This window comes from Aotus nancymaae, unplaced genomic scaffold (assembly GCF_030222135.1).
Source record: "Aotus nancymaae isolate 86718 unplaced genomic scaffold, 86718_ANA_hifiasm-v0.15.2.pri h1tg000064l_0, whole genome shotgun sequence".
Classification (NCBI taxonomy): domain Eukaryota; kingdom Metazoa; phylum Chordata; class Mammalia; order Primates; family Aotidae; genus Aotus; species Aotus nancymaae.
The window spans coordinates 615558-889316 of NW_026988478.1; the positions used below are offsets into that span (position 1 = coordinate 615558).

Here is a 273759-nt window from a genome sequence, read left to right on the forward strand (position 1 = left end):
CCTGCAGAGTAAACGTATGTTTTTTTGTTTGTTTGTTTATTGTGGTGAAAAGCACATAACATTAAATGTACTGTCTTAACCATTTTAATTTTAATTATTTTTGTTAGAACTACTTAGCAAGATAAAATTCTAGTTTACTGTTGAATAAAATTGTTTCACACATACATCCAACAGGCCAATAAATAAATAAACAAACAGCAACTTCATGGACAAAGAAAAGAAATAAAGAAATCTTTTATCTTTGGCCTTTTTAAAACAATCTAATACAAACAAAGTACTTATAGTACAGCTAAGTTTAAACACAAAGAAGTTACTGGAATGCTTCAAATAGAAGTTGGTGTTGTTATTTTTGCTTCTTTTGCAAGTTTTTTTTCTCCTTTGAGATTATAATGAACATGGTCGGTGTAATCTGCTCTTTAGAGCAGGAGGCCTGGGACTGCAGTCACATTTTGGGCAGCACCTGGGGCGCTCCAGCCCCAACTCAGAAGGAACAGAACTCCCGCTGGCTTCATAGAGTGTGTAGTCCCAGCCGCAGCTGCCATCATCGGGTACTATTTATTATCTTCATTTTACAAATGATAAAACAACTGTTGGATTTCAACCCAGGTCCGCTGGAATTCAAAGTCTTCATTCTTAACTCCCATGTTTTACGGCACTAGACCAGGAGAGAAATTTTCACAGAAAATGGTATGAACAGTGGAGGCTGGGAATCAGAGATAGCAGATAGAGAAAAAGGGGATAAAGGACTGAATGAATGACAGAGAACCTGTATTTGCTAAGGGCTTAGGGCTGGTGGGAAGAGTAATTAGATTTTAGTGGGTACAGAGTTTCAGTTTTGCAAGATGAAAAAGTTCTGGAGATCTGTTGTCTAACAATGTGAATACACTCAACACCCGTGAACTGTACACTTAAAAATGGTTAAGATGGTAAAGTTAATGTTATGTGCTTTTGACCACAATAAACAAAACAAAACAACTTGTATTCACACTCTGCATGTGAGGGGCCACTTTTCAGAAGCACTTTCCCCGTCTCTACTTCACTAGGTCTTTGCAGCAAAGAATTTGATCATTTTACGTATTATATGCTACACTCTTCCTTACTAAGTATGTGCTGCTGCCTTTTTTTTTTTTTTTTTAAATGAGATGGAGTCTCTGTCACCCAGGCTGGAGTGCAGTGGCTCAATCTCAGCTCGCTGTAACCTCCTTCTTCAGGGTTCAAGCAATTCTCCTGCCTCAGCCTCCTGAGTAGCTGGGACTACAGGTGCACACCACCATACCCAGCTAATTTTTCTCTTTTAGTAGAGACGGGGTTTCACCATGTTGCTGACGTTGGTCTCGAACTCCTGATCTCGGCAATCCACCTGCCTCACTTTTTCTTCTTTGACTCTGTGTTCTCCTGCTTGGAGGTAAAAGGGGTAGTTTGATGAACAACAGTTTTAAAATTTTAATGTGATATAATTTATCAATCTATTTCCTTTATGACTAATACTTTAATTTTTTTTTCTTTTGAGACAAGGTCTTACTCTGTCACCCTGGCTGGAGTGCAGTGACACCCAGGCTCACTGCAGCCTTGAATCATGGGCTTAAGCGATTCTCATGCCACAGCCCTCTGAGTAGCAGATACAACAGTTGCATGCCACCATGCCTGGCTAATTATGTCTTGTAAAAACACAAAACATACTCTGTCCCCAAATTAGAAAGAGATTCTCTTGCATTTCCACTAAAAGCTTTATAATTTTGCCTTTTATATTTAAATCTGTAATATACCTGGATTGTTTTTAGTGTTTAAGAAGGTAAAGGTTCAATTTTATTTGATTTTTCCCTATGACTACCTAATTATTTCAGTTCCCTATCGAAAAGATTATATTTCCCCCTCTTCTCTGCAATGTTATCTTTGTCATGAATCAAATATCTACATATGCGTGGGTCTGTTTCTAGGTTCTTTATTCCCATTCATTAGCCTACTTGTCAATCCCTGTGCAAATACCACATTGACTGGATAATTGAATCTTTGTAAGTGCTGGCATTTGGTGAGACAAGTCCTCCCACTTTGTCATTTTCATCGGAGTCTTGGCTATTCTTAGCTGTTCGCATTTCCATGAAAATGTTAGAAACAACTACTCAAAATACACACACACACACACACACACACACACACACACACGTAAGATAATCCTGTTCAGATTTTCCCTGGGATTCCATTGAATCCATAGGTTGATTGGGGGAGAAATGTCTTTGCAAGACAGTTTTCCAATCGATTCCTTTCCATTTACTTGAGCCTTCCTTCAGTTTCTCTCAGTAAAGTTTTGTATTTCTCTTCATGCAAGTTTTATACATCTCTTATCCTCTAGATTCCTACATACTTGATACTTCTTGATGCTATTCCAAGTAGAATTTTTTAAATTTTCATTTTCTGTTTGTTGCTGGCATATAGATGTAAAATTGATTTTGTTTTCTGACAATTTTGCTAATCTTTCTTAGTTATTAAAATTAATTTTATATAATTCACCTATAGTACTTCTGGGCATTCCATAAGCACAATCATAGTATCTGAAAATATAGGAATTTTTGCCATTCCGATCTTCATATATTTAATTTGTCATCTTAACATTTAAAGCTGGCATGACCCCCAGTAAAGTATTCAATAGATTGGTGATAGTGAGTGAATATATATGTAATAATTGTCATCCTATATATATATATATATATATAGGATGACAGTTATTGGCCTTCTGCTTGTGACTATATTGTTTGACTATATTTTTGGCTTCCATTTTAAGAAGTCAGCTGTCTACCTAACTTTGGTTCCTTTACAGGATATTTGTCTTTTATCTTGGCAGATTTTAAGCTATTTTTCCTTTTCTTTGGTTTGCTGTAGTTCCACTATGAAGTGTTTAGGTACGGATTTCTTTTTATTTATTTATTTTTAGGGGGATTCATTGGGCTTCCTTGAATACGCAGTTGCCTTTTATTAGTTCTGAAAAATCCTTCCTCATTATTTCTTCAAATATTATCTTTGCTCTGTGTTCGCTTTTCTCCTTCGGGGCTTCCAGTTGATGTATGCTAGATCTTCTTATCACATCATCTTTGTCATAGGAACCTCTTCTTTACGTTTTATTTTTTTTCTCTTCTTCATCATGCTTAATTATTCTGATCCATCTTCCTATTTCCTACTTCTCCCTTCAGTTTGGTTTACATTACTCTGCTGTTCAAACCAATCGTTGAAAAAAAAGTTTTAGAATTTATATTTCCTTCATTTAAAAATTTATTGTGTTTTTTTTCCACAGGTCATTGGGGTACACTTGGTGTTTGTTTACATGAGTAAGTTCTTCAGTGGTGATTTGCGAGATTTTGGTGCACCCATCACCCAATTAGTACACGCTGCATCTTATTCGTAGTCTTTTATCGCTTGCTTCCCTCCCACCATTCCCCACAAGGCCCCAAAGTCCACTGTATCATTCTTGTGCCTTTGCATCCTCATAGCTTAGCTCCCACATGTCAGTGAGAACATATAATGTTTGATTTTCCATTCCTGAGTTACTTTACTTAGAATAGTCTCCAGTTTCATCCAGGTCACTGCAAATGCTGTTAATTCATTCTTTTTTATGGCTGAGTAGTATTCCATTGTGTGTATATATATATATATATATATCACAGTTTCTTTATCCACTCGTTGATTAATGGGCATTTGGGTTGGTTCCACGATTTTGCCATTGCAAATTGTGCTGCTATAAATACGCATGTGCAAGTATCTTTTTTGTAGAATTACTTCTCTTCCTCTGGGTAGATAGTAGTGGGATTGCCGGATCAAATGGTAGTTCTACTTTTAGTTCTTTAAGGAAACTTCACCCTGTTTTCTACAGTGGCTGTACTAGTTTACATTCCGACCAGCAGTGTAGAAGTGTTCCCTGATCACCACATCCACACCAACATCTACTGTTTTTTGACGTTTTGATTATGGCCATCCTTGCAGGAGTAAGGTGGTATCACATTGGGTTTTGATTTGCATTTCCCTGATCATTAGTGATGTTGAGGATTTTTTCATATGTTTGTCAGCCATTTGTATGTCTTCTTTTGAGAATTGTCTATTCATGTCCTTAGCCCACTTTTTGATGAGATTGTTCATTTTTTCCTTTTTCTTTCTTTCTTTTTTCTTTGAGCTGATAGAGTCTCACATTCTCCCCTGGGCTAGAGTGCAATGGCGTGATCTCAGCTCACTGCAACCTCTGCTTCCTGGGTTCACACTATTCTCCTGCCTCAGCCTCCTGAGCAGCTGGAATTACAGGTGCACACCACCAAACCCAGCTAACTTTTTGTATTTTTAGTAGAGATGGGGTTTCCCCCATGTTGGCCAGGCTGGTCATGAACTCCTGACCTCATGATCCGCCTGCCTCGGCTTCCCAAAGTTCTGGGATTACAGGTGTGAGCCAGGCTTGCTTTCTTCTTATTGATTTGTTTGAGTTCGTTGTAGATTCTGGATATCAGCCCTTTGTCAGATGTGAGATTGTGAAGATTTTCTCCCACTCTGTAGGCTGTCTATCTACTTTGCTGACTGTTCCTTTTGCCATGCAAAAGCTATGTAGTTTAATTAAGTCCCAGCTATTTATCTTTGCTTTTATTGCATTTGTTTTGGGTTCTTGATCATGAAATTCTTGCCTAAGCAAATGTCTAGAAGGGTTTTTCCAATGTTTTCTTCTAGAACTTTTATAGTTTCAGGTCTTATATTTAAGTCCTGAATCCATCTTGAATAGATTTTTGTATAAGGTGAGAGGTGAGGATCCAGTTTCCTTCTCTTACGTGTGGCTAGCCGATTATCCCAGCACCATTTGCTGAAAAGGGTGTCCTTTCTCCACTTTATGTTTTTGTTTGCTTTGTTGAAGATCAGCTAGCTGTAAGTATTTGGGTTTATTTCTGGGTTCTCTATTCTGTTTCATTGGTCTATGTGCCTGTTTTTATACCAGGACCATGCTGTTTTGGTGACCATGGCCGTAAAGTATAATTTGAAATCAGGTATTGTGATGCTTCCAGATTTGTTCTTTTTGCTTAATCTTGCATTGGCTATGTGGGCTCCTTTTAGGTTCCGTATGAATTTTAGAATTGCTTTCTCTAATTCTGTGAAGAATGATGATAACATTTTTTTTTTCTTCTAAAAGGCACATGGCACTACACATTCAGTACCACCCTTATCTGGGTGCAAATCTTGAGCCCTCCGGTGACACAAAGCTAAAGACTGTCCAAGAGTTGGTTCACTGCTGAGTCATCCTTCTCTGAGGTTGCAGACCTTTGGCATCCCCACTTAAACTGGAATCTTTACCCTTCCGGCTTCAGGGACTCTCCAAAAGTGAAACTCAGTTTTGAAGCCATTTCCTCCCTTCCCTCATACCACTAGCAAAAGAGCTAGACTCACTTCTCTGGCTTTTCATTTTGCAAAGGTTTTAGTTCAGTAATTTTCCATTTCTTCTTTATTCTTTGATCCCTTTAAAGATAAGCTATGTAGATTTTGAGCAACTTTTTGTGAACTTCCATCCAAAATTTTGGGAGGGTAAGGCCCGAATTATCTGGTCTGCAAATATTGGAATTGGAAGCTGTTAATATTTCTAAGCCTAGATTCCAGAAAATAAAACAGCATGACTGGCGGTAGGCTTGCAGGAACTAGAGCTGAGTTTTGTTCATAAGACAAGAAAAACTGAGTAGCTACTATCTGCAGGTACTTCTGCTAAATGCCAGGAGAGAGTACAGAAATGAATCAGCCAGAGCACCTCTCCTCAGGGCACGCGGGACTGGGTTTGAAAGACACTGTAGACACAAGAGCACTATGCTGCCTGTAAAAGCAAGAGGTTCTAAAAGATATATGTGGACAAAGTCCTCGGAAGCTTACTTCTGCCTGGTGACACTTGGAAAGGCTTTAAGCAGAAGTGTTCTTTAAACTAGGTTTTGAAGGATAGATATGATAGGTATATTGTAGATTGGAGAAACAGAAAAGGCAATGGTCAGCAAATGATAAATGCCTAGAAGAAATACAGAGGAAATCCCATTTGGTTCATCTAAGAATTTTTAAAAATTTTATTTTTTAAGACAGGATCTTACTATGTTGCCCAAGCTGGAGTGCAGTGGTGTGAACTCAGCTCACGGCAACCTCTGCCTCCTGGGCTCAAGCCATACTCCCACCTCAGCCTCCTGAGTATCTGGGAATGCAGGTGCGTGGCACAACGCCCAATTAATTTTTAAAATTTTCCGTAGAGACGGAGTTTCACTATGTTGCCGAGGCTGGGCTGAAACTCCTGAGCTCAAGCGATTCTCCAATAGGTATCACATGCATGTGTCACAGTACCCGGCCCATTTAGGCATTTCATATTTGCTTTTCTGCCTCTAATTTTTAAGTCATAGATGTAGGTCTGGTTCTGAGGGAGAATTCACACCAAAGTGTATTTGCCTGTGCTGTTAAAATGCTGAGAGCTGAAAAGGGTCTGAATAGTTGGGGCGTAGGGGGAGGTGGGTGCACCAGTGCACATTTAGGACCAAATGACATTTACGTAATAAATGAATGAGGCTGCCTCAAGTCTCTAAAAAACTCATTCAACAAGGCATACTTTAAAAGGGTTTATTTTCCCCATGGACTGTCGAAAATCAGCTTTGCAGATCTTTATAGAACGTTAACTTTGCAGAACGCCCACCATTCCCATGTGTTTACTGCAACAAGTTTCTCTTGGCTCTGGTTGTACCTCTGGCTAGGAAGAGAGACTGACTCATCCTTCTGTTGGCAACCCAAGATTTCCCAAAAAATACACATGGGGAGGGAAGTTTGCAAACAGATTTTGCATTTTGAAGTCTAATTGTTACTGGAGCAGCAGTTCTTAGATCCATAGGCTGGCATTCCTGTCTGAGTTTTCATTCTTGCTGTGAAATGTGTTTTCCCCACTATTTATAGGTCCATAGATTCAGCCTTCTCTGGGCTCAGAGAAGGAGCTACAGTGGAGTAGATGTTCTTGCATTCTTCCTCCTGCTACATTTATTTTAGCAAGACTATTTCAAACACATAGTTAAGAATAGAGAATAATATCATACCTGTGTACTGACTACTCCAGTTTTATCCAATTTTAACACGGTGTCCTATTTGATTGAACTTTATTTAAAGAAATTAAACATTCCAGAGGAGTTGAGATCCCCTGTGTAGTAGCACCTAACACCAGTACCCTCTCTTCTTCCCCACAGGTAAATACTGTCATGAATCGGAGCATCATTCCCATGCAATGATGTTGTTTTATACTTCTGGTACATATTTATGTATCTGTAAACATTATAAAGCACTGTGTTACCGGCTGTCGAGCTACACGAGTGGAAAATGTTACTGAGATAACTGGATTTATTTCTCTTTAGCCTTCCATTTACTTCTGTCTTTTGTTCTTCTCTGCCTTCTATTGTCCTGATAATATTTTCTGTTCTTGTTTTTTTTACTCAACTCTCCTGATTTGGAAACTGTGGATCCTGTTTCTGTATTTTGTTTTGTTTTGTTTTGTTTGTTTGTCTGTTTGAGACAGTTTCCCTCTTGTTGCCCAGGCTGGAGTGCAGTGGTGTGATTTCGGCTCACTGCAACCTCCGCCTCCCAGGCTCAAGAGATCCTCGTGCCTCAGCCTCCCGAGTAGCTGGGATTACAGGTGCCTACCACCGCGCCCAGCTAATTTTCTGTATTTTTAGTAGAGACGGGGTTTCATCATGTTGGCCAGGCTGGTCTCAAACTCCTGACCTCAGGCGATCCACCTGCATTGGCGTCCTAAAGTGCTGGGATTACAGGTGTGAGCCTCCGTGACTAGCAAATGTCTCTGGTTTTTAAGTGCCCATATTTAGTTTAAAATATATATTTAACTACACCTACAAAAGAAGACATTTTTATTATTCCCCAACCATGGATAAGTACTTTATGCATTGAGATACTTATGCTATTTTTTGCTATTACTATTTAGAATCTGAGTTTACTGTTTAACACAAAAATATCAGATTTTAAAGAGAGATGTTTAATCAAATCTACCAACATATTTTACAAATTTCTGTGTGTTTCATTATGTTTCTTCTATTTCATATCTCCCCTTTATGATTAAATACATCCTTTTACAGATCTTTTAATGAAAGTCTGTGTGTAATAGACTCAGTGTTTGAACATTTTAAATTGTCCTTACATAAGTGGAAAATTGTCCTTATGTAAGTGTAGGATGGGGTTTCATCATGTTGGCCAGGCTGGTCTCAAACTCCTGACTTCAGGTGATCCACCTGCTTCTGCGTCCTGAAGTGCTGGGATTACAGGTGTGAACCTCTGCATCTTTGTCCCAGTTAATACCATGGCAAATAATAACATTTTAGATGGATACTTTGAATGTATCATTCAGTTCTTGTCTGGATCAGTTGTTGCTGATAAGTCATGGTTAGTCTAAATGTCAGTCTAACTGTTTGGGAAATATTTTTTCAGGTGTTCCCTTGATAATGCTTCAACTCAGGCAACTCCTCAAGGAGAGAAAAATAAAGTGTCCTCCATCTCTGACTTCCACGTCTAACATCTTTTTTATGGTTTCATCTCATTTTTCTTTGCCTCTGAATTCTCAAACAAATACTAAAGTTTGTCCTCCATAAAAATTATTTTATTTCTGGTTCTATCAGTTCTACTCTTTAACTCCTTCTAGTGAGGTGGTAACTTTTATTTTTGTGTTGTAACTGTCTAACAAATCACCCCAACATTTGGTGATATAAAACAATGGCCATCAGGCGGGAATGGTGGTTCACACCTGTAATCCCAGCACTTTGGGAGGCAGAGGCAGGCAGATCAGGAGGTCAGGAGTTTGAGACCAGACTGACCAATGTGGTAAACCCCGTCTCTACTAAAAATACACAAAAAATTAGCTAGGGCCTGGTGGTGTACATCTGTAATCTCAGCCACTCAGGAGGCTGAGGCAGGAGAATCGCTTGAACCCAGGAGGTGGAGGTTGCAGTGAGCTGAGATGGCACCACTGCACTCCAGCCTGGGCAACAGAGTGAGAGATTCCTTCTCAAAAAAAAAAAACAAAAAAAAAAACAACCATTTAATTATGCCTGCAGGTTCTGTGAGTGAGGAATTTATAAAGGGCACACAGAGAGTAACTTGTCATGACTCCATTATGTCTGGGGCCTCCCCTTGAATGGCTAAGTCTGGTTTAAATGGCTGGGGGCTGGGATCTTCATTCACCTGTCCAGTACCTGGCAAGCGTGGCTAGTGGCCATCCCAAGTAGAAATATCAGTCAGAACACCTACTTGCAGCCCTTTCCTGTGGCTTGGCTTTCCTCAATGCATGTAACCTCAGGGTGGCTGGATTTCTTTCATCATCCCTCTGGGTTCCAGTGCAAGTGTTTCTATGAGCAAGGTGGATGCTCCTCGGCGATTTATGATCTAGCTTTGGAAGTCACATAGCACCTCTGCCATCACACTCTGCCGGTCAAAACGTGAACCGCACAGAGTGGTTGGCACTGCTCGCGTGTGGCTGTGACCACTGGAAATGTACTTAGCGGGAAGTGAGACTTCAGGCAAGTACAAGACCCATTCTGAGTTTCAAGGGCTTGGTATTCAAGAAAGAATGTCAAATATTGTATTAATAAATTTATTATATGTTGAAATAATAATATTTTGGATATATTTGGTTAAATAAAATATATTAACATTAACTTCACCTGTTCCTTTTTACTCGTTCTATGCAGCCACTAGAAAATTTAAAATGCATGTGGCTTACATTATGTTTGTGCAGGACAGTGCTGGGCAAAGCACCTGTCCAGATGTAAGAGGCGGGAATGCAGACTGCACCTCTGGAAAGCAGGAGTGTCAGAGAATTTGTGGTCAGGCTTTAAAACCACGACACTGTTTCGCATTTACTGCTTAGCACCTCTCAACTCACTCATTTCCTTTTTTTTTTTCTTTTAAAAAAATATGGAATGCTTCACGAATTTGCGTGTCATCCTTGCGCAGGGGCCATGCTAATCTCTCTGTATCGTTCCAATTTTAGTATATGTGCTGCTGAAGTGAGCACCACTCATTTTTTTGTATTTTTAGTAGAGACGGGGTTTCACCATGTTGACCAGGATGGTCTCGATCTCTTGACCTCGTGATCCACCTGCCTCGGCCTCCCAAAGTGCTGGGATTACAGGCGTGAGCCACAGCGCCTGACCCTCATTTTTTTTTTTTTTTACATTCATCTTCCTATTTCCTTTTCTTGTCTGTTCGCTTCATCCTTTTACTTTTCATCTAAATCTGCTCTCTCCCTAGAACTTTGTTCCTGGTTCACAGAGGCTATCTCGTCAGTATTTTTCTGAGAAGGAAGAAAGAATTTTCTTCTGAGGACCATACCTTTCAGAAAGTATTGTGCACATAGCAGTCTGCTCACCTTTCTTTCATCTGCTTCGTTGTTTTGAGTTTTGCACTCTGCCTGGACGTGGAAAGATGGCGAACAGATCAGGAGAGCCTCTTCCCCTCCTCGTGGAACAGCAGCACTGAATAAAGAGCTGGCTGCCCATTTTCTGGTCAGCCCTTGGACTCAGAGCCGGAACTGATGAAAACAGACAGATTCCGAGTGCAAGCCAATCTTTGATCATTGTCGTCTGTTTCACGAAGGGTGGGTAAGCAAAGTGTATCAGGAGCTGGAGCCGGATACATTTTACCCTGTTTAATTAATCTGCTTTGCAATTTGCTTCAGCTTCTTTTCTCCCAGATTCTTGTATCAGATTATTAATCAGTCAATATGCATACACATTTTTGCATTTGCCTATATTTTAATAAGATGTCGGGAGACACAGCATTAAGAGTTCTATCCAGACGACATTTTCTACCAGAATTCAGGCTATAGTTTTTAATAGAGCCGACTTTTTAGAGCAGTTTTAGATTCATGGCAAAATTGAATAAAGATACAGTTTCCATATGCCGCCTCCCCCTCAGCCCCACACCCAGCCTCTCTGACTATCAACGCCCTGCACCAGAGTGGCACATTTGTTGTAACTGATGATCATACATTAATACATCGTTATCACCTAGAGTTCAAAGCTCACGGCAGCTTTGAACTCCTGGACTCAAGTGATCTGCCTGCCTCAGTTTCCCTTGGAGAAGTCCTACAATCTGCGGCCTGCGAGATTTAACGGTGCTTTTTTTTTTAATTTTTATAATAATACGTAAAAGAAAATATAAATGGAAATTTGCGGTAGTGGGGTAAGGCATATCTACTTTAAAAGGCAGGTCATTTTTAAAAGCTCTATTTTCTAAGTTAAAACTACGAAAGCAGGGTGGGATGGGGTGGGGACAGTTGCCCTGTAAGAACTTCGGCGATTGATGATCTAAGTTTCTCGAAGTGTCTCAGAGTCTCAGTGATTCTTTCAATCGGGGACGTCTGAGACTCAGGAAAGCCAGTGGTGTGGTTTGCTGGCCTTAGAGTCACGGAGCCCGTGGTGTAGATTCCAGTTCAAGGCTAAAGTCCTGACAACCGGAAGCTGCAAGGACAGGAGATGATCACTGCCCCAGCTTGATCAATCACACAGTCAGTCCCCTTACTCCGCCTTTTTGTTCTATTCAGCACCTCAAGGGATTGGATGAGGCCCACCCACACTGGGGAGGGCCATCTGCTTTACTCCGTCCACCAATTCAAATGCCAGTCTCTTCCAGAAATGCTCTCGCAGACACATCCGGAAATTGTGCTTATCCAGATGTCTGAGCATTCCATGGCTCAGTCAAGTTTTCACATAAAACTACTCATCACAAGCTGATGGGACCGGGCCCATCTACAATAGGGAGGGCCATCTGTTTTTCTCAGTCTCCTAATTTATGTTTTGTTTTTTTTTTTGAGACAGAGTCTTGCTCTGTTGCCCAGGCTGGAGTGCCGTTAGCATGATCTCAGCTCACTGCAACCTCCGCCTCCCCGGTTAAAGCGATTCTCCTGCCTCAGCCTCCAAAGTAGCTGGGATTACAGGCACGTGCCACCTCACTCAGCTAATTCTTGTATTTTTAGTAGAGATGGGGATTTTTACCATGTTGGCCAGGCTGGTCTTGAACTCCTGGCCTTGAGTGATCCACCTGCCTTGGCCTCCCAAAGTGCTGGGATTACAGGCGTGAGCCACCACGCCCAGCAAAATGTTAACGTCACTCAAAAGCACCCTCACAGAAACACCAAAATAATGCTTGGCCAAATATCTGGGCTCCTGATGGCTCACTCAAGTGGACACATACAATTAATCATCACCCCAACTGTCCTGGTGTGCCCAGGACTGAGGTTTCCGAAACTGTGACTTCCAGCGCCAAAGCTGGGGACATCCCGGGATAAGTTGATCATCAGTTGCTTGTGTGAGTCCAAAAAACACAAGGAAGAGGAAAGAAAGGAGAAACTGAGGCATGGAGACGCATAATGCGTCCAGGAGAATTGGGAGTTTTGAGTCTGGAGGAGTAGGATGTTGTGTAGCAGCAGACGTCAGCTGGAATGGTGGCCAGGAGCCATGTGTGGAGGGGCCTTGAATTCCACGCCAGGAAACATGTCCTTTATCCGGCATGTAATGAAGGGTTTGAAGCAAGGGAGAGACACAGTCAGATTTGCGTCTTAGAAAGGTTTCTGACCTGTCTTCCCAAACTGGGCAGAACATCCCTCCGATTCATTACTCAAATGCCAACCTAAATGGGCTCTGGAAAGGCTAAATAAAAATTGCATCTGTGAGAACTGTCAAGTGTAATCCTGCTCTTATCTGCAGTGACAGCTGAAATCAGGGGGCGTGGATCTAAGCCAGCCAGGCTGACATGTGTGCATCAGTCCCCACGGAGGCAGGGCCTCTTCCTCTCTGTGAGGTTCATTGACAGCCAATGACCCTCTCTACTTTGCAAGTGGGGTGATTTACAAGGTATACCAGGTCAGGAAATTGCCGTCCTCAACATCGACGGCTTTGTATCGTACCGGGGAGAAAGTCTAAACGCCGCATAGCTCCTGCCTTTCTCCCCAGGCTTTCTTCTAGCTGAAAGACCTGTTGAACTTGCCATGCTCCTCCTAACCTCAGGACCTTTGCACCTGCTCTTTCCTTTGTCTGGACCATTCTGCTCTCGCTCTCCACAGCACTGGTCCCTCCTAATCTTTTAGTTCTCAGCTTCAATGTTGCTTCTACAAACAAACCCTCCCTTACTCCTTATCCAAGTAAGTCACCTCTGTTATTCTTTGTCACAGTACCTGTTTGGTTTCTTCCTGGCTTCTTTGGTAAGCTGGAGTAATTTCGTGGACTACGTATTTAATTATTTCTGTCCATCTTCCTTACTAAACTACGGGAATGATAGAGGCAGGGATGTTGGCTACCTTGTTCTCCTTCACATCCCCAGTGCCTAGAACATTGACAGCCTAGCACGTAATAGACATTTGTTGATTTAATGAGCAATGTGAAAATGACATCTAGGGTGTAGAGCTGATGAGCGCCTTCTCGTTATACCTAAGAGACAGGAAAACAGGGAGAGTGATTATTACAATGCGATCATTTTAGTACAATTCTGTGTATATAAAAATTATCTCATTCAATGAGAAATGAACAGGAGACTCATGTTGTTTTTCTGACTTTGTCACCGTTGTAAGTATTGGTATTTTCTTCTGTAAAATGAGGCATTGCATTACTTATTGCCAAAGGACCTTTCCATGTCTGATCTTCCACAACAATGTAACAAGCTGTCATGGTGAATAATAATTGCCATGTGGTGACATTACTATTATGAGCATGTGGCATACATTGCCTCTACTCTTTAAGCTGGCCTGCTAAAGTGGGCATTATAGCACCCCCCAGACCAGGAACTGGGTTTCAGAGAAACTAAGTACCATCCTAGAACAAAACAGCCTGAAGGTAACAAAAATAGGACTTTAGTACTACTCAAAAGAAAAAATAATGTCAGCCAGGTGTGGTGGCGTGTGCCTGTAGTTCCAGCTACTTGGGGACGCTGAGGCACAAGAATTGTTTAAGCCCAAGAGGCATAGGTTGCAGTGAGCTGAGATCACATTACTGCACTCCAGCCTGGGTGACAGCAAGACTCTGTCTCAAAAAAAAAAGACTGATACAGAAGGGTCAGCAGAACAAGCTACAGTCCCTGCTGCTGTAACTTGGCCTGAGGCAGTGATTAATGCCCTCTTTTCTCTCCCCTTCCAGAATCCCCTAGAAGTGATTGATCTAGTCTAGGTGGCTTGGCAGTGGGGTAACCCAGACCTTAGACTCCGTCCTTAGGGATCTGAACTCTAACTTTTCCTACCATGGCATGTTGGCAGCTGCCACCTTTTCCCTTTTACTATATCTCAGTGAAAAACCCCTCACAGCCTCCCAGGGTGTCCCCTGCATTTTGTATACACTCCTTTCAGACCTCATTATATAGCAGCCACCGCAGTTTCTAGTGATTGCCAGGGACGAGTCTCCACCCATCTGGTAACTGTTTTCCTTGCCTGCTGGTCCACTGGCACGAGAAACTAAGATGGCGAGGTGGTAGTCATAGCTTCAGTTCAGTGGAAATTTACTGTGATCTTGCTAGAACCTCTCCCTTACTGAGAATCACAACCTACAATCCAACAGAATTTAGAGTAATGGAGGCAGGAAGCACATTTTGCAAGAAAGTCATTGAGAATAATGGTGAGAGAGATCGCTCCTACGTGTGCCTCTTAGTTCCTGAATATGTGCATTCTACATATTGGGGACACTACGCCAGGCATGGCCCTCGGCTCATTGTATCTATTGCATTCTGGAGGAAAGAGCCCCAATTCTGCAGGTGCTGTCCCCAATCTGGCACTTACTCTAAGTCTTTAAAAATAATTTCATCTTTCCTTAGGCTAGTATCTTCCAGATGGTGTGATGTATGTAGTCACATATTCACACCCCTTCTTTGTCATAAAATGTGTTCCTTGGTCTGAATCAATGTTGTTCAAGATTCTATGCCAATAAGCCTGGTATTCTGTAAGACTTTGCGTGGAAAGCGGGAGGAAGGGCAATGGGCAGGGTAGTCAAATCCCTGTATGAATTAGGTGACAATCCCTGCTAGGGGGAGGGGTCCATTGCAATCATCCTGCCACCACACGGCCGGTCGGTCTTCTTAAGGGATGGTAACCATATCAAAGGCTCAGCATCAGCCTCTGCTGGTAACAGGACAAACATTTAGCTGCATCAGTAGTCAGATTTGCACTGATGAGACGGACCCCATGCCATAGGGCCAATTTGTAGCATCCTCCCTTGTTTCTGCAGCCTCTTCATTCATGGGTCCATTGCCCAAGCACTGGAATGTCTGGAGAGAAGCTGGCTGTCATCCTCAAACTCAGACATGACAGGGGAATGCTTCCTTTGCAATGCATATTCTCTGGTGGGCATTTGCATGAAATGCAAAGTTCTGCACGCTTTTTCCTCTTCCCATGGGTCCATCCTCAGGCCTTTCCTCTGTCCTTCTGACCTCTGATCTCCCAGTCTTGCTCCTTTCAGGCTCTTTACCAATCAGCCAAGACATTTATGTAAGGTCTTACTTCATCCCACGTCTCCCTCCACTGAAACTTGACCGTCTAGGGTGGTGAGCTCTGCGCACTGGGAGGGTTCACCTTCCCAGATGTCCTTCATGGGCAGCATTCCTGCTCTGTTTAGTGTCGACATAAGTGAGCCCCTCCATCTATGAACCAGGCCTCAGTTTTCCTCCTCTATCGGTTAATCATAGGGACCCCTCTGTATTCTGCCATAGGCCATGGGTATAGTTGAGGAGGTGGCACTGGTGTGTCAAAGGTAGCAGTTTCACGGGTTTGGGCTTCCCGTTGAGGCCACCTCTGAACCTTCTTGGACCCGATTCTGAATATACAGTGTTCAACATGACTTAGTGCATCTGAAAAATATCAGTTCATGACACTCAACTCCAATCTCAGCCACTCGCAGTTCTGTGGTCAGGAACTCGGGCATGTCCACTTTTTAAAATGGCAAGCTACTCCCTGCTGCAGATGCTACAGCTTTGATCCAGAACTCTGGGAGTCTGAGCTGAAACTCTCCTGCGGTGATGGCCAGAGAATCCACAGGGCATCCTCATTCCCTTCAGATCCTTCTAGGCATATCAGATCCCTGAGTCACGTGGCCCGAGTGGTGGGAGCTCAATATAAATTGGTGTGAATGCAAACTTGGACCTCTCAGAGAATCCTCTCTCACTGGTGTCCTGCTCCAAACTGGAAGTCTTCCAGCGTGTCTGACAAATGAATTGCAGTGCTATTCCTAAGGACTACACATGCTGCTTTCAAAATCCCAAGAAGCCTACCAAAGCTTGGTTGTAGAGGTTGCAGGGTGCAGCAACCAATCTTACAGCGAATAACCTGGCAAGCCTCAGACCACTGAATGCCTGGCAGCATCACCAGTGTGACCAGCCCCTGAAGTTGCATGGCTTTTATCTCCAATGTTCCGGCAGTGTGTGCTTTACTTGGGTATCTGAAATACTTGCCACTTCTGGCTCATCAGTCCAGTTAGAATAATATCATTCATCTAGTGGGCAATCATGATGTTTGTAAATGTCAGGACAATCAGATCCCTGCAGACTCTACTAAGAGAGCAACAGCATTAACATCGCCCTAGAGCAAGGCAGTAGAGTGTAAGCCTGTCCTTCCCACAGAAAGGTGAGCTGCTTTTTATTCTCCTTACTGATGGGGTTTGAAAAGAACTTATTTGCCAGCTCAATAGCCACAGTTCTAGAGCCTGAGGCTGTGTTTGTCTCTTCCAGTAAGGATGCTATATGTGGCTATCATTTGGCTTAGTTTATAGGAGTTCACCGTTATCGACTATATCTATTTAGTTTCTGCAGAAGCCTTGTAGATGAACACAGATGTGATGAGGGCCATCACACTTGCACTCTTTCCATCTCTGAGGACGCCACTAATATTTGCCATTCCACCCAGGGGGCAGAATGGATTCTAATTTGCTGTCTTGGCCGGGATGAGGGGCTGTTTCATGGGCTTCCACTCACCCTTTGTGCTTTAATAACTCTTTCTCCCGGTCTCACAGACCAGGAAATGAATGAGACATTCTGTCGGCTGCTAGACATAATTATACACTTGACAACTGGCAGAATAACTAGGTGGCAGGTCTGTGGCTACAATGGACCCACTGTGAGAGAATGTGGGCCAGGGGCTCCAGCTGACCTTCCACATCCCCACTCTCACTGGGAGGGTGGGGGCCATGATGGCATGTTGGGTCCCCCGCCATCGGCTTTAGCCTAGAACTCATATCTAAGAGGGCACACGTACAGTTATTCTGGAAGTAGCCACAGATGCCTTTGGGGAAGGACTGGAAGAATGTTGATTCCTCCCAGGGAAGCAGCAGGTCCTGGGTCTGTGAACTGACTTAACTCTGGAAACTGTAGGAGGAACAGCGATTTTCTGTTGCAGCAGTTGACATTGGCCTCTGCTCATCCGATCTCCACTTTTTCCGTTTTGAAGTCAGATTACACCCTAGCCAGCTACCCATTTATCTTACGCCCCGGGAGTACTATGGCATCACCCTCAGTCTCTGAGGTCATCCCCGTTGCCACGCCAGTTGCTGCCTGTTATGTTAACACAACTTTCTTGCCTCTGACCAAAATGATTCTTGCTATGTGGGAATCCTGTCACCTCCATTTACTAGAGAGCCTAGTTCTATGCAGCATTTTCTAGTCAATTTTCTGGTCAATCCAGGCCAAGAGAAGACAGTGGTCACTGAGCTTCCTAAAAGTGCTAATGCCTCCATCATCAGTGGATTTTTATTGCCTTAGTAACGAAGCATCTTTGGTGCATTTCCAGGGAAGCCGTCACACACGAGGGAAGCCCTCTGGTCTCTCACAGTGAGTCCTTCTCACATTCCCACCTCACTGGCTCTCCTGACTCTTCCTCCATATGCTGCCAAGGCAGACCCAGTATCTCAATTTCATTTGCTGAAGCCTATTTTTTTGTTTTGTTTTTGAGACGGAGTTTCGCTCTTGTTACCCAGGCTGGAGTGCAATGGCGCGATCTCGGCTCACCGCAACCTCCGCCTCCTGGGTTCAGGCAATTCTCCTGCCTCAGCCTCCTGAGTAGCTGGGATTACAGGCACGCGCCACCATGCCCAGCTAATTTTTTGTATTTTTAGTAGAGACGGGGTTTCACCATGTGGACCAGGATGGCCTCGATCTCTTGACCTCGTGATCCACCCGCCTCGGCCTCCCAAAGTGCTGGGATTACGGGCGTGAGCCACCGCGCCCGGCCTGAAGCCTATTGTTGAGTGAAAGCTTGGAGGAGCCATTCCAGCAGCAAGTTCAACTGGCTCCACCTGAGTCTAGCAGGATATTGACCCCTGAGTCGGGGAAAGTGCCTCTACGTCAATAAGCTCTCCCAACGCAGCCTTATATTCTCCTTGGCACCTTTCCCTGCCCCAAGTCCTCAAGATACTGGGGCATCTGCGCCCCAGTTCCTATTAGTACATATTAGCCAGTTCTTGAAATTCTTCGAGTTACGTGGACTGTTTCTCCCCAAAGTAAGGACTCTGGATCCCCGTTCTGCTCATACTGGAGCCGGACCCCGGTTACTGATCTGGAGGCAATGAGGAAAGATGGGGGCAGATCTTGGCGAGGACAAGAATCATCCTGCAAAGTTTTACATCAGGGGTTGGCAAACTACAGCCCGAGGGCCAAATCTGGCCCACCACCTGTTTCTAAATAAAGTTTTATTGGAACACTTCCATGCTCATGTGTTTATGTAGTGCCTACAGCTGCTTTCAGACTAAAACAACGAAGCTGAAAAGTTGTCATAGAGGCTGTATGGTCTGCAAAGTCGAAAACATTAGTTACCTGGTCCCTGACAGGAAATGTGTGCTTACTCCTGCTTTGTCCGGGAGTCGGTGGGTGGTAGTGCATTGAGGATTTATGTTATCTAAGAAAATGTTCAAAGAAGAGGGGAATTAGGTGGGCAAGGATGTAGGGCATGCTCTGGTAGAGAACCAGACTGGTTTTTGTTCAGCCTTCCAGCACTGCCATTTACTAACCGTGAGATCTTGGGCAAGTCGTTCAGAGTGCTAACTCCTACCCTTCCTGCTTCACAAAATCGTCAGAAAGGTCAAATAAGACAGTGGACACAAAACCACCCAGCAAACTGTAATGTGCTATAAAAACGGGAGGTCTAACTGTTTGCTCCTCAATATCCTGATCTTCCAACCCACAGCAAGGGATAAAATTCTTCATCTGTAATGATGTAAGAATGTGTGTGTGTGAAATTCCTCTCTGCTCGCATCACTCTGTAGAGATCTTCCTTATTCAGCTTCGGTCTGCAGGTCCTGCTCAGAGGGCTGGAACATCAGTTCCCTTTGCCAAGCTGGGTTGCACCTTCTGCTTCGGCCAGTCCCAGTTCCTCCCATCTGAAGCACAAGTCACCCATGGGCTTTTCAGAGACCTGTGGAATCTATGACCTGAGTGCAGAGGAGCAGCTTTGAGCTGAAGACACTGACTCCCAAGGTGGTCGGAGGCAGAGGGCATCTGCAAAGAGATGATATTTAAAGCTGTGAGAGGCATTTTTAATGATGGCATTTGAAGGAGAAAAGAGAAGTCAGCCCCAGAGAGAAACTTCAGGGATGCCTAAATGTGAGTGAGTGAAAGGAGAAAAGAACTGAGCTAAAGAGACAGAGAAGGAGTAGGAAGAGAGGTGTGGGGAGAACTCAGAGAGAAAGGTCCCTGGAAGCCAGAAACCCTGGGCCCAGATCTGGGATGGTCGGTGCTTTGCTGTGTGGCTTTGCATAAATCACTTGACCTCTCTAGTCTTTTATTTTTCTCACCTTTAAAATGCAAGTGGTGAGAATTCCTGCCTCCCAGGCTTGTCGTGAGATTCAAAAGAGGAGGGACACACAGGACCACGTGAAGTGTTTTAAAGGCATAGCGTCTTTCCCAGGGCAGGGAAGAAGGGCCCACGGCGCCTCTGTACTCACATTTTTATCTCACTGTCAGTCTCTCTTTTGGCCTCTGTAATTACATTGTCCTAATACAACTTCAATTCGAAAGATACAAGAAAACTTGACTCGATACAGATTTCTTTGTTAATTCAAGCCCGGAGCTTCTCTCAAAAGCTCTGTTGCTTTTTCCTGAATCACCTGCGTTCCTACGCAGGCAAAACAAAGTCTTTAATGCCTAGCAACGCATTTCCAACTGCACGATGCATCCTGTAGTAGGGACAGGTCAGGAGTTACGGTCTGTAAGTGCAGAGAAAGACTGTTCTTGATGAGCAAAGGTTCATTTGAGGCTCTACTTCGGAGCACTCCTTCTCAGTTCAATTTGACACTGTCAGATATCCAGCACCAAATCTTCAAACCAAAGGATGTCCTCACAAATGTCTATAGATGAAACCATTAAAGGAAATCAATGTGCTCCTGCGTTCTCCATTATAACACAGCCGCAGTGCCCCAGGTATAGCCAAGGGAACCGAGAGGCAATGATTGGAGGTGGGGTGAGGAGGATCCATATTCCCTTTGCAAAGTCACAAACACTGCTCGAAGTTCATACAAATGGGCCTGCTCAATGTTAATTTGCGGGACATTTGTTTCCCAGTGTAAGCCTTAGTTTGCTCACGTGTAAAATAAGGTCATTGGAATAGATTTATCATACATCTCTTTTAAAAAGAGTATTCCGTGTTCTTTATTGAGCATTCAGCCAAATGAAAGCACTTTGTCTGAATGTTTTCCTCAGCCTTCTGCTTTCATTAGAAAGTTTTCGTTCCCATTGTAAGGAAAGAATGCCTTTGGTTTGCCTGGAGCCTGCTGACAGCTATGTATTATGGGTGAAATTGTGTTCATACTGAAAAGGCCAAGGTTCTGGTTTGGCTGCAGCAAACAACTTGCCATGTGACTGTAAATTAATCACTTTGCTGTTCTGAGCCCAGTTTTTCCGGACTTTGATATAAGCTGGAGGATACATAAAAATCGGTAAACTTAGTTGCCCCTATAGAGGTGTAAACTGATTACCTGAAGATCCATTTTAGGAAATGCTGTGCTGAGTTTAGATAACAGGTACACTCGATTGGATTGGTATTTTTCCCTGTACCCTATGCTCCTTTCATAGGGTGAGTTTTACACTGCACACATATACCACCTATTCGTTAAGCAAATAATTGTTTAAATTGAAAAATAAGTTCATATGCCTAAGAGGTCTACATATTCCCTTCTAGACACATAGCCCATCGTTCTATATGCTTAGAATGGTTTATAGCGTTCCCTTTCTTTATCAGCCTCACGGTTAAACAAACAAGACTTTAAATAGTATAGATTCATAGAAAACTAGGTAAAATGATAAATAAAGCAACACATTCTAATTCAGGATAGGAATAATTGTGAAAAGAGCCAGTTCTCCCCATTGGAATGGAGCACCCGTCCTTATTCCTGATGGTATAGGAGACGGTGACGCTGTCATTGAATTGCGTCTTCCTAATTGGTGAGAGCACTTGAAGGACAACTGTGATGTGGTCGGGAAAAGAGCACAACTCTGACAGAGACGGCCCGCATGCCAGACAGGAAGTTCACTGCAGCTGGACGAAAACTGGCTTAGCTGATACAATAAATTCCATCACTAGCTTAATGGAACAGGAAATGACTGCTATTTGGGACCTAGGAAATACTGTTTGAAGATTTCCCATAGGTGTTTAAGCTTTAAATTGTGGAAAACGTATAAGATTCTCACAGATGCATATAGATGAATAACAGCCCAGGATAAAGGAAAAATAAAATTACGAAAGTTGGCAGCAACCTCTCAGAAGCAATGATTGGCAAATGCTTCAATCTAAATTATAATTTCCCAGGTCTATCACAATACGTTTCCAGAAACATGTCCTGCCTTTTTAATGAAAATATATTGACAGGAATGTCACATCTATGCCATGGTGTTTCCTGTGTCTTTTGACTCCTGATGTCAAAAGAAGCAGCATGTTGGTTGCTCACAATTAGCAATAGCAAAGGAACTTTCTGAATTCCAGGAATAATTTTATTTAATCACTTAAGGTATGCAGGAAGAAAATAGTTGCTGCCATATTAGATAACTCACCTGGGGTCACACAGCCATCTAGGGGAAAAGGAGGGACTGGAGCCAGTTCAATATACCTTAATGGTTCCCAACAACTCCCCATTTCTGGCAGGTGAATGTGTAACCTTAATGGTTCCCAACAGCTCCCCATTTCTGGCAGGTGAATGTGTAACCTTTCTGGCTAGGGGAGGATAATTAGGGCCAGCAATAAAGGTAAATTCTTCCAGAAAGGGGCTAGGCAGTCAACAGAAATAGAGAATGCAAATGGAGGACTTTATCCTGGGCAGTTCACGGTTCCAAATTTCATCCTTTAAATCGTTTTATCTTTTTGAACGATGAGGAGATTCAGAGGAGCTTATTGGAAGCAGCTGGACAATATGCAGCCAGGCAGAACACCTGTCACCGAGGGACTGGGACAACTGACCCTCTCCTAACAGATCTTCAGCAGGAAGGCACTGACAGTGGATGGAAGGAAGACACAGAAGCTATGCTGAAGTGGGAAAAAGCCTCTGCATGGGGCTACCGTGCACTGGGACTGGCTCCTGGCCTCCAATGACTCCAGGGGAACAGGTGAGTTGAACTCGCAAGGAACAACCTGCTCTCTCCACAGGCCTCTGGAATCCCAGCCGGAGGAGACCCCTTGACCACCACAGACACTTGAGTTGGCAGGGAGAGCTGCTTGGGAAGTGGTAGAGGCAGCAAATTCAGCCTGAGTGGAGCCCAGAGGGTTTGCTGTGGGAGATTCGCAGTGAAGCATGGCCAGGGACAGTCATTCCTCTAGGCTTGACTTGCTCCCATAGCAGACTGTAGCCCTAGAGTAACTGCTGGAACTAAATTCTTCAGGGTGTTCTTGCCTGTCAGATGAGGCCAGTTCAGCAACCTGAGCTTGGTTTTCTGGGCTCTCCTGGGGCCCCAGCCTGGCTGTGCCGGCTTTCAGTGCTTGGGTAACCCTGGGCACTCCAGCAGAGCAGCCCCTATGGACACACACCAGCCCACTCACTCCCTTCCCCTAATGCATAGTCTGATATCAGGAGAATATTATTATTTTCTTGCAAAGAGTGGCTGACTTCTCTTGAAGTTGCAGACCAGAATCAGTCATAATTGTGGCAAAACCTTTGTACTGGGCCGGGCACAGTGGCTCTTGCCTGTAATCCCAGCACTTTGGGAGTTCGAGACCAGCCTGACCAACATGGTGAAACCCCATCTCTACTAAAAATACAAAATTGGCCAGTCACTGTGGCATGCACTTATAATCTCAGCTACTCAGGAGGCTGAGGCAAGAGAATTGCTTGAACCCCGAGGTGGAGGTTGCAGTGAACTGAGATTGCGCCATTGCACTCCAGGCTGGGCGACAGAGTAAGACTCCGTTTCAGAAAAAAAAACCCAAAACAACCTTTGCACTATGGAAATAGTTTTGGGAAAGTATGCGATGGATCTGGATGAGGGTTCTACTTGATTGCATTGTGAACAGAGGCAACTTACCAGGGTGCATTCAGGCCAGGTTCCTCGGGGCTGGCTGGATCTTTCCTTCCACATCACTCTAGGGGCTCATGTCTAAGTCTGTCAAAGCCATAACAAAAGCAGCGCTCCCAGAAAAGGTCAAGAAGCACGAAACAGAAATTTTAATTACAGGCCTGTATGCTGAGAACCTAGAGACCCGCAGATAGCTCAGGGGATTCAACGAACAAAATTCCCGTGGTGTGGCAGCAAAACTTATTTTTGTGTGTGTGTAGCCAGGTAAGACTTTAAAAAAGATTGTAGACAAAAATCATCAACTATCACTCTCCCCTCTGCTCCACACCTTTGAATTCTTGTTCATATGCCAAGGTAGGGATTTTCTTTGTTGCGACGGTAATACACCGTATGTGATTCCTTTGTAGTTAACGTAGCATATCAGAAATTTGTTTCTCTTTTAGATACTAATTTCATTTTAGTGGTCCAGGAACACACCCCTTTAAGTGAATACAGCGTAGTTTTCAAAATTCTTTTCTTAACACTGGAAACTTGTTTCTATCATAGCTAAAGTTGCCACAGACACCACTAAGGAGAGGTTTTGGAAAATGTCTCTCTTGGCTTCCTACTCTGCCTTTTAATAAACCAGTCTTAAAATTCTCAGTTCAGCCCTGAATTGGCAGCTGGTATGGAAATTTCTTGCCTAGCACATCTGGAAAGGAGGGGCTGGTTTGTGACCGAACAGATTTCTTGGTAAAAAATATTGGCTAGCCAGGATCCACTGCCCATGAGGAGAAATCCCCAGATTGCCAGTTCTGTGATCTCTTTCCAGGGGTCATAAGTCTCATCTTACCAGGACAGAATCACTTCACTAATAATGGTGATCCAGTCGGATGGGGCCATTTTCTTCAGCTTCGTGGTACTGTAGCGATCTTCAAACATCTTGTGGAATTTGATCTGTTCATGGCAAATATAGGGCTGAGGGGAATACTCATTATGCAAATAATCTGAGATATCGAAGGGCATTAAAATAGCAAATGGGAAAAATGAGACTAAATCTAACAATAGACCTCTGAGTCTGAGTGCCACAAATTCACAGCAGTCAGCAAGACCGGCTGAGACTGTGGTGGTTGGCTGAGACTGTGGTGGTTCTGTCTTCTCAGCTTGCAGGAATGCCCAGTCTCTAGGACCACGGACTCCTAATCGTGATATGGTAAAAGAGGCCATTAGTGTCCACCATGACCCCCGCCCCTCTTCTCAGCATTCTCACTCCATCCATTTGGACACAGGGGAGGCCTATGACACCAGCCGACAATGAGCCCTTTCCTGAGGGGATCTGGACAATCTCTACCTTCCCAGGGATTTGTGAAGTTTTCCTTTATGCAGACAGCTGCCGGGCATCACATGTGCAACACGGGTGCCGTGAGCCCGCCTTGCCTTGTCCCCGCACAGAGAGGGCCAGCAGGCTCCAACACAGGTGGGCACTCCATCCAAGTTCCCTTCTTGACAGGAGGCGGCTCTCATCTTTTCTGCCCACTCAGATGTAGGGATTTGAGTTGCAAATATTGTCAGGTCCACATCGTTCAATTACATCTCACCTCTTAACAATCACAAGAATGTAAAATACACAGTTTAGGAAGCTGTCAGCGTGAGCATCTGTCTACTAAATTCCAGATAGTTCCCGGCATCACTGTAGGATGAGTCTTATTAACCAAGGTTAATAATCCTTTCTAATCAGCGCCATATTTCTCCACTAGGGCTGGGCTTAGAAATCAGCTGTGGCACTTGGGAAATATGCGGGTTCTGAAGATGGTCTTCTCCTCCAAAGCTGCAGGTCTTCCTGCTGAAGTGGCTTATTAGTGTCTGACTCTGTGTGGGAAATGCCTCCTGAAAGGGCTTCCTCCTTCATTAATTGGAGATCTCCTCCCTGGCCATCTCCTGTGTCTTCCGTCAGCTTCCCTGCATCCTTTTTGTGAGGCTGCCGCAGCTGTGGTTAGAAATCGTCCGTCTGCTGCGGCAGGACCGGAGTTTCTCTGTTTTACTGTTTGATCCCCTCTGCAGTGTGGGCACTTCGCTCTTCCACCTTTAAAAGCACGGAGCAAACACACACGGTGGGGTCAAAGGGAAAGCAGCCAGGCTTAGAGCCGTCATGAGGCCTGACCATCAGGCTATTTGGTTTGATGCTCTGGATTAAAGCTGGTTCCTGGTAGATACAAAAGCACACGTTGAAAATGCTGGCAGAGACTTGAAAAATAGCTGCTTCTTAAGGATTTTGAACGCTGGCTTGGCAGCGCTGTTGACACTGTTTATCTGCACTTTCCATGAAGCCACATTTTTACTAAGCGAAGATAAACTTTGGTCCAGTTATGGAATTATCATCCATTCTAAATGAGTGTCATCCAAGTTAATGAGGTTTTACGGTACTGCGGAGCGCAGATGCAAGGACTGTGAAACGGTAGAATTAATCAGGTGATTCTCCTAGGAGATAAAGGATGGTAAGGCTGTGAGTTGTTTATGAGAATCGGAGTACAAAGCCCCACTGCTCCGGTCACACACAGCTGCATTTAACATAAAAATGTAGAATTGCAGACTAGAGAGAAATTTAAAGACCATCTTGCCCAGATCTTCCATTTATAGGTAAAAAATGGAAACCAGAGAGGTGAAATGCTTGTTCAAAGTCAAAGAACAAAGCTATTAAGAGCTAAAAACAGAAGTTATTTAAGTAAGATGTTGAGGTGTAAACTGTCTTATAAAAACACCACCGTGGCCAGGTGCGGTGGCTCACGCCTGTAATCGCAGCACTTTGGGAGGGTAAGGTGGGTGGATCACCTGAGGTCAAGAGTTCAAGACCAGCCTGGCCAACATGGCAAAACCCTGTCTCTACTAAAAATACAAAAATCAGCCGGGGGTGGTGGTACATGCCTGTAATCCCAGCTGAGGCAGGAGAATCACTTGAACCCGAGAGACGGAGGTTGCAGTGAGCTGAGATCATGTCATTGCACTCTAGCCTGGGCAACAAGACAGAAACTCTGTCTTGAATAGATAAATAAATAACCCACTGCTCTGAAGATTGGTTTAGTGGCAGTAACACGGTTTAGCAGTCCCCTGCACCCCCTCTGCCTATCCACAAACTTCATAGAAATGATAGAAAATAATGTTTTATAAACTATTCACCCTTGTAAACCACATGGGTTACTCTCGGTGTTGAATCTGGGATGGGTCCTTGAAAGATGACAGCAGAAAGACACCGAGGAAAGCCCTAAGATCGCAGAGGGAAGGACAACTGGGGACACCATGGGTGAACAACCTGGGTCAGAGAAATGGGGAGAATACTGAGGAGGCTGTTTGTCAGAAGGTGGTAACAACTGGGGACAGGAGGGAACCCAAGAGTAGCAGCAGAAATGTTGTTTCCCTCCAGCCGGAAGAGTGGATGTAGATGCGTGAACCGGAAAGGACAGGCAGGGCCCTGGGAGAACAGGGGACACTAATGCCCAGATGGACAGCTGCCCTAGGAGCCCAGCCAGCGGGCCTCACTCCATTGAGCACAGTGCATTCTGCAGGGATGGTTCCTCCATCTTCTCCCAACCCAGCAGGAGATCCGCTAACTGAAAGTCTTGGCTGAGAAGACCAGCCTGCAATTAAAGCCAGCAAACGTTTGCAGAGAGCGAACCTCACGTACAAGAGTCAATTCATCCAAACAAAGGAAGAGTTTAATTCTAAAGGAACGCATCCACCCTACAGGGACTTCAGATACAGTGTGATGCCTCGACCAGGCCACACGTGACCCTTCTTACCTGTCGTAGGGATAGAGAGCAGCGGCGTGGTGAGAGGGCAAGACCTCACGGGAAAAGGGATCGCAGGAAAGCTGGGAGGCAGAGCATTTCCTGCCCCAGGATTATTCTCAGACTGAGCTGATGAAGTAGGAACTAACTAATCACGGGAGTCCTGGAATAGTTTCTGCTGTCCTGGAACTCTCAGAAGCCTCGTGACTCAAGATAGTCTCCACCGATATTTAAACTGAAACAGACAACCACCAGATGGTGCAAAACTTCAAGCGAGACCCGAATGGGCTTGGACTTTGCAGTTGCGGCCTGTGACTGTCCGCTGGCCAGCTGTGTAAGTGTCCCCCAGCATGCCCTCTAGAGATACCAGGTTTCTTTCTTTATCTAGAAATGACTGCAATTGGAAGCTGGTAATACGTAGCCCTTTTTGAAGAGAGAGCTTTGCTGTCTGTACACCATAGCTTCATGTCCTGTCTCCCTCCCCCAAACAGCAGATAGTTAGGATAGAAGAAAGATATTTTATAACTAAGAAGATCTTGGAAATAAAAACATGAATGCTAAAATAAAATGTTCAACAAACGAGCTGAATAGAATGAATAGGATTGAAGCATGGATTAATAAAGTATAAGACAGAACAGAGGCATTCTCTCACATCATGGTTAAAGGCAAAAAAAAAACACATAGCATAAAGGGGATGTTCAGATACATACAGGATAAATCCAAAGGTCCCCAAATCTACTTAATAGCAGTTTTAGAAAAGAATAGAAAGAATGGCGGTGAGAGGAATACAAGATTCGAGGAGAAAAGCTTAATTGTCTACAACCATAAAAAGATTGGAAAGACCTACTGTTTACCAAGTAGGATGAATCAAAAAGCAAATCAACAAACAACACCTGAACAAATTGTAGTGAAATTTTAAAACATCAAAGAGAAAGAAAATTCTTTAAAATTCCGGAGAATAAAGATAGACTATTTGTGCATGAATGAGAAGCAAATTTATCTCAGTCAACGCTAGGTGGAAGAAGACAATGAGGAAAAATTTGTAAGATGCCGAGGGAGGGGAAAAAACTTCTGATGCTAGAATGTTACATCCACTCGATTACTGTTCTATGGGGAAACAACTCCCATCCTACAGGGAGAAATGGATATACACATTTTTAATAAGGACTCAGATAATTTGCCTACATCATTAGGCAGTGTTGGGTATTTTATCAAGCAGTGATTCTCAAACTATCTGATGTGAAATACCGCTATTAAAAACATTTCCGGGCCAGGCACGGGGGCTCACGCCTGTAATCCCAGCACTTTGGGAGGCTGAGGCAGGTGGATCACGAGGTCAAGAGATCGAGACCATCCTGGTCAACATGGTGAAACCCCGTCTCTACTAAAAATACAAAAATTAGCTGGGCATGGTGGCGCGTGCCTGTAATCCCAGCTACTCAGGAGGCTGAGGCAGGAGAATTGCCTGAACCCAGGAGGCAGAGGTTGCGTGAGCCAAGATCGCACCATTGCACTCCAGCCTGGGTAACAAGAGTGAAACTCCGTCTCAAAAAACAAACAAACAAACAAATAACCAAAAAAACCCCCCAACATTTCCAATTTACTCAAATCAATGCTTTTATACAGTAAAATAAAATCAATTATTAGGTAAATAGTTACAGCGATTGCACATTACTGCAGCTATAGATCTGGGGGAGCTTGGTTGTCCCTCTAGAGACACCAGGTTTCTTTTTTATCTAGAGATGATTGCAAGTGAAAACTGGTAATATGTGGGCACCTTGTAAATTCATATTGAGTAAATGAATGAAACTGTAACCTCCTGAGGACTGAAGCTTGGTTTCCTAACCCTAATTGATAAGAGGCTAATTGCTTAGTGGCGTGTACAAACTCACCCGAAAAGGACTTTTATAGACAAATCTTCCTGACCTGTTCTTGCCTCAGTTCAGAGTCACCTTTTTTTTTTTTTTTTTGAGACGGAGTTTCACTCTTGTTACCCAGGCTGGAGTGCAATGGCGCGATCTCGGCTCACCGCAACCTCCGCCTCCTGGGTTCAGGCAATTCTCCTGCCTCAGCCTCCCAAGTAGCTGGGATTACAGGCGCGCACCACCGTGCCCAGCTAATTTTTGTATTTTTAGTAGAGACGAGGTTTCACCTTGTTGACCAGGATGGTCTCGATCTCTTGACCTCGTGATCCACCCGCCTCGGCCTCCCAAAGTGCTGGGATTATAGGCATGAGAGCGTCACCTCTTTTAAACCAAAAGGTCTGCAAGGTGTGGTCACTGTCCTTTTTGGACCATTTTGGGGTGGAGATGGTGGATGTAATCAAGTCAGTAATTCAGGACTTAATTCCCTTCATGTTGTGGTTTTTCGCTCCTGCACCAGAGTATGAAATAGCTTCCAGGAGCTCCAGCTCTAAGCTTGAAAGAGTCTGTGTGATTGTAATCACATGGTGACGACACTCAGAATCTAAACTGGGCGTCTGTTGTGTTCTCACCACTCAATTCCTCTTTTAGCCGTTTAACGGATGCACGTTAGAGTCTTCCATTTTATGCGGAATTAGATCCTTCTCTTCAAATGCTGTAAGTAACACCAGTTAAAATAAAGCTTGAATAAACTATTAGAAAAAAGGATTAAAGTAAAAATATTATAGTAATAAAATAGACACACAAAAACATAAGTCAGCATTGTTTATTATTAAATTCAACATACATAAAATTACTCTGTCAAAGGCCCATGGAAGTTTCTGAGTGCTTACTCTGATTTGTGGATTTCTGCTGTTGTGGGCAGGTAGCAGTCTGTGAGTCGGCACCAGCCCGGGATGATGACAGTGACCTCCTCATGGAGGGCGCGGTGACCTGCCTGAAGATTTACCCAGAGTGAGTGCAAAGGAAGGACTTATCTCAGGTTTTCTCCCTCCAGGTCCAGGAGGTTTTTGCTCCTCCTGCATTTTCGCCACCGCATCTACCTGAAACCGGTCTCTCTCCTTTCAGCCACAGCAGGAAGGTGGTCCCTGAGGTGGGCAGCAGATCTCTCCAGACACAGCAGGTCCAGCTCCAACTGAACACCTCTTGGACTTCAAGTTCTAGGGTAAAGGGGTGAAGAGGTCATGCCGCCTCCTCCTACTCTTAGAAATGGGCTCCAAAGGGGCAAAAGCAATACAGAATCCATCTTTGATGAAACATGGAGTAAGTGAATGAGGGAGGGCTTCCAAAGGCAGTGAAAGGCATCTGATTGTGAGGGGTAAAGGAAGACCCCGAGAGGGGACACCTGCCCAGCTGCCTGTACAAATCCCAGGCAAAGAGAGTGTTTCTCCAGAGAAGGCAACATAGCCTCAGCCCCAAACCCAGAAATGCCTTCTTTGGAGGAAAGGGGAAAGGATGGGTCACCTGGTGGTGGGAACTTGCCTGAAGCTAGTTTGACATGGAGAGAAACAGTGGGAATATGAGTGGGTGGAGACACAGTCAGCAGCCTGTTGTCAAGGTGAGGTGAGGAGAGAGACTGCACTGTGAGCAGCTGGCAAGAGCTGGCCTCTGCAAAGGGAAGGGACTAAGTGAATGTTGAAACAACCCCCATTCCCAACATCTCACCTCATATGACCTTGTGAACAGAGAGGGGGTCTGCCAACCTCCAGTGAGGCCCCAGACCCCATCCCCAAACCTTCAGTGAATAACTTTTCTCGAGGAGTAAGTTCTTACTTGTTCACAGTCAGGCGACACCACTGTAAAACATCCCTTCCCAGTTAAAGGGTTCAGCTATTCAGGCCGGATGCAGTAGCTGACGCCTGTAACCCCAACACTTTGGGAGGCCATGGCAGGTGGATCACTTGAGGTCAGGAGTTCGAGACCATCTGGCCACATGGTGAAACCTCGTCTCTACTGAAAATACAAAAAATTAACTGGGCATGGTGGTGGGCACCTGTAATCCCAGCTTCCAGGGAGGCTGAGGCAGGAGAATCGCTTGAACCCAGGAGGTGGAGGTTGCAGTGAGTTGCAATCATGCCACCGCATTCCAGCCTGGGCAACAAGAGCAAAACTCCGTCTCAAAAAAAAAAAAAAGTTTTCAGATATGCAGAGACAGCATCACTCAGAAACGAATAACAAGGAATGTAAAAGAAAAAAAAACATGGCAAATGAAGAACATTCACTGGAAAAACGTCACAGAATTGTGCCAAGTATGGGCCACGGTTTCAAAAAGCATCACGAAGCCGCCACTTGTATATAACTACAGCTTACAGAGCAGATAAGAGAGGGAAGTGTGGCCGAGCCACAGAGGGAGGTGAAAAATGGGCAGGCAGGACGAGGAAATAAAACCAGTGCAGAACTGAAGTCTCAATTGGAGGAGCGTGTATATCGGTGTAACCTCAAGGGAAGGTAAATTTCAATATTGACATATTAAAATTTCATGTGCCCTTTGATTCAGCAGCTCTCCCTTATCCTACAGGCATTTACTCACAAATGTGTGAAATAATGCGTTTGAGTCTGTTAATTGCACCGACACTTATAACAGCAACACTTTTGAAATGACCTATATATATTCCCTCATACTCATTAAATAAATTACAGTTAGATCTGCAATGAAGTATTATGCAGCCATAAAATATAAAATAACTGCGTGTGACTCTGCATGTATCTCAAAATAAAAAGCTTAAAAATAAGGCTGCCTTATAAATACCGTTAGACTAATCTCCAAAATATTAGTCAGCAACAGACTATGCTGACCTGCTTTTATCTTCTCAGTCTGTCTCTGGAGGGACATAGAAGAAGCTGGTAAAGCAGTTGTCTCTGGACAGGGAAGCTAGCTGGTTTCTTTTCAATGCGGTAACATTTTGTACCGTTGTATTATTACCTATTCAAACCAGTAAAGCTATTTATTTAACAATAGCTGACACGCCCGTGATGCGTTTATGGACCGTCCTCTTCAGTGTCCTCACACCGTCGTGCACTCCCCGGCCACCCTGAGTTATCAGGACTTTCTTGGCATCTGCCTTTCCCAGCGGACAGTGAGACTTTTGAGGGCAGGGGCCACGTGTCTCTCATCTCAGAACGGTATAAACATTCAACACACGGGTTCTAGAACCTGGGCTCGAATTCCCACTCCAGCTCTTCTTATCCTTGTAACCTTAGGGAAATAACTAAGCCTCTCATCGCCTCCGTTTCTCATCGGTAAAGCGGGAAATAATGGCGTGACCTGCCTTGTAGGATTTTTGTAAGGATTAAGTAAGATACGTCTCAGAGCAGATACCTGGCATGTAACTGGTTCTAGGTAATTGTTAGCTTCTGTTGACATCTCTGCATTCGGATGCAGCTAACAGAGGGCCTGACATATTGGTAGCACTGGTGTTTTCACAGAACGGACAGATGCATGCCACCCTGTGATCTGGTGCTAGCAAAGCTCTCTTTCTTCTGCTTAGCTGGTAGAGAATTCTGGATGATTCAAGCTGTCCACCACCCTGACATTCCTGACATCACGAAGGAGGTGGTTATTTCTGTGGAAACCTGGAGGCATGCCCATCGGTGCCAACCCTAAAAATATTTTTGTTTATGTCAGGGATCCAGATAACTCCATGGAAATAATGAGAATCTCAGAATGAGGCTGAGTTACCAGACTTTCAGATAGAGAGGCCAGGCTTTATCTGATCACAAAATAGCACCTGAAGCTCCAGCAATCCAAGCCCAGCATTAATGGATTTTTCTTAAGTACCCTTTTCGATCGAGTTTCCTTCTATTGAACTTTCCTTTTCGGGCGATGTTATTTAGGTATGCTGAATTGCGATCTGATTCTTCTTGAAGTTCAGTCTAGTGAGGAAAATGTTAGAACAGCGTTAGAGAACGCCCGCTCTCTGAACGACCTGGTGAAGTCATTTCATTCACAGCCCTGTGGCCCCGTTCTCCCGTCTGTCCAGTCACGATAAAAAAACAAACAGACCAAATCAGCATCAGGATATTACAAGGTTAACGCTAAGCTGGGGCTGGGAAGCACGCAGACAAGATTGCATGAAAGTGCAGAGATGACTCTGTAAACACGTGCTGAGCACCTATTATGTGCCGGGTCTTGCATTCAGTTTTGGAGACTTGGAAATGGAGGAGATTCATGTTTGGTCATTTTTACCAGAACATGGAACTCACTTAGTAAATGTTTACTGAGCCCCTACTATATTTCAAGCACTGTTTTAGTACTCGGGATATATCGGTGACCAAAATCCACAAAAATTCATTCTTTTGCTTTCCGGGTCCCTTGGATGTTATTGAATGCACAGACGCTGTGGAGAAGAAACAGAAGGAAGGCCTAGATCTTTCCAGGATGCAAGTTTCAACATTCATGTTTCAACAAAAGCAATGACATCTATAAGTTATCCAAGCATTACTGTGCAATTATTGTCTCAAAGAGGAGGAGTCATGGTGTTTTTTCTTTTTAATTTGAGACAGAGCCTCGCTCTGTCACCCAGGCTGGGAGTGCAGGGCATGATCTCAGCTCACCGCAACCTCCGCCTCCTGGGTTCAAGTGAGTCCCCTGCCTCTCCTACCGAGTAGTTGGGACTATAGACACGCACCACCGCTCTCGGATGATTTTTGTATTTTTAGTAGAGACAAGGTTTCAGCACGCTGGCCAGGCTGGCCTTGAACTCCTGACTTCAGGTGATCCGCTCGCCTCGGCCTGTCAAGGTGTTGGGATTACATGCGTAGCCCCCGCACTCGGCCCGTGGTTCTTCTTTGACAAAGTATATAACTGTCCCCCCATTTGAACGCTGTAAGTGAACAGGCAATTAGGACGGACTGTGCCACATGGTGATGCCCAAAATGTATTGATTTCCCGCTCACCCCCGTGCTAGGACAGCACATCTCATTCCTCCCTCACCTCACATGATGGAGTTAGGAACTCAAACCGTGGACAAAGCTCCTTTCCCCTCTCCACGGTTTCCTCCTTTCTCTTCCTTCATGGCAGCTCATCCAACAGCCTTCACTCATTCGGAGGTGAAAATTAGCAACCAAGGTGACTGGGGAGTCTCCTCCACACACCCCCACATCCAAGAATCGCTGAACGTCGCAGTGGCAAAGGTCTCTAGCAAACACGTGGTGCAGCCTCCTCATGCGACAGCTAAGGAAACGGAGTCCAGAGACTGCTGTGCGTTGGCCAAGGTGCCAGAGCCAGACATAAGAGAGTCGGGCCTGAAACCCCACCCTCCTGCCTCCTCGTTCAGTACACCACACATCAGCCCCCGTGTTGTACAACACGGCCCTGTATCCTGCAGAGGAGAGGGAAGTATCAGGAAGCTCTTGCTGCCTGGTGAGTTCTGTTTCATCGTGGCTGGACGCTCGGAGCTGGAGGCTCGGAGCTGGATCTCAGTTGTCCTGTCTGGGACCTCCGGGGCATAATCATTTCCAAGAGTCGAAAGCCAACCGCTCATGCACCAGTCAGGAATCTGGGTTGCCAACATCAGGCACTGACTCTGGTGTGCTTGGGGAGTGAAGGAATCTATCGGAAGGATCTCAGGACCTGACAGAATCAGTGGTGGGGCCAGAGAATCAGGATTGCAAAATACGCAGGAACTGAAGTGAACTGGGGGAGTTGGAGGGCTGGAATCACTGCCAAGGTCGTGCCACAGGAAGGACCTGTTTGGGCTCTGTTGCTCCCACTACGGGACCCAGACTATCGCACCCTGGATGCCACTACCACTAGGGGTGGGATGACTTTCAGACTGTCATCAGATTATTTCCCATGATCCCTGGCTTCAGATCCACTGCCTCAGGCAGAAGCATTGGGTTGGCCAAGCTCAGGCCACCTGCCCATGCCCGTGCTGTCAAGGCTCAGGAGAGGGCCTCTTGGAATTTCACTATGGCAGCTTCCATCAAAACAGGAAGAGAATTTGGAATCTAGGCAGCCAGAAAACAAAAATCGAGTATCCTCTGCACCTGCCAAACAGACCACCACAGCAGCCTGCTTGTAAAGGCCATTTGCACAGCAGGAGAGTCGAATTCAGTGGAGCATGGCTTAACTGAAGCTCTAGTATGTCCAGCCTGGCTCCCTGGGCCCAGCCTTCTGAAGGGGACAGTGGGAGCCGCTGTACTCCCCTTGGTCTAGAGAGGCCCCTAGTCTCCAACCCGACTCAGGGAAGTTCCTAGACAGCATAGAGGTGCTCTGAACTCCAGGCCGTATTTTTAGGAAATTCAGGAAGTAACCCATTGTGGGTTACTGGGCTGCATTCAGAACTCATTTCCAGTTTCAGATTCATTCATAATTCCCAGCATCACTTAGAAGTTTACAATTCCTACAACTTGACCCAGCAATCCCATTATTGGGTATATACCCAAAGGCAAATGAATCGTTCCACCATAAAGACACATGCACATGTATATTCATTGCAGCACTATTCACAGTAGCAAAGACGTGGGATCAACCTAAACACCCATCAATAGCAGACTGGATAAAGAAAATGTGGTACATATGCACCATGGAATACTATACAGCCATAAAAAAGCAAGATCATGTCCTTTGCAGGAACATGGATGGAGCTGGAGGCCATTATTCTGAGCAAACTAATGCAGGAACAGAAAACCAAATACTGTATGCTCTCATTTATAAGTTCCCACTAAATGATGAGAACACACGGACACAAGGATGGGAACAGTGGAGGCTGGGACCTACTAGAGGGTGGAGAATGGGAGGAGGGAGAGGATCAGGAAAAATAATGGGTACTAGGCCTGATTCCTAGATGAAACCTCATGACATGAGTTTACCTATATAATAAACCTGCTTATGTATCCCTGAACCTAAAATAAAAGTTAAAAAAGAAAACAAGTTTACCGTTCCTTCTGGATCTTATTTTTATGATTGGCAGTCTGCTAGTATCAGTCTCTACCCATTTAACTCACCTCAAAGGGTTAGAGTTGGGGAGTGGTTCTATATTCCACTTCACTTCAAATTTGTGTCTCATAAACCTATTACTGTAGCTCAGGTCCTGCCACAGATGAAATTCCTCTGGGAACAGATATTAAGTTTTTCTCTGGGAAGTGAAGAAGCTACTGTTCTACTGCCTGAGAATTGATATCTTAAATGATCTCTGAGATTAATTTCTGCATGATATATATCCTTTGAAGTGTTTGTATGAGATACAGGACAAGTGAGGCTTAAGAGGATGGGATCAAAAAAACTCTGGGTTCAGGGTGAAGTTATTCAGTGCTGTCCTGGCAGGTGCAACATTGGAGTACCCAGGAGAAACAAGGAGACAGGATTCTTGGGAAGCTCAGAGGAGAATCAGAGAGGCAGCTGCTAAGCGCTAATCATGGGGTGCCCATGCCAGTGACGTGATTAAAAACAATTGTGCTGCTTGCCATTTTCTCAGCCAGCAAAGCACCATCTTCTCTTAGGGTCCAAAAGGAGATTACAGCTCAGGCTTTCAGCCCAGAGGAGGAAACAGTTTGCTCATGCCCAGTTCCTTGTTCACTGGTACAGTGAAGCTTATGCCCAGATGCCAAGATAAAAATTCCCTCCTTCCTTCCTTCCCTCCTTCCTTCCTTCCTCCCTTCCTCTCTCCCTCTCTCACTCTCTCCCTCTCTCACTCTCTCCCTCTTTCCCTCCCCTCCCCGTCCCCTCCTCCCTCCTCTTTCCTTTCTCCCTCCCTCCCTTTCTTCCTTTCTCCTTCCCTCCCTCTCTCCCTCCCTCCCTTCCTTCCTCCCTTTTCCTTCCTTTCTCCCTTCTTCCTTCTTTCCTTCCTTTTTTCCTTCCCTCCCTCCTTCCTTCCTCCCTCTCCTCCATCCCTCCTTCATTCTTTCCTTCCTTTCTTCCCCCTACCTCCCACTTCTCCTTCCCCACCTTCCCTCCTCCCTCCTTCTTTCCTTTCTTTCTTCTCCCTCCCTCCCCTCCCCACTCCCTCCCTCCCTCCCTTCGCTCCTTCCTCCCTTCCCTCCTTCGTTCCTTCCCTCTCCCTCCCTCCCCTCCCCACTCCCTTCCTCCCTTCCTTCCTTCCTTCCTTCTCTCTCCCTCCCCTCCCCACTCCCTCCTTCCCTTCCCTCCGTCCTCCCTTCCCTCCTTCGTTCCTTCCCTCTCCCTCCCTCCCCTCCCCACTCCCTCCTTCCCTTCCCTCCGTCCTCCCTTCCCTCCTTCGTTCCTTCCCTCTCCCTCCCTCCCCTCCCCACTCCCTCCCTCCCTTCCCTCCTTCCTTCCTTCCATCTTTCCTTCTTTTCTCCCTTCTTCCTTCCTTTTGTTTTTTCTGTCATCCTGCCATTCTCAGAGTCACAAGCTTTTGCTGAATACCTGTTACAAGACTCCCACTTTGCATCTATCTCATCTTCCCCAAAACTCGTGAAACCTCTTATTCCACTTCTGTAGATGATAAAACTGGAGCTCAAGAGAGGTTAAGAAACTATCGCAAGTTTACCTAGATGGTCAGTAGGTGAGCTGGAGACAAAATCTTTCTATAATGATGCTATATCCAGTGCCCTTTTCTAATTCTTCAATACATCTAAAATGTACCCAGAGGAGAGCTAATTACGATGGAACAAAAAGTATTTTTTTTTTTTTGAGAGAAAGAAAAAGGGGGAGAGAGAACAGGATTCTTGCTCTATTGCCCGGGCTGGAATGCAATCTAAAAATAGGTATTAAACACCTCTTTTATACCAATAATTGTGCTTAACAACGGAGACAGGAAGGAATGAGGGAAGAAAATAACAAAAAAAAGCCAACCAATATTTCATTTAAGTCTGTGAAACGCTATGCAAATGCTGAAGAGTGATTTACTTCCAATTTTCCAATTATGTGGTCACTTTCAAAATAGGTGTAATGTGATACTGAGAAAAATGTATGTTCTGTGGACGTGGGGTGGAGAATTCTATAAATATTCACTGAGTTTACTTATTCCAGCTCTAAGTTCAAATCATAGATGTCCCTATTAATTTTCTATGTCATTGATCCGTCGAATATTAACAATTTGCTGTCAAAATCTCCCGCTATTATTGTGCGGGAGTCCAGGTCTCTTTATAAGTCATTAAGAACTCATCTTATGTATCTGGGTGCTCCTGTATTGGGTGCATATATATTTATAATCATTAACTCCTGTTGTTGCATTGATCCTTTTACCATTATGTAATGTCCTTCTTTGTTTCTTTTAGTCTTTGTTACTATTAAAGTCTATTTTGTGAGAGATGAAAGTTACAACTCCTGTTTTTTTTTTTTTTGCTCTCCATTTAATTGGTGAATCTTCCTCCATCCCTTTGTTTTTGAGTCTTTGTATGTCGTTGCTTGTGAAATAGATCTGGATACAGCATACCAATGGGTTTTGACTTTTTATTCAATTTACCTGTCTGTGTCTTTGGTTGGGGCATTTAATCCATTTAAATTTAGAATATTAATATTGGTGAGTTCAATATTGTCATTTAATGCTAGCTGGCTATTTTGCCCATTAGTTGATGTAGATTCTTCATTATAGAGATACTCTTTATGTTTTGGTAAGTTTTTGGGATGACTGATACTGGTTGTTCCTTTCTGTTTGTAGTGCTTCTTTCAGAAGCTCTTGTAAAGCAGGCCTGGGGGTGATGAAATCGCTGAGTTCTTGCTTGTTCGCAAAAAATTTTCTTTTTCCTTTGCTTATAAAGCTTAGTTTGGCAGGATATGAGACTCTGGGTTGAAAATTCTTTTCTTTGAGGATACTGAATATTGACCCCCACTCTCTTCTAGTTTGTAGGGTTTTTGGTAAGAGGTCTACTGTGAGTCTGATAGGCTTCCCTTTATGGGTAACGTGACCTTTCTCTCTAGCTGCCCTTAGAATTTTCTCCTTTATTTAAACCCTAGTGAATCTAGCGATTATGTGTCTTGGAGTTGCTCTACTTGAGGAATATCTTTGTGGTGTTCTCTGGATTAGCTGGAGTTGAGTATTGTCCTGCATTACTAGATTAGGAAAGTTTTCCTGAATAATATCCTGAAGAATATTTTCCAACTTGGATTCATTCTCTTCATGACATTCAGGTACACCTATCAATTGTAAATTAGGTCTTTTCACATAGTCCCATATTTCTTGGAGACTTTGCTCATTCCTTTTTACTCTTTCTTCTCTAATCTTGTCTTCTCATTTCATTTCATTAAGTTGGTCTTCGACCTCTATATCCTTTCTTCTGCTTGATCAATTTGACTGTTAAAACCTGTGCGTACTTCATGGAGTTCTTGTATTGTATTCTTCAGTTCCATTAATTCACTTATATTCCTCTCTAAATTGTCTATTCTCGTTAGGATTTCATCAAACCTTTTTTCAAGGTTCTTAGTTTCTTTACATGAGCTAGAACGTATTCTTTTAGCTCACTAAAGTTCCTTATTATCCACTTTCTTAAGCCTAAATCTGTTATTGGAATGCACTCATTCTCCATCAGGCCTTGTTCTCTTGTTGATGAGGAACTGTGATCCCCTGTAGAAGGAGAGGCATTCTGATCTTGGGTATTCTCAGCCTTTTTACACTGGTTTCTTCCCTTCATTGTGAGTTCATCCACCTGTCGTCTTTGTAATTACTGACTTTCAAATTAGGTCTCTGAGTGGACGTCTAACTTGTTGATTCCCAGCGCCAAAATCTGAGCAACCCACTGCGGCCAAAACAGCGGCATCAAGATTCGTGGTGCTTTTCTGCCCGGGAATCTCTGGTCTGGCTTCCCTCTTGAGTCCCTTCTTCAATCAGGTAAGTGGGCGACTCTGCCTTCCTGGAGCTCCAAACATCGATCAGTCCCATTTACTCTGCACCAAGAACCGCCACGCAGGGGGGCTGGCAAACCGCGATGCCGGCCACAAGAGTCGCCCTGGCGACCCGTGGGGCTCCTCCGCTGGGAATCTTCCAGTCTGTGGGTAACAAAAATTCGTCTGAAAGTGTGGCGTCCTCTCGTTCTGTGCGCTTTCTCTGGGAGCTAGTCCTGAGCTGCTAGTGATCAGCCCCATCTTGGATCTCTCCCTGGAACAAAAAGTATTAACGTGTGAATGGCCACAGTCTTCTCCCCTACCTGTCACTAAAGAGAATTCTGATTTTGCCCAGTTTTCCTTTCCTCTTCCCTCCCCTAAAGAGAGGAGAGAGAACACACAGCTCTACAAAATACAGAAAAGTAGAGCGGAGGTAGGAGAGGAGACATTCAGATGTGTGTTACATATTTAGAGAGAATGTGGGGGCACTGGAGAAAGAGGAGCTTTGAAACAGCTGAGATAAGAAGGGCCTAGAGAGAGAGGAGGATGTTTGTCTCTGAGAAGTTCAAGTCAGGGATTTGATTAATGATACATTTCTCTTGCTGCTGGACTATATTTCATTGAATAGGATGCTAATTGAGACTGGACCACACGGACCTCAACTGTTTATTAGGTTTCATAGTAAACCTCAGATCCTGTAAGATGGAAACCAGCCATGTTTCTGAGTTCAAACATTAAATTTAAGTAGAACCCTGCATTGAAAGTGCTAGAGGACCAAAACCAGGTCAAGTGATTTGTCCAAGTTCACACAGGTCATTTAACAGATGTCTAAAAAACCACATCTTCCGATGCCCAATTCAAAGCTGTTTCTTTCACACCACATTGGGTTTTCACACCATTACCAATGGTATTATGAAGTGAAATGTGGGATCTGAGTGGGAAATTACTAGAAACAGAGGAAAATGTGGAGGCTGTTTCTGGATGCTGATTCTACTCTTGTTTTCATGGTCTGGTGCGCAGTCTCCCACCTCATCTTAAGTCTCTTTCTATCGCCCAGACCAAAACATGATTTTAAACTACATATCTTGGGTGGGGGGGTGCAGTGCCATGAATTCGCGTCATCCCCCAAGCCCTGCAGACTGAATGCCTTGGGTCTATGGATAAATGGTGAATATAATTTAGTATTATTCCAGTCCAGTGAGCGAGACAGACAAATAACCTTCACTTTTCCCCAGGTAGGCAAGATTGGACGTGCATAAAGAGGTCTACTGTGTGTGTGCAGAACAGGAGAGGCAGTCAGAGTTCCAGCCTCTTTCCAGACAGTGATGCACGGGACAGAGCACGTGGCTGAGGTGTGACCGTATCTGTGTCACACCTTGGGAGAGGAACGCCTCCCAAGGCTTGAATAAGAGCTTCTGGGGCAGGCTTACAGAAATCAGAAATCAGTAGCCAGGAGGGGAAAGGGGCAAGCCCTTGAATACTTTGTGTCTGTAAACACCACTAGCCAACTTCTGGCTGGAATTGAGTAACTGTAGGAACAGAAAGCTCTACTCTGCGTGTTCCTTTTATGCTGTTTTAAAATTTTAAAAGTTGTTTTCCAAAAGGGTTATTTCAGAAAGAAATTAAATAAGCCTTTAGCCGACCTCAGCTGAAGTAAGGGAGGGAAAGTCAGATTTTTACTGAATCGGAGTTTCAGGAAGCTGTGGTTTTTCATTCTAGGACATGGTCTCTGTGGTGGTGAGATATACATGGAGTAGGTTTCCTTGCACCGGCAGCACTTTTTGGATTTTTTGTTCCCAGTACTGCGGCTCCCACAGCCCCCGAGCTGCTGCTGCTGCTGCTGCTGTCCATACTCAACGCTCATCTTCCTGCTTCTCCTTTTTTTTTTTTTTTTTTTTTAATAGTTCACCCTTTATTTTTATCAGGCCCTGGGTCACTTGGAGCTGGTGTACTTGGTGACAGCCTTGGTGACCTCGGACACAGCGTGCTTGGCCAGCTCCCCAGGCAGCAGCAGACGCATGGCCGTCTGTACTTCCCGGGAAGTCAGGGTGGTCCGGCCTGAGTACTGGGCCAGCTGGGCAGCCTCACCCGCCAGCCGTTCAAACACATCATTCACAAAGGAGTTCATGATGCTCATGGCCTTGGCAGAGATGCCGATGTTGGGGTGCACCTGCTTCAGCACCTTGTAGATATGTATATATTTATTTATTTATTCCCCCCTCCCCCAGCACAGACTCCTCTCAGACATGGGGTTTTATAGGGAGTGAAGGAGCTCGATTGGTTGTGGGAGAGCAGGACTACTATTGGGTAAGGTTACAAGCCTTTGTTTGCATACAGGACTTGGCTGCTATTGGTTAGAATTACTCGGCTGCTATTGGCTAGAAAGACTCGGCTGCTATTGGCTAGAAAGACTTGGTTGCTATTGGCTAGAAAGACTCGGCTGCTATTGGCTAGAAAGACTCGGCTGCTATTGGCTAGAAAGACTTGGTTGCTATTGGCTAGAATCACAAGACCCCGCTTGCATACTGGGTTCTTTAAGGGCAATTCAGGCAAAGGAATTGCTTCCTGTGGACTGGCCTGCTCCTCACATAGAGGTGCGGGGAGCGGGCCTGTGGTCCGGGACGGGCAATCAACCTTCCAGTGTAAACAGGGCCTGGGCCAGGCCCTTGGAGACTTTTGGAGTTTCGATGGACCTCCCCCACCGGATGTTCGGGGGGCTGCTGGCCTCAGGGCTGCTACAAGAGCTCGGGTTTGGAGACCTACCTTCTGCCGTAAGTAGGCCTGTCAGGTGGCCTCAGCCTTATCCTCTCGGCTGTTAAAAACTTTAAATGCCATGTTTACCAGGTCCCGTATGGGAGTTTGGGGGCCCTCCTCAGCTTTTTTAAGTTTCCTCCTTATATCAGCCGCCGACTGGGAGATGAAGTGGGTGGCTAGAACTGTAGCCCCCACTAAAGAGGCCGGATCCAGCCGGGTATGGAGGATCATAGCATTAGTTAGTCGGTGGAGAAAGGCGGCGGGGTTTTCAGTAGGGCCCTGAGTTACTTCCCTCAGCTTATCATAATTAACTACCTTCTGGGCTGCACTTTGCATGCCTGCTAGGAGGCGTCGTTAGGAGCACAGCGCAAGCAGGTGTGAGCACTAACAGGAGAGGCCAGGTTGTAATTAGGAGGTGGAGGAGCTGAGGGGGGTTGAGGTCTGTCATAGGGCGGAGGATTATTAGACGGGCCAGCGGAAAGGAGAGTTCCTCAGGTGCGTCGGGGTCGGAAAAGGAAGAGGGGGAGGGTGGAGGGGCTGAGGGCGTAGAGGAGGTTTCTTTGGCTAGAAGCACCTGGGCAGTGGTGCAAGAGGAACAGGGGGTGGGGCAGGAACAAAGACACTTGAAAGCCTGAACATTTACAATGGTTATAATCGGGAAGAAAACAAAAAAAGACAGGGCTAGGGCTATCTGCCACATGGCAAAATTAGAGGACCACATATAAGAGAGGAAGAGAGAGAGAAAGGAGAAAAAAAAGAGAAACAGAAAAAGAAGGAAACCGAAAATACAGTTTCTTACTTAACGGGAGCCTTTTATGCCAATGGGCTGGTTCAAAATAAAGAATTTAGTATAAGCCGGGGGGTTTGGCTCTGCCGTGAGGCAGGGCTGCTTGAACGGGGCTTCTGAGTACCCACACCTCAGTCGCTGGTGAGGGTTCAGGAAAGTGGGGACGTCTCCCTCAAATTCCTGACCCTAAAAACCCCCCACTGGGAGAGAACAAGAGTGGGGAACAAGAGTTTTCATAAACGCCTTGTTTATGAAAAAACAAGGAGGAAGAACTCAAAGCAAGAGAAAAGACAGGTCCCGAACAGCTTCCTGCCTTAATTGTTCCATGTGGGTTCCACTGTTCTCGGTTTGGGGAGAAATATGTATTTGTTCAGGTCTCAAATAACATGCCCCTGAACTTACAGGGCAATGAGGCCCCCGAAGAATCTTTAGCTATCACCAAACAGGCTTCCTACCCTGGGCACCTTTTACTCTGTAAGCTTATGCCCCTGTTGCCACAAATAATATTGGGACCCAAAGACAGAGCCAGCACTATTTACAAATTTAAAATTCCTAGGCAAGCTACCTCGAATCAAACAAACTTCCCTTCTAATTCACATTTTCAAATCCATTTGCCCTTACTAGGATAGGTTTGAACGTGTCTCACAGTAAGGTAGTAAAGGCAAGTGGATTTTCAAAACTTGAGCGGAGAGGAGCTCTGGGGAAAATCTAGCTGTCAACACGCATCACCCTGATAGGGCATTATTTATTAGCAAGTTCACTTTCAAAGCGTTGCCACCCACATCCAGACAGCTGAGGGAGGCTGAGAAGATTTTCGTCCCCCCAGGGCCTGCGATCCGACCACATGTAGCAAGTGCCGGGGGGAGCTGGCCAGGGACAATCTAAGGCAGCCCCCACCCCAGAGGGCTCTGTCCCAGCCGAGGAATGCTCCTTAGCAGCTAAGCGCCATAACTTGGTGGCGGGAAGGAGGTGGGCGGGTGGGGTGGGCGGTGTGTTGCTTTCCTTTTGAAATGAGATTCCATGTTTGTGCTGTTCTTGTCATGGGGACGCAAAGTTAACTGAGCCTCCCAAGCCACAGGGACAGGATCTGTCTAGATGGGGCCACCAGAGGCGGCTGCTGCGTTTCGGCCCCGCTGCAGCACACGGGGTGACACGAAAGGTCTCCATTTCTGATCCATGTATCCAGTAAGACTTTTGGAAACCCATCCCACTTTTGTGGGGCTTGGGGTGTGTGAATGATTGAGTGTGTGTCTGGGGAGGGGGTGGTCATGTGACCGTCTGTCTGGATTCCAATTAGGCCGACACCAGTCAAGAGAAGAAATCGATGAGTGAAGCGGCCCCTTGGCCCTGGCCTTGCAAAGCACTGCAGAGTCCCAAGTCCCCGAGGGTGAGCCGAGTGCTCCCCGGGAAGAGGAGAGCCGCGGACACCGTTCGCCCCTGCTTGCCCCTGGGTGCCGCAGTCACCTTCAGGGTAGGGGAGTGGGGAGACGCGAACCCCTAGGGTGGCTCCGGCTGCTGGGCTCCCTCCGGCGCGCAGCTTCGGCTCGCTTTCCCCTTGGCGCTGCAGCCGCGACCTGGGACCGCACGGACACCGCCTTCCCGGGGCTCCGGCGGCGCTTCGACTCCCACTCTCCGCCGCAGCCTCTGGCAGGGCACCCCCTTGGCGCGACGCCACGCCCCTCCCCGGGCCCGCCCCTCGGTCCCCGGGCGTGCGCTCGGTGGCTGCCCGTGCGCCCCTCCACCCCGAGCGCCCCGGGCGGGCGGCGGTGGATGAGCCCAGCCCGGCTCTCCGCAGCCGCGTTCCCGGCCCGCGCTGCTCCCAGACTCCAAGCCCGTGACGTGGCGGCGCCGGCCGAGACACAAAGAGCGAGGCTGAGACCGCCGGGGGTTGAGGGTGAGGCCGCGTCCCGGGGCCGCTGGAGCGCGGGCGTCATGCGAGGCTGTGCCGGCTGCGCGCCGCCCCGGAGGAGTCCCAGCGCCAGCCTCAGCCGCGGCGCGCGGGCACTGGCCAGGGCTGCAGCCAGGTGGGCGCCGCGCGGGTGAGCGCAGACCCGGACCCGGGCGGCGGAGGCGGAAGCCGCCCCATCCCCGGGGTGCAGCGCGGGCGCGGAATCCGGGCTGCCAGGTGACAGTGACCAGCTGGCTCCGGAGCCTCCCGGAGGCGCGGCATCGGAGGCCGTGAGGACCACTGCCCGGCGGCCGCTGGAGACCCGCAGGGAGGCGTGGGCCCTGCCCCCGGGCGCCTCGGAGGTAACTTTGGAGAGCCCGGGCCGGGCAGGGGGCGGGAGCGCATGAGTGCGCGTGTGTGTGTGTGTGTGTGCGCGCGCGCGCGCGCGGTGTGTTCGCGGTGTGCCGGCTGGTCGGTGCACACGCGCGCGGGGTGTGAACTCAGGAGCTGCAGGCGCGCCTCCCTGCCTCGGCTCGGCCCGGAGCATTGCGGGTCGCGGAGGCGCGGGGCCCCCTTGTCGCTGCGCCCCGGACAGCGGCGGAAAAGGGGTGTGCGGATACTGGCCTGGGCCGCACCTGGTGGACAGAGCAGGGATTCGGGCAGAGAAGCCACGGAAGATCCTGCAGTTTGGGGCAAGTTTTCCTGGTTGAGAATCGCTTCAGAAAACGGGGTTTTGAGGGTTAACTATGTGAGCTATCTGTGCAAAAAGCCTGACACATCAGAGGCGCGAAGCAAGATGGAAAGCTGGACAAACCCCAGGTGGACCGACCGGTGGATGCAATTCTTAAATTGAGGTTTCCACGTTGACCTGGAATGGGATCGTGGTTCTTCCCGAGGGAATAAGAATGCTCAACTTCACCCGCCAGAAAGCACCAGGGCCGGGCCTGCGGGCGGGGAGTGTACACTCGCTCACACGCCGTCCGACTCAGCGTGCCCGCCCTGCTCGCCGCCGCCCCTCCGAAGGCGAGAGTTCCCCCGGGCTACCGAACCCATCAAAGTAGTCATCTGTCCCCTCTCCGGCGAGCGTAACACTTGAGTAGCCTAAGTCTCACAGCGCGCACTCCAGCATTGTTTTGCTGGAAGACTGTCACTGTGTGAAGCGCCCGTGTACGCAGCAGGGAAGGTAAGGTTGTGTTCAGGTGCTGTTTTCAGTGGGAATTAAGTTACGTTTGGTGAAGACCTAAGGAGAGGAAAAATCCAGAGTTTCTGTTGTAAACAGTATGCATCTATCTTAAAAGCTTCACACCCATTTCTGTTGCGGATGGAGCCATTTGGCTGGGAGATGGTAGACCCATGCAGCCACCCCTGGGGCTGCGATTGGAGGCATCATTGCTGGGCTCTGCAGTTTTGTGTTCTGTGATTTTATCCATGGCGTGAAGTGTTGCTAGGAGGGCTGCGACGGCAGCTTATATGGCCAGTTATGCACCCTTTATTCCAGCAAACAAGCTGCGACTGGCGCCTCTCTCGATGGAGAGGGTGGGTAAATGGCCCTTCCTTCTCATTTCTCAGACACCAGCATCACCTGAGCCTGCCTTGCAGGTGGAAGCTAGCCCACGGGATGCGTTTTGAAATGAGCCTCATTGAGAGCCCGGCAGCTGTTGGGGATTGTTGAAATAAGAGAAGTGGATTAGAGAAAGCAGGATGCCTGGAGATGTACAACACCCTTTAATGGGTTTTCCTCTTGTGTTTCGGAGGAGGGTAGAGCAGGAGGCGTGGTGAGTCGGCAGAGAGAGCAAACTTAGAGATTTTCTTAGGCTGCTGGAGCCTGGAGGGAAAGCCTTAAATGTCTAGTAAATAAAGTCTAATTTTTATTGTGTGTGTCTGAGAGACGAACATAGATCAGGGACTATGTGAAAATAAATGTCGGTTGACAAAGAATAGATCCAACAGTTTATTTGTATTTCTGATGAGTTTGGTGAGGAAGTGCTGTGCAGCACTTAATATCTGGAAGGCAGACAAAAGGTTTTGTTGGTGGTGGTATGTTCCTTTCGAATATTTCTTCCCCTTGGCCAGTGCTCCAGGCAAAATTGGTGTATCTTTCCAGCTTCTCAAACCAGTCGCATTTATGAACTAATACTCTGTCTGAAACAGATAAGCTCCTGTGAGGTTGAAATCTCTCTCCTGCCTCTGTTCCCAGCACATGCACAGAACTGGTTTGGGAATTCTCTCACTCATGAGCCCTTCTCAAATCTTGACAAATGTGCAGCAGAAACCATTGTTGCAGTTACGGCTCTGTGCCTGCTAGGCAGGGACTTAACGGCCAGCAGAAGGCAGGGGAAGGCCCTGCCCTCTGCTCCAGCCAGGTGGTAATGTGCATTCTCAAATTAGCTAGGAAAAGATTCTAGATTCCTCTGTGAATATGTTGCTTAATCCCACTGATTAGCTTTTCCCACTGACAGACACTCACATCTTTGTTTTTAGAGCTTCCTCTGAAGATGGTGTAAATTTCAAAAACAGAAAAAGGCTGTGGAGCTTAAGACAGGCAGATACAGTCGGCTTCCTACCTAGGCATGCTTCTAGCTCACTGTGTGACCTTGGTAAATTATTTAACTTTAACGCGTGCTTGTTTTCACGTGGATAAAATGAGAGACTAAATCATGGATTTTTTTCCTTCTTTTTCCCCTTGTCTCTCTAAGAGTAGAACCCTTTAAATTAAATCTTTTATAAATGTTAAGTGGCGGGGCACGGTGGCTCATGCCTATAATCTCAGCACTTTGGGAGGCCGAGGGAGGTGGATCACCTGAGGTCGGGAGTTCAAGACCGGGCTAGCCAACATGGAGAAACCCTGTCTCTACTAAAAATACAAAAAAACAGCTGAGTGTGGTGGTGCACACCTGTAATCCTCGCTACTCGGGAGGCTTGAACCGAGGAGGCAGAGGTTGCAGTGAGCCAAGATTGCGCCATTGCACTCCAGCCTGGGCAACAAGAGCAAAACTACGTCTCAAAAAAAAAAAAAACAAGTTAAGTATGCAAAACAGATTGAAGAGGAAGTGGGGGACATAGCAGCCAGTTCACTTGCAGTGTGTCTGAAGCACCCTTTGGAACCCCTATGGGCTCTTCAGAATTCAGTTTGAGAATCACTGGAAGCTTCTCTCTGCAATATGGCATATTCACTCTCTGAGTGTTTCATATGAAACATTGTGGTCACCTAGCTCAGTGTTATAAATTGTCATGTCCCTGTCACCTGTAACTGGTCCTCCTGGATGGCTAGCTAAACCCCTGCAATGTGAGCTCTGGGAGAGCCCCACGTAGCATTTTCAGCCTTGGATCTTCTGAGCCAACCACAGTGCCTGGCGTCAGAGCAGGTGTTTAGTAAATGCTTACTGAGTGGATTAGGAAATGAAGAGAGGGAGTAAAGTTATTCTGGCCGAGCAAAGACTGGTGGATGATCCACTATGGTGGAAATCTTAGGAGAGCAGGGACTTTGATTTATTTGTTGCAATATCTCTAGTGCCTGCACAGGCAGATTTTGGCTTATTATAGGAAGTCCTTTAAAATGATTAAAGTTAACACTGGCAATGGATTGCTCCAAGAGGGAACAGAAGTGTAGGTGTGCTGGCTATTAATTTTGTTCATGAAGATTCTGGGTCTTTCTGCTTCTGGGCACGTGGTAAGATTGCATTTTCCCGTTCATTTGAAGTTAGGTTTGGCCTTGTGATTTGTTTGGCCAGAAAGTACGTGAAGCTTTAAGAGTCAGCAGATGCCTCGCCAGGTTATCCCTTTTCTTCTGTTCCAATGGGTAGTTACGTCTCCAGAAAGTGGCTGCTCCTCGCTCAGCCTGGGTCTGAGGTTGAGGATGATGTGGAGCAGAATTTCTTGCCCACCCGTGATGGACATATAGCACTGATAATAAACAAAGTGGTCGGTGCTTTAAACCCCTGAAATCTGGGGATTGCTCGTTGCCGTAGTGTAACCTAGCGTATCCTGACCGACACAACATGTAAAGAATTTAGGATCATACTGGCAGCCGATCAGGACAGCAGTGTTATCCAGGAAGGCCAGTGCTTGCGGAGACCAGGCTTCATGGGGATCAGGACCCGGGTATGAGCCCCACGTTTTGGCACGTGGCTGTCATTTTGCCTGGTCAGAGAGCTCATTTGGTAATATACTCACGTTAGTCTTTTAGAGAAGGAACATGAAAACCAAAAGCCTGATGCGTTAGCTGTAATATGCTGATTTTGTAGTTTAGGGAGAAGGAAAAGAATCTGATAAATGTGTTCAGTAATCAGAGGGAATTGTCCATTAAAAGCCAGATACTAAACAGAAGGTGATTTGTGAGCTGAGAATGAAAGGCAGGAGAGTTAGCAGAATGAATTGAATGATGGTGTCATAGGGCTGTAACATGCCTACATGCCAATGTATCCTTTGTTGTCCAAGTCAGAGAACTACCCACTCAATAGACTCCACACACATGCACGCACGTCATTTAATACTATCTTTAAAGCATGATTTATCAAACACAACTGTATGATTTTTCTGGTGCTCTGAGCGTTGTTCCATGCCCTTAACCAATGACAGACTTTTCTACTGATGTGGCCTGTGAGAACGTCACACTGCAAAAGCTCTCAGCCAGGGAGCCCTCCACTGTCCCCAGCTTCAGCGTCTTTCTCATGTGTGTCCGATTCCCTGCACCCTTTCTTCCTGCCATTTATTTTGTGTTCTACTGAGCAATTTTGACCATCAGTGGCTCATGTGATTACCCCATTGAACCCTGTTCAATAACACTGGAATCTTGAGAAGAAAAAGTTGTACTCAGAAAGCTAAACATGCAAGTTTTAGGGTTACTTGAGGAAGCGTCAAGTAACTAAGAAAACAAAGATCCACCAGTCACTAGGAACTGAAAGCGTTGGCATATCCTGGCAGCCTAAAAGATTGAACAGTGGTGAGAAGGGAAACCTTGGAAAACAGCAAGAGGAGGTCTGTCTCAGGCGTGGAGATTGAAGAAGATGAAAGTCTTTTGGCTACGTGGGTGCAGAATCGGAAGGAGTGAGTGGGTGTGGGTATGGTGGGTGGTGATTGGGGGTGAGTAGTGACTGAGTGTGGGTGGGATAGGTAGTGAGTGGGTATGGGTGGATAGCGACGGGGTGTGAACTTGGGTGGGTAGTGAGTGTGGGTACAGGTGGTTGGTGAGTGGGTGTGGGTGGGTAGCGAGTGGATGTGAGTGGAATAGGTAGTGAGTGGGTATGTGTGTGAACAGGTAATGAGTGAATGCAGGTGCTGGTGGGTAGTGAGTTGGTATGGGTGTGAGTGGGTAATGAGTGGATGTGGATAGGTAATGAGTGAGTGTAGGTGTGGGTGGGTAGTGATAGATGTGGGTGGGGTGGGTAGTGATAGATGTGGGTGGGGTGGGCAGTGATAGATGTGGGTGGGGTGGGCAGTGAGTGTGTGGGTGTGGGTGGCTAGTGATAGATGTGGGTGGGGTGGGCAGTGAGTGTGGGTGTGGGTGGGTAGTGATGTGATGTGGGTGGGGTGGGCAGTGAGTGTGGGTGTGGGTGGGTAGTGATGTGATGTGGGTGGGGTGGGCAGTGAGTGGGTGTGGGTGGGTAGTGATGTGATGTGGGTGGGGTGGGCAGTGAATGTGTGGGTGTGGGTGGGTAGTGATAGATGTGGGTGGGGTGGGCAGTGAATGTGTGGGTGTGGGTGGGTAGTGATAGATGTGGGTGGGGTGGGCAGTGAGTGTGGGTGTGGGTGGGTAGTGATGTGATGTGGGTGGGGTGGGCAGTGAGTGGGTGTGGGTGGGTAGTGATGTGATGTGGGTGGGGTGGGCAGTGAGTGTGGGTGTGGGTGGGTAGTGATGTGATGTGGGTGGGGTGGGCAGTGAGTGGGTGTGGGTGGGTAGTGATGTGATGTGGGTGGGGTGGGCAGTGAGTGTGGGTGTGGGTGGGTAGTGATGTGATGTGGGTGGGGTGGGCAGTGAGTGTGGGTGTGGGTGGGTAGTGATGTGATGTGGGTGGGGTGGGCAGTGAGTGGGTGTGGGTGGGTAGTGATGAGATGTGGGTGGCGTGGGCAGTGAGTGTGGGTGTGGGTGGGTAGTGATGTGATGTGGGTGGGTGTGGGCAGTGAGTGTGGGTGTGGGTGGGTAGTGATGTGATGTGGGTGGGGTGGGCAGTGAGTGTGGGTGTGGGTGGGTAGTGATGTGATGTGGGTGGGGTGGGCAGTGAGTGGGTGTGGGTGGGTAGTGATGAGATGTGGGTGGCGTGGGCAGTGAGTGTGGGTGTGGGTGGGTAGTGATGTGATGTGGGTGGGTGTGGGCAGTGAGTGTGGGTGTGGGTGGGTAGTGATGTGATGTGGGTGGGGTGGGCAGTGAGTGTGGGTGTGGGTGGGTAGTGATGTGATGTGGGTGGGGTGGGCAGTGAGTGTGGGTGTGGGTGGGTAGTGATGAGATGTGGGTGGCGTGGGCAGTGAGTGTGGGTGTGGGTGGGTAGTGATGTGATGTGGGTGGGGTGGGCAGTGAGTGTGGGTGTGGGTGGGTAGTGATGTGATGTGGGTGGGGTGGGCAGTGAGTGGGTGTGGGTGGGTAGTGATGAGATGTGGGTGGCGTGGGCAGTGAGTGTGGGTGTGGGTGGGTAGTGATGTGATGTGGGTGGGTGTGGGCAGTGAGTGTGGGTGTGGGTGGGTAGTGATGTGATGTGGGTGGGGTGGGCAGTGAGTGTGGGTGTGGGTGGGTAGTGATGTGATGTGGGTGGGTGTGGGCAGTGAGTGTGGGTGTGGGTGGGTAGTGATGTGATGTGGGTGGGTGTGGGCAGTGAGTGTGGGTGTGGGTGGGTAGTGATGTGATGTGGGTGGGGTGGGCAGTGAGTGTGGGTGTGGGTGGGTAGTGATGTGATGTGGGTGGGGTGGGCAGTGAGTGTGGGTGTGGGTGGGTAGTGATGAGATGTGGGTGGCGTGGGCAGTGAGTGTGGGTGTGGGTGGGTAGTGATGTGATGTGGGTGGGGTGGGCAGTGAGTGTGGGTGTGGGTGGGTAGTGATGTGATGTGGGTGGGGTGGGCAGTGAGTGGGTGTGGGTGGGTAGTGATGAGATGTGGGTGGCGTGGGCAGTGAGTGTGGGTGTGGGTGGGTAGTGATGTGATGTGGGTGGGTGTGGGCAGTGAGTGTGGGTGTGGGTGGGTAGTGATGTGATGTGGGTGGGGTGGGCAGTGAGTGTGGGTGTGGGTGGGTAGTGATGTGATGTGGGTGGGGTGGGCAGTGAGTGGGTGTGGGTGGGTAGTGATGTGATGTGGGTGGGGTGGGCAGTGAGTGTGGGTGTGGGTGGGTAGTGATGTGATGTGGGTGGGGTGGGCAGTGAGTGTGGGTGTGGGTGGGTAGTGATGTGATGTGGGTGGGGTGGGCAGTGAGTGGGTGTGGGTGGGTAGTGATGAGATGTGGGTGGCGTGGGCAGTGAGTGTGGGTGTGGGTGGGTAGTGATGTGATGTGGGTGGGTGTGGGCAGTGAGTGTGGGTGTGGGTGGGTAGTGATGTGATGTGGGTGGGGTGGGCAGTGAGTGTGGGTGTGGGTGGGTAGTGATGTGATGTGGGTGGGGTGGGCAGTGAGTGGGTGTGGGTGGGTAGTGATGAGATGTGGGTGGCGTGGGCAGTGAGTGTGGGTGTGGGTGGGTAGTGATGTGATGTGGGTGGGTGTGGGCAGTGAGTGTGGGTGTGGGTGGGTAGTGATGTGATGTGGGTGGGGTGGGCAGTGAGTGTGGGTGTGGGTGGGTAGTGATGTGATGTGGGTGGGGTGGGCAGTGAGTGGGTGTGGGTGGGTAGTGATGAGATGTGGGTGGCGTGGGCAGTGAGTGTGGGTGTGGGTGGGTAGTGATGTGATGTGGGTGGGTGTGGGCAGTGAGTGTGGGTGTGGGTGGGTAGTGATGTGATGTGGGTGGGGTGGGCAGTGAGTGTGGGTGTGGGTGGGTAGTGATGTGATGTGGGTGGGGTGGGCAGTGAGTGGGTGTGGGTGGGTAGTGATGAGATGTGGGTGGCGTGGGCAGTGAGTGTGGGTGTGGGTGGGTAGTGATGTGATGTGGGTGGGTGTGGGCAGTGAGTGTGGGTGTGGGTGGGTAGTGATGTGATGTGGGTGGGGTGGGCAGTGAGTGTGGGTGTGGGTGGGTAGTGATGTGATGTGGGTGGGGTGGGCAGTGAGTGTGGGTGTGGGTGGGTAGTGATGAGATGTGGGTGGCGTGGGCAGTGAGTGTGGGTGTGGGTGGGTAGTGATGTGATTTGGGTGGGGTGGGCAGTGAGTGTGGGTGTGGGTGGGTAGTGATGAGATGTGGGTGGAGTGGGCAGTGAGTGTGGGTGTGGGTGGGTAGTGATGTGATGTGGGTGGGTGTGGGTGGGTAGTGATGAGATGTGGGTGGCGTGGGCAGTGAGTGTGGGTGTGGGTGGGTAGTGATGAGATGTGGGTGGAGTGGGCAGTGAGTGTGGGTGTGGGTGGGTAGTGATGTGATGTGGGTGGGGTGGGCAGTGAGTGGGTGTGGGTGGGTAGTGATGTGATGTGGGTGTGGTGGGCAGTGAGTGTGGGTGTGGGTGGGTAGTGATGTGATGTGGGTGTGGTGAGTAGTGATGAGATGTGGCGGGGAGGTCGTGCGTGTGCAGGGTGTGGTGGCAGTCAGTGAGGAAATGTTCTCCGTGTTGCGTGTTGTGTGGGAGTGAGGCGTGTGTAGGTGGTGTTGGGTGTGGGTTAAGGTAGTTAGTGCACGGGTTGGGTGCTTGGCTGTAGGTGCTTGCTGTTTGCGCCGACGCCATCAGAGCACTGACTGCCCTGTTGTATGACAGATGATTTATCGGTGCTCCCCTTCCTCTAGCCTGCGGCCCTGCAGGCATGGCCAGGGTCTCATTCATAGTTTTGTCCTGGTGAGGAGCACAGTGTGTGGCTCAGGTTGGGTGTTCCCTAAAGCTGTCGGGTGAAAGACAGAAAGAACAAGGTGATTCTGAATGCACTCTGCAGAAATGGGAGAGGCCTGACCCTGCATTCACAGCAGCAAGGAAAGGTATTCTATTATTTAGTCTCCCACAACCTCAGCCTCAGTCAACAATATGGTATGACCACCAGAAAGATCCTTAGCTGAAATAATGGTGTCTAGAAGGAGGAATGGGACTTCTGTCCTTTTGTGTACTTCAAGGAAGGGAGACACAGCCTGAGAAGTGCATGAACCAATTGGAAATCACTTAATAGCGGTGGTTCACACCTGTAATCCCAGTACTTTGGGAGGCTGAGGCAGATGGATCATGAAGTCATGAAGTCAGGAGATGGAGACCATCCTGGCCAACATGGTGAAACCTTGTCTCTACTAAAATAAAATTTTAAAAAATTAGCCAGGCGCGGTGGTGTGCACTTGTAGTCCCAGCTATTCAGGAGACTGAGGCAGGGAAATCCTTGAACCTGGAAGGTGGAGATTGCAGTCAGCCGAGATCACGTGCCACTGCACTCCAGAAGGAGAAAAAAAAAAAAAAAAAAGAATTAGCTCCAAGCTGCGTCTAGTCCAGGATTTCCCAGCAGCCGTCAGCGCATCCACTATACCAGAACCTCTAGGGGACTTTATAAATGCATATTTCCAGGCCTCATCTGCTGAGTCAGAATCTTGGGTGAGGCCAGAGACTTGCTTTAACCCCCTATGTTACAAGGCTGTTGTGAGTTGCCCGCTTTTTACAGAGAAGATCTGGGGTTTGACTTCATTTTCTGAGTCAGAGACTGCACCTGGTAGCCTCCTCTCCATCAACCTAAAAGAGCGGCCGGGCGCGGTGGCTTATGCCTGTAATCCCAGCACTTTGGCAGGCTGAGGCAGGCACATCATGAGGTCAAGAGATCGAGACCATCCTGGTCAACATGGTGAAACCCTGTCTCTACTAAAAATAGAAAAATTAGCTAGGCGTGGTGGCGCACACCTGTAGTCCCAGCTACTCCGGAGGCTGAGGCAAGGGAATTGCTTGAACCCAGGAGGCGGAGGTTGTGGTGAGCCGAGATCGCGCCACTGCACTCCAGCCTGGGTAACAAGAGCAAAACTCCGTCTCAAAAAAAAAAAAAAAAAAGAAAAGGGAACTGCAGCCAGGTCCTGAAGCAAATGGGAGAAATGGGATGTAAGACCCATCCTTAAATCCTCAAAGAACTGCCCTTCCAAAGGGGATTCAGCATCTGCCTGACCCTGGGGCAGGACTCGGACTAGCGGGTGCAATTGTGGAAGAGGCTGCCTTGGGAAATTGTGACTGTTCCCTGTCTTAAGAGCCATCATGACCAGGCAGGCACAGGACAAGGTTGGGAGAAAGATGTGACAGTGTGGACTTCTGAATTTCTTCTCCCTCTTGGTTCCAGAACTGTAATCCCACATTTCAAGATTATAGTACCTGAGATTCCTTGTTAACATCACCAGCTGTCATTATCCTCTGCTGCCAGTTAACAGAGGTTCTAACTGAAAAGAAGCTGGGTAAACGTGACTTTATTTCACCAATGAGGGCAAAGCGTTTGCCTTCAGAGGATGGCAGGCCTTCCAGTTGAGGATGTCAATCTTAGACAGGAAGAATGTGGGGAGGATGAACTTCCTTTCTTTCTCTGTGCACACAGGCCATGGTGCCTGTGGTGGCATAATGGCTCCCCAAAGACGTCCATGTCTTAATCTCTAGAACCTATAATTATGTTATCGTACATGGCAAAAGATGCATTGCAGATGTGATGGAGTTAAGGATCCTGAGGTGAGGCAGTTATGATGGATTAAATGGGTGGGCTTGAGGTACTTGCAAGGGATTATAAATGGGGGGACCAGAAGGCAGAAGAGTTAGAGAAGGAGGTGTGACCGTTGGAGTAGAGGTCTGAACAGTGTGATCGCTGCCTTTGAAGATGGAGGGCGGGGCCGTGAGCCAAGGAATGCGGGCAGCATCTAGGAGCTGGGAATGGCCGGGAGACTGATACTCCCCTAGAGGCCCTGGAAGGAATAATCGCTTTGGTATTTGAAACCCATCTTGGACTTCTGACTCCAGAACTGTAAGGTAATAAATCTTTTTTTTTTTTTAATCCCTACATTTGTGGCAATTTGTTACAGCAGCCATAGGAAGCTAATACAGCACGAGCACTGAGATGATCAGGATTCGCCACATAAGTGTGGGGAGGCAAGAGACCTTTTCAGAACCTGAGGTGTAACTCTGCGGTGCTTCTCGTGGGGCAGTGCACATCGGAGGGTCTAGTCAGACTGTCACCTTAGTCAGTGTTTCTTAAACCCTAAAATTACCCGGCCCAAAGGTGCCACGGACCCCAGTTTGGGAAACAACGATAAAAATCTAATGCTGTTCCCAAAGCACAAATAGGCACCGAGACCACGCAGGCGCACCCCGTTACAAGGCTGCCGTGCACGGGAGCTAAACATGCATTCAGATTCATCACTCAAATGAAAAAAATAGTTAACACGAATCAAAATCTAACAAAAATGTCATGCCTCTAAGACTGTGTCCAAGGAGGGGTCAGAAATTCCTTCCTTAAGTGGAATATAAGTCAGAGGTTTCTGATGGTGGGAGGGAACGTTGTGACTTTCCTGTTCCCAAAACGGTACGACTCTGTACCTCACCATTTTGACTTCCACCACCAGGTCCAAGGCCTCGCCTCTTCCTGGGAAGTCTGAGGTCAAAGGGAGGCTGACCTGGGAATGATTTGAGGTGGAGAGAGAAGTTGAGGGCGCTCATAGCTGTCATTATTATTATTTCACTCTCAAATAGAACACAAGCAGGACCTGAGCATTAGAAAGCTATTTTCAGAGACATTTTAAGAAAGAAAATAATTATTTTGGAGCTAAATATTATGTCAAAGATAATACATTGATAAATAACATTTATTTTGCACACCAGATTTTTTTTCTTTCTTTTTTTTTTTTTTAGACAGAGTCTTGCTCCGTTGCTAGGCACCAGGCTGGAGTGCAGTGACACAATCTCGGCTCACTGCAACCTCCGCCTCCTGGGTTCAAGCAATTCTCCTGCCTCAGCCTCCTGAGTAGCTGGGATTACAGGCACGCACCACCATGCCCAGCTAATTTTTGTGTTTTTAGTAGAGACAGGGTTTCACCATGTTGACCAGGATGGTCTCGATCTCTTGACCTCGTGATCCACCCGCCTCGGCCTCCCAAAGTGCTGGGATTACAGGCGTGAGCCACCGCGCCCGGCCTGCACACCAGATTTTATAAAGCACATTTTTATGGCCAACCAAACATGCCAGTCCTCCTTGCAGCCCGGGGCCTTTGCGCTTGCTGTTCCCTCCCGACCTCTGGCAGGGACGTGGTACCGCCCAGGCAGGCATGTGGTTTGCTCCACTGCCTCCTCCAGGACCTCGTGCAAAGGTATCTTTCCCCCAGGTCTACTCTGACCACCTTGTTTACAGTGTAACCCCTCCCCTTGTACTTTGTTTTTCTCCGTAGCACTTTCTACCATCTCATACACTATACCTTTTACTTCTGTATTTTCCTTATTGTCCGTCTCCCCGACTAGACTATCAGCTCATGAAGGCAGGGTTTTTGTTTTGTCTGTGGTCTGCCTTACACCCTGTCGTATTGTTACCAGCTAAGACAGTGCCTGACACATGCCCATTACAAAAGAAACATTTTCCAGTGAATAAATGGATGTCTCATTTGACCTGGTTAGTAATCCCAGGAGGAGAAATTGATATCTTCCTTTTACAGATAAGAAAATCAAAGATTAGATATGATAATTTACTTCCTCAGATTCCCCTTGCCAGGATTTGCTCTCAAATCCTTTCTTCTTTATTTTTTATTAGAAAATCGCATATTTAGAACATTTAAATAAAACAGACCTGAAATGAAAGGCAGAGAAAACCACCCAGAGACAATTATTATTAACATTTCAGTATTAATATAGAGTCAGGGCGAGTATATGTCCAAAATTTTATGTCATAATACCATTTACCATTTAGTGGTATATTTTTTCATTTAAGAATACATCATTAAAACTTAAACACGCCAATAAATATATTTCTGCACCGTGACTTATTAATGGCTACATGGTGCTCTATCATACCGATGTACTGCAATTTACAGAACCCATTGTTGGCTACCAAGATTACTGCTGATTTTTTCTTAGTTTAAGCCACATTAAAGAGAATATATTCATAAACTTTGTTTGCATATATCTGATTATCTTCTTTAGATAAATACTTAGAAGTGGGGACTTGCTTCATTTAAAGGGTATGTGTATTTTTCAAGTTGTATTGTTGATTACTTCCTATAAGTCATATACATTTGTACTTCTCAGCAATACATGGGAATGCCTGTTTTCCCTCGTTCCCCCCAGCAGTGGGATGAGTATATTGGGCACAGACACTATAACCAATATGTATAAACACTACAACCACTACATACTGGTTATAAATAATAATAGCCAAAAACCCTTAGTCTTTAGTATTTTTCCACTTAGAAAGAAAACATTTTAATTTTCTTTAGATTTATAAATAATTAAGTCATCAAACGAATTGCTGTTTTACTTTGCTTTATTTATTATGATGTTGCACCCTTCTTTTGCCTTTTTTCTTTGTAAATTAACCGTTTTTTTCTTTGAGTTGTTCATTATTTCTTATTCATTTTTAAGAGCTTTTATTCAGATGCAAGGATTTTCTGCTTTTCAAGTTTTTGAGGTTTATTGACACGGTAAGCTATTTTTATTTATCCAAATGTGTCATTCTTTGTCTTTTATTTCAACTTGTGTGGAAAATCCTTTCACAACCTCTGATTATCTAAATCTTGACTCAGATTTTCTGCTTTATATTTTATCTGTAATTTACTTCTGTAAATGGCAAGAAATGGGGCTTTTTACCAAACAATTAACCAGTCATTTCAGTAGCATTTAACTAATAAAGTGGTACGTTTATGTTTATTGAATAAACCATTATTTTCTCGTTGAGTTGAAAGGCCACCTTTACAATATATTGAATCTTTATGTATATTTGGGTCTGCTTCTGGTCTTTTGATTCTGTTCCATTGATTTATCTGTCAAATTATAATAATTAGAGCTTTGTAGTAAGTTTTCATATTTAGCTATTCAAATAGATTTTTATTTTGAGCAGAATTCTTAGGTAATTAACTTAAAGCAAGTAATTATTTAGTGTTCCCTTCAACATGCATGGCCTTGACCCATAAAAATGAAAAAAAAAAAAAAAAAAAAAAAAAAAAACCTTCCAACGAAACATAAACAATAGCAAAAACCTGCCTTGTCAATTTTCTTAGTGGTTACTGACCATTTAGAACCTTACTTAACATGAGTTTTCTTTAGCTCTCTTCTTGGCAGGTCTCAGTAAAAGCAGATAAGTTGGAACTTGTTTTTCCAGTGTTTTTACCTTATTTTAAAATTAGTACTTATTTTGAAAAATTAAGTACATAAAATAACCCAATAGAAGTCCATATACCACTTAAATTAAATAAATGATAATGTTTTGTCATTTTTGCTTCAGTGTTTTTTTTTTATTTTGAGAGAAAGAAAGAAAGAGAAAAAGGAGGAGAGAGAACAGGATTCTTGCTCTATTGCCCAGGCTGGAATGCAATATAAAAATAGGTATTAAACACCTCTTTTATGCCGATAATTGTGCTTAACAATGGAGACAAGAAGGAATGAGGGAAGAAAATCACAAAAAAACAGCCAACCAATATTTCATTTAAATCTGTGAAATGCTATGCAAATGCTGAAGAGTGATTTACTTCCAATTTTCCAATTATGTGGTGTAATGTGATACTGAGAAAAATGTATGTTCTGTGGACCTGGGTGGAGAATTCTATAAATATTCACTGAGTTTACTTATTCCAGGTCTAAGTTCAAATCATAGATGTCCCTATTTTCTATGTCGTTGATCCATCGAATATTAACAATGTGGTGTCAAGATCTCCCGCTATTGTGCAGGAGTCCAGGTCTCTTTATAAGTCATTAAGAACTTGTCTTATGTATCTGGGTGCTCCTGTATTGGGTGCATATATATTTATAATGATTAACTCCTGTTGTTGCATTGATCCTTTTACCATTATGTAATGTCCCTCTTTGTTTATTTTAGTCTTTGTTACTATTAAAGTCTATTTTGTGAGAGACGAAAGTTACAACTCCTGTTTTTTTTTTTTTGTTGTTGTTGTTGTTGTTTTTTTTCTCTCCATTTAATTGGTGAATCTTCCTCTATCCCTTTGTTTTGAGTCTTTGTATGTTGTTGCTTGTGAGATAGATCTGGATACAGCGTACCAATGGGTTTTGACTTTTTATTCAATTTACCTGTCTGTGTCTTTGATTGGGGCATTTAATCCATTTAAATTTAGAATTAATATTTGTGAGTTCAATATTGTCATTTAATGCTAGCTGGCTATTTTGCCCATTAGTGATGTAGATTCTTCATTATAGAGACACTCTTTACGTTTTGGTAAGTTTTTGGGATGACTGATACTGGTTGTTCCTTTCTGTTTGTAGTGCTTCTTTCAGAGGCTCTTGTAAAGCAGGCCTGGGGGTGATGAAATCGCTGAGTGCTTTCTTGTTCATGAAAAATTTTCTTTTTCCTTTACTTATAAAGCTTAGTTTAGCAGGATATGAGACTCTGGGTTGAAAATTCTTTTCTTTGAGGATATTGAATATTGACCCCCACTCTCTTCTAGTTTGTAGCGTTTCTGGTGAGAGGTCTGCTGTGAGTCTGATAGGCCTCCCTTTATGGGTAACGTGACCTTTCTCTCTAGCTGCCCTTAGAATTTTCTCCTTTATTTCAACCCTAGTGAATCTAGTGATTATGTGTCTTGGAGTTGCTCTACTTGAGGAATATCTTTGTGGTGTTCTCTGGATTAGCTGGAGTTGAGTATTGTCCTGCCTTACTAGATTAGGAAAGTTTTCCTGAATAATATCCTGAAGAATATTTTCCAGCTTGGATTCATTCTCTTCATGACATTCAGGTACACCTATCAATCGTAAATTAGGTCTTTTCACATAGTCCCATATTTCTTGGAGACTTTGCTCATTCCTTTTTACTCTTTCTTCTCTAGTCTTCTCGTTTCATTTCATTAAGTTGGTCTTCGACCTCTGATATCCTTTCTTCTGCTTGATCAATTTGACTGTTAAAACCTGTGCATACTTCATGGAGTTCTTGTATTGTATTCTTCAGTTCCATTAATTCACTTATATTCCTCTCTAAATTGTCTATTCTCGTTAGAATTTCATCAAACCTTTTTTCAAGGTTCTTAGTTTCTTTACATTGGGCTAGGACATGTTCTTTTAGCTCACTAAAGTTTCTTATTATCCACTTTCTGAAACCTAAATCTGTTATTGGAACGCACTCATTCTCCATCAGGCCTTGTTCTCTTGTTGATGAGGAACTGTGATCATCTGTAGAAGGAGAGGCATTCTGATCTTGGGTATTCTCAGCCTTTTTACGCTGGTTTCTTCCCATCATTGTAAGTTCATCCACCTGTCGTCTTTATAATTCCCTACTTTCAAATTAGGTCTCTGAGTGGACATCCAACTTGTTGATTCCCAGCGCCGAAATCTGAGCAACCCACTGCACCAGCCAAAACAGCGGCATTAAGATTCGTGGTGCTTTTCTGCCCAGGAATCTCCAGTCTGGCTTCCCTCTTGAGTCCCTTCTTCAATCAGGTAAGTGGGTGACTGCCTTCCCGGAGCTCCAAACATCGATCAGTCCCGTTTACTCTGCACCAAGAACCACCGCGCTGAGGCGCCGGCAAAACCGCGACACCGGCCACAAGAGTTGCGCTGGCGACCCGTGGAACTCCTCCGCTGGGAATCTTCCAGTCCGTGGGTAACAAAAATTCGTCTGAAAGTGTAGTGTCCTCTCGTTCTGTGTGCTTTCTCTGGGAGCTACAATCCCGAGCTGCTAGTGATCAGCCATCTTGGATCTCTCTCCTTTTTGTTTTTAAAGAAAAGAATGTGATAGAGTTCAAGTGTCACGTGCTCCTTCTTTTGTTTTAATCACCTGCTGTTCCCTGTGTTGGTGAGGGAGGATTTCCACTCTAAGGTTATGGAGATGACTGAACACTTGACACCAACACTGAGCAGATGAGATGGACAGTGATTTATTAATCACCTGCACTCACAGGAGGTCAAGGGGAGGACACCACAGGTCACACAGGGCCACACGGGGGTGTGCTTAGGAACAGAGGGAACAAACGGGCTGTGGGAGGCAGCCTTTGCAGTACCAAAATGGTGAGGCGACTCCTGATTCCCACAACAATTGGCTTGTCTGAATATTTTTGAGGACTGGCAGGGAACCGGCAGCTGCCACTTGGGGTAAGTAGGAGCTGTGCCTGGTCCCTTGATAAGAAGAGTGGTTTGGCTAGGGTACATATCTGCTGGGGTAGAGGAACGTGCAGTTTGGCCATTCAAGGTCATCCTGGCTTCACCAGGTGGCAGGCAGCACATCATATTGAGCCTTAAATGTAGGCCTTACATCACATCTTTCCTGCCCCTCCCAGAAACCACTATCCCAAAGCTGGTATATTTCATTTCCATGCATTTTTGTTTTATTTATTTACTATATATATATATATATATATATATATATATATAATTGCACTTTAGGTTCTGGGGTACATGTGCAGAACATACAGGATTGTTGCATAGGTACATACATGGCAATGTGGTTTGCTGCCTCCATCCTCCCGTCACCTATATCTGGCATTTCTCCCCATGTTATCCCTCCCCAACCTCCCTACCCCCCACTGTCCCTCTCCTAGTCCCCCTGCAACAGACCCCAGTTTGTGATGCTCCCCTCCATGTGTCCATGTGTTCTCATTGTTCAATCCCTGCCTATGAGTGAGAACATGTGGTGTTTGATTTTCTGTTCCTTTGTCAGTTTGCTGAGAATGATGGTTTCCAGATTCATCCATGTCCCTACAAAGGACAAGAACTCATTTTGATGGCTGCATAGTATTCCATGGTATATATGTGCCACATTCTCCTTGTCCAGTCTATCATCAATGGGCATTTGGGTTGGTTCCAGGTCTTTGCTATTGTAAACTGTGCTGCAATGAATATTCGTGTGCATGTGTCCTTATAGTAGAACAATTTATAATCCTTTGGATATATACCCAGTAATGGGATTGCTGGGTCAAATGGAATTTCTATTTCTAGGTCCATGAGGAATCACCACACTGTCTTCCACAGTGGTTGAACTAATTTACACTCCCACCAACAGTGTAAAAGTGTTCCTATTTCTCCATATCCTCTCCAGATTTTTTAATGATCACCATTCTAACTGGTATGAGGTGGTATCTCAATGTGGTTTTGATTTGCATTTCTCTAAAAACCAGTGATAATGAGCATTTTTTCATATGTTTGTTGGCCTCATAAATGTCTTCTTTTGAAAAGTGTCTATTCATGTCCTTCACCCAGTTTTGAATGGGTTTGTTTTTTTCTTGTAAATCTGTTTTAGTTCTTTGTAGATTCTGGATATTAGCCCTTTGTCAGATGGGTAGATTGCAAAAATTTTTTCCCATTCTGTTGGTTGCCAGTTTACTCTAATGGTTGTTTCTTTTGCTGTACAGAAGCTGTGGAGTTTGATTAGGTCCCATTTGTCTATTTTGGCTTTTGTTGCCAATGCTTTTGGTGTTTTAGCCATGAAGTCCTTGCCTACGCCTATGTCCTGAATGGTTTTGCCTAAGTTTTCTTCTAAGGTTTTCATGGTGTTAGGTCTTATGTTTAAGTCTTTAATCCATCTGGAGTTAATTTTACTGTAAGGTGTCAAAAAGGGGTCCAGTTTCTGCTTTCTGCACATGGCTAGCCACTTTTCCCAACACCATTTATTAAACAGGGACTCCTTTCCCCATTGCTTGTTTTTGTCAGGTTTGTCAAAGATCAGATGGTTGTAGATGTGTGGCATTGCCTCCAAGGCCTCTGTTCGGTCCCATTGGTTTATATCTCTGTTTTGGTACTAGTACCATGCTGTTTTGATTACTGTAACCTTGTAGAATAGTTTGAAGTCAGGTAGTATGATGCCTCCAGCTTTGTTCTTTTTGCTTAGAATTGACTTGGCTATGGGGGCTCTCTTTTGGTTCCATATGAAGTTTAAGGTTGTTTTTTCCAGTTCTGTGAAGAGGGTCGTAGGTAGGTTGATGGGGATAGCATTGGATCTATAAATTGCTTTATAGATGTAAAAATGGCCATACTACCCATTTTCACAATATTGATTCTTCCTAACCATGAGCATGGAATGTTTTTCTATCTGTTTGTGTCCTCTCTTATTTCCTTGAGCAGTGGTTTGTAGTTATCCTGGAAAAGGTCCTTTACATCCTTTGTTAGTTGTATTTCTAGGTATTTTATTCTCTTTGTAGCAATTGTGAATGGCAGTTCGTTCTTGATTTGGCTCTCTTTAAGTGTGTTATTGGTGTATAGGAATGCTTGTAATTTCTGCACATTGATTTCGTATCCTGAGACTTTGCTGAAGTTGCTTCTCAGTTTCAGGAGATTTTGGGCTGAGACAATGGGGTCTTCTAAGTATACAATCATGTTGTCTGCAAATAGAGACAATTTGACTTCCTCCTTTCCTAATTGAATACTCTTTATTTCTTTTTCTTGCCTGATTGCTCTGGCTAGAACTTCCAGTACTATATAGAATAGGAGTGGTGAGAGAGGGCATCCTTTTCTAGTGCCAGATTTCAAAGGGAATGCTTCCAGTTTTTTCCCATTTAGTATGATATTGACTGTTGGTTTGTCATAAATAGCTTTTATTATTTTGAGATACGTTCCGTTAATACCTAGTTTATTGAGGATTTTTAGCATAAGGGGCTGTTGAATTTTGTCAAAGGCCTTCTCTGCATCAGTTGAGATAATCATGTGGTTTTTGTCTTTGGTTCTATTTATGTGGTGAATTACGTTTATAGACTTGTGTATGTTGAACCAGCCTTGCATCCCCAGGATGAAGCCTACTTGATCATGGTGGATAATCTTTTTGATGTGCTGTTGCAATCGGCTTGCCAGTATTTTACTGAAGATTTTTTGCATCTATGTTCATCATGGATATTGGCCTGAAGTTTTCTTTTCTTGCTGAGTCTCTGCCCAGTTAATTTTTTATATTTTTAGTAGAGACAGCATTTTGCCATGTTGGCCAGGCTTGTCTTGAACTCCTGACCCCCAATGATCCACCCACCTCAGCCTCCCAGAGCTCTGGAATTACAGGTGTGAGCTACCCTGCCTGACTTTTTTTATCTTTGTATCTCTTTGTGCTGCATGCAGCTAAATTCCCTTGGATGTATCTTCCAGTTCATAGATTTTATCTTCGTTTAGATCTAATATGCTATTTAAGGCCATTGTGTTTTGCATTTTAATGATGCCTTTTCTAGAAGTACTACTTAGTCCTTTTCCAGATCTGTATGTTCTTTTTTCATAGCATCTTCTTTTATTTGGGTTTTCTATTAATTTTATGCCTCTACTTATTTTAAGTATATTTATCTTCTTTAAGATTGTGGATTCATAAGTTAAGTTCTAATCCTGCTGGTGATTTTGTGTCTGCTGCTGCTTACTCATTGAGCAGTATTATCTCTTGTGTGTGGTAATTTTTAAAGATGTAATTCAGTGTTAGTGTGGCTGCTTTTCCTATGTACCTTTGATTGTCTAGAGCACATTTGCTCTTGTTTCTGCTTGCACCCATGGACATTATCAGCATGGAACTAATTTGTACATTAATTTCTAAGCTCTAGAGTTCTTGTACACCATGACAACATAAAGTTGGGCCCTAAAATATTCAAATATTGGTCTTGTTTTCCATTTCTAAAGGGTAATGTTTTACTTTATTTGTCACAGAGCTCAGGCAGAGGCTGACAAGTCTCCTTGTTTCCTGTGCACCAGTTTTTTCATCCTTTCACATAAAGTTAGAGCACAGTGCTTCAAGGGTCCCAGCTTTATGCAGACATCTGTGTTTCTACATTTTTCCATCTCATGTAAGGCCTATCCTACTCTACCTCAGAAGAACATCTCCTTTACTCTTAGGGCAGCCACAGTGCCAGCTCTCCTGTCTACCTCTGTGATTTGTAATCTGCTCTCTATTTCTGGCATCTGGGCATTTAGCTCACTCTTGCAAGTTTAGTTATGCATGTTAAGAAAACAATTTGCATTTTATCCAGGATTTTTAGGTGCTCATAATGAGAGTTTTTCACATCCTTTAAGCTTACTTTCTTGCCGGATCTAGAAATTGCTTCATAATTACTTGACTTCTTAATCAAGGGCTTTGCACTAGGGTTGAGCTCTGCAGGTATACGTCTTGAGAAACAGAAGTGTAACCCCTTCTCAACTCCTTGATGCCCTCTTTAGCAGTTTTTGTGGAAGATGACTGTCTCTAGGAAAGAAAGTGTTCCTCCTTAAATTTGAAATTTTATTAGAGGTGACGCAAATAATGTAGATATTCTTAATCACAAAGCTTAGATTCCTAGATTGGTACTCTCCATTTATAGTTTCACCAGATGACAGTAGCAACCACCATCCTGAAATAAAAACAAGACAAATTTCAAAACAAGCAGGCCAACACCAAGGCAGGAATTACATGAACACTGCAGATGAATTACCTTGCAGTGTGCTTTTTGTGAGCATGAAGTGAGAACACTGTGGCTGTTATATCTCTGCACTTTCTTTCAGTTTGTGAAAGATCAATGTATTTTGGCATATTGGAAAGCTTTAATAAGAATACTTGATAACCGAGTTTCGCTAATCCAGTTCAAGGTTTGTGTCATTCATTTTGAGGTTGTTGGTAGCAGAAGGGAAGATTAAATTTCTAAGGGAGTTGGCGGAAATGAAATTCTAAGAGCTTGTCTTTTGTCCAAAGATTCAAGCAGCAATACTACAAACTATATCTCCAAATCGTCTCTGCCTTTTTGCTCTGCTTTGATTAACATTAGATGCCAAGAGTGTGAGCAGCTGAATATGCGTAAGATTGTGAAAGGGTGGACATTCACTTCAGCTTTGTAGGCTGGACAGCAACAACATTCATCATGCCTGGAATGTGGCATGAGAAATGAACAAGGTGCTATCGGGTAATGGGAAGAAAAATCAAGCATCTTGTTCTGGCCTTTCCCAAAGCTACGGACTATTGTCTAGTGGAAATACCTATGGATTAGGAATTAGAAGAGCCTGGAGTTCTTCCCCTCGCTGTATACGGGGAGGAGGCTTTGAAAGGAGCTAAGAGAATGTGGATCCCCATCAGGGCATCTGTAGGTTGGAGTGCTCATCTTAACCTCAGGCTTGCTCTGCTCTAACACCCTTTTTGTCAATTCCCAGCTCCTGTTTCCTGCAGAACTGAGTTCAGACGCCCAGCCCAAGGTTTAGTGTCCTGCCCTATCTTAGTATGTTTATGCTGCTATAACAGAATACACGAGACTAGGTAATTTATAGGGAACCGAAGTTTACTTCTCATGGTTCTGGAGGCTGGGAAGTCCAAGATCAAGGTGCCGGTTTCTGACATATCTGGTGAGGGCATTTTTGCTGCATCTTCACATAAGGGCAAAAGAGCAAGCTAGCAGAATGCTGCACAAAGCCTCTTTTATAAGGACATTAATTCCATTCATGAGGGAGGAGTCCTTATGGCTTCATCACAATCACCTGGGATGGTTTTAAAACATATCGAGACCTGGCCTTCCCTACCCTAGACCAATTAAATCAGAATTCCTGGGAGGGGGTCTTGAAGGTCCCACTTCTTAAAACGATCATATTGGCAGCACTTGAATCTTGAAGGGACCCATTCAAGCCGTAGCACTCCCTATCTAAATTCTACCTGTGTGTCCAGCTCCGCCTCCTACTTTGCATCCCTACCAGACAGACAGACTCTTTCCCGCTGCCCTGTGCCCTCTGCCTGGAGTACCTACTCGGTCCCTTTCCTTCAGACCATCAAACACGCTCCTCCTCTGTAGTCTCTGAGGCCATTACACATGGCACCCCCTCTGTGAAGCCAGCTTTACCTTTTCCCCATGGCTGGAATTCATCTCCCCCTTACTCCAGTTCCCAGCTCCATGTTTATGCTTCTCTGGCACTTGACAGTGAGGACTGGCATTTTTGCAGACACGTGTGAAGACAGGTGTCACGAACCCTGGGTGCTAGGGTCACTCTGCCACTAGCTCTACATGTGCCTTTGAAAAGTCACGTTCCTTTCTGGACCCCAGTTTTCTTGACCATAAAATGAAGGACTTAGGCTGGAGTTCACTGTGGTCCCATGCAGCCCTCTCTAAAGAGTGTTTTTCTTCTCTGGGACTGTGGGCTCTATTGGGGAAGCACCTTTACCTTTCTCAGCTGTGCCTAGTCCGGTCTCATGCACATAGTGGGTGCTCAGAAGCAAGTTTCAGGAGGGCTGGACACCAACAGAATCTTCAAGGAGACATGAGGCAGATGCACAAGTGAAAGCCACGTAGTGAGGGGGTGTGCCACGGTTTGGAGTGGCCGGTGACAAGGGCACCCCCTTTATTCTGAGTAATTTCAACCTCTGGCTTTCAGAACTTTTTCATGGAATCAGTTTATGAGCTGTCTTCCTTTAAAAAAAAAAAAAAAAAAAAAAAAAAAAGCTGAATAATGAGCCCCACAGCCAACATGTCTTTCCCCTCTGAGGTCATGTGCAGCCGAGACAGAGGCAGTAAATCATTGGTCTACTGAAGGTTCACGGGACTGTGTGGTTGAGGATGAAGCTTCCTATAATGAGAAACTCCAAGTCTCTAAAGAAATTGAAAATGGAAAACTGGAGAGGCCAGAATCCTGCTTTAGGCAGGCATGTCTTGCTCTTTGTACAGAATGGAGTCATTTTTCAAAAAGTACTCCTTTATAACCTGCAGAGGGTGCTGTGAGGCATAAAGCCACTGAGCCTGTGAGCATTCCCATTGCCACAGCTGTCCCATGAGTGACAGCTGCCATTTGTTGAATGACTGTCACACGGGAGGCTCTTATTAAGTGCTTTACATATGCTGTTAAGTAAACCCATTGTTACAGATGACAACACTGAGGCAGGGTGTAGGAGCTGAAAGTAACCTATGCAGCGTCACACAGCAGAGAGGGCTGGAGTCTGAGCCCTGTCCTCTCTACCACCAGGCTTCAATACCTTTCATAAATCTCATCCCTCCTACTTACCAAATGGGGCTTTTCAGTCCCCAAATCCAGAGGCCCATGGTTCAGAAATTTGCGGCGGCTTTTAAAAATCCTGAAGACCTGGACCCCTCCCAGGAATTCTGACTTAACTGGTCTAAGGTAGGGGAGGCCAGGTCTCAATATGTTTTAAAACCATCCCAGGTGAATCTTACCTGGTTGAAAACTGCGTGACAAGCGCCTTAGCCAAGGCACAGTCAGAGGGCTGTCGGGCACCACGGAGGGAACCGTGAGAGGAGACTCTGGAGGGCCTGGGGATGAAGGACTCTTCCAGGAGGTGGTGTGGGTGAGCAGGACTGCAAGGAGGGTGTGGGCAGCCAAGGCAGCAGGCCTCCCAGCAGAGGGGTCTGCAGGACTCACAAGGGAGGGGAGGCCTGGGTGAGGTGCTGGCCTGGGCAGTCAGCTGGGCTCTGTGGGGGCCCGATGTGCCACAGGCAATCCCCAGTCTGGCCCCATGATTTTCGGATCTCTGCTGCTCACTGGCTCCTGCCGTCAGCTCCCCTGCCGGGGTGCGCGTGGCTGTTCCTCAGCAGCAGCTCTGAAGCTGGGTGGGATGGAAGTCCTGTGATTCACCTCCTGGAGTCCTCACGGAGCTTTTCCACACGGGATGGGGTGAGGGAGGTGCTGCAATGTCTGTGTTTGCAGGTGAAGGGCAGCATCGTGGGGTCAGCTTCCCAAACGCCAGACAGGGTGGATTTGGTGGCTGCCTAGCCCCGAAAATATGCATGGAGATGTGCTGGGGTCTTAAGAAAGTTCAAACCCTGAGGACAGAGACACCCAGGAGAGAAGCGTGTGCGTGAGTGTGAGTCAGCCTGTGTATGTGAGTGTATATGTGTTTGTGAAGGTATGTGCAGAGGTGTGAATGTGTTTATGGATGTGTGGGAGCTTGAGTTCTTGTGCAAAGTATGTGTACACATGGATATGTGGAAGTGTGACTGTGTGCGAGTGAGTGTAGGTCTGTGTGTAGGTGGATGTGTGTGTCTGTGCTTGAGTGTGTATGTGATTCTGTGTATGGTCTGTGAGTGTGAAGCTGTGCAAGTGTGTGTGGGTGTAGTGTGTGTATGAAACTCTGTGTGTCTGGGTATGTGTGTGTATGAGACTGAAGCTGTGTGAGTGTGAAGCTGTGTAAGTGTGTTTCTGGGTGTGTGTTAAGCTGTGAGTGGGTTTGAGTGTGTGTAGTGAATCTGGGTGTGAAGCTGTGTGTGTATGGGGGTGTGTCTAGGCAAGTGAGTGTGAAGCTGTGTGAATGTGTCTGCATGTGGGTGAGTCTGTGTGAAGCTGAGTGTGTGTGGGTGTGTGTGGCTGGGTGAGTCTGTGAAGCTGTGTGAATGTGTGTGTGGGTGAGTCTATGAGTATGTGTGTCTGGGTGTCTGAGTGCAAAGCTGTGTGGGTGTGTGTCTGGGTGAGTCTGAGTGTGAAGCTGTGTGTGAGCATGTGAGTGTGTCTGGCTGTGTGTGTAAGAGTGGGTGTCTGACTGAAGCTGAGTGTGAAGCTGTGGGGGGTGTCTGGGTGAGTCTGAATGTGAAGCTGTGTGAATGTGTGTGGGTGAGTCTGACAGTGTGAAGCTCTGTGAGTGTGAAGCTCTGTGAGTGTGGAGCTGTGTAAGTGTGAGCATGTCTGGGTGAGTGAAGTGTGGGTGGGTGTATGGATGAGTCAAGCTGTGAATGTGTGTGAGTCTGGGTGAGTGTGAAGCTGTGAGTGAGCATGTCAGTGTGTGAAGCTGTGTGGATGTGTGGAGGTGTGTGAAGCTGTGGATGAGTCAGTGTGTGTGTGTCTGGGTGAGTGTTAAGCTGTGTGAGTGTGGAGTAGTGTGTGTCTGGGTGAGTGCGAAGCTGTGTGGGTGTTTCTGGATGAGTCTGAGTGTGGAGCTGTGGGGGTGTGTGAGGGTCTGGGGGGTGTGTGAGCGTGTCTGAGTGTGAAGCTGTGAGTGTGAGCGTGTGTGAGTATGTGTGAGCATGTCTGGGCGAGTCTATGTGAATCTGAGTGTGGAGTTGTGAGTGGAGCTATGTGTGTGGGAGTCGGTGAGTGTGCATGTGAGCGTGTCTGGGTGAGTGTGTGTGAATCTGTGAGTGTGGAGCTGTGTGTGTGGGAGTGTGTGTGTGTCTGGGTGCGTGAGTGTGGAGCTGTGTGTGAGTCTGGGTGTGAGTGTGTGAATCTGTGAGTGTGGAGCTGTGTAAGCGTGGAGCTATGTGTGGGAGTGTGTGTGGGAGTCGGTGAGTGCATGTGAGTGTGTCTGGGTGTGTGAATCTGTGAGTGTGGAGCTGTGTAAGCGTGGAGCTATGTGTGTGGGAGTGTGTGTGGGAGTCAGTGAGTGTGTGAGTGTGTCTGGGTGAGTGTGAATCTGTGAGTGTGGAGCTGTGTAAGCATGGAGCTATGTGTGTGGGAGTGTGTGTGGAAGTTGGTGAGTGTGCATGTGAGCGTGTCGGTGAGTGTGTGAATCTGAGTGTGGAGCTGTGTGTGTGGGAGTGTGTGTCTGGGTGTGTGAGTGTGTGTGTGTCTGGGTGCGTGAGTGTGGAACTGTGTGAGTCTGGGTGTGAGTGTGTGTGTGAGCGTGTCTGGGTGAGTGTGTGAATATGTGAGTGTGGAGCTGTGTAAGCGTGGAGCTATGTGTGTGGGAGTGTGTGTGGGAGTCGGTGAGTGTGCATGTGAGCGTGTCTGGGTGAGTGTGTGTGAATCTGTGAGTGTGGAGCTGTGTGTGGGCGGGTACGCATTCATATGTGTCCCAAGGCGGTTTTGCTCAGCCCCCAGATTCCAGGCGGATATTTCTGCCTTGCTCTTTGGCCAGATCCGGGTTCAGTCTATGATGCGTCACGCTCTCAGTGTAGTTTCTCTAGCTTCCTTTTCTCATTTCTCCTGAATAACTGAGGAGTGTCTTGCCTCCTCCTCTGAGCTGTTGCTTAAAACCATGTGAGGCCTCAGCACATAGCAGGTGGTGAGTCCATAGCGGCTCCCCACCCCTTATCCACCTCTCAGTAGGCGGTGGTGCCTGTCCTCCTCCTGGCGCGCAGTTGAACCTAATGCTCCTCCAACTGCCTCAGAAGACCTGGGTTGGAGTCCGCTTGGGCCCCAACCCGATACCGAACCCTGGCAACTCATGTTCCCTCTCTGGATTACACAGTTACTTCCTCTCTGAGTGCCTTAGCTTCTTTATCTGTAACATGGGGGTGCTCTTCCTGCCCTACACAGTCGTTTGTGTGGTCAGATAGACTGCCGAGGGCTTCATGCTGGAGGCTGGATCCTGTTCCACTGCTATAGAGCCTGGAATCTGGTTTTTCACCCCATCTCTGCCTTTGCTCTTCTTCCTCTCTGGTTCTCATTTGCACATTGTAGGAAATCTGTGTGCAGTTTCTCTGTGATAACTGATCATCACGTGCACCTGTGCTGCACATGTGTCCACGCGCCTATTTCCAGCCACAGACCTCCTAATCTCCGTTTTGATAAAATATAACTCAGGCTTACCATATTTGTTTGTACTTCTTTTATTCCCATCAGGAGACCCTGGGCCTTGCTTTTCCAAATAGGTTTTTTGATCTGCAATTAAGACTTCCTTTGCCATACAAAGTAAGATAGAAAAGTTGAGAAATCTTCCCAGAGAAGCAAAGTGTTGGGTTTTCCTGGGAGGTGCAAGGTAGGGCAGACACAGGATTAGCTTGGAAGTCCTGAAAGTGCTTTGTGTCACCCAAACTGTAAAATATATGCATGGGTTGTAGTTGCTGTTCCCAAAATTACATTCGCTGGTCCTGCGCTCTGATATCTACACACATTCATTTACTTGAGACCCAGTGTGACAGGTTGTCCCCACCTTTAACAAGCTGTAACATTTGGACACAGAATGCTTTCATCAGATGGACTGGAAGGCTGGGGTGGGATGGGAAGAAATGGGTTTCGTGGTGACTTGTTCTGGGCGGGAGCAGACCTGTCAAAGGTTGTTTTCTTTTCCATGCAGAAAATGCAAACCACTGGTCTCTGCATATCCCTCCAAACATTGATGGAGAGACCAGGCTAATGTTTATAGAAGCCCGTTGGGAGTGGCTGCCTTCAGGATGGAGAGAAAGCTCATTACCTCGAGCTGCTAAAATTAAATCCAAAGAAATATACCATTCCCCTAGAAAATGCGTTGGATACATGTGGACTGCCTTAACTTTAAAATCAATAAATCAATTATCAAAATACCTTTTCTAAGCAGTGTGCACCAGGGAAATGAATACAGTGTGCAATTTCATGTGTCTTTGTAAGTTCTAGAACCTGCATCTGTGTTTATCAATGAAGGGCTTCACCTTCTCTTAGGAACTTTTGTTAAACGTTTGGTTTAGTGTTTTAATTTTACCATCCAAGATCTGTTAATGTCGTGTTTTCATTAGATTTCAAAGTAAAGTTTATGATTGTTTGGTGCTTACAAAATAACAAATGCTCATTGTAAGAATTTTACAAAAGAGGGGAAATGAGAAAGAAAAAAACCTATAAAAATAACAGCGGTTGAACAGGAAAGGGCATGAGGGAACTTTCTGGGGCAAAGGGAACATTCTAGTTCTTTACAGGGGTTTTGGTTACTATACAGGCATATGTAATTGTTGAATCTTCAGCCAATGCACCCTTAAGATTTGTGCACTTCATTGTACGTACATTTTATACGAAAAGAAAATCTGAACAGTTCTTGAACTTGGGTTAATGATATGTATGGTAAAGTATTTGGAGGAAGTGTACAGATGTCTGCAATTTACTCTGAAGTGAATAAAAAAATAAGAAAGCTTGATGAATACATGGATAGAGTAAATAAAGCAAATAAAGTAAAATGTTAATTTTAAATATTATAACTTAAATATATTATAATTTCATAATATATTTAATATATTATATAATATAAATATATTATAATTTTAAATATATAATTTAAATAATTTAATTTAAAATAAAGTAAAAAAATACAGTAAAAAAGCAAATAAAGTAAAATGTTAATGGAGAATCCAGATGGTAGGTATATCAGTGTTCACCGTAAAATTCTTTTCACTTTGTTGTATATTTGAAAACTTAAATAATAAGGTATTAGGAAAGAGAGATTACCAATGCATAAAAACATCCACACTTGCAATCCAAACTTAAACACTACTGACATCTTCATGCACATCATTTTCTTTCATTTTTGTTTCCAAGAATGCATAATTTTATATCATTATAATCTTATACAGATTGATTTTCATATTTTTCACTCAGTATTATATCATAGTTTTGTTATGAAAAGTCTTCGTTATTTAATTTCTAAATGGAGGTATTACTTATGTGAAGGAAAACTTACGCTTTCTAGTTTAGAGTCCTGTGAGTTTTCACAAATGCATGCAGTCAAGTAACCACCAAAACCAGGATGTAGAACAATTACGTCATTTCGGAAACCTTCTCTGTGCCCCTTTGAGTCAACCTCCCTCCTCATATCTGGCTCTTGGCAACCACTGATCTGTCTTCCGGAATGTCACTAAGTTGGAATCACGCAGTCGAGTATGTAGCCTTCCCACTGGCTTCTTCCACCCACGCACACGCATTTTAGATTCATCTGTGTCCTTGTATGTACTGGTAGTTCGTTCTTTTTTGCTGAGTAGTAGTATTCCGTTGTAAGAATGTACATTAACGTAATTTTAATGTTTGTAAAAATGCATGGTATATCATAGCATGTTTATGTATTCTGCTATTTGGATATTGAAGATGTTTTCCTTTTTCTTTTCTCTTTTTTTGAGACGGAGTTTTCGCTCTTGTTACCCAGGCTGGACTGCAATGGTGCGATCTCGGCTCCCCGCAACCTCCACCTCCTGGGTTCAGGCAATTCTCCTGCCCCAGCCTCCCGAGTAGCTGGGATTACAGGCACGCGCCACCATGCCCAGCTAATTTTTTGTATTTTTAGTAGAGACGGGGTTTCACCATGTTGACCAGGATGGTCTCGATCTCTTGACCTCGTGATCCACCCGCCTCGGCCTCCCAAAGTGCTGGGATTACAGGTGTGAGCCACCATGTCTGGCCCTGCTTTTTCATTTTTATAAGTGCCATCATAGTGAACATCTTTAAGCATAGTGATCATTAAGGTAGATTCCTGGGAAGGGATTTACTAAGTTGAATGTTATGAATATTTTTACTGCCCTTAATGCATTTTTAATCATTAAAATGTTTTCCTTTGTATTTCTTTACACGGTTTGTAAGAAGCTTGGCTTCAAACTCCACTGGTGCTTATAATCTTCTTTTCCTCCTCTTTTTCTCAATATTGCCACCGTAGACCTGACCTGAATTTTCAGTGTAATCAGCTTTCAAGTTATAAATCATGGAGACCAGTCAGGAAACTTCCCTCTTCTTGGTGAAAATCTTGGAGGAACTGGACAGCAAGCAAAATAGCGTTTCTTATCAGGACCTGTGCAAATCTCTGTGTGCCCGGTTCGATCTGTCGCAGCTTGCCAAACTGAGAAGCGTGCTCTTCTACACGGCCTGTCTCGATCCCAATTTTCCAGCCACGCTCTTCAAAGACAAGATGAAATGCACTGTGAATAACCAGCAATCAAAGAAAATTATGGTGGCAGCAGATATAGTGACGATATTCAACCTGATCCAAATGAATGGCGGGGCCGCCAAGGAGAAGCTGCCTACGGGCCGCCAGAAGGTGCGCAAGAAGGAGGCATCCTTTGACTCATGCAGGTCGGACACAGAGGTCTGCAATGCAGCCGAGTGTGAGCCCCTGAACTGCGAGCTGAGTGAGAGGTCTTTCAGCCGGGGCTACCCCACCAGGCAGTCGTCCAAGTGCCCGAAGATAGACTGCAAGGATTGCCCGCAGTTTGTCCCTGCCTCTGAGCCTAACTTCCTGTTGGGAGTCAGCAAAGAGGTGAAACACCGTGCTGCTTCCCTGGACAGGCTGCAGGCGCTGACCCCATACTCTGTGAGCAGCCCTCAGCCCTGTGAGATGCAGAGGACCTACTTCCCCATGAACATTGAAAACGAGTCCATTTCAGACCAGGACTCCCTGCCCATCAACCAGAGCATCAAGGAGACCTTCATTTCCAATGAGGAGCCGTTTGTGGTCCAGTCCTGTGTCCAGAAAAGGAATATCTTTAAAGAGGATTTTCACAATTTGATGGCAGTGTCCCCCAGTATGGTTGGCCCCATCAGCAAAGCAGAGAATGAGCACAGGGAACCCCAGAGTCGAAAGGAACCCCACAAGCCACCCTTCTTTAACCACAGCTTTGAAATGCCCTATAACAGCCAGTACCTGAACCCGGTGTATTCCCCTGTTCCTGACAAAAGGCGAGCGAAGCATGAAAGCTTAGATGACCTTCAAGCCTCTACATACTTCGGGCCCACTCCCTTGATGGGGACCCAGGAAGCCAGGCGCTGTCCAGGGAGGCCCAGCAAGCAGACTCCATGGCCAGCCAAAAGCTGGAGCCTGAACACGGAGGAAGTTCCTGACTTTGAACGGTCCTTTTTCAATAGAAATCCCTCCGAGGAGAAACTGCGCTATCCAAATGCCAGTAGCCAGACTCCCAATTTCCCAGCCCCAGACAGGCGCCCGACTTACCTCGTGCCAAACGGTCAGCAGCCAATTCTCCCCATTGCTTATGCAGCAAAACCAAACGGGCTCAAGTCTAAAGAGATCTCCTCCCCTGTTGACCTGGAGAAGCATGAAGCAGTCAAAAAGTTTAAAGACAAGAGCATTAACTGCACCAGCGGGCAGCTCAGCTCAGACACCAGCAGCGTGGGCACCCAGACTGAGCACGTGCTGGAGCCCAAGAAGTGCAAAGACCTGTGCACCTCCGGTCAGGGCAAGTACAGTGACAGGCATGCCATGAAGCACTCAGACGACGACTCGGAAGTTGTCAGTGACGACATCAGTGACATTTTCCGATTTCTTGACGACATGAGCATCAGCGGCTCCACGGGAGTGATACAGTCATCCTGCTACAACAGCACAGGGTCCTTGTCTCAGCTCCATAAGTCAGACTGCGACAGCTCCCCTGAGCACAACTTAACCAAAATCGCCAATGGGGTCCCCAACAGCAAGGGAGACAAAAGCAGCCGGCCTGAGAACACCCACCACTCGGAAGAAGAGCTGAAGACCAGTGTGTGCAAACTGGTGCTCAGGATCGGCGAAATCGAACGGAAGCTGGAATCCCTGTCAGGTGTCCGTGAGGAAATCTCCCAGGTCTTGGGCAAACTAAATAAATTAGACCAGAAAATGCAACAGCCTGAGAAGGTGAATGTGCAGATAGACCTGAACTCCTTGACGAGCGAGCCTCCGTCTGATGACAGTGCCTCTCCCCGGATGTTCCGCGCACACAGTAGCTCCCACGGACCCAAACTCGAGAACAACCCTGACTGGTGCTGCTCTGATGCTAGCGGGAGCAACAGCGAAAGCCTGCGGGTCAAGGCCTTAAAAAAAAGCCTCTTCACCAGGCCATCCTCTAGGTCCCTAACGGAGGAGAACAGTGCCACGGAGTCCAAAATCGCCAGCATCTCCAACTCGCCCAGAGACTGGCGAACCATCACTTACACCAACCGTGCGGGCCTCGGTGAGGAGGAGATAAAAGACCCGGGCCCAGGAGATAATAAAGACTGGCATCGGAAATCTAAAGAGGTAATTTAAATTTAAGTTCGCATAATCGGGCACCAGCTTCATCATAGCCCTGGTGTATTTCAAAGCCTGGAACACTGCAGTAAACAGGCAAGAGGCCTGTGTGTGCCAGCTTTCCTTCCAGGGTTGGCAGGCTTTTCACACTGGAATGGAGAGGACAGCATAGGCAGGTTGTGTGTGCCACCAGGTTGTCGTCAGCTAGGAGGAGCACGTGCTGCGACGTTGCCCACAGCGGAGTGTAGGGTTGGGATACATTGGACAGGTGGTGTGAGATCAGATTTTCATAGAATGGGGAATGCGTCAGAGCAGGCAAGCATCACCAAGGACATCTTCCTGTCCTTTCTGAAATAGCAGGATGCAGGCCAGGTAAATGAGGGAGAACGCTGAAAAGGGTGCTCGCGGATACATCCCTTTCATGGACTTCATTGCACACGGGATGTTCTTTTTAAGTATGAGGGAGTTTTTTATTATAAAATAAATTGATGATTAGGAAGGAAAGAAGATAAATAAGGATCACGAGGTCAGGGGTTCGACACTAGCCTGGCCATTATGATGAAACTCTGCCTCTACTAAAAATAGAAAAAATTAGCCTGGCGTGGTGGCAGGCACGTGTAGTCCCAGCTACTTGGGAGGCTGAGGCAGGAGAATCACTTGAACCTGGGAGGCAGAGGTTGCAGTGAGCAGAGATCACACCATTGCACTCCAGCCTGGGTGACAGAGCGAGGCTCTGTCTCAATGAAAAAAAAAAAGATAAATAAGAAAATCATTCATAGTTCCAACACACAAAGGCAGATCTGGAGTCTTTCTTTCCCGTTTAGTTTTTTTCTGTGCACTGTCTGTTGGAGGCTCTTTCATGGGAGCTCAGTGCTTTTGCATGTGTATAGCAGGCTTCACCTCGTCAGTCCTGGAATCAGGGTGCACACGTACACTCGAATCTGTTCTTTCTCTCACCCCCTGCAGTCGAGATGATTTTTTCTGTGGGACCTGTGACTGATCCCGTTCATTCTAACTGGGTTACAGCGACCCCTTTCTGGCCAGGGTGATGCAACTTCAGTGTGTTCCTTGTGTGCATTCCAGGTCCTGCTTCTAAAAGGTCAATGGACAGACAAGGCCCTGCTCCTGAGGTCTCCAAGGAGTGTGTTGTCAGAGAGAGACACAAAGGTGTGGGCTACAGGTGCTCAAAGCCGGGAGGAGGCTGAGATCCTCAAACGGTGCTGAGAAGGAAAAGCTTGAAAAACTGTGTTCTAAGGAAGTTTTCAGGGTCCAAAGTGTGGGAGGGGGAGTAAAAGGAGCCACTTTATTTTCTGATTTTAAAGAAACCTCTGGTGTCCGCTGGTTACCGCTCTGCCCTTCTGGAGCAGCCTGTGGTGTGTGGTGTTGGGAGGCTCCAGAGTCTGGTGTGTGCCACGAAGCTGAGCACAAGACACCCAGACCCAGTCCTCTTCTCGGATTCTATTGTCACTGTCTCAGCTGCCAGCATCTTTCTAGGTTTCTGGTGCTTTGGGTTTCAGATGTCATTGAAAAGTGGCCATTCGGAGAGCTCAGATGGTTAGGTGCTTCTGTAGAAATGCCAGGTTAAACTGCGCTAGCCACGCCCCACATCTATCCAATGAGGAAGCTTCACAAAGCCAGCAGGAATGAGCAGTCACAGCTTGAGTGAGATCCATTCGACATGCCTGACACAAAGTTGCTGATGCTGGGCGTGTGCCCCCTTGATTTTGTCCCCTTGTGCAACCTCATTTCTGCTCCCTGGCTTGCGGCTCTCACCAGCTTTGGGGTGGTGATTCCCATGGCAGGGACCAGACCCCGCCTGCCTTTGAAGCTTGGGTTGCGCGTGTGAAACTGCTGAAGGCCGGCTTCCCCTAAATGTCTTGCCTACATGTCAAAATCGACAGTTCCCAAAGCAGGTTTTCTGTTCCTTTAAAATCGGCGTTCCCTCTCACTATTTCCATTCTGGGAGGGGTGAGGATGGGGGTCAGCATCTTAGCAGTCCTCCGAACTGAAGAAGCCCCTCTGGTCCCCCTCTTCGGCCCGCTTTGCCCAGCGTAGCTGCCAGACCCTGCAGATGTGCCTTTCGTCCTGTCTCTTGCAACGCTGCCTTCTTTTCCGTTCACACCTCCACCCTGAGTCAAGGCTCTTCCGCTCCCTGGGATGCTGGAGCACGTTCTCCGCGCAGTCTCCACCTCCCGCCTCATCTCACAGACCGCTGCGGCTTTCACTTTCCGGAAATGCCACTCTCTGTGGTTGCCCAGGGCCCCTGTTCCCCACTCTTCTCTGACTCTTTTGCAAATGTCTTAGCCAAGCCTTCATGACCCTGTGAATTTCATGCACTTTTCCTCAACTAGAAGGCTCTGGTGTACCTTGACTCACTGGACTCTGCTCTACCTTGACGAGTCTTCCTGTTTTTCCTCAAAATAGCCAGGCTCATGCATTTGGTCACCCATTCAGTAAACATTCACTGAGCACCGAGGATGGCCAGGCCCTATTCCACTGTCAAATTTCTTCTCCTGAATCCTCCACCAGGACTGTCGGGTCCACCTCCCCTGTACTGATCTAAGTCCTATGTTCCTTCCCCTCGAGGCCCTTACGTCGTAAGTCTCTGCAAGCTTTCCTAGTGCTTATTGCTGGTCTTTGATCTGTAGCCTTTAGTGCTGTTCGTTCAGACTTTGTGGATGCAAGCTTTTATTGAAAATACATATTACATATATATACCGACTGCCCAGTGAGAACACAAACTCAGCGATAGGAACAGGCATGGGCAGCCAGGAAACTTTCCGTCTTAGAAGTGGAAACAGTTTCAAATCCTGGCTCTACCATTTACCAGCTGTGTGACATTGGGTTAGTCTCTTAACCTCTCTGACCTGAGTTTCCACATCCATACTGGTGATAATCATAGTTACAACCTCAGAATTTTAATGAGAAGATGAAATGAACACAATGTGTGTTTAGCGCCGAGCAGAGTGGTGCACACATAGTCAGCCCTTGGTTAATTGAAATCGTGCCTGCTGTGGCTGCTGTTGTAGTCATGATCATTGCCACCGCCCTTCTTCCCGGCTTGGTGCAGACCCTGCATGCGATAGGAGGGCTCTGAGTGTTGGGTGGTGGTGATGAGGAGAATAGACAAAACCAGTGAAGTCTCTTAGAAGATACTTGGCTTTGATGACTTACAAAATAAGAGGAAAACTCATTTCCTTGTATGGATTTATCCTGTGTTCTCTGTGTCAGCGTCAGCACTCTGGATGGTTGGGAATAGCCAAATGTTATGCTCTATTTGGGTAAGAGCCAATGAGTTGGATTTGCTGATAGGTGGGGAGGTGCTTCCAGTCCTTATGTAAGCGTGTGATCCACACACTCACACACATACACCACGTGTGCTTCTAGCCCCCATGCAAGTATATGATCCACACGCACACACACACACACCATGAGTGCTTCCAGATCCTATGCAAGTATATGACCCACACACACATACACACACCACGTGTGCTTCTAGTCCCTACACACGCATATGAGCCACAAACACATACCACGTGTGCTTCTAGTCCCTACACGAGCATATGAGACACACACACACAAACACCACGTGTGCTAGTCCCTACACAAGCATATGAGACACACAGTAACACACACACACAACGTGTGCTTCTAGTCCCTATGCAAGCATATGAGCCACACACACACCATGTGTGCTTCTAGTCCCTACACGAGCATATGAGACACACACACACACACCACGTGTGCTAGTCCCTACACAAGCATATAAGCCACACAGTCACACACACACACCACACGTGCTAGTTTCTACATAAGCATATGAGCCACACACTCAAACACACACACCACATGTGCTTCTAGTCTCTACACGAGCATATGAGCCACACACACACAAACACACCATGTGTGCTTCTAGTTCCTTCACAAGCATATAAGCGACACACTCAGACATACACACCACGTGTGCTTATAGTCCCTACGCAAGCCTATGAGACAGTCACACACACACACCACGTGTGCTTCTAGTCCCTACACAAGAATATAAGCCACACAGTCACACACACACACACACACCACGTGTGCATCTAGTCCCTACGCAAGCATATGATACACAGTCACACACACACACTATGTGTGCTTCTAGTCCCTACACGAGCATATGAGCCACACACTCACACACAGCATGTGTGCGTCTAGTCCTTACACAAGCATATGAGCCACACACACACAAACACCATGTGTGCTTCTAGTCCCTACGCAAGCATATGAGCCAAACTCACACAAATACAAACCACGTGTACTTCTAGTCCTTACACAAGCATATGAGCCACACACACACAGCCCACGTGTGCTTCTAGTCCCTCCATGAGCATATGAGCCACACACATACACAAACACACGAAGTGTGCTTCTAGTCCCTACACAAGCATATGAGCCACACACACCCCACATGTGCTTCTATTCCCTACACAAGCTTATGAGCCACACACATACATGTGACGTGTGCTTCTAGCCCCTACACAGTCATATGAGCCACACACACACACACCACGTATACTTCTAGTCCCTACACGAGAGTATGAGCCACACACACACATACACACAACACGTGTGCTTCTAGTCCCTATGCAAGCATATGAGCCACACACACAAACACCACGTGTGCTTCTAGTCCCTATGCAAGCATATAAGCCACACACTAACACACACACCACGTGTGCTTCTAAGTCCCTATGCAAGCATATGAGCCACAGTCACACACACACACCACGTCGGCTTCCCATCCCTACACGAGCATATGAGCCACACACTCACATACACACACCACGTGTGCTTCTAGTCCCTACACAAGCATATAAGCCACACACTCACAAATACACACCACGTGTGCGTCTAGTCCCTACCCAAGCATATGAGCCACACACACACACCACATGTGCTTCTAGTCCCTACACAAGCATATGAGCCACACACTCAAACACACCACGTGTGCTTCTAGTCCCTACACAAGCATATAAGCCACACAGTCATAGACACACACCACGTGTGCTTCTAGACCCTACGCAAGCATATGAGCCACACACACACAAACACCACGTGTGATTCTAGTCCCTACACGAGCATATGAACCACACAAACACACCACGTGTGCTTCTAGTCCCTACACGAGCATATGAGCCACACACACACCACGTGTGCTTCTAGTCCCTACACGAGAGTATGAGCCACACACACACATACACACAAACAACACATGTGCTTCTAGTGCTTATGCAAGCATATGAGCCACACACACACACAAACACCACGTGTGCTTCTAGTCCCTACATGAGCATATGAGCCACACAGTCACACACCACGTGTGCTTCTAGTCCCTAGGCAAGCATATAAGCCACACACACACACACCACATGTGCTTCTAGTCCCTATACGAGCATATAAGCCACACACACACACACCACGTGTGCTTCTAGTCCCTATACGAGCATATAAGGCACACACACAGACACCACGTGTGCTTCTAGTCCCTACACGAGCATATGAGCGACACAGTCACACAAACTCCATGTGTGCTTCTAGTCCCTACACAAGCGTATGAGCCACACACTAACACATACACACCACGTGTGCTTCCAGTCCCAATGCAAGCATATGAGCCACACAATCACACACACACCCACCACGTGTGCTTCTAGTCCCTACGCAAGCATATGAGCCACAGTCACACACACACACCACGTCTGCTTCCAGTCCCTACACGAGCACATGAGCCACACACTCACACACACACCACATGTGCATCGTCCCTACACAAGCATGAGTCACACACTCACACACCACATGTGCTTCTAGTCCCTACACGAGCATATGAGCCACACACAAACACACCACGTGTGCTTCTAGTCCCTAGGCAAGCATATAAGGCACACACTCACACAGATACCACGTGTGCTTCTAGTCCCTACACAAGCATATGAGCCGTGCACACACACACGCCAAGTGTGCTTCTAGTCCCTACACGAGCATATGAGCCACACAGTCACACAAACCCCATGTGTGCTACTAGTCCCTACACAAGCGTATGAGCCACACACTAACACATACACACCAAGTGTGCTTCCAGTCCCAATGCAAGCATATGAGCCACACAGTCGCACACACACAACCACGTGTGCATTGTCCCTACACAAGCATATACACAGTCACACACACACATGTGTGCTTCTAGTTTCTACACAAGCATATGAGCCACACACAAACACCACGTGTGCTTCTAGTCCCTACACAAGCATATGAGCCAAACTGTCACACAAATACAAAACACGTGTACTTCTAGTCCTTACACAAGCATATGAGCCACACACACACAGCCCACGTGTGCTTCTAGTCCCTCCATGAGCATATGAGCCACACAAATACACAAACACATGACGTGTGCTTCTAGTCCCTACACAAGCATATGAGCCACACTCACAGACATACCACATGTGCTTCTAGTCCCTACACAAGCATATGAGCCACATACACACACACCTCACATGTGCTTCTAGTCCCTATACAAGCTTATGAGCCACACACATACACACGACATGTTTCTAGCCCCTACACAAGCATACGAGCCACACACACACCACGTATGCTTCTAGTCCCTACACGAGCGTATGAGCCACATACACACAAACAACAAGTGTGCTTCTAGTCCCTACACAAGCATATGAGCCACACAGTCACACACACACACCACATGTGCTTCTAGTCCCTATGCAAGCATATGAGCCACACACACACACACAAAAACACCATGTGTGCTTCTAGTCTCTACACAAGCATGACATAGTCACACACACACCATGTGTGTTTCTAGTGCCTACACAAGCATATAAGCCACACACAAATACACACCACGTGTGCGTCTAGTCCCTAACCAAGCATATGAGCCACACACACACACCACGTGTGCTTCTAGTCCCTACACAAGCATATGAGCCACAGACTCAAACACACACACAACATGTGCTTCTAGTCCCTACACGAGCATATGAGCCACACACACAAACACACCACGTGTGCTTCTAGTCCCTACACAAGCATATAAGTGACACACACACATACACACCACGTGTTTCTAGTCCCTATGCAAGCATCTGAGACACCCAGTCACACAAACACACCATGTGTGCTTCTAGTCCTTACACAAGCATATAAGCCACACAGTCACACACACACACGTGTGCTTCTAGTCCCTACACAAGCACATGAGACACGCAGTCACACACACACACACCATGTGTGCTTCTAGTCCCTATGCAAGCATATGAGCCACACACAAACACCACGTGTGCTTCTAGTCCCTACATGAGCATATGAGCCAAACTGTCACACAAATACACACCACATGTACTTCTAGTCCTTACACAAGCATATGAGCCACAGACACAGCCCACGTGTGCTTCTAGTCCCTACATGAGCATATGAGCCACACACACATACACAAACACATAACATGTGCTTCTAGTCCCTACACAAGCATATGAGCCACACACACACACGACATGTGCTTCTGGCCCCTACACAGGGATATGAGCCACACACACACACACCATGTATGCTTCTTGTCCCTATATGAGAGTATGAGCCACACACACATACACCCAAACACCACGTGTGCTTCTAGTCCCTACACAAGCATATGAGCCAGTCACACACATATACACCACATATACTTCTAGTCCCTACACAAGCATATGAGCCACATACACACACCCCACGTGTGCTTCTAGTCCCTACACAAGCATATGAGTGACACAAATGCACACAAACCACGTGTGCTTCTAGTCCCTACATGAGCATATGAGTCACACACACATACACACACACCACGTGTCCTCCGGGTACATGCACAAGCATATGAGCCACACAGTCATACACACACCAAGTGTGCCTCTAGTTACTACACAAACATATGAGCCACAAACACACACACACCACATGTGCTTCTAGTCCCTACGCAAGCATATGAGCAACACATACAAACACACCACGTGTGCTTCTAGTCCCTATGTGAATATATGAGCCACAAACTCACACATATACACCATGTATGCTTCTAGTCCCTACACAAGCATATGAGCCACACACACACCACGTGTGCTTCTAGTCCCTTCGCAAGCTAATAAGCCACACAGTCACACACACACACCACATGTGCTTCTAGTCCCTACACAAGCATAAGAGCCACACAGTCACACACACACGCACCATGAGTGCTTCTAGTCCCTACACAAGCCTATGAGCCACAGTCACACACACACACAACATGTGAGCTTCTAGGCCCTACACAAGCATATGAGCCACACACACACACACACCACATGTGCTTCTAGTCCCTACACAAGCATATGAGCCACAATCACACACACACACCACATCTGCTTCCAGTCCCTACGTGAGTATATCAGCCACACACACACCACGTGTGCTTCTAGACTCTACACAAGCATATAAGCCACACACTCACAAATACACACCACATGTGTCTAATCCCTACACAAGCATATGAGCCACACATACCATGTGTGCTTTAAGTCCCTACATGAGCATATGAGCCACACACACAAGCACACCACATGTGCTTCTAGTCTCTACACAGCATGAGTGACACACTCAAACATACATACCACATGTGCTTCTCGTCCTTACATGAACATATGAGCCACACAAACAAACACACCACATGTGCTTTTAGTCCCTACACAAGCATATGAGCCACACACCACATACACACCACGTGTTCTAGTCCCTACACAAGCATTTGAGCCACACACACGTACACACCACGTGTGCTTCTAGTCTCTGCACAAGCATTTGAGCCACACAAATGCACACAAACCACGTGTGCTTCTAATCCCTACACGAGCATATGGTTCACACACACATACACACCATGTGTGCTTCTAGTCCCTACACAAGCATATGAGTCACACAGTCACACACACAACCCAAGTGTGCTTCTAGTTACTACACAAGCATATGAGTCACAAACACACACACACACCACATGTACTTCTAGTCCATACGCAAGCATATGAGGCACACATACACACCACATGTGCTTCTAGTCCCTATTTGAGCATATGAGCCACAAACTCAAATATGCACCACGTTTGCTTCTAGTCCCTACACAAGCAAATGAACCATGCACACACACACCATGTGTACTTCTAGTCCCTACACAAGCAAATAAACCACACAGTCACACACACATCACGTGTGCTTCTAGTCCCTACACAAGCATATGAGCCACAGTCACACACAGGTGTGCTTCTAGTCCTTACACAAGCATATAAGCCACACAGTCACACTTGCACACCACGTATGCTTCTATTCCCTACACAAGCATATGAGCCACACTGTCACACATACACACACCACGTGTGCTTCTAGTCCCTACACAAGCATATGAGCCACACACTCACCCAAACACACCACATGTGCTTCTAGTCCCTACGCAAGCATATGAGCCACACACTCACCAAAGCACACCACATGTGCTTCTAGTCACTACACAAGCATATAAGCCACACAGTCACACAAACACACCACATCTGCTTCTAGTCCCTACTCAAGCATATGAGCTACAGTCACACACACACACCATGTGTGCTTCTATTCCCTAAACGAACATAGCCACACAGTCACACACACACACACCACGTGTGCTTCTGTTCCCTACAGGAGCATATGAGTCTCAAACCGACACACACACCACGTTTGCTTCTAGTCCCTACAAAAGCATATAAGCCACACACTCACACATACACACCATATGTGCATCTAGTCCCTACACAAGCATATGAGCCACACACTCACACACCACATGTGCTTCTAGTCCCTACATGAGCATATGAGCCACACACACAAACACACCACGTGTGCTTCTAGTCCCAACACAAGCATATAAGTGACACACTCACACACATCATATGTGCTTCTAGTCCCTACACAAGCATCTGAGACACAGTCACACAAACACACCATGTGTGCTTCTAGTCCCTACATAAGCATATAAGCCACACAGTCACACAAACAAACACACCACATGTGCTTCTAGTTTCTATGCAAACATATGAGCCACACACTCAAACACACCACATGTGCTTCTAGTCCCTACACGGGCATATGAGCCACACACACACAAACACACCATGTGTGCTTCTAGTCCCTTCACAAGCATGTAAGCGACACACACACACATACCACGTGTGCTTATAGTCCCTACGCAAGCATATGAAACACAGTCACACAAACACACCATGTGTGCTTCTAGTCCCTGGACAAGCATATAAGCCACACAGTCACACACACACAAACACCACGTGTGCATCTAGTCCCTATGCAAGCATATGATACACAGTCACATACACATGTGTTCTTTTAGTTTCTACACAAGCATATGAGCCACACACAAGCATCACGTGTGCTTCTAGTCCCTACACAAGCATATGAGCCAAACTGTCACACAAAGACAAACCACCTGTACTTCTAGTCCTTACACAAGCATATCAGCCACACACACAGCCCACATGTGCTTCTAGTCCCTCCATGAGCATATGAGCCACACAAATACACAAACACACGATGTGTGCTTCTAGTTCCTACACAAGCGTATGAGCCACACTCACAGACATACCACATGTGCTTCTAGCCCCTACACAAGCATATGAGCCACACACACGATGTATGCTTCTAGTCCCTACACGAGCGTATGAGCCACACACACATACACACAAACAACATGTGTGCTTCTAGTCCCTACGCAAGCATGTGAGCCACACACTCACACACCACATGTGCTTCTAGTCCCTACACGAGCATATGAGCCACACACACACAAACACCACGTGTACTTCTAGTCCCTATGCAAGCATGTGAGCCACACACTCACACACCGCATGTGCTTCTAGACCCTACACGAGCATATGAAACATAGTCACACACACCGTGTGTGCTTCTAGTCCCTGGACAAGTGTATAAGCCACACAGTCACACACACACACCCCCCACGTGTGCATCTAGTCCCTACACAAGCATATGAGACACAGTCACACACACACGTGTGTGCTTCTAGTTTCTACACAAGCATATGAGCTACACACAAATACCACGTGTACTTCTAGTCCCTACACGAGCATATGAGCCACACACACACACCACGTGTGCTTCCAGTCCCTACACAAGCATATGAGCCACACAGTCCCACAAATACATGCCACATGTACCTCTAGTCCTTACACAAGCATATGAGCCACAGACACAGCCCACGTGTGCTTCTAGTCCCTACATGAGCATATGAGCCACACACACACACACACACAAACACATGGCATGTGCTTCTAGTCCCTACACAAGCATATGAGCCACACTCACAGACACCACATGTGCTTCTAGTCCCTACACAAGCATATGAGCCCAACACACACGACATGCGCTTCTGAATCCTACACAGGGAAATGAGCCACACACACACACACACACCATGTATGCTTCTAGTCCCTATATGAGAGTATGAGCCACACACACACATACACCCAAACACCACGTGTGCTTCTAGTCCCTACACAAGCATATGAGCCAGTCACACACATGCACACCATATATACTTCTAGTCCCTACACAAGCATATGAGCCACACGCACACACCACGTGTGCTTCTAGTCCCTACACTAGCATATGAGCCACACACACTGGTGCTTCTAATCCCTATGTGAGCATATGAGCCACACATCAGACACACACACACCGCGTGTGATTCTAGTCCCTACGTGATCATATGTGCCACTCATATACCCACCACATATGCTTATAGTCCCTACACAAGCATGAGCCAAACACTCTCACACACACACCATGTGTGTTTCTAGTCCCTACCTCCACAATCATATAAGCCACACAGTCTCACACACACCTACCACGTGTGCTTCAATTCCCTAAGCAAGCATATGAGCCACGTAGTCACACAGACACACCACGTGTGCTTCTAGTACCTACACAAGTACATGAGCCACACACAAACACGTTTCTAGTCCGTATGTGAGCATATAAGCCACACACTCACACATATACACACGTGTGCTTCTAGTCCCTACACAAGCATATAAGCCACAAAGTCACACACACACCACGTGTGCTTCTAGTCCCTACACAAGCATTTAAGTCACAGACTCACACACATGCACACGTGTGCTTGTAGTCCCTACACAAGCATACGAGGCACACACACACCACGTGTGCTTCTAGTCCCTACACAAGCATATGAGCCACCCACTCACAAACACACACCACGTGTGTTACTATTCCCTACACAATCATATGAGCCACATACTCCCACACACACACACCATATGGTTCTAGATCCTACGCAAAGATGAGTCACAGTCACACAGACACACCAAGTCTGCTTCTAGTCCCTACACAAACGTATGAGCCACACACAAACACACGTGTGCTTCTAATCCCTACACAAGCATGAGCCACAGTCACTCATACACACCATGTGTGCATCTTGTCCCTACAGAAGCATATGAACCACACACACACCAAGTGTGCTTCTAGTCCCTAAACACGCATATAAGCCACACACACACAAACATGTGCTTCTAGTCCCTACTCAAGCATATAAGCCACACACTCACACACACACCACATGTGCTAGTCCCTACACAAGCATATGAGCCACACAGACACCACATGTGCTTCTAGTCCCTACACAAGCATATGAGCCACACACACACACACGACATGCGCTTCTGAATCCTATACAGGGAAGTGAGCCACACACACACACACCATGTATGCTTCTAGTCCCTGTATGAGAGTATGAGCCACACACACACATACACCCAAACACCACGTGTGCTTCTCGTCCCTACACAAGCATATGAGCCAGTCACACACATGCACACCACATATACTTCTAGTCCCTACACAAGCATATGAGCCACACACACACACCACATGTGCTTCTAGTCCCTACAGAAGCATATGAGCCACACGCACACACACCATGTGTGCTTCTAGTCCCTACCCAAGCATATGAGCCACAGTGACACACACACAACACGTGTGCTTCTAGTCCCTAATACAAGCGTGAGCAACACACACGCCACGTGTGCTTCTAGTCCCTACACAAGCATATAAATGACACACACACATACACATCATGTGTGCTTTTAGTCCCAACACAAGCATCTGAGACACAGTCACACAAACACACCATGTGTGCTTCTAGTCCCTACGTAAGCATATAAGCCACACAGTTACACGCACAAACCACATGTGCTTCTAGTTTCTACACAAGCATATGAGCCACACACTCAAACACACACACCACATGTGCTTCTAGTCCCTACACGAGCATATGAGCCACACACACAAACACACCATGTGTGCTTCTAGTCCCTTCACAAGCATATTAGCGACACACTGACACATACACAACACATGTGCTTATAGTCCCTATGCAAGTATATGAAACATACAGTCACACAAACACACCATGTGTGCTTATAGTCCCTGCACAAGCATACGAGCCGCACACACACACCACATATGCTTCTAGTCCCTACACGAGAGTATGAGCCACACACACATACACACAAACAAAGCGTGTGCTTCTAGTCCCTACACAAGCATATGAGCCACACAGTCACACACACACACCACGTGTGCTTCTAGTTCGTATGTAAGCATATGAGCCACACACACACACACAGAAACACCATGTGTGCTTCTAGTCCCTACACAAGCATATGAGACATACAGTCACACACACATACCACGTGTACTTCTAGTCCCTACGCAAGCATATGAGCCGCAGTCACACACACACCACGTCTGCTTCCAGTCCCTACACGAGCATATGAGCCACACACTCACACACACCATGTGTGCATCTAGTCCCTACACAAGCATATGAGCCACACACTCACACCCCACATGTGCTTCTAGTCCCTACACGAGCATATGAGCCACACACTCAAACACACACACCACATGTGCTTCTAGTCCGTACATGAGCATATGAAACATACAGTCACACAAACACACCACATGTGCTTCTAGTCCCTGGACAAGCGTATAAGCCACACAGTCATGCACACACACCCACCACGTGTGCCTCTAGTCCCTACACAAGCACATGATACACAGTCACAAACACACGTGTGTGCTTCTAGTTTCTACACAAGCATATGAGCCTCACACAAACACCACGTGTGCTTCTAGTCCCTACACGAGCATATGAGCCACACACACACCACGTGTGCTTCCAGTCCCTACACAAGCATATGAGCCACACAGTCCCACAAATACACACCACATGTACTTCTAGACCTTACACAAGCATATGAGCCACAGACACAGCCCACGTGTGCTTCTAGTCCCTACATGAGCATATGAGCCACACACACACATACACAAACACATGGCATGTGCTTCTAGTCCCTATACAAGCATATGAGCCACACACACACACACATGACATGTTCTTCTGACCCCTACACAGGGATATGAGCCACACAAACACACACCATGTATGCTTCTAGTCCCTATATGAGAGTACGAGCCACACACACACATACGCCCAAGCACCACGTGTGCTTCTAGTCCCTTCACAAGCATATGAGCCACACACACAGAAACACTACATGTGCTTTTGGCCCCTACACAAGGATATGAGCCACACACACACACACCATGTATGCTTCTAGTCCCTATATGAGAGTATGAGCCACACACACACATACACCCAAACACCACGTGTGCTTCTTGTCCCTACACAAGCATATGAGCCAGTCACACACATGCACACCCCATATACTTCTAGTCCCTACACAAGCATATGAGCCACATGCACACCCCACGTGTGCTTCTAGTCCCTACACGAGCATATGAGCCACACACAGTGGTGCTTCTAATCCCTATGCTAGCATATGAGCCACACATCAGACACACACACACCACGTGTGATTCTAGTCCCTACGTGATCATATGTGCCACTCATATACCCACCACATATGCTTATAGTCCCTACACAAGCATGAGCCAAACACTCTCACACACACACCATGTGTGTTTCTAGTCCCTACCTCCACAATCATATAAGCCACACAGTCTCACACACACCTACCACGTGTGCTTCAATTCCCTAAGCAAGCATATGAGCCACGTAGTCACACAGACACACCACGTGTGCTTCTAGTACCTACACAAGTACATGAGCCACACACAAACACGTTTCTAGTCCGTATGTGAGCATATAAGCCACACACTCACACATATACACACGTGTGCTTCTAGTCCCTACACAAGCATATAAGCCACAAAGTCACACACACACCACGTGTGCTTCTAGTCCCTACACAAGCATTTAAGTCACAGACTCACACACATGCACACGTGTGCTTGTAGTCCCTACACAAGCATACGAGGCACACACACACCACGTGTGCTTCTAGTCCCTACACAAGCATATGAGCCACCCACTCACAAACACACACCACGTGTGTTACTATTCCCTACACAATCATATGAGCCACATACTCCCACACACACACACCATATGGTTCTAGATCCTACGCAAACATGAGTCACAGTCACACAGACACACCAAGTCTGCTTCTAGTCCCTACACAAGCGTATGAGCCACACACAAACACACCACGTGTGCTTCTAATCCCTACACAAGCATATGAGCCACAGTCACACACACTCACACCACATGTGCTTCTAGTCCCTATGCAAGCATATGAGGCACACACACACACATACCACGTGTGCTTCTAGTCCCTACGCAGGCATATGGGCCACAGTCACACACACAAACCACGTCTGCTTCCAGTCCCTACACCAGCATATGAGCCACACACACACACCATGTGTGCATCTAGTCCCTACACAAGCATATGAGCCACACACTTACACCCCACATGTGCTTCTTGTCCCTACACGAGCATATGAGCCACACACTCAAACACACACACCGCATGTGCTTCTAGTCCCTACACGAGCATATGAAACATACAGTCACACAAACACACCACGTGTGCTTCTAGTTCCTGGACAAGCATATAAACCACACAGTCACACACACACACCATGTGTGCATCTAGTCCCTACACAAGCATATGATACACAGTTACAAACACACGTGTGTGCTTCTAGTTTCTACACAAGCATATGAGCCACACACAAACACCACATGTGCTTCTAGTCCCTACACGAGTATATGAGCCAAACACACACCACGTGTGCTTCCAGTCCCTACACAAGCATATGAGCCACACAGTCCCACAAATACACCCCACATGTACTTCTAGACCTTACACAAGCATATGAGCCACAGACACAGCCCACGTGTGCTTCTAGTCCCTACATGAGCATATGAGCCACACACATACATACACAAACACATGGCATGTGCTTCTAGTCCCTACACAAGCATATGAGCCACACACACACACACGACATTTGCTTCTTATTCCTACACAGGGATATGAGCCACACAAACACACACCATGTATGCTTCTAGTCCCTATATGAGAGTACGAGCCACACACACACATACGCCCAAGCACCACGTGTGCTTCTAGTCCCTACACAAGCATATGAGCCACACACACAGACACACGACATGTGCTTCTGGCCCCTACACAAAGATATGAGGCACACACACACACACCATGTATGCTTTTAGTCCCTATATGAGAGTATGAGCCACAGACACACATACACCCAAACACCACGTGTGCTTCTAGTCCCTACACAAGCATATGAGCCAGTCACACACATGCACACCACATATACTTCTAGTCCCTACACAAGCATATGAGCCACACACACCCCACGTGTGCTTCTAGTCCCTACACAAGCATATGAGCCACATGCACACACACCATGTGTGCTTCTAGTCCCTACACAAGCATATGAGTGACACAAATGCACACAAACCACGTGTGCTTCTAGTCCCTACATGAGCATATGAATCACACTCACATACACACACACCACGTGTCCTTCTGGTACCTACACAAGCATATGAGCCACACAGTCACACACACACATACCAAGTGTGCCTCTAGTTACTACACAAACATGAGCCACAAACACACACAAAACACATGTGCTTCTAGTCCCTACGCAAGCTTTGAGCCACACATACACACAAACACACCACGTGTGCTTCTAGTCCCTATGTGAGCATGAGCCACAAACTCACACATATACACCACGTGTGCTTCTATTCCCTACACAAGCATATGAGCCACACACACACACCATCTGTGCTTCTAGTCCCTACACGAGCCTATGAGCCACACAGTCACACAAACCCCATTTCTGCTACTAATCCCTACACAAGCATATGAGCCACACACTAACACATACACACCACGTGTGCTTCCAGTCCCAATGCAAGCATATGAGCCACACAGTCACACACACACCACATGTGCTTCTAGTCTCTATGCAAGCATATGAGCCACAGTCACACACACACACCACGTCTGCTTCCAGTCCCTACACGAGCATATGAGACACACATATACACAAACACATGGCATGTGCTTCTAGTCCCTACACAAGCATATGAGCCACACAGAGACACGGCATGTGCTTCTGACCCCTACACAGGGATATGAGCCACACACACATACCATGTATGCTTCTAGTCCCTATATGAGCGTATGAGCCACACACAAACGTACAACCAAACACCACGTGTGCATCTAGTCCCTACACAACCATATGAGCCACACACTCACACACCACATGTGCTTCTAGTCTCTACACGAGCATATGAGCCACACACACAAACACACCACTTGTTCCTCTAGTTCCAACACAATCATATAAGTGACACACACACATTCACATCATGTGTGCTTCTAGTCCCTACACAAGCATCTGAGACACACAGTCACACACACAAACCACATATGCTTCTAGTTTCCACACAAGCATATGAGCCACACACTCAAACACACCACATGTGCTTCTAGTCCCTCAATGAGCATATGAGCCACATACACACAAACACACCATGTGTGCTTCTAGTCCCTTCACAAGCATGTAAGCGACACACTCACACATACACACCACGTGTGCTTATAGTCCCTATGCAAGCATATGAAACATACAGTCACCCAAACACACCATGTGTGCTTCTAGTCCCTACACAAGCATAGGAGCCACACACACACACCACGTATGCTTCTAGTCCCTACACGAGAGTATGAGCCACTCACACATACACACAAACAAAACGTGTGCTTCTAGTCCCTACACAAGCATATGAGCCACGCAGTCACACACACACACCACGTGTGCTAGTCCCTATGCAAGCATATGAGCCACACACACACATACCACGTGTGCTTCTAGTCCCTACGCAAGCATATGAGCCACAGTCACACACACAAACCACGTCTGCTTCCAGTCCCTACATGAGCATATGAGCCACACACACACACCATGTGTGCATCTAGTCCCTACACAAGCATATCAGCCACACACTCACACACCACATGTGCTTCTAGTCCCTACACGAGCATATGAGCCACACATTCAAACACACACACCGCATGTGCTTCTAGTCTGTACACGAGCATATGAAACAGTCACACAAACACACCACGTGTGCTTCTAGTCCCTGGACAAGCATATAAGCCACAGAGTCGCACACACACACACCACGTGTGCATCTAGTCCCTACACAAGCATATGATACACAGTCACACACACATGTGTGCTTCTAGTTGCTACACAAGCATATGAGCCACACACACACAAACACCACGTGTGCTTCTAGTCCCTGCACAAGCATATGAGCCACACACACAAACCACGTGTGCTTCTGGTCCCTACACAAGGATATGAGCCACACAGTCCCACAAATACACACCACATGTACTTCTAGTCCTTACACAAGCATATGAGCCACAGACAGAGCCCACGTGTGCTTCTAGTCCCTACATGAGCATATGAGCCACACACACATACACAAACACATGACATGTGCTTCTGGTCCCTATACAAGCATATGAGCCACACACACACACACATGACATGTGCTTCTGACTCCTACACAGGGATATGAGCCACACACACACACGACATGTGCTTCTGACTCCTACACAGGGATATGAGCCACACACACACACACACCATGTATGCTTCTAGTCCCTATTTGAGAGTATGAGCTACACACACACATACACCCAAACACCACGTGTGCTTCTAGTCCCTACACAAGCATATGAGCCAGTCACACACATGCACACCACATATACTTCTAGTCCCTACACAAGCATATGTGCCACACACACACCCCACGTGTGCTTCTAGTCCCTACACGAGCATATGAGCCACACACGCACACAAGATGTGTGATTCAGGTCCCTACCCAAGCATATGAGCCACAGTGACACACACCACGTGTGCTTCTTGTCCCCAACACAAGCGTGAGCCACACACACACCACGTGTGCTTCTAGTACCTACACAAGCATATGAGCGACACAAATGCACACAAACCACGTGTGCTTCTAGTCCCTACATGAGCATATGAGTCACATATACATACACACACACCACGTGTCCTGGTACCTACACAAGCATATGAGCCACATACACATACACACACACCACGTGTCCTTCTGGTACCTACACAAGCATATGAGCCACACAGTCACACACACACACCAAGTGTGCCTCTAGTTACTACACAAACATGAGCCACAAACACAAAACACATGTGCTTCTAGTCCCTACGCAAGCATATGAGCCGCACATACACACAAACACACCACATGTGCTTCTAGTCTCTATGTGAGCATATGAGCCACAAACTCACACATATGCACCACGTGTGCTTCTAGTCCCTACACAAGCATATGAGCCACACATACACACCAAGTGTGCTTCTAGTCCCTACACGAGCATATGAGCCACACAGTCACACAAACCCCTTGTTTGCTACTAATCCCTACACAAGCGTATGAGCCACACACTAACACATACACACCATGTGTGCTTCCAGTCCCAGTGCAGGCACATGAGCCACACAGTCACACACACACACCACGTCTGCTGCTAGTCCCTATGCAAGCATATGAGCCACAGTCACACACATCATGTGTGCTTCTAGTCCCTACACGAGCATATGAGCCACACACTCAAACACACACACCACATGTGCTTGTAGTCCCTACACGAGCGTATGAAACATACAGTCACACAAATACACCACGTGTTCTTCTAGTCCCTGGACAAGCATATAAGCCACACAGTCACACACACACACACACGTTTGCATCTAGTCCCTACACAAGCATATGATACACAGTCACACACACACGTGTGTGCTTCTTGTTTCTACACAAGCATATGAGCTACACACAAACACCTCGTGTGCTTCTAGTCCCTACACGAGCATATGAGCCACACACACACACCATGTGTGCTTCCAGTCCCTACACAAGCATATGAGCCACACAGTCCCACAAATACACACCATATGTACTTCTAGTCCTTACACAGGCATATGAGCCACAGACACAGCCCACGTGTGCTTCTAGTCCCTACATGAGCATATGAGCCACACACACATACACAAACACATGACATGTGCTTCTGGTCCCTACACAAGCATATGAGCCACACACACACATGACATGTGCTTCTGACTCCTACACAGGGATATGAGCCACACACACACACCATGTATGCTTCTAGTCCCTATATGAAAGTATGAGCCACACACACATACACCCAAACATCACGTGTGCTTCTAGTCCCTACACAAGCATATTAGCCACACACATGCACACCACATATACTTCTAGTCCCTACACAAGCATTTGAGCCACACACACACACCCCACGTGGGCTTCTAGTCCCTACACGAGCATATGAGCCACACACACACACCATGTGTGCTTCCAGTTCCCAACAGAAGCGTGAGCCACACACACATCACGTGTGCTTCTAGTCCCTACACAAGCATATGAGTGACACAAATGTACACAAACCACGTGTGCTTCTAGTCGCTACATGAGCATATGAATCACACACATACACACACACCACGTGTCCTTCTGGTACCTACACAAGCATATGAGCCACACAGTCACACACACACACCAAGTGTGCCTCTAGTTACTACACAAACATGAGCCACAAACACACACAAACCACATGTGCTTCCAGTCCCTACACAAGCATATGAGCCACACATACACACAAACACACCATGTGTGCTTCTAGTCCCTGTGTGAGCATATGAGCCACAAACTCACACTTATACACCACGTGGGCTTTCAGTCCCTACAGAAGCATATGAGCCACACACACACACCCCACGTGTGCTTCTAGTCCCTAACACAAGCATGAGCCACACACACACCACGTGTGCTTCTAGTCCCTACACAAGCATATGAGCGACACAAATGCATACAAACCACATGTGCTTCTAGTCCCTTCATGAACATGTGAGTCACACACACATACACACACACCACATGTCCTTCTGGTACCTACACAAGCTTATGAGCCAAACAGTCACACACACACCAAGTGTGCTTCTAATTACTACACAAACATGAGCCACAAACACACACACACGTGCTTCTAGTCCCTACGCAAGCATATGAGCCACACATACACACAAACACACCACGTGTGCTTCCAGTCCGTATGTGAGCATATGAGCCACAAACTCACACATATACACCACGTGTACTTCTAGTCCCTACACAAGCATATGAGCCACACACACACACCATCTGTGCTTCTAGTCCCTTCGCAAGCAAATAAGCCACACAGTCACACACACACACCACATGTGCTTCTAGTCCCTACACAAGCATATGAGCCACACACACACACCAAGTGTGCTTCTAGTTCCTACACGAGCCTATGAGCCACACAGTCACACAAACCCCATGTTTGCTACTAATCCCAACACAAGCATATGAGCCACACACTAACACATACACACCACGTGTGCTTCCAGTCCCAATGCAAGCATATGAGCCACACAGTCACACACACACCACGTGTGCTTCTAGTCCCTACGCAAGCATATGAGCCACAGTCACACACACACACCACATCTGCTTCCAGTCCCTACACGGGCATATGAGACACACACATACACAAACACATGGCATGTGCTTCTAGTCCCTACACAAGCATATGAGCCACACAGAGACACACATGGCATGTGCTTCTGACCCCTACACAGGGATATGAGCCACACACACATACCATGTATGCTTCTAGTCCCTATATGAGCGTATGAGCCACACACAAGCATACACCCAAACACCACGTGTTCATCTAGTCCCTACACAAGCATGTGAGCCACACACTCACACACCACATGTGCTTCTAGTCCCTACACGAGCAAATGAGCCACACACACAAACACACCACATGTTCCTCTAGTTCCAACACAATCATATAATTGACACACACACATTCACATCATGTGTGCTTCTAGTCCCTACACAAGCATCTGAGACACACAGTCACACACACAAACAACATGTGCTTCTAGTCCCTACAAAAGCATAAGAGCCTCACAGTCACACACACACACCATGAGTGCTTCTAGTCCCTACACCAGCCTATGAGCCACAGTCACACACACACACCATGTGTGCTTCTAGGCCCTACACAAGCATATGAGCCACACACACACACACCACATGTGCTTCTAGTCCCTACACGAGCATATGAGCCACACACACACAAACACACCATGTGTGCTTCTAGTACCTACACAATCATATGAGCCTCACACACACACCTCGTGTACTTGTAGTCCCTACACAAGCATATAAGCCACACTCACACACACATGTGCTTCTAGTCCCTACACAATTATATGAGCCTCACACACACACACCTCGTGTACTTCTAGTCCCTATGCAAGCATATACGCCACACTCATGCACACACACCATGTGTGCTTCTAGTCCCTACACAAGCATATGAGTGACAGTCAAACACACACCCACCACATGTGCTTCTAGTCCGTATGCAAGCGTATGAGCTGCACACACACACACCACGTTTGCTTCTAGACCCTACACAAGCATATGAGCCACTCACACAGAAACCACGTGTCCTTCTAGTCCCTACACGAGCTTATGAGCCACAGTCACACAGACACATCACGTGTGCTTTTCGTCCCTACATGGACATATGAGCCACACACTGACACACAAACACCACTTGTGCTTCTAGTCCCTACACGAGCATATGAGCTACACACACACCCCACGTGTGTTTCTAGTCCCTACACAAGCATATAAACACAGTCACACACACACAGCACGTGTGCTTCTAGTCCCTACACAAACATATGAGCCACACAGTCACACACACACAGAACGTATTCTAGTCCCTACATAAGCATGTCATAGTCACACACACAGCACGTGTGCTTCTAGTCCCTACACAAGCATATGAGACATACAGTCACACACACACACCACGGGTGCTTCTAGTCCCTACACAAGCATATAAGCCACACACTCACAAATACACACCATGTGTGCGTCTAGTCCCTACCCAAGCATATGAGCCACACACACATACCACGTGTGCTTCTAGGCCCTACACAAGCATATGAGCCACACACACACACACCACATGTGCTTCTAGTCCCTACACGAGCATATGAGCTACACACACACACCACGTGTGCTTCTGGTCCCTACACAAGCATATAAGCCACACACACACCACGTGTGTTTCTAGTCCCTACACAAGCATATAAACACAGTCACACACACACAGCACGTGTGCTTCTAGTCCCTACACAAACATATGAGCCACACAGTCACACACACACAGAACGTGTTCTAGTCCCTACATAAGCATGTCATAGTCACACACACAGCACGTGTGCTTTCAGTCCCTGCACAGGCATATGAGCCACAAAGTCACACTCACACACACACCACATGGGCTTCAAGTCCCTGCACAAGGATATGAGCCACGGAGTCACAAATACACACCACGTGTGCTTCCAGTCCCTACACAAGCATATAAGCCACACTGTCACACATACCATGTTTGCTTCTAGTCCCTACAGAAGCATATGAGCCACAGTCACACACACACACCACGTGTGCTTTTAGTCCCTACACAAACATTATGAACCACACAGTCACACATACACACCATGTGTGCTTTTAGTCCCTACACAAGAATATGAGCCACACCATCACACATACACACCATGTGTGCTTCTAGTACCTACACAAGTGTATGAGCCACACACTCACACATACCACATGTGTTTCTAGTCCCTACACAAGCATATGAGCCACAGTCACACACACACACCATGTGTGTTTCTAGTCCCTACACAAGCATGTGAGCCACACAGTCACACATACCACGTGTGTTTCTAGTCCCTACTCAAGCATATAAGCCACACACTCACACATACACACCACGTGTCCTTCTAGTCCCTACACAAGCATATGAGCCACACCTACACACCATGTGTGCTTCTAGTCACTACACAGGCATATGAGCCACACACTCACAAAGACAACACGTGTGCTTCAAGTACCTACACAAGCAGATGAGGCTCACACACACACACCACGTGTACTTCTAGTCCCTACACAAGTATATGAGCCACAGACTCACACATGCACACACCATGTTTGATTCTAGTCCATACCAGAGCATATGAGCCAGACTCACACAGAACACCATGTGTGTTTCTAGTCCCTACACGAGCATATGAGCCACAGTCACACACACACCACTTGTGCTTCTAATCCCTGCACAAGCATATGAGCCACAGACTCACACACACATCACGTGTGCTTCTAATCCCTATGCAAGCATATTATCCACACACACACACCATGCTTGCTTCTAGTCTCTATGCAACTGTGTAAGCCACACACTCACACACACACAAACACCACCTGTGCTTTTAATCCCTACACAAGCATATGAGCCACAAACACACATCATGTGTGCTTCTAGTCTCTACATGGGCATATGGGCCACACACACACACCACGTGTGCTTCTAGTCCCTACAGAAGCATATGAGCCACACACACACCACTTGTGCTTCTAGTTCATATGCAAGCATATGAGCCCCCTACACACACCACATGTGCTTCTAGTCCCTATGTGAGCATATGATCCACACACTCACACCTATATATGACGTGTGCTTCTAGTACCTACACAAGCATATGATACACACACACACCCCATGGGTTCTTCTAGTCCCTTCACAAGCATGAGTCACACACACACCATGTGATCTACTAGTTTGTACACAAGCATATTAGCCACAGTCACAAACACACCACCTGTGCTTCTAGTCCCTACACAAATATATGAGACACACACACACAATCCACGTGTGTTTCTAGTACCTGCACAAGCATATGAGCCACTCACTCACAGATACACACCACGTGTGCGTGTAGTCCCTACAAAAGATTATAAGCCACAGTCACACACACCAAATGTGCTTATAATCCTGACACAATCATATGAGCCTCACAATCACACACACAACCCACGTGTGCTGTTAGTCCACACATAAGCATGTAAGCCACACAGTCACACACCACGTGTGCTTCTAGTCCCTAAACAAGCATATGAGCCACACGGTCACACACACACCACATGTGCTTCTAGTCCATACATAAGCATATAAGCCACACACCTGCACACCACGTGTGCTCCTAGTCCCTACACAAGCATATAAGCCACAGTCACACATACACACCACGTGTGCTTATAATCCTGACACACTCACATGAGCCACACACACACAACCCACATGTGCTTCTAGTCCATACATAAGCATATAAGCCACACAGTCACACATACACACACCACGTGTGCTTCTAGTTCCTAAACAAGCATATGAGCCACATGGTCACACAAAAACACCACGTGTGCTTCTAGTCCCTACACAAGCATATAAGCCACACAGTTACACACGCCCACCTACCTCGTGGGCTGTGTGCTGCTAGTCCCTAAATAAGCATATAAGCCACACACTCACACATACACTCCATGTGTGCTTCTAGTCCCAATGCAAGCATATAAGCCACAGTCTCACACACACCCACAACTTGTGCTTCTATTCTGTACACAGTCATATAAGACACACACCCCCCACCTGTGCTTCTAATCCCTACACAAGCATATGAGCCACACAGTTGAACACACACCCACCATATGTGCTTCTAGTCCCTATGCAAGTATATGAGCCACACACTCACACATACACACCACATGTGCTTCTAGTCCCTATGCAAGCATATAAGCCACACAGTCACACAAAACCACGTGTGCTTCCAGTCCCTACACAAGCATATGAGCCACACAGTCACACACACACCATGTATGCTTCTAGTTCCTACACAAACATATGAGCCACACACAGTCATACACACACACACCACGTGTGCTTCCAGTCCCTACACAGGCATATGAGCCACACAATCAGACAGATACGCACGTTTGCTTCTAGTCCCTACACAAGCATATAAGCCAAACACTCACATACACAACCACATGTGCTTCTAGTCCCTACGCAAGCATATGAGCCACACAGTCACACACACACACCACGTATGCTTCTTGTTCCTACGCAAACATATGAGCCACACACAGTCATAAACATACACACCATGTGTGCTTCCAGTCCCTGCACAAGCATATGAGCCACAAACATACACCACGTGTGCTTCTAGTCCCTACACGAGCACACACACCCATACACACAACATATAGTCCCTATATGAGCCACACACACCCATACACACACAACACGTATGCTTCTACTCCCTACACAAGATAAGAGCCACACAGTCACACACACACATCACGTGTACTTCTAGTCCCTACAAAAGCATATGAGCCCACACACACACCCCACTTGTGCTTCTAGTCCCTATGCAAGCCTATGAACCACACACATGCACACACCACGTGTGCTTCTAGTCCCTTTGTGAGCATATGAGCTGCACACTCACACATATACACATGTGTTTCTAGTACATACAAAATCGTATGATCCACACACTCCCACACACACACCACGGGTCCTTCTCCCTTCACAATCATATGAGTCACACACACACACCACATGTGCTTCTAGTCCATACACAAGCATATTAGCCACAGTCACACACACACCACCTGTGCATCTAGTCCTTACACATACATATGAGCCACACACTCACACACACAATCCATGTGTGCTTCTAGTCCCTACGCAAGCATATGAGCCACACACACACATACACACCACCTGGGCTTCTATTCCCTACACAAGCATATAAGCCACAGTCACACACAGACACAAAGTGTGCTTATAGTCCCGACAGAAGCATATGAGCAACACACTCACACACAACCCACGTGTGCTTCTAGTCCCTTCATAAGCAGATAAGCCACACAGTCACACACACACCACATGTGCTTCTAGTCCCTAAACAAGCATGAGCCACACACACACATGTGTGCTTCTAATTCCTACACAATTATACAAGCCACACAATCACACACACACACCTTGTGTGCTTCTAGTCCCTACATAAGCATATAAGCCACACACTCACACATACACTCCAGGTAAGCTTCTAGTCCCTACGCAAGCATGTAAGCCACACAGTCTCACACACACAAACACCACGTGTGCTTCTTGTCCCTACGCATGCTTATAAGCTGCACACTCTCACATACACACCATGTGTGCTTGTAGTCTGTACACAAGCATATAAGCCACACAGTCACACATACACACCGTGTTCTACTCCCTACACAAGCATACGAGCCGCACTGTCACACACACACCACGTGTGCTTCTAGTCCCTACACAAGCATGTAAGCTGCACAGTCACACACACACCACGTGTGCTTCTAGTCCCTATACAAGCATATAAGCCACACACTCAAAAACACACCATGTGTGCTTCTAGTCCCTACACAAGCATATGAGCCACAGTCACACACACACTCCACGTGTGCTTCTAGTCCCTACACAAATATTTGAGCCACACACCCACACAGACACACCACATATGCTTCTACTCACTACACAAGCATATGGACCACACAGTTACACACACATTCACACACCATGTGTGCTTCTTGTCCATACACAATCCTATGGGCCAAACACACACACACCACGAGTGTTTCTAGTTCCTACACAAGCATATGAGTGACAAACACACACTCCACATGTGCTTCCATTCCCTACACAAGCATATGAGCCACAAACTCACACATACCATGTGTGCTTCTAATCCCCACACAAGTATATGAGCCACAAAGTCACACACACACACCACTTGTGCTTCTGGTCCCTACACAAGAATATAAGCCACACTTTCACAAATGCACATTTGCTTCTAGTCCCTACACAGGTATGTGAGCCACACAGTTACACAGACACACACCACATGTGCTTCTGGTCCTTACACAAGCATATGAGCCACAGTCACACACACACCACATGTGCTTCTAGTCCTTACACAAGCATATAAGCCACACAGTCACACACACACCAAGTGTGCTTCTAGTCACTACACAAGCATATGAGCCACACACACACAACGTGTGTTTCTAGTCCCTACACAAGCATATAAGTCATACACAAACACACACCACGTGTGCTTCTAGTCCATACACAAGCATGTAAGCCACACATGCACATACACACCATGTGTGCTTCTACTTCCTATGCAAGCATATAAGCCACACAGTCACACACACCACGTGTGCTTCTAGTCCCTACACAAGCAGATAAGCCACACACTCACACACACACCCCACGTGTGCTTATAGTCCCTACACAAGCATTTAAGCAACACACACACACCATGTGTGCTTCTGGTCCCTGCGGAAGCATATAAGCGACAGACTGACACACAGTACGTGTGCTTCTAGTCCCTACAGAAGCATATGAGCCACACCCACACACATAACACATGTGCTTCTAGTCCTTTTGCAAGGGTATGCCACACAGTGAAACACACACCACATGTGCTTCTAGTCCCTACACGAGCATATGAGCCACACACAGTGGTGCTTCTAATCCCTATGCGAGCATATGAGCCACACATCAGACACACACACACCACGTGTGATTCTAGTCCCTACGTGATCATATGTGCCACTCATATACCCACCACATATGCTATAGTCCCTACACGAGCATGAGCCAAACACTCTCACACACACACCATGTGTGTTTCTAGTCCCTACCTCCACAATCATATAAGCCACACAGTCTCACACACACCTACCACGTGTGCTTCAATTCCCTAAGCAAGCATATGAGCCACGTAGTCACACAGACACACCACGTGTGCTTCTAGTACCTACACAAGTACATGAGCCACACACAAACACGTTTCTAGTCCGTATGTGAGCATATAAGCCACACACACATATACACACGTGTGCTTCTAGTCCCTACACAAGCATATAAGCCACAAAGTCACACACACACCACGTGTGCTTCTAGTCCCTACACAAGCATTTAAGTCACAGACTCACACACATGCACACGTGTGCTTGTAGTCCCTACACAAGCATATGAGGCACACACACACCACGTGTGCTTCTAGTCCCTACACAAGCATATGAGCCACCCACTCACAAACACACACCACGTGTGTTACTATTCCCTACACAATCATATGAGCCACATACTCCCACACACACACACCATATGGTTCTAGTTCCTACGCAAAGATGAGTCACAGTCACACAGACACACCAAGTCTGCTTCTAGTCCCTACACAAGCGTATGAGCCACACACAAACACACGTGTGCTTCTAATCCCTACACAAGCATGAGCCACAGTCACTCATACACACCATGTGTGCATCTTGTCCCTACAGAAGCATATGAACCACACACACACCAAGTGTGCTTCTAGTCCCTAAACACGCATATAAGCCACACACACACAAACATGTGCTTCTAGTCCCTACTCAAGCATATAAGCCACACACTCACACACACACCACATGTGCTAGTCCCTACAAAAGCATATGAGCCACACATTCTCACACAACATGTGTGCTTCTATTCCCTACACAAGCATATAAGCCACACACACACACACACCATATATGCTTCTAGTCCCTACACAGGCTTATAAGCCACACACTCACACATTCACACCCAGTGTGCTTATAGTCCCTACACAAGCATATGATCCACACAGTCACACACACACTAAGTGTGCTTCTAGTCCCAACAGAAGCCTATGAGCCACACACTCTCACACACAGCACGTGTACTAGTCCCTACGGGAGCATAGGAGCCACACACTCACACACGCAAGATTCCAGTCCCTTTGTGAGCATATAAGCCACAGTCACACACACACACCCCACGTGTTTCTAGTCCCTACGTGATCATAGGAGCCACACACTCACACATATACACACCACGTGTGCTTCTAGTCCCTACATGATTATATGAGCCACACAGTCACACACACACACACCACGTGAGTTTCTAGTCTCTACCTACGCAAACATATAAGTCACACAGTCACACACACACACTATATGTGCTTCTAGTTCCTATGCAAGCATATGAGCCCCACAATCACACACACACCGTGTGCTTCTAGTCCCTACAGAAGCATATGAGCCACACACACACACCACATTTCTAGTCCCTATGTGAGCATATAAGCCACACACTCACACATATACACAAGTGTGCTTCTAGTCCCTACACAAGCATACGAGCCACACACACACCACATATGCTTCTAGTCCCTACACGAGAGTATGAGACACACACATACATACACACAAACAACACATGTGCTTCTAGTCCCTATGCAAGCATATGAGCCACACACACACACAAACACTACGTGTGCTTCTAGTCCCTACCAAGCATATGAGACATAGTAACACACACACCACGTGTGCTTCTAGTCCCTACACGACCATATGAGCCACACAAACACACACACACCACGTATGCTTCTAGTCCCTATACGAGCATATGAGCCACACAGTCACACACCACGTGTGCTTCTAGTCCCTATGCAAGCATATAAGCCACACACTCACACAGACTCCACGTGTGCTTCTAGTCCCTACACAAGCATATGAGCCACACACTCACACCCCAAGTGTGCTTCTAGTCCCTACACGAGCATATGAGCCACACAGTCACACAAACCCATGTGTGCTACTAATCCCTACACAAGCGTATGAGCCACACACTAACACATATACACCACGTGTGCTTCCAGTCCCAATGCAAGCATATGAGCCACACAGTCACACACACACACCACGTGTGCTTCTAGTCCCTACGCAAGCATATGAGCCTCAGTCACACACACACACACCACGTCTGCTTCCAGTCCCTACACGAGCATATGAGCCACACACACACACACAACGTGTGCATCTAGTCCCTACACAAGCATATGAGCCACACACTCACACACCACATGTGCTTCTAGTCCCTACACGAGCATATGAGCCACACACACAAACACACCACGTGTGCTTCTAGTCCCAACACAAGCATATAAGCGAAACACTCACACATACACGTCATATGTGCTTCTAGTCCCTACACAAGCATCTGAGACAGTCGCACAAACACACCACGTGTGCTTCTAGTCCCTGTGCAAGCATATGAGCCACACAGTCACACACACACCATGTGTGCTTCTAGTCCCTATGCAAGCATATGAGCCACACAAACACACACACCATGTGTGCTTCTAGTCCCTACACAAGCATATGAGACATACAGTCACACACACACACCACGGGTGCTTCTAGTCCCTACACAAGCATATAAGCCACACACTCACAAATACACACCATGTGTGCGTCTAGTCCCTACCCAAGCATATGAGCCACACACACATACCACGTGTGCTTCTAGTCCCTACACAAGCAGATGAGCCACAGACTGAAACACCCCCACCACATTTGCTTCTAGTCCCTACATGAGCATATGAGCCACACACACACCGCACGTGTGCATCTAGTCCCTACACAAGCATATGAGCCACACACACACAAACACCACGTGTGCTTCTAGTCCGTATGCAAGCATGTGAGACACACACTCACACACCACATGTGCTTCTAGTCCCTACACGAGCATATGAGCCACACACACACAAACACCACGTGTGCTTCTAGTCCCTACGCAAGCATGTGAGCCACACACTCACACACCACATGTGCTTCTAGACCCTACACGAGCATACGAAACATAGAGTCACACACACCACGTGTGCTTCTAGTCCCTACACAAGCGTTTAAGCAACACACTCACACCATGTGTGCTTCTGGTCCCTGCGGAAGCATATAAGCGACAGACTGACACACAGTACGTGTGCTTCTAGTCCCTACAGAAGCATATGAGCCACACCCACACACATAAAACATGTGCTTCTAGTCCTTTTGCAAGCATATGCCACACAGTGAAACACACACCACGTGTGCTTGTAGTCCCTACACAAGCATATGAGCCACACAAGGACACAAATGCACACAACGTGTGCTACCCTTCCCTATACAAGCATGTGAGCCATAGTCACACTCACACACAATGTGTGCTTCTTGTCCCTACACAAGCATATGAGCCACACTCACAGACATACCACATGTGCTTCTAGCCCCTACACAAGCATATGAGCCACACACAAACACAACGTATGCTTCTAGTCCCTACACGAGCGTATGAGCCACACACACATACACACAAACAGCACGTGTGCTTCTAGTCCCTACGCAAGCATGTGAGCCAAACACTCACACACCACATGTGCTTCTAGTCCCTACACGAGCATATGAGCCACACACACACAAACACCACGTGTGCTTCTAGTCCCTACGCAAGCATGTGAGCCACCCACTCACACACCGCATGTGCTTCTAGACCCTACACGAGCATATGAAACATACAGTCACACACACCACGTGTGCTTCTAGTCCCTGGACAAGCATATAAGCCGCACAGTCACACACATGCACACCCCCCCCACGTGTGCATCTAGTCCCTACACAAGCATATGAGACACAGTCACACACACACACGTGTGTGCTTCTAGTTTCTACACAAGCATATGAGCTACACACAAATACCACGTGTGCTTCTAGTCCCTACACGAGCATATGAGCCACACACACACACCATGTGTGCTTCCAGTCCCTACACAAGCATATGAGCCACACAGTCCCACAAATACACACCACATGTACTTCTAGTCCTTACACAAGCATATGAGCCACAGACACAGCCCACGTGTGCTTCTAGTCCCTACATGAGCATATGAGCCACACAAACACATACACAAACACATGGCATGTGCTTCTAGTCCCTACACAAGCATATGAGCCACACAGACACCACATGTGCTTCTAGTCCCTACACAAGCATATGAGCCACACACACACACACGACATGCACTTCTGAATCCTACACAGGGAAGTGAGCCACACACACACACACCATGTATGCTTCTAGTCCCTGTATGAGAGTATGAGCCACACACACACATACACCCAAACACCACGTGTGCTTCTCGTCCCTACACAAGCATATGAGCCAGTCACACACATGCACACCACATATACTTCTAGTCCCTACACAAGCATATGAGCCACACACACACCACATGTGCTTCTAGTCCCTACACAAGCATATGAGCCACACGCACACACACCATGTGTGCTTCTAGTCCCTACCCAAGCATATGAGCCACAGTGACACACACACACCACGTGTGCTTCTAGTCGCTAACACAAGTGTGAGCAACACACATGCCACGTGTGCTTCTAGTCCCTACACAAGCATATAAATGACACACACATACACATCATGTGCTTTTAGTCCCTACACAAGCATCTGAGACACACAGTCACACAAAAACACCATTTGTGCTTCTAGTCCCTACATAAGCATATAAGCCACACAGTCACACACACAAACCACATGTGCTTCTAGTTTCTACACAAGCATATGAGCCACACACTCACACACACCACATGTGCTTCTAGTCCCTACACGAGCATATGAGCCACACACACAAACACACCATGTGTGCTTCTAGTCCCTTCACAAGCATATAAGCGACACACTCACACATACACAACACATGTGCTTATAGTCCCTATGCAAGTATATGAAACATACAGTCACACAAACACACCATGTGTGCTTCTAGTCCCTGCACAAGCATACGAGCCGCACACACACACTACATATGCTTCTAGTCCCTACACGAGAGTATGAGCCACACACACATACACACTAACAAAACGTGTGCTTGTAGTCCCTTCACAAGCATATGAGCCACACAGTCACACACACACACCACGTGTGCTTCTAGTTCATATGTAAGCATGAGCCACACACACACACACAGAAACACCATGTGTGCTTCTAGTCCCTGCACAAGCATATGAGACATACAGTCACACACACACCACGTGTACTTCTAGTCCCTACGCAAGCATATGAGCCACAGTCACACACACACCACGTCTGCTTCCAGTCCCTACACGAGCATATGAGCCACACACACACACCATGTGTGCATCTAGTCCCTACACAAGCATATGAGCCACACACTCACACCCCACATGTGCTTCTAGTCCCTACACGAGCATATGAGCCACACACTCAAACACACACACCACATGTGCTTCTAGTCCGTACATGAGCATATGAAACATACAGTCACACAAACACACCACATGTGCTTCTAGTCCCTGGACAAACATAAGCCACACAGTCACGCACACACACCCACCACGTGTGCCTCTAGTCCCTACACAAGCACATGATACACAGTCACAAACACACGTGTGTGCTTCTAGTTTCTACACAAGCATATGAGCCACACACAAACACCACGTGTGCTTCTAGTCCCTACACGAGCATATGAGCCACACACACACACCACGTGTGCTTCCAGTCCCTACACAAGCATATGAGCCACACAGTCCCACAAATACACACCACATGTACTTCTAGACCTTACACAAGCATATGAGCCACACACAAACACCACGTGTGCTTCTAGTCCCTACACGAGCATATGAGCCACACACACACACCACGTGTGCTTCTAGTCCCTACATGAGCATATGAGCCACACACACACATACACAAACACATAGCATGTGCTTCTAGTCCCTATACAAGCATATGAGCCACACACACACACACACGACATGTTCTTCTGACCCCTACACAGGGATATGAGCCACACACGCACACACCATGTATGCTTCTAGTCCCTATATGAGAGTATGAGCCACACACACATACACCCAAACACCACGTGTGCTTCTAGTCCCTTCACAAGCATATGAGCCAGTCACACACATGCACACCCCATATACTTCTAGTCCCTACACAAGCATATGAGCCACACGCACACCCCACGTGTGCTTCTAGTCCCTACACGAGCATATGAGCCACACACAGTGGTGCTTCTAATCCCTATGCGAGCATATGAGCCACACATCAGACACACACACACCACGTGTGATTCTAGTCCCTACGTGATCATATGTGCCACTCATATACCCACCACATATGCTTATAGTCCCTACACGAGCATGAGCCAAACACTCTCACACACACACCATGTGTGTTTCTAGTCCCTACCTCCACAATCATATAAGCCACACAGTCTCACACACACCTACCACGTGTGCTTCAATTCCCTAAGCAAGCATATGAGCCACGTAGTCACGCAGACACACCACGTGTGCTTCTAGTACCTACACAAGTACATGAGCCACACACAAACACGTTTCTAGTCCGTATGTGAGCATATAAGCCACACACTCACACATATACACACGTGTGCTTCTAGTCCCTACACAAGCATATAAGCCACAAAGTCACACACACACCACGTGTGCTTCTAGTCCCTACACAAGCATTTAAGTCACAGACTCACACACATGCACACGTGTGCTTGTAGTCCCTACACAAGCATATGAGGCACACACACACCACGTGTGCTTCTAGTCCCTACACAAGCATATGAGCCACCCACTCACAAACACACACCACGTGTGTTACTATTCCCTACACAATCATATGAGCCACATACTCCCACACACACACACCATATGGTTCTAGATCCTACGCAAACATGAGTCACAGTCACACAGACACACCAAGTCTGCTTCTAGTCCCTACACAAGCGTATGAGCCACACACAAACACACCACGTGTGCTTCTAATCCCTACACAAGCATATGAGCCACAGTCACTCATACACACCATGTGTGCATCTTGTCCCTACAGAAGCATATGAACCACACACACCAAGTGTGCTTCTAGTCCCTAAACACGCATATAAGCCACACACACACAAACATGTGCTTCTAGTCCCTACTCAAGCATATAAGCCACACACTCACACACACACCACATGTGCTAGTCCCTACAAAAGAATATGAGCCACACATTCTCACACAACATGTGTGCTTCTATTCCCTACACAAGCATATAAGCCACACACACACACACCATATATGCTTCTAGTCCCTACACAGGCTTATAAGCCACACACTCACACATACACACCCAGTGTGCTTATACTCCCTACACAAGCATACAAGCCACACGCTCACACATACACACCATGTGTGCTTCTAGTCCCTACACAAGCATATGATCCACACAGTCACACACACACCAAGTGTGCTTCTACTCCCTACAGAAGCCTATGAGCCACACACTCTCACACACAGCACGTGTACTAGTCCCTACGGGAGCATAGGAGCCACACACTCACACACGCAAGATTCCAGTCCCTTTGTGAGCATATAAGCAACAGTCACACACACACACCCCACGTGTTTCTAGTCCCTACGTGATCATAGGAGCCACACACTCACACATATACACACCACATGTGCTTCTAGTCCCTACACGATTATATGAGCCACACAGTCACACACACACACACACCACGTGAGTTTCTAGTCTCTACCTACGCAAACATATAAGTCACACAGTCACACACACACACTATATGTGCTTCTAGTTCCTATGCAAGCATATGAGCCCCACAATCACACACACACCGTGTGCTTCTAGTCCCTACAGAAGCATATGAGCCACACACACACACACCACATTTCTAGTCCCTATGTGAGCATATAAGCCACATACTCACACATATACACACGTGTGCTTCTAGTCCCTACACAAGCATATGAGCCACACACACACCACATGTGCTTCTAGTCCCTACACAAGCTTAAGGGCCACACACATACACACGACATGTGCTTCTAGCACCTACACAAGCATACGAGCCACACACACACCACATATGCTTCTAGTCCCTACACGAGAGTATGAGACACACACATATATACACAAACAACACATGTGCTTCTAGTCCCTATGCAAGCATATGAGCCACACACACACAAACACGTGTGCTTCTAGTCCCTACCAAGCATATGAGACACAGTAACACACATGCACCACGTGTGCTTCTAGTCCCTACACGACCATATGAGCCACACAAACACACACACACCACGTATGCTTCTAGTCCCTATACGAGCATATGAGCCACACAGTCACACACCACGTGTGCTTCTAGTCCCTATGCAAGCATATAAGCCACACACTCACACAGACTCCACGTGTGCTTCTAGTCCCTACACAAGCACATGAGCCACACACACACCCCAAGTGTGCTTCTAGTCCCTACACGAGCATATGAGCCACACAGTCACACAAACCCATGTGTGCTACTAATCCCTACACAAGCGTATGAGCCACACACTAACACATATACACCACGTGTGCTTCCAGTCCCAATGCAAGCATATGAGCCACACAGTCACACACACACACCACGTGTGCTTCTAGTCCCTACGCAAGCATATGAGCCTCAGTCACACACACACACACCACGTCTGCTTCCAGTCCCTACACGAGCATATGAGCCACACACACACACACAACGTGTGCATCTAGTCCCTACACAAGCATATGAGCCACACACTCACACACCACATGTGCTTCTAGTCCCTACACGAGCATATGAGCCACACACACAAACACACCACGTGTGCTTCTAGTCCCAACACAAGCATATAAGCGACACACTCACACATACACGTCATATGTGCTTCTAGTCCCTACACAAGCATCTGAGACACAGTCACACAAACACACCATGTGTGCTTCTAGTCCCTACATAAGCATATAAGCCACACAGTCACACACACACACACACCACATGTGCTTCTAGTTTCTATGCAAACATATGAGCCACACACTCAAACACACATACCACATGTGCTTCTAGTCCCTACACGGGCATATGAGCCACACACACACAAACACACCATGTGTGCTTCTAGTCCCTTCACAAGCATGTAAGCGACACACACATACCACGTGTGCTTATAGTCCCTACGCAAGCATATGAAACACAGTCACACAAACACACCATGTGTGCTTCTAGTCCCTGGACAAGCATATAAGCCACACAGTCACACACACACAAACACCACGTGTGCATCTAGTCCCTATGCAAGCATATGATACACAGTCACATACACATGTGTTCTTTTAGTTTCTACACAAGCATATGAGCCACACACAAGCATCACGTGTGCTTCTAGTCCCTACACAAGCATATGAGCCAAACTGTCACACAAAGACAAACCACCTGTACTTCTAGTCCTTACACAAGCATATCAGCCACACACACAGCCCACATGTGCTTCTAGTCCCTCCATGAGCATATGAGCCACACAAATACACAAACACACGATGTGTGCTTCTAGTTCCTACACAAGCATATGAGCCACACTCACAGACATACCACATGTGCTTCTAGCCCCTACACAAGCATATGAGCCACACACACACAACGTATGCTTCTAGTCCCTACACGAGCATATGAGCCACACACACATACACACAAACAACACGTGTGCTTCTAGTCCCTACGCAAGCATATGAGCCACACAGTCACACACACACCACGTGTGCTTCTAGTCCCTATGCAAGCATATGAGCCACACACACACACAAACACCATGTGTGCTTCTAGTCCCTACACAAGCATATGAGACATTCAGTCTAACACACACACACACCACGTGTGCGTCTAGTCCCTATGCAAGCATATGAGCCACACAAACACACACACCATGTGTGCTTCTAGTCCCTACACAAGCATATGAGACATACAGTCACACACACACACCACGTGTGCTTCTAGTCCCTACACAAGCATATAAGCCACACACTCACAAATACTCACCATGTGTGCATCTAGTCCCTACCCAAGCATATGAGCCACACACATACCACGTGTGCTTCTAGTCCCTACACAAGCAGATGAGCCACAGACTGAAACACACACACCACATTTGCTTCTAGTCCCTACATGAGCATATGAGCCACACACACACAGCACGTGTGCATCTAGTCCCTACACAAGCATATGAGCCACACACACACAAACACCACGTGTGCTTCTAGTCCCTACGCAAGCATGTGAGCCACACACGCACACACCACATGTGCTTCTAGTCCCTACACGAGCATATGAGCCACACACACACAAACACCACGTGTGCTTCTAGTCCCTACGCAAGCATGTGAGCCACACACTCACACACCGCATGTGCTTCTAGACCCTACACAAGCATATGAAACATACAGTCACACACACCACGTGTGCTTCTAGTCCCTGGACAAGCATATAAGCCGCACAGTCACACACACGCACACACCCCCCACGTGTGCATCTAGTCCCTACACAAGCATATGATACACAGTCACACACACACACGTGTGTGCTTCTAGTTTCTACACAAGCATATGAGCTACACACAAATACCACATATGCTTCTGGTCCCTACACGAGCATATGAGCCACACACACACACCATGTGTGCTTCCAGTCCCTACACAAGCATATGAGCCACACAGTCCCACAAATACACACCACATGTACTTCTAGTCCTTACACAAGCATATGAGCCACAGACACAGCCCACTTGTGCTTCTAGTCCCTACATGAGCATATGAGCCACACAAACACATACACAAACACATGGCATATGCTTCTAGTCCCTACACAAGCATATGAGCCACACAGACACCACATGTGCTTCTAGTCCCTACACAATCATATGAGCCACACACAGACACACTACATGCGCTTCTAGTCCCTACACAATCATATGAGCCACACACACACACACTACATGCGCTTCTGAATCCTACACAGGGAAGTGAGCCACACACACACACACCATGTATGCTTCTAGTCCCTGTATGAGAGTATGAGCCACACACACACATACACCCAAACACCACGTGTGCTTCTCGTCCCTACACAAGCATATGAGCCAGTCACACACATGCACACCACATATACTTCTAGTCCCTACACAAGCATATGAGCCACACACACACACCACATGTGCTTCTAGTCCCTACACAAGCATATGAGCCACACGCACATGCCATGTGGGCTTCTAGTCCCTACCCAAGCATATGAGCCACAGTGACACACACACACCACGTGTGCTTCTAGTCCCTAACACAAGCATGAGGAACACACATGCCACGTGTGCTTCTAGTCCCTACACAAGCATATAAATGATACACACACATGCACATTGTGTGCTTTTAGTCCCTACACAAGCATCTGAGACACACAGTCACACAAACACACCATGTGTGCTTCTAGTCCCTACATAAGCATATAAGCCACACAGTCACACACACAAACCACATGTGCTTCTAGTTTCTACACAAGCATATGAGCCACACACTCAAACACACACACCACATGTGCTTCTAGTCCCTACACGAGCATATGAGCCACACACACAAACACACAATGTGTGCTTCTAGTCCCTTCACAAGCATATAAGCGACACACTCACTCATACACACCACATGTGCTTATAGTCCCTATGCAAGTATATGAAACATACAGTCACACAAACACACCATGTCTGCTTCTAGTCCCTGCACAAGCATACGAAATGCACACACACACCACATATGCTTCTAGTCCCTACACGAGAGTATGAGCCACACACACATACACACAAACAAAACGTGTGCTTCTAGTCCCTACACAAGCATATGAGCCACAGAGTCACACACACACACCACGTGTGCTTCTAGTTCGTATGTAAGCATATGAGCCACACACACACACAGAAACACCATGTGTGCTTCTAGTCCCTACACAAGCATATGAGACATACAGTCACACACACATACCACGTGTACTTCTAGTCCCTACGCAAGCATATGAGCCGCAGTCACACACACACCACGTCTGCTTCCAGTCCCTACACGAGCATATGAGCCACACACTCACACACACCATGTGTGCATCTAGTCCCTACACAAGCATATGAGCCACACACTCACACCCCACATGTGCTTCTAGTCCCTACACGAGCATATGAGCCACACACTCAAACACACACACCACATGTGCTTCTAGTCCGTACATGAGCATATGAAACATACAGTCACACAAACACACCACATGTGCTTCTAGTCCCTGGACAAGCGTATAAGCCACACAGTCATGCACACACACCCACCACGTGTGCCTCTAGTCCCTACACAAGCACATAATACACAGTCACAAACACACGTGTGTGCTTCTAGTTGCTACACAAGCATATGAGCCTCACACAAACACCACGTGTGCTTCTAGTCCCTACACGAGCATATGAGCCACACACACACACCACGTGTGCTTCCAGTCCCTACACAAGCATATGAGCCACACAGTCCCACAAATACACACCACATGTACTTCTAGACCTTACACAAGCATATGAGCCACAGACGCAGCCCACGTGTGCTTCTAGTCCCTACATGAGCATATGAGCGACACACACCCATACACAAACACATGGCTTGTGCTTCTAGTCCCTATACAAGCATATGAGCCACACACACACACACAACATGTTCTTCTGACCCCTACACAGGGATATGAGCCACACACACACACACCATGTATGCTTCTAGTCCCTATATGAGAGTATGAGCCACACACACACATACACCCAAACACCACGTGTGCTTCTAGTCCCTACACAAGCATATGAGCCACACGCACACCCCACGTGTGCTTCTAGTCCCTACACGAGCATATGAGCCACACACAGTGGTGCTTCTAATCCCTATGCGAGCATATGAGCCACACATCAGACACACACACACCACGTGTGATTCTAGTCCCTACGTGATCATATGTGCCACTCATATACCCACCACATATGCTTATAGTCCCTACACGAGCATGAGCCAAACACTCTCACACACACACCATGTGTGTTTCTAGTCCCTACCTCCACAATCATATAAGCCACACAGTCTCACACACACCTACCACGTGTGCTTCAATTCCCTAAGCAAGCATATGAGCCACGTAGTCACGCAGACACACCACGTGTGCTTCTAGTACCTACACAAGTACATGAGCCACACACAAACACGTTTCTAGTCCGTATGTGAGCATATAAGCCACACACTCACACATATACACACGTGTGCTTCTAGTCCCTACACAAGCATATAAGCCACAAAGTCACACACACACCACGTGTGCTTCTAGTCCCTACACAAGTACATGAGCCACACACAAACACGTTTCTAGTCCGTATGTGAGCATATAAGCCACACACTCACACATATACACACGTGTGCTTCTAGTCCCTACACAAGCATATAAGCCACAAAGTCACACACACACCACGTGTGCTTCTAGTCCCTACACAAGCATTTAAGTCACAGACTCACACACATGCACACGTGTGCTTGTAGTCCCTACACAAGCATATGAGGCACACACACACCAAGTCTGCTTCTAGTCCCTACACAAGCATATGAGCCACCCACTCACAAACACACACCACGTGTGTTACTATTCCCTACACAATCATATGAGCCACATACTCCCACACACACACACCATATGGTTCTAGTTCCTATGCAAACATGAGTCACAGTCACACAGACACACCAAGTCTGCTTCTAGTCCCTACACAAGCGTATGAGCCACACACAAACACACCACGTGTGCTTCTAATCCCTACACAAGCATATGAGCCACAGTCACTCATACACACCATGTGTGCATCTTGTCCCTACAGAAGCATATGAAGCACACAGACACCAAGTGTGCTTCTAGTCCCTAAACACGCATATAAGCCACACACACACAAACATGTGCTTCTAGTCCCTACTCAAGCATATAAGCCACACACTCACCCACACACCACATGTGCTAGTCCCTACAAAAGCATATGAGCTACACATTCTCACACAACATGTGTGCTTCTATTCCCTACACAAGCATATAAGCCACACACACACACACACCATATATGCTTCTAGTCCCTACACAGGCTTATAAGCCACACACTCACACATACACACCCAGTGTGCTTATAGTCCCTACACAAGCATACAAGCCACACGCTCACACATACACACCATGTGTGCTTCTAGTCCCTACACAAGCATATGATCCACACAGTCACACACACACCAAGTGTGCTTCTAGTCCCTACAGAAGCCTATGAGCCACACACTCTCACACACAGCACGTGTACTAGTCCCTACGGGAGCATATGAGCCACACACTCACACACGCAAGATTCCAGTCCCTTTGTGAGCATATAAGCCACAGTCACACACACACCCCACGTGTTTCTAGTCCCTACGTGATCATAGGAGCCACACACTCACACATATACACACCACGTGTGCTTCTAGTCCCTACATGATTATATGAGCCACACAGTCACACACACACACCACGTGAGTTTCTAGTCTCTACCTATGCAAACATATAAGTCACACAGTCACACACACACACTATATGTGCTTCTAGTTCCTACGCAAGCATATGAGCCCCACAATCACACACACACCGTGTGCTTCTAGTCCCTACAGAAGCATATGAGCCACACACACACACACCACATTTCTAGTCCCTATGTGAGCATATAAGCCACACACTCACACATATACACACGTGTGCTTCCAGTCCCTACACAAGCATATGAGCCACACACACACCACATGTGCTTCTAGTCCCTACACAAGCTTAAGGGCCACACACATACACACGACATGTGCTTCTAGCACCTACACAAGCATACGAGCCACACACACACCACATATGCTTCTAGTCCCTACACGAGAGTATGAGACACACACATACATACACACAAACAACACATGTGCTTCTAGTCCCTATGCAAGCATATGAGCCACACACACACACAAACACCACGTGTGCTTCTAGTCCCTACCAAGCATATGAGACACAGTAACACACACACACCACGTGTGCTTCTAGTCCCTACACGACCATATGAGCCACACAAACACACACACACCACGTATGCTTCTAGTCCCTATATGAGCATATGAGCCACACAGTCACACACCACGTGTGCTTCTAGTCCCTATGCAAGCATATAAGCCACACACTCACACAGACACCACGTGTGCTTCTAGTCCCTACACAAGCATATGAGCCACACACACACACCCCAAGTGTGCTTCTAGTCTCTACACGAGCATATGAGCCACACAGTCACACACACACCACATGTGCTTCTAGTCCCTATGCAAGCATATGAGCCACACAAACACACACACCATGTGTGCTTCTAGTCCCTACACAAGCATATGAGAAATACACTCACACACACACCACGTGTGCTTCTAGTCCCTACACAAGCATATAAGCCACACACTCACAAATACATACCATGTGTGCATCTCGTCCCTACCCAAGCATATGAGCCACACACACATACCACGTTTGCTTCTAGTCCCTACACAAGCAGAAGAGCCACAGACTGAAACACACACACCACATTTGCTTCTAGTCCCTACACGAGCATATGAGCCACACACACAGCACGTGTGCATCTAGTCCCTGGACAAGCATATAAGCCACACAGTCACACACACACACCCCCCACGTGTGCATCTAGTCCCTACACAAGCATATGATACACAGTCACAAACACACGTGTGTGCATCTAGTTTCTACACAAGCATATGAGCTACGCACAAATACCACGTGTGCTTCTAGTCCCTACACGAGCATATGAGCCACACACACACACACGACATGTGCTTCTGAATCCTACACAGGGATATGAGCCACACACACACACCATGTATGCTTCTAGTCCCTATATGAGAGTATGAGCCACACACACACATACACCCAAACACCACGTGTGCTTCTAGTCCCTACACAAGCATATGAGCCAGTCACACACATGCACACCACATATACTTATAGTCCCTACACAAGCATATGAGCCACACGCACACACCACGTGTGCTTCTAGTCCCTACACAAGCATATGAGCCACACGCACACACCCCATGTTTGCTTCTAGTCCCTACCCAAGCATATGAGCCACAGTGACACACACACACCACGTGTGCTTCTAGTCCCTACACAAGCATATAAATGACACACACACATACACATCATGTGTTCTTTTAGTCCCTACACAAGCATCTGAGACACAGTCACACAAACACACCATGTGTGCTTCTAGTCCCTACATAAGCATATAAGCCACACAGTCACACACACAAACCACATGTGCTTCTAGTTTCTACACAAGCATATGAGCCACACACTCAAACACACACACCACATGTGCTTCTAGTCCCTACACGAGCATATGAGCCACACACACAAACACACCATGTGTGCTTCTAGTCCCTATGCAAGCATATAAGCCACACACTCACACAGACACCACGTGTGCTTCTAGTCCCTACACAAGCATATGAGCCACACAGTCACACACACACACCACGTGTGCTTCTAGTCCGTATGTAAGCATATGAGCCACACACACACACAGAAACACCATGTGTGCTTCTAGTCCCTACACAAGCATATGAGACATACAGTCACACACACATACCACGTGTACTTCTAGTCCCTACGCAATCATATGTGCCACAGTCACACACACACTCCACGTCTGCTTCCAGTCCCTACACGAGCATATGAGCCACACACTCACACACACACACCATGTGGGCATCTAGTCCCTACACAAGCCTATGAGCCACACACTCACACCCCACATGTGCTTCTAGTCCCTACACGAGCATATGAGCCACACACTCAAACACACACACCACATGTGCTTCTAGTCCGTACACGAGCATATGAAACATACAGTCACACAAACACACCACATGTGCTTCTAGTCCCTGGACAAGCGTATAAGCCACACAGTCATGCACACACACACACCACGTATGCATCTATTCCCTACACAGGCATATGATACAGTCACAAACACACGTGTCTGCTTCTAGTTTCTACACAAGCATATGAGCCACACACAAACACCACTTGTGCTTCTAGTCCCTACAAGAGCATAAGAGCCACACACACACACACCATGTGTGCTTCTAGTCCCTACCCAAGCATATGAGCCACAGTGACACACACACACCATGTGTGCTTCTGGTCTGTAACACAAGCGTGAGCCACACACACACCACGTGTGCTTCTAGTCCCTACACAAGCATATGAGCGACACAAATGCACACAAACCACATGTGCTTCTAGTCCCTACATGAGCATAGGAGTCACACACACATACACACTCACCATGTGTCCTTCTGGTACCTACACAAGCATATGAGCCACACAGTCTCACACACACAAGTGTACCTCTAGTTACTCCACAAACATGAGCCACAAACACACACAAACCACATGTGCTTCTAGTCCCTACACAAGCATATGAGCCACACAGTCCCACAAATACACACCACATATACTTCTAGACCTTACACAAGCATATGAGCCACAGAAAGAGCCCACGTGTGCTTCTAATCCCTACATGAGCATATGAGCCTCACACATATACAGAAACACATGGCATGTGCTTCTAGTCCCTACACAAGCATATCAGCCACACACATACACGACATGTGCTTCTGACTCCTACACAGGGATATGAGCCACACACACACACACCATGTATGCTTCTAGTCCCTATATGAGAGTATGAGCCACACACACATACACCCAAACACCACGTGTGCTTCTAGTCCCTACATGAGCATATGAGCCACACAAACACATACACAAACACATGGCATGTGCTTCTAGTCCCTACACAAGCATATGAGCCACACAGACACCACATGTGCTTCTAGTCCCTACACAAGCATATGAGCCACACAGAGACACACACGGCATGTGCTTCTGACCCCTACACAGGGATATGAGCCACACACACATACCATGTATGCTTCTAGTCCCTATATGAGCGTATGAGCCACACACAAATGTACACCCAAACACCACGTGTGCATCTAGTCCCTACACAACCATATGAGCCACACGCTCACACACCACATGTGCTTCTAGTCTCTACACGAGCATATGAGCCACACACACAAACACACCACGTGTTCCTCTAGTTCCAACACAATCATATAAGTGACACACACACATTCACATCATGTGTGCTTCTAGTCCCTACACAAGCATCTGAGACACACAGTCACACAAACAAACCACATATGCTTCTAGTTTCTACACAAGCATATGAGCCACACACTCAAACACACCACATGTGCTTCTAGTCCCTCAATGAGCATATGAGCCACATACACACAAACACACCATGTGTGCTTCTAGTCCCTTCACAAGCATGTAAGCGACACACTCACACATACACACCACATGTGCTTATAGTCCCTATGCAAGCATATGAAACATACAGTCACCCAAACACACCATGTGTGCTTCTAGTCCCTACACAAGCATAGGAGCCACACACACACACCACGTATGCTTCTAGTCCCTACACGAGAGTATGAGCCACTCACACATACACACAAACAAAACGTGTGCTTCTAGTCCCTACACAAGCATATGAGCCACACAGTCACACACACACACCACATGTGCTAGTCCCTATGCAAGCATATGAGCCACACACACACATACCACGTGTGCTTCTAGTCCCTACGCAAGCATATGAGCCACAGTCACACACACAAACCACGTCTGCTTCCAGTCCCTACATGAGCATATGAGCCACACACACACACACCATGTGTGTGTCTAGTCCCTACACAAGCATATCAGCCACACACTCACACACCACATGTGCTTCTAGTCCCTACACGAGCATATGAGCCACACATTCAAACACACACACCACATGTGCTTCTAATCTGTACACGAGCATATGAAACAGTCACACAAACACACCACGTGTGCTTCTAGTCCCTGGACAAGCATATAAGCCACACAGTCGCACACACACACACCACGTGTGCATCTAGTCCCTACACAAGCATATGATACACAGTCACACACACATGTGTGTGCTTCTAGTTGCTACACAAGCATATGAGCCACACACCAACACCACATGTGCTTCTAGTCCCTGCACAAGCATATGAGCCACACACACAAACCACGTGTGCTTCCGGTCCCTACACAAGGATATGAGCCACACAGTCCCACAAATACACACCACATGTACTTCTAGTCCTTACACAAGCATATGAGCCACAGACAGAGCCCACGTGTGCTTCTAGTCCCTACATGAGCATATGAGCCACACACACATACACAAACACATGACATGTGCTTCTGGTCCCTACACAAGCATATGAGCCACACACACACACACATGACATGTGCTTCTGACTCCTACACAGGGATATGAGCCACACACACACACGACATGTGCTTCTGACTCCTACACAGGGATATGAGCCACACACACACACACACCATGTATGCTTCTAGTCCCTATTTGAGAGTATGAGCTACACACACACATACACCCAAACACCACGTGTGCTTCTAGTCCCTACACAAGCATATGAGCCAGTCACACACATGCACACCACATATACTTCTAGTCCCTACACAAGCATATGTGCCACACACACACCCCACGTGTGCTTCTAGTCCCTACACGAGCATATGAGCCACACACGCACACAAGATGTGTGATTCAGGTCCCTACCCAAGCATATGAGCCACAGTGACACACACCACGTGTGCTTCTTGTCCCCAACACAAGCGTGAGCCACACACACACCACGTGTGCTTCTAGTACCTACACAAGCATATGAGCGACACAAATGCACACAAACCACGTGTGCTTCTAGTCCCTACATGAGCATATGAGTCACATACACATACACACACACCACGTGTCCTTCTGGTACCTACACAAGCATATGAGCCACACAGTCACACACACACACCAAGTGTGCCTCTAGTTACTACACAAACATGAGCCACAAACACAAAACACATGTGCTTCTAGTCCTTACGCAAGCATATGAGCCGCACATACACACAAACACACCACATGTGCTTCTAGTCTCTATGTGAGCATATGAGCCACAAACTCACACATATGCACCACGTGTGCTTCTAGTCCCTACACAAGCATATGAGCCACACACACACACACCACATGTGCTTCTAGTCCCTTCGCAAGCAAATAAGACACAGTCACACACACCACATGTGCTTCTAGTCCCTACACAAGCATATGAGCCACACATACACACCAAGTGTGCTTCTAGTCCCTACACGAGCATATGAGCCACACAGTCACACAAACCCCTTGTTTGCTACTAATACCTACACAAGCGTATGAGCCACACACTAACACATACACACCATGTGTGCTTCCAGTCCCAGTGCAGGCATATGAGCCACACAGTCACACACACACACCACGTCTGCTGCTAGTCCCTATGCAAGCATATGAGCCACAGTCACACACATCATGTGTGCTTCTAGTCCCTACATGAGCATATGAGCCACACACTCAAACACACACACCACATGTGCTTGTAGTCCCTACACGAGCGTATGAAACATACAGTCACACAAATACACCACGTGTGCTTCTAGTCCCTGGACAAGCATATAAGCCACACAGTCACACACACACACACACACACACGTTTGCATCTAGTCCCTACACAAGCATATGATACACAGTCACACACACACGTGTGTGCTTCTTGTTTCTACACAAGCATATGAGCTACACACAAACACCTCGTGTGCTTCTAGTCCCTACACGAGCATATGAGCCACACACACACACCATGTGTGCTTCCAGTCCCTACACAAGCATATGAGCCACACAGTCCCACAAATACACACCACATGTACTTCTAGTCCTTACACAGGCATATGAGCCACAGACACAGCCCACGTGTGCTTCTAGTCCCTACATGAGCATATGAGCCACACACACATACACAAACACATGACATGTGCTTCTGGTCCCTACACAAGCATATGAGCCACACACACACACACATGACATGTGCTTCTGACTCCTACACAGGGATATGAGCCACACACACACACCATGTATGCTTCTAGTCCCTATATGAAAGTATGAGCCACACACACGTACACCCAAACATCACGTGTGCTTCTAGTCCCTATACAAGCATATTAGCCAGTCACACACATGCACACCACATATACTTTTAGTCCCTACACAAGCATTTGAGCCACACACACACCCCACGTGTGCTTCTAGTCCCTACACGAGCATATGAGCCACACACACACACACCATGTGTGCTTCCAGTTCCCAACAGAAGTGTGAGCCACACACACATCACGTGTGCTTCTAGTCCCTACACAAGCATATGAGCGACACAAATGCACACAAGCCACATGTGCTTCTAGTCCCTACATGAGCATATGAATCTCACACACACACACCACGTGTCCTTCTGGTACCTACACAAGCATATGAGCCACACAGTCACACACACACACCAAGTGTGCCTCTAGTTACTACACAAACATGAGCCACACACACACACAAACCACATGTGCTTCCAGTCCCTACACAAGCACATGAGCCACACATACACACAAACACACTATGTGTGCTTCTAGTTCCTATGTGAGCATATGAGCCACAAACTCACACTTATACACCACGTGGGCTTTCAGTCCCTACAGAAGCATATGAGCCACACACACACACCCCACGTGTGCTTCTAGTCCCTAACACAAGCATGAGCCACACACACACCACGCGTGCTTCTAGTCCCTACACAAGCATATGAGCGACACAAATGCATACAAACCACATGTGCTTCTAGTCCCTTCATGAACATGTGAGTCACACACACATACACACACACCACATGTGCTTCTAGTCCCTACACAAGCATAGGAGCCACACACACACACCAAGTGTGCTTCTAGTCCCTACACGAGCATATGAGCCACACAGTCACACAAACCCCATTTCTGCTACTAATCCCTACACAAGCATATGAGCCACACACTAACACATACACACCACGTGTGCTTCCAGTCCCAATGCAAGCATATGAGCCACACAGTCACACACACACCACGTGTGCTTCTAGTCCCTACGCAAGCATGTGAGCCACAGTCACACACACACACCACGTCTGCTTCCAGTCCCTACACGAGCATATGAGACACACACATACACAAACACATGGCATGTGCTTCTAGTGCCTACACAAGCATATGAGCCACACAGAGACACACACGGCATGTGCTTCTGACCCCTACACAGGGATATGAGCCACACACACATACCATGTATGCTTCTAGTCCCTATATGAGCGTATGAGCCACACACAAACATACACCCAAACAGCACGTGTGCATCTAGTCCCTACACAAGCATATGAGCAACACACTCACACACCACATGTGCTTCTAGTCCCTACACGAGCATATGAGCCACACACACAAACACACCACGTGTTCCTCTAGTTCCAACACAATCATATAAGTGACACACACACATTCACATCATGTGTGCTTCTAGTCCCTACACAAGCATCTGAGACACACAGTCACACACACAAACCACATGTGCTTCTAGTCCCTACAAAAGCATAAGAGCCTCACAGTCACACACACACACACCATGAGTGCTTCTAGTCCCTACACCAGCCTATGAGCCACAGTCACACACACACACCATGTGTGCTTCTAGGCCCTACACAAGCATATGAGCCACACACACACACACCACATGTGCTTCTAGTCCCTACACGAGCATATGAGCTACACACACACACCACGTGTGCTTCTGGTCCCTACACAAGCATATAAGCCACACACACACCACGTGTGTTTCTAGTCCCTACACAAGCATATAAACACAGTCACACACACACAGCACGTGTGCTTCTAGTCCCTACACAAACATATGAGCCACACAGTCACACACACACAGAACGTGTTCTAGTCCCTACATAAGCATGTCATAGTCACACACACAGCACGTGTGCTTTCAGTCCCTGCACAGGCATATGAGCCACAAAGTCACACTCACACACACACCACATGGGCTTCAAGTCCCTGCACAAGGATATGAGCCACGGAGTCACAAATACACACCACGTGTGCTTCCAGTCCCTACACAAGCATATAAGCCACACTGTCACACATACCATGTTTGCTTCTAGTCCCTACAGAAGCATATGAGCCACAGTCACACACACACACCACGTGTGCTTTTAGTCCCTACACAAACATTATGAACCACACAGTCACACATACACACCATGTGTGCTTTTAGTCCCTACACAAGAATATGAGCCACACCATCACACATACACACCATGTGTGCTTCTAGTACCTACACAAGTGTATGAGCCACACACTCACACATACCACATGTGTTTCTAGTCCCTACACAAGCATATGAGCCACAGTCACACACACACACCATGTGTGTTTCTAGTCCCTACACAAGCATGTGAGCCACACAGTCACACATACCACGTGTGTTTCTAGTCCCTACTCAAGCATATAAGCCACACACTCACACATACACACCACGTGTCCTTCTAGTCCCTACACAAGCATATGAGCCACACCTACACACCATGTGTGCTTCTAGTCACTACACAGGCATATGAGCCACACACTCACAAAGACAACACGTGTGCTTCAAGTACCTACACAAGCAGATGAGGCTCACACACACACACCACGTGTACTTCTAGTCCCTACACAAGTATATGAGCCACAGACTCACACATGCACACACCATGTTTGATTCTAGTCCATACCAGAGCATATGAGCCAGACTCACACAGAACACCATGTGTGTTTCTAGTCCCTACACGAGCATATGAGCCACAGTCACACACACACCACTTGTGCTTCTAATCCCTGCACAAGCATATGAGCCACAGACTCACACACACATCACGTGTGCTTCTAATCCCTATGCAAGCATATTATCCACACACACACACCATGCTTGCTTCTAGTCTCTATGCAACTGTGTAAGCCACACACTCACACACACACAAACACCACCTGTGCTTTTAATCCCTACACAAGCATATGAGCCACAAACACACATCATGTGTGCTTCTAGTCTCTACATGGGCATATGGGCCACACACACACACCACGTGTGCTTCTAGTCCCTACAGAAGCATATGAGCCACACACACACCACTTGTGCTTCTAGTTCATATGCAAGCATATGAGCCCCCTACACACACCACATGTGCTTCTAGTCCCTATGTGAGCATATGATCCACACACTCACACCTATATATGACGTGTGCTTCTAGTACCTACACAAGCATATGATACACACACACACCCCATGGGTTCTTCTAGTCCCTTCACAAGCATGAGTCACACACACACCATGTGATCTACTAGTTTGTACACAAGCATATTAGCCACAGTCACAAACACACCACCTGTGCTTCTAGTCCCTACACAAATATATGAGACACACACACACAATCCACGTGTGTTTCTAGTACCTGCACAAGCATATGAGCCACTCACTCACAGATACACACCACGTGTGCGTGTAGTCCCTACAAAAGATTATAAGCCACAGTCACACACACCAAATGTGCTTATAATCCTGACACAATCATATGAGCCTCACAATCACACACACAACCCACGTGTGCTGTTAGTCCACACATAAGCATGTAAGCCACACAGTCACACACCACGTGTGCTTCTAGTCCCTAAACAAGCATATGAGCCACACGGTCACACACACACCACATGTGCTTCTAGTCCATACATAAGCATATAAGCCACACACCTGCACACCACGTGTGCTCCTAGTCCCTACACAAGCATATAAGCCACAGTCACACATACACACCACGTGTGCTTATAATCCTGACACACTCACATGAGCCACACACACACAACCCACACGTGCTTCTAGTCCATACATAAGCATATAACCCACACAGTCACACATACACACACCACATGTGCTTCTAGTTCCTAAACAAGCATATGAGCCACATGGTCACACAAAAGCACCACGTGTGCTTCTAGTCCCTACACAAATGTGTAAGCCACACAGTTACACACGCCCACCTACCTCATGGGCTGTGTGCTGCTAGTCCCTAAATAAGCATATAAGCCACACACTCACACATACACTCCATGTGTGCTTCTAGTCCCAATGCAAGCATATAAGCCACAGTCTCACACACACCCACAACTTGTGCTTCTATTCTGTACACAGTCATATAAGACACACACCCCCTACATGTGCTTCTAATCCCTACACAAGCATATGAGCCACACAGTTGAACACACACCCACCATATGTGCTTCTAGTCCCTATGCAAGTATATGAGCCACACACTCACACATACACACCACATGTGCTTCTAGTCCCTATGCAAGCATATAAGCCACACAGTCACACAAAACCACGTGTGCTTCCAGTCCCTACACAAGCATATGAGCCACACAGTCACACACACACCATGTATGCTTCTAGTTCCTACACAAACATATGAGCCACACACAGTCATACACACACACACCACGTGTGCTTCCAGTCCCTACACAGGCATATGAGCCACACAATCAGACAGATACGCACGTTTGCTTCTAGTCCCTACACAAGCATATAAGCCAAACACTCACATACACAACCACATGTGCTTCTAGTCCCTACGCTAGCATATGAGCCACACAGTCACACACACACACCACGTATGCTTCTTGTTCCTACGCAAACATATGAGCCACACACAGTCATAAACATACACACCATGTGTGCTTCCAGTCCCTGCACAAGCATATGAGCCACAAACATACACCACGTGTGCTTCTAGTCCCTACACGAGCACACACACCCATACACACAACATATAGTCCCTATATGAGCCACACACACCCATACACACACAACATGTGTGCTTCTACTCCCTACACAAGATAAGAGCCACACAGTCACACACACACATCACGTGTACTTCTAGTCCCTACAAAAGCATATGAGCCCACACACACACCCCACTTGTGCTTCTAGTCCCTATGCAAGCCTATGAACCACACACATGCACACACCACGTGTGCTTCTAGTCCCTTTGTGAGCATATGAGCTGCACACTCACACATATACACATGTGTTTCTAGTACATACAAAATCGTATGATCCACACACTCCCACACACACACCACGGGTCCTTCTCCCTTCACAATCATATGAGTCTCACACACACACCACATGTGCTTCTAGTCCATACACAAGCATATTAGCCACAGTCACACACACACCACCTGTGCATCTAGTCCTTACACATACATATGAGCCACACACTCACACACACAATCCATGTGTGCTTCTAGTCCCTACGCAAGCATATGAGCCACACACACACATACACACCACCTGGGCTTCTATTCCCTACACAAGCATATAAGCCACAGTCACACACAGACACAAAGTGTGCTTATAGTCCCGACAGAAGCATATGAGCAACACACTCACACACAACCCACGTGTGCTTCTAGTCCCTTCATAAGCAGATAAGCCACACAGTCACACACACACCACATGTGCTTCTAGTCCCTAAACAAGCATGAGCCACACACACACATGTGTGCTTCTAATTCCTACACAATTATACAAGCCACACAATCACACACACACACCTTGTGTGCTTCTAGTCCCTACATAAGCATATAAGCCACACACTCACACATACACTCCAGGTAAGCTTCTAGTCCCTACGCAAGCATGTAAGCCACACAGTCTCACACACACAAACACCACGTGTGCTTCTTGTCCCTACGCATGCTTATAAGCTGCACACTCTCACATACACACCATGTGTGCTTGTAGTCTGTACACAAGCATATAAGCCACACAGTCACACATACACACCGTGTTCTACTCCCTACACAAGCATACGAGCCGCACTGTCACACACACACCACGTGTGCTTCTAGTCCCTACACAAGCATGTAAGCTGCACAGTCACACACACACCACGTGTGCTTCTAGTCCCTATACAAGCATATAAGCCACACACTCAAAAACACACCATGTGTGCTTCTAGTCCCTACACAAGCATATGAGCCACAGTCACACACACACTCCACGTGTGCTTCTAGTCCCTACACAAATATTTGAGCCACACACCCACACAGACACACCACATATGCTTCTACTCACTACACAAGCATATGGACCACACAGTTACACACACATTCACACACCATGTGTGCTTCTTGTCCATACACAATCCTATGGGCCAAACACACACACACCACGAGTGTTTCTAGTTCCTACACAAGCATATGAGTGACAAACACACACTCCACATGTGCTTCCATTCCCTACACAAGCATATGAGCCACAAACTCACACATACCATGTGTGCTTCTAATCCCCACACAAGTATATGAGCCACAAAGTCACACACACACACCACTTGTGCTTCTGGTCCCTACACAAGAATATAAGCCACACTTTCACAAATGCACATTTGCTTCTAGTCCCTACACAGGTATGTGAGCCACACAGTTACACAGACACACACCACATGTGCTTCTGGTCCTTACACAAGCATATGAGCCACAGTCACACACACACCACATGTGCTTCTAGTCACTACACAAGCATATGAGCCACACACACACACAACGTGTGTTTCTAGTCCCTACACAAGCATATAAGTCATACACAAACACACACCACGTGTGCTTCTAGTCCATACACAAGCATGTAAGCCACACATGCACATACACACCATGTGTGCTTCTACTTCCTATGCAAGCATATAAGCCACACAGTCACACACACCACGTGTGCTTCTAGTCCCTACACAAGCAGATAAGCCACACACTCACACACACACCCCACGTGTGCTTATAGTCCCTACACAAGCATTTAAGCAACACACACACACCATGTGTGCTTCTGGTCCCTGCGGAAGCATATAAGCGACAGACTGACACACAGTACGTGTGCTTCTAGTCCCTACAGAAGCATATGAGCCACACCCACACACATAACACATGTGCTTCTAGTCCTTTTGCAAGCATATGCCACACAGTGAAACACACACCACGTGTGCTTCTAGTCCCTACACAAGCATATGAGCCACACAAAGACACAAATGCACACAACGTGTGCTACCCTTCCCTATACAAGCATGTGAGCCATAGTCACACTCACACACAACGTGTGCTTCTTGTCCCTACACAAGCATATGAGCCACACGGTGACACACACATATTCCACATGTGCTTCTAGTCCCTATGCAAGCATATGAGCCAGTTACACACACACACCACATGTTCTTCTAGTCCTTACACAAGCATATAAGCCACACACTCACACACACATACTCATGTGCTTCTAGTTCCTACACAAACATATGAGCTACAGCCACAGACACAGATCACGTGTGCTTCTAGTCCCTACAGAAGCATATGAACCACACAGTAACATACACATACCACGTGTGCTTCTAATCCCTACACAAGCATATAAGCCACACAGTCACACACACATACCACGTCTGCTTCTAATCCCTACACAAGCGTATAAGCCACACACACACACCACATGTGCTTCTAGTCCATGCACAGGCATATAAGCCACACACTAACACACACACTCACCATATGTGCTTCTAGTCTTACACAAGCATAAGAGCCACACAGTCACTCACACACACCAAGTGTGCTTCAAGTCCCTATGCAAGAATATAAGCCACACAGTCACACACACATAGAACGTGTGCTTCTAGTCCCTACACAAGCATATGAGCCACACACACACCACGTGTGCTTCTTGTCCCTATGCAAGCATATAAGCCACCCAGTCACACAAACACATACGTGTACTTCTTGTCCTTACACAAGCATATACGCCACACACACATGTGTGCTTCTAGTCCCTACACAAGCATATGACCCATACACTCACACATGCACACCACGTGTGCTTCTAGTCCCTAGACAAGCATATGAGCTCCCCCACACACCTGCTTCTAGTCCCTACACAAGCATATGAGCCATACAATCACACACACACTCCTCATTTTCTTCTAGTCCATACACAAGCATATAAGGCACACACTTACACACCATGTGTGCTTCTAGTTCCTACACAAGCATATAAGCCACCACTCACACACACCACTTATGCTTCTAGTCCCTACACAAGCATATGAGCCACACACTCACACATACACACTACATGTGCTTATAGTCCTCACACAAGCATATGAGCCACACAGTCACACACATACACAACACGTGTTCTTCTAGTCCCTAAACAAGCATATGAGCCACACACACAGATGCACGTGCTTCTAGTCCCTATGTGAGCATATGAGCTGCATAGTCACACACCCACAAACACCACTTGTGTTTCTAGTCCCTAAGTGATCATATCAGCCACACACTTACACATATACACACAACTTGTGCTCCTAGTCTCTACATGAGCATTTGAGCTACACAGTCACACACACATCACGTGTGTTTCTAGTCCCTACATACTAAGCATATAAGCCACACGGTCACACACACACACACCATGTGTGCTTCTAGTCCCTACACAAGCATATGAGCCACAGTCACACAGACACACCACGTGTGCTTCTAGTCCCTAGACAAGCATATGAGCCACACACACACGTGCTTCTAGTCCCTACACAAGCATATGAGCCATACAATCACACACACACTCCTCGTTTTCTTCTAGTCCATACACAAGCATATAAGGCACACACTTACACACACACCATGTGTGCTTCTAGTTCCTACACAAGCATATGAGCCACACAGTCACACACACCTGTTTCTAGTCCTTATGTGAGCATATAAGCCACACACTCACACATATTAACACATGTGCTTCTAGTCCGTACCCAATCATAGGAGCCACACACACACACATCACATATCAAGTCCCTATGTGAGCATATAAGCCACACACTCTCACATATACACTCGTGTGCTTCTCATCCCTATTCAAGCATATGAGCCACACACTGATACACACACCACGTGTGTTTGTAGTCCCTATGCAAGCATATGAGCCACACAGTCATGCACACACACACTCCACATGTGCTTCTAGTCCCTACACAACTATATAAGACACACACTGACACACAAACAAACCACGTGTGCTTCTAGTCCCTACACAGACATATGAGACACACAGTCACACACACACACCACGTGTGCTTCTAGTCCCTACACAAGCATAGAAGCCAGACACTCAAACACACACACACCACGTGTGCTTCTAGTCCCTACACAGGCATATAAGCCACACCCTCACACATACACTCCATGTGTGCTTCCAGTCCCTACACAAGCCTATAAGCCACACAGTCACACATGCACACAGCACTTATGCTTCTAGTCTGCACACAATCATATAAGCTGCACACTCACACACACACCTGATGTGTGCTTCTAGTCCCTACACAAGCATATGAGCCACACACACGACGTGTACTTCTAGTACCTGCACAAGCATATAAGCCACACAGTCACACACACAAAAACCACGTGTGCTTCTAGTCCCTACACAAGCATATAAGCCACACACTCACACACACACCCCATGTGTGCTTCTAGTCCCTACACAAGCATATAAGCCACACAGTAAAACACATACACACCATGTGTGCTAGTCCCTACACAAGCATAAGACCAGTCACATACACCCACACCACGTCTGCTTCTAATCCCTACTCAATCATATAAGCCACACACACACACCCCACTTCTGCTTCTAGTCTGTACACAAGTATGTGAGACACACAACACGTGTGCTTCTAGTCCCTACACAAGCATATGAGCCACAGTCACAAACACACACATACCACGTGTGCTTCTAGTCCCTACACAAGCATATGAGGCACACACACGTGTGCTACTTGTGCTTACATAAGCACATGAGCCACACAGTGAAACATACACACCATGTGTGCTTCTAGTCCATACACAAGCATATAAGCCACACAGTCACACACACACACACACCACGTGTGCTTCTAGTCCCTGTGCAACCATATAAGCCACAAAATCACACATGCACTCACCACATATGCTTCTATTCCCTACACAGGCATATAAGCCACACACACACACTCACACCACGTGTGCTTCTAGTCCCTATGCAAGAATATAAGCCCTACACACACATACACACCACTTGTGCTTCTAGTCCCTACACAAGCATATGAGCCACACAGTCACACACACCACGTGTGCTTCTAGTCCCTACACAAGCATATAAGCCACAGTCTCACACACTCACACTACATGTGCTTCTAGTCCCTACACAAGCATATGAGCCACACGCTCACATGTACACAACATGTGTGCTTCTTGTCCCTACACAAGAACGTAAGCCAGTCAAACACACACACACCATGTGTGCTTCTAATCCCTACACAAGCATATGAGCCACATAATCACACACACACCAATTGTGCTTCTAGTCCCTATGCAAGCATATATGCCACACACTCACACACACACACCATGTGTGCTTGCAGTCCCTATACAAGCATAGGAGCCACGCACACACACCACGTGTGCTTCTACTCTCTACAGAAGCATATGAGCCACACACACACACCAGGTGTGCTTCTACTCTCTACACAAGCATACGAGCCACACACACACACAACGTGTGCTTCTAGTCTCTACACGAGCATATGAGCCACGCAGTCACACATACACACCTGGTGTGCTTCTAGTCCCTACCCAAACATATATGCCACACAGTCACACAGAGACACCACGTTTTCTTCTAGTCCCTACACAAGAATATGAGCCAGATACACACACAAACACACAACGTTTGCTTCTGGTCCCTACAGAAACATATAAGCCACACAGACACACAAACACACCATGTGTGCCTCTAGTCCCTACATAAGCATATAAGCACACAGTCACACACACACACACACCACGTTTGCTTCTATCCCCTACACACTCATATAAGCCACAAAGTCGCACAAACACACCAGGTTTGCTTCTAGTCCCTACACAAGCATGTAAGCCACACACACACTTACACACCATTTGTGCTTCTAGTCCCTACACAAGCATATAAGCCGTAGACACACACACCGTGTGTTTCTAGTCCCTTCACAAACATATGAGCCACACAGTAACACACACACACACCATGTGTGCTTGTAGTCTCTATGCAAGTATTTAAGCCACACACTTACACATAGACACAAACCATGTGTGCTTGTATCCCTGCACAGGCATATGAGCCACAGTCACACTCACACACAATGTATGCTTCTAGTCCCTACAGAACCATATGAGCCACACAGTCACAAACACACACCATGTGTGCTTCTAGTCCATACAGAAGCATATGGGTGCCACACACACACACACACCATGTGTGCTTCTAGTCACTACACAAGCATATGAGCCAGTCACAAACACACCACGTGTCATTCTAATCTTTATGCAAGCATATGAGCCACACACACATACACACCACGTGTGCTTCTAGTCCTTACAGAAGTATATAAGCCACACAGTGACACACACACACTGCATGTGCTTCTAGTCCCTACACAAACATATAAGCCACACACACGCATACACTCAATGAGTGCTTCTAGTCCCTATGCAAGCATATAAGCCACACAGTCACAAACCACCATTTGTACTTCTAGTCCCTAAACAATCATATAAGCCACACACTCACACACACACACTGGACGTGTGCTTCTAGTCAGTACACAAGCATATGAGCCACACGGTCACACACACACCACGTGTGCTTTTAGTCACTACACAAGCATATCAGACACACAGTCACACAAACAAAGACAGCACGTGTGCTTCTAGTCCCTACAGAAGCATATGAGCCACACAGTCACACACACATCACATATGCTTCTAGTCCCTACATAAGCATTAGAGCCCCACGGTCACACACACACACACCACATGTGCTTCTAGTCCCTACACAAGCATATGAGCCACACAGACACACACACACACCACCTTTGCTTGTAGACCCTACACAAGCATATGAGCCAAACACACACACATGTGCTACTAGTCCCTACATGAGCATCTGAGCCACATAGTCAAACATACACACCATGAGTGCTTCTAGTCCCTACGCAAGGATATAAACCACACAGTCGCACACACACACACACCAGGTGTGCTTCTAGTCCCTACACAAGCATATGAACTACAATCACACACACACACACCAGGTGTGCTTTTAGTCTCTACACAACCATATAAACCACAAAATCACCCACAATCACCTCATATGCTTCTTGTCACTACACAAGCATATGAGCCACACACACACACCACGGAGTGTGCTTCTTGTCCGTACAGAAGCATATAAACCACACCCTCACACACACACCACATGTGCTTCTAGTCTCTACAGAAACATATAAGCCACACAGTAAAACACACACACACCACATGTGCTAGTCCCTACACAAGCATAAGACCAGTCACATACACCCACACCACGTCTGCTTCTAATCCCTACTCAATCATATAAGCCACACACACACACCCCACTTCTGCTTCTAGTCTGTACACAAGTATGTGAGACACACAACACGTGTGCTTCTAGTCCCTACACAAGCATATGAGACACACACTCACCACATGTGCTAGTCCCTACACAGCCATATGAGACACACACACCACGTGTGATTCTAGCCCCTACACAAGCATATGAGCCGCACAGACCCACACACACATACCACCTGTGCTTCTAGTCCCTACACAAGCATATGAGGCACACACACGTGTGCTACTAGTGCTTACATAAGCACATGAGCCACACAGTGAAACATACACACCATGTGTGTTTCTAGTCCCTACACAAGCATATGAGCCACACAGTCACACACACCACGTGTGCTTCTAGTCCCTACACAAGCATATAAGCCACAGTCTCACACACTCACACTACATGTGCTTCTAGTCCCTACACAAGCATATGAGCCACAAGCTCACATGTACACAACATGTGTGCTTCTTGTCCCTACACAAGAACGTAAGCCAGTCAAACACACACACACCACGTGTGCTTCTAATCCCTACACAAGCATATGAGCCACATAATCACACACACACCAATTGTGCTTCTAGTCCCTATGCAAGCATATATGCCACACACTCACACACACACACCATGTGTGCTTGCAGTCCCTATACAAGCATAGGAGCCACACACACACACCACGTGTGCTTCTACTCTCTACAGAAGCATATGAGCCACACACACACACCAGGTGTGCTTCTACTCTCTACACAAGCATATGAGCCACACACACACACAACGTGTGCTTCTAGTCTCTACACGAGCATATGAGCCACGCAGTCACACATACACACCTGGTGTGCTTCTAGTCCCTACCCAAGCATATATGCCACGCAGTCACACAGAGACACCACGTTTTCTTCTAGTCCCTACACAAGAATATGAGCCAGATACACACACAAATACACAACATTTGCTTCTGGTCCCTACAGAAACATATAAGCCACACAGACACATGAACACACCATGTGTGCCTCTAGTCCCTACATAAGCATATAACCACACAGTCACACACACACACACACCACGTTTGCTTCTATCCCCTACACACTCATATAAGCCACAAAGTCACACAAACACATCAGGTTTGCTTCTAGTCCCTACACAAGCATGTAAGCCACACACACACTTACACACCATTTGTGCTTCTGGTCCCTACACAAGCATATAAGCCATAGACACACACACCATGTGTTTCTAGACCCTTCACAAACATATGAGCCACACAGTAACACACACACACACCATATGTGCTTGTAGTCTCTATGCAAGTATTTAAGCCACACACTTACACATAGACACAAACCATGTGTGCTTGTATCCCTGCACAGGCATATGAGCCACAGTCACACTCACACACAACGTATGCTTCTAGTCCCTACAGAACCATATGAGCCCCACACTCACAAACACACACCATGTGTGCTTCTAGTCCATACAGAAGCATATGGGTGCCACACACACACACACCATGTGTGCTTCTAGTCACTACACAAGCATATGAGCCAGTCACAAACACACCACGTGTCATTCTAATCCTTATGCAAGCATATGAGCCACACACACATACACGCCACGTGTGCTTCTAGTCCCTACAGAAGCATGTAAGCCACACAGTGACACACACACACTGCATGTGCTTCTAGTCCCTACACAAACATATAAGCCACACACACGCATACACTCAATGAGTGCTTCTAGTCCCTATGCAAGCATATAAGCCACACAGTCACAAACACACCATTTGTACTTCTAGTCCCTAAACAATCATATAAGCCACACACTCACACACACACACTGGACGTGTGCTTCTAGTCAGTACACAAGCATATGAGCCACACGGTCACACACACACCATGTGTGCTTTTAGTCGCTACACAAGCATATCAGACACACAGTCACACAAACAAAGACAGCACGTGTGCTTCTAGTCCCTACAGAAGCATATGAGCCACACAGTCACACACACATCACATATGCTTCTAGTCCCTACATAAGCATTAGAGCCCCACGGTCACACACACACACACCACGTGTGCTTCTAGTCCCTACAGAAGCATATGAGCCACACAGACACACACACACCACCTTTGCTTGTAGACCCTACACAAGCATATGAGCCAAACACACACACACATGTGCTACTAGTCCCTACATGAGCATCTGAGCCACATAGTCAAACATACCATGAGTGCTTCTAGTCCCTACGCAAGGATATAAACCACACAGTCGCACACACACACACACCAGGTGTGCTTCTAGTCCCTACACAAGCATATGAACTACAATCACACACACACACACCAGGTGTGCTTTTAGTCTCTACACAACCATATAAACCACAAAATCACCCACAAACACCTCATATGCTTCTTGTCACTACACAAGCATATGAGCCACACACACACACCACGGTGTGTGCTTCTTGTCCGTACAGAAGCATATAAACCACACCCTCACACACACACCACATGTGCTTCTAGTCTCTACAGAAACATATAAGCCACACAGTCACACACACACACCACGTGTACTTCTAGTCCCTACAGAAGCATATGAACCACACAGTCACACACACATACCACGTGTGCTTCTAATCCCTACACAAGCATATAAGCCACACAGACACACACACACACCATGTGTGCTTCTAGTCTTACATAAGCATAAGAGCCACACACTCGCACATACACACCATGTGTGCTTCCAGTTTCTACACAAGTATATAAGCCACACAGTCACACTCACAGACACACCACATGTGCTTCTAGTCCTTACACAAGCATATAAACCACACACACACAAAAACCACGGGTGCCTCTAGTCCCAACACAAGCGTATAAGCCACACACACACCACGTGTGCTTCTAGTCCATGCACAGGCATATAAGCCACACACTAACACACACTCACCATATGTGCTTCTAGTCTTACACAAGCATAAGAGCCACACAGTCACCCACACACACCAAGTGTGCTTCAAGTCCCTATGCAAGAATATAAGCCACACAGTCACACACACATAGAACGTGTGCTTCTAGTCCCTACACAAGCATATGAGCCACACACACACCACGTGTGCTTCTTGTCCCTACGCAAGCATATAAGCCACCCAGTCACACAAACACATACGTGTGCTTCTTGTCCTTACACAAGCATATACACCACACACACATGATGTGTGCTTCTAGTCCCTACACAAGCATATGACCCATACACTCACACATGCACACCACGTGTGCTTCTAGTCCCTACACCAGCATATAAGCCACCCACACACACATAACACGTGTGCTTCTAGTCCCTACAAGAGCATATGAGCCACACAGTCAAACACACACACACCATGTGTGCTTCTAGTTCCTACCTAAACATAACCACACAGTCACACATACACAATCGTGTGCTTCTAGTTCCTACATAAGCATATGAGCTACACACACATCACGTGTGCTTATATTTCCTACACAAGCATATGAGACACACACTCACACACACATCCCATGTGTGCTTCTAGTCCCTACACTAGCATATGTCAGTCACACACACACTACATGTGCTTGTACCTTCACAAGCATATGTGCCCCCCACACACAACACGTGTGCTTCTAGTCCCTACATAAGCATATGAGCCAGTCACATATACACCACGTGTGCTTCTAGTCCCTACACAAGCATATGAGCCACAGTCACACAGACACACCACGTGTGCTTCTAGTCCCTAGACAAGCATATGAGCCCCCCCACACACGTGCTTCTAGTCCCTACACAAGCATATGAGCCATACAATCACACACACACTCCTCATTTTCTTCTAGTCCATACACAAGCATATAAGGCACACACACACCATGTGTGCTTCTAGTTCCTACACAAGCATATAAGCCACCACTCACACACACCACTTATGCTTCTAGTCCCTACACAAGCATATGAGCCACACACACATACACACTACATGTGCTTATAGTCCTCACACAAGCATATGAGCCACACAGTCACACACATACACAACACGTGTTCTTCTAGTCCCTAAACAAGCATATGAGCCACACACACAGATGCACGTGCTTCTAGTCCCTATGTGAGCATATGAGCTGCATAGTCACACACCCACAAACACCACTTGTGTTTCTAGTCCCTAAGTGATCATATCAGCCACACACTTACACATATACACACAACTTGTGCTTCTAGTCTCTACATGAGCATATGAGCTACACAGTCAAACACACATCATCACGTGTGTTTCTAGTCCCTACATACTAAGCGTATAAGCCACACGGTCACACACACACACACCATGTGTGCTTCTAGTCCCTACACAAGCATATGAGCCATACAGTCACACACACACTCCCCATTTTCTTCTAGTCCATACACAAGCATATAAGCCACACACTTACACACCATGTGTGCTTCTAGTTCCTACACAAGCATATAAGCCACCACTCACACACACCACTTATGCTTCTAGTCCCTACACAAGCATATGAGCCACACACTCACACATACACACTACATGTGCTTATAGTCCTCACACAAGCATATGAGCCACACAGTCACACACATACACAACACGTGTTCTTCTAGTCCCTAAACAAGCATATGAGCCACACACACAGATGCACGTGCTTCTAGTCCCTATGTGAGCATATGAGCTGCATAGTCACACACCCACAAACACCACTTGTGTTTCTAGTCCCTAAGTGATCATATCAGCCACACACTTACACATATACACACAACTTGTGCTTCTAGTCTCTACATGAGCATATGAGCTACACAGTCAAACACACATCATCACGTGTGTTTCTAGTCCCTACATACTAAGCGTATAAGCCACACAGTCACACACACACACACCATGTGTGCTTCTAGTCCCTACACAAGCATATGAGCCACAGTCACACAGACACACCACATGTGCTTCTAGTCCCTAGACAAGCATATGAGCCACACACACACGTGCTTCTAGTCCCTACACAAGCATATGAGCCATACAGTCACACACACACTCCTCGTTTTCTTCTAGTCCATACACAAGCATATAAGGCACACACACACACCATGTGTGCTTCTAGTTCCTACACAAGCATATGAGCCACACAGTCACACACACCTGTTTCTAGTCCTTATGTGAGCATATAAGCCACACACTCACACATATTAACACATGTGCTTCTAGTCCGTACCCAATCATAGGAGCCACACACTCACACACATCACGTATCAAGTCTCTATGTGAGCAAATAAGCCACACACTCTCACATATACACTCGTGTGCTTCTCATCCCTATGCAAGCATATGAGCCACACACTGATACACACACCACGTGTGTTTGTAGTCCCTATGCAAGCATATGAGCCACACAGTCACACACACACACCACGTGTGCTTCTAGTCCCTACACGAGCATATGAGCCACACAGTCACACACACCCACACACTCCACATGTGCTTCTAGTCCCTACACAACTATATAAGACACACACTGACACACAAACAAACCACATGTGCTTCTAGTCCCTACACAGGCATATGAGACAGTCTCACACACACACCACGTGTTCTTCTAGTCCCTACACAAGTATATAAGCCAGACACTCAAACACACACACACCACGTGTGCTTCTAGTCCCTACACAGGCATATAAGCCACACACTCACACATACACTCCATGTGTGCTTCCAGTCCCTACACAAGCCTATAAGCCACACAGTCACACATGCACACAGCACTTGTGCTTCTAGTCCATACACAATCATATAAGCTGCACACTCACACACACACCTGATGTGTGCTTCTAGTCCCTACACAAGCATATGAGCCACACACATGACGTGTGCTTCTAGTACCTGCACAAGCATATAAGCCACACAGTCACACACACAAAAACCACGTGTGCTTCTAGTCCCTACACAAGCATATAAGCCACACACTCACACACACCACATGTGTGCTTCTAGTCCCTACACAAGCATATAAGCCAGACACTCAAACACACACACCACGTGTGCTTCTAGTCCCTACACAGGCATATAAGCCACACACTCACATACACTCCATGTGTGCTTCCAGTCCCTACATAAGCCTATAAACCACACAGTCACACATGCACACAGCACTTGTGCTTCTAGTCTGCACACAATCATATAAGCTGCACACTCACACACACACCTGATGTGTGCTTCTAGTCCCTACACAAGCATATGAGCCACACACACGACGTGTACTTCTAGTACCTGCACAAGCATATAAGCCACACAGTCACACACACAAAAACCACGTGTGCTTCTAGTCCCTACACAAGCATATAAGCCACACACTCACACACACACCCCATGTGTGCTTCTAGTCCCTACACAAGCATATAAGCCACACAGTAAAACACACACACACCACGTGTGCTAGTCCCTACACAAGCATAAGACCAGTCACATACACCCACACCACGTCTGCTTCGAATCCCTACTCAATCATATAAGCCACACACACACACGCCACTTCTGCTTCTAGTCTGTACACAAGTATGTGAGACACACAACACGTGTGCTTCTAGTCCGTACACAAGCATATGAGCCACAGTCACAAACACACACATACCACGTGTGCTTCTAGTCCCTACAGAAGCATATGAGCCAATCACATACACAGCACGTGTGCTTATAGTCCCTACACAAGCATATGAGACACACACTCACCACATGTGCTAGTCCCTACACAGCCATATGAGACACACACACCACGTGTGATTCTAGCCCCTACACAAGCATATGAGCCGCACAGACCCACACACACATACCACCTGTGCTTCTAGTCCCTACACAAGCATATGAGGCACACACACATGTGCTACTAGTGCTTACATAAGCACATGAGCCACACAGTGAAACATACACACCATGTGTGCTTCTAGTCCATACACAAGCATATAAACCACACAGACACACACACACACACACCACGTGTGCTTCTAGTCCCTGTGCAACCATATAAGCCACAAAGTCACACATGCACTCACCACATATGCTTCTATTCCCTACACAGGCATATAAGCCACACACACACACACTCCCACCACTTGTGCTTCCAGTCCCTATGCAAGAATATAAGCCATACACACACATACACACCACGTGTGCTTCTAGTCCCTACACAAGCATATGAGCCACACAGTCACACACACCACGTGTGCTTCTAGTCCCTACACAAGCATATAAGCCACAGTCTCACACACTCACACTACATGTGCTTCTAGTCCCTACACAAGTATATGAGCCACACGCTCACATGTACACAACATGTGTGCTTCTTGTCCCTACACAAGAACGTAAGCCAGTCAAACACACACACACCACGTGTGCTTCTAATCCCTACACAAGCATATGAGCCACATAATCACACACACACCAATTGTGCTTCTAGTCCCTATGCAAGCATATATGCCACACACACACACACCATGTGTGCTTGCAGTCCCTATACAAGCATAGGAGCCACACACACACACCACGTGTGCTTCTACTCTCTACAGAAGCATATGAGCCACACACATACCAGGTGTGCTTCTACTCTCTACACAAGCATACGAGCCACACACACACACAACGTGTGCTTCTAGTCTCTACACGAGCATATGAGCCACGCAGTCACACATACACACCTGGTGTGCTTCTAGTCCCTACCCAAGCATATATGCCACACAGTCACACAGAGACACCACGTTTTCTTCTAGTCCCTACACAAGAATATGAGCCAGATACACACACAAACACACAACGTTTGCTTCTGGTCCCTACAGAAACATATAAGCCACACAGACACACGAACACACCATGTGTGCCTCTAGTCCCTACATAAGCATATAACCATACAGTCACACACACACACACACACACACCACGTTTGCTTCTATCCCCTACACACTCATATAAGCCACAAAGTCACACAAACACACCAGGTTTGCTTCTAGTCCCTACACAAGCATGTAAGCCACACACACACTTACACACCATTTGTGCTTCTAGTCCCTACACAAGCATATAAGCCGTAGACACACACACCGTGTGTTTCTAGTCCCTTCACAAACATATGAGCCACACAGTAACACATACACACCATGTGTGCTTGTAGTCTCTATGCAAGTATTTAAGTCACACACTTACACATAGACACAAACCATGTGTGCTTGTATCCCTGCACAGGCATATGCGCCACAGTCACACTCACACACAATGTATGCTTCTAGTCCCTACAGAACCATATGAGCCACACATTCACAAACACACACCATGTGTGCTTCTAGTCCATACAGAAGCATATGGGCGCCACACACACACACACCATGTGTGCTTCTAGTCACTACACAAGCATATGAGCCAGTCACAAACACACCACGTGTCATTCTAATCCCTATGCAAGCATATGAGCCACACACACATACACGCCACGTGTGCTTCTAGTCCCTACAGAAGCATGTAAGCCACACAGTGACACACACACACTACATGTGCTTCTAGTCCCTACACAAACATATAAGCCACACACACACATACACTCAATGAGTGCTTCTAGTCCCTATGCAAGCATATAAGCCACACAGTCACAAACACACCATTTGTACTTCTAGTCCCTAAACAATCATATAAGCCACACACTCACACACACACACTGGACGTGTGCTTCTAGTCAGTACACAAGCATATGAGCCACACGGTCACACACACACCACGTGTGCTTTTAGTCGCTACACAAGCATATCAGACACACAGTCACACAAACAAAGACAGCACGTGTGCTTCTAGTCCCTACAGAAGCATATAAGCCACACAGTCACACACACATCACATATGCTTCTAGTCCCTACATAAGCATTAGAGCCCCACGGTCACACACACACACCACGTGTGCTTCTAGTCCCTACACAAGTTTATGAGCCACACACTCAAACACACATCACATGTGGTTCTAGTCCATACACAAGCATATGAGCCACAGAAACACACACATCACTTGTGCTTCTAATCCCTACACAAGCATATGAGCCACACACACATACACACCACATGTGCTTCTATTCCCTGCACAGGCATATGAGCCACACACACCGCATGTACTTCTAGTCCCTACACGAGCATAGGAGCCAGTCACACATACACACCACCTGTGCTTCTATTCCCTACACAAGCATATAAACCACAAAGTCACACACACACACACACCACATGTGCTTCTAGTCCCTACGGAAGCATATGAGCCACAGGAACCCACACTCGCACACCACATGTGCTTCTAGTCCCTATGGAAGCATATAAGCCACACGCTCACACACACACCACATGTGCTTCCACTCCCTAAACAATCATGAGCCACAGTCACACACAAACACACCAAGTGTGCTTCTAGTCCCTACACAAGCATATAAGCCACACAGTCACACACACACCATGTGTGCATCTTGTCCCTACACAATCATGTGTCACACAGTCACACACACACCACGTGTGCCTCTACTCCCTTCACAAGCATATAAGCCACACACTCATACACACACACCACGTGTGCTTCTAGTCCCTACACAAGCATATAGGCCAGACACACACACGTACACACCATGTGTGCTTCTAGTTCCTATGGAAGCATTTAAGCCACACAGTCACACACACACAGACACCATGTGTGCTTCTAGTCCCTGCACATCATATAAGCCACACACTCACACATCCCAGGTGTGCTTTAAATTCCTACAAAAACCTATAGGCCACACACACACACCAAGTGTGCTAATAGTCACTGCACAACCATATATGCCACACAAACAGACACCACATATGCTTCCAGTCCTTACACAAGCATATGAGCCACACACACATATTTGCTTCTAGTCCCTATGCAGGCATATGAGCCACAGTCGCATACACACACACCATGTGTGCTTCTAGTCCCTACACAAGCCTATGAGCCACAGTCACACACACACATCACTTTTGCTTCTAGTCCCTTCACAAGCATATGAGCCACAGTCACACACACACACCACATGTGCTTCTAGTCCCTATGCAAGCATGAGTCACAGTCACTCACACACACACCACGTGTGTCTAGTCCCTACAGAAGCATATAAGCCCCACACACACCCACACCAAGTGTGCTTCCAGTCCCTACACAAGCATATGATCCACAGACACACACACACCATGTGTGCTTCTAGTACCTACACAAGCATATAAACCACACAGTCACACACGAACACCCTGTGTGCTTCTAGTCCCTCCACAAGCATATGAGCCACACAGTCACACACACACGCCACGTGTGCTTCTAGTCACTATGCAAGAAGAGTCACAGTCACACACACACCACGTGTGCTTCTAGTCCCTACACAAGCATATAAGCCACACACTCACACAACCCCACGTGTGCTTCTAGTCCCTACACAAAGATACAAGCCATACACACACATCACGTGTGCTTTCCAGGCCCTGTGGAATCATATAAGCCACACACTCACAAACACAAACACACCACATGTGCTTCTAGTCCCTACACAAGCATATAAGCCACACAGTCTCACACACACACCACGTATGCTTCTAGTCCCTACACAAGCATATAAGCCATACAGTCACACACACACCACATGTGCTTCTAGTCCCTACACAAGCATACAAACCACACAGCCACACACACTCACCACGTGTGCTTCTAGTCCCTACACAAGTATATGAGCCACACACACATACACACCACATGTGCTTCTAGTCTCTACACAAGCATATGAGCCACACAGTGACACTTACAAAGCACGTGTGCTACTAGTCCCTACACAAGCATATGAGCCACAGTCAAACACCCCCCACATGTGCTTCTAATCCCTACACAAGCACATGAGCCACACATTCACACCACGTGTGCTTCTAGACTCCACACAAGCATATGAGGCACATTGTCACACACACACACTACGTGTGCTTCTAGTCCCTACACAAGCATATAAGCCACACACACACCCCACGGGTGCTTCTAGTCCCTACACAAGCATATACACCACACACACACACCATGTGTGCTTCTAGTCCCTGTGCAAGCATATAAGCCACACACTAACACACACACCACATGTGCTTCTAGTCCCTACACAAGCATATGAGCCACACAGTCACACACACACACGTGTGCTTCTAGTCCCTACACAAGCATATGAGCCATACAGTGACACGTACACATACATGTGCTTCTATTACCTACACAAGCATATGAGCCAGAATTACACACACCACGTGTACTTCTAGTCCCTACACAAATATATAAGCCACACACACACATACACCTGTGCTTCTAGTTCCTACACAAACATATGAGCCAGTCACACACACACACCATGTGTGCTTCTAGTCCCTACACAAGCATAACCACACAGTCACACACACACACCACATGTGCTTCTAGTCCCTCCACTAGCATATGTGCCATACAGTCACACACACACTCCACGTTTTCTTCTAGTCCATACACAAGCATATAAGGTACACACACACACACCATGTGTGCTTCTAGTCCCTACACAAGCATATAAGCCACACACTCACACATATGCACCACATGTGCTTATAGTCCTTACACATGCATAGGAGCCACACAGGCACAGACATACGCAACACGTGTTCTAGTCCCTAAACAAGCATATGAACCACACAGACACACGTGTTTCTAGTCCCTATGTGAGCATATGAGCTGCAGTCACACACCCTCACACACAACTTGTGTTTCTAGTCCCTAAGTGATCATATGAGCCACACTTACACATATACACACAACTTGTGCTTTTAGTCTCTACATGAGCATATGAGCCACACAGTCACACAAACACACACAGCACGTGTGTTTCTAATTCCTAACTACTCAAGCATATAAGCCACACAGTCATACACACACACCACATGTGCTTCTAGTCCCTATGCAAGCATATGAGCCAGTCACACACACACCACATGTGCTTCTAGTCCCTACACAAGCATATGGGTCACATAATCACACACACCCATTTCTAGTCCCTATGTGAGCATATAAGCCACACACTCACACATAGTATCACGTGTGCTTCTAGTCCCTACCCAATCATATGAGCCACACACTCACACACATCACGTATCAAGTCCCGATAGGAGCATATAAGCCACACACTCTCACATATACACTCGTGTGCTTCTAGTCCCTACACAAGCATATGAGCCACACACTCATACAGACACCACATGTTTCTAGTCCCTACACAAGCAAATGAGCCACACAGTCACACACACACACCACATGTGCTAGTCCCTAAATGATCGTATGAGCCACAGAGTCACACCTACGTACCAGGTGTGCTTCTAGTCCCTACACGAGCATATGAGCCACACAGTCACACACATACACATTCCACGTGTGCTTCTAGTCCCTATGCAAGCATATAAGACAAACACTCACACACAAACCACGTGTGCTTGTAGTCCCTTCACAGGCATATGAGACACTGTCACACACACACCACGTGTGCTTCTAGTCCCTACACAAGCATATAAGCCACACACTCACACACAAACACCCACCACGTGTGCTTCTAGTCCCTACCCAGGCATATAAGCCACACACTCACACATACACTCCATGTGTGCTTCCAGTCCCTATGCAAACCTATAAGCCACACAAACACGCAACACCACTTGTGCTTCTAGTCCCTACACAATCATATAAGCCACACACTTGCACACACACACCTGACATGTGCTTCTAGTGCCTACACAAGCAGATGAGCCACACAGTCACACACACACCACGTGTGCTTCTACCTGCACAAGCATATAAGCCACACAGTCACACACACAAAAACGCCACGTGTGCTTCTAGTCCATACACAAGCATATGAGCCACACACTGACACATACACACCATGTGTGCTTCTAGTCTCTACACAAGCATAGGATCCACAGTTACACATACCCACACCACGTGTGCTTCTAATCCCTACTCAATTATATATGCCACACAGACACATACCACTTGTGCTTCTAGTCTATATGCAAGTATGTGAGACACACATACTATGTGTGCTTGTAGTCCATACACAAGCATATGAGCCACAGTCACAAACACACACACACCACATGTGCTACTAGTCCCTACACAAGCATATAAGACACACACTTAAACCACCACGTTTGCTTCTAGTACCTACACAGCCATATGAGACATACACACCCCATGTGTAATTCTAGCCCCTACACAAGCATATGAGCCACACATCCCCCCACACACCGCCTGTGCTTCTAGTCCCTACCCAAGCATATGAGCCACACACACATGTGTGCTCCTAGTCCCTACATGAGCATACGAGCCACACAGTGAAACATACACACCACATGTGTTTCTAGTCCCTATGCAAGCATGTAAGCCACACAGTCACACACACACCACGTGTGCTTCTAGTCCCTACCCAAGCATATGAGCCACAGTTACACACACATACACCACGTGTGCTTCTAGTCCCTTCGCAACCATATAAGCCACAAAATCACACACACACTCACCACGTATGCTTCTATTCCCTACACAAGCATATAAGCCACACAGTCACACACTCACACCACATGTGCTTCTAGTCCCTACACAAGCATATAAGCCACACAGTCACACACTCACACCACGTGTGCTTCTAGTCCCTACACAAGCAAATGAGCCACACAGTCACACACACACACCACATGTGCTAGTCCCTAAATGATCGTATGAGCCACAGAGTCACACCTACATACCAGGTGTGCTTCTAGTCCCTACACAAGCATATGAGCCACACAGTCACACACATACACATTCCACGTGTGCTTCTAGTCCCTATGCAAGCATATAAGACAAACACTCACACACAAACCACGTGTGCTTGTAGTCCCTTCACAGGCATATGAGACACTGTCACACACACACCATGTGTGCTTCTAGTCCCTACACAAGCATATAAGCCACACACTCACACACAAACACCCACCACGTGTGCTTCTAGTCCCTACCCAGGCATATAAGCCACACACTCACACATACACTCCATGTGTGCTTCCAGTCCCTATGCAAGCCTATAAGCCACACAAACACGCAACACCACTTGTGCTTCTAGTCCCTACACAATCATATAAGCCACACACTTGCACACACACACCTGACATGTGCTTCTAGTGCCTACACAAGCAGATGAGCCACACAGTCACACACACACCACGTGTGCTTCTACCTGCACAAGCATATAAGCCACACAGTCACACACACAAAAACGCCACGTGTGCTTCTAGTCCATACACAAGCATATGAGCCACACACTGACACATACACACCATGTGTGCTTCTAGTCTCTACACAAGCATAGGATCCACAGTTACACATACCCACACCACGTGTGCTTCTAATCCCTACTCAATCATATATGCCACACAGACACATACCACTTGTGCTTCTAGTCTATACGCAAGTATGTGAGACACACATACTACGTGTGCTTGTAGTCCATACACAAGCATATGAGCCACAGTCACACACACACACCACATGTGCTACTAGTCCCTACACAAGCATATAAGACACACACTTAAACCACCACGTTTGCTTCTAGTACCTACACAGCCATATGAGACATACACACCCCATGTGTAATTCTAGCCCCTACACAAGCATATGAGCCACACATCCCCCCCACACACCGCCTGTGCTTCTAGTCCCTACCCAAGCATATGAGCCACACACACACGTGTGCTCCTAGTCCCTACATGAGCATACGAGCCACACAGTGAAACATACACACCACATGTGTTTCTAGTCCCTATGCAAGCATGTAAGCCCCACAGTCACACACACACCACGTGTGCTTCTAGTCCCTACCCAAGCATATGAGCCACAGTTACACACACACACCACGTGTGCTTCTAGTCCCTTCGCAACCATATAAGCCACAAAATCACACACACACTCACCACGTATGCTTCTATTCTCTACACAAGCATATAAGCCACACAGTCACACACTCACACCACGTGTGCTTCTAGTCCCTACACAAGCATATGAGCCACACAGTCACACACACACCACGTGTTCTTCTCATCCCTACACAAGCACATAAGCCACAGTCACACACACTCACACCACGTGTGCTTCTAGTCCCTACACAGGCATATGAGCCGCACAAACACATGTACACACCATGTGTGCTTCTAGTCCCTACACAAGCATATGAGCCACACAGTCACAAACACACTGAGTGCTTCTAGTCCCTATGCAAGCATATACGCCACACACACACACCATGTGTTCTTGTAGTCCCTATACAAGCATAGGAGCCACACAGTTACACACACACACCATGTGTGATTCTACTACCTACACAAGCATATGAGCCACACACACACAACGTGTGCTTCTAGTCCCTATGCAAGCATATAACTCACACAGTCACATACACACACCACCTGTGCTTCTAGTCCATACACAAGCATATGAACCATACACCCACACATACACACCAGATCCGCTTCTAGTCCCTACATCAGCATATAAGCCACACAGTCACACACACACCATGTGGGCTTCTAGTCCCTATGCAAGCATATAAGCCACACCATCACAAACACACAATCGTGTGTTACTAGTCCCTACACAAGCATATGAGCCACACACATACACCATGTGTGCTTCTATTTCCTATACAAGCATATGAGCCGCACTCACACACACCATGTTAGCTTCTAGTCCCTACACAAGCATATGTGTCACAGTCAAACACACAGACCATGCATGCTTCTAGTACCTATACAAGCACATGAGCCCCACACACACACACACTGCATGTGCTTCTAGTCCCTACACATGCATATGAGCCACAGTCACACATACACACCATGAGTGCTACTATTCCCTACACAAGCATATGAGTCAAACACACACACACACAACATGTTCTTCTAGTCCCTACACAAGTATATATGCCATACAGGCACATACACACACCATGTGTTCTTCTAGTCCCTACACAAGCATATGAGCCTCATGGTCACACACACACACCACGTGTGCCTCTAGTCTCTACACAAGCATATAAGCAACACACATACACACACACCACGTGTTCTTGTAGTCCCTACACAAGCAGATGAGACACAGTCACACACACACACCATGTGTGCTTCTAGTCCCTACAGGAGCATATGAGCCACACACTCACACATACACACCACGTGTGCTTCTAGTCTCTACACAAACATGTCACACAGTCACATATACAAAGCATGTGTGCTTCTAGTCCCTACACAGGCATAAGAGCCACACAGTCACACACACACACCATGTGTGCTTCCTGTCCCTACACAAGCATATGAGCCACACACTCATACACACATATGCTTCTAGTCCCTACACAAGCATATGAGCCACACACACACCACGTGTGCTTCTAGTCCCTAAACAAGCATATTAGCCACACACACACCATGTGTGCTTCTAGTCCCTGCACAAGCATATGAGCCACACACACACATGCCACATGTGCTTCTAGTCCTTACATGAGCATAGGAGCCAGTCACACATACACACGATGTGTGCTTCTAGTACCTACACAAGCATATAAACCACACAGTCACACACACACCACGTATGCGTCTAGTCCCTACGCAATCATAAGAGCCACTGTCACACACAAACACACACCATGTGTGCTTCTAGTTGCTATGCAAGCATATAAGCCACACACACACGTGTTCTAGTCCCTAAACAAGCATATGAGCCACACACACACCACGTGTGCTTCTAGTACCTATGAAAGCATATAAGCCACACAGTCACACCCACCATGTGTCCTTCTAGTACCTACACAAGCATATAAACCACACTGACACACACCACATCTGCTTCTAGTCCCTTCACAACCATATAAGCCACACACTCACACATACACACCACATGTGCTTCTAGTCCCTACACAAGCATATAAGCCAGACACTCACCATACACACCACATGTGCTAGTTCCTACACTAGCATATAAGCCACACAGTCACACAAACACACACACCATGTGTGCTTCTAGTACTTACACAAGCATATAAGCCATGCAGTGAGACACACACATGTGCTTCTAGTCTGTACACAAGCATATGAGCCACACACACACCATGTGTGCTTTTAGTCCCTACACAAGCATATGTGTTACAGTCACACACACACTCCACGTGTGCTTCTAGTCCATGCACAACATATGAGCCCCACACACAGACACATACCATGTGGGCTTCTAGTCAATACGCAAGTAGATGAGCCACACATACACACACGTGTGCTTCTAGATCCTACACAAGCATATAAGCCACACACAAACACACACCACGTGTGCTTCTAGTCCCTATACAAGCATATGAGCCACACAGTCACACACACACGTGCTTCTTGTCCCTACCCAAGTATATAAGCCACACACTCATACATACACACGTGTGCTTCTAGTTTCTACACTAGCATATAAGCCACACACTCACACATACACACGTGTGCTTCTAATCCCTACAGAAACATATGAGCCACACAGTCACACACACACACCACGTGTGCTTCTAGTCCCTAAACGAGCATATGAGCCACAAAATCACGGACACACACCACATGTGCTTCTAGTCCCTATACAAGCATAAGAGCCATACACTCACACATACACACCACGTGCGCTTCTAGGCCCTACACCAGCATATATACCACAGAGTCACACACACACACCACGTGTCTTTCTAGTCTCTACACGAGCATATGAGCCACACAGTCACACACATACACACCATTGTGCTTCTAGTCCCTACGCAAGCATATAAGCCACAGCATCATGCACACACAATCATGTGCTTCTAGTTCCTACACAAGCATATGAGCCACACACACAACACGTGTGCTTCTCTTCCCTATACAGGCATATGAGCCACACACACACACCATGTGTGCTTCTAGTCCCTACACAAGCATATGAGCCACAGTCACAGATACACACCACGTGTCCTTCCAATCCCTACACAAGCATATGAGCCACACACACATGCACACACACAACATGTACTTCTAGTCTCTACACAAGCATATAAACCGTACAGGCACACACACACACAGACCACGTGTGCTTCTAGTTCCTACACAAGCATATGAGTCACACACACAATGTGCTTCTATTCCCTACACAAGTATATAAGCCACATACTCATACATACACATGTGTGCTTCGTTTCTACACTAGCATATAAGCCACACAGTCATACACACACCATGTGTACTTCTCGTGCCTACACAAGCATATGTGTCACAGTGACACACACACACCACATGTGCTTCTGGTCCCTTCACAAGCATATAAGCCAAACACACACACCACGTGTCATTCTCATCCCTACACAAACATATATGCCACACACTCACACATACACACCATGTGTGCTTCTAGTTCCTACGCAGGTATATAAGCCACGCAGTCACACACACACACATGATGTGTGCTTCTAGTCCCTGCACAAGCATATAAGCCACGCACTCTCACAAGCACACCCCTCGTGTGCTTCTAGTCCCTCTACAAGTATATAGGCCACAGACACACACACACCAAGTGTGCTTCTATTCACTGCACAAGCATATATGCCACATGCACACTCCACGTGTGCTTCTAGTCCTTACATAGGCATATGAGCCACATACACACACCACGTGTGCTTCTAGTCCCTATGCAAGCATGTGAACCACAGTCACACATACACACACACAACACGTGTGCTTTTTGTCCCTACACAAGCCTATGAGTCACACAGTCACACAAATACACACGTGTACTTCTAGTCCATACACAAGCATATGAGCCACACACACAGCCCACGTGTGCTTCTAGTCCCTACATGAGCATATGAGCCACACACACACACAAACACACGACGTGTGCTTCTAGTCCCTACACAAGCATATGAGCCACACTCACAGACACCACATGTGCTTCTTGTCCCTACAGAAGCGTATGAGCCACACACACACCAAGTGTGCTTCTTGTCCCTACACAAGCATATGAGCCACAGTCACACACACACCACGTGTGCTTCTAATGCCTACACAAGCATATTAACCACACAGTCACACATGCATACCCCATCTCCTTCTAGTCCCTTTGCAAGCATATGAGCCACACAGTGACACACACAAACACCACGTGTGCTTCTAGTCCCTACGCTAGCATATGAGTCACAGTCACACACACACATACCATGTATACTTCTAGTCCCTTCAGAAGCATATGAACGACATACACACACATACACACCAGGTGTGCTAGTCTCCACACAAGCATATGAGCCACAGAGTCACACATACAAAGCATGTGTGCTTCCAGTCCTAACACAAGCATATGAGCCACACACTCATACACACACACCACATGACCTTCTAGTCCCTACACAAGCACATGAGCCACACACACACCTCATGTGCTTCTAGTTCCTACTCAAGCATATGAGCTACACACACACCATGTGTGCTTCTAGTCCCTACACAAGCATATAAGCCACACTCATACATAAACACGTGTGCTTCTAGTTTCTACACTAGCATAAGCCACACACTCACACATACACACATGTGCTTCTAGTCCCTACACAAACATATGAGCCACACAGTCACACACACCACATGTGCTTCTAGTCCCTACACAAGCATATGAGCCACACACACACCACATGTGCTTCTAGTCCCTAAACAACATAGGAGCCAGTCACAAATATGCACCATGTGTGCTTCCCAGCCCTATGCAAGCATATAAGCCACACAGTCACACACACACACCACATGTGCTTCTAGTCCCTACACAAGCATATGAGCCACATACACACACGTATGCTTCTAGTTCCTGCACAAGCGTATAAACCACACACACACACTCCACATCTCCTTCGTCTCTTCGCAGGCATATAAGCCACACACAGAAACACACACCACATGTGTTTCTAGTCTCTACACAAGCATATAAGCCACACACTCACACATACACACCACATGTGCTTCTAGTTCATACACAAGCATATAAGCAACACAGTCACACACACACCACATATGGTTCTAGTCCTTACACAATCATATGAGCCACACACTCACACACACACCTCACATGTGCTTCTAGTCCCTATGCAATCCTATATGCTACACAGTCACACACACACCACGTGTACTTCTAGTCCCGACACAAGCATATGAATCACAGTCACACACACACTGCATGTGCTTCTAGTCCCTACACAAGCATATGAGCCACACAGTCACACACACACCACGTGTGCTTCTAGTCCCTACGCAAGCATATGAGCCCCACAGTCACACACAAAGACACCACGTGTACTTCTAGTTCCTAGGCAAGCATATGTGGCACAGTCACACACACACTCACACCACGTGTGCTTCTAGTCCCTGTGGAAGCATATAAGCCACACACACACATCACGTGTTCTTCTAGTCCCTACACAAGCATATAAGCCACACACACACACCCCACGTGTCCTTCTACACAAGCATACAAGCCATACACACACATCATGTGTGCTTCTAGTCCCTGTGGAAGCATATAAGCCACACACTGACAAACACACACCACGTGTGCTTCTAGTCCCTACACCAGCATATAAACCACACACTCACTCACACACCACGTGTGCTTCTAGTCCCTACACAAGCATATAAGCCACAGACTCACACATACACACCACATGTGCTCCTAGTTCCTACACAAGCATATAAGCAACACTGTCACACACAGACACCATGTGTGGTTCTAGTCCTTACACAAGCATATGAGCCACACTCGCATACACACACCACATGTGCTTCTAGTCCCTGCACAAACATATGAGCCACAGTCACACACACACCCCACATGTGCTTCTAGACCCTATGCAAGCATATGAGGCACTCAAACACACACACCACGTGTACTTCTAGTCCCTACACAATATGAGCCAGTCACACACACACACCACGTGTGGTTCTAGTCCCTACACAAGCATATGAGCCACACAGTCACACACACACCCCACATGTGCTTCTAGTCCCTACACAAGCATGTAAGTCACACACACATACGCACCATGTGTACTTCTAGTCCCTACACAAGCGTATAAGCCACATTGTCACATACTCACACACCCCACATGTGGTTCTAGTCCCTACACAAGCATATAAGCCACACATTCGTGCACACACACCCCACACTTGCTTCTAGTCCCTACACAAACTTATAAGCCACACAGACACATCACGTGTGCTTCTAGTCCCTGTGCAATCATATGAATCACGCAGTGACACACACACATGTTCTTCTCGTTGCTACACAAGCATGTAAGCCACACACACACATCTGCTTCTATTCCCTACAGAAGCATATGTGCCACACACACACCCCATGTGTGCTTTTTCTCCCTACACAAGCATATGTGTTATACACACATGTGCTTCTAGTCCCTACACAAGCATATGAGCCACACACAGACACATACCACGTGAGCTTCTAGTCCCTACACAAGCATATGAGCCACACAGACAGACACACACCATGTTTGCTTCTTGTCCCTACACAATCATATAAACTACACACTCATACATACACACATGTGCTTCTAGTTTCTACACTAGCATTTAAGCCACACACCACATGTGCTTCTGGTCCCTGCACAAGCCTATAAGTTACACACTCACACACACACCATGTATGCTTCTAGTCCCTAAACAAGCATATGAGCCACACACACACACCAGATGTATTTCTAGTCCCTATGCAAGCATTTAAGCCACACTGTCATGCACACACGTGTGCTTCTAGTCCCTACACAAATATGAGCCACACAGTCACACACACACCACGTGTGCTTCTAGTCCCTATTCAAGCATATCAGCCACAGTCACACACAGACACACCATGTGTGCTTCTAGTCCCTAAGCAAGCATGAGCCACACAGTCACACACACACACTCCACATGTGCTTCTAGTCCCTATGCAAGCATATGAGCCACAGTCACACACAGACACACCACGTGTGCTTCTAGCCTCTACACAAGCATATGAGCCACACACACACACATGTGCTACTAGTCCCTTCATGAGCATATGAGCCACACAGTCAAACATACACATCATGTGTGCTTCTAGTCCCTGCGCAAGCATATAAGCCACACAGTCACATACACACACACCACGTGTGCTTCTAGTCCCTATGGAAGCATATGAGCCACAGTCACACACACACTCACACCACGTGTTTCTCATCCTTACACAACCATAGAAGCCACAAACACACACACCATGTAAGCTTCTAGTCCCTACACAAGCATATGAGCCACAAACACACACACACACCACATGTGCTTCTGGTCCCTACACAAGCATATAAGGCACACAGTCACAAACATACACACCACGTGTTCCTCTAGGCTGTACACAAGCATATGAGCCACACAGTCACACACACACACCATGTGTGCTTCTAGTCCCTACTGAAGCATATAAGCCAAATCACACACACACACCCCACATGTGCTTCTAGTCCCTACACAATCATATGAGCCACACAGTCATACACACACCAAGTGTGCTTCTAGTCCCTATGCAAGCATATAAGCCACATACTCACACACCACCTGTGCTTGTAGTCCCTACATAAGCATATGAGCCACACACTCACACACACACCACGTGTGCTTCTAGTCCCTAAACAAGCATATTAGCCACACATTCACACAGACACCATGTGTGCTTCTAGTGCCTATGCAAGCATAGAAGCCACACAGTCACACACACACACACCACGTGTGTTTCTAGTCCCTATGCATGCATATGAACCACATACACACACAAACACCCAATGTGTGCTTCTGATCTCTACAGAAGCATATAAGCCACACACACGAACACACCACGTGTGCTTCTAGTCCCTACATAAGCATATAACCACAAAGTCACACACATACACACACCGTGTGTGCTTCTAGTCCCTACACACTCATATGAGCCACCAAGTCACACACACACCGTGTGCTTCTAGTTCCTACGCAAGCATATAAGCCATACAGGCACACACACAAACACCACGTGTGTTTCTAGTCCCTACACAAACATATGAGCCATGCAGTCACACACACACCACGTGTGCTTCTAGTCCCAATGCAAGCATGTAAGCCACACACTCGCACTCACACACTTCACCTGTGCTTGTAGTTCCTACACAAGCACATGAGCTAGTCACACACACACACCACATGTCCTAATCCCTATGCAAGCATATGAGCCACACACTGACACATACCACGTGTGCTAGTCCCTACACAAGCATGTAAGCCACACAGTGACACACACACACATGTGCTTCTAGTCCCTACACAAGCATATAAGCCACACACACATACACTCCATGAGTGCTTCTAGTCCCTACACAAGCATATAAGCCACACACACATACACTCCATGAGTGCTTCTAGTCCCTACGCAAGCATATAAGCCTCACAGTCACACACACACCCACATACCACTTGTGCTTCTAGTCCCTACACAATCATATGAGCCCCACACTCACACACACTCAACATGTGTTTCTAGTCACTACACAAGCATGAGCCACAGTCACACACACACACCACATGTGCTTCTAGTCCCTACACAAGCATATAAGCCACACAGTCACACACACACACACAGCACGTGTGCTTCTAGTCCCTACACAAGCATATAAGCCTCACTGTCACACACACACTATGTGTGCTTCTAGTCCCTACACAAGCATAGGAGCCACAGAGTCACACACACACACCCCACATGTGCTTCTAGTACCTACATAAGCATATAAGCCACACAGTCACACACAGACACAAACAGCACGTGTGCTTCTAGTCCCTACCCAACCATATAAGCCATGCACTCCCACAGACACACCATGTGTGCTTCTAGTCCTGACACAAGCATATAACCCACACAGTCACTCACACACACCACGTGCTTCTAATCCCCATGCAATCTTATAAGCCACACACTCACACACACAACACTTGTGCTTCTAGTTCCTACACAAGCATGTGAGCCACAGTCACACACACACCACTGTTTCTAATCCTTATGCAAGCATATGAGCCACACACTCATACACACACACCACATGTGCTTATAGTCCCTACACAATCATATGAGCCACACAGTCACACACACACATACCATGTGTGCTTCTAGTCCCTACACAAGCATATAAGCCACACTCTCATACATACACAGCACATGTGCTTCTAGTTCCTACACAAGCATATGGGCCACACAGTCACACAAACACACACCACGTGTGCTTCTAATCCCCATGCAATCTTATAAGCCACACACTCACACACACATAGCACGTGTGTGTCTAGTCCCTACACCAGCATAGGAGCCAGTCACACATACACACCATCTGTGCTTCTAGTCCCTATGCAAACATATAAGCCACACAGTCACACACACACACATCATGTGTGCTTCTAGTCCTTACGCAAGCATATGAGCCATAGCCACACACGCACACCACTTGTGCTTCTAGGCCTTACGCAAGCATATAAGGCACACAGTCACACACACACACCATGTGTGCTTCCAGTCTTTAATCAAGCATATCAGCCAGAGTCACACACACACACCATGTGTGCTTCTACTCCCTACACAAACATATAAGCCACATCACACACACACTCTGTGTGCTTCTAGTCCCTACATAAGCATGTGTCACACACACACCACGTGTGCTTCTCATCCCTTCACAAGCATATAAGCCACACACTCACATGCACACTCCACATGTGCTTCTAGTCCCTACACAAGCATATAAACCACACACTCAGACAGGCACACCATGTGTGCTTCTAGTTCCTATGCAAGCATATAAGCCACACAGTCACACACACACACACTCTCCACGTGTGCTTCTAGTCCCTGCACAAGCCTATAAGCCACACATTCACACACAGGCACCCCACGTGTGCTTCTAGTCCCTACACAAGCATATAGGCCACACAGACACACACACCAAGAATGCTTCTAGTCGCTGTGCAAGCATATATGCCACACACACACCCCCATGTGTGCTTCTAGTCCTTACACTAGCATATGAGCCACACACTCACACACATGTGCTTCTAGTCCCTATGCAAGGATATGAGCCACAGACACACACACACACCCCACATGTACTTCTAGGCCCAACACAAGCCTATGAGCCACACAGTCACACACGCACAGTCCACTTGTACTTCTAGTCCCTACACAAGCATATGAGCCACAGTCACACACACGCACACCATGTGCTTCTTGTCCTAACACAAGCATATGAGCCACACACTCACACACAGAAACCACGTTTCTAGTCCATACACAAGCATATAAACCACACATTCACACATGCACACCCCGTGCTTCCTGTCCCTCCTCAAGCATGTGAGCCAGACAGTCACACACACATGCACGTGTGCTTCTTGTCCCTACACAAGCATATGAGCCACACACACACACCACCTGTGCTTCTAGTCCCTACACAAGCATATGAGCCATTCACTCACACATACACACCACGTGTCCTTCTAGTCCCTACACCAGCATATAAGCCACACAGTCACATACACACACCACATGTGCTTCTAGTCCCTACACAAGCATTTGAGCCACACGCACACACCACATCTGTTTCTTTTCCTTATCAAAGCATGTGAGCCACACAGTCACACACACACACACCATGTGTGCTTCTAGTCCCTACACTAGCATATAAGCCACACAGTCACATACAAACCCCACGTGCTTCTAGTCCCTAGATGAGCATATGAGCCACACAGTCACACACACACCCCACGTGTGCTTCTAGTCCCTGCAGAAGCAGTATAAGCCACACCGTCACACACACACAGTCGTGTTCTAGTCCCTACACAAGCATTTGAGCCACATGCACACACCACGTCTGCTTCTTTTCCTTATCAAAACATGAGCCACACAGTCACATACACACCATGTGTGCTTCTTGTCCCTACACAAGCATATAAGCCACACACACACACACCAAGTGTGCTTCTTGTCCCTACACAAGCATATGAGCCACAGTCACAGACACCACGTGTGCTTCTAATGCCTACACAAGCATATTAACCACACAGTCACACATGCATACCCCATCTCCTTCTAGTCCCTCTGCAAGCATATGAGCCGCACAGTGACACACACACACATCACGTGTGCTTCCAGTCCCTATGCTAGTGTATGAGTCACAGTCACACACACACATACCACGTATACTTCTAGTCCCTTCAGAAGCATATGAACCACATACACATACACACCAGGTGGGCTTCTAGTCTCCACACAAGCATATGAGCCACAGAGTCACACATACAAAGCATGTGTGCTTCCAGTCCCAACACAAGCATATGAGCCACACACTCATACACACACATGACCTTCTAGTCCCTACACAAGCACATGAGCCACACACACACCTCATGTACTTCTAGTCCCTACTCAAGCATATGAGCTACACACACACCACCTGTGCTTCTAGTCCCTACACAAGCATATAAGACACACACCACATGTGCTTCTAGTCCCTATGCAAGCATATAAACCACACACTCACACATACATATGTATGCTTCTAGTCCCTACAGAAGCATATGAGCCACACAGTCACACACACACACACACCCCATGTTTGCTTCTAGTCCCTACACAAGCCTTTGAGCCACACACACACCACGTGTGCTTCCGGTCCCTACATGAGCATGAGCCCCACACACACACGTGCTTCTAGTCCCTATGCGAGTATATGAGCCACAGTCACACACCCACACACACCCCAAGTGTTTCTTGTCCATAAATGATCATATGAGCCACACACTTACACATATACACACCACATGTGAGTCTAGTCTCTACACCAGCATTTGAGCCTCAGTCACACACACACACACCCCACGTGTTTCTAGTCCCTACCTACACAAACATATAAGCCACAGGGTCACACACACACACACCACGTGTGCTTCTAGTTTCTATGCAAGCATATTAGCCACACAGTCACACACACACACCACGTGTGCTTCTGTTCCCTACACAAGAATATGAGCCACACACACGATGTTTCTAGTCCCTATTTGAGCATATAAGCCACACACTCACACATATACACACATGTGCTTCTAGTCCCTACACAATCATAGGAGCCACACAGTCACACACACCACGTTTCTAGTCCCTATGTGAGCATATAAGCCTCACACTCACAAATATACATATGTGTGCTTCTAGTCGCTACACAAGCATATGAGCCACACACAGGCACCACGTTTCTAATCCCTATGTGAGCATATAAGCCACACACACACACACACCACATGTGCTTCTATTCCCTATGAAAGCATATGAGCCACACACACACACACCACGTGTCCTAGTCCCTACACAAGCATATAAGCCACACAGTCACACCCACCCACCATGTTTGCTTCTAGTCCCTACAGAAGCATATAAGCCACACACACACACATACACACCATGTGTGCTTCTAGTCCCTACACAAGCATATAAGCCATACAGGCACACACATGCACCACGTGTGCTTCTAGCCCCTATGCAAACATATGAACCAGTTACACACACACATCACATGTGCTTTTATTTCCTAATCATATAAACCACACACTCACACACACACACCATGTGTGCTTGTAGTCCCTACACAGGCATATGAGCCACAGTCACACACATAACACATATGCTTCTAGTCCCTACAGAAGCATATGAGCCACACACTCACACATACACACCACGTGTGCTTCTAGTCCCTACACAAGTATATGAGCCACAGTCACACTCACACACCACGTGTGCTTCTAGTCCCTACACAAGCATATAAGCCACACGCACACATCAAGTTTGCTTCTAGTCTGTGCACAAGCATATAAGCCACACACACACCACGTGTGCTTCTAGTCCCTATGCAAGCATATGAGCCACACTCACACACACACCACTTGTGCTTCTAGTCCCTATGCAAGCATATGTCAGTCACACACACACATAACATGTGCTTTTAATTCCTATGCAAACATGTAAGCCACACACACCACTTGTGCTTCTAGTCCCTATGCAAGCATATGAGCCACACTCACACACACACCACTTGTGCTTCTAGTCCTTATGCAAGCATATAAGCCACAGTCACACACACACACCATGTGTGCTTCTAGTCCCTACACAAGCATATAAGCCACACATATATACACACGTGTGCTCCTCATCCCTACGCAATCATATGAGCCACACACACACACCACGTGTGCTTTTAGTCCCTACACAAGCATATGTCACACACTCACACACACCATGTGTGCTTCTAGTCCCTATGCAAGCATATGAGCCACACAGTCACACACACACGTTTCTAGTCCCTACACAAGCATATGAGCTACACACACACACCACGTGCACTTCTAGTCTCTACACAAGCATGAGCTACACACTGACACACACCATGTGTGCTTCTTGTTCCTACACAAGCATATGAGCCACAGTCACACATACACACACACCACGTGTGCTTCTAGTCCCTACGTAAGCATATAAGCCAGTCATACACACTCGCCACATGTGCTTCTGGTCCCTACTCATGCATATGAGCCACACACACACATCATGTGTGCTTCTAGTCCCTATGCAAGCATATGAGCCACACACTCACACACACACCATGTGTGCTTTTAGTCCCTACAGAAGCCTGTGAGCCATACACACACGCATGTGTGCTTCTAGTCCCTACACAAGCATGAGCCACACAGTCACACATACACATGTGCTTCTAGTTGCTACACAAGCATATAAGCCAGTCATACACACACACCACCTGTGCTTTTAGTCCCTACACAAGCATATGAGCCACAGTTAGACATGTGTGCCCACCATGTTCTTGCCCAACTCTCATCACACCTAAACGTTCTCCTCCTCTTCCTTCTGTACACACACATTGACTGATAATTTTTTTTTCCTTTTTCTCTTGCTGTTACTGAGATACACAATGGCTTCCTATCATTGGCCTCTGACCCTTCGATGACTATTCACGGAGTGTCTTCTACTTTATGGTATTTTGCTGGGGAGGTGGATCAATAGGCAAGCAAAACAATCCCTTGCCTTCAAAGAACTCATACTTTAGCACTGGAGCCAGACGGTCAAACAGGCAGTTATAATTCAAAGGCACAAGTGCTGGCTGAAAGGTCTGGACACATTCCTAAGAGGTCACAGAAAGGAGGACTCACCCAGTCTTACAACAGTTGTACGGAGAGCAGAAACTCTCGGCTTGCATTTCAAGGACGGAGAATATAAATTATTGCCACCTGTTTAGCCATCTTCCTATGTCCACACTGCTGCCCAGACCGCCCTCTTATCCTGAAGGCCACATCCCCTCTGACAGGAGTCCATCTGCTCCCTGGGAAAATCACTAATGGCTCCCAACACGTGCTTTCTGCATCGGCTTCTTCCTTCCAAAGAGGCAGTGTAGCATCAAGGTTTTCAGCAAGTTTCTTGAAGAAAGGACCCATACCTTTTACTAATCTGTACCCCGTGCAAAATGGTAAAAGAAAGAGGGGGCATTAATATCGGTAAACAAAGACTCTCTGAAGCCAGAGGATCGGTTTAAATCCTAGCTCCATCCTTTGCTAGCTGCACGCCCTGGGGCAGGTTAGAGTCGGGGCTGTTTTCCTACCTGTACGATGGGGATTCATAATGGTAGTGATGGTGTAAAGATTACATTAAATAACCTCTTCCTGGCACAGACATGTTAATTTATATTAGTGACATGATCATAAGCTTTTCCTAGAGCATCCCCCAATATGGCTAAGCTTTCATACTTTCTATTTGCTTGGAAGTAACTGCACTTTGCTAGCTGGATGTGACTGAAAGCTGCCAGTTGCTCAGTTGCACTGTGAAATCCGAGGGCATCTGTGCCACTTGTCTGGACTTCTTTGTGCCCCTCTGCAGGCAGTCAGGCAGTATGACATCCCCCCACAGCACCGACTGCCCAAGCAGCCCAAAGACGGCTTCCTGGTGGAGCAGGTGTTCAGCCCTCACCCCTACCCTGCGTCCCTCAAAGCCCACATGAAGAGCAACCCCCTGTACACTGACATGCGGCTGACCGAGCTGGCCGAGGTGAAGCGAGGCCAACCTTCTTGGACCATTGAGGAGTATGCACGGAATGCGGGCGACAAGGGCAAGCTGACAGCCCTGGACTTGCAGGTGAGCCTTTCGCTGTCCCTGGGTGGGGGGAAGCCCACCTGTGCCCTAGCAAATTCAGGAATGGACATGGAAGGCTTAGATTGCCCAGCCCACCCCCACACCCTTCAACTCCCTGGGCCCCCAGCATATAATTCAGAACTTTAATAAACCATAGAGCAGAAGAAACTTTTAACAAGGGGATTGTTGTTTTGTTTACCGTAAACATTTAGCAGTAGGAATGCTTGATTTATGTCTTTTTTTTATCAGCCATCTGATTTGCTAACGATTCATTTATGACTCTGTACCAAGTGCAGATTCTAATATTTGCTCACAAGATCTGAGCCAAACTGTTTAATGAAATACAAGCTGATTTCTCCTTCCATATGTAGCACGTGGGATGAGCATATTTGTGGGAGCCCAACTATGGATTATGTTTCCATACGGAGCCGCCCCAGGTAAGAGCCATCCCTGGAAGCTCTGTGAACGCAGTTGTGGCTGGAGGGCATGTTTCTTGTTCACCCACAGGCAGGGCTGGGTTTGGGCCACACTTTTGTTTTGGTGGGCAGCTCTGCCTGGTTCCATTCACACTGTGTTGATGTGTCTCCAGATCACCACGGGAGCAAAGGAAGCACCCCGTTCCCACCTGTGCCCTTAGCTTTGTGGGCAGCGAGGCCATAGCACTGGGGTGCCAGTTCCATGCAGGCTCCAGAATGCCCATGTACTTGAAGCACAGTTGGTGAGAGCTGCCTGCGGAGATCAGGATGGCAAGCCTTCCCTGAAATGGCCTTGCTCTAAAACAGAGGGCTGTGGGAGGTGCAGTGCGGTGGAGAGAAAAGCCTGTGTTCTGGCAGCACTGCGTTTTCATCTGGGGCTCCTTCACTGTGTGACCTGAGGCATTCACTGCATCGGACTGAGGTTCAGTCCCTCCACCTGTTAAATGGACCTAATAATATCGAGCTGTGCGTCATTGTAAGAATTGAAAATAATATATTTGAAGTACCTGGCATCAGGTAGGCACTGAAAAAGAAGGCCCGTGGGGGCTGGTCGATGATGATGAAATCAATCAACTTTGCATGGCGGTTTTTAAAAGCAGCCTCTCAGTTCCAGGCACAGTGGCCTGTGAGGCAGGAATTGCTATGACCATCTTCAGTTTACAAATGAGGAAACTGAGGCCCCGGAAGGTCAGTAATTTGCCCCAGGTCAGACAAGTCGAAATTCATACTGGAGCGTCTGGCAATGGATCTCATGCTCTTTCTCTTCTGCAACATCCTTGCTGTTTCGTTTTTCTATTAAGAGTTTAGTGGAGTTGACCAAAGATCCAAGGTGGCCAGTTAGGAGCAGCTCAAGATTGCAGGTCCGAGTGAAACCACAGAGGGTGAGTGGACGCCACATTTCCAGACGGATTTTTATTGCCCACAGACCAGGAGATTCCCAGGCGGAGGAGCCCCACGGGTCACCAGGGCGGCTGTTTTGGCCAGCGCCGCTGTTTTGCCTGCACCCCGGCGCAGTGGTTCCCAGTGCAGAGTAAACGGGACTGTGTCCCCACTTAGCCAGCAAGGGGAGCTAAAACAGGGAGCCAGGCCAGGAGATTCCCAGGCAAAAAAGTGCTACGAATCTCAGAGCCGCGGTTTCAGGAGGTGCAGTGGGTCGCTGCATGGGAAATCACACAGATCCCAGCACCTATTCAACAGGTGACCAGGACACCTGGTAGAGAGCCGACCGTTCAACTAAAAAACAAAAGGCTCTGAGGCAGGGAGCCAGGTGATTAGGCCCAGCTGGTCCCACCCCCACAAAAACAAAAAAAAACAGCAATTGGAAATGCTCTGGGTTGAGACTTTCACAGCAAGCACAGCTGAGCCTGGGATGGTCCAGCTCTGTGGGGGAGGGCTGTCTGCCATTACCGAGGCACTCCACCACTACGAAGGCAGTCCGCCATTCCTGAGGCAACCCGCCATTGCCAAGGTGACCCGCCATTACAGAGAGAGTCCGTCATTACAGAGGCGGGCCACCATTGCTGAGGCAGTTCTAACTACACCCATATAAACAGGACTGCAGGGAAGTGCACATGGCAGCTAGGTGGAGCCCACAGCAGCTCAGCGAAGCCTCTGCAGGCAGAGAGTGACTAGGCTGCCTCCTTGTGGGCAGGGTAGCCCTGAAGAAAAAAATAAGGCAGCAGCACAGCTGAAACTCATAAAGCCCTAACTCCCCAGGACAGAACACCTGGGAAAAAAAAAGGGGTTTATGAGTTCTACTGCTGCAGACTTAAACTTACCTGCTGAGCAGCTGTGAATGAGCAATGGGGCTCACAGCTCAGCACTTCAGCTACTATAAAGGATAGACTATTTCCTCAAGCAGCTCCCTGACCCCATATATCCAAAGAGTCACCTCATAAAGGAGAGCTCAGTCTGACATTTGGCAGGTATCCTTCTGGGACAAAGCAGAAGAAGAAACTGGTAGCAACCTTTACTGTTCGGCAGCTGCTGCAAGTGATCCCCAGGCAAGCAGAGCCTGGAGTGGACCTCAGCAGTCCTACAGCAGAGAGGCCACACAGTTAAAAGGAAAACTAAGAAACAAATAACTTCATCATCAACAAACAGGACAGCCACTCAGAGACACAATCAGAAAGTCAACAACTACAAAGTCAACAGGTGGATAAATCCACAAAGATGGGAAGAAACCAGCGCAAAAAGGATGAAAACACCCAAAACCAGAACACCTTTCCTTCTACAAGGGATCACAACTCCTCACCAGCAAGGGAACAAGACTGGATGGAGAATGAGTGTGATGAAATGACTGAATCAGCCTTCAGAAAGTGGGTAATAAGAAACTTCCGTGAGCTAAAAGAACATGTTCTAACCCAATGCAAAGAAACTAAGAACTTGAAAAAAGATTTGACGAAATGCTAACGTCAAATAAGTGAATTGATGGAGCTGAAAAACACAACACGAGAACTTCGCAAAGCATGCACAAGATTCGACAGCCAAATTGACCAAGCAGAAGAAAGGATATCAGAAGTCGAAGATCAACTCAATGAAATAAAACGAGAAGGCAAGATTAGAGAAAACAGAGTAAAAAGGAATGAACACAGTCAACAAGAAATATGGGACTATGTGAAAAGACCTAATCTACGTTTGATAGGTGTACCTGAATGTGACGAAGAGAATGAATCCAAGCTGGAAAATACTCTTCAGGATATTATCCAGGAAAACTTCCCAAACCTAGCAAGGCAGGCCAATATTTAAGTCCAGGAAATACAGAGAACACCACAAAGATATTCCTCAAGAAGAGCAACCCCAAGGCACATAATCGTCAGATTCACCAGTGTTGAAATGAAGGAGAAAATACTAAGGGCAGCCAGAGAGAAAGGTCGGGTTACCCACAAAGGGAAGCCCATCAGACTCACAGCAGATCTCTCAGCAGAAACCCTACATGCCAGAAGAGAGTGGGGGCCAATATTCAACATCCTTAAAGAAAAGAACTTTCAACCCAGAATTTCATATCCAGCCAAACTAAGCTTCATAAGTGAAGGAAAAATAAAATCCTTTGTGAACAAGCAAGTACTCAGAGATTTTATCACCAGACCTGCTTTACAAGAGCTCCTGAAAGAGGCACTACACATAGAAAAGAACAACCAGTACCAGCCACTCCAAAAACATACCAAATGGTAAAGAGCATCAACACAATGAAGAATCTGCATCAACCAATGGGCAAAACAGCCGGCTAGCATCAAAATGGCAGTATCAAATTCACATATAACAATATTAACCCGGCAGCGGATCCAAGATGGCTGATTAGGAGGAAGTTGGGATTGCAGCTCCGAGAGAAAGCGCAGAGGGTGAGTGGACGCCACATTTCCAGATGATTTTTTACTGCCCACAGACCAGGAGATTCACAGAAGGAGGAACCCCACGGGTTACCAGCGCCGCTGGTTTGAGCAGTGAGGCCGCTCGGCCTACGCCCTGGGGCAGGGAGCAGTGGCTCATTGTACAGAGGGGACTGAGTCCCCTCTGAGCCAGCAAGGGGAGCTGAAGCAGGGATTCAAGCCAGGAGACTCCCAGGCAAGGGTGCACCACGAATCTCAGAGCCGCTGCTTTGGCTGATGCAGCGGCTCACAGGGCAGCGGATTTTTACTGCCCACAGACCAGGAGATTAACAGGTGGAGGAGCCCCACGAGTTGCCAGCGCCACTGGTTGGACTGGCGAGGCCTCTCGGCCTGCACCTGGGGCAGGGAGGAGTGGCTCCTTGTGCAGAGTGAGCGAGACTGGATCCCCTCTGGGCCAGCAAGGGGAGCTGAGGCAGGGAGTCAAGCCAAGAGATTCCCGGGCAAAGAGGGCACCACTGGAAACACGGCTGAACCCGGGACGGTCCAGCTCTGTGGAGGAGGGGCGTCCCCCACCGGGAAACACCCTGCAGTTCCCAGGGCAATTTACCATAACCAAGACAACCAGCCACTACAGAGACTCCGTCACTACAGGGGCGGGCCAGCATAGCGGAAGCAGTTCTAACTACACCCATTTAAACAGGACTGCAGGGAAGTTCACATGGAACCTGGGCAGAGCCCACAGCAGCTCAGGCGAAGCCTCTGCAGGCTGAGTGTGACTAGGCTGCCACCTTGTGGGCAGGGAAAACAATTGCAAGCCAGTGAAAAATCATAAAGCCCTAACTCCTCGGGACAGAACACCTGTGGGGGGGAAGAAAAGGGGGTTTATGAGTTTAGCTACTGCAGACTTAAAATTACCAAAATCAGAAAGACAGCAACTACAAAGTCGATAGGTGGATAAATCCACAAAGATGGGAAGAAACCAGCGCAAAAAGGATGAAAACACCCAAAACCAGAACACCTCTCCTCCTACAAGGGAGCACAACTCCTCACCAGCAAGGGAACAAGAATGGATGGAGAATGAGTGTGATGAAATGACAGAATCAGCTTTCAGAAAGTGGATAATAAGAAACTTCCGTGAGCTAAAAGAACATGTTCTAACCCAATGCAAAGAAACTAAGAAACTTGAAAAAAGACTTGATGAAATGTTAACGAGAATGGACAACTTAGAGAGGAATATGAGTGAATTGATGGAGCTGAAAAACACAACACGAGAACGTCGTGAAGCATGCACAAGTTTCAACAGCGGAATTGACCAAGCAGAAGAAAGGATATCAGAGGTCGAAGATCAACTCAATGAAATAAAATGAGAAGGCAAAACTAGAGAAAACAGGGTAAAAAGAAATGAACAGAGTCAACAAGAAATATGGGACTATGTGAAAAGACCTAATCTACGTTTGATAGGTGTACCTGAATGTGACGAAGAGAATGAATCCAAGCTGGAAAATACTCTTCAGGATATTATTCAGGAAAACTTCCCCAACCTAGCAAGGCAGGCCAATATTCAAGTCCAGGAAATACAGAGAACACCACAAAGATATTCCTCTAGAAGAGCAACCCTAAGGCACATAATCATCAGATTCAACAGGGTTGAAACGAAGGAGAAAATACTAAGGGCAGCTAGAGAGAAAGGTCGGGTTACCCACAAAAGGAAGCCCATCAGACTCACAGCAGATCTCTCAGCAGAAACCCTACAGGCCAGAAGGGAGTGGGGGCCGATATTCAACATCTTTAAAGAAAAGAACTTTCAACCCAGAATTTCATATCCAGCCAAACTAAGCTTCACAAGTGAAGGAAAAATAAAATCCTTTGCGAACAAGCAAGTACTCAGAGATTTCATCACCACCAGACCGGCTTTACAAGAGCTCCTGAACGAGGCACTACACATAGAAAAGAACAACCAGTACCAGCCACTCCAAAAATGCATGAAATGGTAAAGAGCATCAACACAATGAAGAATCTGCATCAACCAATGGGAAAAACAGCCAGCTAGCATCAAAATGACAGGATCAAATTCACACATAACAATATTAACCCTAAATGTAAACGGACTAAATGCCCCAATCAAAAGACACAGATTGGCAAATTGGATAAAAAGCCAAAACCCATCAGTGTGCTGTATCCAGGAAACCCACCTCACATGCAAGGATACACAAAGGCTCAAAATAAAGGGATGGACGAAGATTTACCAAGCAAGTGGAGAGCAAAAAAAAGCAGGAGTTGCAATTCTCATCTCTGATAAAATAGACTTTAAAGCAACAAAGATCAAAAGAGACAAAGGAGGACATTACATAATGGTAAAAGGATCAATGCAACAAGAAGAGCTAACGATCCTAAATATATATGCACCTAATACAGGAGCACCCAGATATATAAGGCAAGTTCTTAAAGACTTACAAAGAGACCTAGATTCCCACACAATAATAGTGGGAGACTTCAACACACCATTATCAATATTAGACAGATCAACAAGACAGAAAATTAACAAGGATATCCAGGACTTGAACTCAGACCTGGAACAAGCAAACCTAATAGACATTTACAGAACTCTCCACCCCAAATCCACAGAATATACATTCTTCTCAGCACGATATCACACCTACTCTAAAATTGACCACATAATTGGAAGTAAATCACTCCTCAGCAAATGCAAAAGAACGGAAACCATAACAAACAGTCTCTCAGCCCACAGTGCAATCAAGTTAGAACTCAGAATTCAGAAGCCAACCCAGAACCGCACAGCCTCATGGAAATTGAACAACTTTCTCCTGAATGTTGACTGGATAAACACTGAAATGAAGGCAGAAATAAAGATGTTCTTCGAAACCAACGAGAACGAAGACACCACATACCAGAATCTCTGGGACACATTTAAAGCAGTCTCTAGAGGAAAATACATAGCAATAAGTGCCCACATGAGAAGAAAGGAGAGAATGAAAATTGACACCCTATCATCAAAATTGAAAGAGCTAGAGGAGCAAGATCAAAAAAACTCAAAGCCTAGCAGAAGACAAGAAATAACTGAGATCAAAGCACAATTGAAGGAGATAGAGACACGAAAAACCCTTCAAAAAATCAATAAATCCAGGAGCTGGTTTTTTGAAAAGATCCACAAAATAGACCACTAGCCAGACTAATAAAAAAGAAAAGAGAGAACAACCAAATAGATGCAATAAAAAATGATAAAGGGGATATCACCACAGATTGCACAGAAATTCAAACCATCATCAGAGACTATTACAAACAACTCTATGCACATAAACTAGAAAACCTGGAAGAAAAGGATAAATTCCTGGACAGTTGCCTCCTCCCAAGCCTAAACCAGGAAGAAGTCGAAACCCTGAATAGACCAATAACAAGGTCTGAAGTCAAGGCAGCAATTAAGAGCCTACCACCCAAAAAAAGCCCAGGTCCAGATGGGTTCACAGCCGAATTCTACCAGACATACAAAGAGGAACTGGTACCATTCCTTCTAAAACTATTCCAAATAATCCAAAAAGATCCTTCCCAAATCATTTTATGAGACCAACATCATCCTAATACCAAAACCCGGCAGAGTCTCAACAAGAAAAGAAAACTACAGGCCAATATCCATGATGAACATAGATGCAAAAATCTTCAATAAAATACTGGCAAGCCGATTGCAACAGCACATCAAAAAGATTATCCACCATGATCAAGTAGGATTCATCCCAGGGATGCAAGGCTGGTTCAATATACGCAAGTCTATAAATGTAATTCACCACATAAACAGAACCAAAGACAAAAACCACATGATTATCTCAATTGATGCAGAGAAGGCCTTTGACAAAATTCAACAGCCCTTTATGCTAAAAACTCTCAATAAACTAGGTATAGATGGAACGTACCTCAAAATAATAAAAGCTATTTATGACAAACCGACAGCCAATATCATACTGAATGGGCAAAAACTGGAAGCATTCCCTTTGAAATCGGGCACTAGACAAGGATTCCCTCTCTCACCACTCCTATTCAATATAGTACTGGAAGTTCTAGCCAGAGCAATCAGACAAGAAAAAGAAATAAAGGGTATTCAATTAGGAAAGGAGGAAGTCAAGAGGAAGTCAAATTGTCTCTATTTGCAGAAGACATGATTGTATATCTAGAAGACCCCATCATCTCAGCCCAAAATCTCCTGAAACTGATAAGCAACTTCAGCAAAGTCTCAGGATACAAAATCAATGTGCAAAAATCACAAGCATTCCTATACACCAATAACAGACTTAAAGAGAGCCAAATCAAGAACGAACTGCCATTCACAATTGCTACAAAGAGAATAAAATACCTAGGAATACAACTAACAAGGAATGTAAAGGACCTCTTCAAGGAGAACTACAAACCACTGCTCCACAAAATAAGAGAGGACACAAACAGATGGAGAAACAATCCATGTTCATGGCTAGGAAGAATCAATATTGTGAAAATGGCCATACTGCCCCAAGTAATTTACAGATTCAATGCTATCCCCATCAAGCTACCAATGACCTTCACAGAACTGGAAAAAAACCACCTTAAACTTCATATGGAACCAAAAGAGAGCCCGCATAGCCAAGTCAATTCTAAGCAAAAAGAACAAAGCAGGAGGCATCACAGTACCAGACTTCAAACTGTACAACAAGGCTACAGTAATCAAAACAGCATGGTACTGGTACCAAAACAGAGATATAGACCAATGGAACAGAACAGAGGCCTCGGAGGCAACACAACATATCTACAACCATCCTATCTTTGACAAACCTGACAAAAACAAGCAATGGGGAAAGGATTCCCTGTTCAATAAGTGGTGTTGGGGAAACTGGCTAGCCATATGCAGAAAGCAGAAACTGGACCCCTTCCTGACACCTTACACTAAAATTAACTCCAGATGGATTAAAGACTAAAACATAAGACCTAACACCATAAAAACCCTCGAAGAAAATCTAGGCAAAACCATTCAGGACATAGGCGTAGGCAAGGACTTCATGACCAAAACACCAAAAGCATTAGCAACAAAAGCCAAAATAGACAAATGGGACCTAATCAAACTCCACAACTTCTGCACGGCAAAAGAAACAGTCATTAGAGTGAATTGGCAACCAACAGAATGGGAAAAAATTTTTGCAGCTTACCCATCTGACAAACGGCTGATATCCAGAATTTACAACCAACTAAAACAGATTTACAAGAAAAAAACAAGCCCATTCAAAAGTGGGCGAAGGATATGAACAGATACTTTACAAAAGAAGACATACATGAGGCCAAACAAACATATGAAAAAATGCTCATCATCACTGGTCATTAGAGAAACGCAAATCAAAACTACATTGAGATACCATCTCATGCCAGTTAGAATGGCGATCATTAAAAAATCTGGAGACAACAGATGCTGGAGAGGATGTGGAGAAATAGGAACACTTTTACACTGTTGGTGGGAGTGTAAATTAGTTCAACCATTGTGGAAAACAGTGTGGCGATTCCTCAAGGACCTAGAAATAGAAATTCCATTTGACCCAGCAATCCCATTACTGAGTATATATCCAAAGGATTATAAATCGTTCTACTATAAGGACACATGCACACGAATGTTCATTGCAGCACAGTTTACAATAGCAAAGACCTGGAACCAACCCAAATGCCCATCAATGATAGACTGGACAGGGAAAATGTGGCACATATACACCATGGAATACTATGCAGCCATCAAAAACAATGAGTTCGTGTCCTTTGTAGGGAGATGGATGAACCTGGAAACCATCATTCTCAGCAAACTGACACAAGAACAGAAAATCAAACACCACATGTTCTCACTCATAGGCGGGTGTTGAACAATGAGAACACATGAACACAGGGAGGGGAACATCACACACTGGGGTCTGTTGGGGGGAAATAGGGAAGGGACAGTGGAGGGTGGGGAGTTGGGGAGGGATAGCATGGGGAGAAATGCCACATATAGGTGAATGGGAGGAAGGCAGCAAATCACACTGCCACATATGCACCTATGCAACAATCTTGCATGTTCTTCACATGTACCCCAAAACCTAAAATGCAATTAAAAAAAAAAGTTTAGTGGAGTTTTATGTTACAAAAAAAAATAATTGCAATGACATTTATCTTGGGCCCTAAATGACAGCAATTATGGGGAGGGGCCGCTCTGGCCAGATGCTGACAGTGAGGTCTGTGGGGGCATCAGGAGCAGCCCTGAGCCCCTCCTCACCCCTCTCACCTCATGCATGTTACATACCCACTTGCACTGCATACCCCGTGACCCTTCAGGCCAATCCCTCTTCTGTCGACTTCCTGCTGGCAAAGAGGCTGGACAGAGATTTGATTCTCCCTCAGGTGGGTCCCATGCAGCTCTGCCGTGGGTGTTACCCCTCCATCTGTGGGAATTAGAATACCAAGAGCAGCTAGTGGGTCAGAAAGGACCTGGAGGTGTGAATGGCTCAACTGACGGAATAATCAATATCTCACCAGTATCACTGGATGACCTTGAAAGAGTCATTAATTCAGTGAGTCACAGACTGGGAAGCATCTCTGTAAAGTTTGCAGGGATGGAGTGGGAAGATTTTTGCCCCTACAGATATGTGAGCTTTTAGTGTACCAACATTTTTATGAGCATAAAGATAAAATTATAAAAATTAAAAATAGACATTTGGGTTACAGAGCTTCAGGTGACATTATTTAAAAATGCAAAGGAGAGAGAATCCAGTTGCATAAAATATGAGGAATTAGAGAGTTCAGTCGCTGTGTGAGGGTGTTTACGGCGAAACAGAACCAACCTTGAGAGCTTGGTGAAGGCAGCAGGTGCCACCTTTTTTGTTTTCATCTGTTTGCAGAGACTCAGGCGCAGTCTTAGGGCAGGGTTGGCTTCTGGACGATCTTCTCAGAGTCCCGTTGTGCCGAGATATACATCCGCCTTCAGTGGTGTCTGCTTGAGGGCATAGGCAAAGGTGCAGGCTTGTTCTTCTTTCCAACATTTACCAGGACTAATTAGCAACTGCATACACTCCCTGCGCCCCTTGAAACCTCAGTATTACCTCTCTTCTACTTGGTGCCATCACAGCTTACGGTTATCGAAAAAACAAATTAAAAATAGTTTATTTCACACACTGAATCCCAGCCCATAATAAAGTGTAGATAGCTATGAAAAGGAAGCCAATTTCCTTCTGTCTGAGCCCGAGGGAATAAAGCACGAAATCTGACGTGTCACTTACATACCGTTTGCCTCCTGGACCGGCCCCGGGATGGTGGAGAAGAAGAGCAGGTTGTTTGATCCAGAGTGTGCTAAGCCTGACTTTCGGGTGCCAGGGAAGGTCTGAGCCTCCGCCAGCACCCAGGCTTTAGAGGCACATTGCTCCCTTCTGCAGACCAGTCCTCCAGCAAAACATGCCCATCTTGGGTCCATCTCTCCTTTCTTGAGTGACTATGAAACTGCTGAAGGGTTTTCATGTTTTCATGCCAAGGACAGCAGATTGGTCCCAACGGCCTGTGGCAGGCAGAGCTTTCTCGGCTCCAGCAGGAGGAGGAGGCACTCTGGCAGCCAAGGCCGGGCAGCAATGGACCTGCTTGGGGAAGCTCAGGGCAGAGGCTCCCCGGGCTCTAGCAGAGGATGCTGTAGCAGGAGTTTCTTGCAAAGGTTGAAGGGTTGGACAGAGAACCCTGCACCATAAGGACTTTTCCCACATTCAGAGGGTCCTAGTTTCTATTTTGTGTGCCCTGAGTGTCCAAGACCACCTTCCACCCTTCCACAGAACTTGAAAAATTCAACAGCAGTCTGTAAACATGAAGCCTCAGCGAGGGAAGGAGCCGGAAGATTTTCTGTGGTGCTCAGATCCCCTTCTCTTTCCATTGTGCAGTGTCGCATAGCACATCCTAGAACGGGCTGTTCGCTGCCGTTTCTCTCTCAAGGACCAGACAGTAAATCCCTTAGGCCTTGCGGGCCTTGCAATCTCTCACAGCTGCTCAACTCTGCCACTGAGGTGCACAAGCAGCTACAGACAATTTGGAAACAAATGGGCGTGGTTCCGTTCCCATAAATCTTGATTTTTGGACACAGAGATTTGCATTTCATATAATGTTCACATGTCATAAAATATTCTTTTGATTTCCTTTCAACCATTTAAAAATGAAAAAAATCACTTTTAGTTCAAGGGCAAAGTTCACCTGTACCTGTTCACCTGTACTAAGACAGGTGGCAGGTCAGATACGGCCCGTAGGTCGCAGCATGCGTACCCCTGTGCTCGATGATTGTGAGTAACAGGCAGACAGTAAAGCCTGAGGGGTGCAGGGCCTGTGAGTCCTTAGTGTCCTGGCAGCAGGCACGTGGCATACTCCCAGGGATAACTGAGGAGGGGACTCTTCACAATAGCTGGTGAAGCACCCAGAGACCAGCACCAGCAGGTAGCTATTGCCACCCTTGAATCTGAAGGGCCAAGGGAAAGGGGTTGTTTCTGAAACCCACTGAGACCCATAGGTCTGAGAGCAGGTGTCTGATAGGAGCTGGGCCCCTGCCAAACGACAGCCCCACTGGGAGGGAGCTGGAGGAATGAATACCTCAACCTCCCTTTCTCTTTGTCTTCATTGGCTGACCCTCTAGTGGAGCTTGAAGGCAGGGGAGCCCCCATGATGTATCCATGTAGATTATATTTTTAGGGGCACAGGGCAAGATTTTAAAAAAACAGAATGACTCTAGAAGGTCAGGCAGAGAATTACTAGCATGCATTAGAATCATCATTGTTCTACCAATAAATGGTACACCCGAGTTTTTCAAAACTTTGAAGGGTTTGTTTTCTCAGCCTGTATTTGTATATGTGTATGAATAATTTTTAACGTGCCTGTGTTTATGAGCATTAAACAATCTAAGAAAATCTTCAAAATGGATATTTTGTTTGCATTTCAAAGATTTAAATGACCTCACTTGGAATCGCAATGTTCTTGCTTTTATGTGACCCTCTTATTATTAAATGCTTGCCTTAAAATGAGAACACTGCCTTTCTTCATGGAAGTAGATTATAACTGTCAATGTGGATTCACGCAGTACAGGTTAAATACGGTATTTCTCCTGATGACAGTTGATTAATCTTGGAGAGATCAGGAGACGAATGTCACTGGGGGCTCTTTCTTTAGGGAAGCTGCCCCAAGTCTGGAACCACTGCCAAGGCAGGTCTGGAGTGGGAACGGTCTGCCATGGGGTCAGTAGACCTTGACTTTGACCAGCAACATGACCTGCTCAGACAAATGGTTGAGGTTGAAGTATTTTGTGTTTTGTTTGAACTGCTCATCTTAGAGGTGCCTTTGATTTTTCAGTAGAAGCTTTATCTGAGAAAGAAGAACTGACTCAGAGTGCTATCATGGCCTTGTTTCAAGCAGATCTGTTCTTCGAGTCTGTTGGAAGAAAGCATTTTTCAGTGACTTTCCTCGTTTCCTGGCAGTGGGGCCAGCCTGTTCTTGGTTGCATGCCCTGGAAGTTCAGAGTCTTGCTCGTCTCAGCCCCATTTTGCTTGCTTGCAGATAAAGACCCTTATGTTTCTCTGTGTCAAAACCAGCATGAGGGAGGGGTCCGTGCAATCTGGTATGTGGGATGAGCCCGTGGTGACCTGCCTCAGGCCCGGGGTTGGTGGGGCAGTGCTGTACCACAGAGTCTCTAACTCCCAACTACAGACGACGTAAGTTCTTCAGGAGTGATGACTGTCAGGACATCTTTGACCTGATTTCAGATATTCACCGTATTTCTAACGTCTTCTCTTCGCTTTTAGACACAAGAATCTTTAAACCCAAACAACTTAGAGTACTGGATGGAAGACATTTATACTCCAGGCTACGATTCGTTGCTAAAACGTAAAGAAGCCGAGTTCAGACGAGCCAAGGTCTGCAAGATAGCTGCTCTGGTCGCTGCCGCGGCATGCACAGTCATCCTCGTGATTGTCGTGCCCATCTGCACAATGAAATCATGAGCCGAGAATGCAACCTACGTGCGGCTTATGGCTACCGATGTCTTGTCCGTATTTTAGAATCTTGCAGCAGTGAGGCAACAGTCTGTTGAGATAGAGATGAAATCATGGAAGCTTTTTTGCAAATGTTGAATGAAGGTGGTTTTTAGAAAATATACATTCTAGTGAGAAATCTACCTACCTATTAGCTTTGACTCAATTACACTCGATGCATTTTTAGAAGTGCAATATCTTTTCCTACCAAAAGAATGTAATGGACTACCAGTAAATACAAATTGACTATCCCAAGCCAAAACAAAAAAAAAAAACAACAAAGATTAATTGGGTTCTTTCCATTTTGATGATGTTTAACGGTGGGGAATAAGTTATGCAGAAGATATTTAATACATGCCTCTTTAGAAGAAACTAAGGGAAATAGTAACATAAGAAGAAAAGAGGGTGAGTTCTCTTTTCCATAATGCTCTTAGACCATTGCTGGTGAAGTAACAGGGTGCATGTCCCTAAAGGGTATTCCTTCTCTGTCGACTTTTATCAAGGGCTACTGACTTTCATTCTTGCCCTTTTGCCATCAACACGACAGAATGTCTGCATCACTGCAGATCTTCACGGAAACATTCTGGACCTTCTTCCCTGAGCCTGGGGTGAGAAGGAGCTGGACTACCAACTCAGGCGTGGAATGAAGTATTCAGGCCAGGAGACCTTCCCGTCCTCAGTCCAAAGCATAGGGGAGCTGCTTGCTAATGATGTAAGGTCAGTCTTTGAAAATCATGGCCACTCCAAAGATCTCCTGTTCTTGCTTTTGGTGTATGGCTGTATTCCTTAATTTTCTATCTCCTGGCAGTACCAGAGGCTCTGCCTCTCATATGTGAGTTGAAGAGTTTGGAACTTCTCCTTGTGCCTTGAAGAGTAGAGACAATGGCTAAACTTTGACATTCTATCTGTATACCACGGTTTTCATGCACCACTAATGTCAGCCATTTTCAATGGCTTTAAAATGATTTTGAAAGCTTGTTCAATAATATAATAATAATAAAGGCACTGGGGTTTTCTCAGTTACCACAATACCTACTCCAGAGTTTTGAATACTTATCAGCAGTGCAAAAAATATTACCTATTTAACCACTTATCTATATGTCTATCTAAATACCTGATTTTCATTTATTGTCTTCTCCGTTAAATAACTTGAGAGCAAGGTTTCTTTAGTGTAAAAGACGCTGTTGTAATTTCACCCGAATTTGATCTGTCTCCACCTGCTGAATGGTGCTTTGACAATAAAGGAACAGAAAGAATCCTTATCGGCATCTGATTCTAATGTCTTGTCACAGGTTGAAGAGAAAACGATTGACAGAAACTAGCTACCTTGTATTTTTTTGATAACAAGGTGGGATATAGATTTTGGTAGCAAGTGTAATCACTCTGGATGATATAATAAATTTCTAAGAGAGAGGTGTGAGAGCATTTCAATTTTTAAAGCAATAGGAGTCCAGCATCCATTCAAAAAAAAATTCCAAATAATGCTTAGCTTGCTGTGTCTAATTCTGTTGTTCACCCTTAAGGAGTAGACAGTTAATTTTATGATGTTAACAAGTGAGAGATGAATGTTTTCATCTGTAGTGAACCTTTATTTTTAAAGGTCTTCATGCTGTCCATTTGTATGATCATACTTATGTATGGATTTCCAATTTCAGTGACTGGAAACTTAAGCCTTAGTATGAAAAACTGAGGATTTATAATTGAAAATGAAATATATATATATATATATATATGTTATTGTCAGAATTATAGTCTTTGGTGCTCTGTTTTCAATTGGGCATATTACATAAGGTTGTTTCTTTCACCCCAAAGAGACTACTAGGTTATCACTCTGGGCATTGCCTTTCCACCGCACCCCTCAACCAGTAAGACTCTATACCGCATTCTAGTCTCACTATTCTCCTCTTAATCACAGGTTAAGTGCCAGAGTATCAGAGATCAGTAGCTCCCAACCTCTTGCTCTGAATTTGCAGAAGAGTGGAGATGTACTTACCCAACATAAGAAAAATCTAGTCAAATCCACCCCAACTCTGCCATTTGACAGGTGGGATCTTAGGGGCTGGACCAAACCAGTTTTGCCACTGCCCTTGGGCGAATCCATTCCTAATGGACCCCATGCGGGTATGTGCCTAGCTACCTTGGGAGGGCATGACTATAAGGCAAACCTCAGACTTGGAAATGAAAGGATTCTGTAGAATTTTCTTCTATGCTTTCCATAGCTGGAGAGGTAGTCAGAGGAATTCAGTCTTGCTCTAAGTCCAGAGTAGCTTCGAGTAGCTTTAAAATTCAACTCAGTGTTGTTGTCGTCACATAACAAAAACATCCAGACTTGATAATGATCCAGGAAATTAGACAATGGAGGCCAAAGGTAAGGTGGTTTTCTCCGGACCGGGGTCATCCTCAGACTGATAATACGAGGTCTGATGTTGAGGTTATGAATCATTACCATGGCTTGCAGCTCTTGGATGCTTGGGGTCTTGATATCTACAGAAGGTGGAGTTCACAGCTGGAGCCTTTCTTGCCATTGACCCCAAGCTCACCTCAGCCTTCTTTCCCCGACCCCCAGACTCACCCTATCTCTTCTATTCCCTCAGTTTGCAGAATGAGCAAGACAGAACCGGGCTAGGAGGGAAATGTCTGTCCATCCCTCTAATCTTTGCCCATCCCCTCCTGTCGCAGTGAGCTCCCCACAGGTGACATATGGACTGGCCTGTCTGCTGTACTGGGTACCACCTTCCACCATACTCTTGTATTTTTACATAAAGGATAATTTCTTGCATCTGAGTCTAAAATTACGACATTATCAAAATTCACTTCATTTTTCCTGCATTTTAAAAATAAAATATTATTTAAGAGATTATTTTGAAATCAAATGTCCTTAGCCAATGATCAAATTCATAATCATTTCATCTTCTAATCTAAATTTGTTCTGAACACAGCCTTGCAGAAGAGCAAAAAATATTTCCCCGCTCATATTTTTCAGGCATTTTATAACCAGTATCCCCTTCATTAAACTGAAATACAGTAAAGTAAATCATACTTACATCATCCATTAGCTGATCATAAATTGTTAGTATTTTAAGGCATGCAACTATGTGATTGGTATCTGCAAGGCTAGTTTAATAGATGTGCTAACAATCACTGCTCTGAGTAATTGTGCCACAGTTCCGACACCCTTACTGGAATCAAGCAGTGCTGCTTTTGTTTACAAGTTATCAAGGTAAGAGCAGTGGCATCACATTTGTTGTTGTTGTTTTTGAAATAGAAAAAACAAAACAGAAGACGCTCTGCCAACAGTAAACGATTCTGTTAAGTGGTATAAAAATTTGTGAGTGTTGAAATTCAACATGCTTCATATTATAACCAACCTGCAAGAATATTGTGGTCAATTGTGTGAATACCAAATCAGTATATACTGTATATTGTACTATGGAAATTTGTATTTAAAGGCAAAGATACGAGTAATCATTGGTATAATTGGGGAAAAGGGTATTCGGTATTTATTAAGTAACAATGAGAAATGCAACAAACTTCCTTATTTATGCCTTATGAATAAAAGAGTGTGGAATGTCAGGTGAAATTTTATGTGCAAGATCCTGAAGGAATGGATATTCTTGAAGGCAGGGACTGTGTCTTTTCTATGTTTGTTCTGTACAGATCTCAGCACACTCTTGGTGCTTGATAAATGTTATATAATACCAATAACTAAGCACATTTTTAGATCTTTTTTCAAATGGCTTGTGTAAAATTTGGTTAATGTACAATGGTTGGTTTGAAGCTATCATGTAAAATTGGCCTCTCCAAATATAATCAAAAATAAACTGAAAAAATGTCAAATGTCTTGCAATGAGATTTTATTTTATGCATAAATTATAAGTGTTCAGTTTTAGGCAAGGACCATGTGTCCAGCTGGATGACTTCTCACGAATTGAACAATTTCACAAATTGAACATGTAATCAGCACTTAGCAAAAATGTCGCAGAACATTGAGACATCCCAGAAGCCTCCCTCATGTCTCTTCTAGTTAAAACCCTGTGAAAACAAACCACCATCCTGACTTCTAAGGTTCCAGATTTGTTTTGCCTGTTTTGAGCTTTATATAAAAGTAACTGTGCAGTATCACTCTCTGTCTGTCTGCACTCTTTCAGCATGATGTTTTGAGAGAGATTCTCATTGTTATGTGTGGTTGCAGTTTTCTGATTCTCATCTCACTAACTCGTTGTGAATATACCACAGTTTATTTTTCCATTCTACCATTGAATGAACATTCAGGTAGCTTTCGATCTGGGCTATGACTATTCTTGTATACATCTTTTAGTGAGCACATGCATGCATTTCTGTAATGTATATCCATAGGAGTAAAACTGCTGGGTCATGAATGCCTACACGCTGCTTATGGTAGATACTTTCAGCAACTTTTTAAACGTGGTGCTACCAATATACAGTTGCAACAGAAACATTTACAGGGGTTCCAGCTTCTTTACACTCTACTCAACAGCTGGCATTGTCTGTCTTTCATTTTAGCCATTCCACTCACTGGGTGTGTAGTGTTAGCTCGTGTTTTTGATTTGATGACTAATGAGATTTGCTATCTTTTATATGTTTATTGGCCATTTGAATATTCTATTTTGTGAAGTACTTATGTTTTCACCCCATTTCCTCCTGGGTGTCTTTTTCCTATTGATTTGTAGAAATTCTTTATATATTATGGAAATGTTTTCTTTGTTAGAAAAACGTTGCAAACATTACTTTCCATTCTGTGAGCTGTAGTTTTTGCTTTATTGATGTTGGTGTCTTTTTGATGAATGAAAGTTTTTTATTTATTTTGTTTGTTTGTTTTTTGAGACAGAGTCTAACTTGGTCACTCAGGCTGGAGTGCAGTGGTGTGATCTTGGCTCACTGCAACTTCTGCCTCCCAGGCTCAAGCCATACTCCCACCTCAGTCTCCTAAGTAGCTAGGACTACAGGCGTGTGCCACCATGCGTGGCTATTTTTTTTTTTTTTTTTTTTTTTTTTGTAGAGACAAGGTCTCAGGCTGGTCTTGAATTCCTGAGCTCAAGGGATCCACCCACCTTGGCCTCCCAAAGTGCCTCACCAAGTGCTGTAATCTCAGCACTTTGAGAGGGTACTCTGAGCCACTGCATCTGGCTAATGAATGAAAGTTAATTTAATATAGAAATTTATTATTTTTCCCAATATGATTGAGAATTGGGATCTATTTAAGAAATCCTTACATATTACTATGTCATGAAGATGCTCAATGTTTCTTCTAGAAACTTCATTATTTTTTATAGTTAAACCTGTACTTCTGTAATTGATATTTGTAGCTTGTGTGAAGTAGGGGGTGAAGATATATATATTTTTTCCCCATTTGGATATCCATCGATCAGCACCATTTATTACAAAGATCATTTTTCCCCCTTTAGCATAAAGCTGCTGAAAGTTTTTGTGGTTTCCTGGGCTTTCTATTCTTCTCCTTTGGTCTGTTCATTTGTTCTTGTGTAAGCACATCAACATATTTTTTCTATCCTAGTCATATTAAGGCATTCCTCAACAATGAAATAAATGAATTATACCTGACTTGGGCAGAAGCCTTAGCACATTTCTTGCTTGTGAAATCATATCATGGCAGATGTTGAAGAAAGAACGTGTCCAGCTCCTTTTATCCCATCTGCTATTCACAAATGTCACTGGTTTCCCTGTTTGAGTCATTAAAGAAAAGTGATTACTTTAAGCATGAGTAAAGCACATTGTAAAAAGCAATTAATATCTTGACAGCTAAACACAGCAAGAAGTCTCTGATAACATCTTGGAGAATGTTAGAGTAACTCTACAATGGTGGATATAAGAACGCTTTTCAGTTTTACAATAAAATATTAATTCAGACCCACTCATCCAAAGTTTGCATTTAACTGGACTAGGTCTAGATTGAATTTTGCCTGAAATTCAATTGAAAGTGCTCTGAAAAAGTGAATTAAGAAAATAATGTATAAGTAATCTTATAAGAAAAAATGTTTATCTTCCCTATGAGGACAAATCAATATGCAATATGCGATTGTAAGGCATTTTAATATATCACTAATTTAGCTTCCTTTCCACCAGGTACTAGCAAAAGTCAACACTTGGTTAACTTACTTTATATCGTTGAATGTTCTTTTTTAAAACCCATACATCATATCCTAGTGCTCTAGAATTCAGGCTTTGCAATGACTTCCACTGGCTTTCTCCATAGCCTGGATTTGGTTTATATCTTCAATAGTTCTTGTGATGGAAGGGAGGGGGACAAGGTGCACATGACTTCACACAGAAGTGATACTGTGTTACATGAAGAATACTCCAGTATCTGAAAACAGGAAGAGAACTTCAGAGTTCCTGGCCAAAATCAGGTATAGCATTTAAACCTTTGAAACGCTGCTTCTTGCAAACACTGTCTCTTGACTTTGCCTTATAGCAGTTTATAAAAACTCCCGAAAGATTCATTAAATCCTGGACGCAAAATTATTGATAAAAATCAGCAGTGCAAGTTTGGTTAATTGCGAATACAGTATCTTTAAATTTGTCAAGAAAAGCCCTTAATAAATTATACCTAATAAGTTAGTGGGTAGTCACTCTGTGAATAGAAGAAATGTACTTGGTATTTTCATGCTGGTTAGTCACAGTCATGTTCTATATTTTAATGGTTCTTGCATACTTTCAGGAATCCCAATGAGGCAGCCTTTCGCTGTTTGATCTGGATGTCCCAGTCTAATTTAGCAGTCTTACTGCTCGATTATTAAGTTTAGTTTTCCTGTTAGTAATGTATATGTGATCTGTATACTTCTTTCTGACTCAACCTTTTCCCTACTCTTTGGTTTACTCATTTATTTATTTAGCCAACTAATATTTATTGAGCAACTGTAATGTGTAAGGCAGTGGTTTAATGCTGAAAGAGTATTGCCTGCTGCATCCCCAGAACTGACAAAGTTTTGTACATAGTAGATGCTTAATAAATATTTGTTGAATGAAGGAGTGAACGCACAAATGAATGAAAACGTTTGATCTCTGTCTTGGAATTTCCATTCTAATGGGTGTACAGATAGCAATCAAGCAAGCAAATAAATAAAATATTTGTAATCAGCAATGAGGGCAATGGAGGAAAGGAAAGGAAACCCTGGGAGAGGTCAACCTGGAGAGCAACAGAGAAATTACTTTAGTAGTTCAACCAAGGAAGGCTTTCAGGAGGAGGTGGCTCAGCTGTTCGCAAGCCACCTCCTCCTGAAAGCCTTCCTTGGCTGAAGGAAGGGCAACTGAGGAAGGACACTTCTGGCCAAGGGAACTTGCAGTGCAAAGGTCCTGAGAAGGGAATGAAAATTAGGAAGAAGCCCAGTGGCTGCACTGAACATGGTGTCAGGACTGAACTGAACACGGTGTGAGGAGAGATTAGTGAAGTGGACAGGGATGAGATGATGTAAGGCTTTCCAGGCCACAATAAGAAGGTGAGGTTTTATTTTAAATATAATTGGAGTGCCGGGCGCGGTGGCTCACGCCTGTAATCCCAGCACTTTGGGAGGCCGAGGTGGGTAGATCACAAGGTCAAGAGATCGAGACCATCCTGGTCAACATGGTGAAACCCTGTCTCTACTAAAAATACAAAAAATTAGCTGGGTACGGTGGCGCGTGTCTGTAATCCCAGCTTCTCAGGAGGCTGAGGCAGGAGAATTGCCTGAACCCAGGAGGCAGAGGTTGCGGTGAGCCGAGATCGTGCCATTGCACTCCAGCCTGGGTAACGAGAGCGAAACTCCGTCTCAAAAAATAAATAAATAAATAAATAAATATAATTGGAAGCCTTTGGAGGTTGCAAGCAATGACATGACCTAACCTATACTCTGATTTATATTTTTTATCACCGATTGCTCTGGCTGCAAGGTGGAGAATGGAGTACAGAGAAGCAAGGGTGGGACAGGGAGAGCAGTAAGCAGGTAGTTGCGAATAACACGGGGGAGAGACGGTGGCGGCTTAACCTAGGATGAGACCCTGGAGCTGACCTTGTGTTTGCAGGTGCAGCCAGGTGGACTTGCTGATGAGGGCAGTGGGGAGTTAGACAAGCTGATGAAGGAGGCCTTCCTGATTCTATGGCTTTAGAAGCAGGGTAGGGGATGGTGCTCCTTAATGTCTTGGAGGAGACTTTGGAAGGAACAATTTTGGGATGGGAAATGGCATTGAGGGCTTTGTTTCAGACATGTCACACTGGAGGTTTCTTTTATCAGGCCCCTATAAAATGAAGTTTGCCATAGCCTTGCCTCTTCTCTGTCTAGACGATTCACCTTTAAGACTCTATTTGGCATCATTTTCTCTAGAGGTCTTCTCTATCAGTCACTTTAAGCCATGATACGCTTCCCTAACAAGCAATTCCCAAAATCTCAGTTACTTACGGCAACGCTTTGCTTATTTACCATGTCGCATGTTCATCGTGAGTCAGGTGCAGCTGGATTTCATGTCTTCTTCAGTGCAAGACCCAGGCTGAATGGGCAGCCGTACATCTGGGACGTTTGGATCTACTGACAGTGAGAAGAAGAGACACGGCAGAAATCCACGATAATTCTCAGCACACAATCCCTGCACTCACATTTAATTGCGAAGCCATGTCACAAACCCAAGCCTGATGTCTTCAGGGTAGGAAAACAGACTCCTTGCTCAAGGAAGGTCTTAAGAGTGTGGTGCCTGACAAGGAAGGGAAGCAGTTATTTTTGAAAAATATTGACTAGCATAGATACTGCTGCCTAGTGTAGAAACACTTTAGGTATGCAAGTTCTCAGGCCCCACACTAGACCCGAATCAGAACACTGCAGCAGACTGGGGCTGGAGGCCCAGTGATTTGTGGTTTATTCAGCCCTGTAGGCGATTCTAAGGCATGCTCAAATCTGAGAGCTACTGATCTCACACACCTTCTCTGACCCTCTTCCTCCACCAACTAGGTCAACAGCATTTCCCTGACACGTTCACATTCTATTACTGTTGTTACCACGTTATGCTATCGATGCCCAGGAACAATTACGTGGAGGCTTGCAGGTTACATTTGCCAACCAGCTCGGCTCTAGGGATGCAGTCCATACCGCTGTTTTGGGCAGGATCAAGTGGTGTCTGGGTTCCTGGAAGTCACTATCCTCTGTCTGTATACCCTCACCCCAGCCATTGCTCCATCTGCTAGACTGGTCCAGTTCCTGCAGCACCCCCGGGTAGCGAACGGTCTTGATAACATGGTCTCTGTATGTAGGTTGATGCTCCTATAATTTAGCTTTGACCAATCACCTTCTCCTGACTCCTAGCCATCAACTTGGCTCAGCACTGTGTTCTCACTGGACCGCTACTCTGACACCACGTTAACAGTGCTGTCTGCCTGCCCATCCAGCCTCCTGCCATCCGCACTCTGCAGGCAACACTCTGTGGCCAGTGCAGGTCTGCAGCCAGAATAACTGTTCCTTCAGGTCCTAAGACTGTCCAGGTTCCACTCCCGGCCTCTCTGGAACAAACGTATAATTCTTCAGAATCCTAGGGGCTCCAATTTGTATTTAGATGGTCAGGAAATACACGAAGAAGGGGTGTTAACTGCTTGTCCTTGTATAAATCAGGGCTGCACTGCATCCACCCCAGCCTGCATTGCACCTTGGTGGGTGCTTGGTGAGTACAGAATGCACAGTGATCATCATAACACTAATGCCGTTAACCCTGGTTGAGCACTCAGCATGTATCAGGCAATCCATTACTTAATTCTCACAACCATCTTAATAAGTAGAAATGGTGACTTGGGCATGGTGTCTCACACCTGTAATCCCAGCACTTTGGGAGACCAAGGTGGGTGGATCAGCTGAGGTCAGGAGTTCGAGACCAGCCTGGCCAACATAGTAAAACCCCATCTCTACTAAAAAAAAAAAATACAAAAATTAGCCCGGCATGGTGGCACATGCCTCTATCCCAGCTTCTTGGGAGGCTGAGGCAGGATAATCACTCCAACCCGGGAGGCGGAGGTTGCAGTGAGCTGAGATCATGCCACTGCACTCCAGCATGGGCGAAGGAATGAGGCTCTATCTCAAAAAAAAAAAAAGAAAGTAGAAACAGTGACTGTCCCCACTTTATAGTTGAGAAAATGGAGGCTCAGAGAGGTATGCCTGAGATTACACAGCTGCTGTCTTGAATCTTGGATTCAAAGCCTGTTTTAGAGTATATTCATGGAAAATACGAGATACAAGGTCAACAGCTAGGAAGGTGACTGCCGTTAAAAATACAGTTTCCAAGAGAAGGGAGCACACCAGGCCACGGGGGCCCCCCAGGAAGTACTGGAGTGGGTCAGGGGCAGAGAGAGAGAGAGGGAGTTGTGCACAGGAGCCTCTGTTGGGGTTTCTGAGTGTTGACGGGGCAAAGTAGGGTAAGCAGACCTAGGATTGGCTAGTTCAAACAATTTCACATGGGCTGTCCCTAGCTGTGGGCAAGCCAACTGTGGCCCAGAGTGTGACAGCCTGACACAAAGGGTGGCTGGAGTGCGGCCTCTGGATTGGTTGGTTTGCATTTAAAAAGCACATTCACAGGTGAGTTGTTCACTATCACTAGGAACTAGCTAACTCTGGAAGGGGCAGTCCCTCCAGGGTCAGAAGGGCCCAGATATCGAAGCATCAGAACACAGTAAATAAACGACAGGGCTAATACAAAGCCAGGCAATCAGATTCCAGAGCTGATCGCCCTGTGCAACCATTTTTGCCCTGGGGGTGGTATGCGGGTGTCTGGGAACGGGTGTGATGTGTGGACCTCATTCATCCGTGCTTGTTTCTCTTGGACATTTCCCTGTGGGTTATTCATTACCTCTCCACTTTAGCCTGGTAAGTGGGGATTATTATTTCAGGCCAAAGAAACCAAGGACAGGAGTCTTACACCAGATCTTCTAACCCGTATGCAACACAGCTGGGACTTGGACTCAGATTTGAGTGAGGCCAGGTAACTCAAAACCCCAAGTGCTGTTTGGCTTGAAGTTTGCATTGGAGGAGGACCTACTGCTCCGTGAGCCTGGACAGAACCATTCCCATGGGTTTACACCAGGGGTCTAAATAAACTGACCTAATCCAGCACATCCCAGCTCAGGGATGACCATGTGACGACCAGAAAACTGAGAGCAGACAGTTCACAGGAAGAAGTGGAAGGGACACCGTCTTTAGAATCAGACAGACATAGGCTTGATTACTGAATCGGCCACTTTCTGTTTAAGCTTGAGCAAGCTTCAGCCTCTCTGGGTTTCCGTAAATGGAACAATAACCTCAAGCTCACAAGGTTTTGAGAGGATTAAATGTAAATCCATATACAAAGCACCCAGCTCATCATAGTCACTCAGCAAATGTTAGCTGCCTTCCTGTAATTCAAGGGGCTATGACAGGCAGATGGGAGGCTGTGGGCCCAGCTGGTTAGCCGAGGAGGGCAGAGAGGTGGGAAATAAGGGCCAGGTTGGAAGCCAGTGGTCAGAACCAGCAGGTAGCCACAGTCGCAAAGGTTGGCAGGCCAGTTGGGATTGCTCAGTGACTCACCTTAGGGTTTAATGTGAATGTCCTGAGGTTACAAAAACCCTGAATTAGGAGCCAGAGCACACAGAGAAAGCAGGGAGCAAAGGGTCTGCTGGGAAAGAGGTAAACATTTGCTGGAGGAATTCTAAATAAGCTTCCAGGGATTTGGCACAACGGCTTAGGAGTCCCACAAGAGAGAGGAAGAGCTGTGACATCAGCCTCTGTCATCCGGAATCAGAAAACACTGTAGAGAACTGAACCACAAAGGGAAACACCTTGTCTGGAGTGTGCTTACCAAGGGGAGAATGCGACAGCCGATCTGTTGAGCCCGCGCTTGGCTCCGCAGCTGTGCATGCATTCATTCGTCGGTTCATCCAGCCAGTGCCCACTGAGCACCTCCCACTAATTCAGGTGATCAGAGAACGATAAGGAAAATACAGCTTCTATTGCCAGGGAATTCGAAGTCAGCCACAAGAGACAGATCTGTACATGAATAATTACAGCACCATGAGATGTGGCTGCAGGCCGCTGGGAGCAACAGGATGAAGTAGCTGGAGAATCTAGCACCAGAGAACAGATGGCGTACCTATTTATTGCCAGGTGAATAAGAGTTCACCAAGAAAAGAAAGTAAGAAAGCTATTTCAAACAGAGATAACAGTGTGGGCCAGGACATGGAGATGTACAAAGGGAAGGCATCTCAGGAGTACAGAGTTCAGTCCTGCTGGAATGCAGAACTTTAAAAACGGAGTGGAAATAATGCAATGTCATTGTTCCCATCTTACTACTGAAGAAACTGACGCTCATGGGTTGAGTGACTTGCCAACGCTACACAGAGAATACGCAGTAGAACAGAGGATCAAGTCAGTATTCTTTGCCTCTACAGCCCACGTCATTTCCATTCCAGCACATTTTCTTTCTGTGGAGTGTGTTTCAACAATTAGTTTGTAAGTCGGTATTTTGGAACTCAGAGTAATTTTCCTGTGCTGCTTCAGCAATGGACAATTTATCTGAAAAAAAAAAAAAAAAGAGTCAAGATATAAATTCACTTACATGTAAATTTAGTTTATAAAGGAGGCATTTTCTACCTCTAAGGAAAGGATGGATTATTTAGTAAATTGGGTTAGCACAATTGGCTAACCATTTGTGAATAATAACGTACGTACATCTTTTACCAAAATTAATTCTACATGGCCTAAAGAATTTAGTATTAACAAATATAAAGCCATTAAGTTACTGGCAGAAAATATATTAATGTAAAGGCTTTTTCTATGCATGACAGCGAGGAAATCGTACAGAAAGCTTTGATAAATACACCTGCATACATAAATGAGTCAACTTCTGCTCCCAGCCATGGCAGAGAAACTGACACTGGAATTGTTCTCCCACAGTAAAAATTTAGAAAATTGAAGAAAATACATAAAAGAAATGAAATAATTGTTTTCGGGCATTAAACAAGGGGCGGCACAGGACTGTGATATCTGAATGGAGAATAACAAGAGCAGCACTCAGGTCCCCTGGCTTTCCGTCTAGGGCACTTTCTGGACTGTAATCCAGGGAGGGGACCAGCAGAGCACAGTGGCCTTGCTGAGTTGAGAAATAGAGACCGTAGTTTGTGGAGACCTATACAGCTGGACATCAGACCCAGGCACTGGAGGGGAGGGAACCACTGAATAAAAGCAGCTCCATAAATCTGCGTGAGCCCCGTCTTGAGTCTTCAGTCGAAGACTAAATAGCACATGCTTCAGTGATACTCCACGAGGCTGGACAAGGAACAACTATTGGGTGACTGTAAACTGAGCAATTCTCAGAGCTTACGGAGACATGGGGGACATTTGAATTGTGACCAGCCACAGTGGGATGAGATCACTGAACTCCTGGTACATTCAGAAGAGACAACATAAAGGTCATGCTTTAGAAAGAGGGCTCAGGTAAACCTAGAGAAAGACTGCTCTGGAATTTTCCTACACAAGTCTCCAAAAAGCCGAGCTGCTCCACAGTAACTTAGCTACCTGCCAAGGCAGAATTTCACGCACGTGTGTGTGTGTGTGTGTGTGTGTGTGTGTTCTGAGACGGAGTCTTGCTCTGTTGCCCAGGCTGGAGGGCAGTGGCACAATATCGGCTCACTGCAACCTCCGCCCAGGTTCAAGCGATTCTCCTGCCTCAGCCTCCCAAGTAGCTGGGATTACAGGTGCCTGCCATCACTTCTGGCTAATTTTTTGTATTTTTAGTAGAGATGAGGTTTCACCATTTTGGCCAGGTTGGTCTCAAACTGCTGACATTAGGTGATTCACCCGTCATGGCCTCCCAAAGTGCTAGGATTACAGGCGTGAGCCACCGTGCCAGGCTAGAACTCTTTAAAGTACATCAACACAGTCTAAATACTGAATAATATAACATTTACAATGTCAAGCACACATAAAAACTCGATAGATGCGTAAAGAAGCAGGAAAATGTGAGCAAGAAAATTAAACCCATAATTTAAAAATCCAATATATATAAACCCAAAATGACTGAGATTATGGAAACAGCAGGAACAAATACTTTTAATCAGGTATTATAAATATGCTCAATGGTTTAAAGAGAATTTAAAGTTGTTCATAGTATCTTCTCATTACGTTTTTAATATCCAGGTTCCATAGTGGCACTGCTGCTCTCATGGCTAATATTAGTAATGTGTCTTTTTCCTGACCAGTCCGGCAAGAAATTTTCCAGTTTCATTTATCTTATTTAACAACTCAGCTTTTTCAAAAATGTTATTTTCTCTATTGGTTTTCAGATGTTTATTTCCTTTTTTCCATTCTGACTTTCATCATTTTCTTTCTTCTACTTACTTTGGATTTAGTTACTCTTCATTGTTCTTGCTTTTTAAGGTGGAAGCTAAGAGACTTGGCTTCTTTTCTAACACAGGTGTTTAGTGCTATGAATTTCTCTCCCAGTACTGCTTCCGTAACACCCCACAAATTTTGATACAGTGTTTGCACTTCTGTTCAGTTCCTAGTACTTTTAAGTTTACCTTTTGATTTTATTTTTTGACCCAAAAGTTATTCAGAAAAGGTTTTTGCTTCCAGATAAATTCCAACATTCTTTCGGGGAACGGGTACTATTCCCAGCCCCGTTGAGAACTGAACACTGCTCCTCTGAATCATTTCGGATGGGTCTTTCCCTAGTGCTCAGGGGAGACTTCGAATACATGTGAGCGCTTCCTTTGTGCAGCTCTCTTCTCCCCATTAAGGCACTGGTGCAGTCACATGACTCACCTCGTTTTTTCGCCTGCTCTCAAGGATTACTGTGTCCTTCTTCGCCTGATTCCTGTGTGTTCAAAACCATAGTTCAATTTCTTCTGTCTGCTTGCTTTTGAGTTGCTGCATGTGGGAGGTCAATCTGTTTCTTATTTCTCCATTTTCGTCGGAAGCAGAAGTCCTTACACTATTTACTTTTTAAGCAAAAAATTAACAGCCATATATTTGGGATTTATAAAATGTACAAGTAAATTGCTTGAAAAAAGTAGCACAAAGTTCTGGTGGAGAGAAATATAAGTATATACCTGCAAGGTTTGTACATTGTATGTGAAGTGGCACTAGACTATTGGGAGATATGTGATAATGTGTTAAAGATCTACTGTAGTAGAGAAATTAATGTAAAGTAAAACAAAGAAATACAGCCAATAATCTAGTAAAGGAGATAATATGGCGTATGAAAATGCTCAGTTAATCCAAAGCAGAAAAAAACACATGAAAAAGATGGAACGAAGAAAAAATAACAAAAAGGTAGACCTAAGCCCAACATATTAATAATGACACAGTTAATCCTATAAACATTCCAGTTAAAAGGTAGAGATTGTCTAATGAATGAAAAAGTAAGACTCATCTCTGTCATGTCTAGAAGAAACACATTTTAAATTTAAAGATACAGGTTAGTAACAAGCAAAAGATAAAAAAGTTATCCCTGTAAATGCTAGTCATAAAGAAGCAGAAATGTCTGTATTATATCAGACTTCTGAGCAAAGAATATTACTAGAAATAAAAAGGATAGTTTATAATAATAAAAGAGTAAATGCTTCAAAAATTCATAGGGATCCTAAATGTGTGTCGGTGTCACTAGACATCTGCAAAACTCTTGCAGCAAAAACTAACAGAATTAAAGCAATTAGGCTATTCAAATCTTTTGTTTCCGTACTGAGTTTTTTCCTTGTATGTTTATTTTAATAATGCGTTTTTTCTTTTCTTTTCTAGAATTTGATTTCTGTCCATTTTTGTTTTATATACCCTGCACCTATGGCATTAAGTGCATAAACATTTATTACTTGTTATAACTTATCGATGGTTTGATCCTTTTTCATTAAGAAATATTTGCCTTAATTTCTACTCATTCTTCTTTCCTTAAAATCCACTTGGTCTACTTTTGGTCTACTTACATCAGTTTTCTTTTATTTAATGTTTGCATAATATATCTTGTTTCCACCTCTTTTCTCTTTCTTTTTTTTGAGAGTCTCGCTCTGTCACCCAGCCAGGCTGGAGTGCAGTGGCGCCATTTTGGCTCACCTCCCCGCCTCCAGGGTTCAAGCAATTTTCCTGCCTCAGCCTCCTGAGTAGCTGGGATTATAGGTGTGCATCACCACACCCAGTTAACTTTTATATTATTAGTAGAAATGAGGTTTCACCATGTTGGCCAGTCTGGTCTCAAACTCCCGACTTCAGGTGATCCATCCACCTCAGCCTCCCAAAGTGCTGGGATTACAGGCGTGAGCCACTGCACCTGACCGACCCAAAGCTTTTCTTTGCATTTATCCTGCTTGGATAAATAGAACTCTGGGTGCACAGGGGTAGCTGGAAGCCCTGGGTGGAAGGTCCTGCCCACTGGGAGCGAATGGATCTGGGAAAAGGGGACCTTTCCTCCTGTGGATCATTTGCGCTCTCCAAAACCCGCAGGCTGGAATGGCTTAGACAACCAAATGACAAAGATGGCAGCCCATCTTTTCCCCCAGGGGCTCCATCCCGTCTCAGGCAGGCTCCACCCTGTTTCTAGTGGCCAGCCGCAATTCCAAGATCTTATCTTGTGAGGTGCCGTGGAAGTGGGGCCTGCAGACCAACATTACTTGGCCCTCTGGATTCAGCCCCCTTCTAAGGGGTATGTAGAGACCTCCTGCCTTGCTGGGAATCCTAGGCCTGGAGTGTGGAAAGCTCCTGGGTCCCTGTGTGCCTGAGCAGCCGCTCTGTTGAGACTCCACACAACTCTGTGTGCAGAGCAATTACTTTTGCACCAGCCTAATAACAACAGTGATTGCCTTTGCAGAGAGATAGGAATTGGAGGATGGGAAATAGAGCGGACGGCCGAGTTTTCAGTACATGTCTTTTTGATGTTTGTGCTCTGTGGATGTATTAACTATTCAAGAGATGAGACTTTAACTTTGGGCTTCTCCATTCTGGGACACTGTTTTGTTATTGTTGTTGTCGTTGTTTAAAAAAAAAAAAAATCTGCTTCTAATTTACCCAAATCTGAAATTTCTGAGTGTAGTGTCATATAGGGAAAGCCACTCGCATATCTCAGAACCAAACTTAGGCTCACTCAATTAGCTGTTGCATTCTTTATACTTGTGTTTATGAAAGTAAAAGCCTATTTCCCCAGAGAGAAAGCCAAGTAATATCCGATTCATAAGCAAAGAACAATTTCCACGAACTTGCCTTTTGTTATCTGTGGAAGATTGCACTAAACCATGAAATCTTACTGGAGTATGAAACACAGAGCCGCTTCAAACTCCTCAAATGTTGAAGAGTTCTTGTAACAGGCCTAAAAATAATGCAGTCGAAAAGTCAATTTTTTCCCCTCAAGTTTTGGTGTTAAAAGGCAATACTTTGGGAGGCCGAGGTGGGTGGATCACGAGGTCAAGAGATTGAGACCATCCTGGCCAACACGGTGAAACCCCATCTCTACTAAAAAAAAAATACAAAAATTAGCTGGTCATGGTGGCGTGCACCTGTAGTCCCTGCTACTTGGGAGGCTGAGGCAGGAGAATTGCTTGAACCCGGGAGGCGGAGGCTGCAGTGAGCCGAGATCATGCCACTGCACTCCAGCCTGGCGCCTGGCGACAAAACGAGACTCTGTCTCAAAAAAAAAAAAGGCAATACTACATAGACTTGTCCTCTGGGGTTTGACTCCCTGACCCTTCTACGAAGGGCACCTCTGGAAGATTATCTCTTCAGAACTTAGTTACGTATGTGCATACATTTTAAATATGGCAGGTAGAGAGGCAAGGAGAGAGATTAGGTATCAAATAGAGTAAGTTTTATCATCCGTTGAACTAATCTCGAAATTGGCCTCAGCTTGAGAAAGCCACTGAACCTCAGTTTCTTCATCTGTAAAATGAGAATAACTCCTTTCTAGGGTCACTGGAAGCATTAAAATGTGCGGTAACTGGCACGGTGTCTGGAGGAAAATGTGTTTAAAATAGATACTATTTCAGATATAGTGTAACAGAGTGGGTGGAGCACGGGGTTTGGAGTTGGAGTCATCTCCATTCCCTCAGCTTTGAAACGGGATCATTGGTGCGTACCTTGCAGGACTGTCACGAGATCGAACGAGACGAGCGCTCCCAGTGAGTGTCCTTTTCCTACGCCCTGCTGGCAGCCATCTCCTCTCCTCATCAGCATTGCTGTTTTCAGGTCCTGTTTCTTCTGGAGTACTCTCACTAAAGAAGAACCTGATTGTCCCGCTCCCTTGCTGTAGGACCAAGGACAGCAGTCTAAACCCAGGCAGAGAGCGTCTCTTCCCGAAAGAGACGTGCAGAAGTCCCACAGCCGTCCAGATGTGGGACCCAGGAGAGGCGTTGAGACCAGAGGCATGCAGGTGGGGCCATGGGAGAAGACAGGGGCAGTGGCAGAGTGCATAATATTTTATAGGATAGACCCTGACGCCTAAAGACAGAGCCCTGGAGAGCTCCCTTGTGCAAAGGCTGGGAAGGAAGTCAAGGGGATGTCGGAGGCTCAGGTTTCTGAGAAGATTCGAAGGGTCATAATCAGCAGTAATGATATTAAGCACTTGTCACATGGGCAACACTCAACATGCATTATCTCATGTAGTCCTCAGAACAGCCAATAAGGCTGGTGCTTCTTGTAGTCCAGTGCTATAGGTGATGAAACTGAGGCTTACAAAGAGCCTGTGGCTGGCCTGAGGTTGCACAGCTGGGGTGTGGCTGAGCCAGGATCTGAAGTAACGCTGTGTGTCCCTGGCCACCTCGCCCTCCCGCCGCTTGCTGAAGGGAGTGGATAATGGTATCAGCACTGTGGGGGTGTTGAGGGGATGTGATTGAACTGGGGCACTGAGGACCACACGGAAGCAAGGAGAGAGTGAGTGTAATGTAAAGGGACCGGGGGTGGGGTGAATAAAAGCCTGATTGCAGTGAGCAGGGGTGAAGGAAGCGGGACAAGGAAATGAAGATCGATATGGTAAAGTCTGTATTAATTCACTGTGTTGTCAAGTGAGGCTTTCTTTAAGAAGTGGAGATGGCGTCAGGGTGCAGGCCAAGGGGCAGAAGCCACATGGAGAAAATGTTAGTGTTTGAAGGAGAGGTTGATTGATATAGTAAAGGGTGAGGAACTTCAGCCCAGATGAGAGGCTGCCCGGATGGAGGGACTAACCTTGGCAGGAGGAAAGAGAGAGAAGTGAACACGTACCGAGCGTGGACTGTGCCCTCGGTGCCCGTCTTGGGACTGCTCCATTCCTTATTATTTATTTATCTGAAATAGAAATGATCTCATTTATTTATCTGAAATAGAAATGATCTCATTTGACAGATGAGGAAATTCAGAACCAGAAAAGATGCCTGACCTCCCAAATCCGCACAGCCAGAAAGTGACCAGGCAGGAGGCAGACCCATGCCTGTTGACTCCAAAGCCTGTGTGATTTCTTCCATGATGTGCTGTCATTGACTGCTGGGGAAGTGGGAAGCGGGGGGAGGGGGAATGGCCCAAGGATGTGGGAGGCGGACGGGCCAGGGAAGCTAGGGAGTTCGTCATTTGCTGAGACAGACGGGAAAGGGGTGAAGAGGGAGGGTCCTAAATAGCCGGGGTGGGGAACTTAGCAGGGAGCTAAGGGCCCAGACCCCGGCCAGGAACCGGGGGTCTCAGACTCAGAGGTACAGAGGAGGGGCCGGGACACCGACGCCCTTAGGAATTACGGAGCCTCACCTCTCTCTTCTCCTGGCCAGGGTGTTTGTGTGTGTGTTTGTGAGTTTAAGTGTGTGACTGTGTGAGTATATGTAAAGTGTGAATATGTGTGAGTGTATATATGAATGTGTGTTAATTTACGTGCATATGTGACAGTATCATATGTTGTGTATGTGTGAGCATATGTAGTTGGTGTGTATGTGTGTGTGATTGTGAGTACATGTTTTTGTGTATCTGTGTGTGTGTGGCTGTTATACATGTAAGATGTGTGTGAATGTGTTTGAGTGTACATGTGTCTGTGAGTGTCTGTGAGTATGCCTGTGTGGTTGTGTGTGTGTGTGTGAGTCAGTGTGAGTATACGTAAGGGGGTGTGTGCACGCCTGTGCTGGGCAAATGGGAAAAAAGAAGCTTCCCCGGGCCAGCAGCTGGAATGCAAACGTGTCCCTCTGAAATAAATCAACTGTCTGCACCGCCGGCTGCAGCGTCAGGCTGGCCTCGAGCTACGTGACAGGCTTCCAGAGGCTCTGGGCTGTGCTGCCCATGTCCTCGTGCTCAGCGTCACCCCTTAGCATGGCCCCAGCCCCCTGGGCACAAAGACGTCTCTGTGCAGGACTGAAGGGGCACCTTTAGGTGAGAGCTAACTCTCATAGAGTACGTAGCTGCCTGCCAATCACACTCGGGGGACTCTTCAGTGGGGCCTCCTGGCCCAATGCGTGCCTGTTTTCTGCATATCTGAGTCTGCATAGGAAATCCGGGTGCTCAGAGTTATAACCTCTTTTTTTTTTTTTTTTTTTTTTGTTCTTTGGTTAATAAAGTACAAGTGGCAGGGATTGAATTAGAGAGAGAGGCAGGGAATATAAACAAGAGTTACCTTGCTTACCTACATAATGGATGTACTTCATTCATTCATCCATTCATTCATTCTACAGACTTTATCAAACCCATATAATGGGCCAGGGACTATGCTAGACACTGGAAATAAAGCAAGGGACACTCAGATCTCTGCTTCATGACACGAGGCTCAGGAAAGGCACACACTGAGCAGGTTATTACACACGTTCGTGTGTAGGAGAGATGAGGTGCGCTTGGACCTCGTAACATAGCCCTGGGGGTGGGTAGGGAGCAGTGATGTAGGTGACAAGGGCTTTCAAAGAAGAAGCACTTTTTGGGAGTGGGAACCACCTTTGTGCTCTCCAAGGTGCTCCCTGCCCATGTGAGACACCCTGCCTTTGGGGGACCATACCCCCAGGGAAAAAAGGCTGATGCCCCTGCCCGCTTACCTCCCAGGGGTGGAGTTGCAATGAGCCTCCATCCCAGGACAAGGCAACAGGCCAGCAGCAACCCAGGACCCCAGTCTCACCTCTGCAACTCCAGTCTGCAGGCAGTGAACCTTTGCTTCATCCATGCCCCTGGGATTTGAGGATTCCGGTTGTGTTATGCCACATCCTCGCACCAATCTGGTCACTCTCTGGCTGGATTCAAAGCTAAGTCTAACTTAGTTTCACAGATCCCAAGATGACGTTTCCATCATCTAGTCACCAATTTTTGAAAGCCACCAATCTTGAGATCTTAGTATGTAATGGCACTGTGCTAAACCCTTTATATACATCATTCATTCATTCATTCATTCATTCATGGAACTGATTTTTATAAAGCACCACCTATGCGCTAGGCAGGGTTCTAGATGCTGAGAATACAGTAGTGAACAAAGCACACAATATTTTTACCCTAATTGTGGGGAGACCCATGATACAAAAAGGAGACGGTGAGCATATAACACAGTAACAGACAGTGGTAAGTGGCATTTGTTCTGCTTAATAGGTACTCCGTCTTTAAAAAGTAGGTGGTTTTATACCCATTTTAGAGAAATAGAAACTGAGACTTGAGGCTTTTCACTATCGCATAGTGAAGCCATTGTGGAAGAATAAAATATTGTTTTCATTTACCCATGTCTCCTCTCTCTTTTCTTCCTACCATCCTGCTTTAAAAAAGGTGGGAAGGGAACTAACAGAATCTGAGGCCTGGAGGGGCGATGCCCCGAGGCCACCCTGTCCCTGCGTGAGGCTGCCCTCACACTGAGACAGAAACCATCTCTTCTCATTCTTTTTTTTTTATTTTTTTCAGACAGAGTCTCACTCTGTTGCCCAGGCTGGAGTGCAGTGGTGTGGTCTCGGCTCACTGCAACTTTCACCTCCCAGGTTCAAATAACTCTCCTGCCTCAGCCTCCTGAGTAGCTGGAATTACAGGCACATGCCACCATGCCCGGCTAAGTTTTTTGTATTTTTAGTAGAGATGGGGTTTTGCCATGTTGGCCAGGCTGGTCTTGAACTCCTGACCTCATGATCCACGCACCTCAGCCTCCCAAAGTACTGGGATTACGGGCGTGAGCCACCGCGCAGCCTCTCCTCATTCTTAATGAAAATGTCATGCAGAACCCAATCACTAAGAGGTTCTCTGACCCTAGAACTTCTCTTATTTATTTTTTCTCCCTTCCTCTTGTGCTGACAAATGCATTAATGTAAAAACAAAAGCAAAAACGAAAACCAAGCAATTTGTCCCAGCAATATCTTCCCTCCTGGCCTTAGTAATGAATTGCAGTGATTCATCAATCACTCCATGACTCTTCTGTGGAGGCTTCCTTTTTAACGGGCCCCCAGACTGGATCCTTGAATCTGCCGTTTCCAGAGACCGTGCACATGTGTGTGTGTGGACTCCAGGGCTCCTGAGGGGGAGGAAGATTTTACTCCTAAGTGTCTGTGCTGGGCACTATGCTGATTCCTTTGGATGCATTATGTTATCTTCTCCCACAGGCGATCTTATGGGGCTGCAGAAAGACGAGGTTTGTAGGCTGAGGTGACACAGATGGTCAGAAGCAGAGCTGTAATGGGAAACTAAGTTTGTATTTCCAAAGCTTCAACAGGAATCATCTGCATCCTAGCTAGTATGATAACCCTAATTTCTATCGCCTCAATCCATGTCCTCACCAGATGTTTACAAGCTTGTTCTCAAGGGCATAAAAATGCTCTGATGTTCTCCAAATCCCCCAACCTCACTTCCTGTCATTTGGTTTTGTCCTTAGGATGGAAGCGTAACAACTCATCTTATCTTGCAAGTCATTTAAAACGCAGACTTCATAAGCTCACAGAGGTCCTCAAGCTTCCCTGAGTTCTCATCCTGCAAATCCTCACGAATAATCCTGAACGGGAGGTGGCAAGAAATTGCTAAAGACTTTAAAAACTTCAATCACATCACGTAAATTAATTTATCATGATGCTGCAGCTATTGGCTCAAGGCATTGAGCAGTGATCTAGAAACTAGCAAGTGTCTTAAAAAAGTTGATGAAAATTTGTGTTCGGCACTTTCATTACTCGTCCGCAGCAACACAGTTGCCAAAGTGGTTTAAAGAGGACTCAGAAATTGTTCTAACACATTCATGTTCAATTAGGTTAAATATTTCCCTTGTATTCACTACTGATTTGCACAGCAATGCAATCCAAAGGAACCAAAATGAATTGCCGCACATACCCAATTAATGTTGTTCTAATTCCAAGACAAATGGGATCACAGTGATTTCAACACACTGCCCAGGTTCTTTTATTTGGGTATGCTAGGGTGACTGGTGTGCGGAACTGGGAGGTGTGGGCTGCAGCTTAGCAACTGTTTACCAGGCAAAAGTTCTGGTGTCCTAGTGCTTGCTGTCTCAGGATGGGACCTGTGTGTCACGTTATCGGTACTTACGAAGAACCAGTTACCAGCTATAGACAGGGCTTCCTTGGAACCTGTGTCTTTAAATTTTCCATCTCTACTATATCTAAAAATTAGCAAAAAGCATCATCTTATTTTTGCATGACACATCGTGCCTAGGATCTCATATTTGTTTCCACAAAATCGACTGTAGGGATATTGCAGAAGGAATTAAAATCGTAGAGAAGGAACTGGACTCCTGCATCTTTGAGATTCCTTGGAACTCTGAAATTCTGGGATTGGCTAATACTGGTTTGCTCGGAAATGAAGACATAACCACGTCACTGGCATGAGTACTGGATTACCTACACTTACATATTCATGCAGCAATTACATACTATTTACTGGGTTAGGCGCTGAAGAAACAGAGATGAAGTAACTAGCTGGTCCATGCCTCCTGGAGCACTGTGACCTGGGAAAGAGATCACCGCCATGCCTCCAGGAGAGTGTCTTATTGCCTATTTGCCCGTCTGTATTGCCCACTAGAATAGAAGCCTCCTGAGAGACAAGCTCATATCCTAGTCCCCAGTCTATCCCCAAACCCAGCATAGAGCTTAGCACCTAAAAGACATTTAAACAATGTCAATTGGATGAATACGTTTTTGGATGAATGACGTTATGGAGATATCATTAGAAAACTGCAGGAATTTACAGGAAAAAATTGCAGATGGAAGACACACTTCAAGTCAGTAAATGCTGTATGAGACAGTTACTACACGCCAGGCGTTGAGGTACTTAGACGGAACAGCAAGCATGCCATAGCTTCTCCCCTTGAGGGGCTCTTGGTTCACTTGGTAATAGACACAAGTGACCAGGCAATTGCAGCGCAGCGTAGCACATGCTGACAGGCGGGTCAGAGCGCTGGGCCTAGGAAACAGGAGGATTACTTAGCCCGGTGTCATGGTTTGACTGTGTCCCCACCCAAAGCTTATGCCGAATTGTAATTCCCAGTGTTGGAGGAGGGGCCTGGTGGGAGGTAACTGAATCATGGGACGGACTACCCCCTTGCTGTTCTTACGACAGTTTTCATGAGATCCAGTCGTTCGAAAGCGTGTAGCACCCCACCTTCGCTCGCTCTCCTTCTCTGGCCATGTGAATATGTGCCTGCTTCCCCTTCTGTTATGATTGTGAGTTTCCTGAGGCCTCCCCAGAAACAGAAGCCTGTAGAGCCCGCAGGACCAAGAGCTGATTAAACCTCTTTTCTTTACAAATTATCCAGTTTCAGGTATTTCTTTATAGTGGGGTGAAAACAGACTAATACACCCAGTATTGAGGGATTCAGAGCGCTGTCCTTTCACGAGGAACAGAACACAGAGGCCTTGAAAATCCAAGGCACGTGCTGGGTGGCAGCGTGGGGTCTGTAAGGGAAAAGAGCAGGGAATCAGGCTGTGAAGACGGGTTTGGGGGTTACTGGAAGAAGACCTTGTATGTTCGGCCAATGAGCTGGAGTGTCATCACCAGGTGATGGGGAGCACCTGATGGTTGTTGAGTGAGTGTGTCATCACATGAGCACTCCGGTGGGAGAGAATGATTGGGATGCTATCGCCTGGAGAAAATGTATTAAGTGCCTCGTCCTGTGCAATTTCAAATTATAACACCATCTACATTTGTGGAGCACTTGCACAAAGTCACAGAGCCATGGACTCATGTGCTTGGAAGAAACCTCTGGTCCAGTATGCTGTTTAAGGGCTGCAGCTGATGCTTTATTCTCCTTCACAGACTCTGGCACAAGGGTTTGTTTAGCTCCTGTTTGTGCATTGCCAATGAGAGAGAATGCATTCCCCCAAGCTCACTTCATTCTCAACCACCCCGAATGCCAGAAAGTTCTTTCTTATATTGAATCAGAATTTGTGTTCCATAACACCGACATAATTGTCTCCTAGAACAAATACCCTAGCTGACAAACGAGACAGCTAGCTATGCCTCAGAGAAAATGGATTTTGGATCTTGTGATGGTTGATTTTATGTGTCAGCTTGACAGGGTCATGGGGTCCCCTGACATTTGGGCACATATTAATCTGGGTGGGTCTGTGAGGGTGTTTCTGGATGAGATTAACATTGGAATCTGCAGACTGAGTAAAACAGTTGCCTCCCTCTAATGTGGGTGGGCCTCATCCAATCAGTTGAGGGCCTGAATGGAACAAAAAAGTGATTCTCCCGTGAGGAGGAGGAAATCCTCCTGCCCAACTGCCTTGAACTGAGACACTGGCCTTCTCCTGCCTTCAGACTCAAACTGAAACATGTTCTCTTCTTGGGGTTTGGAGCCTGCCATTTTTCTTTCTTTTTTTTATTTTTGAGATAGGGTCTCTCTTGGTCATCCAGGCTGGAGTGCAGTGGCACAATCACAGCTCACTGCAACCTTGACCTCCTGGGTCCCCATCTCAGCATCCTGAGTTGCCGGCCAATTTTTGTGTTTTTGTAGAGATGGGGTTTTGCCATGTTGCCCCAGCTGGTCTCAAATTCCTAGGCTCAAGTGATCCTCCTGCCTCAGCCTCCCAAAGTGCTGGGATCATAAGCAAGAACCACCATACCTGGCCACCTGCCACGTTTTGAACCAGAACGTGCACCACCGGGTCTCCTGACTCTCAGTCCCTGGACTCAGACCAGAACTGCACCGTCAAAGCTCTTGAGCCTCCATCTTACTTCCTGCATATGTTGGGACTCCGTAACTACATCAGTGAATCCCTTGTGATATATATACAGCTCTCCTATTCATTCTGTTTCTCCGGAGAACCCTGGCTAATACAGCTCTTGTCCCTCCCTCCTGGCCACCTTCCTTCAGCCCTCCCAGAATTAGCAGTGACCCTCGTAGAGTGTGGTATCAAAAGTGGAAGGTGTTTCTCCAAGTTCTCTGATCCTTGCAGGGAGGGTAGATGACCTCATTTCTTGTTTTGAACTATGTCTTATTAAATGCAGTCACAGTAAAACCTCAAACAACACTTCAACATTGGTCTTTAATCCTCATTTTCCAACGTGGAAACTCAGAGAGGGACAGGAATTTGCTCCAGGTGACCACCAGGAAATGACAGAAGTGGAAATCTAATTGTCATGATTTTAAGCCTGTGCTCTTCGACTGGGTTTTATACTGTAATTTGTGCTAACTGCATAATGAGCACTTTCAATTACTAGGTCCTTTAAATAAGTCTTCCTACTTGATTCCTAAAGGAATCTTGCAAGATAGGTTTTGGTTCTGTTCCTATTCCAGTCACATTTCTTTAACCCATCAAAGACTGGCAATGACCCTTATATTATCACCATTCTATAGAACAGAGAATCAAGGGTGAGCAGTGGGTAAATGTCAGACGGTGTCAGTAAATATCAGAACACAGGTCTATCTGTTCGTAGACACACACACACACACTACACTGCACGTTCCACCACGTGAGTGTCTCCAAAGGTCCAGTCACGATGTCCACTCGTTAAATGTGTGAACTACCTCTAGCTCTCAGCTGCGTGCCCCTCACCTGCTGTACAGCTACGCTTTCAGACCTGGCTGAAGGAGTTCATTTTTCTTTTTATCATGACATTGAACACATCAGACCTGGACCAGATCTTACAACTTTGTCATGAACACACCTGCCATTCAGAATTAGGAGGACACCAGCAAAACAGTAGCATGTGAGAGCTGGGAAGTGTTAGTTTCGTCCCTCTGTGTTTCCTCTGCCCCTTGGTGAGGGGGAGAAAAAGTTTCTTGGTGATTGGGGAAAATTGTATCTATCAGTGAGGACCAGAAAAACACAACTTATATTTTTATTCTTGACAACGAAGGTGATGCTTTATGTGTCCCGTTCTCTTTAGGGTCTGGCCATCACCTCATTGTCACGCCGATCGCCAATATTGGCGACCTCAACCCTCTCCTAGACCGCAGACTCCTAAGCTGGCAACGTCCGTGGGAGAAATGCACGTTGTACTGGCCCGTGTCATTGTGTTGGGACTTGTGCAGGCAGGTGTAAAAGAAGGTGGGAAGTTTCCTCTTCTCCGTTCACTCCAGCATCAAATTTACATTTGCACAAATGTAGTATCACATGATACAATGGTTGTTGGGGCTGATAAAGGCTTGGGGTCTGCCCACAACCGTGCCCAGCAGTTCTGTAATGTTGAGAATTCACTTCCATTCTCCGGTCCTCAATCTCAATTTCTCCACTAAAATCAACATCAACAACAAACTCAGATGTTCTCTTTGAATTTTCACATTCCTCAGTGCTATAATAGAATTTCTAGGGATATTCTAAGTCCATTAAGGATTATACAGGGTATCACAGACATTCTTAAGGAGACTCGGCGATCATATGTGAGACTCAAACTTTCCAGTCATCAAGCTTGGGAAAAGAAATTCCTAATTTCACAATATCCCCAAAGAACAGAGCTGCCAACGTGTAATTACGCAAACTCCATCAGTGATTCCCTGATGTTTCTCACCAATTTTCTCACAGACAGGAAGACAGAAGAGAGGCTCTTCAAATGCACACATTTGAACAGGAGGAAGGTAAATATCCAAGGTGCTTACATTTAGAGACACTCTTCTTTTGACTCACCTAAATTTAATTTCCAAATCTTGATATTACAGATTGAAATCAAATGCCCAGAGGTTCTGAGGAGGAGTAAAAATAGAAGCCTGAGTGGCAGAGGGAACCATTACTCAGTGTGTAGCCCTCATTCACGATGCTTACAGTAGCGGACTTATTAGAAGACAGAAAAGAAAATTGATTTATAAATGGTCTTGGGAAGGTAAAGACTCCCGCCTACATTTTTAAATTAATGTTTAATTATATATGAAATCCTTAATTACACATGTAATCCTTAATTATGCAAGCAATATAGGAATAAATTTCCCTTTACAAAAAATAAAACACTAGAGATAAAGCTGAGGTCACCTCTGAGCAATCTTCATCCTCTCCCCACCCTGTGTTCCTGTTTGATGTATGTCCTTTAAGATCGTCTTCCTTGCTCTTGTATAATTTTAGATACACATAGATAGAAGCATAAAATAATAGTGTGTTGTTTGGTAGTATATTTATTGTTATTGACCTTTTAATTGCATATGTAATACTATTTCACAAGTTTTTTTTTTTGTTTTTTTGGGTTTTTTTGAGATGGAGTCTCACTCTGTCGCCCAGGCTGAAGTGCAGTGGTGCAATCTCGGCTCACTGCAACCTCCACCTCCCAGGTTCAAGCGATTCTCCTGCCTCAGCCTCCCAAGTAGCTGGGACTACAGGTGTGAGCCACCATGCCCAGCTAATTTTTTGTATTTTTAGGAGAGACGGGGTTTCATCATACTGGTCGGCTGGTCTTGAACTCCTGACCTCATGATCCACACACCTCAGCCTCCCAAACTGCTGGGATTACAAGCGTGAGCCACTGTGCCTGGCTACAAGTTGTTTTTCTAACTCAATGGAAGGACTTGAGTTTCTATCCATATTCCTACATATGTTCACGTTGCTTCTACTTTCTAACTGTAAACATGACTGCAATGAACATTTCTGTATGTGCCTCTCTGTGCATGTGGGTCATAGTGAGTTGTTCCCCAAAAGTAGCTACATGATCCTGTAGTTCCACCACTTTCCATTTCAGTGCCAACACTTTATATTTCCAAACTCCTTCAGTTTTGCCACTCTGGGTAGCAAATGGCATCTCACTGTTTTAATTTGTATTTCTTTAATTACAAGAGAGTTGAGTACACATCACGTATATTTTTCTGTTACTTGTTGTACATATTATATGACCATTTTTCTATAAGATTGTTTTTCCTCACTGATTTTGAGAATACTAACCTTTGCCCCAGTATCTGTTGAAAACGTTTTCTCCCAGGTTGAAGGCATACCGCTTTTCCTCTTACGATGTTAGTATCTCTAAGAATAAGGTTAGTCTTTTATTTAACCACAACGCTGACATTCAATGTCACACAGATGATATGATTTCACCTAATCTACCATCCATTTCCCAATTATTTCTTTGTCCCAATAATATTCTTAATAATATTTTATGTCCCTAATAAGAGCACACTTCTTCCCCAGTACAGGATCCAGGACAGAGTCACATGTTGCATTTACTTACCATTTCTCTTTAGTCTTCTGTAATCTCAGTTCCATAACTTTCTGTTGTACTGCATGCCACTGACATTCTTTAAAAGCTAAAGTCAGTTATTTCACAATATATTCCTCCAGCTGGTTTTGTCTGATGTTTTCTCATCATTAGGTACAGGCTTTGCACCCCCAGATGGTACTACGAAAGTGATCGTTTGTTTTACTCAGGATAGCACGTCTGGACGTCCACAATGTCCATCTGCTCTCGCTGGTGATACTAATTTTGACCACTTGATCAACGTGTTACTGAGTGGCACAGTTACGAGTTCTCTTGATCCTATTTTCCCCTAAATTTAGCATTCACTGATGATTCCTGCCTAAGCCAAACTTCACACATTGATTTCAAAATGATGATTTTTCACCACTCCTTCCACATGCATTAGTCAACTTTTTTTTTTTTTTTGAGGCGGAGTTTCGCTCTTGTTACCCAGGCTGGAGTGCAGTGGCGCGATCTCGGCTCACCGCAACCTCCGCCTCCTGGGTTCAGGCAATTCTCCTGCCTCAGCCTCCCGAGTAGCTGGGATTACAGGCACGCGCCACCATGCCCAGCTCATTTTTGTATTTTTAGTAGAGACGGGGTTTCACCGTGTTGACCAGGATGGTCTCGATCTCTTGACCTCATGATCCACCCACCTCGGCCTCCCAAAGTGCTGGGATTATAGGCATGAGCCACCGCGCCCGGTCAAGTCAACTTTTTACTGTAAAAAGGAGCCCTCCCTCTCCCCTACCTGACATTCATATATTCTTCCATTCTATTATTATTTATCTATCATCTGTCTCTCTACTTATCTACAATTAAAATGAACTCCTGGATTTCTATTTTATTTATAACTTATTATGAGTTATAACATATTACAGTCTGTATTAGTTTGCGGTAACAAATTATCACAAACTTGATGTCTTAAAACAAAACACATTTATTGCCTTACAGTTCTGGAGATCGGAAGTCCAAAACCAGTTACATTTAGCTGAAATCAAGATGTCCCCTTCTGGAGGCTCCAGAGGAGAACCGATTTCCTTCTCTAGTCTGGGTTCTAGGGCTGCGTTCCTTGCATGCCTTGGCCAATGTCCACTTCCTGCAGCTGCAAAGCCAGCAGCACAGCCTCCGGCTTCAGCGGTCACATCGCCGCCTTCTAGGTCGCCAAATCTCCCTCAGCCTCATTCTTGTAAGAACACTTGTGATTACATTTAGGACCCACCAGCTAATCCAGGATCATCTCCACAGCTCACAATCCTTAATTTAATCACATCTTATGAATCCCTTAACATTCACCGGTCAGGAGTTAGGAACTGGATATGTTTGGAGGTCATTCTTCCACCAGGGAGGTGGTATCAGTAAGAGTTCAACCAGAGTAGCAGAATCACTAGGATATAACTATCTCATTGAGGCCGGGCGCGGGGGCTCGCGCCTGTAATCCCAACACTTTAGGAGGCCGAGGCGGGCAGATCACGAGGTCAAGAGATCAAGATTATCCTGGCCAACATGGTGAAACCCGTCTCACCTAAAAATACAAAAATCAGTTGGGCGTGGTGGCGCGTGCCTGTAATCCCAGCTACTCAGGAGGCTGAGGCAGGAGAATCTCTTGGACCCAGGAGACGGAGGCGAGATTGCACCACTACACTCCAGCCTAGTGACAGAACGAGATTCTGTCTCAAAAGAAAAAAAAAGTATGTCATTGATAGATTAGATAGATAGGTAGATGATAGATATGCTAAAGGGTATTGGCTTACATGATTGGGGTGTGTATTAATTAGCTTGGGCTGCTGTCATAAAATTCCAGAGACTGAATGGTTTAAACGACGGACATTTATTTCTCACAGTTCTGGAGGCTGGAAACCCTTGATCAAGGTGCTGGCAAATTTGGGTTTTGGTGAAGGCCTTCATGTGGCTTATAAATGGCTGCCTTATATAAGCCTTATAAATGGCTGTGTCCTCACATGGCCTTTCCTCTGTGTGTGCATGGAGGGAGAGAGAGGGAGGGAGAGAGAGGGGGAGGGAGGGGGGGGAGGGGGAGAGAGAGAGAGAGAGAGAGAGAGAGAGAGAGAGAGAGACAAAGACAAAATCAAACTCTTGTGTCTCTGCTTGTAAGTGTAGGAAATCTGTCAGACTAGGGCTCCACATTTATAACCTTTTTTAACCTTAGCTACTTTCTTCAAGGCCCTATCTCCAAATACAGTCACATTGCAGGTTACAGCTTCAATACGTGAATTTGGAGATGGGAAAACACAAACGTTCAGTCCGTAACAGGGAGTTGGTTAAGTAGTGTCGCTAAGGTCGTTTTTTCCACATCTGAGGCTCAAGTGAGAAGCTCACAGGGTAAGCAATCAGAAAGGGAAGGTCATGGGGAGGCCGGAGTCCACAAACATTAGCTGAACTCACCAGGACAAACTAGAACGGTCTCTCACCGTGAGGGTATGGGTGCCTGGGTTCCTGCAGAGGCCGGGGCCCAGGGTCATGGAGACACTCACACCCGGCCCAGGAGCTGAAGAAGCTGAAGGAGCGTCCAGGGGAAGGCAGAGCAATCGCACACCTAGCTCCCGCATCACACCTGTGTGAATCTGCAGCTCATCAACACGTGTGCAGATTACAAAGTGCTTGCTGCTTCCCTTGTGCCCTCCAAGCCTCTCAAGAGTCCCCCTTGTGACTGCCCTAGCTAGTAATGTGTAAGAAAGCCGTTTCTAAGCAACGTAGTGTGGTCTAGACAAGTTCATAGATTACAAAGTCACCATGGAGGACCAAACTTCCTAGAGTCTTTACATCATCAGAAGAGGCCTTTCTGGACTTTCCTATCAAGAACAGCAACTCTGGGCCAGGCATGGTGGCTCAAGCCTGTAATCCCAGCACTTTGGGAGGCCGAGGCGGGCTGATCATGAGGTCAAGAGCTCGAGACCATCCTGGCCAACATGGTGAAACTCCGTCTCTACTAAAAATACAAAAATTAGCTGGGCGTGGTGGTGTGCGCCTGTAGTCCCAGCTACTCAGGAGGCTGAGGCAGGAGAATTGCTTGTACATGGGAGGCGGAGGTTGCAGTGAGCCGAGATTGTGCCACTGCACTCCAGCCTGGCGCCTGGCGACAGAGCAAAACTCTGTCTCAAAAAAAACAAAAAAAAAAGAAGAGCAATTCTGACAGCCTTCATTTGATTGGTTAACTGAGGTTGATTACTAACATTGTAACCCTAAATTTCACTGTTTGGAAAACTTCCTAAGGTAATGGAGTCACCTGGAATGGTAATGTAAAAAGAATAGAGACAAAATAGGAAACAGCAAAACTGGAAGCCTTTAAGACTCTCCCCCAGGCTGCCTCTGACCGCTACGCACGAGCCCTTTCTCCTAATACCATTTTCTTCATTCTGAACTACTTCCCTTCCCCTTCCTTATCCATCAATCTTTTCTTCATTTTCTTACTCTGCCTGAGCTCCACGATCTGTCACTCTGACATTCCTGTTCCCAATACCCACACCTTCCTGTCATTTTCTTTTCCCCTTTAGTGTTCTCTAGTTATACGTGCACATAATTGAAAGAACCAGATTCTTATTTGACTAGTAATGAAAATTACTGCCCATTACCACACCATCCCCCACACCTTAGACAGGCAACCAGTTTTAATTCTGTTAGCTCATTCTTTTGGTATTTATCCCTGTGTCTTTACAGAATACACTTATTTATTCTTAATTTTTTCATCCTAGGCTTGTCTATGGAAAATGAGAATTTAACTCTCTTTCATTTTCATTCTCCCTCCTAATCTCCCGCCCCATGCAAGTGTTCCTTCTGGCTCTCTACTCTCTAATTTAGTTTTACAGTAATTTAGCTTAGTTCAACATTTAGTGTTTACATAATTATGAGAATGTAAGTGCTGCTCAGACCGAGTCTTTCCTGCAAAATATGCTTGAAATTCATCTTTAACTTTCCTCCCTAACTTTGTTTTTCTGTATTCATCACTAAAGCAATTCTAAATGTTCCAAAATTTCAACACATTTAGATACTTCAGGTCTATCAATTGCAACTCCTTAGAAAAAAAAAAAAAAAATCTCGTGATAATCTGGACCCTGGGCTGCGTGTCCTCCTCGCCTGGGTCACAGCTATTGCCCTGGGATCACAGCTAACCAGGCTCCTAGGGATCCCCTCATTTCATTCCCATGTCCAGGCCCCTGAATACCAGGCCTTCCTACCTCTTGGCTTTCTCATTTCATGGCTACAATATCTTCCCTTCTTCTCTAAAGACCTTAACAGAAGATAATGTTCAATTCCCTTTGTTCTCTCTTATAGTTCTTCAGTTTCCTTGCATTCTTTCTTTGCCATGTTTATTTCAGTATTTTAGTCCCTATATTGTACGTTGGCACGTTTTGTCGGGTATCTGGTATCTCATGACTGCCTGCTCATATTTAAAAGCGGGGGCAATAGGCTGACTGACGCTCTAAGCACTTTGCTGGGATGAGTTTCACCTTATAACAGTCTGGCTGGTTTGCTCCACCGGACAGCCCTGTTGCCAGCACCTTTATGCCGTTCCTCCTGGCTGGTCTTCTAACTCTCAGCAAGAGGGCAAAGGCCAGGCTGTCAGCATTTGTGAGCCCAGGAATAGAAGTCTGAGGGTTTCTGCCTTACTTAATCTCACTACTTCCAGTTTGATCCTCTCTCTCTCAGCTCTGCTTGTTTCACTACAGTCCAAATACCTTCCTTTTACCCTCTTCAGAAAACGGACCTCCAGTCTTCTGCTGGAACAGTCAAAGGCTACGTCAACCCCTTTACATCGGCTTTTCAGCTTTCAGGGTTTTGTCACTGATGTCTTCTGTGCTTGTGGGTTTGTGCTTTTTAAAAAGTCTGTTTAAACTCTCCCCTGCTCCCCCTGCCCCTAATTGAGCAACAGTAAATGTGTATGCTCAAGAGGTCCTCTGTTCCTGGCATTCCCTGGCTTTCTGTCGCACGCGCCCATCAAATGTGTATGCTCAAGATGTCCTCTGTTCCTGGCATTCCCTGGCTTTCTGTCACAGGAGCCCATCAAATGTGTATGCTCAAGATGTCCTCTTTATCTGACATTCCCTGGCTTTCTGTCGCATGCGCCCATCAAATGTGTATGCTCAAGATGTCCTCTGTTCCTGGCATTCCCTGGCTTTCTGTCGCATGCGCCCATCAAATGTGTATGCTCAAGATGTCCTCTTTATCTGGCATTCCCTGGCTTTCTGTCCCACGCGCCCATCAAATGTGTATGCTCAAGATGTCCTCTGTTCCTGGCATTCCCTGGCTTTCTGTCGCACGCGCCCATCAAATGTGTATGCTCAAGATGTCCTCTGTTCCTGGCATTCCCTGGCTTTCTGTCGCACGCGCCCATCAAATGTGTATGCTCAAGATGTCCTCTGTTCCTGGCATTCCCTGGCTTTCTGTCACACGCGCCCATCAAATGTGTATGCTCAAGATGTCCTCTGTTCCTGGCATTCCCTGGCTTTCTGTCGCACGCGCCCATCAAATGTGTATGCTCAAGATGTCCTCTGTTCCTGGCATTCCCTGGCTTTCTGTCACACGCACCCATCAAATGTGTATGCTCAAGATGTCCTCTGTTCCTGGCATTCCCTGGCTTTCTGTCGCACGCGCCCATCAAATGTGTATGCTCAAGATGTCCTCTGTTCCTGGCATTCCCTGGCTTTCTGTCACATGCGCCCATCAAATGTGTATGCTCAAGATGTCCTCTGTTCCTGGCATTCCCTGGCTTTCTGTCGCATGCGCCCATCAAATGTGTATGCTCAAGATGTCCTCTGTTCCTGGCATTCCCTGGCTTTCTGTCACACGCGCCCATCAAATGTGTATGCTCAAGATGTCCTCTTTATCTGGCATTCCCTGGCTTTCTGTCGCATGCACCCATCAAATGTGTATGCTCAAGATGTCCTCTTTATCTGGCATTCCCTGGCTTTCTGTCCCACGCGCCCATCAAATGTGTATGCTCAAGATGTCCTCTGTTCCTGGCATTCCCTGGCTTTCTGTCACACGCGCCCATCAAATGTGTATGCTCAAGATGTCCTCTGTTCCTGGCATTCCCTGGCTTTCTGTCCCATGCGCCCATCAAATGTGTATGCTCAAGATGTCCTCTGTTCCTGGCATTCCCTGGATTTCTGTCACACGCGCCCATCAAATGTGTATGCTCAAGATGTCCTCTGTTCCTGGCATTCCCTGGCTTTCTGTCACACGCGCCCATCAAATGTGTATGCTCAAGATGTCCTCTGTTCCTGGCATTCCCTGGCTTTCTGTCACATGCGCCCATCAAATGTGTATGCTCAAGATGTCCTCTGTTCCTGGCATTCCCTGGCTTTCTGTCACACGCGCCCATCAAATGTGTATGCTCAAGATGTCCTCTGTTCCTGGCATTCCCTGGCTTTCTGTCGCACGCGCCCATCAAATGTGTATGCTCAAGATGTCCTCTTTATCTGGCATTCCCTGGCTTTCTGTCGCACGCGCCCATCAAATGTGTATGCTCAAGATGTCCTCTTTATCTGGCATTCCCTGGCTTTCTGTCCCACGCGCCCATCAAATGTGTATGCTCAAGATGTCCTCTTTACCTGGCATTCCCTGGCTTTCTGTCGCATGCGCCCATCAAATGTGTATGCTCAAGATGTCCTCTGTTCCTGGCATTCCCTGGCTTTCTGTCGCATGCGCCCATCAAATGTGTATGCTCAAGATGTCCTCTTTATCTGGCATTCCCTGGCTTTCTGTCCCACGTGCCCATCAAATGTGTATGCTCAAGATGTCCTCTTTACCTGGCATTCCCTGGCTTTCTGTCGCACGCGCCCATCAAATGTGTATGCTCAAGATGTCCTCTGTTCCTGGCATTCCCTGGCTTTCTGTCCCATGCGCCCATCAAATGTGTATGCTCAAGATGTCCTCTGTTCCTGGCATTCCCTGGATTTCTGTCACACGCGCCCATCAAATGTGTATGCTCAAGATGTCCTCTTTACCTGGCATTCCCTGGCTTTCTGTCGCATGCGCCCATCAAATGTGTATGCTCAAGATGTCCTCTTTATCTGGCATTCCCTGGCTTTCTGTCCCACGCGCCCATCAAATGTGTATGCTCAAGATGTCCTCTGTTCCTGGCATTCCCTGGCTTTCTGTCACATGCGCCCATCAAATGTGTATGCTCAAGATGTCCTCTTTATCTGGCATTCCCTGGCTTTCTGTCCCACGCGCCCATCAAATGTGTATGCTCAAGATGTCCTCTTTACCTGGCATTCCCTGGCTTTCTGTCGCACGCGCCCATCAAATGTGTATGCTCAAGATGTCCTCTGTTCCTGGCATTCCCTGGATTTCTGTCCCATGCGCCCATCAAATGTGTATGCTCAAGATGTCCTCTGTTCCTGGCATTCTCTGGCTTTCTGTCGCACGCACCCATCAAATGTGTATGCTCAAGATGTCCTCTGTTCCTGGCATTCCCTGGCTTTCTGTCGCACGTGCCCATCAAATGTGTATGCTCAAGATGTCCTCTGTTCCTGGCATTCTCTGGCTTTCTGTCGCACGCACCCATCAAATGTGTATGCTCAAGATGTCCTCTGTTCCTGGCATTCCCTGGCTTTCTGTCCCACGTGCCCATCAAATGTGTATGCTCAAGATGTCCTCTTTATCTGGCATTCCCTGGCTTTCTGTTGCACGCACCCATCAAATGTGTATGCTCAAGATGTCCTCTTTACCTGGCATTCCCTGGCTTTCTGTCGCACGCGCCCATCAAATGTGTATGCTCAAGATGTCCTCTGTTCCTGGCATTCCCTGGCTTTCTGTCGCATGCGCCCATCAAATCACCAGCCCTGAATCTGTGCCCACAATCCCTGCTGTCCTTTACTCCTAGAGAATGTTGCATAATCACATGGAATCATGCCCCTGTAAGTATGCAGTCATAAGCCACAACTGAGACTCAAAATTGCCCAGGAATCCTTATTTATCTTCCTTAAGAGCTCTGATTCCAACTCCATGCCCACCCCTGAGTTTCTCCCAGACCCTCCTGTCTGCCTCCAACATCATTTTCAGCAGGGCGCATCACCCCTGACATCAGAGAGGAAGGAGTCACCAGCCAGGTGTGCCATCAGTCTTAATGGCACTAGCACTTTCCAGGTTAACCACCTCCATGCCCATCCTTGTCACAATGAGGAACTTTCTCTCCCGAGTGGGCTCCACCCTGCACCTCTGCTCCAGGTCTCAGCCTCTGGATCTGCCCCTCCTGAATACCACTGTCTTTCATAGTCCCAGCCTTTCCCTCTCTACCGACTCTTTGCCATCAATTCTGTGGATGGGATCCCTTCAATGTCTGGCCCGTGCCCACTTCTCCTGGAGCATCTCACCCCTCTCCTTACCCAGCATACTCTAACCACTTGACCCCTGTCCAGTTCCCTAAACACACATCTCTTCTCTTCCCCTGGGACCTTGGCACATGTGGATCCTTCTCCCTGGACTATCCTCTTCTCCTCCACCCTCTAGATCACAGCTGTCTTTCAGGGCCTAGCTAAAATGACCCTAGCTAAAATCAAGAAGCTTTCCTCACCACCTGAAAGCTCAGTACAGGTCACTCATGTGAGCTCCCTCATTACCCTCCTTCCACTCCCTTGAACCACTTCTCACACTGTTGAAATGGGCTGTTTTCTCCCTGTCTCTCCTACTTGACTGTAAGCTCCCTGGAGTAGGGCCTGAATTCACCAACGAATCCCCAGCACCCATCACAGTGCCCAGGATACGGTCACTGTTGGCTTCCTGTTGAACTCCCTTTCGCATTCTCTGTGAAGAATCAAACCTTCTGTGGAATGGCAAGCGAAGGAGAAAGGAATCCAGACAGCAGGCTGCTAAGTTTATCCATGAGAACGACGCGCCGTTTGTTCCTCCATTCAACTTTCTCTCCACACAGTGATGGCAACAACTAGAACAGGCAAGGCAACGTGGAGGTGAAGCTCTTGACTTGCTGGGGTACCCCAAATTCCCAATCTCTATATACCCCCCGAGGTGAAATTACATAGGCCACCTATTATCTCACCATTTATTACACTTTACTTAATCTCCATGCGTTCTTCCTGTCGGCATGAAGAGAGCGCTCCATCGCCAGGGAATATGCCTATTTCAGCCTTTTCCAAAACCCAGCCTTGACTTGATCAGACATCCAGCGTTGGCCCCTGCCCTGTGGTCCGGAGAGTGAACCTTCCTTCAGTTCTGCTGGTGTCCTCTGCAGGACGCCATACACTTCTACGTTGTTTCTTTACGTTAGTACCTTAAACAGTGTCGGTGCTATTAACGAACCTTAATTCTTTCTCTTTCTCCAGTACAACATATTCCCGTTCTGATCAATAGTGTTTACTCAAGAATAAAGATTCGATAATCATTTACTGAGTGAACGGACCTCAGACCATCAACAGCTCATCATTTGTAACCACCTTGGGTTCGTCCATCTGGAAGGCAAAAGCCTCTTCCTATTTCACGTTACCATATAGGTACGTAAATTAGTCCAGACAAGTGGCGGGCTGTGAAATTATGAGGATGACTCAATCGTCTGGTAACGATATATCACATTAAGTTATAGAATCACAATGCTTTATTTCAATCATCCCTAAGAATAACCCACACTCCCTATATCACCCTGGTCTAACAATTACCACTGCTTGCAAAAAAAAAAAAAAAAAAAAAAAAAAATTCTTACATTCAAAACATACAAAAAAGCTACGTTCTTATGCTGATGTATGCTGGTATATGCTGTCTATCCCAGCTGAAAGTCAGGATATGTTCTCCTAAATATCTATTTTAAAATTAATTTTAGTCCAATTTTTCTGATTTTTTGTTTTTTATTTGCTTGGTTTTAAACTAGAAATGTCCGGATTAGTGCAGGGGGACATACTGTCAATTGGTGGTTGGGGAAGGCTCCCTGAGCAGGTGTCTTTTGAGGATGAGAGAAGCCAGCCATCACTGGGGACAGAACACTTGCAAAAGCAAGAACCAGGGCAGAGCCCCTCGTCAAGGTTGGCAGATAGAAAGACGGATGGTTTGGAAAACACAATAAAACAAACAGAAATGAGTAAACTGGAATCTTCCGCGCAAAGTTAACCCTTTACTGCCATTCCTTTCTGTATCATCCCAATCATGTTACAGCATGCCTTTCTTCTTAATACTGTCCAGCATTTTCCTTGTTGCCACAGACTGATAAGGTGTCAGTTACTTAACCATCCCCCATTGTCGGATCCTCCCTTGGGTTGAAGTGTGGTCTCCCTGAACCTTTCTTCTCTGCCATCCTCCAAAACAAGTCCCCAGTCCCCTCTCATTTCAAACATTTCATTGAGGAATAACAAGGCACAGTCAATGAGAACTTTGTGGAGAGAAACAAAGGTCCTTGCATTTTCACAAAGTCCTCCGAGTTGGCCTGAGTTAGGTGGGTTCTGAACCTGAAGCGCACACATTCCCTCATTTATTCTGATGACAACGTCTTCCTCCAGTGAGTAGGCCTGGAAGTAAGTCAGGACTGAGACGAATGATCCAATGGGCACAATGTCTGAGCACCCCTGGTCAGCCACTCCCTGCCCCAATGTCCCAAGGCCCTTCTGGAAGAGCCTGACTTCTCAAAAAAACAGAGAAGGGGCTCAGCCCTAGAGAAGGGAATGATCACTGGGCTTAAGGGGCTTTGCTTTCCAAGAATATTTTTCCTTCCTTCTTCCTGTGCTATATGCAAACCTCAGCACTAGTGTGGTGGCTCACATATCTCAAACACACTGCCTCTCCAGCATAAAAAGGACCAGCTTGTCCAGGGGGATGCAGTCCCGTGCTCTGGATGTAACTGTGAAGGGATGCTGGAGAGTGAGTGGGCAAAGCCCCCACCTCACACTGCCTTGGAGAAAGATAGAAGCTGTTCCAACCTGGCAGCTGTTATTTACACTTCCGAATAATGTGTGAAGGCGGGAGTGTAGAAACAGATGACTCGAGAGAATAGGAAAACGAGGGCTTTGACAAAGACATGTACTATTTATGTGAAACCCAACGCCTCTGCTAAAAATACATCCCCAGCACCAAATGCTTGTTCCTGATACAAGAACTACACAGACAATAGTTATTTCCCATCTATCTTTATCCCAGGCGGCTGGCCCATGTGTTTACGTCTCACACTTAGAATCTCCATTTCCCAGCGCCTGATTTCAGCGCAATGCTACAGAAGGAGCTCGCTATTCTATCAGTTATCAGCTCCTCGCTAACTGATTATGCCGGATTCACTTTACCGGTAAAATGAAAGGCTAAGGGGATGAAATGAACTTATTCACGTCCACTTTGACATTTTATGAATCGAAAAAATCATTTGGGTGGTCGATGGCCTGGATGGGAGTTTCCATCTCCAAGACTTGTGCTTAGAATTGTTTATAGCAGCCACATAATATGTGTTGAATGAATGACTTTACATACCAAACCGTTCAATTTTAATTTTTATAATTATGGAAATTTATTCACACTGTCTGAGAGCAACTCACACCTTTGGACTTTGCAGGGAAAGTCCACGAGACTCAGAATAAATATTAACTCTTACTTGCAAGTGAATGAGAAAAGGAAACAGAATTCTTTAGTTTTAAAAAATTCATGTGGCTACAGTGTAGGAAGGGGGTGTGGGGGCCGCCCTTGGAAATCACCGCACCTGGCAGTGGAACCGCCTTACCCTTGGCTCTCCACTCAAGCCCGTGCTCGCTCCTGCCCAGGGGTGGGATGGGGAGCAGGGACAGGGGCAAGAGCCTGCCAGCTGGAATTTCCACACTCACATCTTAACAGAGCTACATAAGGAAAGCAGCTTCCTTCTGCCAGCTAGCGTGTGAATAATCTCAGGGAAGACTGCCATTGGCCCTCCTCGAACCGCATGCCACCATTGGCCCAGCTCTTCAAGGAGGATATGATTGGCTCAGCTGTGTCAAGTGCCTGAGTAGTGGGCGGGGCTCCATTCTATGGGAAGTGGAGTAGCACCAGGCGTCCCTTGAACCACTTGCCACCATTGGCCCAGCTCTTCAAGGAGTGAGGATATGATTGGCTCAGCTGTGTCACGTGCCTGAGTAGTGGGCGGGGCTCCATTCTATGGGAAGTGGAGTAGCACCAGGCGTCCCTTGAACCACTTGCCACCATTGGCCCAGCTCTTCAAGGAGTGAGGATATGATTGGCTCAGCTGTGTCACGTGCCCGAGTAGTGGGCGGGGCTCCATTCTATGGGAAGTGGAGTAGCACCAGGCGTCCCTTGGGGGAGTTTGTGACTCAACAGGAAGAAGTTGAACAGTGTGTTGCATTCATTTGGCCTCAATTATAAATATGCAGTGGGAACTTGTTGCAAAGTACGTATTGCAATAATTTAAATGTTTGAAGGTGCTTGTAAATGCAGATGCTGTTCAGAATGATCCTGCCCACTTCAGGATAGGATAAGAAGAAACTAATGCCTTAGATGGAATTTTTAGGGAAGCAAAAGGCTTCCCTTTAAAGGAATAGTTTCACGTGTTGTAAGAAGTTTACTAGGTCACATTGTATTTTCTATGAAATAAAATAAATATATGTCTTCTGATTTCATTATAGGAAGACAAAAAGGGGGGCCATGGTTGTCAGAGCTCCTGTAGATAAAGTGAACTGTCAGGGGTAAAATAAGCAATTACTGAGATTTGAGGGTGAGGCTTCAAAAGAACCACATGCTAATTAAAACAATTCTGTATCATTTTACGCCTATTAAATTAGTGGGAGGTTTTTAAATGATTAATTTTGGCAAGGTTTCAGTGAAGCAGGTACATTTGTGCATTGCTAGAGGGGCTATGAATTGGGAAGCAATTTTACAACATGCCTTAAAAGTGTTTGGCTTTTTATTTATTTATTTATTTTTTGGATCCAGCAATCTCTCTTCAAGGAAATTCTCCTTAGGAATTAAACTGAATGTAGAAATCAAGGTGTTCACTGAGCTCTAACTTTTCCTAAAGAACTGTGAGAGTCAAGGTCACATTTTATCTTTGTGTCTCTAGCACAGCCTCCATCAGGCATGGCATACAGTCAGTGCTCTACAGTTCGTGAAAGTAATAAATGAAGATATATGTTCACAGGAGGATAATTTTAAAATTAATTATGTAAGATCATCTCAATGGGAGACAACAGTGTCATTAAAATTAAAAACTAAGAAAGCAATATTGCAGTGTGGGAGAAGGCCTGTCTGAAAAAATAAATAAAACTAGAAAGGTATGTAACATTGTTCCCATGTTTTGATTATAAGTATGAAAAATTTGCTAATGTATCTGGAAATGGAGTGGAAGGGAAACAGAAGAGAGAAAACAAGGATTAAATGAGGTGAATTCTTTAGTATACAGTTCCTTACTATTCATGCAAAAACACATTTTAAATTAGCCTTTGTGGGCCTACCAGAAGGAATTTCTCTGCTCATTTTGGGTCTTGGGAGACCTTGGAAATGAAATCTTCCAAAGTGATCACACCTACACCATTGTGAATGTGTCTACATAAGAGTGTAGATACATACAGACATGTGCAAGTGATTATTTTCAATGATCATATTGAATTGAATGATCAATTGAATGATAATATTTTCAATTAATATTTTATTGAAAATATTAATCAAAGTCAAACACTGTCTTGTACGCAGCTAATATAGTATATATAGGACTGGCTACGGAATTTGCAGGGCCTCAGGCAAAATGAAAATTCGAGACCCCTGGCCAAAAAATTATTATGAATTTCAAGATGGCAGCAGATGATCATGGAACCAAATGTGGGGCCCTTTGGGGCACAGGAACCTGTGTTGCTTCACAGACCAATGCCCATGAAGCTGGCCTGGTTATATCAACACAGGATGTGAGCAAATTAATAACAGTAAACTTCAGTTCTAATATCAATTCTCTCCCTTACTAGCGGAGCAACCTTGAAAAAATAAATCATTTGCCCTTTCTGTGCCATCTGGTCAGACTTTGATTCCCACTGTCAGTGTTTTCCTCCCCCCGACTCAGTTTCCAATTCTATAAACCAGGAGCAATGCCTCCTGTTTCACTGGGCTGTTGTGAGCTATTGAAAGCTCTTGCTTTTTCCAACACAACTCCCACCTCAAGGGAATATTCCTTAAAATTACACATATTCAACTTCAGCCTGACGCACCCCCCACCAACAACTTCCCATTAAAATACTCATAAAAAAGACGAAGAGGAGAAAATTCACCACAGCAGGGACATTAGGGATAATAACCAACCATATGCCAGAATCCAGGGGAGCGATCATGACTGCACCATCAACAGGGCCGTAGTAAGCAAGGCAGTCGTGGCTGCAGCTGGCTCCTTCCAGCCAGACCTGGCGCCGGGTCCACCTGGAGCTTGCAGCTATTTTAGGCATTTGATTTCTTCAGAAACAGGCTTCATTTCAGCCATGGCTTCCATCTCCTGAAGAGCTGTGAGTGCTCCGTCTTCTACTCCGTTTTGTGGCCACTCCTCCTCCATCCCACACACCAGGGAATTACTGAGACTGCCTCTTTGGAAATTCTGTAGCCCAGTTTATCTTTCCAGCCTCCCCGCTGTGTCTCTCATCTTTAATCACTTCCTTATTTTCCCCACTGGCCCGTCCCCGCTGTAGTCTCATCCTCTGTCTGCTCTGGGCTGCCTCTTCCTCATCTGGTTTTCCATTGCTTTCCTTTTGCCCTTTAGAGTTCTATGCCCTTTTTAACTGACTCCAGGGTGAGCCCCCTTCTCCTACCTGAGAAACCTGACTCTTTCCAAGGGGAATCTTCTCGAGTGGATGGTACCTCGCCCACTTCCTTGTTCCTCATCCTACAGGGCAGAAAGGGAAGCTCAGGCTGTACTAATCAGAATCCACTCCTCCCTGTAATAAGGTCCTGGAGTCAGGTAGTATAAGAGAGAGTCCACCAACCAGAAAAATCTTCAGACTTTTTTTTGCCACACAGCAGCCTTCAAGCCATGGAGGTGACATCCCATGTCAGACCTCACCTCCTGGTTCCATTAAATCGATCCCGTTTCTTGTCCATGCAATGCAATGGCCATCCATGTCCAGATTGCAGAGACAGAAAATCTTTATTATGAGAGTTTGCAACCTCTGTTTCTAGTACCCTGAGGTCTTCATATTCCCTCAGTGAGCTCTTGGCATTTTATGATCAAGATTCACTCATCGATTCACTGAAGAATCTGGCCTATTTCAAACACTCTGGTTGCCCAGGTAAAGCCTTCAAATTCCAGATTTTCTATTTAGATAAGTAAATATAGTTCTTGCTTTCTCCCCTCACCTGTTGTTCTCTTGGGGACAAGTTCATCTGACAGCACTATCTAACTCAGGCAGGCTGTTTCAAGGCCATCAATGCAGTGAGCCTGTGTGCTCCGCCAAAGCATCCGGTCTTGCAACCACCCATATACTGAACGGGAGTGAAAGCCAAGTTTGAGAACAACTTGACTGCGGCGACAAAATTAACAGGACCCAGAAATAAGACTATTTACATCAACGTAACTATGGTTTCAGAAATTTCTTACCCAAGAAGATAAAGTTGCAAACGCTTTTACCGTGTCTAAGAAATCGCTAACAAATCCGTTTATTTAAACAATAGATGACTCCTCAACTACACCTATTCTCAGGACGACGGGTAAATAAGACACTGTGTCACGACAATAGGTGGATTCAAGTGCTGGGCAGATCTGCGGTCTTTCCTTGCAGCTTTTATTCATTAGGACTAGCTTGACCTCACAATCTCCCCCTTATCTGCAATGCCATTCATCCATTCAACAAATATTTATTGAATGCTTTCTCCGGGTTGGATGTCACCTTAGACCCTCTTCTTGTGAACTACCTGTCTCCTATTGAAATGTCCACCTTTATGGAAAAAACTGGGAACATCTGACATCCTGATGGGTTTTTTGGTCTTAGGTCTCATCATCCTCACTGTCTTCAACTCCAATGACTTTCACCATCACTTTGCGTACCCACTACAATGGATATGCCCTCGATTCTGCCATCCTGGAGGCACGCCAGCTCTGAGATATTCATGTGCCAAGGTATTTTCATGTGTGAGTCTCCTCAGAGAAAGCACTGAGTGTGTTCTTTCTTTCTTCAGGCCTCATAGTAGCCCTTCTTAGACTCTAAATTACTGCCCTAGGTTAGCTTCTTTAGAAGCATACACTGAGACAAAGATTTGTGCACAAGGAGTTCATTAAGAAAGTACTCCTGCCCAGACGTGGTGGCTCACACCTGTAATCCCAGCACTTTGGGAGGCCAAGGTGGGTGGATCACGAGGTCAAGAGATCGAGACCATCCTGGTCAACATGGTGAAACCCCGTCTCTACTAAAAAGTACAAAAATTAGCTGGGAGTGGTGGCACGTGCCTGTAGTCCCAGCTACTCGGGAGGCTGAGGCAGAAGAATTGCCTGAATCCAGGAGGCAGAGGTTGCAGTGAGCCGAGATCGTGTCACTGTACTCCAGCCAGGCATCTGGCTACAGAGCAAGACTCTGCCTCAAAAAAAAAAAAAAGAAAGTACTCCCAGGTAGAGTAACTAACAATTCCAGTATACCTGGGGCAGAGGATACAGCAAGGTAATTACCGTGGTTTAGAACTTTCAGTTTTAAAACTGGGCCAGTCATAGTCAAACCGGGATGTGCTGGTTGCCCTACTCCCAGAAGAAACTGACAAGGGGACAGAGAAAGCAGAACAGGGAAGGTGCTTCTCAGCCAAGCAGAATTGCAACTACATGTGTCAGAAGGGTAACCTTAATCTGATCCCAAAGGTAAATTCTGGAGAGTAAGTTGTGGCTCAGAGTTTGTTCCTAACTAAAGTAAGAGAGCTGAGCTTCCAAATTTCTGTCCCCGTTACACATCAACTAGAGTCTTAGGGTTGAGGATGCTGAGAAGCAGGGAGCAGTTCCACAGCCTGAGAACAATCATCTGAACAACTGTTGGAGGGAATTTACAAATGGGTAGATTGCGCACCGAGGTCGTCCACTGCAATACTGACGCATGGAATCAAATGACTCACACAGAGAAATGAGGGGACAGAACTGTTTGGCTCCCTTTCTCACTCCACATCCAATCAACTTGGGGTGGGAGAAAGGAGAGTTGAAGATTGGCACAGGGAGGGCCAGGGCAAATATGCAACTGGAAGGGTGGGGGGCAACCGGGGAGGAGTTCCCTCAAAGTCCGTGGGTCGTTATGAAGGCAGCATACTTGTATCTCTCTTCTCATTACTTCTGAAGACAGAAGACTGCAGGAGTGTCCCACACAGTCAGAGCATTAAGAAACAGAGTACCGTGTGCTAAGTAGAAAGGGTGACCCAGCACCGCCCCCTCTCATTTCCCCATGATGTTGAAGACATCGGAAAATGATGCCAGGTTCCCCAGGGCCCTGAGTGAAGAGCCATGGAGGTAGAAAATGAAAAAGAATGCATGTGTCGGCCTGGTGCCTCTTGGCTCAGTAACGGGAACTCCCCAGGAATGGGCTGCAGGGCTACTTTGAGGGGTTGTGACCTCCTTTGTGGGCCAAATTCTCACTAACATTCATAAAGACAACTGTACCTCGTCACCCCGACTGTACATGCTTGCCTGCTTTGGAACTTGATGAAAATGAAGATGACTTAAGTCTTTTGCAAGCATTTATTTTCTCTCCAGGGGAAATGGATGGAATAAATGGGATGAGACTATGATAGGGGCTACCCCAAGGTCTCCATGTGCCTTCTCAAAAGGTAAATTATAGATATTGCAAGAAGAGATGAATATATAAAATATTTGCCAAAATGATATGAGAAGTCGTGCTTTGTCTTCAAATTATGCTTTCTTGCTGTTAATGTTTTTGTTAATGATAGAGATTAATCTGTCTTTCACGGTTTGAGTGACACAATAAAGTTGGAATTGTACCTAATCCTTAAACCTGCCTCTAATGACGTAAATGAACTGAGATTGAATACCAGCAAGAGCTACTGTTTCTGCCCAAGGGGAACAGTACAAGGGGCCAGAACGCAGCCCTGTGCTGCAGCTATAAGCAGTCCTTCAGTTGTGTGACAATGAAGAATCTGGCTGCCAACTGTGGGTCTACACAATTGTTTCTGTCCCTCTGTACATGACACCGACACTAAGCCCTGGGGTCCAGGACTGCTCAGATGCATGGAAAGATCCAACCTTTAATAGAGGGCTGAAAATGGGGCCAGTGGCTGCTTTGCCATTGTCTTCAGTGGGGCATAAACGGACAGAAACAGCACTTGAAGACTCTGTCTTTGGTGTCTTAAAATTGCCCTCCATTCAGAGTGAAAGAATCAAGATACAGCCTCACTGTTTGGGAGGTGTTGAAGGAGACACATACAGCTGGCAAGGCCAAGGGAAGATGCTGCTGTATCTCCCCCCAGGTCCACTCCAACCAGGAGCCAGGCTGGAGCTAGCTGAAAGCCACAAAGAGCAAGGTCACCATAGCGGCGAAGGTCACAGATGTCAGCCCAAACTGATCCAGAAGGCAGGCACCACAGCCTCCAGCGCGCTGCAACCAGCTCTGACCAAACCAGCCTCTCAGGTGCTGGGAGGTTCCACAGGGAAGGAGAGGAGAGCCTGAGATGGAATTCTGAACTGGACTTTCGTGAGTTAATCATCCTGAACCCACTGATACATCTCAAGAGTGGGCTGAATATTCTGAGAATATCTGCCTGACGACGTCTGCCAGAGGGTGGCTAGAGGGTCGGAGACAGAAATTCAGGACTGTTTTAGAAATAAACACAAGTCTACTTATTTTTATCCACTTCTTGGCCTGTTGAAATCTTTCGCCTCTTACGTAAGGTTCCCTTACTCCCACTGAACCTCGTCTTTCGTCTAACCAGGACCGCTGGCATTTGACCCTTGACCGTCTCAACTTTCAGCCTCCTCTTGTCATTTCCCACCCTGACCTCTAGACCCTACGGTGCGCCATGAGATCTGTTGCCCTGACAATGCATTCATCCCCTTTCCTCCCTGTCATACCTGCTGAGAAAAACACACACTTGTATCCACCCAGCTTCCTGCCTCCTCCAATCCGACACCCTGGCTTCTGAGCAATGCTAGAGAAAACTGCATAACCATGCAGATTAGTACCATGACATGTGTGGCCTCCAAGCTCAACAAGGCCTTTCTGCATTGCCTAGAGATACTTTCTAATTTCCAAAGTCAGCTTTGATTTCCATTTTTTCTCAATAAACTCTCCTGACACCTCCTGGTTACCCCTCCGTGCTAATTTTCTGCCGATTCTCTTTCGCCCGACATGCATGCACGTGTTTATACACACAGCCCCTGGGAAAGGAGAGTCTTCAGACTAGACCCCTTGGCATGCAGTATTTTGGAAAGCTCTTTTGTTTCTGGAGTTTTAGTTTTTGATAGTGTCTTTTTAGTACTTATGTAAGTTTCTGGAAGGGAAGCTAATGCTTGTTCCACTAGATAATCTCTGCCAGGCATTTAGATCCTGAATTGAGAGACTCAATACCAGAATGCCATTGCCTGAGCCATTTTAGAGCTCATCAGGGTGGAGATCATGACTGCCCCTTCAGCCAAGAGCCCCGAGTCTTCCAGGTCCCTGCCCGTCTCAAGGCATGGCTGCTGAGTTCTTCCTTGGACTCCCTATCATAATCTAGTCGCTTATATTAGTAAATGTCATGTTTAAGTTACCCATGGCCCATTTTTGTTATTGTTGACCAAATGAAACTTAATGAATAAAGAAGTTTCCACCAGGAGTGGAGATTTTCATCTACCAGAATGTCAGAGAAAATGACTTGTGGTGAGGAGAGAGGTAAGGATTTGCTCATCCTTCTGTCCTTGTCGGAAGAGACGGCAATCCTCATAATTAGTAAAACTGTTGCTTATCTTGTCTCGGGACTTGACTCAATGGTAATATTCCATGACTTTGGCATGTCTCAGTTACTTCTTGCGGCCCTTATGGTACACAAGGAGAGAGACAAGCTCCATTCCGAGATAGCTATCATAAAAATTGAGAGAGAATAGCACAGGGTGCATGTGATCCTGTCAAGCAAGGAGTTTTAGGGATGTCAACAGAAATCTGAGTCTGCTGAGGGTTAAATAATTGCATTCCTTGCCAAGCTGCAAGAGTCAACTCTGCCACTGAATCCTCTTCATAAAGCTGAAGTGAAATTTAAAGCTAATTGTCATGTCCTGATCAGAAAACTGAAGGTTTATGGTGATCACGAGTCAAGTCTGAGAACTCTGGGGATCTCCCTCTGACATCTTTATCCTTCCAAAGCACCTTTAAAAGAAAGAGAGTAGAGGAATGGCTAATCTCCAAAGACTGTGAACTTAGAAAAGAGAGGCTGCATGACATCACATTGGAATTCATTGCCAGATGTGACCTCCGTTTTTCTCCCATGGGGGAAAAGGATCTTGGTGAGTAGAATTGAGCAGAGGCCTCTTTGGGGGTGTGGGAGGAAAGGATCTGTGTGTGTTTGCGCACATGTGAACATGCATGTGTGTGCACGTATGCTGGTAGGTCAAGGGGTGGAATGGAGTGAACATCTATTACTTGATTCACCCACCTTCTATTATCTTTCTGGAAGCAGGCTTCCAATTGAGGGTGGCATGATTTTATTCTCCTCCATCTTTTAATTTTTTAACTTTTCAGTTTTTTTTAGAGACAGGGTCTTGCTGTCACCCAGGCTAGAGTACAGTGCCATGATCACAGCTCACTTCAACCTTGAACTCCTGGGCTCAAGCGATGCTCCTGCCTCAGTCTCCAGAGCAGCTAGGACTACAGGTTCATATCACCACACCCAGGTAGTTTAAAAAAAAAGTTTTGTAGAAACAGTTCTCACCGTGTTGCCCAGGCTGGTCTCAAATTCCTGGTTTCAAGCCATCTTCCCGCCTCAGCTTCCCAAGGCACTGCTACTACAGGGGTGAGCCACCGCACCTAGCCCTCCATCTTTAATGTTTCCAAAAAAGGAGTCATGTATACACAATAGGCCCCATAATGGCACAAGATGGCTACATATCTCAGTCTGTATCCGATTTACACTGAGTCAAAGTCCTTTCTGATGAATTTCAAGTTTGAATTAAGACATTTAAATATCAGCCTGCTTGCTCTCTGTGTCTGGGTGATACATTCTGGAGCTATCACCAGTGGTCAGCTCCTTTCGTGTGAACTGGAAGACAAAGAAAACTGGATTACAGAGAGAGAAAAGCACGAAGCAGCTCTGCTGAGAAGGAGGTGAAAGAAAGAGCAGCCGGGATCTTCCTGCCGCTTCAGTCTGTCCATTAAGGCTGAGTGCATCTTCCCCTGGGATGTATGGTTCCCTCTATCTGCATGATTCCCCTCAATTCTTAGTGTAGCAAGGTTACCCTTTGGCTTAAGCTGGCTCAAGATTTCTATTTCTAGCAACCAAGGAATATTAAATAATGTTTATTATTACATGTAAAATTCATATTTTTAAACTATATCCTGAGTATGTCATCCCTTCCACAAGATTCCTCTGCATTTCGAACAAACCTTTATCACAGCACTGATTACAGTGAATAGTAAATATTTTTCACGTATGCCACCCACTAGACTATGAATTCATTAAGAGCCGGGACGGTGTCTTATTCATCTCTTGATCCCCAGATCTGATTGCAGAGCGAGCGGCCTAACCAAGCACATAAAAGCGAAGCGGGAGGCAGCACCCATTGCGGGAACAATTCCTGCCTTGGCACCTGCGTCAGAGGGAAGTTCCCGATTCCCCTGCTCTATTCGCACCAGGGAGTCATGATGTTTCCTTGTCACCTCTGCACAAGAAGGCCCGGAGATTGGGATGTGGTGAGAGAGGGCGTGTTAATGCTGTTTGGCCAAGTGGTAGCCACGAATTAACCGACTGACCTGCCCGATCATCTCAAAGAGGGATGCAAATGCTCCGCCTTCTCGGAGCCAGAACTAAGTTTGGAACCCTGAGCAGAAGCTGGGCCATGGAGTGGCAGGGCCAGCAGAAACTCCAGCGTCCACTCGGGCAGGCCAAGCACTGCCATGGAGCACCGTGGCTCAGCCTGATGACGGCAGACAACCATGGGTTCCCATCGCATGGATGTGGGGGTAGGAGGAGCAGGGGTCATGACGCGAGGCAGTTTGTTCTCAAGAGCCAGGAGCAGCCCAGCCCTACCTTGGATGAATCCCAGAGCAAGAACACAAATGGAGGCCACACAGTTTATGCCTAAATGTTTAAAAGTTATAAATTCAGGCCGGGCGCGGTGGCTCACGCCTATAATCCCAGCACTTTGGGAGGCTGAGGTGGGTGGATCACGAGGTCAAGAGATCGAGACCATCCTGGTCAACAGGGTGAAACCCCGTCTCTACTAAAAATACAAAAATTAGCTGGGCATAGTGGCACACGCCTGTAATCCCAGCTACTCAGGAGGCTGAGGCAGGAGAATTGCCTGAACCCAGGAGGCGGAGGTTGCGGTGAGCCGAGATCGCGCCATTGCACTCCAGCCTGGGTAACAAGAGCGAAACTCTGTCTCAAAAAAAAAAAAAAAAAAAGTGATAAACTCAGCTGACAAAGTGCTAAGCGGCGCATGTTCTAGACTCAGCCTTGACAAGTCCACCTTCTGATATACCTGGAGGCCAGGCTCCAATTCAGAGCTGCGGGATTTCTTGGAGTTCTGCCAGGAAACACGGATATAACAGAGAGAGCGGGTCCCCCATCACTCTTTCCTTCCCACTCCTGGCTCCGCTCCACACTGTGGGGGCCTTGACGCATGCTTGTGGCTATACAGCCCACGTGGCCACCTTCTGACCATACCCCTGACAAAGAGCTGCCCCTTAGCCACCACTGGGCCTAGGAATTCACAGGCACCTTCAGAAAATGGACGTGGAAAGAGACTCTGGTAGGCTTGGGAGAGAGGTCAGAAGCTGTTTGTCCAGACAAGGCCAGGATTCTGAGTCTCAGAACGTTTTCAGGTTGAACGATTTGAGTACATGAGCCTCAGAAGCCTGCAGATTTCTGCCTCACTGAGGGTGCCTCAGAGGGGCAGCCAGGTAGGGCCAGATTGGGACCCTGTTAAGCATGGATCCCAGGTGAGGGGACCCTCTTTCTCAGATCTGAGGGTGGTCCTGGTCAAGAAGAAAGGCGGCTGTCACCTGAAGGGGTTCTCTTGTGGTGCAGAAGGCCAGCCACTGATGGTAGCCACTAAATGGTAGCCGTGAATTAACCTACTGACCTGCCTGATCAGCTCAAAGAGAGATGCAAATGGCCTGCCTTCTAGAAGCCCTAACTAAGTTTAGAAGCTGAGCTGAAGCCAGGCCATGCAGTGGGCAGGCCAGCACAATCTCCAGTGTCCACGGTCTGGAAGGCCAAGAGCCTTTGTGGGACGCAGAACATAATCCACAGAAGTCAATGCAGTCTGTCTGTGAGCAACCTTAAAAGCTGTGCAAAATAACTTCAGGGGCCTGCCCATTGACCTTGTGTTCCCCCAAATACCTCCTTCTGGGTCTGGGTCAAGGCAGGAAGGCAAGGCAAGGTTCTCCCCAGAGGGAGGGTGAGAGGACCTCTGAGCAAGACTTCTGGGGCACACAGGTGCCCTGATCAAGTCTATCTGTGGAGCAAAAGGTGAATCACAGACTCAGGGGCCTTCTGAGAACTGCACTCACAGGGAGGCCTCCAGCCCTGGGCTTGGTGAGCCACTTAGGAAGTTGGAAGATGGTGCAGTGGGGAAGGCAGCAGGCATTGCCACAGCCCAGAGGTCACAGCCTGGTCACTCGAGAGTGAACTGAGAGTTTGGCTTCAAGTGCCCACTGTCCTCCTTCTGCCTAGTGAGACTGCTAATGTCCTTCTGACTTCAGGCTGGCTTGGATGGTCCTGACCCTGCAGGTGGGGACCTCCTGAGCTACAGATAGGAGGGACTGGGTAGGAGGCTGGGGAACAAGGTGTGGTAAGTGGGAAATTTCTAGGTAAATCACAAGCTCCAAGAGGTCTAGAGTGATGCTAACCAGCATCCTAGCCACCGACCTCCCGTGGCTAACTGGGCACTTAAGATGTGGCCAGGCTGAAATGAGATATGCTGTGAGTGCGACACACACACCAGAGTCTGAAGAATAAGTAGGAAAAATAGAAGGTAACTATCCCATTAATAACGTTTATGTCAATTACGTGTTGAAACAATCGTATGCTTCTATATATTGCTTGATATAAAGCACATTGCCAAAATTAACTTTACCTGCTTCTTTTCACTTTTTTAAAATATAGCTGATAGAAAAATTAAAATTCCACATGTGACTCATACTGTATTTCTATTAGATGGTAGACTTTCTCTGACAGAGGATCGAGGACGAAGGAGATGAAGAAAGAAGGTGAAAGAGGAGAAAGGAATTTTTTGTGTAAGGAACTTTGGCACGAAGCTCACATTCATCTCATGCTGACTGTGCTCCAGAGACTGATCAAATAACTTACCTATGTACTATTTCCTTTTATCTTCACAGCAGCTCTAGCAGTTTCTATTACTATTATTTCCATATTACTGATGTGGAAACTTAAGAAGTCTAAGTAACTGGCCCGAGGTCTTGTAAATAGGGAACTGCAGGGCTGGGAACTATATGGAACCAATGAGACCATCCTAAAAGTTCTTTTATCCTTTACCTACATGCAGCCCAGGCTAGTAGCTGTATATATGTTCTTACTGACTTTTCAAACAATCTCTGGACAAAGGCTGCATTTTTAGAGATTTGTCATTTTGGTAAATATTGACATGTGGATTTTTTTTAGTAGAGAGCGTATTGTTTGTTCCTTGAGCAAAAATAAGAGGACTCACAGCAGGTTCAATGGTTCTAGATGTCAGACCTCAACCCTAGTCTTGCAGGGACCATTCCCATCTTCCACTCCTCTGTGGTACAGATGTATGATGTCAGATCCTCTGAAATCTTAGCTCAAGAAAATTGGATGGGACCTAATCAGCTGAACAAACAAGGCTGCAAATTGATCCTGACATGGGAAGTCATCAAGAATCTGCAACAAAATTCCCAAGCTGTCAAAACAGTTCACTATGCATTCACTCAGAGCACGGGGGAGTAAAAATTCCAATTCTCCACCAGACACCACCGATGACTGGAGAAAATGAATGGGCCATTATAAACCTCATCTTCTGACGCTAATTGTCACTGGAGCAGCACAGGACACAAGCATCGTTCTCTCCTGCCGCAGACTTGAGAGCGCAATTGGATTTTCATCTGGCTCTTTGTCATCAGTGAGGGCACTTCGGGACAGGACCCCTCTGTTTGGAAGATGAGTCACTTATCCCTTCTTAATACGGCAAGAACCCAGCCCTGGGACATGGTCATGTCTTTGTGGCCTCCCTTGTCACTGCACAGCAACGCTGGGTCTCTTCAAGTCAGGCAGTGGCACCAGGGGTACTGGGGTTTCTCAGCCAGACCCAGCTGAAGGGCTGAGAGGAAGACACACATCTCAGGACTCTATTAGTTTCCTGGGGCTACCTAACAAAGTGCCCCAATCTGGGTGGTCTAAACCACAGATATTTATTGCCTCACCATTTGGGAGGCTAGAAATCTGAAACCAAGGCATTGACAAGTTGACTCCTTCTGAGACTGAGAGCAAGGGTCTGTTCCAGCCCTTGCTCCTAAATTCTAGTAGCTTGCTGGCAATCTTTAGCATTCCTTGGCTTGTGGCTACATCAGCGTGATCTCAGCCTCCATCTTTCCACGGCACTCTCCCTGTGTGTGCGTGTCTCCCTATCTGTATCTATCCCTGCGTCTAAACTTCTCTTTTTTTATTAAAGGACACAGCCATATTGGGTTAGGGCCCACCCTAATGACCTCATCTCAACTTGATCATCTGCAAAGACACTACTTCCAAATAAGGTGACCTTCACAGGTAGTGGAATTTAGGGTTTCAACGTCTTTTGGGAAGGGGACACAATTCAGTCTGTAACACCTGGGATGGCTGGTGTTCTCTCAACAATTACGTCTCTAAACAAGGGTCTGCCAACAGGTGAGAGTCATTCATTGGCCTCATGGTTCCCTGCCATAGACCTGGCTTTCTCCTGGACCCCAGGGACCTGCTGTGGGGCAGTAGACGGGGGCTTGGGAAGGCAGTGTTCTTTTCTCTCCTAAGACCCTCGCCCTGGATCCTGTGGGGGAAGTTCTAAGGCCATGGCTGTCTTGCTCTCTCAGGGCTCAGGCACCAGGGTGAGGTAGAGCATGTGCTGATCTCTGTCCATCGTCTTTATCTGTCCCTGTAACAGGTGGTGCCTCACCCACACCTGCATTCAAGTCTAGACTTTGTCATTTACCAGCCATGTGACCTTGGACATGTTCTTTGACCTCTTCTAGCCTCACTTTTCTCATCTGTAAATGGGGGCTAGGACACTCACTTCTTTTCACATGTTGTGGTGAGAATGTAGGAGGTGAGCCCTTGTCTGGTACAGGATTGGTATATAATAAGCAGTGGCTTTTGTTACTGAGGCTTCGCTTAGTCAGAGCCTGACTTGGAGGAACCAGCTCCCTGTCTCTGAGAGGCCACACAGCAGGTGGCGTTCTGAGACCAGCATTGCCAGGGACCACTTGTTCTGGCCAATGACATTCACACCTGGCTTCAAACCCTCTGGAGGAGCTCCCCTTGCACATCTCTGGGGACATTTGCCTCTCAGAGGCAACTGTGGACATGACAGCCCTAGAGCTGGGACCAGATAAGCAGGGAGGGAGGGGAAATGTATATTAATGCAGAGATGTGAACACTCATAAAGAATCCAGTTCATAAGTATCTACCGGAAAAACAAATGGCAATTTGCCTAACCTCCCAGGATCCCTTATAGGAGGAAGCCAGCTGCCCTGTTGCGAAGACACTCAAGCAATCCTATAGAGAGGTTCATACGCTAAAGAAAAGAGGCCTCTAGCAATTGCCAACAAATCGCAGTCACTTGCCAGGTATGTGAGTGAGCTACTTTGGAAGTAGATCCTTTGGCTGAGTTAAGACGTCACTTGAATGCAGCCTCAGAAGACATCTTGACTGCAGCCTCATGAGAGACTTTGAGCCAGAACCACTCGGCGAATCCACTTCTAGAATCTATTCCTACGCACAGAAGCTGTGTAAGATTATTGTTTTAAGTCACTGAGTTTTAGGGTAATTTTTATGCTGCAAAAGATTACTAATATACTCTCCACCTCCAAAGAAAAGTTGATTAAGAAAAAACAAGGCACAAGATCAGAATCAGGAATGAAAAAGGGAGCCATCACGAAAGATCCCACAAACATTAACAAAATTATAAAAGATTAGTTGAAGAATTTATGGTAATTTGCCCATTTAAAACTTAGAAATAAACAAATTTCTAGAAAAACACAATTCATCAAACCTGACCCAAAGGAAATAAGAGACTTGCAGAAAGAGATTCCAAGCCCAGGTGTAAGGAATTCCAGCTTATTTTATAAGGCCAGGGAAAATGTGGTAAGAAACCAAGGAGAACATTGCAAGGGAGACCAAATATCAGCCAATATCTTTATGAATATAAATGCAAAAATCTTAAGTAAAATATGGTAATCCAAATCCAGTGAGGTATAAAAACAAAACTTTTTATTTCAGCAATGCATGGTTAAGTTGACGTTCAAAAATCAATTATTGTAATTGACCAGTTTAATAAAGAATAAAGGTAAGCCGGATGCGGTGGCTCACGCCTGTAATCCTAGCACTTTGGGAGGCCGAGGTGGGTGGATCACCTGAGGTCAGGAGTTCAAGACCAGCCTGGCCATCACGGAGAAACTCCATCTTTAAAAAAAAAAAAAAAGGTAATATCATTTCAATAGCTGCAGAAAAGGCATTTGATGAAATTTATTATATTTGTGTTTAAAAATATCTAGAAAACCAAGAATAGAAGATAACTTCCTTAATCTGATTTTTTAAAATCTACAAAAAGCCTGCGGGAGGCTTAATGGACCTCTCCCCTGAGACTGCGAGCGTATTAGGGTTGCCTGCTGCCATCATTGTTATTCGACACTGCCCTGGAGCTTCCAAATCACTTCTAAATAGTCACTAAAGCAAGAACACAACGAATTAGAATGGAAGGAAAAAACTTGTCTTTAGTCACAGGTGACATGATCACGTAAGAAAATCCAAAAGAACACCAGACATCTTACTAGAATTAATCAGTGCACTTGGCGCATAAGCTCCCCGCTGTCTGCACTCCGGACCTAGATTCCCAGAGCTGTTTCTCTCTGGAACCCTGACAGTCACCAGGGTGAGGAGAAAGAGTTGATGCCCCATGCCCTGGCTCTGCAAGCTTCTGCGCAGACGTGATCCACATCACCTGCAGCCACGTGTCATGGGCCAAAGTGTGCCACACAGCCACTCCTGTGTTCAACAGAATGGGGATATTCCAACCTTCTGCAGGAAGAGGCACCTTCCTACAGAGAGGGAAGCAGATTATTTGACAAACAATAATCTAACCTATGCCACGAGTAAGGAGACAGACGTCTAGCGGACTAGGAAAGACCAGAGCACCATGGCAACAGACAGCAAACTGGGATTGTGGGAGAAAAGTGGCCAATGGAAACTCCCCGGTGTGGAGGCACTAAAAGAAAAGGCATCCTCGTGTGTCTTCCTGCAAACACTCTGGTGACTTATCCTCAGTTTTAACTTGTTTACTTTGCCGTAACATGAACCCCTTCTGTTTCCCAAACATCAGACGAAGTCCACCCCACACAAAAATGGCCTTATGTGAGTTTTTTTGGAAATAAGGGACAAGAGATAGAGTTCCTATCTGGATCCGTGCAGAGCAGGGAAGAGACCAGCTATGGGAAGTAAGAAACTCGTGAGAACAAAAGTTCAGCTAAACTGAAAAACGACAGCCAGAAGTGATGAGAATGTGCGTTCCTGGGAACGTTCAGAAATCTGGAGAAGCTCATTGGAGTTCCCACACAGACAGGATAAGAGGGTGGAGCTAATTTTCTCTAAGTCTTGGCATTCTCAGCTAAGATCTAGGTTACATCTACAACAAGCATGCATTTCTTAACATTAGAAACTAATTATTAAATATTATGTTGTTTAAAAAATTCTAGCCATTTCTGCCAGCAGTGAGATAGCTAAAGCGAGGTCGCTAAGTGGAGGTAGAGTATTCTGCTGGTTTCTTCTGGGTTTGGCATAAAGTTACGCGAGGGAATCACTAAAATTTTTTTGTATAGCACGCCAAACTCAGGCAACAAAAGCAACAATAAATCAAACTAAAAACTTCTGCACAAAAAAAGAAACAGTCAACAAGATGAAAAGGCAACCAATAGATTGGAAGAAAATATTTGTGGGTCATATACCCGATAGTGGTTAATATTCAAAATATGTTATATAAGGAAAGCATCCCATTCAATAATGAGAAAACAAATAACCTGATTAAAAATGGGCAAAGGACCTGAAAAAGTATTTCTCTAAAGAGACATAAAAATGGATAACAGGTGTATGAGAAGGTGCTCAACATCACTAAATGTCAGGGAAATGCAAATTGAAATCAAATGAGATCTCAGCATCTCACACCTGTTAAGATGACTATTATCTGAGACAAGAGATAACACATCTTGGCAAAGGTGCGAAGAAAAGGCACGGCTGGTGCCAGTGTAAATTGGTACAGCCATTATGGAAAGCAGTACGGAGCTTCCTCAAAAAATTAAAAATAGAACAATCACATGATTCAGCAATCCCTCTTTCCTGATATATACCCAAAGGAAAGGAAATTAGAAATACCACATGGAGATCTCTGGACTTCTATATCCATCGCAGGATTATTCACAATAGCCAAGATAGGCAAATAATCTGCATCCATCAAGGGATAAATGAATAAAGAACTTGTGGAATATGTAATGGAATATTGTGGAGCCTTAAAAAAGGTGATTCTGCTATTTGCGACAATATGGATGAAGGTGAAGGATGTTATGCTAAGTGAAATAAGCCAGATACAGAAAGAAAAATACTGTGTATCGGCCGGGTGTGGTGGCTCACGCCTGTAATCTCAGCACTTTGGGAGGCTGAAGCAGGCAGATCACAAGGTCAAGAGATCAAGACCATCCTGGTCAACATGGTGAAACCATGTCTCCACTAAAACTACAAAAATTAGCTGGGTGTGGTGGCACACCTATAGTCCCAGCTACTCGGGAGGCTGAGGCAGGAGAACTGCTTGAACCTGGGAGGCGGAGGTTGCAGTGAGCCGAGATGGCGTCACTGCATTCCAGCCTGGCACCTGGCGATGGAGCGAGACTCTGTCTCAAAAAAAAAAAAAAAAAAACTGCATATCTCACTTATATGTGGAATCTAAAAAATTCAAATACCTAAAAACAAAGAACAGAAAGGTGATTATTACCGGGGCTGAGGAGAAATAAGGAACTGGGGAGATATTGGTCAAAAGGTACAAAGTTGCAGTTATGAACTATAAATAACTCTAGAGACCTAGGGTACACTGTGGTGACTAGAGCTAGTAACATTGCACTGTATACTGGAAAACTGCCAAAAGAGTAGATTTCAGGTGTTCTTAACCACACACATACACAAAGGAACTACAGGAATATGTTAATTCTATTGACTACAGTAGTCATTTCATTATGTACATTAAAACATCATGTTATACAGCTTAAATATAACAAATAAAGTAAAAATTTTAAAAATTCAATCATTAAAAAACCTTAACCCTTGTGTATTGCAAAGGATCCATAATAGGGTTTTTTGGCTAATAAAGAGAAATAGAATTAATAAATGTTACTCACAGCTTTTAATGATCTCAGTTGTCTAAGATATAAATATTAGGGTTCCGGTGATGATAAATCCAAGCACTTCTCAAAAAACCAGGGCTCTAGATAAAGATTTAGCCCAAAGTCAACCCTTCTGTTTGTGCCACCCCCGAAACAAGAGATTGTATCAGCTCCATTATGCCAGCCTTCACTGCAGCCGCAAGAATGGTATGCCAGTATAAATTGAAATGAACACATCGAAAATTTGTTTTAAAATATAAGGCCAATCCAAATAAGAATGCACAGATCTACAGAAATTCCTTACAATCTAGAGCCCATATTTACATTAGCTATGAGAAATCAGGCCAATCTCAAAATCAAACCCAAGGAAATTCAATTTTGCATGAGGCCAGTAAGCTGGCCATCCAATGACTGTGATAGCGCGATACGTGTTGTGTGGCAGTGGTGCACGTGGCATTGCACGTCTTTGTGCGCCCCTGTGACATGTGTTGTGTGGCAGTGCTGCACGTGGCATTGCACGTCTTTGTGCGCCCCTCTGTGTGTGTGACACGTGTTGTGTGGCAGTGGTGCACGTGGCATTGCACATCTTTGTGCACCCCTCTGTGTGTGTGACACGTGTTGTGTGGCAGTGGTGCACGTGGCATTGCACATCTTTGTGCGCCCCTCTGTGTGTGTGACACGTGTTGTGTGGCAGTGGTGCACGTGGCATTGCACATCTTTGTGCGCCCCTCTGTGTGTGTGACACGTGTTGTGTGGCAGTGGTGCACGTGGCATTGCACATCTTTGTGCGCCCCCTGTGTGTGTGACACGTGTTGTGTGGCAGTGGTGCACGTGGCATTGCACGTCTTTGTGCGCCCCTCTGTGTGTGTGACACGTGTTGTGTGGCAGTGATGCACGTGGCATTGCACGTCTTTGTGCGCCCCTCTGTGTGTGTGACACGTGTTGTGTGGCAGTGGTGCACGTGGCATTGCACGTCTTTGTGCGCCCCTCTGTGTGTGTGACATGTGTTGTGTGGCAGTGGTGCACGTGGCATTGCACGTCTTTGTGCGCCCCTCTGTGTGTGTGACACGTGTTGTGTGGCAGTGGTGCACGTGGCATTGCACGTCTTTGTGCGCCCCTCTGTGTGTGTGACACGTGTTGTGTGGCAGTGATGCACGTGGCATTGCACGTCTTTGTGCACCCCTGTGTGTGTGTGACACATCCACGGAGCAAGTAAGCAACAGGAGGTCACGTAATAGCATTCTGTCCGTGTGTCTGTTTGGGTCTCAAGAGCAGACCTTAAATTGAGGATGTAAATACAGACAGTTCATTCAGGAGGTGATTCCAGGAAATGCCACTGAGAGAGTGAGGAAGTGAGGAAGAAAAGGCAGCCAATAGGGAATGTGTTCTCAAGCAAAACACTACTGGGGATAATGAGCTAATCCTAATGAGGAACCAAAGAAGCCAGTGTAGACTCCTCCTATCAGAGTTCTCACACCAAAGGGGCAAGAGAGCTGAGGTATTTATACCCCAGCTGACTTCAGTCATTACGTAAGGGCCACTGGAGGCGGAGGCTAATTCCCCAGGACTTCTGGCTTGCCATGGGCCCTGCCACCAGCGATAGCCCTCGGGCAGAGCAGTGCAGAGGCTGGCAGTGGGAATGTAATGTGGTGAACCACAGTGGCAAGAGCTGAGGAGACACGGGGGGGCTCTGACTGCCTCTGCTTCTGTCTCATTCCCTATCTTCCCAACAGGACACATGCTTGATCCTTTATGCTCCAGTGTATCTTGCTGACTTTAGCACACATCTTGATGAGGGGTAAGAAACCCTCACAATGGGAGTCTCTTGCTCTCCCTGTTTCGGCCTCTTGTTCTCTGTTCTGCATTATCTGGTGTTTGCCCACCAAGATGGTCTGAAGATGGAACAAAAAAACAAGGATGAAGGCTGACAGTGATCAAAGTGTTCTCTGTCCTAAGCCATAAGGAATAAGAGGCCTGCATTCATTAGCCCTGTGGTAGAATGCAACTGCGAGCCAGCTAGCTGCTCTATTCCACCCGTGTGGTCTCCACTCTTACTCCAAGACACTCTCTACCTCCAGGACAACAGCCCCCGCCTACTCTCTAGCAAAGCCTCACCAGGGACTTGAGGATGTAAATAGAGCCTTGGCTCAACCAAGTCCTTCTCAGAATAGCAAGCATCTAAGCAGATTTGCACGGCAGCGTCTTCCCAGCGGGAAGCTTTGCTCACCAGGCCATTCAGTGCAGCACAGAAGCCAGAAAGCCCCAATCATTAACTTTTATAAAGGGCATTTTCCAAGAGGCTGCCCATGTCCCACCCTGCTCCTCAGAGCTGGAAAGTGATACACTCAGAGCTCACAAAAAGCTTGAGAAGGTAAAGGTGGCCACGATCAATCTAAGACACTGATCCTCAGCTGGGGGTGATTTTGCTCCCAGGGAGATGGTTGCCATGTCTGGAGAAGTTTTCCATCATCGTAACTGGTGTGAGGGTGTTCCACTGGCATCTACTGGGTAGACGCCACGGATGCTGCCAATGCACAGGACAGCTCCCCCAAACGGAGAATCCCCAAAAACCAGTAGTGCTGAGGTTGAGCAATTCTGGCCTAAGGAGATATTTCTGCTGGCGATGGACTGAGCTGGACCCTCAGACAGCCTCCCCTGGAATTCTGACTTCGCTTTTTCAACCCTGACTCTGCTCTTCGCAGACTGCCAGTTTTGCTAATTAAGCTCTAGATGACACCTCTTTCTACTCTGCAACTCTGTTACACTCTCAGAATTTTCTCCACTCCCCAGTTCCTTTGACTGCTCTGTTCTTGGAATTTACCTCTCAACATCCCTTTTCCAAGTCCCAGTTACATTTCAAAATCCCTCTTCCAATTTCTGCCCACCTTTCTTCCTTTTGCATCCAGAATTTCCCCACTCTTTGAGCTTTCCAAGCCTCTGCTTTGAGCTCATCAGCCCCAGAACAGGGCTTTCCCTGTTGTCAAATCCCAGAGCAAAGTGGCATGGAAGAAATCTTCCTAGCTCTGGACCTGATCATCCCCTTAGAGCTGATGTTCCAGAAAGCTGCCCTGAGCTGCACTTCAAGTGTGAGCAATGGAATTCCAGGCGGCAGGCTCCCTGTCCCCAGCTCTGACAGCCGCAGCCCCTTTTTCTGATGCCCATGCTATCCTGTAGTGGCAACACAGAGGCATCCTGTGCCCTAGTTTGGCAGATGGACAAACTTACTGCAAAAGCAGCTGGACTCTCAGCAGGGTTGTCTTTGGACCTGTGTTTGGGTGCACAACTTGTCCCAGTTGACACTGAAAGTTTTGGCACTGATGGTAAGCTTGGAACTCTCCAAATTTTAAATGGAAACTCCTACAGGACAGGAATGTCCCTGGATGGGGGCTCCCCCAACCTGAAATTATCTAAGTGGGAGCATCTCGCTAAATGGAGCAGAGCCGAGCTGCTGCTTTTACTGGCCTTACTTCAGGTCAGCATGGTTTTCCCTGATGCAGTATTAATTGTTTCTTGAGTTTCCGTTTGAAAGTTGGAATCAGGAACTCAGACTTGAGGGTTTCATGCAATGTAGTTCAGTTCCACAGATGTCCTTGAAGCAGTGCAGTATATGTCTTATCCCTCGTCAGGACAGAAGAGCCTAAGCCATGCTCCCTGCCCTGGGAGATCTCCAGGTCTAGTTAATGTGGAAAAAGGCAAACACGACACGGTGTAGCAAGTGCTATGACGGTGGTCACAGGTGGGGAAGCACGTGGTAGAGGCAGTCATGGAAGGCTTCCTGAAGGAGGCAGTGCCTCAAAGAACTGAGAAGATTCGCCAGATAGAAAGGCAGATTTGGGGGAATATTTTTCCAGGTCGTTGAAATAATAAGAACATAAATACATTGAAAAGCCTTGGCAACACGTAAAGGCTTAGAGTGGAGAGAAACGTAATTCCATAATTCCCTTTGATTGTTAAATGAAAGTAAATCTTTATGCTTATAGTATAGGCTTATAATTTTCAAAATGCATTTATGTCTATCTCCCTATTTCTTAATGTTCAGAACCTCCATGTAAGGGAAAGACCAGGATTCCAGTTTACATTTTGGGGAATCTGGCCCTGAAGAGTTAAGCAATTTATGCAAATCGCATGTCCAGTTAAGGGCTCTAGACTTGGGATTGGAGGCAAGCTGTTGAATAGAGAGAGGACTGGAATCGTCTAGGCTTTGGAACTAGACAGACTGCAGTGGAATCCTAGAGTTTTTTACATACCATTTCCACGACTGTAAGCAATTTCCTGAGTCACAGATTTCTCTCGTGTGAAATGGGGAAAATAATGCCTCCATGCGAGGGCTGTCGGGAGGATGAAATGTGACAGCCAATTGACAGGATGTGGAAAGAGCTAGCACTCGGCCCATCCAGCAACGGTCTTCACAAGGTGGGGCTCCTGATTCAGAATATCAAAGAGTAAGTTTGCTGTTACGCTGATGGAGTTCCCAGCGTGCAGATCTCCCGTGTGTGGCATGGCTTTCTGGTACTTCTAACAACTTGATTCTCAGTGTGTTCAAATTAATTAAATAAACTTTCTTCAAGGATGAGAAAGCTGATGTGCTTTTGAGGGGATGCTAATTACACTCGATATCTCCTTTAATAATATGAGATTAAGGAGTCGGAAGTAAGGTTTTTAAATGCACAAGACGACCATGGGACGACAAGCTGATCTAGGCTGGAGCCGTACACTTGTTTACTTACGTTCTTTTCCTGGCACTGCTTTTATGTATATTTAAACCAAGGAGCAGCTAAGCCACTTTAAATGACGACTCATTCCAGCTTTCTGTCTTTTATTACAAGTAGCCGAGGTGCGTGGATCTGCAGCTTGGTTGTATCTGCTCTCCTCTGACTCACCCGTAGGGTTCACCTTCCTCCACGTCTCCCTGGCATGGCCCTTGCCCACCAGGGTGGCTTCAATTTCAGTTGTTTATTTTATATCATTCTCTTGTTCATTATGTACATAGAGGGAACAGCTACAGTTTACATGGATATGGTGGATCACAGGGAGCAGACACCTCTTCCTCACTGAATGTGAGAGGGGAACATTCTGATCATGGGCCCCATGTCTGCCCCCAGTGGCTCCCTCCTTAGTCATGGAAACAGCAGTATAGACGGAAAAGCACACAGGCTGCTCAGACGGTCCTGGGTTCAAATCTCACCTCTGACTGTTTCTACCTTTTGTTGAGTCGCCTTTACGTCACCTCTAAGACGTAGGCAAGAACACTTACTTGTAGGATTGCTATGAGGATTGAACCCAGCAGAGTATGGAAAACACTAGAATACAGCCTACATATGGTAAGTGTTCAATAAATGATATTTTCCCTGCTACATCATCACTGCCTCAAAATTCAGCCAAATTGGTTTGAGTCTTGCAGAATCTATTATAATAGCATGAAAGCAGGGCCTAAAACCCAAAGCGATTCTATCCAGTATTATTGGTCAAGGCATTATTCTAGATAAGACCTCTAAGGATGCAACACCTTAGTATCCTATCCTGCTAACCTGCCTCTTCTAGGTTTCTGAGCGAGAGAGGCCACCAGAATCCTGGACAAGGTGCTTTCTGAGTTTGGAGCAGGGATCTGGTGGATGTGGCGGTGCACTGCCCAGACCCCCTTCATAAAAGCGCTGCCTGCCGACTGTCGGGAGGGTGGTCGGCAGACAGCCTCCTGCCCCCAACATCTTCAGGGTTTTCCCCAGCTGTGGAAAGTGTCTTGTCTTTCCCAGAACAGTCCACATCTGGTGGCCAGGTGTGGTGAGAGTCAACAGACCTGGCCATTTCTGCCCAGCGGGGCACAACTCCAAGGGAACCGCCTCCACCCACTGTCCCCCACTGGGTTGGCCAGGCATTGCTGAGCCCGCCGTGCGTTCAGCTTCTCCCTCTGCCCATGCAGGCTTCGTCTCCTTCCTTCCACGGGTGCTCTCCCTAAGATGACTTTGTACCTCCAACTCTGTTTCAGAGTTTGCCTCTGCAGAACCCAACCTGTAACCAGATTCATACTGAGAATCGAGTGGGGAGGTTTAGCCCCGGGCCCTGCCTTAGTCTGCTCGGCTGCTGTAACAAATCTACCATGGACTGGATGGCTTAAACAGCACACGCTGCTTCCTCACAGTTGTGGGGCGGGAAGTCTAAGACTAAGGCACCAACAGATCGAGGGTCTGATGAGGGTGCGCCTTCCTGGTCCATGGGTGGTGCCGTCTAGCCATGACCTCACACAGTGGGAGGGGTGAGCTCTCTGGGTCCTCTTTTATAGGGACACTAATCCCACTTGTGAGGGTTTCCCCTCATGACGTAATCACTTACTGAAGGCCTCGCCTTCTAATACCATCACCTTGGGCATTAGGATTTCAACAAATGAATTCTGGGGTACACCAAGAGACAGCCCCTAACCGGCACTGTGTGGGTGTTGATCAGGAGAGCAGGCCTGAGGAAGGCCAGTAAGAGATTCTCCCCCATCCTCCCTCACCAAAACCAAGACACGCTGAGACCGAGATGTGTCAAAGGCGGAAGCACAGTCTGGGAGCAGGGGGAGTATTCACACTAGCGTATGAAGCAGGGGACCACAGCCTCAGTGGGGCGCGATGCCGCTTCTTTCGCTTCCCATCAAAGTTCTGGAAGTAATGTGTGGCAGTGGGGACTGTCTAAGGATGAGGTGCTTGTGAACTTTCCGGGGCTGGGCAGCGGAGCGATCACAAAGGTAAGATTGCATCCGCCTCCTGCATCAGCCTGGAGCTGGTTCTTCCATTGCCCCCGTGCGGGCTCCGCACAGGCTGCAGGAAGCCAACCTCTGCCCGCCTTGGCCACCGCCCACTCTTTGAAACAAACATTTGTGGGAAAAAAAAAAATGTTGTCTATTCTGGCCTTGAAGGGCGACTCAGTCAATTCAATGGACCAAGAAATCAACTAATTTCACTCTTTTTAGTTGTTAGTTTTTTAAAACCCACTTAATAGCTATTGTTTGACTCTGATCAAAAAGCAGTCTAAGACCTTCCTGTGTCTCTAGTGAAAATTGCCATAACTTCCTGAAAATAATTTATGAAAAATTGACTATATCAGCTATGCATAAGCTTTCCTATGATTCTGAAAATTCCAGAATATTAATAATATTAGTTGCCTATTTCTGCAAACTAGTTTACATTTACCCAAACTTGCATAAACATTCTTTATCTTCACAACTCTCTTACAGAAGGGGAGAAAATTATCCTTTAAAGATCTAGAAGCTCACAGGGCTTAAGCGACTTTTTTAAGATCACAAAGCCAAGAATAACAGAGCACAGCTAATTTCACCATGGCCAGAGACGAGAAATGGAGAATGTCATAATCCCACCTACCGGCCAGGTTCCCTCAGGATCTTCTTGTAAAGTTTGTTTCATTTCTACCTTGTCCCCAGATGATGAATTATCCACACAGCATAGTAATCTGAAAAGAGACATGAAAATAATAGAGTATTTTAGTTGTGTGCACGCTGACTTTTGGTAACTTAATTAGCTAAAGCTATAAATAAATGAGACGTTATCAAGGTGTCAGAATGTGAGAAAGATCATTCTCACATGTGTACTCCTCAGCATTAAAAAAAAATTATTGGCATCTCAGCCCATCACTACCTTTTAGCAGTTAAAATGAAGCTTACCTGTGACCCTGCATAACCTGGCAGCTGAGACTATATTAGTCTGTATTCATGCTTTGCTCCAAATGCAAACAGAATCTTGCATCTTCCTTTATAAAGTCCTAAAACAGCTACATAATGCTGCAGCATGCATTCTCTATGACCAGGCAACCTTTTGCAGCTATTTGAATAGCCTGCTAGACCAATGAGAAGGCTCTTTCTTCCCCTTAGTAGGAAAAGTCATTCTTGCTTATGGTCAGCACTAATATCGATTCCCAGTGATTCCCAATTGCTCACCCCAAGACCTACCTATAGAACACAATTAACCATTCTTCAGACTAGTCAGGACACTAAGGCTTAATCATTTCCTATCCATGTTCTCTGGGTTACTATAGCAATCATTTTGTATTTCAGTCCATCTGCGAACAAGTCTATCTTTCCCTAGAGATGGTAAGCTCTCAAGAACACTCAGTGAGGACGGATGTTCTTAAGAGCATCACTCAGTGCAGTGACCTCACTGCACCTCTGTTACATCTTTTTTTTTTTTTTTTGTCTGTCTTCATATTCTCAGCACCAGCACACAGCCTGGCACAGAATAGATGTTTTATAGATTGCTGTGTAAATGAGGAGACTATTCGTATCAAACATACTTCATCAGATTTCATCTTTCGATCTCACTTCCAGCTCAGTTCCTGCACAGGTAGACTAGAGAACTCAAACCCAGATGTCTGCTGGGACCAAGAAGGCGGTCTAAATGAAAGAAGACAGCCTAGAGTGATGGGATACAGAGGTCAGGAGACCACCTGTGCATCTAAAGAGAGCAGCTCCTTAGGCCCTCATGATTACTCACATGTAAGAACACAGGTCCATTGTGGCTAGACCCTCTGATTGTTCAAAAGAATCTAGAAAATGCAATTATCAGTTGGGTGCAGTGGTTTATGCCTGTAATCCCAGCACTTTGGGAGGTCAAGGTGGGCGGATCACCTGAGGTCAGGAGTTTGAGACCAGACTGACCAACATGGAGAAACCCCATCTCTACTAAAATACAAAATTAGCTGGGCATGGTGGCGTGTGCCTAAAATCCCAGCTAATCAGGATACTGAGGTAGGAGAAATGCTTGAACCTGGGATGCGGAGGTTACAGTGAGCTGAGATCGCACCATTGCACCCCAGCCTGGGTGGCAAAAGTGAAACTCTGTCTAAAAAAAAGAAAGAGAAAGAAAACGTGATTCTCACTTAAAGTTTCCCTGCACGGGTCAAACAACACAGACCTGAGCTTAAATCCTACTTACTGGTCTGCTCCGTGCCTTGCTTCTACTAGATATTCAGTGACTGGCAAGCAGCTAAGAAGTAAGTCAGGATCGACGCAGGTAAGTTCCATTCTGGTGCAAAGTGGGACTTGGCCCTGGGACCCCATAACACATGGCAGCATTTCCAAAGAGTTAGCCCTAATTGCAGAAACAGGGGCCCGAGGGGGCCTTACATTTCCTCTGTCTCCTATAGTCTAAAAATGGTTTCAATTTACTGCTCTGTATATTCTAAGACCTGGGCTCCTATTCCTTTTAAGACTAGCTTTGGCTTTACAAACTAGCAAGTGGTATTTTAAAGCTCGTCCCCGAAGTTAAGTGTACACTGCATTAGAACATATGTCTTATCGATCTGTGGAACCTTCATTCCAGTGAATTATCTCTTGCTCATGGTCGATGGCCTCGCTCAATGGCCTTGTTTGTGCATTTGGCAAATGTAAGGGGAAGAGGAGGATATGAACTCACTCTTGGCAAGTAGATGCCTTAAAGGACCCCAGCGCGCACCCCCTCGCTCTGAGACATAACATATCTCTTATATTAAAGCATGGAGTAGATCTCTTCACCTAGGGAGCACTCCCAAGGAATCAGAAGCCACTGATGTGTATCAGGACTTTAAATTGTTTGTCAATGTGCATTAAATTGCAATTATCTGCATTGAATTCATTAGCCATTGTACGACCTAATTATCCCGTGTTTGCAGAGATTTCAGAATCTAGGGAGCTTCCCTTCCTGAGCATCATAATTTGGAAGAGCCACACCTCTGTCTCCATGCTTGCTAATGCTTCAAGGTGGTAGGCGTGCTGAGTCACGGCAGGATGGTCTTTGAAGCCCAGGGACACACTCCGCCTGAAGAGGGGAGGTGACAATGAAGAGAAGAAAGCCTGCAGCCCAATAAACATCGAGGGGTGGGCTGCACCATCCTGTTCTTACCTACGGATTCAACCCAGACTTCAGGCTCCTCCCTCCCTGGACTTCTGATTCACTGAAGCCCAGCTACTGCTCCAGCAGCCCCATGCGCTCTGAGGAACCCAGAGCCCCCAGTCCACCATCTGTGTTCCGTAACTATCTGAAAATGGGATGAGTCCTCTTAGAATTCCCAATCCCCCACTGTAACAGGAGGGGCTGTGCCCAATGATGGCACAGAATCACAGAATGTGTGGACCTCTAGAACCATGGAGAACACCTGGTCCAACTCCTTTCTCTACTTGGAAAGACTGAGGGCCAGAGCATTTGAGTTTCTCACCCAGCTGGGAAGAGAGATGCTATGTCTGCAGTTGAGGCCCAGGACTCCAGGTTTGGTATTGTCCTGTATCTTCTAGATGCAGCACTTGGAGATCTGCCTCTGGGTAATTCAGGATGGCCCTGCCTGCAGTGAGATTGGGGCATATCTTCAAAGTGAGGCTGGGTGGGAGAAGGAGGCTCCTTATAGTCATTCGTTCCCTTGCTCCTTTATCCTACAGATGTCTATGCATGCCTGCTCCAGGTCAGGCTGTGTGTTCCCAGTGATGAGGAAAACAGAGTCCATACTCCCATGGAGCTTACAGATCAGTGGGGGAGACAGTATTTTAAAAAATTACATAAATGAATATACAATTATCCACTTGTGAAAGGGAAGGAGGAAGGAAGGGGAAGGAAGAAAGAGAACGCAAAGTGTTATGAGTATAATGTTAGAATAATGGGAATCAGGAATGACTCCACTGCACAGATGGAGCAAAAATTGAGATCTGAAAAAGCTAGCAGCACCTAGACCTAAAGGGAAGGGGAGGGAGCATCTACACAGAGGCACGGGGAGTGGGGTTCATGCTCATGCTCCCCTCGTGCTCAGAGTGAGTGGATTCCACAGTTGATGCCAACTGATGTGAGCAACAGCATGAGCAACTGAAGTAACGTTTCACACTTTGCAAAGAAGCAAGACCAGATTCCGCTTAAAGGAACCAGAATCTGAATTTACTAGGAGGAGGTGACAAAGAAGGAAAAACATGTAATTTGGAATCAGAAAGATTTTCGTTTCAATTCTAGCTTCATCAATTACAAGCTGTTGACCTGAGCAAGCCACTTGAAGACTCAATTTCCTCATTCTCAAAGCTACAGTAAAAATAACCACATAGGGTTGTTGGCAGGGATTAAACATTTTGCACAGTTCTTGGCAAAGAGTAAATGCTTGAATTAGTTTTCAAGGGCTGCCATAGCAAAATATCATTTACTGGGTGGCTTGAACAACAGAAATTTATTTTCTCCTGGTTCTGGAGGTCGGAAGGCCAAGATGAAGGTGACGGCAGGGTGGTTTCTGGTGAGCCTCTTGCTGGCCTATAGATGGCGGCCTTCTTCTGTGTCCTTACGTGGTCGTTCTCAGCCCACAGGCACCCCTGGTGTCTCTTCCTTCTCTTACATGGACAGCAGTCATGCTGGATTAGGGCCACCCTGATGACCTCACTGCACCTCTATTACAACTTTTTTATTTGGCTTCTCTGGGAAATATTTTATCTTTCTTTTGCTTATGAAGCTTAGTATATCAGGATATAAAACTTGTGGTTGATAGTTTCTTTATTTTTTATTTATTTTGTTATACTTTAAGTTCTGGGGTACACGTGCAGATCGCGCAGGATTGTTACATAGGTGGTTTGTTACATGCCATGGTGGTTTGCTGCACCCATCCCCCTGACACAGACATTAGGTATTTCTCCTAATGTTATCCCTTCCCAATCCCCCGACCTCCTGCTATCCCTCCCCTAGCCTCCCACCCCTCCACAGGCCCCAGCGTATGATGTTCCCCTCCCTGTGTCCATGTGTTCTCATTGTTCTACACCCACTTATGAGTGAGAACATTCAGTGTCTGGTTTTCTGTTCTTGTGTCAGTTTGCTGAGAATGATGGTTTCCAGCTTCATCTATGTCCCTGCAAAGGACATGAACTCATCCTTTTTATGGCTGCATAGTACTCCATGGTGTATATGGGCCGCATTTTCTTTATCCAGTATATCACTGATGGGCATTTGGGTTGCTTCCAGGACTTTGCTATTGTAAACAGTGCTGTAATGAACACACATGTGCGTGTGTCTTTATAATAGAATGATTTATAATCCTTTGGATATATACCCAGTAATGGAATTGCTGGATCAAATGGTATTTCTATTTCTAGATCCTTGAGGAATCGCCACACTCTCTTCCACAATGGTTGAACTAATTTACACTCCCACCAACAGTGTAAAAGTGTTCCTATTTCTCCACATTCTCTCCAGCATCTGTTGTCTTCAGATTTTTTTAATGATCGCCATTCTAACTGGCATGAGATGGCATCTCATTGTGGTTTTGATTTGCATTTCTCTAATGACCAGTGATGATGAGCATTTTTTCATATGTTTGTTGGCTGCATACATGTCTTCTTTTGAAAAGTATCTATTCATATCCTTTGACCACTTTTTTATGGGATTGTTTGCTTTTTTCTTGTAAATTTGTTTAAGTCCTTTATAGATTAACTCCAGATGGATTAAAGATTTAAACATAAGACCTAACACCATAAAACCCCAGAAGAAAACCTAGGCGATACCATTCAGGACACAGGCATAGGCAAGGACTTCATGACTAAAACACCAAAAGCAATGGCAACAAAAGCCAAAATAGACAAATGGGATCTAATTAAACTTAAAAGCTTCTGCAAAGCAAAAGAAACAGTCATTAAAGAGAACTGGCACCAATAGAATGGGAAAAATTTTTGCAACCTACCCATCTGACAAAGGGCTAATACCTCTATCACATCTTTAAGACCCTATCCCCAAATGCAGTTACATTGGGGGTTAGGGATTCAGCCTATGAATTTTAAAGAGACATGATCCAGTCCATAACAGTGCTGAATAGAGTTGTCATTTCTCCCTTCATTTTTTTTTTCTACCAAATGTAAAAGTAATGATAGAAGAAAATGGAGTGATGCCTTCACAATACTTTAAGAATTAGGGTGTTCTCTGAGAATGCTATGGGTACACAGTTACTTCTTAGTGAGGTCTACAGTATTTCACTTTAGAACCATCCACCTTCAAGTGATAAACCTCACAGGAACCCACTCTGTGATGAACACTCTCAAAAATAAAGAGGAAAGGGAAAATTGGAAATGGAAAAACACCTGGGGTTGCCTATATGCCCATCTGCTCACTTTAAAGAGTTATCAATGGCAAGAAGAATGTCAAGGATAACATCATGACAGAACAGGAGAAAATAGAATTAACTGTTGAGAATCAATATTAGTCACTCAAGTGGCTCAAAAACAAGCTACAAATAACCAGAACTAAAAATGGATGAGAAAAGATAAAGTGGGTTCAAAACCCAAATTGTATCAATGAAGAATGGGAGGGGAAAGAAGGAAAAGGAACAGGAGCAAACCCTCTAATATCTCTCAGCAGTTATGAAGGGTTAAAAGTTGTCTTCGGAAAGTTTAACAATGAGGATCATAGCTTTAATAATGTTACTGGAGTGGTTCATAAATTGATCATAAATATATATTTTTTTTAATGGAGAATAACCTTTTAAAACTATATCTTTAGGCCAGGCACAGAGGCTCACGCCTGTAATCCCAGCACTTTGGGAGGCTAAGGCAGGCAGATCATGAGGTCAGGAGATCAAGACTATCCTGGTCAACATGGTGAAACCCTGTTTCCACTAAAAATACAAAAATTAGCTGGGTGTGGTGGTGCGTGCCTGTAGTCCCAGCTACTCTGGAGGCTGAGGCAGAAGAATCACTTGAACCAGGAGGCGGAGGTTGCAGTGAGCTGAGATTGCGCCCCTGCACTCCAGCCTGGGAAAAAAAGAAAAGAAATACATCTTTAGACAGAAAACAAAGTATAACATCGTCATGTATTGAACCATACATCAAAAATCAAAAGAGATGGCAGAGGACAAGAAGACACAAAGGGAGGTGACAGCATGGTGGCCGTGAAAACGGATGTAAGTGGCCTGTCTCGAGCTATGTAAAGATTATGATTTTTAAAAGTTAGTGTTAACTTGTCCATAAGATATGCTTCTGCTTTGGTGGCAGAAAGATAATAAAAGCTTAAAAATGAATTATAGGTTCCAAATATGCCAGTTGAATTCAAATCAAAGAATAGCCAGATTAATTCTGGACAGCATAGTGCTTAAAAGTAAAAACTTTACATAAGACTTGCAAGGGCATAAAGCAAAAACCGTTAAAATACATAAGAAATCAAAAACACGCTTGGGTGTAAGAATAGAATTTACTGGTATCAGTCTATCACAGACCCAAGTATATAAAAATTAAATGAGGACATTAAAAAATAGGTGACACAATAAAAAAGTACATCTAATAGACATTTCAAATCTTGTAATGCAAAAGTATGGATTACTTTTTCTTTTAAAGAATATGTACACGGTCTCTAAGCAAAAAATGGTCATATACTCAATCATAAAGAAAACATTGATAAATACCTCACGGCAGAGTTTTTACAGCTATTATTTTCAGATCAAAATGCAATGAGTTAAACATTCATAACATATGTTAAAAAGAAAAAACTCAAATATATAGAAACTAAAAATAACCTACACGTTTATGTGTGTGAAACACGAGAGCGAGAGAGTGAGACAATGAAAGCAAGAAGGGAGAACGAACTGAAAACAAATCCCATCAGGAGAACACAGAAGAAATGAAATAATGCCGGCGAAAAATAGAAGCAAGAGAAATAATGGAATGAGAAGGCGGAACGAAGAGGAGGCAGTGGAATGCAGGGACTGCAAGCCCGTATCTCAGGTCAGGTGAAGCTGGGTTTGCGCCTCCATTTTTTTTTTTAGATTGCTGCTTGCGAAATACCTTTTCTGCCTTGCAGTTCAGATTCTGTATGTACTGCTGAATGCTATTTCCAGTGGCTCATTGAGATAAGACTCCTGTATATTAGGTGGAGAGAGGATTCATGATACTGAGGAAAGAGAAAAAGAGCCAGCCCGGGACACTTGGGTTCCAGTGCTAAATCTGCAAGAGACATGTTTGCTGTAGGGCCTTAGTATTCAGATCTATAAAATGGAGACACTAATTGTTATTAGGAAGGGTTGTTATGTCAGTTACATAGATTAAAGCATCTAGCAGAGCTCCTGACACTTCAACAATAGAGAATCCCAACGAAGTTACGCAGATTTGCTCATAAACCCGGGCTCCAATAGCTGCTTGAATTTGGATGATTTGCATAACAACATCCATTTCAACACACATGGCTCTACAGCCACATTTGCTGAAGAGGTCATAAGGTCCCCAAGCAAGTTTCATATTCATTAAAATCTACATTAGAAAAAAAGTTTGAAATCAATTAGAAGAATATATCCGATCATATTTTTATGGGCTGAGGGTAGGGGATAATTTCTTAAAGATAACAACAAGCACAGATCATAATGAAAAATATTTTTAAATCTGACTACATCAAAATTAAAATCTATGATTTAAAAAACATAATAAAGTTAAACAAAAAGACTAGAAAATATATTCATGATATCTGTAGGGACAAATAATTAATTTCCAAAATATCTAATAACTTTCGAGTCAATAAAGAACAAAACCATTTTGGGAGGCTGAAGCAGGCAGATCATCTGAGGTCAGGAGTTCAAGACCAGCCTGGCCAACATGATGAAGCCCTGTCTCCACAAAAAAAAAAAAAAAAAAAAAAATTAGCCTGGCGTGGTGGTGTGCGCCTGTAATCCCAGCTACTCTGGAGGCTGAGGCAGGAGAATCACTTGAACCAGGGAGGCAGAGGTTGCAGTGAGCCAAGATTGCGCCACTGCACTCCAGCCTGGGTAACAGAGTGAGACTCTGTCTCAAAAAAAAAGGAAAGACAATAACCAAGGTGATTCTGAAATGAGAAAACCGGTGGTTCATTAACATGTGAAAAGATATTCAAGCTCACCCGTATTCAAGACAAGGCAAATTAAACAAAGCGATAACATTTCACACCTAGCACGTTGGCAGAAATTAAATTTTAATTGTCAATATTGGTCTTGCTGAAGCTGGGGGAAGTGGGTATTGTCCTACTCTGCTGGTCGGTATTTAAATTTGAATAATAACTTTCAGAGCAAATTGACATTATCCAGGATCATTGAAAACATTCCCCCGGTGAATGTTTCAGAAAACATTCAGCCATTCAGTTCAAGGTCTACACTTTGGATAATCTTGGGCACATATTCAGTAAAAAGACACTCACTATGGGATTGTTTAAAACAGCAAAAAGAATTGAAATGTATTTAAATAACAATAAAGAAATAAATAAAATGTAGTGACGAAAGTCCAACTATTGAATGCTCCATGCACCATATTACTTTCAATGGAAATTTCAGAAAACAAAAGAATGCCATAAACCTTTCATAGATTCATATGTACGTTTGTAAACACATAAAAGATGGGCTGGAAGATACTATAATCAATTCACAACAACGATTCCTTCTGAACACCTAAGACGAGAATGACACTGGGCACGTAAAATAAGGGAGGCTTCTTTTTAATTTAACTGTGATAAAATACCCATAAATGCTACCACCTTAACCACTTCTAAGCACACAGTGCAGTGGCATTTAGCACCTATACACTGTTGTGCAAACAGCACCACCATCCAGCTCCTGAACGCTTTCATCTGGCAAAACTGAAACTCTATGTATTAACTGCTAACTTCCCATTTCATTCTCCCTCACTTCCTGGCAACCTCCATTCTTTCTGTCTCTGTGAATTTGACCAGTCTGGGTAGCTTATATGAGTGAGATTGTAAATATTCATACTTTTGTGACTGGCTTACTTCACTTAGCATAATGTCTTCAAGGTTCATCCATGTCGTGGCATGTGTCAGAATTTCCAACTTTTTAAGGCTAAATAATATTTCATGGCATTGATACGCCACATTCCATTTCTCCATTCATCTGTCAGTGGGCACCTGGGATGCTTCCACCTTTTGGCTCCTGTGAGCAATGCTGCCATAAGCATGCTGTGTAAATATCTTTTGAGTCCCTGCTTCCAATTCTTCTGGGTAGAATTAAGGGGAGCTTATTTGTTTGTGTTGAAATTTTCATATCTTTTAAGTAAAATGAAACAAGCCTTGAATCAAATATACCAAGATGTTGACAACGTTCCCATTCTAGGGGTTGTGCTTTTTTGCAGTCTCCTCCACTTTGTAGAGTTCTCAAAATAAACAAATTATAATAAAAAATAAACTCTTTTAAAAGAAATCACATAATCAAAGACTATAAACCAGTCATTCTTATGTATATTAAAAAATCTTAACCTACAAACTAAAGAAAATCAATAATAAATAAAAAGAATGTTCTACAGACCCAAAGGGGCTTATCCTGTGCATGTGAGAAAGAAGCCTCAGTAAGGAGAAATCTATTAGAAGTCATTGTTAGATTAAGGAAGAAAGGTCTCATGGTCATTTTAATAGTTGTGAACATGTTATTTGCTCCAGTTAGTTTGATCAGTTCTAGTAAGATATGATTCGTAACATGGATAAATGCATGTTCTTTAGAAACAGCTAAATGCACGGTCTTTGGAGCCAGATGACTGGATTCATGTCCTCTTTCTGATATTGACTTGAGCAGTGACCAGCTTCCTTGTGCCCCATGACCCCTCTGTAGCACGGAAATAATGGTTTCTTGTGACAATTGTATGAAGTCACATATATAGAAAGAGCCTAGAACAGTGCCTGGCACATAATACCACATAATAGACACCAATATCAGTGTTTGTGTTGCTGATATTGTTACAATAAAAATAATATCTTTAGGTCAATATCCTGAAGATTATGTTCAAAGGTGACACTGTACCAAAATTTTTTCACTTATTCTGTCACCAGGCTGGAGTGCAGTGGTACAATCGCAGCTCACTGCAACCTCTGACTCCTTGGTTCAAATGATTCTCCTGCCTCAGCCTCCTGAGTAGCTGAGATTACAGGCATGTACTACCATGCCCAGCTAATGTTTGTATTTTTAGTAGAGATTGGGTTTCACCATGTTGGCCAGGATAGTCTTGAGCTCCTGACCTCACGATCCAGCCGCCTTGGACTCCCAAAGTGCTGGGATTACAGGCGTAAGCCACCGCTCCCAGCCTACCACCATTTTTATTACAGAGTCATGAAACAACATAAAAAAGAAAAGACAATTAACAGTGACACAGATTAATTAGAAAGAGACAAAGTGCCGTTATATCCTGATGGTATGACTGCATATCTACAAAAGCAGGTTTTCAAGGAAAACCTCCAGAATTAAGTGTAGTAAATTGACCAGATATAAGATATACATATAAATAATAATTTCTTTGCACATTACTAAAATATAAAGAAATCTCATCTAAATTACAGCAAAATGTACAAATTATTATAATAAATGTGTATTTCATGTGGGTGACTTTGTAAACAAAGCATCAAACTTTGGGGCAAATTAAAAGAAATTTGAATAAAAGTAGAATTCATTTTTGGATGGTGCTATTCAGGTTACATTATAAACATATTGGTTTATGTAAATAAATCTATAGATTGAATACAAGGTCAAAAATAATTTCTCTGGATGTTTTCTTGGAACTGGAAAAAAATCCCTAATAGTCAAAAGAAAGAATAAATAAGATGGACTACAAAAAAATTCTGGGATGTGCCAGCTCTGCCAGGTATTGAAATGTATTGAAAATCAACAATAAAAAAGAGTATTGGCACAAAGGAAAACAAACATTATAATCTGTGTGTGTATATGTGGGAATTTTAGGTATAACAAACAAAAGAGCTATAAAAAAACACACACAGAAAAGGGAAGAATTCGTCAATATAACGTTTGCAGAATCAAAGAAATTGAGAAAAGGCAGGAAGACCTATAACTCATACAAATCTAACACGGAAATACATTTCAGCCAGATTTGAGATTAAAAAACAATTGACCACAGAGAGTTCAAATGAAACAGAAATGGATATTTAACAAGTGATGGAAGTAATCACAAAAAGATAGGTAATTTATAATATTAAAAGAAGAAAAACATCTCTATGTTCTCCAAAAATAAAAATAAATTAGAAAGCAAATAACAAACGCAGGAAAAACATTCTGGAGGCATCCTTATCAGCCCCATTGCAGCGAAGTGGCATTCTGTCTCCCTGCCTCCCTGCCTCCCCCCGACTCTCTCTTCCCCCTGCGCTGTCGGGAAATGGGGCATACATAACTCACCTCCGCGTATCACTGAATGTGCTAGACCCACCATAAATGCGGAACTGCCGAACCGAACCATTAATTATATTAGTGGCAGAAGGAAAATGGCTATTTACAAAAGACTAGAAAACTGACGTATGGAAACAGGTTTCCGCTCCCCCGTGATTAAAGAACCCCAACTTAACCAGGCATTTCTGTTTCACCTGTGCCATTAACACTCAGCCGAACAAAACCACAGGCCCGCGAACGCCCCGTCTCTCTCTAGCAGTCGTTACTGAACACCCTCCAAGGGCGGGCTTGATCTCCTCTCCCTGTTCATCTGGGGTCTGGTTTCCAGGCAGCCCCGCTACTGGGTGAACGCGGGGAGAAGCATCTCTCACTTGTGTGGCCGCCAGAGCACGGATTCTGAATCTTGAATCAGACTTCAGCAGGTCTGACATTTCAGTGACAAGGGCTGTACTCGCCAGGTTTCTGAGCCGTTTTGTAATCCAAGCCAGGTCCCTCATGTTCCCTGGGGTTCCTCAAGAGAATCGTGTAAAAGGGCCATGTCGTGGGAGCTAGGAAAAGACAAATCACCCTGATCTCCTCTCTTCAAAGACCAGTGGGGACTTCGGCGGGAAACGGGCCCTCCAGCCCGGGTGTTGGGAGGAAGACTGGTCACTTCACGGGTTTGGTGACCATTTTATCCATCACCACCACGTGCTCAGCACTGTGCGACCACCTGGAGCAGCCAGAGGGGACACACAAGGCGTGGTCACAGCACCAGGGAAGCCAGGCGGGTCACAGTGAGTCAGACGCTGGGGACAGGGCTCTTGGAGGAAGCAGGACTTGAGCAGGACCGCAGAAGGAGAAGGGACGTTTCTTCAGGGAGAAGAACAACGTGGGGAGATGTTCCCAGTTGGAGGACGAGAGGCGGCAGGGGAGATGGCTGTGGGCATGCCACGTTACTTTAGGTCGCCATGGCTTCCTGCCTGCTACTTCCCCACCTAGGACGCCAGCTCAGACCCAGCTCAAGATCCATTCCTGGGCTCCCCAGAGCCTCCCCTGCCTGCCGCCCCAGAGAGAGGAGCTGCCCCTTCTCTATGCCTCGTCTCCCTCCGACTTATGTTCCCAGCATTATACCCTACACTGACTTATTACCATTATTTTACTGTTTGAAGTTTTTATTAAATTACTGCGTTAACGTTATTATATTTATACGTCTGTCTCCTGCGAGATTGTGCTTCCTACAAGTAGCAGCACAGTGTCTGAAACACAGTAGGTACTCTGAAAATATTTCTTGCACTTAATCAAATTAATGAAAACCAATTGGTATACAAGGGAGGAGGAGCTTGGGCAAATGCCGATGGAGAAGGGTAGGAGAGCGCAGTATGAGTCACAGCTGCTGACAGCTCACCTGTTTACCTAGCATTCACGACTGGCCACGTATTTAAGTGCTTTGCATGCATCCATTCATCTTCACAGCAAACCTATGAGAAAGGTGCTATTGATATCCCCATTTCACAGATGAGGGTGTGGAGATAGGGAGGTCAAGGAACTCATCTGAGCTTTCTGGGCCAGCTGGGGAGCAGGCAGGGGTGGTGCTGGGCCCTGGAGGCAGTGGACTGACGGCAGAGCCTGCTTCAACCATGATGCTTGATGCCTGGCTGCCCCTTGTCACTGCAGGTCACTGTGTGCTTAGAATCCTAAAGTCTGAGAGGGAAATGTCGCCCCTTTCCCTGTTTAGTACAAGGATGGCCATAACTAAACTTAACAAATAGCTGTATATTTTCTGTTTGTTTAAATTCAAGCTTTCTTAGTTGACAAGGCAATCTATGGTTTAAAGTATAACAAGAGGAAACTTAATTTAAAAGAAAACAACGGGCTGGGTGTGGTGGCTCACACCTGCAATCCCAGCACTTTGGGAAGGCAAGATGGGTGGATCACCAGAGGTCAGGAGTTGGAGACCAGCCTGGCCAACAAGGTGGAACCCCATTTCATTTCTACTAAAAATACAAAAATTAGCTGGGCATGGTGGTGGGAGCCTGTAATCCCAGCTACTCAGGAGGCTGAGGCCAGAGAATCACTTGAACCCGGGACAGGGACGTTGCAGTGAGCTGAGATGGTACCATTGCACCCCAGCCTGGGCAACAAGAGCGAAACTCCGTCGAAAAAAAAGAAAAAGAGAGAGACATAGAGAAAGAAAGGAAAGGAAAGGAAAGAAAGAAAGAGAGAGGGAGGGAGGGAGGGAGAGATGGAAAGAAAGAAAGAAAAAGAAAGAAAAGAAGAAAAAGAAAGGATGGAAGGAGGAGGAAGCGGGGGGAGGGAGGAGGGAGGGAAAAAGGGTATGGTTTTTATCACTTTGGAGTTAATAATGACAAGACTGTGCTCAGCATTTGCCATGCATGATCTTATTTACTCTTTCCAACAATCCTTTGAGATAGGTACTACTATTATCATCTCCATTAAAAAATAAGACTGAGGGTTTGTTACATCAGCAACAGCAGCAGCATAAACATTCAACAGCTAGGGAATCATGATAATTTTTAAAAGAGAGGCTGAGATGCTAAAGTTAAGGTTGTACAAAGATCTGAAAAACACGAAGAAAAGCAGGTGTTGCAATAGAAATATTGGCAAAGGTAGATTTCACGGGTAAAACAGAGAGAAAGAGGAAACTGTAATTTTTTTGTTGTGAAGTCTAATTCATAAAGTGATGAATATTTAACAGATTGCATTGTTAACAAATAAGACTGCATCAAAAAATATTTTTAAATAGGAAGAAATGAAAGGCACAGCAATGAGAGAGATCAATACACTTTTAAAGCTTCAAATATGAGGAAGGTATATAATAAGAATATAAAAGGCTTTAATAATATAGTAAGACAGACAACACATTTACATTATAATCTGGGCTGTATAAAGCTTACACTTTTTTTGGTGCCAATATATAGCCTATATTGGATGACAAAGAAAAGTTTAGTTAAAAATCTCTCCATAATAGAAACTACATGGACTCATTTGCTAAGTAAAATATTTATCTTACAAATCCAAGCACTTGAAAATTTGAAAACAAAAATAGTATCCTAAATAATTCTAGGGTAAAAGAAAAAACCAAAAGAGTAATTATTAAATGCTTACAAAAATGAAAATGAGGAGGATACCTATCAATACCTCTGCAGTAATCAAAAACTAAGTTATTGAATGAGGAGTTGCTTCTTAGGAATGAGCAAAGAAAGTGGTTTCTTGAGATGAAACCTATTCCTGGTGAAGATGCTGTGAACATTACTGAAATGACAGCCAAAGATGTAGCAAACATCAGTGTTACCATATTTTTAGAAATTGCCACAGACACCCAAACTTCAGCAATCACCAACCTGATCAGTCAGTAGCCATTAATGTCTAGGCAGAACCCTCTGCCAGCAAAAGAGATCATGACTTGCCAAAGGCTCAGGTGATTAGCATATTTTATTAATAAATTATTTCTTAATTAAGGCATGTACATTTTTTAGACACGTTATTCCACACTTGATAGACTACAGTATCGTGTAAACATAACTTTTATATGCACTAGGAAACTACAAAACTCATGTGACTTGCTTTATTGTCACATTCACCTTATTGCGACGTTGGGAAGCAAATCTGTAGTGTCTCCGAGGTGTGCCTGTAGCAGCCTCTGGAGACGGACAGCGGGCGATGGACCCAGGGGACGGAGAGAGCCTTCTGTTTCATCATGAAGTCTTTTGAATGTTTTACATTTTCTACATGTGTATACTGCCCATTTAAAGGCAAACAGAGAACATTTTTGAAAAGTATGCCAGAAAATATTCTTACTAAAACAAGTAAAAAACGATTACCAAGAAAAAACTAACATCCTAAATAGCAACTAAATGGTGCAAAAGACCAGACCAAAGAATCCACCAAAGAAGCATGGTCAGCCAATCATCAATTGCTCAGTCTCAAAAAGAAACAGTAAAAGAAAAATACAGTGTTTCTTAACCGAACATACATGATGAGCCAGTGATTTGCCTAAATTCTCTGTAACGGATACCTAAAAGGGAGAGAGTATAGGGGGAAGGGAAAAGAGAAAGGAGGGAAGGAAGGAGGAAGGGAGGACGCTTAGTCTCTAGGTCTCTGGGTGCAGCCAACGAGAGACCGTGACACTTTTCCTTCCTGAGCAGGAGACAGGAGCCCAGGCTACACGTCCACTTTAAAAACCTGTCCAAGGCTTCTTATCCCTTATAGTATTTATAACCACAGCCCCACGCAAATGTATGTGGGTTTGCTTCCCTCCTCCCTGTTGCAAAGTAAAAGCCTTAATAAGTCACAGAAGAGGGCGCCTCAGGAAGATACTGGGAATGAGATCGACTGCCTCCTTCAAAAGTTAACCATTTCTAGAACAGTAATAATGACAATCCCAACACTTGCAAGCTGTTGCTGCCCCACTTTTAATATCTCACCTCCTTTAATCCCCCAGTAGCCCTGTGATTTAGGATTTATCTCCACTTTATAGATGAAGACATGGTGGTTTAGAGCATTTACGTAACTTGCCAAACATCCCATGTGTCAAAGGCGGGATGGCAAGAATTTAAGACCAAACTGCACTGCCCTCTTAGATGATGTCTAGATAGAGACCGTTTTCTCTCCACCCTGCAAAACCATACGTAGTACAGAAGAGACGGCCACTTCACAGTGAGGGATGGCCAGGTCCGCCATACCCCTATCCTAATCCACGTGGACCAGGACCAGAGTAAGGAGACGGGGTTAGAACTAGTCACTTGCTGACGTTAGCACGAAAATGATTAACAAATCAAAGAGATTAGTTTCCATGGAAACCACCCACCTAAAGTGATATCAGTGTGTTCCTGGACGGATGGAGGAGCTTCTGAAATCTTAATAACAGGCCTGAAGGCAGATAAGCTGTCAGGCTGGAAATGGTAAGATCTCATTGTTCAATCTTTGTTGAAACACCTATTGGGCCCAGCAAAGGAGCTATATTGTAGTCAACAAAACTTCTGTTGCCTAATAAGGAATTTTAGAAAAGTAAAGTTGGATGAGTCACTAGTATTTGTATCTATCCAGGAACAGGGCTTGTCTGAAAAGCAGCACCCCAGACACCAAATGTCCCCTCTTTTTGGTCCTCATTCCACTTGCCTCTTTGTGCTCCTGGGCACAGGTGGTCACACCTGTCCTCCTGTCTCCCTCCCACTCCGCTTCCACATCACTCCTTCCTTAGACTCCTAGCCGGGGTTCTCTTCTTCCTGAACAACCCAGTTGTTTGTCTGCCCATCTCCTTAAGTGACCAGGACTTCCGGTAGCGCCTACTCACAAGCCCCCAAGCAGCGTCTCCAGTCCTCACCCCATCTCCACCACCTGGATGTCCCACAAGCACTCTTGTCCAAACTGAAACCACCTTCTCCTCCTACACTTCTTCCTCCCCTCTCACTGGCTAGCTTGGGCTAGTGAGACCATCGTGCATCCAAATACCCTAAGAATATACTCAGCCATTCCTTTTTTCTTTCCCTCCAGATTCAATCAGTAATCACTTTCCTACAATTCTACCTTAGTGTATCACAGTCTAGTCTCTCTTTTCCATCTTCTTAATGCAACCTCAGAGTAGGTCCTCCTCATCTCACACCTTGCCTATCAAAAGGGCCCTTCTTACAATTTATCTAATCCATGCTCTGTGCTATCGTCACTGCTAGATTTCCAAAACTCCGGTCACGCTTTCACCGTTTAAAAGCCTCCATTGTTCCTTCAGCGCCCAGGCTATCTGACCCTGTGTTATCTTATTCCTGTCCTGTGCCCCCTTCCCTCCTCTACCTCAATGTCCCTTGTCATTCACCGAACACACTGTCAAGCATCTGGCCTCCTGGCTGGGACCCTCACACCCGTTCTCCACCCAGGGGAGGTCCACTCATCCTCCCATGCTCCTGGGTAGGATGCCTGCACTGACTTCCCGGAGAATTCACCTCTCCTCTGCTGTGTGTTCACCAGCACTAAGGAGATGAGGAATAAAAAGAACAGTAGCCAGCATTTATTGAGCGTTGCAAGCCATGCTCTGTGCTATCACTAGCACGATGGACGCTGTCTCAGTGAGCCCTCACTGTAGCCCTCTGAGCCCACCTGCTTCACAAGTGAAGACCCAACAGCTAACATCTGCACTCTGTAAGACACAACACCTAACGTCTGCACTCTATAAGACACAACAGCTAACGTCTGCACAATATAAGACCCAACGGCTAAGGTCTGCACCCTGTAAGACCCAACGGCTAACGTCTGCACCCTGTAAGACCCAACGGCTAACGTCTGCACCCTGTAAGACCCAACGGCTAACGTCTGCACCCTGTAAGACCCAACGGCTAACGTCTGCACCCTGTAAGACCCAACGGCTAACGTCTGCACCCTGTAAGACCCAACGGCTAACGTCTGCACCCTGTAAGACCCAACGGCTAACGTCTGCACTCTATAAGACACAACAGCTAACACCTGCACTCTATGTTCTCTGTTGACTTATCTGACTCCCCATTAGATTATATGTGAGCTTCCAGGGATAGAAATGCTTATCTGTATATTCCCAGAGCCTGGCAAGGACCAGGCACATGATAAAAAGGCTCACTAAGCTCTGAACGGAAGGAGAAGGGAAGGAAGAAGGGATGGAGGGATGGAAGAAGGAAGGACAAACAATTCCACAAGAAGATCCTGCTCTTTGCTCTAACTTTGCACTCAGTAAGCATCCCTCTGATTTGTAATTTGCCTTCTGAACAGGCCCCCATTACTGGTCCCGGACCTCCAATAACAAATCAATAAAGCACAGCTGGTCTATACTTAGCCTTCCATGGGCTAACATGACTTGTTTTCTCAGGATCTGACTCCTCTGGGTGATCAAAGGCAAAGTTGAGAGAATCCAAGCTGACTTCGGTCCACACCTGGGCAGCCCCCAGGAAGGTATATCTAAGTGGCTGCACTCCAGCACCCCCTAAGCTACGCCTCAACACTTCCTCTGCCTCTCAAACCACCTTCACTACTACAGGAGAGTAATGCACCTAGATTTGAGTTCTCCATTGTTTCCATCAATAGACAGCTCTTGAGGCCCAAAGTTGATCTCCTGCCGGGATCTGTATGTGCCATGTTGTCAGCTGCATGCAAGGCTGGCTGGCCCAGCAAAGCTTAGTCTTCCTTGCATCAGAGCAAAAAAGCAGCTGGCTTCTGATGAACAAATAAACGACTGTTTGGGAGAAATTTCCTGGACTCCCATCCAACACTATGTGGGCAGGAGAGAGTCCTGTTTAGATGGCAATACCCGTGGTGCTGACTTTCTGAGATAAAATATCGGAGTGAGATGAAGGGCTCAAGGAAATCAATCTTGGCTGCACAGAACAGGTTTTTGTAGCATGATGTGGTCGAGAAGGCTCAGTTACTTCCTAATGCATGTGAGTCTGCGCCTCGTTTTTCATTAAAGCTGCCACTTGACAAATGCAGGCTTCACCGCAGCCAGCCCTGGGGGCAGCTGGCTGGGAGGAAGCCTGTCGGAAAACAGCCATTTTGGAATCCAAGGAAAATCAAAGGACTCCAAGGCTCCAGAAGATGCCTGGGCATTGTGCAGCTATGGGTATGGTCCGGGGTCAGGCCCAGCTGTTGACCTGTATCGGGGAGCCTAAAATCTGGGGCCCATGCGAGACCAGGAACATAGGGTGTAAGTTCCGTTCCAGTCCTGCCTTTAGCAGACGTGGTCGTTTTTCTCCAACTAAGTGAAGGGAACAAAAAGTGAATCAGCATTTATTAAGCACTTACTGTGTGCCAGTCACGGGACTGCATATTCTATATACATCATCTCATTTGATCCTCACCTCAGCACTGTGATGAGGACATCCTCACTTTATGGATGAGGAAACTGAGGCTCAGAAAAGGTAAAAGCTTTGCCCAAAGCCACACAGCTAGGAAAAGGTGTTGCTGGGATTTTAAGTCAGGTTCCTTTGGCTCCAAAGCCTGTTTGCTGTGCTCCTGGGTAACTTTGGCCAGAAGAATGACAAACAGTCTTAGAAGAAGGAGTCTCCGATCTCTAGATTTTTCAGCCCCAGAGCAGACCCTGTCATAGAGTGAAACTCTTCAGTGAAAGGTGATTCTGGAGATGCCCTTTATTCCAGTTTGGTAAAAAGGAAATGCCTAGATCCTCTCCAGACACCCGTTACTCTTTATGCCACAGAATTGTCCTTCCTGTAGACCTGGGCCATCCAGCCTGTGGAGACACGGGGAAAGAGCAGAAGCGTGCGGACTCCACGGCAGCCTACAGCTTAACCCCAGGACCGCAGCCCCCTCTGAAGACCCCCTGCCCCACACAGTGTGTTTGTGGGTCCCTGGCAGGGTAAGGTGGGGGAGCATCCTTGTGTTCAAGATCAGCCTCCTTCTGCTCAGTGCCCCCATCTCCTCCCACCAGTTTTCTGCCCTAGTTACCATCTTTACTCTTCCAGAAAAACACTGTGCCACCTGGAACACAAAACCTCCAACATGCCAAAATGGCACACCCTGTGCCCCAACTTCCAGAATATTTCTGAGGACAATGCCTCCCACAGTCACCACGAGGAGCCCCCATCCCAACGTGACCGGATGGGAAGCCAAGCTTTATCCCTCCTCCTCCCAGGTTTATCTGTTGAAACTCCAAGCCTTACTTATGGCCTGCTCCCCTTCTTCAGACAAAGAAAAATGCCTTATAAAGAAGTTCACCCAGCTAAACCACTTTTAGACTCCAAACCTTGGCAGACACAGGCAGGAATCCCAAGGAACCAACTCCTGCAAGGCTGCCTCAGCACCCTCTTCCCCACCCTGAGTCACTATTTACAGTCCATACATAGGTTTTCACCCTCACCCAAGAGTGTGCTTTCTTGCAGGATAGACACATCAGAGAATTATCTTCCTGCTTTCTTTCTCTCACAACTGGTAATAGTTTGTAACTTCTTGAGACTCAGCTAGAGCCATCCCTATCACAGGATCTTAGAACCAGGAGGGGCTGAGCTGGCTAGCTAGATTGGCAGCTCCACTAAATAGTGAGATTTTTGCCTCAAAGGATCCAATGTTGCTCATATATGAGCATGGGGCCCGCAGCTGGCAAGTGCTGTGTAACGTTGATGCCACCTTGAAAGTCATCTGTCCAACAGCCTCCCCACTATGGGAGATTTTTCCGTGGACATTTCCTGATTAAATTTTACAAAATGACAGTGAACACTGTGGCTGCCATCATGGC

At 45.9% G+C, this 273759-nt stretch overlaps 1 protein-coding gene and 1 non-coding gene across 2 annotated transcripts; one reads left to right on the plus strand and one right to left on the minus strand.

Moving 5' to 3' along the window:
* Positions 1–9936: 9936 nt before the first annotated feature.
* LOC135270568 (U6 spliceosomal RNA) lies at positions 9937–10042 on the minus strand. The gene has a single exon (XR_010338725.1). It is a non-coding gene; the product is annotated as a U6 spliceosomal RNA (small nuclear RNA).
* Positions 10043–75680: 65638 nt separating this feature from the next.
* Positions 75681–189130, plus strand: MINAR1 (membrane integral NOTCH2 associated receptor 1). The gene is made up of 3 exons (XM_064366120.1): positions 75681–78019; positions 171203–171457; positions 185072–189130. The coding sequence occupies exons 1-3, from the start codon at positions 75722–75724 to the stop codon at positions 185267–185269; spliced, it is 2751 nt and encodes a 916-aa protein (XP_064222190.1). The 5' UTR covers positions 75681–75721; the 3' UTR covers positions 185270–189130.
* The last annotated feature ends 84629 nt before the right edge of the window (positions 189131–273759 follow it).

Bases quoted from the DNA above. Each gene is read 5' to 3' on its own strand.
- MINAR1 (XM_064366120.1), top strand. From the start codon at position 75,722: ATGGAGACCAGTCAGGAAACTTCCCTCTTCTTGGTGAAAATCTTGGAG. The intron at 78,020-171,202 runs GTAATTTAAATT...GCCCCTCTGCAG, and splicing joins GGCATCGGAAATCTAAAGAG to GCAGTCAGGCAGTATGACAT. The intron at 171,458-185,071 runs GTGAGCCTTTCG...CTTCGCTTTTAG, and splicing joins TGACAGCCCTGGACTTGCAG to ACACAAGAATCTTTAAACCC.